This window comes from Dipodomys spectabilis, unplaced genomic scaffold (genome assembly GCF_019054845.1).
Source record: "Dipodomys spectabilis isolate Male_0828 unplaced genomic scaffold, ASM1905484v1 ptg000499l, whole genome shotgun sequence".
In the NCBI taxonomy this organism is placed as follows: Eukaryota; Metazoa; Chordata; class Mammalia; order Rodentia; family Heteromyidae; genus Dipodomys; species Dipodomys spectabilis.
In genome coordinates this window covers 1,362,984-1,651,341 of record NW_024871176.1, presented here as the reverse complement: position 1 = coordinate 1,651,341, position 288,358 = coordinate 1,362,984, and the positions used below count along the sequence as shown (strand labels likewise).

Genomic DNA, 288,358 nt, shown 5'->3' with positions numbered 1-288,358 from the left:
GGTGTGTTGTTTTTAAGAAAACCCACACCCTGGAAGTGGTGCTGTGGCTCATGCGGTAGAGCGCTCGCCTTGAGCTGTAGAGAGCAGGGACAGCGCCCAAGCCCAGAGTTCAAGCCCCACGACCAACAAAAAAAAGAAAGAAAGAAAACCCAAACCCTATTAAGTAAAACTCTCGCAGTGTGTAATCCCCTCTACAGATAAATATGTCTCCCTATGGGTTTCAGCTTGCAAGCCTTGCTCCTTTGACAGTGCCAGCAACCAGTTGGGGAAATCTCTGTCATCCAAAATCAGTCCCTACCGTGGTAGAGCCCAGCAGCTGCTTCACATTGATCCTGAGTGGAAATTTTATTTAAAAAAAAGACAAACATCTGGGGGATTTAACTCAACTCCAGGAAAATCAGTTCCATAAAGGGCACGTGAGATGCTGAAGCCGTCTGCCATGTCCTCCTGCATTTTATGTCTCTGCCACTCTCAATTAGTCCAGAGTGTCACTCTTCACTCTGGGTTTCCTGGCTGGAGTGGTTAACTGAATTTTAATGAGTGGCAACTTTGGGGGCACAAGGTGACACGGAAGCGTAAGGGAGATGCATGCACAGCGTAGACATGAAGATCCGTTCTGAGATGACCGCAGTCTATTTCTTCTGTTTTACAAATGAGGAGATTAAGGCAGTCCAGGCTCACTTACTCAAGAGCCCTCGGCTCTGAGTCCAGTGCTCATTGCAAGATTCCAGGCTCCCAGGTAATGCCACCCACACAGCTTTCAAAGAGAATACTGCTTTGAAGAACCTGGTTCCCAGTGTTGAGAACTCATCCAGCGGCGGGTGAGATGGAAGGAGGCGGCCTTTGCTTGGGTTCCTTCCCCGGGATGGCGAGGGGTGAGGGGTAGGGTGTTTGTCCAGTGGCAAGCTCTTGGCTAGCTGCAAAATCAAGACGAAGGTAGAATCTCGTGCCATGTTGCTAATTTATCTAAGGAGAGAATATGCGAATTCTTGGAACTTCCTTTTCCCTTCTTAACGCTCATTGTGCAAATCATGTTCCTCTTTGGAGCTCTGGATGAAACAAATGCAGACCCCAGTTCCCCCAGCCTGGCACTTTCTGAAGTGTCCTGCCATTTCTGTAGAATGTTGCTGTAAGACTTACGGGAAAAGATCCAAACATGGGAAGTGATCACACCTGACATCTCAGTCTTCCCCCTTCTCTCCTCCTCTTCACTCCCGTCTGACAAATCTCTCCCCTCGTCTATAGGAAACTTCCAGCCACGTTCAAGGCCCTACAAGGTAGACAATCAAAATCTTACTTCTGCTACCTGATCGAGTCAATTCCTCCACCCCATTCAGTGTGTATTAAGACTTGGTGTGGCCTGCAGTACTGCCCAGGAAAGGGGACACAATGAGCTTTGTCTAAAGATGTCACCAGCCTTGGGCCTCCCAAGCACTTTCATTGTTAAGTGTTCTCCAGTGAAACTGTTGCGATTAATTGAGTGTCGTTTATAGCCCAGCCGCTCTGAAACTTGCAAGTTTAAAAAGAACATGACCCTAGAAATCACATTCTGAATTCACACACACACACACACACACACACACACACACACACCTATAACCAGTTTTCTTCAACTTGTTTCTGCTCTCAAATCTGCATTCTCCTCACTGGACTCCCCTCCCCCTCCCTAATCCATCCCAACAATGTCCCCACCACAACTGACCACCCCGCCCCCCACCAGCATGCACACAGGTCTGCTTCCTCTGCCCCCACTCCTAGACATCAGGCCTAGAATGATCTCCACCCTGCATTCTGCAGAGGTCGGGCGTATGCCTCTCTTCACCCTTTTGGCCCAGGCGTCGGCTGGGTGAAGCCGATCGACACCTCGTGGGCTCTAACCCAAGGTGTAGCGAAAGATGTTAGACCCCCGCTATTCTACAGTTAGAAGTGGACTCTGGTGTTTAGCTCAAGAAACAACCAAAGGCTGTTCTGGGCCTCAAGACATCACTGCAGGACATGCCGAGCTCCCAGCCATGACAGTGTGAACAACTCCACGCTGTTCAATAGAAGAGGCCCTGACACATGCCTTCCGGAGAACACGCATCTTTCAATGACCTTGATTTATAACAGAAGGTCACTCACAACCCAGGCTATAGCTCACGATGTTTAGGAGGAATTCTCGTTTTTCTTTCCTTCCTCTGTCCCTCAACCATCTCCCTTCCTCCCTTCCTCCTTTCCTCTCATCTTTCCTTCCTTTTCTTCCTCCCCTAATTATACTCCCCCTCCTTCTTTTTCCTTTTTTCCTTTCTCCCAGCCTCCATCCTTCCTTCCCATCTCCATCCTTCCTTCTTTTCTCTCTCCCTCCCTTCTCCCTTTCTTTCTGCCTTCCTCCATTTTTGCCTGCCTTGCTCCTCCCTTTCTTTCCTTCTTCCAACCTTTCTCCTTCCATTCTAACATCCCCCTTTCCCTTTCCTTCAGACCAAGAAATTCAAAATCCCCATAATGCGCATCACCGCCAGAAAGCCCAGCCGGCGAGCCTCCACCCTCAGCCTGTCTCGGACCAGCGGCGGGTCCTCTCCCCAGAGCAGCATGGTCTCTGTGAACCCTGGTTCTGATGAGCTCCCAAGCGTGGTTACCCCGGCGACTGGCAGCAAAGACGTTGAGGATAACGAATCCTCTTCAACCAAGCCAGATGACGAGTCCCTCCATATCCGTAAGTTCGACCTCAGACCCTCACGCGCTGCACGGTGGCCTTCGAGTCTCCCAGAGTCCCCCGGTCCTGGCCCCAGACACACTTCGCTGAGACACCCACGGTCCCTTTCCTTTGATGTGGCAGAGGCCAGAACTACATTTTATTATGTGCTCTCGGAGGGAACAGCCCATGGTGACAAGTGGTCCTTTCCGAATCCTAAATATGGATTTTTAATTTAATACATCAGTATCTCCTAGGTGTAATTCCAAGTAGTTGAGACTGGGAGGCGGTTAGCTCAGACAAAAGAACAACAACAAAAACAATCAGCTCTGGAGACCATTAGACTGTCTCAGGGTGTGCGCCTGCCATGCTGGCTATCCAGAAGCTGATGAGCACAGGAGGATTGTGTGTCAGAAGCCAGCTCATGCAGAAGAGACCTCAACCACCCGTCATCTCAGCTACGCTCATGGTAGGAAAGGCAACACAGGAGGACCGCAGACCAGAGGCGTACTTGGCAAGGAAGTGAGCCCTAATCAACAATAACTAAATTTCCTCCCGTCCCGTAGGTCGTCTCTTGGTTCTGGCAATTGTCTCCTCACTGGTGGACTCCTCTTCCTGTTTTCTGGGCAACTGGGGCCCTATTCAGAAAAAAAAAAAAAGGTTACCAACGCATTCCCTGTGGTTCCCTGTAGTCAATTTAAAGTTTCAAGTCTTTATTTGAGCTCTTTGACCCACTTGGGATTGGTTTCTGTACAGGGTGAGAGGCCGTGGTGCAGTCTCAGGCTCCCAATGGCTCTGCCAGCACCATCTGTTGAAGAGATTTATGGGTTTTGGGGGGGCCCCTTTGTTGAAAATTTGATGGCCGTAGCTACATTTTAGTCATCAAGGGTTCCAGGATTTTCTCTGCTCTGTTCCACTGGTCTTCATGTTTGTTTTGGGCTCTTCTTGTTACTGCTGCTCTAGAGTATAATGTGAAGTCTGACATTGTGCTACCTCCAGCATTGTTCTTTTTACTCAGGATTGCTTTCTTGGAATCTTTTAGGCCTCCATATGCGTTTTTGGATTATTATTTTTTATTTCTGTAAAGAATGACCTTGGGGCCTGAAGGGCATCCTGTTGGATCTATAGATTGCTTTCGGCACTATGGCCATCTCATGACACTCATCTTGCCAGTCCATGAGCACAGGAGATCTTTCCATCTTCTGGTGTTTTCTTCAACGCGCTTCTCCAAGGTTTTAGAGTTTCCATTAACAGAGGTTCCTCACTTCCTTGGTTAAGTTCACGCCTAGGTGTTTTAGTGTTCTTCAGGTTATTGTGGATGGAATTGCTTTCCTATTCTTTCTCAATTTGTTTGTTGCTAGTATACAGGAATTTTGTTAGAAGACTTTGGGGACAGGACCCCACCACAGGAAGTGATTACGCCTGAAACCTCAGTCTACCTGTTTCTCTCTTCCTCTTCCCTCACCTAAGAAATCTCTCCCCTGATCTGTAGGGAACCTCCAGCCATATTCAGAGCCCTACAAGGTAGCCAGTCAAAAGCTTACTTCTGCTCACACTCAGTGTACTCCTGGGAATCCTTGGTCATGGATTTGGGGGAGGGGATCAGGCCATGAGAGGCCGCAGCCTGCTGTCCCCCATGATCCACCAAGAAGCCATTACACAGCCCTGAAAATGAGAGGCTGGCCAAACGGTGCAGCATTCAGAACAAGACACAGGAATTCCAAATCAATGTGAGGAGGTTTTAGAGAAGCCAAGGAGAGGCTAGGAGATTAATTTACTCTTGTCAGGGCCGTGACACACAGGATGGAGGTTAAGGGTGTGGGTGGGGGCTAAAAGAGAAGGGCTTTCCCTCCGAGGAGTGAATACGGTGGAGATGCGCCTCTCAGCACCTGCTGTGTACCAGTGTGTGCTGGGCCGCAGGTAAACAAGGAAGGCATCTGGGCCTGCAAGGATCCCGCACACCTTTCCTCCTGTGTTGGCATCGTTTCCTGCCCACAGGCACACAGCAAGCAGAAAAGTAAGGCATCCATGGTGCTTCCACTGTGGAGTTTTACACATGCCCTTGCGGGAAGGCCGCCCAGCATGCCAGTCCCGCGGTCCCGGGCTGCGTCCACACGCCCTTGGGCTGGCTTGCTTAGCGGTGGGGTAGCCAGACGCCAAGGCGTCGGTTGCTACTGCATGGCTCCCAAGAGAAGGGAGGAAAGCAGAGCTCTTACATGAATAGACTTCTGAACACACACGCACCCGCGCACACACATGCGTGCGCACACACGACACAGGAGATTCGTAGAGATGTGGCAGTAGGGAACGTGAGGGTGATAAAGCAGAAATAAAGGTTAGACTCAGAAAAAACAGAATGGCGCACAGCGTACCGGGAATGAAGTCGAAAACGGCCGCGTGCTGATGCTTCCTGCAGCCTGCTCCCCCTCCCCCTTCCTCCCCCCCCCCCCCCGCCCTCCACCGCCCCAGGGATGACATCCAAGCGAGGCTAGACATGGGTGATCTTGGAGGCACGGGTTCTAGCTTTTGGGGGTCTTCTAAGCATGACTATTAAGACCTGAGCTGGAGCTCCAGCCTGGCCACAGGCACCTGCCGCAGGGTGGAAGACGCCTGCTCTGGTGTTGGCACCTTCACCAAGGCCTAGACCCAGCGCATCATCTCCCCGGCTCCCCCCTTCCCACAAGTTCTTTGCTTATTCATTTGGCAACTACTGGCTGAGACCCCAAGCGCCCCACACGCTCAACCCCCAGGCTAAGAACTGGGCCCAGCCATGAGCCACCTTGGCTCAAGGTCAAGAGTGACCTCTCGTGTTTCCGTCAGATCTGCAGAAGCTTCTGGAGATGGTTCGAGAAGATGCCAAAAGGTCAATGTTGTTGGAGAACGAAATGCAAAGGACAGCTCCCAGGTGGGTTCTCTTCACCCCTCAGACGGGGGGGTGGAGGCCAGCGCACCTCGACATACTCGGTGCTAAAACTAACCATAGCAGTCGCTGGTGATTGGGGGGGGGTCTTCTCTGTGACAAGCTCGGAGCTATTGACTTTGTTCCTGTGCACAGACCTCTGGGTTTCTAGACCTCTGGGTTTCTAGAGCAACTCTGCAAGGTAGGTGCGATAAACTTTATTTCACAAATAAGAGAACAAAGCTCAGAGAGGCTGAGTGACCTCCCCAAGGCCACACAGGGAGGTAACGGTATCGTCACGACTCAGATCCAGATCTTCCTCATTTCAAGACCCTTGACACTGTGACTTGTGGGAAGTCCTAAGATTTTAAAAAATTCATTCTTTGGGTGAACACGTATGGACATGTTTAGAGCACGTATCGGTTGTCCTTGGGAGAAATGTTAGGGAAAGTAAGCTTGGAAAAAATGAGATTAAAAAAAAAATAGTAAATGCATTAGAGCTGGGTGTGGTGCTACACACCTATAATCCCAGGTACCTCAGAAGGTAATGATAGGAGTATTTTTGTGACTTGAGGCCAGCCTGGGGGGAGGGGGAGCGGGGGATTCAACAAGGCCCTATCTCAACCCTAAGCAAGGCATAGTGGCACAAACACCTGTAATCTAGCTACTCGGAAGGCAGAGGCAGGAGAATCACAGGAGGTGGAGGTAGGAGAATCAAAGTCTGAAGCCAGCCTGAGCAAAAGCATGCAATCATCTGAAAAAGCAACAGAAGAACTGGGAAGCGTGGCTCAAGGAGCAGAGCCCTTACCTCACACACAGGCCCTGAGATGACGCCCCCAGACCCACAAAAAAAATTAAACAAATCGACAGGCGCATTGTCCCGGCGCGGGATGCAAATGGGATCTGCTTCTGCTTTCCTGGTAAGAAAGGCGAGGCTGAGATTCGGATGAGGTGGGAAGACAAGCCAAGTCCAAGGCAGGCCCGGGCTCCCGCAAGGCCAGGAAGGAGTCAACAGGCAGCCACGTGCAGACGTGGCCAGAAAGAGCCGTGAGGGCCAGAAAGTCGTGGCCCCCCTGACTGGCAATGCAGCCAAAGGGGGGCTGCAGAGGGGCACAGGCTGGCCTGGGGAATCTCACCTCGGAGCCTCACACCGCCTGGCTCACACCGCCTGGCTCACACCGCCTGGCTCTTATCCCAAGTGCACGGGCATCCTTTGAAGCATCAAGCCAGCAATGGGGGCATCAGTGCCAGACTCAAAACCGAGGTGCCATCCTCCCAGGAGAAAGCTTAGTGTAGGGAAATGGGGGGCTCCTGTCCCCCGAGTCTCGGGCAGAGCTCAGCCCACAGCTGAATGTGGGTCCCTCTGAGCAAGCAATTATTTCCTGGAAACAAATGAGTCAGTAGAAGTGGTTCATCATCGCCCGCGGCCCACCGGGGTGCGGGCTGTGACTTATGGGTGATGGTTATTACGGTAATTACAGTTCAGCCAGCGCCGGCCATGCATCACGCCCCGCCTCTACCGCAGAATGATGGATTCAGGCCTGTCACCACAGACAGGATGGGAATCAGGGGTGGCTCCTGAGGGCACTCAGAGCCAGTGCTGGCCCAGGAAGCCCCTGATTTGGCAGCGATCGGCTCTGTGAGACCTCTTCTTTTGCAACAGCTCCGAGCGTGAGCACCGGCTTGGGGTCCCAAACCTTGCGCCCTCAGCCATTCTCTAAACCTCCATTCTTGTTTCCTTGTCTATTAAAAAAAAACGATACTGTGTAACATCGCTGCATTGGCTTTGGAGCCAACTGGACTGGGGGCAACTTCCACTCCATCAATCATTGCTGTGTGATGCTGGGTAACTTGCTTTACCTCTCTGAGCCGATCCCCCGCTTTATATAATGAAGTGTGACCCATCGGACATGGTTTTAGTGGAGACTCAGTGATACTCTCCTTGTCAAGCAGGCGTGTTGTGGAAATGGCATGTGGTGAGAGAAGGCGTTCATCCGACGTGGGAGCCTCTGTTTACCCTGGCATGGTTGTTTATGGCACCATGGGGACTTGAGCCTGGCTCTCTGGAGACCCATCTGGTGGCCTCAGCATCATATGTCATGACAAGACAACCGCGATGACAGAGCCAGGGCGACTTCCCTCTCGTTAATGGCTGGGGACGCAGACCCCTCCTGCATCTCTCAAAGGCAGCGGACATCCAGGCCTCCATGGGGCCGCAGGGGTGCAGGGGTGCAGGGGTGCAGGGGCCGCAGGGGCCGCAGGGGTGCAGGGGTGCAGGGGCCGCAGGGCCACAGGGGTGCAGGGGTGCAGGGACCGCAGGGGCCGCAGGGGTGCAGGGGCCGCAGGGGTGCAGGGGTGCAGGGGCCGTAGGGGCCGCAGGGGTGCAGGGACCGCAGGGGTGCAGGGGTGCAGGGGCCGCAGGGCCGCAGGGGTGCAGGGGTGCAGGGACCGCAGGGGCCGCAGGGGTGCAGGGGTGCAGGGGCCGCAGGGGTGCAGGGACCGCAGGGGTGCAGGGGTGCAGGGGTGCAGGGGCCGCAGGGGTGCAGGGGCCGCAGGGGTGCAGGGGCCGCAGGGGTGCAGGGGTGCAGGGGCCGCAGGGGTGCAGGGGTGCAGGGGCCGCAGGGGTGCAGGGACCGCAGGGGTGCAGGGGTGCAGGGGCCACAGGGGTGCAGGGGTGCAGGGGCCGCAGGGGTGCAGGGGTGCAGGGACCACAGGGGTGCAGGGACCGCAGGGGTGCAGGGACTGCAGGGGCCGCAGGGGTGCAGGGGCCGCAGGGGTGCAGGGCCGCAGGGGTGCAGGGGCCGCAGGGGTGCAGGGACCTCAGGGGTGCAGGGGCCGCAGGGGTGCAGGGGCCGCAGGGGTGCAGGGGCCGCAGGGGCCGCAGGGGTGGAGGGGTGCAGGGGCCGCAGGGGTGCAGGGGCCGCAGGGGTGCAGGGGCCGCAGGGGTGCAGGGGTCGCAGGGGTGCAGGGGCCGCAGGGGTGCAGGGGTGCAGGGACTGCAGGGGCCGCAGGGGTGCAGGGGCCGCAGGGGTGCAGGGGCCGCAGGGACCGCAGGGGTGCAGGGGCCGCAGGGGTGCAGGGGCCGCAGGGGTGCAGGGACTGCAGGGCTGCAGGGGCCGCAGGGGTGCAGGGGTGTAGGGACCGCAGGGGTGCAGGGACCGCAGGGGTGTAGGGGTGCAGGGACCACAGGGGTGCAGGGGTGTAGGGACCGCAGGGGTGCAGGGACCACAGGGGTGCAGGGGTGCAGGGGTCGCAGGGGTGCAGGGGTGTAGGGACCGCAGGGGTGCAGGGGTCGCAGGGGTGCAGGGGTGCAGGGGTGTAGGGACCGCAGGGGTGCAGGGACCACAGGGTTGCAGGGGTGCAGGGGCCGCAGGGGTGGAGGGACCGCAGGGGTGCAGGGGTGCAGGGACTGCAGGGCTACAGGGGTGCAGGGGCCGCAGGGGTGCAGGGGTGCAGGGGTGTAGGGACCGCAGGGGTGCAGGGACCGCAGGGGTGCAGGGGTGTAGGGGTGCAGGGACCGCAGGGGTGCAGGGGTGCAGGGGCCGCAGGGGTGCAGGGACCGCAGGGGTGCAGGGGTGTAGGGGTGCAGGGGCCGCAGGGGTGCAGGGGCCGCAGGGGTGCAGGGGTGCAGGGACTGCAAGGCTGCAGGGGCCGCAGGGGTGCAGGGGTGTAGGGACCGCAGGGGTGCAGGGACCACAGGGGTGTAGGGGTGCAGGGACCACAGGGGTGCAGGGGTGCAGGGGTCGCAGGGGTGCAGGGGTGTAGGGACCGCAGGGGTGCAGGGGTCGCAGGGGTCGCAGGGGTGCAGGGGTGTAGGGACCGCAGGGGTGCAGGGACCACAGGGGTGCAGGGGTGCAGGGGCCGCAGGGGTGGAGGGACCGCAGGGGTGCAGGGGTGCAGGGACTGCAGGGCTGCAGGGGTCGCAGGGGTGCAGGGGTGTAGGGACCGCAGGGGTGCAGGGACCGCAGGGGTGCAGGGGTGTAGGGGTGCAGGGACCGCAGGGGTGCAGGGGTGTAGGGGTGCAGGGACCGCAGGGCTGCAGGGGCTGCAGGGCTGCAGGGCCGCAGGGGTGCAGGGACCTCAGGGGTGCAGGGGCTGCAGGGGTGCAGGGCTGCAGGGGCTGCAGGGCTGCAGGGGCTGCAGGGCTGCAGGGGCTGCAGGGGTGCAGGGACCGCAGGGGTGCAGGGGCTGCAGGGGTGCAGGGGTGCAGGTTCACCCTCTGTCCTCGCAGAAGCTGCTCCAGTCCAGGCAGCCCGGAACCCTGGGGGCCGAGAACCTGGGATGCAATCAGCCCCACCAGCCCTGCTCCCCAGGCCGGGCTGGCCCTGACAAAGACGACTTCTACTCAAAACCTTCCACTGGGGTTCCCAAACTGTCCCCAAGGACCCGAGTCTGCTTCTAGTCCTTGTGAAAACTACGGCCATCTGGACCTCTCCCCAGACTGCCCGGCACCATCGCACCATCTCCCAGGGCAGCTCTGTTGGGTTTTGTTTGTTTTCATTTTTTTGTGTGGGTCCTGGCACTTGAACTCAAGGCCCTGATGCTGTCCCTGAGCTTTTTCACTCAAGGCTGGCACTCTACCACTTGCGCCACAGCTCCACTTCTGTTTTTTTGCTGGTTAGTTGGAGATAAGAGTCTCAAGGACTTTCCTATCCCGTCCGGCTTTGAACCACTGTCCTCAAATCTCAGCTCCCTGAATAGCTAGGATTACGGCCACCAGTACCTGGCTGGCTAGCTGTGATTTGGGGGTGTTTTTTGTTTTTAACACGAACTTCGAGGGGATACTGCTTCAGAGAGTGATAGTAGATCTGGTGTGTCTGTGTGTAATATAGGGGTCATGTATTTAATTCTAGGTGTATGCTTGTGTGTGAAATTCTCCATGTGTGTGTGTATTTGGAATTCTGCTGCATGGGTATAATTATGTGCAATCTGAAGGAGTTATGTTTGGCTCTAGAGCTATGCACATGTATGTGTGGTTTTAGGGGCATGTGTATGTCTGATCCCACATGTGTGTGATTCTGGGAACTGTCATGTGTGGTTCTAGGGTGGATGTGGGTACCAGTGTGATTCCAGGGGTGAGGGAGGATTCCAGCTGCATGCATGTGTGTAGCATTCTACCTGGGCATGTGTGGAATTTGGCTGTGTGAGGCATGAAGGTGTGTGTGGGGGGGTGTGGGTGTAAGATTGAGATTCTGGGGGTGCATGTGTGAGGCACAGGCTTGGGGTGCCGCTCTCGGCCCTGCGCACTCAGCACTGCCCGGGTGACAGTGTGGCAGGTGGCTCTGGGAAGTGGAGCCCTTCATCCAGGGCACTGGCTGCCGTGGGAGCATCTTTCCATCCGTGGCCCTGTGAATAAAAGACTCCCCTCGCCCTGCAGCATCCTGTCTGTGCTCAAGCAAACCAAGAGCGATTCCGCCTTGAAGGAGGGACAGACACCGGTCAAGTCAAGGTAGGAAGCCCCAAAGCCTGCGACAGGGTGGCTGGGGAGGCACCGGGCCGTGGGAAGGGGCGGGGGCGGGGGAGAACCCTCTCCTTGTGACCCCTGCAGAAAACAAGCCCCTTCCTTCCTGATCTTCTCTCCAATAAGCGCCCATCACTCCACAGAGCTGAAGTCGTCTGGTGGCCAAAAGGCCAGGGGGAGGGCGAGGCACAGGACCACCCTTCCAGGTGGTTGTTGCTTTTAATAGATTTCATTCTGCATGTCTGCAGTCTCGGCCTGATGCTGTGGACTCATGCAGATGGGCCAGGAAAGCCTGACACTTAAGTGAATCCCCACTCCCGCTCTGCTTGAGGAGGTTGTCTCTCTGTGACAGGAACAGGGCTTGGTTTTAAGGCTTCTGCAGCAAATGCATTTCTGCCTCGTGGATTCACTTCTGGACTGCTTTTGTGCCTTGGGACCTTAAACTGTCCAAGGAAGCCTCTGAATTCCTTTCCAGAGAATGTTCTAAGAGTGAACAATGAATTACAAAGGATTACCAAGATAGCTATAGTAATATAGATGACTATATTACAACCCAATTTGGAACAGAGTAATCTCGGAGCTTCTTTAAGCAATGCATTATATAATAAGACTTAACAGCAGGTCTAATAACTACTGTAATTTTAGATTAGCACTGAGTATAAACGATTCTTCAAAATACCTCCCACAATTACGATATGCACATACCTATGGTTTCCATTTCAGTTATGGGACAGTTAAGATAAAAGATGAAGCTTGTGCCTCCATCTCCATTTGCGGGCCCCTTGAATTCTGCCCGTGTTTAAGAGCTGCTAATTTAATAAAGGTGTCAAGCCTCCCTCAAATAATCCCATCGTTGGCCGTAACATTATGACCGTGGAAATCTTCTGAAGAAAAAGTAGGGAGAGCTGGGAGGACTTTTGGGATGAGGGTTCTAACCAAGACTGAATTACTTAGTATTTAAACAAAGAACTGTCTCAACTCTTTGGTGGGGGGAGGGGGCTATGATGTTCCAGCAAAGGGATAGTGTGTGCAAAGGGCCTGAGACCAGAGGACGCTTAGAGGCACTAACCAGAGAGTGGCTGAACTCAAGGAGGCACAAGGGAAGGAAAGAGGGAGGGGAAAGGGATCGTCTGTAGTTTGTTTGTTTATTAGCAGTTAACAAGACTGCTTCCTTCACCTCCCACTGCCTCGGAGCCACCACCAAAGTGCTCGGAGAGGAGAAATGGAACTACTACAAGCAGAACCTCTGAGCCAACACGGCTCCCCAAAAGATTCTTGTGCAGGCATCAGGGCAGCTGGGTGGTATCCAAAAGCAAGGCCTTCTGGATCTTATTCTAGAGCCCTGAGTCCCATCCAAGCAGGGTGACACCCACCTGTGGCCTACCGGGCATAAGACCTCTAGACCTAGTTCCATGAGTTTCGAGGAGAGGCAGCAAACGCCAGGACCCTTCCTGTGCGGGAGGGCTCCAAGAGGAGACCAGAGCTGCCCGCCGCCTAAAGAAGCCCCAAGGAAAGGGTGAGGCACACATCCGGAGACAGATTGACCTCTGGGACCACACGGCTGAAGTGCTCGAGTCATTTGCCCAAATATTTGGAAGAAACAAGGAGGGGCAGGGAGGAAGAGCAGGTGCTAGGCTGTGGTGTTTAGGACTTGGAGAACTAAAGGAGAATCTGAGAGGGAAAAATGGAGAGATGTAAGGCTGAGGGAGGGCCCTTCATCCTCTTCACCCACCATAAACCCTTCCCAGACCATCACAGGACAGGACTGCTGTGCAAGGGATTGAGTTGGTCCACGGCAGAAAGAGTCAGATGCCATGACAGGCCGAGAAGCTGGAGGGTTGCTCACCGATGGGCTGGGCCTGCTGGGTTGGGCTCTGACTCTAGCTCTGCCCACCTCCAAAGCAGAGCTAGGGTCCCATATAGAACTAACAGGTCAGGAACACCAAACGTACCACAGACAAAACCCAAAGAGGCACCTGGCCCGGTGTTGGGTACAGAGAGGGGAATGGAAAGGGCCAAACCAAAGCCATCCTCCAGATGAAACATGTAGAAAACACGGACTCGTGATGGTGAACAAAGCAGGTCCACCCTGGGCTGTAGAGTCCAGGTCTGCAGGACTCATGGCGACCATTCAAGCGCGTGGGGCCTGAGTGGGTGGGAGGAGGAGAAGGGGAGTGTCTTCCATGCAGAGGGCTCCGCAAGAGCGGCAGGAAGGAAGACAAAACATGTGGGGGCGGGCACTGGGCTGAACGGCCTTCCCTGCTCCAACGCTGGAGGTCAGCAGGCGCGGTGCTGTAGTCGTAGATGACGACAACTGAAAACCATCCCTTGGTGTTGCAGCGAGAGGTCCAGCACCACCAGCATGGACAGCCACTCCCAGATGGTCCAGAAGAAGTGGAAAGGGTAAGCCAGGAGGGCCTCTCCCCGGTGGTACGGAAAGGGCCTCCCCGGAGCCACGGGCAGCACAGAGGGACAGGCCATCGGAGAGGCTGAGCGAGAATGCAGTCGCTGGCAGGATGCCTCTCTGAAGCCAAGTGCGTCCTGGTGAGGCAGCGGCATTCGCCCGGTTCACAGAGAGGCGGAGGCTGGGCCACAGAGGCGTCTTGCCAGCAGCCACATGGTCACAAACTCAGGTGGATGCTGGAGACGAGCGTGAACCCCCAGCCCTGGCTGTCCTGCTGTCCTCCGCCTGGCTGCTGTGCTCCATGAAGAAGGGTCTGGAACCCAGACTGGGGCTGCTGGGAAGACCCATCCTCCCTAGATCCCTGGTGACACTGAGGAAGGCTCCGGGGTGAAGGTGGAGATCCCCGCAGGGCACAGGGAACACCCACGACCCCGCATGGTGACCCCAGCGAGGCCAGAGTGAGCCCCGCAAGGCTAAGGGGCATCCCCTAACCCTCCCACTCCCAAGCTCTTCTCCTCTGTGCTTACAGCCGAACAAACCGGGACTTCATCCAGTCTAAGAGCGGGGTCTGCAGCCTCATGAGGGCCAAGTTTTACAGCGTAGCCCAGGAGGCCAGCTACTGCCTGCAGGACAAGATGGAGATTTTCATGAAGTAAGGGCATACGTGCGTCCAGTTCGCTCACCCTGTGTCTGCCGTGTGGCCACTGGGCTCCAGGCACTGGGATGACAGCAGAGACAGGAAGGACTCCCCCCTTGCCCTCAGGAAGCTGAGCAGCTCCTGGGAAGATATGGGCAGAAAGAGAATACATCTATAGATACAGAAGTACCGCTGATAACCATTCCACACAGGAAGAGAACAGGTGTTTTGTCAGGGAGAGATGGAAGGAGAGAGAGAGGAGGTAGGAACAGGGAGAAGGTGGGGAGGAGATGGAAGGGAAGAGGAGAGATTTAAAAAAAAAAGAGAGAGATGGAGAGGGAGGAAGGGGGAGGAAGGGGTGTGATTCGAGTGGTAGAACATTTGCCTAGCAAGCTCAAGGCCCTGGGTGCAAGCAAACTCCAGTACTGCCAAAAGAAGGAAAAGGAAGCGGAGGGAAAGAGGAAGAAGAGGGAGAGGTAGGGAGGATAAGAGAGAGGGAGGGAGGGAGTGAGGGAGGGAGGGAGGGAGGGGGGGGAGGGAAAATAAAGTCTGGGTGATCCCGGAAGTCCACCTTCAGGAGGTGACTAGGAAGACCCAGAGGGCGAGTGGGAGGAGGGTGGCAGGCAAAGTGCACACAAAGCCCCAAGGCAAGCAGGGCCACGTGGAATTTGAGCAGGAGCGAGCGTGGCAGTGACGGCTCTATTACGCTCAGCTGCAAATGTCAAGAGTTAAACTTAATGCGAAGGTCAACAGAGGCTGCTGGGATCTTTCCTCTTCTCCTCTAGCATCCCAACCACCAGTCCACTGCTGGCTGCAGGGAGCATCTCCCCCACCCCACCCCCCAGGGGTCCTGTGCGCCCTCCTCCTCACAGGATGGCCCTCTTCCTCCAGGAGCCCCGAGTCTAGTGTGGGACAGAGATGGGGAGATGGAGAAACCATATAGGGCGGCAAAAAGAACAGAGGGAAAAACAAAAACAAAACTAGATGCAATCCCTGACCCAGAACAGCCACCGGAACAGTCTTTCTGGGAAAAACATGTTCACTTGAATGAAGACAAGGGCATGCTTCCCAGGGGCTGTATTTGTCAGTGTGTTCCAGAGATCCAAGTACCAGCCACAGAAGACAACACACCATTTACTCCTTACCACAAGCCTGCACTGCCACTAGTAGACCCACTTTATAGATGATAAAAGGGGGCTCATCAGCCCTCTCTTGCCAAAGGTGCCCTCCACAGCAACATAGTAAAGGTAAACTTAAACTCAAAGAGCCATGGTAGAGAATTAAGAGGGAAGAGAGTTCCAAGGGAAGGCAAAGCAAAGTCTCAGAGGCCTGAAAGGGCTCCAGGGAGGGCAGGGAACAGGAGGCAGGGAACTGCCACTAGCCAGGTGCAGCTGGGGCCCAGGCTGCCTACAAGACAATCAGAGAGCCAGCCAGGCAGAGGCCAGATCATAAAAGGCTTTACCTCCTGCGGTGGAGTTTCAACTTTGTCTCAGAGACACAAGCTTGAAGCATAAGAAGATTCCAGGCATGCTGATGAAGCTAGACGATGCAGTAGGGAATGAGCGTTCTGAGCGAGGGACATGTTGCTCACAGAGTAATTTATTAGTAGTAAAAGGAAAGTCACTGAGCTTCATAAACAGGGGTCTGATGTGATTCTATAAAAGCAGGTTCGTTTAAGCAAGGAACTCGTTTCAGGACCTTGGAGAGCACCATCTCACGTTGCGCCAAAAGCCAGGGCATAATTTTAAAAGTAGCTGAGAAGCCAGGCTGTGGCTCACTCCTATAATCCCAGCTACTCAGGAGGCTGAGAACTAAGAATGGTGGTTTGAAGCCAGCCTGGGCAGCAAAGTCCACGAGACTCATACCTCTAATAAAATAAAATAAAATAAACCTACCCTTCCCACCCCACCCCCCAAAAAAGTGCTGAAAGTTCAGCTGTAGCTCAAGTGGTAGAGCATTGGATTGAGCAAAAGAAGCTCAGGGACAGCACCTAGGTCATTAGTTCAAGCCCCAGGATGGTACACACGTGTGTGCGCGTGCACACACACACACACACACACACACACACACACACACAGCTGAGAGCACCAAGAAGGGCCTCAGGGAGTAAAGGTGTTAAGTCTGATCTCAAAGGACAGCCTAGACATTACAGTGGGGGGTGGGGGGGGGAGGGCTGATGCGTCTCCCTCTGTCTCACACCACCTCGCAGGCGCCAGGAAGAGAGGGGTTTCCAGAAGTTCCACTCCTTCCTCCTTGTCTCCAGTTTCCAAAAGGACATGGCAAAGATGAGACACCAGATCTCCATCGTGAAAGGGGACGCAGATGAGATGGCAGACCACTGGTAAGAGCCCCCAAAGCCAGAACCGCCGATGGTCCTGCGGGTGGGCGGGTGTGGCTACAGCCTGGCAATCCATCCCACGAGCCTAGGGATCACGGAGGGGGTGCACTCCTAAGCTCCTGTGGCCACCCGCAGAATGGCTCTCAACAAGCCAGGAGCAGAGCAGAGCCAGCCAGGGACCACAGCGGATGGCTATGAGTCACACAGCCTGCCCCGTTCCCCTTATCCACCTTCTCACTGGCACTTACAGATACGGAGAGCTCAGCCGCCAGCTCCCCAGGGCAGAGGGAGACCTGAAAGGTTCTACAAGGTGATTATTTGGGATTTCCCCCAAATAATTTAATCCCTTAAGGATGCAAAACTAGGCAGGTACATCCTAAGATCATTATGTCCCAGCCTGAAGATGATAATACTTAGCCATTAAAAAAAAAAAAAGCAACATAAGTCTCAGTGTTCTGTTGCCCAGTAGGGTGACTGGCAGGGAACAATGTTGTATTGTCTATTTCAAAATAACTAGGAGAGAAGAAGCATTTTCTCACTGCATAGAAACGGTAAGTGCTTCATGGATATGCTAAGTACCCTGGTTGGGTCGTTATGTGTGGTATATAAGTATTAAAAAGTCACAGTGTACCCCATCCATAGTATATTGGTTAAAAAGTAATATAAAACTTTCCTTTTCTGATTAGAGCTTGTTTCTTCTTGAGCAGACAGAACTCTGATTTTGCCATCTCTAGTCTGCCTTCTTGGATCCCTCTCCTATAAAACTTTTTTTTAAAATACAAATACAGGCTTACACCTGTCATTCTAGCTACTCAGGAGGTTGAGATTGGAGGATGGTGGTTTGAAGCCAGGCTAAGCAGGAAATTCTGGGAGACTTTTATCTCTAATGATGTCCTCCTTCTACTCCTCTTCCTCCTCCTCATCTTCCTCCTTCTCATTCTTTTTCTTTGAGACAAGAGGAAAACACAAAAGAAAACAAAACCACCCAAAAGTAAAACAGAAGTGGAGCTGTGGCTTGAGTAGAGTACTAACCTTGAGTCGAAAAAGCAAAAGGACAGGGCCCAGGCCTTGAATTCAAGTCCCCGGACTGGCACAAAATTTTGTTTTGAAAGCAACATGAACTGAGTGCCATGATATCCTAAGAAAGGTTAGTAAACGTAGCAAGTTGTAGCAAGTTGGATGCGAGCTTGGGCTACATAGCAAGGCCCTGTCTCAAATAAAGAAAAAGAATGAGAAGGAGGAAGATGAGAAGAGGGAGGAGGAGTAGGAGGAGAACGAGCAGGAAGAGGACATAAAAGGAGGAGGAAGCCGAGGAGGAGAAATGGCAAGAATCGCAGTGCAATAAATTACTCATTTTCATCCTCCCCCTAAATCTGGAATGCTCCATATTAACTTCCGGTTCACAAAGAAGGAAACTGAGAGGCAAAGAGATCAATGACATTGCCCAAAGTCACACTGCTAGGAAGTAGCGACCCTGGAAGGGAAATCTGCACTCGTTGCAATACAGCATAGGTGTCGGATCAACCAGTATGTCAAGAGCCCCCTCCCAGCAGGATGACTGAAAGGAGATCTAAGAGAAGATGAAGAAAAACACTCATCAGAATGAGATGGAAAACACACAGGCCACCCCCACGACCGGCATCGCTCTCCTCCTCCTCATGGTCTGGAGGGTGGGTACCTCCCACATCCTGGGGAGACAGCTGATGGAAGATGCCCAGGTCTCTCCTGGTCTAACTCTCAGAAGAGAGGCTTCAGAATCCAATGCCCCCCTTTTTCTTACATTGCTTTTTACATTGTCTGCTTGATACAACAACTACAAAGGCAGCCTTTAGAAGTATATCCTGAATTTCTTTTCTAATGAAACACACTCATGTTCTGGCTTTTGCTACCTAAAAAAAAAAAAAAAAATCAAGATTTGCTTGAGCTGTGAGTTCTTAACAATTTAGGAGGGAGGAAAGTTCCCCAGATAGAGCCTGTTGGAGATCCAATAACTCCCCCATGAGAGACAGAAAGAGAAAGTGAAGGAAGAAAACCCACACAGCTCCGGTTCATCTCCCAGCACCTTCCTAACTGGTCTTCTCCTGGCTTTGAAGGTACTTCGACCTATTGTCCAAACTCCCTGAGGATCTAAAGAGCTTCCGCCCTGCCAAAAAGATCCTGGCAAAACTGCAGAAGTTTGGTGAGAACCTAGACCTAAGGATCCGGCCCCACATCCTCCTGAAGGTGCTGCAGGACCTGAGGGTCTGGGAGCTGTGTTCCCCGGACATCGCTGTGGCTATCGAGGTAACTACCATCCCCTTCCCCCCACAATCTCAGGTGCTCTCATCCAGCCACTTCTTCAACATCCAGGCCAGTGAGCCAGAGACCCACAGACCCCGCACCTTCACGAAGCTCACGTTCTAATAGGAGAGGGATTGTCACATGACTGCCATTGTTCAACTCCAACTGCAAGGAACATGAGACTCTATGCGCGCGGTGCCCCCTAGAAACCCAAGCTTTGGGGGAAAAGTCAATAAATGGATAATCATAGTAAGGAACACTCCAAAGTGTTCTACTGAAAGTGGGGTCTACAGACCATGGAGCTCTTCTGAGTGCTTGTGAGAAATGAGAATCTCAGCCATCACTCCATCAGCCAACTCCGAATCAACATTTTAATGGGATCTCAGAGATTCTGTAGGCAAATGAAGTTAGAAGTGCTCTAGTCTAAGGTGAATTCACAGGAAATCTATAATAGCTAGGGCAACTGGGGAAGGTGACCTTTAAAGGTAGCTGAGACTTGAAGGATGAGAAGTCAGAATGGTGTTGAGAAGAGGAAAGAGCAGGTTGTGAAGATGGGACAGTGTGTGCAAAGACCACAAGGCAGGGGAAGGGTCCAGACTCCACTCCCCATGCCCTGTGAGGCTTCTCCAGGTAAGACTGTAGCAGAATAGGTTAAAACTAACTTGAGGCAACTGTTCACATCCCCTGCCCACCAGTTATGGAGGCTCATGCTAGATAGGGTAAGAGAAAAGTTCCCATGCCATACAGAACATTCCAGAACTTATGAAAACTGTACATGGGGGCCTCTAAAGCAAGAGCATATATGGAACAGTATATTTTGTTGTCTTAAGCTTTCCTAGAAAGTGATCCCGGAGGAAGGAAGGAAGGAAGGAAGGAAGGAAGGAAGGAAGGAAGGTAGGAAGGAAGGAAGGAAGGAAGGAAGGAAGGAAGGAAGGAAGGAAGGAAGGAAGGAAGGGACAAATGACTTTAGATGTTAAAGAAAGAAGTAGAAAAGAGAAGGGAAAAAAAAAAAAAAGCATCTCTCTGGGGTTTCTGCCCCTCCTAAAACTTCCTTAGTTAATAGCAACAAGAAAGGCTTGACATTAGTCTACAGAAGCAGGAAACTGTAGAGGGGCCCTTTTCCCAAAGACAAATGTTCAGTTGGTTGGAGTTATCCCAGGGCTTCAATTATCGGCCACAAGTGGTCTGGGATCTTGAGAGGTGGTTGAGGAGGGAATAGAGTCCAGCTTTCAAGCTAAATTCGGAGACTGACACTGTCTTTAACCCACAGTTTGTGCGAGAACACATCATTCATATGCCCCAAGAAGATTATATCACCTGGCTACAGAGCAGGATCAACATTCCTATCCGGACCCCGAATGCCCTGACCTAGTCTGGGGCCTGGGTCGACTAGATATCCCAGTGGAAGAGGGCAAGCAATCCAACACTTTGTTCTTCAGCTTGACCTGCTACGTTGTTTCTGCCAACTCTCACAGACGCTTGTCCTAATATGCAGTAAGACCATCCAGAGACTGACTGGGAAACATTCCAGAGAGAGCTATTTCCACATGACCCTTCCCTCAACCCATTCCCCAGCTCCAGGATCCTGTTCTGTGTATTGGTCCAGCACAACTCTCCAGAATTCTTCACCTTATTCCTTTTCCAAAACTTCTGAATAAAATTGAGCTGGATGTTCCATGACTATCTGGAAAAGTATTGGAGCAGTAGACATGGGTGTTCAGATGCTAATAATAATAATTATTGTTGTGCCACAAGCTTAGTGTTGGGTCTCCGACATCAGGTTTGTTGCTTAACCATAACTTGGTTAAGAAGGCACAAACAAGGTCACTGCTTCACACCACTGGAGGTAGAGTATATTTCTCAAGATTTCATATAGATTTATATCTACATTACATACAAATATATAATTTATATATTATGTAGTATATATTCATATACATCAATGTAGAAATAGATTATGTGTACAATATGTAACATAATTATAATCTTACATGTACATGTTTATCTTGGTCTCATGCGATCTACCTCATCAGTAAGTCACAAGAATTGTAGGCCTTTTAGTTCTCATATGCTGATGAAATGAGCTACAACAGCTTGGTATGCAGTTATGTCAAGATTTTCAGCGCATTCTTCCGTTGACCTGTCCGTCCATCCGTCCAGTCACCCATGATGGTTGGTCTCACTGTGTAGCCCAGGCTGACCTTGAACTCAGATCTTCCTGCCTCAATCCGACCGTTGGAGCTACAGGCATATACAACAAAACCTAGCCCACTTATCATATATTTAAAATCCTTTCTTCTCCCTTTATGAAATAAGCAAGCAGAGCATTGCCGATTTCTTAGTCACCCTACCAGGCAGTGGCACCTGCGAACTTACTCCTGTCTGTGACTCCATCCCCCTCCCCCTCCCCGACCTCCAGCTAACTCTGACTTCCTGACACCACTCTCGCTCTCCTCCCTGGCTCCCCAGCCCCCATTATTACAACACAAGGAGGTCACTCAAGAGTTAAGGTTTTCTGTCATCACATAGCAAGGCCAAGTCCAGAATGAGGTCTAAATCTGTCAAGGACGGAGAAAATCCTGAAATCCTGAGATTTAACTCCACCCTCCTGCCGGGAGGTTTCTGAGCCTATTTCCCAAAACGATAGCGCTATCTAGTGGTCGCTGTCAGTATTACTCTTCCACCCTACCCTTCAGTAAAATGTAACATTTCCTGCCAAAAAGGAAGGCAGCCTCAGTTAACAAGACCTGTTCCTCTTCAACAAGGAGGCTGTTACTCAAGGAGGCTGTTACTCAAACAGGGGAGAGGGGGAATCTTTTACTACCAGAATATACTGGGGACAGGGTGGAAGCTACCCATCATCTCCCAGCTCTTGGGCTGAAGTAACTACAGAGAGGAACGTTTTTGCTGTGATCAGAATTTCTAACTAAAATACCTACCATGTGCCAGGTCCCCAGAAGTCACTGCTTGCTTCAGGGCTTGAGGAAAGTTTCAGTCTCTTCTGTCACTTGCCTTCAGCCACTACTCCTGTCTCGGATCCTCATCCCAACCCACTATCCATGTTCTGATAAAAATCTCCCCCTGTTGTCCTTTGCCTGTTGGTGGTGGTGCTGTCCAACAGCCACCTCCCTGTGCTGGGAGTACTGATTTTGTTCTCAGAGTAAATCTTGATTGATCAGCATTCACATCGGTAATTGCATTCCCTGGGGCCAGTTGCTTTCTAAATGGCCCACGTGACCCAAGCTTTCCAATGAGATGGAAGCAGGGACTTGTATTTCTTCTTGAAGACAGATGTAGGTTATGCCATCTGCTCTCAAGTGTGGGCATCCCGGTGCCAGTAGGAAGCCAGTGAAGGCTGCAGATGCGGGGGGTGGGAGGGGTGCTTTTTAGACTATGAAATGATGGAGTCGCTCATTGTCCAAAGCAGTTGAGCCTAGATTTTTCTACCACTTGAAGCTGAAAGCACTCAAAGAAGCCCAAAATAATAACTCCCTCACTCTTGTCCCCTAACGAGCGTCTGCTGTTTTAGTAGCCATTTCAATGTTGATTCCTTCATCCAGAAATCTGAGAAAGCCTTTGACTCCTCTAGGCATCATGCCAAAAAGAATCTGGATTTTGTCATATTTAGGGCTCCACAAAAATGCAGCAGTATGTCTTCCAAATGGTAAAACTAACTCTGCCAAAACTCTACCAAAGATGTGAAACTCAGGTCAGCAAGGAGATGGAAATCGGGCCCAAGAGTTAAGCACAGAGATAAAAGGGAGAAACTGACCAATGAAGGAGACTTACAACACCTATGGGTAAAAGGTGTTCAGTGGAACAAGTATGTAAAGGAATAGTCCGTATTGAAGAGACACAAATCCCCAGATACCAGAAGGCTGGTATCTGGTGGATGGAAGGAGGGAAACTCATACGTGTTCACAGGGTTCCAGTCAAGATCCTCTAGCTGAACTTGGTGTTTCATTTTGTTTTGTTTCTGATTACCCGCCATATACCAGGTCATAGGAGCAATGTGAAGGCGGCCCTGTCTTCCAGGAGCCTGGAAGAAGTGAGCATTGGTTAAGAGAGAAGGTTCAGATGGCAAATTGAGAATGTGCAGGTCCTAGCTGTGATTTCTCAGGCTGCACAATCTTAGGGGGCTATCTTTGCTTCTGTATATCTCATCTTCCAAATGAGGACGCCTCTAAAGAACCCATGAGAAGACCTATGTAAAGCATCCAGCTCACAGTTACACTGCAAGACTCATTTGCTACAACCATGGTGGCAGTGACAATAGATAAGAGTGGTACCCATGGGGCACAGGGAATGCCACCCCCCAACACCCCGTGTGGCAGGTCAAGGATGGTTTGTGAGCCAATCTTTAAATATTGCTTGCTGCTTTAACCTTGAGTCTTCGCATCACTGCCTCTGAGAATGTAAGGATCTGATTGTAAATCCCAGGTCATAAGATTATATCCCAGCTGCAAGCAAGGCTGAGAAGGATCTGATCTTTCCAACCCTTACAGGAAGAGTATCAGCCCTGCGCAATGAAAGACTCATAGGAAAGGGATGGGAATTCTAGCCACAGAAACAAAAAGCATCCTCCAGAAAGGATTCCTGGAAGAAAGAATATCTCAGCTGAGTTGAGAGCAATGCACATCGTGTATTTTTCCAGTGAAGAAACAGACCCGGGAGATGGACCACAGCTTTGGAAAGAGAGAATAGGTCTGGGTTAGGAGCTATAGGGTTCAAGAGGAGACTCCCTAGGAAGTCTCTGATGGAGTGTGGGAAGAAGCTGAGAGCTTCTGCCAGAATTGGGCCTAAAAATGCTGGCCACAGAGGAGAAAGTGAACAGTGGCTAGTGGTTCTTCTCCAGATCTGGGAAGAAGTTGAGATCTAGCATATAGAGAGAATACAGTATAATGAGAATGTGATCTTTAACTCCAGTTCCTGGGAGAAGCTCCTAAACCATTGGAGTTTCCAAGTATTAGAAGTATCTTTAGCTGGGCGCCGATGGTGGCTCACCCTTGTAATCCTAACTACTCAGGAGGCTACGAGCTAAGGATTGTAGTTCGAAGCCAGCCCAGGAAGGAAAGTCCATGAGCCTCTTATCTCCAATTAACCACTAGAAAACCGGAAGTGGTGCCGTGGTTCAAGTAGCAGAGTACTAGCCTTGAGCTGAAGAGCTGAGGGACAGTGGCCAGGCCCAGAGTTCAAGCCCCCTGACCAACAACAACAACAAAAACCTACCTTTGTTATGATAGATGGCCTCTAAAACCACCCCAAGTTAATGTTAATGAGGTGGCCCACAGTGGGCTCTAGATAGGTTCTTTGGTTAGGGGATGGTCATGCCAGAAAGATCAGCCACATTATGTTCCTTTGAAGGGTGGGGATCTAGTTCACTCACATGATTCACAATTTATTCAAGCCAGCCTATATAGTGAAACCTTAATTAAAAAAAAAAAATCTCAGTACATTCAAAACATCAAGCGACCTTCTCTGTTGGGTGATCATACATCACCAGATCAGTAACACACCTTCACGACAAAGAAGCTTCCCTCCCTTTCAGACCTCCCACTGTCAAGCTCCTAATGGTCTACATGTGTATTAATAAAATGAACCCTAAGCATCACACTTTACTGAGTTGATGTAAGTTGTTCTAGTGAAGCCTGTGGCCTAAGAAGCGCGTCGGAATCCCCAAATTCTACCCAGTTGGCTGGAAGTGTGGGTCCCCTGGGGAGCTGTGAGCCTATGACTCAAGCCAGGGGCCGTCATTGTTGTGGGTGACCTACGGAGTAGGTAGGGTCACAGCTGCATTGCAGAGAAGGCTGTAATACAGACGGAAGAAAGAATGCACCCACCCAAACCTGTGGCTGAATCTCTGGCAAGCAAAGTCCTGACTGGAAGGCCGAGAGCATGTCCTCTGTGCCCATCTACTTCTTGAGCGATAGCAGCCCTCACCCCTGACTTTTGTTCGTTGTGGATTAGGCAGGGTTCGGATCCTAGTGTCAGGTGTGGCCATATGACAAGACCTGGTCAGTCCAAGCATTGCATTTCCTTGGTCATAACAAATGGTTAAGGAGTGGACACTTACAAGCCCAATCTCTGAACTTCTGTTAGAACTGGAAGACAAAATAAGAATCTCTCTTTCCCTCTCCCTCTCCTTCTTCCTCCCTTTTTCCCTTCCTCCCTTCTTCCCTTCCTCCCTCTCCTTTCCATCTCTCTCTTCTCTCCTCTTTTCTTCTCTTCTCCTCTCTCTCTCTCTCCCCCCCCCCTTCTTAGAAGGGAGCCAAGGACATCTACCAGGACTTTTTCCACCATACCAATACACAGCCAATAAAGAAAAGAAGATAAAGCTAAAAAATGAGAGAGAGAGAGAGAGAGAGAGAGAGAGAGAGAGAGAGAACTTGGTTATATCATTTGACCACCTGGATCTAGCCAGACCTTCAAACTATTCAGTTTAGGAAGCTAACAAATTCTCTTCTCTGCTTAAGCCAGATTCAAATTGATTTCCTTTGCTTACAACCAAAAAAGGTGCCTAATCAATGCGCAGGGGAAATGCACAAGGATCTGCGTACAAGCCCGGGTGAATTGCGGCACACCTGTGAGAAGACCCAGAGGGAGGGCTGGTGAGGCAGTGAGGGAAAGAGCTTATCATCAGGTAAATGCAGGCAAAGCTCAGAGAAAATCCTGAGCTAAACCCACAACATCCATCAGGAGCAAAGGAAGAGATGACGACGACGACGAGGAACACAGATGTTTTATCACTCCGTTTTGCAGCAGGTGTGAAAGTGCCAATTTGGATTTAAAAGAGCATGAAACCAATGCAAGGTGGGGATTGTTAGGTGAGCCAGCCCTCGTGTATCTGCCACTATGAGAGAGGTGCTGGTAAGTGAATTTCCTAGTTCAATGGTCTCCAAAGTGGAGGGAGGTGCCTGAGAGGATCCATTAGGGAGCAGCAGGAAATAGTGGAACTTGTATTTATTGCTATCTTCGTGGAAGTATGTTTTAAGCTTTGCTAGTGGTTCCGAAGTGGAGGGGCTCAGTCTATATTGAGAGCTGCACCACATGTCTGACCATCAGTCAAGCTGGAAACTCAACAGGAGAAGAGGACTCCACACGGCAAAAGGAATAAACAGGAACATTCTCTTCTCATCCTTGGCCTTACTTGAAAAGAAGTAAGACCTCTTACTTGCCCAGTCTGCAATGCCTCTTCTTTAAAAGTCTCCCATCGTACGGATCCCAGAGCCTCAAGTGTGCCTCTCAGGTCTGTGCTGCACTCTGTCTCCTAGCAATGCAGCCAGACTCTGGAGAACGAGAAACATGGCCTTCACTCGACAGCCTCCAACAACCGCTCTTCTTACTGATCTCTTCCTTTGTCTCCCTTGGCTCTCCAGCTTACTTCCCCAACAAAACTGATGTTGCCAAGAGAAACAATATGCCCAATATGTTCAAGAGAAAGCTTGACATTACATAGAATTTTTATATACGCCACTGAAATTGGACAATAAAAGCGTGGGTTTGCTGCTCTTAAAAACAAAACAAAACAGCATTCACAAAAAAAAAAAAAAACCTACTAGGCAAGCTAGTTTTCAGGGCACAAGAAAAGAATGAGGAAAAGGCCTTCCAGGCCTTACGCAGAAATGGGGAATGCAACCAAGTTATAGGCCAGACCAGAATCATGGGAGGGTGGAAAGCTCCCCAGTGAAAGCCAAGCAGATCCTATTTCTCCTCACCCTGGGCTACTTAGACCCCTTGCTGCTGGTGGATGGAGGACGGATTTCACTGTGTCTCCTCGAGCAGGCCTTCCCTCTCATTGCCCACCTTCAACCAAGCTCTTATTCTCACAAAAGTGCTACTATGATACTGGCTTTTAGGCATGTTATGCGGCAAGCCCTTGTTTAATGTAACCCTTGGGGTTATTTTTGTTTGGTTGGTGGGGTAGTTGATTTGGTTGATTTTTTTTTTTTCAGCTCTGGAGTTGGAACCCAGAGCATCTGGCACGCTAAAGCAGGTTCTTCGCCTCAGAGCTCTGTCCCCAGCCACACAACTCCCAGTTTAGTGATCACATTGCCACGGGCTGAGAGTCGCAGGAAGGACAATGGCCAAGCACACTGAAGAGCAAGAAGCAATGCTCTGAAACGCCCTTCGGTTCTGTTCTAGCCACATTCTGCTCATCTCCCCCAGCGGACAGAACGAAGGACAGAGCACGTGGGAATAAAAGGAAGAGACTGTTGACCCCCAACCCACCATTCCTGGACACCGCCGCCCAGTCCTTTCCAGACAGATGGCTTCCCTTGTAAGCAGTGCTGGCTGGGGAGCGAGGAAGCAAACTTACAAAATAATGATATATTCGACGCTCTGCATATAAACTTGTTAGAGGATTCTTTTGGAAGGCAGCCTCGTTGGCAAAGATGTTCACTCATGAACCACCACTTGCATAAAACAGACCCCCCTTTCCTTACCTCTCCTACAGGTTGGTCTTGTGCTGTTGTCTGCAGAGAACTCACTGATGAAGAGGGACCAGACAGGCGGTGGGTCTCATGCTGACAGACTTAAATCCTCTTCCCTGCTGGGGTCCCAGTCTCCTCACCTGTAAATTGAGAGACAGAGACCTAGGTGATGAGGGCTCCAAGCAGACACTTACCAAAGCCAAGTAAGGAATAAATAATGAAGTGGAGTGCAAATGAAATAATGGCATGGATTGACAGAGGCCATAGAGCTTCCATTAGTCAGGAGGAATTAGTTCTGGTCTCTATTGAAAGCAGGGTAGTCATCGTTAGCCATGTTATGTTGTCATAATTCAAAACAACTAGAAGGAGGATGTTCAATGTTCTCGCCACAGAGAAGAGGTAAATGTGTGAGGTGATGGAGATGCTAAGCCTAGTGATTTGACCACTACACAGTATACTATGTACATCGATGCATATATGAATTGAAGCATCACACTGTAATCCATACGTGCATATTTAACTATTAAGTTCAATTAAAAACAAAACTTTAGAAATACACACACATGCACGTGCACACGCGTACATGCTCACACACACACACACACACATTTTTTGGTTCCAGTACTGGAGCTTGAACTCAGAGATGGGCACTGTCTCTGAACATTTGTGCTCAAGGCTAGCGCTCTACCACTTGAGCCACAGATCTACATCTAGCTTTTCTGTGTTTAATTGGAGATACAAGTCTCACTGGCTTTCCTGCCTGGGCTGGCTCTGAACCATATTCCTTAAGATTGCAGCCTCCTGAGCACAAGGATCACAGGTCTGAGCCACCAGTGCCTGGCAACAGTGTATTTTTAAATAGTGACTATTATTCACATTTATCAGGCAGATGCCACCGTAAAAACTTTTTATTCATCATCTTTTTAAATGTCCACTACAATATGAGGAAGGGATCAGTTATCAACACTTCAAGATGAGGAAAACTCAGGCCTGGAGAAGTACTGCAATCGGGTTACAAGTAGCAGAGTCATTTAGACTCATTTAGACTAAAGGAAGTAACGGTGAGTGAGAAGTGGCACCTCTTCATGGTTGTGGTTTTCACTTCCCTGCTAAGTCAGGGTAGTGAGCACCTTTTCACACAAGGCCTATTCAAGCCATGCTACCTTCTTGCTGCACAACCAAATCTCATGAGAAAGCTAAGACGTTTGGGTTGGTGGGGGAGGTAGGCAATAAAGAAGCAATACTTTGGGAGTGACATGACCAGACACATGCAGCCTAGGCTGAAGAGTGTGAGGTGGATCTGGAGAACCAGGTGAGAGCCTATTGCAATGGTCCTAGTAAGGGGTCATGCAAACGTGAGCCCGGAAGGGGGCAGTGACATACATAGTCCAGAGCCTTTCAACACACAGGACGCCATCTCCCTCCAACCACTGCAGGCCCACTTTGCAAGGATGGTGCATCTTATGGAATGACTTGCTCTGCATCCATAAATATAATGGTACAGAAGTATACATATGAAACATAATACTTTCAGTAGAAAATCTGGTTATAGAACAACATACATCATGATCCTTTTTTTTTTTTTTTTTTTTTTTGGTCAGTCATAGGGCTTGAACCCAGTGCCTAGGTGCTGTCCCTGAGCACTGAGCTCTTTTACTCAAGGTTAGTGCTCTACCACTTTGAGCCACAGCTCCACTTCTGGTTTTCTGGTGGTTAATTGGAGATAAAGAGTCTCATGGCCTTTCCTGGCTTTGAACCTCGGTCTTTATATCTCAGCCTCCTGAGTAGCTAGGATTACAGGCATGAGCCACTGTTCTAGTGAAAAGAGGAGGACAGATACACAGAGGGAAAAGGATCTTGAAAAACACATACCTGCAAATGTAAATAATGATCCTCTCTTGCTGAACTAACCTCCCTCAAAGTTACCAACTTCTTCCATTTTCTTCATTACCCTTCTGATTTGAAAACGTCTGATTTATTCTTTCATCTATTCATGAATTGCAGGAAGGAGAGCCTCTCTCTGCCCTTTTCTCCCTTTATTCTCAGGACTTACCACCCAGCCATGGAAGATGCCCTGCCCATGTTCTTTGATGAAATCTCAGTGATAGGGTACAAACAGTCTTTTTGGCTATATTTTTTTAACTGTGCAATATATTTGTGGCTCCTATAATATTAAAATAGCAAATAACAGAGACACAAATAGGTATTATTCTTAATCTCCACCTCCACCAGCATCATGGTTCTTTGGTTGTGACTTTTGCCCCTAGAAGAATCTTGAAGGCCAACAACCGGATACCACTAGTACAATATCAAAGTGCATTTCTCATCCTGTGAGCCCACTTTGCCTGCCTCCAGCTTCCTGGGTTTCTACTTCCTTCAGCCGTGCCCAGTTGGCACAGGGAGGTGTCGGTAATACCATCACACCTCCATAGCCTCAGGATCCCAGAATAACCCGCCCATGGTAGGGCTATGGTTGGAGGCCTTCTCCAAGAAGAGAAGGTCATCCATCAATACCCATACTTGGCTTTATCCTCACTCTTCGTCTCCCTTGTCCCTACTGTAGACTGTGAAGATCATCTTCAAACATCTGAGCTGGCTTACACTGGATATTCCAATGTGGGTGTGGGGGGGGGGGGGGAGGAGGGGAGATGGGAAGGGATGGGAAGGGGAAACAAAGGAGGAGGCAACAATGCTTGATAAGAAATGTACTCATTATCTTGCCTATGTAATTGTAACCCCTCTATACGGTATTTTCACAATAATTATTTTTTAAATGAAGCCAAGTAGCCTACTCAAATCCTTCTGTAGCTTTGGGCTTTAGCACGTGGCTCTAAGATCAACAATTCTAAAGCAGAGAACCCTCAGCTCTGAATCACCCTGAGGCACATATAAAGTACCAACAGGTTCACATGATCTAATGTCCAAGAGTAACAACATATTACATACAGTAAATAAATTCTTCCTATGCTGTGCTATGTAAATATGTATTTAGATACTACATATTTATATGCTATATAAAATTACACAGATTATATTTTCCACATACACATGCACATGTGTGTATGAGAGAAATGTATTCAATCGTGCATGTAGGCTTTTGTGCTGTGAAATTGGACCCTGATGGTTTATGCCACTTTGCAGGCTCAAGTAAGGGACAAACACAGATTGTAAACTGCCAACATGTTTTTCCTCGGATCATGATTGGGTTTGTCACAGGGAGTTCAAGAGAAAGACCTGTGCTTGGGTCTTAGAGGCCATCAAATTAAAAGCGAATAGCAAAGCTATTCTGGAAATTGCTTATGCTTTTTGTCACAAGGGGAAAAAATAGCCAAGAAGAGAGATAAAAACAGGAGTTATTCTCACAACCACAATCACCCTTGGGAACAGAAATGCATCTCCCTAAGGAAGGTTTATGTGTAACGGAGAGGAAAGAATTTTCCTCTCTCTTAAGCAAAGTGGGGGGTCAGAGGCACCCAACCCGACCTGGGGAGAAACAGTCCAAGAAGCCATTGAGGTAGGAAGTGGGCTGATCCCACAACAGTGTAGCTGGCTGCCCATGAGCACAACATACAGCTCTGAAATACATGAAGCCCAGAATTCAGGGTCCAGGGTATTTTTTTTTCTATGATGCATTTTTCCTATGTAGCCTGCCAGTCCTTCAGTGAAAGGACTGGAGCTGGGACAATGAGAGATGCCCAGCTAAGAGCTTAGGAGTGGGAGCCCACAGAAATACCCTCAGAGCAGATGTAGGCGGCATGGAGGCATGCCGCAGGGGGGCCCAGAAATAGCCCAGCACAAGACTACAATTCTACTGGATCAAATTGGCAGCTCCAGCAATGGTAATGCAATCATTCATGGCACATGAGAGCTAGAGGAGAATCTCAGACACCTGGGTTATAAGGAACTCAACAGAACTTTGCTAAGTATGACTCCTGTATCCATCTTGGTGAGCAAGATGGACTTCACAGATCTGGAACTTCACAGACACAACAAATACTGAACAAGGATGTACAGTGGGTTGCAAGAGATGAGACTGTCAAGCAAGAGTGTTGGCGAATGGTTTCCTGTGAAGGGCCAGATAAATGTGTGTTCAAGGTTATAGGTCTCTGTTGGAACTACTTAACACTGCCCTTATACTGCAAAAGCAATCACAGACAACGCATGAGAAAGTAGACACTATGTGTTCCAATAAAGCTTGCTTTATGGGTGCTGACATCTGGATTTATGGAATTTTTGCATGACAAAGAATGTTATTCTATTTGTCCCAACTATTTAAAAATGCAAAAACTATTCTTAGCTCAGAGGCTGTACAAAAACATGTGGCAGGCTAGATATGGGAATGTCATTTAGATAGCTCTGGTTGAAGCTTAAGCCTAATGTGTAAACAACAATAATTAAAAATAACCTATTTTTGAGTACTTGCTGAGTGTCCACTGCTATGCTGTTGCTATAAGAATGATCTACAAAGAACAATTGGGCTTTCTAGTGGATTTTCTTGGGAGGGAAAGAAGGGAGCCATATTGCAGCTAATGTTCCAAGAATTAAATACAAGTGAGGACAAGGTCACCTTGAGAGCACCATCCATCACACCTGTCTCTTTTGAAAGAAAGGGTTGATGTTCAGGTAACCTCACCAGAATTGCCTGGAACCTTGATCCTGGACTTCTAACCTCTAGAAACTTAAGACAATAAATTTCTGTTAAGAGAAAGCAAGAAAGAGAAAGAGGAAAAGCGAGAGAGAGAGAGAGAAAGGAAGTAAGGGAGGAAGGGATGGAGGGAAGAAGTAAGAGAGGAAGGGAAGAAGGAAGGGAGGAAGGAAGGAAGGAAGGAAGGAAGGAAGGAAGGAGGGAGGGAGGGAAAGAGGGAGGAAGAGGAGAGGAAGGAAGATGTCAGAAGAGATCACAGTTCTATCTTGTCACTTGAAGAAAGCAAACGAGTCTTGGAGGGAGCCCTTAAAACATTGTCCTGCCACCTCTCCTGGCCCCTTTACCACCACTTCCCCACTTAGCATCCAATACTGCGTCATCAACTAGCAACAGGGATTGCAGAAAACCAAGTGAGCGTCCCATCCAACATCTGGCTGAGGGACTCGATGTTGAGGGAAGATATAAATTTAACAGCATCTGGGCAGCAAGACAGCCCTGTTTATTGATGCCCTGTTTGTTTACCAGAGTAAGAGCTCTTCGGGGACCTTTGAAGATTTTGGCAAGTCCCAGCCCCAAAGGCTGCTGTGTGCTAAGAAAGGACTCGTGGGGCTCTGGAAATGGCAGCTAAAAGGCTAGCTCCCCAGACTCATGTTACGGGAGCAGCTGGCGATGTTCTTCTTCTAAGGAGGGTACGCAGGGTGAGCTACCATATCTCTCATTGAGAAACACCCTTCTTCTGTGTTACAGTTTGCATCTGGGATGTTTCCCCGTGGTTCGTGTGTGGTTCTCAGTGTGAAAATCCTCCCAAAGGCTTGGACCCCAGTTGATGGCGCTTTAGGAAGAAGAGCCCCCTTGGAGGAATGCCCTTGAAGGGTGCCTGACGGCCCTGCCTCTTCTCCCCCTCTCTTTGCTTCCTATCTGCCCTAGAGTGAGCTACTTTGCACCACCCCAGGCTCCCCGCCTTGATGTTTTGCCTGGCCACAGACCTGGAATCAAAGAAGCCAGGCGATCATGGCCTGAAACCTCTGAACTGTGAGCCGAAACAAAGCTTGCCTCTTTTAAGCTGGTTTTCTTGGGTGTTTAGTCAGGTGATGGAAAGCATTCTAACAGCCCCTGGGAGAAATCAAACCTTCCACCCCAACCTTGTAACTTCTGCTTTTGTAGCAATAGTCACAACTATTACCAAACCTTTGTGTGCATGCTATACCCACAAAGCTCCTCACTCGACAAATGTGTGCTCTGTGTTTCCTAGCACTGTGTTAGGAAACATGATAAAAACGTATTCAACACAGAGAGGTATCATCAATGCTTAGGGATATTGTGAATAAAGAAAATGGAAAATGAGCCGGGCGCTGGTGGCTCACGCCTGTAAACCTAGCTACTCAGGAGGCTGAGATCTGAGGATCGCGGTTCAAAGCCAGCCCGGGCAGGAAAGACCGTGAGACTCCTTTCTCCAATAAACCACCAGAAAACCGGAAGTGGCGCTGTAGCTCAAGTGGTAGAGCGCTCGCCTTGAGCTGAAGAGCTGAGGGACAGCGCCCAGGCCCAGAGTTCAAGCCCCACGGCCGACCAAAAAAAAAAAAAAAAGAAAATGGAAAATGAAGCTGGGCTCATGCCTGTAATCCCAGCTCCTCAGGAGGCTGAGATCTGAGGATCACAGTTCAAAGCCAGCCTGGGCAGGAAAGTCCATGAGATTTATACATCCAATAAAAAAAAACTATCCCCCCCAAACAAAATTTAAAAAATTTAAAAATTAACTGGAAGTGGTGCTGTGGCTCAAAGGGGTAGAGCACTACCCATGAGCAGAAGAGCTCAAGGACAGTGCCCAGGCCTTGAGTTCAAACCTCACAACCAACAACAACAAAAAAAAAAAAAAAAATGAGAAAAAAAAGTTTAAAACTGATTTAAAAAAAAAAAGGATGGGGAACTGTAGGTTAAAAAGAACAAATTCCAACCAGAACAAATTAAAATATTAGTATATGCATCGGAATAAATTATAAATAGCTAAACAAGGATCTTAAAGGTAGCAAAAAAGAAAACAAAAACACATCAGTTATAAGGAAATGTCCAACAGACTGCACACATCTAATAGCAACACTGAAAGCCAGCTGCAAGTAGAATCATATTTATAAAATATGAAGCAAAAATAACGATCACAGGATTGTGTACTCAGAAAAGCCATCTTTCAAGAATATAGGCTACATAAAAATACTCTCCCAAAAGCAAAATATAGCATCATTTATTGCTCCTCTAACTTAACTTCTAAAAGGTGATTTCAAAAAGAAGAAAAATGCACCCATAAACAAAATCTAAAATATGAGAAAAATAGTATCAAAGACATTGTAAACAGGTGAATACCAGCCAATTAAGAAAAACCCCACTAATAATGACATCTATTTAAGGAACAGATAGACTTAAAATATAAAAAAGAAAAAATTGTATCCACTAGCAAGGTAAGAGGACATATCTGGAATCTCAGCACTTGGGAAGCATAGAAAGGAGAATCACAAGTTGAAGGCCAAACTGTGCTACATGACCCTGTGTGAAGGAAAAATTATATTTCCAAGAGAACTATTGCACAACAGAGTGACTGGGTAATAACAGTGTGCAGCAAGGTTACCTTGCTCAAGAACTTAGTATCATCGGGGCTGGGGAGGTGGCTCAGTGGTAGAGCGCTTGCCTTGTATGCGTGAGGCCCTGGGTTCGATTCCCCAGCACCACATAAGCAAAAAGAAAAAAGCCAGAAGAGGCACTGTGGCTCAAGTGGTAGAGCACTAGCCTTGAGCTAAAAAAGAGCTGAGGACAGCGCCCAGGCCCAGAGTTCAGGCCTCACGACCGGACCCCCCCCCCACAAAAAAAAAAAAAAAGAATTTAGTATCATCAAGCAGGGTCAAAAAATAGTAACAAATTCGACAGAAATTTTTAAAACAAAAAATTTAAGTTCGAGGAAGCTCCCAGTCAGTCTGATGTATTGTCCGTTGTGTTTAACTCACGGTGTGATCTGCTGTTTCCCTGCCCTTAATTTTGTGAAAATACGCCTCCTCGAAAGCACAGGCTTCCCAAGTATCAAGGTAAACGAGTGCTTAATTATGTGAGAAAGTGAAAATTTTTAGATTTGTTGAAAAAAATGACATGGCTTTAGCAGAACTTGGGGAATACTGTGGAAAAAACCAATCAAGGACAGTGCCCAGCCCAGCATTCTGCGTGCTTCTGGGCTTTCCTTCGGGTGATATCCTTGGAACCACAAATGGTGCTGCAGGCACCAACAGTCTACTGCACTGTATTCTTGACTACGTATTTTAAAACAAGCTGCACATGATAAATGTATGCATCTTTGTCAATAAAGTTAAATGTGTGTGTGTGTGTGTGTGTGTGCCTGAAAGAAGTGACCAAAGTTAAATCATCCTGAGATACCAGCATTGCTCAGGTAGAAGATAATAGCGAACTTTATAGTTTATTGAGCCAAAGATACAATAGAAAATTTGGAAATCAAAATAACCAAAATAGTTCATAAAAGTTCCAGCTTCGAAAGAGAAAAAATACACAAATAAAAAATAATATGAGAGAGGAGGAGTGTGGGAAACATGAAAGGAAGATCAAGATAGAAATCAGAATTTCAATTATACCAGTAATCGAAACATGGAACTAGATTGGTCTCACTAGTAAAAAGACAGAGGCTGTTTTTAATCAGCCATCAGCAGAGAAGGAGGAAGAAGAAGATGAGGAAGGGGAGAAGAAAGGAAAGAAAGAGAAGAGTAGAGCAGGGAGGAGGGAGAAGAAGGAGAGGAAAGAGAAGAAGGAGGTGGTGGTGTAGGGGGCTAGGACCCCACCTGTAATCCCAGAACTCCAGAAGCTGAGGCCAGCCAGGGATATAGACTGAGTTTGAGGGCAGCCTGTACAATATTGAGATTCTGTTTAAAAAGAAAAAAGGAGAGAGAAAGAGACTGCAAGGAGAAAGGTCTACAAACACAGTAGAAGATCTCAACTCCTATCTCTAAGTAACTTGAATCTTCGAACAACACAATTTAAAAGCTTAATAGATATCCTATAGAGAAGCAGTATCCAACAATTAGATTCTTCTAAACTATGCATGAAATATTTATAAAAAAATGACCACATTCCAGGCAGCAAAGTATATTTCAACAAATTTCAAACAATCAATATCATATAGACTATGATCCCTAATCACAAGGCTATTAAGTCAATAACAAAAAGAAAACAAAAAGGTTGATATTTGAGAACTTGCTCCTATATAATTGATGAGCCAAAGGAAAATCATAATGGAAGTTTCAAAATACTTTTGAATACAATTGAAGAATAATAAAATGCTATGAAATAAAATTTATGTGGTGCAATTAATGAAGTCCTTCAAGCAAATGTATACCATTAAATCCTTATGCTAGTATAAATTATAAAAAAAGAAAAAAACTACTGAAAAGAGTATCTAACTTAAGAAGTTATAAATACATCAAAAGTAAGCTCAGAGAAAGAAGAAAGCAGTAACAAAACATACCTTAGGGGGAAATTAAATTGTAAAACAATTTTTTAAAACCCACATATTGGTTTTTGAGAAAAACTAATAATATATGCAGTTATGTAGTGAGATTAACCTAGTAACAAAAGAAATTAAGACAAATGAAGAACATGTCTAAAAATCTAGACACGAAAGATTTTTTTAAATAATGGGATAACATAAAAAATGTCCAGCAAAGTGGACATTTGAGCTACAGGGAAAACTATGTATTTTACCAATACTGACACAGAAAGAAAGAGAACATTAGTAGGACTAAAACAATTAAAGAAAGTCAGTAATTCAAACTATTTCCTTAAAGGAAAAAACCCAGAAAGAATTATAGACAACTTAGATAAACTTTCAAGAAATAGATTTCAATTTTATACAAACTTTTGTAAAGAATGGATGAAAATGCATACCAAATATTTTTAAAGATAATGTAATCCTGATATCAAAATCAGACAAAAATAACAGCAAATTGAATCTTGTAGTATAATCTTGCAAGTAAACATAGCTACAAAAAAATCCTAAATATTGGAAAGAAAAACTTGCCTATATTTACATGAAATATATATATGTACACACACATACACATTTATATATACACATACCAGCATCATCAAGTTCATTTTATACCAAGAATACAAGATTATTTTAACCTTCAAAAATCTCTTAATATAATTTTCCACATCATCAGATTAAGGAATAAAAATTATATGATCATGTCAATAAATGAAGAAAAATCTAACACTTTTAACCAACTAAGGAACAAAAATTTGGCAAACACCAACAACACAATTCTATGCAAATTGAATATTTAGAATTTATAACATAACATGGAATATTGTATACTTTTTTGTGTGTGTGTTTGTTTTTTTGCCGGTCGGGGGGCCTGAACTCTGGGCCTGGGCGCTGTCCCTCAGCTCTTCAGCTCAAGGCTAGTGCTCTATCACTTGAGTCACAGCGCCCTTCCAGCTTTTTCTGCTTATGTGGTGCTGAGGAATCAAACCCAGGGCCTCATGCATGCAAGGCAAGCACTCTACCACTGAGCCACCTTCCCCGCCCAAGAATATTGTATACTTTTAAAGATTCATAGCCGGGTGCTGGTGGCTCATGCCTGTAATCCTAGCTACTCAGGAGGCTGAGATCTGAGGATCACAGTTCAAAGCCAGCCCCAGCAAGAAAGTCCGTGAGACTCTTATCTCCAATGAACCACCAGAAAACTAGAAGTGGTGCTGTGGCTCAAATGGTAGAGGACTAGCTCAGAGTTCAAGACCTACAACTGACAAAAAAAAAAAAAAAAAAAAAAGCTGGACCTGGTGGCTCATGCCTGTAATCTTAGCAATTCAGGAGGCTGGGATCTCAGGATCACAGTTCAAAGCCAGCCTGGGCAGGAAGCTCCACGAGACTCTTATCTCCAATAAACCACTAGAAAACCGGAAGTGGCACTGTGGCTCAAGCGGTAGAGCACTCGCCTTGAGCTGAAGAGCACAGAGAAAGCACCCAGGCCCAGAGTTCAAGCCTCACAACTGACAAAAAAAAAAAAAAAGATTCATAAACTGAATGTGAACACATATAAGTTAAGAATTTAATAACAAATATATGTATACAATACATGCATGTGTCCCTGACTTTTTTCAATTTTTTCCGTTTATGGTTATGATCGTACTTCAGTATGTCCAGGCTGATCTCAAACTCTCCATTCTACCATCTAAGTAGCTGGGATTAAGGGCATATACCACTATACCTGGCAAGTGTTTCAACTTTACAGTAGGTTTGTTAGAATATTAAATATATATTCAACTTGAAGCATTTTCAACCTATGAGCTTATTAGAACATAACCCCATCATAAGTCAAAAAGCATCTATATAAAGTAAAACTAGAACCACTAAAAAACTACACAGAAAAGATACACTTCATAGAAGTAAATCAAGATAGAATCTTAAAAAGTATCAAGTAACATACTGAAAGGCAATACAAAAAGAGAAATAGAAAACAAACAACAGAACTGTACATATCAGCTCCAGCATAGCAATAATTACCTTAAATCCAAATAAGTTCATTACAAAGCAGAAACTGATACCTTAGCCAACAGGATTCAACCATATACTGCTTACAAGAAACTCTACAAACTTGACTACATAGGTCAATTAATAGTAAAAGGATAAAACACAGATAAATCATGTAAACATTACTTTTTAAGCAGAAAAGACTACATTAATATCAGATCAAAACTTCAGATCAAAGAAAATTACTAGGCATGTTATATAATGATAAAAAGGATTGGTTCAGTAGGTAGACATCAACATTTGTTATGTGTGTTCCAGACAGCAACAGCCTCAGAACACGTCAGCAAGCCTTTAGACCGTGTGAACACTACAGTCAACCAATCGGCTATCACTGACATAAAGAACACTCTACCCAACAACAGTTAAGATATATCTTTTTTATCATTATTATTATTCTAGTGCCCATGGAATGTCTGCTAAGACAGATAGTGTCCTGGTCCATATAACAAACTTCAACATAAATTTCAAAAATTAAAATCACAAACTACATAGGAGGTGGACCTTCGGAGGATCATCCTTTGGGGCCAGCTCTGGAAAATCAGTTAGCTAGTTCTCATGTCAATTACAGGATTATCACCAGTCACATTGCTGTAGGCCTGTGATCACAACTGTATGCGAGACTATAAGTAGGAGGATCATGGTCTGAACCAGCCGAGAGAGAAAAAAAAAGTGAGATCTTACCTGAAAAATAGCTACAGGAAAAAAAAGGACTCTGCACTCACTTCAAATAGTAGACCTACCCAATAAGTTCAAGGTCCCGAGTTCAAACACCAGCACTGCAAAGGAAAAAAACCATAAAATCTCTAAAGAATAAGAAAACTAGGGACACACTGAAAAACTAGTGTTGATGTCCAGATTGAAGGAAACTAAAAAGACTTGTTGATAAAATGCAGTGTGTTTCCAGACAGAACCAGCAAGTGGGACCAATGATGTGTATCAGTACTGGTTTCCTCCCTCCCTCCCTCCCTCTCTCTCTTTCTTTCTTTTTTTTGTCAGTTATGGGGCTTGAATTCAAGGGCCTAGGCACTGTCCTTGAGCTCTTTTTGCTCAAGGCTAACACTCTAACACTCTGAAACACAGCATCACTTCTGGTTTTCTGGTGGTTCATTGGAGATAAAAGTCTCATGCACTTTCCTGCTGGGGTTGACTTCAAACCATGATCCTCAGATCTCAGCCTCCTGAGTAGATAGGATTACAGGCATGAGCACCCAGCTCTTGATTTCCTTTCTGAAAGGGCTAAATTGTGGTATGTGGGAAAGGGTTCTTGTTTAGAGAAAATTTCCACCAGAGAGTTTAGAGATGAGGAAGGAACACGTGTATCTTATGGCCCAGGGGTTTAAAACCACTAACAACAGTGATATTACACACGCACACACACACACACACACACACAGGTGCACTGTGCATGGACAGGAAAAGAGGATTGTGAATCAATGCAGTAAAACCATAGAAATTCAGAACTCCTAAAGGAGATAAGGATGTTGTCTCCACTTGTAACTCGAAATTATTTCAGAGTAAATTATTCAGAAGCCAGAGGAAATGTGCACATATTCCAGCTAGAAAAACCTAGAAGAATCCACACCAGGAGCCCCAACAGACTCTAACAGACACATCACAGAGATTCCATTTGAGGAAAAGACTATCAGGAAGTTACAGAAATCATGAGGATGCTGAACTTCTCCCAGAAGAAATAACTAGATCCACGAATGGAACAGACCCACTTGGGGGTGGACATGGGATGGGTGACATGAATCATGGTGCACAGTTCAATTGGGATTCTACACAGGAGACAGGAAAGGCGTATTTACTCCTCTCTTGCCCTATAAACTAAAAGTCTTGTTTTTACAGGGGGCCGTATGACATACGGATACAAAACTGGGGGACAAAACTTCATCCTCCCACTTACCAAGCTATAGATAGCCCTGTAGCCCTTCAGCCACTGGACAGATGGAGAAACTGAATCTTTGAGAAATTGAAATGGGGTTTCAGAGTAAAAAGCAGCAAATGAGGTCTTTGCAAATGGCTCCAAGACAGGAAACAGCCATCCATAGCAGACATTACAGTGTTTAAACACAAGGAACTTGTCACAAGCTATCAGCAAGTGTCTGTGGCACACCACCAGGGACTGCCATGTGGCAATGGGGACCCCTCGTGGGAGGCTGAAGGTATGCACCAGCAGATGACGGTGAGGGACAGCCAGCTGATGCTGCAAAGTGGCGCCATCTGAACTCAAGAGAAACACCCTTTGATGCACTCCTAGTGCATTAGTCTAGTGTGCGTTAGTCTTATCGGCCTCCCTGCCCTGAAAGTCTGGAGTGAGGTAGGTGTGTGGATGGGCCAGGGCTGCCATGGCAATCCGCCACAGTCTGAGTGATGTAATCAGCAGAAGCTCAATTTCTCCTGGTGCTGGATTGAAGTGGAGACGTCTGAGAGCCAGGTGAGGACAGGATGCGTCTCTCCTGAGGCCTCTCCCTTGTCTGTCTTCTCTGTGTTGTCTTCCCTGCCCACCCCTCTAGCGCGCTCTTCATGCCCTTTTCTTCTAAGGATACCTGTCATCCTGGAGTAAGGTTCATCCCACTGACCTCATCTTAACCTAATTACTTCTTTCAAGTCACATTCAAAGGTGTAGGAGTTAGGATTCCAATCTGTGGATTTTGAGGAGACACAAGTCAGTCCATCACCATAGATTTTTGATGATTCTTTGCTAAATGGATGAGTGAACAGTTGAAGTCTCCTGTTTTGTTTTGTTTTGTTTTGTTGAAGTCTCCATTTTAACCCAACTTTTACAAAAAGAAGGTTTCAACTCAGATGCCTGAGCTGAGGGTATGTGGCGCGTATGAGGTCTGAGATCATCCCCTTCGGCCAATGATCAAAGTGCAGAGTGCAGTCATCTTAGCCAGACAGCGGGGCGTCAAGCTAAGTGCTTATTATTGCTACTGCTCTGGTATCTTCAATTTTCCAGCACTAAACATCGAGGCTAATTCTCCAAGAAGGCTTGGTGCTAGTCAGCCTTCAGTCGCCATGGAAAGAAAAAAAAAATACTTGGGAAAAACAAGTTCTAAGAAGGAAGGATTTCTGTTGGGTCACAGAGGCCGGAGCTCCAGGCCATGGTTTCTTGGCCTATGGTAAGGCAGAGTGTCATGGTGAGAGCATGCAGCAGAGCAAAACTTAGCCAAGAAAGAGAGAAGAAGGTGTATGTTTTTGAAAAATCATACCCCCAGCTGATAGGCCCCACCTCTAGATCACCTTTAACCTATGAACTTGTCAATGGATTGGTCCATTGATGGGGGCAGAGCCCCCATGATCCAATCACCTTTGAATGCAAGCCCCTGGAATGCAGGGCTCCACGTGGCTCTTTGGAGGACATTTTATATCCAAGCCATCGCAGGCTCCTTGAATCCCATTCAGTCATCTTTGAAATAAAATAAATAAATACCTACATATAGTAAGCAAATGAATTCTTTGAAGTAAATCTCCCCAATCGTTCAAGTCCTAAGACTGCTTCTCTGTAGACATGGTAGTTTCTTATATAGGCGTGCACATGTGCGTGCATGTATGTGCGCACGCATGCACACACACACACACATATATATATAATGGCTTTAATATCCATATCTATTTATTCATTCCTTCATTAAATCAATATTTACTGAAGATTTACTACATATCAGGTACTGTTCTAAGACAGTGTCTTAAGATAACGACATTTCTATTTCAATTAAGATTATACACTTATGAGGGAAACATTCTAAAAATGATGATGATGATCATGATGATGATGATCATGATGATGATCATGATCATGATGATGACTGAAAAAAAGGATTTCAAAAAGTGTTTGGTCTGGGAAGGTGGCTCAGTGGTAGAGTGCTTGCCTTGCATGCATGAAGCCCTGGGTTTGATTCCTCAGCACCACATTGTGGCTCAAGTGGTAGAGCACTAGCCTTGAGCTGAAGAGCTGAGGGACAGCGCCCAGGTACAGAATTCAGGCCCCACAACCAGCAAAAAAATATAAATAAATAAATAGTTAAGCTAAATAGAAACTTAGGGGCTACATTAGCTCATACGCCAATGCTAAGAGGCTTTTCTGAGAAGGAGCAACCATGTGACGATCAGATGATGGTATTTCTGATGGAGAAGACAGCGTTTGAAAAGGTCCTGAGGTAGCCAAGTGTCTACAGGAACAGAAAAGATGCAGGCATGGCTCTTAGTACACAAGTTTGGTTAAGTGTCCAGCGCCACGTGACCCATCTCATGGCTCCAGCTGAGTTCTTCTACGTGGGAATTAGAAACAGGACATCTACTCTTATAAACACATTACATCTCCATTACCCTCCCAGGAGTTTAGATTCCAATCACAACCACTCTCAAGCTTCCATCCTCTGGCTTAAAGCATCCTGATGTTTTTAGTTGATTTCTTTCTTCTTCAAAGCCTCTTGATAAACATCATTTTGTCCTTTCTGAGTCCCTGTATGGAGCACCTACCACCATGTACCAGGCACCCTGCTAAGCACTTCACATGCATGTAAAAGACTACTGTGGTTGGAAACTGTCCCTCTTTTACAAGCAAGACACCCAAACTCTTAGAGAATGGATGACTTGTCCAAGGTCACCCAAGCAAAAATACAAGGGAACAGAATTCTGACATCGTTTGTACCCTGACATGTCTTTTTTTTTTTTTATTGTGAAAATACCATACAGAGGGGTTACAATTACATGGGCAAGATAATGAGTACATTTCTTATCAAGCATTGTAGCCTCCTCCTTTGTTTCCCCTTCCCATCCCTTCCCATCCTCCCCCCGCCACCCACCCCAGCCAAAGTTGGAAAGTTCGTTTTTCGACATAACGACTTGTACATCTCATTGGTGCAATGGGTCCCCCTGTGTCCCTATTTAAATGGTTTGTTTTTGCCCTTCCCCTCCACAAATGATACCAACTTCAAATACAGCCCTGTCATTTCTGACTGTGCTCTTATTGGCTCTGTCACTCCTCAAAGGATGTCTATGTTTCTTGGCCTAAACCAGTCCTAGAAATCACGGAGGGTCCCTGGGAGTCTTCGGGCCCCTCTACAGTGTGTTACTATTCTGATAATTTTCTGCTTTCCCCAAACCTGTTTGGCCCAGACCCAGGTAGGTTCCATCTCCGTCTCCACAGAGGGCTTTTAATGAATAGAGATGCCAAGATTTGAATCCAAGGATAAAAATAGATGCAGTGCTGGCCTCTTTTGGAAACTCCCCCAGGTGATTCTGCTGATCGGGCAGGAAGAGCAATGGCTGGTGCAACCCGACCTGCAGAACACACACCGCCTCTCAGGAAGCCGGTCAGACCCCAGGTGTCCATCTCTTCCCATCTTAATCCTAATCGTGACTTCTTTTTTGTTGTTGTTCTTATTGCCTAAACCCTTCTTTTCCCAAACTTGGGCTGCCTGGAGAAACAGAAGTGATCCAAGGCTGTGGGGGTTGGAAGGTCTTATCACTGATAATTCACGGCCTACATGAGATGTAAGGAAAACAAACAGAGCACTTCAGAGTTCAGCTAGCAAAACAGAAAAAAAGCACGTGTCATTCCCCATCGTATCCACTTCCCAGAGGATGAAGGTGAGAGAAAGGAGAGCATGTGAGAGGGAGTGGGGAAAGATGGGGAACGAAGGAGACGGTGAGTGCCTGTGAGCTTGGAAAACCCACTTCTGAGATTACTCAAAAGAGCAATAAAGAGATGCTTCTCCTATTGGGAGAATGTCATATCTTCCTCGGCCAAAGAGATCCATGGAAGTTCATCCTTAATGCAGAAAAATTCCCTAGGAGCCCAGGAAGAGCTTTCTGGCTGGATGGTGATAGAAAGCCCACTCCTTCATGGATAATTGAAGACATTTGGGATGGCATTATAACCCTTCCTGCTCATACACAGACCCTGGCTAATGCTCAGCTCCCTCAGGAAGCTCTCGGTAGCAATTAATAGTGGTGAATTCTGAGTCTGAGCCCATCCTGGCCTCTGTGTAGACGCTGCCACCACACTCTTCAGTCTACAAAGTTTGCTCAAATCGTTCAATACAGAGGTGAGGCTTACTGTCTTTTTTCACAACTGTGATACACAGAGTCTCCAAAACTACGGAGGGGAAGGGTTGTTTGATTAGGCTGTGAGTTTGAGAGCAGTGTTATTTAGTGTCTGGTATAGGCCATCAGCAGCCAAGAACTCTGCTTCAGGCCAGTGACACCCAGCGAGTGTGACCATGCCCCTCTGAAGCCTGGTGATGGGCACAGGTGGAGGTGAAGGTGTGAGTGACAGGGTGAACAGAGATGCCCCAGGTGCTGCTTCACATTCTGCAGAGCACCAGGACAAGCCCCTCAACGGGGAATTCTCCTGCCGAAATCCAAGAGCTCACACTGAGAAGCTCTAATGAAGAGGAAAGCAGATTGGCAATCATGAGGTAGGAGCAAAGAGAGTAAAAACAAAAAAGAAAAGGAAAAGAAATTTTTTTGAGCTGATACATAACAGAGGGAAACAGAAGAAAAGAACAGTGCAGAGGCGGCTCAAGCCTGAATCCTAATTGGAAGGGAGATCGAGAGGATGGTGGGCAGATGACAGTTCAAGGTGGCTAGCCAGGGCAAGAAGTTCTCAAGACCCTCATCTCAACAGAAAAGGTGAGCTAAGTTTCTCAAGGGATGGGACTGGGGTAATACAGTAGACAGCCTCTATAATGTCCCTACATTCAAGCTTCCTCTCCTTTTGTAATACTCTTTCCTTCCACACGAGCTGGACTTAGAGGCCCACTCAGAAGCAACAGCAATGCAGGCCGCATCTGAAAGTAGGTTATAAACCTCTCTCTCAGCAGAGCACAAGTGGTTCACACCTGTAATCCTAGCAACTTAGGAAGCTGAGATCTGAGGATCACAGTTGGAAGCCAGCCCAAGCAGGAAACTCTGTGAAACTCTTATCTCTAATAAACTACTCCAAAAGCCAGAAGTGCCGCTGTGGCTTAAGTGGTAAAATGCTCACCTTGAGCAAAAGCAGCTCAGGGACCAGCAAAAAAATGTCTGTCTCTCCTTCTCCTCCTCCCCTTATTCCTCCCCCTTCCCCTCCTCCTCTTCCTCCTCCTCTTCTTCCTCCTTTTCCTCCTCCTCCCTTCCGTCTCCCCTCCCCCTCTCTCTTTCTCACACTCCTTCCCTCTACCCCTTGACATCACCAAGCAATTTTGCATTTCAAAGCCTGTGTTTGTTCTGTTCCTCCTGCTCAGAGGACTTGATCTTTACCTGCCTCCTCTCAGCTTACTGAGGCCTTCCTGGACCATTCCATCAAGACCCGTCACTAGTACCAGCCACAGAGTGTCAGTCCACCAGTCTTAACAGTACGCCAGGCACTGTTCGGTCTCTGGACACACAACTGGGATCAGATAAAAGGTCTCACCTTGAAAAGAATTCTGAAATGATTTGTTAGTATCTTGTGAAGCTTTAAAAAAAAACTGGGGGGCTCATTTACCACTAAAAGTTCCTTGAGAGCACAAACAAGGAAACAGCTTGTTGTTATGACAGAAATCTGCCCAACACAGCACTCCACTCCCCCAAGCACCACCCCATGATAGAAGAGCTTCCTCGCTAGATCTCCTGCCTCTCACTCCACCAGTGGCATCCAAACACAGTGCCTGGCACATGATAGACAAATACACACTCTTCTTTTCCTTTTTGTAGGTCATGGGGCTTGAACTCAGGGCCTGGGCACTGTCCCTGAGCTTCTTTGTGCTCAAGGCTACTGTTCTATCACTGCCAGCCACAGTGCCACTTCTCATTTTCTGGTGGTTAATTGGAGACAGGTGTCTCACAGACTTTTCTGCCTGGGCTAGCTTTGAACTACAATCCTCAGAACTCAGCCTCCTGAGTAACTAGGATTACAGACGTGAGCCACCAGCACCCAGCCAAATAAATATTTTGGAATGAACAATAAGACTTCGTTAATAGAAGATTATGACATAGTACTGACCTGAGTATACCAGAGATTCTCTCCATACACAGAGACATAACTCTTCTTCGCTTTGCCACACCTAGTGCAGGTTTTGTTTGTTTCATTTCCCTCTCCCAGGTTCCTCCTCCAGACAAAGCCTGTCCATCCCATACCACAGGCTCTCCACCATCCACAGCCATACCACAGTGTCTCTACTGCATGTTACAAATCCCTGGGCCAACTTTCAGCCCTTTAGGCTCTAAGTGGGTTGGCATCCAGATGCTGTGAAAATAATTGTGCTTCGTGAGACCTCCCCCAATCCTCCCAGTGTGGCCAGTGAGAGGAAACCAGCCTTTCCTGTCTCCACTTTGCTGAAGAGAGCCGAGGCATTCTCTCGGGTAGGATAGTAAGAGAAGGAAGGAAGGGAATGGTGCTTGTGCATCTGTTCTTGCTGACAACACAACGGATAACAGATCCTCAGCATCATCCAACAGAAGAAAGACTTCCATTATGGTAAAATCATCGGAGTCAGAGACTCTGGGTAAGAAGGATTTAGTAGAGGGCATCAACTTTAAAAAGAAATCAAGACACAAAATTGTGCGTCCGCTTTTACTGCAAGTGTTTGAAAACTCCCATCTGGGTATGAGGACTTCAGAGAGCATGAGGAATGTCAATGGCTAGTAAATTGGGGGTATGGGGGGAGGGAAGATATGCAATTTCTTTCTGATCAGACTCCATTTAATTCTCTGGCTAGCTAGACAAGCAACTTAGACTTCCTTCAAATCCTAGCATCTCTACTTAGCTATTCACCTTGTACATGTCTCTTTACCCATCGAATCCTAGATTGTTTTCATTTGTTTAAATAAAAAGACCATCAGAGACAGTGCCCAGGGCCTGAGTTCAAGCCTCACAACCAACATTTAAAAGAAAAAGATCAACCATGTCTTAAGTGTCAGGATGGAGATGTACTTAAGGGCTAGAGCCATGGCTCAGTGGGTAGAGTGCTAGCCAATGAGGTACCAAGTTCAAATTTTAAGGCTTGGACAAAAAAAAAAAAGGAAAGAAAGGAAATGCACTTGTAAAAGGATACAAAAATTCATGACAGGTCATGTCACTTCATGACAGAGAGTAGTGGGGAGAGTGAGGAAGGGGAGGAGCCTGCCAATAAAGGAGCCGGGGAGTGCATAAAATTGCAATTCTTGATTTATAGTCTAAAAAGTACAACTCAAGTGTTAATGTCCTGGGTGGTAGAAATAAAGGTGTTAGGGACTCCCTCCCCACTTTTGGTTAAAAAATAAATATGAAACAACAAACACAAGCTTTAAAAAAAAAATAAAAAAGGAAACCTACCTGTAATCCTAGCTACTCAGGATGCTGAGATCTGAGGATTGTGGTTTGAAGCCAGTCTGGGCAGGGAAGTCCATGAGACTCTTATCTCCAATAAATTACTCAAAAACCTGAAGTGGTACTGTGGTTCAAAGTGGTAGAGCGCTATCCTTGAACAAAAGAGCTCAGGGACTGCACCCAGCCCCTGAGTTCAAGCCCCATGACTGAGCAAAACAGAAACAAAAACCATGAGCAGCTACCTGAGGAAAGTTGCTGGAGGAGTTACGGGAGAGGGAGCATGTAGGAAGCAGAGTATGCACAGTGGATTCTGGAGTGCTAGGCCAGTGCTAGACAGATGAGAAATCCCTTACTACTACCACACTGTGTGTACTTAGCACAAGTGATTCATCCTGCACTGAGGAGTTATGACCCCAGACACAGAATACTACAGCATCTGATCTGCAAGAAGAACAACAAAATAAACCCTTCCATTTTTCCAGTTTTTATTAGCATACATTAATTGTGTAGAAGTAATGGGTTTCATGGTGATATTTCCACACATGGTAGGTAGGAAAGTAATGGAAGAAAGAATTGCACTTTAAGCCCGCATTTATTCATGTACCTCTATCTTGAACTGGTTTCACTGGAGTACATGGTTTTCTGTTTCTCCTTTCTATTCCCTTCCCCTTATTTTGCTTTTTCTTTCCTTGCAAGAGGACCAAAGATGTTGGAAACTGGAAAGGTAAATGGTTTTCTAATAATATTAGCCAAAAAGACACTGTTCTCTTGGAGAAAACCCCTGAGACCACAGCAGTTACTTTATAACTACTAAGGGCTGTGGCACTTGAGACTAATGTGAAATTTGGCAGCAAAACCATTCGACCTCTCATACCATTTCCTAAAGATCTGGGCTCTTTCTCTTGGCATCTCATGAATCAGCAGCTTTATATTCATTCCTCTCTCTCTCTCTCTCTCTCTCTCTCTCTCTCTCTCTCTCTCTCTCTCTCTCTCTCTCTCTTTCCCTCCCTCCCTCTCTGGAATCCCAGAATTAAGATCTAAAAGCACAGATTTCCAGCAATTCATTTAGCCCCAGTTAAAAAAAAAATGTAGCCAGGTGCCAATGGCCCATGCCTATAATCCTAGCTACTTAGGATCATGGCACAAAGCTAGCCCAGGCAGGAATGTCCATGAGACTCTTATCTCCAGTTAACCACCAAAAAAGCCAGAAGTGGAGCTGTGGCTCAAGTAGTAGAGCTCTAGCCTTGAGCACAAAAGCAAACACAAAAGCTAAGGGATAGGGGCTGGGAAGGTGGCTCAGTGGTAGAGTGCTTTTTGCATGCATGAGGCCCTGGGTTCGATTCCTCAGCACCACATAAGCAGAAAAACCTGGAAGTGGCACTGTGGTGGCTCAAGTGGTAGAGTGCTAGCCTTGAGCTGAAGAGCTGAGGGACAGCGCCCAGGCTGAGTTCAGGCCCCACGACTGGCAAAAAAAAAAAAAAAAAAACAACTAAGGGACAATACCCTGGCCCTGAGTTCAAGCCCCAGGACCAACACACACAGAAGAAATTTTTAATAACTCCTTTTCAACAACAAAAGAAAAAGAAACACTAAAAGTAATCTATATTCCAATGATCAAGGTGATGTAAAAAATAACCATATTACCAATAGAAATCCATGCAGATTACAAAAACATCAGCAAAGAGTAGAAGAAAAAAGAGGAAACAAAGCTCTAAAATCTCATTTGAATCAAGAAAAACCTACACATGTGAAAAGAGGGCTAGAAGGAAATAGGACCTGTGGCACCATTGGTTGATACTTCTTATTGTTTGTTCTTTTCTTCATTATCCCCACTTGACTGAAATGATAATACAGATAATGAAGATACTATACAACTGTTTGCAAAGATCCAAAGGGCCAGTTGCTACAGTGAGATCCAGAAGGCCATCGTAAGCTTTTCCCTTCTAGACTAACAGAAGTTGCTTCCTCCTCTATATCATTTTAAAGAGGGAAGGGAAGAAGGCATTGCCACTTACTAAGCAATCAGCCAATATGGTTCATCCAAGAGCAATAAACTGGCCTCCAGAGAAAACCAGTGAAGCTCAGGAAATTAAGACCTGGAAATCCCAACTGAGTGCCCTAATGCATCCCTCAAGAGTTAGTGCCATATACATTACACTTTCTGGTGTAGGCACTTTCTTTTCAATTTAATTTTAAATCTTTCAAGTGATTGCAATTTCACTGCTACATTCAGGACCAAGCCAACAAACTATTAATCCACCTTCCCTGAGCAGAAGATGATGGCTCCAGCAAACTTGAAGGGTGGCCATCCAACTTTCCTTCAAGGGCCGGTTGGCTAACCAAGAGTCTTAGACCTAGTTCAAATCCTTGAATCTCTACTTCACAACTCCCCTTACGTATCTGACCTTAGATTTCCTCACTGTAAAAGGGACCTTACCACCTAGCTCATAAAAGCTGTTGTAGGAATTAAATTAGATGATTCATGTAAAGGATGCTTGAGTGCATACACAGTAGATGATCATTTAAAGCCTGATGGTTGAATAATCTACACGGAGGTAACAGCTCCTTCCTTTGTATTTTCCTATATGAACCTAGTGGGTTAGAATGGGCAGTACAGTCTGTGGCTTTAAAAGGCAGAATTCTAGTTGGTACCCAAACCTGGGGCTTAGTTATACCAACTAAACTATCCAGGCTTAGATCATAAATATGGCTCAGGGAATACTCACTGAATTGTTGATAACAGCTAATTGGAACACTGGCCATGAGGATGGAAAATGAAGATGGAATGAGGAGTCACATTTGAGATAGAATCAATAGGATTCGATAATAGTTTCTGAGAGAGGCTGAAAGAGAAGAATCATGCCCCCAGTGCAAGACTGGGTTAGCTAAAGGTACAGCGTATTCATTCAATGAATCATTTATTGAGCACCTTCTAAGGGGCAGGCACTGGACTGTTTGGTGAAACAAACAGGGAAAACTGGGGAAATTCTTTCTAGTGATAGACAACAAATAAACAAAAAAAAAATGCCAGATTGTGACACAGGAAATACATGGGGCAGTGGAGTGAAGAACAAGATTTAGGTGGCCAGGAAAGGCCTCTCTGATGCGGTAATACATGAGGTGAAGGTGAGATGGGGCTAATAGATAGGAGGAAGTATTCTAAGAGGAACGAAGAGACTCGGAGATGGAATGGGGCCTTGACACTTACGTTCAAGAAGAGAGGAAAGGATTGGCAGAAGAGGAGGTTGAAAAAAGTGGGTAGGACCAGTTAGAGGAGGACGAGCAGGTTCTTGGGAAGAAAATCAGCTCACTTTCAATAGGTAGAATTTGAAGCACTCTCCGAACTAAATATCCCAGACTAGATCCTAAGAACTAGAGGCAGTATCATGGCTCCAGAAATTGTCTAGTTGAATAAGAATTGCCAGAGAATGTTCTAGACATACAGATTGCTTAGGCATTAAAAATATATGTTTCTTATATATAACCCTTTACCCTGTTGGTGAGAATATAAATTCTTCTATCCACAATGGAAATCAGTATGAGGGTTCCTCAAAGATTGGGTGGGTAAATGGATGGATGGATGGACAGAGAGATGAGTGGACAGATAGATATCTGGGGTGTCTCCCTGGGAAATTCTAATACAATTAAATCTTTGTCAAGACCAGGAGATAATTTTTCAACACACCCTGATAATTCTTCCTGGTCCATTCGCTTAATAAATGCACTGTACCCATTTAATAAATGAACTGTGCCAGAACCAGGCTAAGTAGTAGCAATAAAGCTCTAAACTGGTTAGGGAGCTTGCAGGAAACCAGTAAGTTTTAGATTGAAATTATGATTCATGCACACAAAAACAAGCTAGAAAAATATAGAACAGAGGCTGGGAAGGTGGCTCAGTGGTAGAGTGCTTGCCTTGCATGCCTGAGGCCCTGGGTTCAATTCCTCAGCACCAATAAGCAGAACGGGCCAAAAGTGATGCTGTGGCTCAAGTGGTAAAGCACTAGCCTTTGAGCTGAAGAGCAGAGGGACAGCGCCCAGTCTCAGAGTTCATGCCCCACGAATGACAAAAAAAAGAAAGAAAGAAAAATATAGAACAATTATAGGACCTATGCTAGATAAGCCTAAAGACCTTTCTTTGAAGAAGTGAACCTGAACGGACAGATGAGGAATACAAAGGAAAAGCCATATGTCAGGCTGGGGGAACAGACAATGGAAAAGCTAAATCTAATCTTTTGCTTTATTCTAACTTGATTAAACCAACTGGAATGGGTAGGCATGCATGATAGGGAATACTGTTTCATCTTTCAGTGTTTACCGAGCAGTCTAAACATCCACAAGCATGACTCACATGTCCCTGCTCTCAAGGAATTTGCAGACAGATGTAGGAGACAGATAATCTAAGGACAGCCCCTGAGTAAATGAAAACCTATCAGAGCATCATTCATGGTCTGAGAAAGCCAAGCAGATAGTTAATACAAATGTGATGATGTGAGCAACTGGGCTTTGTTTTGTTGGTTTGTTTTTATGGTCCTACCATCTCAGTGAAAGTTTTCAGTGAAATATTTTCAACAGTGACTATCCAGTAGACACTGTGCAACTGACCGATACTGGAGAAAATAGCATGCTGTTAACATTCACTGAGCACATAGATTTGACAGGCCTAATGGACAATCCTGCAGAGTTACTCACAATGGCCCAGGGAATAATGGACTATTATTATCCCCCCTTTTCAGAGGAAGAACTCGGGGCCCAGCATGGTGAAGAGGCTATTTTACTGAAGTCATTGGTCTCTGATGTGGTCATTTCCCAGCCTTGAATTCAGAGCCTCGGTTCTGGTCCTTCACCAACGGCTTAGCTACTAATGCAGTTGTTTATCTTGGCGCCCGCCCGTTCCCAACGTGGATGGCTCTGCTTATCCCAGTGATCCCCCCTGCAGTGCGGGTCTCTCTGAGGTCCTGTAAGGTAGAAAAGCTTTGAGAGGAGCAGATTGCTCTTGTTCCCACATTGAGGGGAAGTAGAAGGCTGCAGGGCAAAGCTGCGTGCTGCCTCCCGCGGACCGTGGGAAGAACAGGAAGTCCATGGCTAGCTGGACCGTGGATTCTTTCCCCTTGAATATATTTCAGTTCTGTGGGTTTTTTGTGGGTTCTTGTGACGGAGCTGACCCTCTTCAGCCTGCAGGCTGGCCGCTCTGGCAATGAAAGCGCTTCACTTCCCCGCTCCTGAACCTCTTCCCGCAGGCTGCGCTCTGGGCGGCTGGGCGCCTGTCCCTGTCCCGTAGTCTCTGGCTGGGCCACCCAGACGGCAGTGTCTGCTCTCTCTTTTCTTCCCTTCCTCTGGCTTTCTCTCTCTCTCTCTCCTCCCTTCACTCTCTTCCCTCCCTCCCCCTCCTTCCCAGTGGGGAGGCTCTTGGCTGGGGTCCCTGGGCCTGGCCGGTGCGGGCGGAGGACGCAGGACGGGGTGAGGTCACATCTCCCTTGAGTCCCGAGCGGCTAGCTTTTCAGAGCGTTGTGGCCATGGACCGGCAGCCGGAGGCCGGGAAGGCTCGGACAGCGCGATCGGCTTCCCTCCCCGCCTCCCCGACTGCGCCCATGTCCCAGTACGCCCCCGGCTCGGGTCTCGTCAAGGGGGCTCTGGGCGGCAGCAGTCCCGAGGCCAACACGGAGGATGACAAGACCGAGGAGGACCCGCCCATGCCCAAGAACTACCTGTGGCTCACCATCATCTCGTGCTTTTGCCCCGCGTACCCCATCAACATCGTGGCCCTGGTCTTCTCCATCATGGTAAGTGGGCTGGCGACCCTGGAGCCTGAGCTCCCTTTCCTGGGCCCCGCGCCGCGTCCTGGCTTTCTGCGGCTCTGGGGGCTCTCCCGCTAGCTAGCGGCACCTCCGCGCGCGCGTGCGCTCCTCGCGGGGCTCAGGGCGCTGGCCAAGCCTCCCGGCCGCTAACTTTCCCTTCATTTCAATAATCCGCTACGGTAAACTCAACTTCCAAAGTGCGGCCTTGGGCCTCCCGGTCCCTAGGCGCAGCCCCGCGCTCGCTGCCCCGCTGCTCCGGCGCGCGCGCCCTGGCAGGCAGCGGTGCGCCCCGCTCTCGGAGCGCCGCGCGGGCTCTCCCGGTCCCCCTGGTGCCCCTCGCCGCCGCCGGGCGCTCTGCCCCACTGCCAGGGCATTCTTGGGACGGTCCCCGGGAGACTCCCGGCGCCCCCTCCGGCCGAAACGCCGCACGCTCCCTCCCGGGCGCTTTCCTTTCCTTCCCTCGCCTCCGTGCGGCGTCCGCTTCCCAGCGCACTTGAGGCTGTGTCGCTCCGGCCGCCTCCCCAGGACTTTCTTGGGCTCTCTGGCCTTTTCCTTTCTCCCGGTGGCTACCCCCCACCTTTACCCCCACGCCGTGTACGGCCTGGAAACCCTGTCCTGGCCCGTTCCTAGGCACCCCTTTGCCTCTCTGTCCTGCGCCCAGGCCGTCCAGGGCGCTCTGGTGACTGCGCTAGGGCCTAGGGACTTCCCGGTGCGGGCCTCCGAGCTGCGCGCAGCCCCAGTAGCAAGGAGGTCCTGGCCTTACTGAGTGGAACAGCTGGTCAGGGTGGCTGGTGGGTCGCTGGGGTGAGCTTCAGACCGGCTCTGTCTCCGGACAACCCTGGCAGCTGCGCTACCCCCGCCCCTACCAAGATCTACCTTGCCTGCAGGAAGAAGTCAGAACTTCCCACCAGAGACAGCAGGAAGTCTGCTTGGTGATGGTGGTCAAGGTGGCGGCCACCTAACACGCGCCCAGGAGTAGAACCCAATTTGTCTCCTGGGTACCTATGGAGATTCATTTTTGCACCTGCAAATTGTACACACACACACCCTTCCACCAGCCTGGCTGTGTGAACCAACGTTCAAATGCACAGCAGCTGAAGTTCAGGCTGTGGTGAGCAGGAAATATTTGTAAAGCGCTTAGAACAGAACCCAGCAAGGCATCACCATTATCGCCATCACCACCACCATCATCATCATCATGTCTTCCTACATGAGACCTGATCACTATTCAAAATCAAAGCCCTCTGCAAGCTCTCTCTCCTCCTTCCCTCTTGCTTTTGTTCCCAAACAATTCTCTCCTTGCCACATGCCTCTTTATTTAGTGTGTTCGAGATCTCTGACCCCTGTTAGAATGTAAGCCAAATGAGGACAGGGGATTTGGCGGTTCTGTTTGTGGCTGTTTGTACAGTACCCAGAAGAGAATGTGGCATGTGGTAGGACTTACTAGATACTGTGACATGCATGCATGCAGGAAGGACAGAATGGTGTTAATGGCACTCAGTCATGATTGGCTCCTGTTATTTCCCCTCCTGGGTGCTGGAGTAGTGGAAAGCGGAAGCCACTGAATCAGGTTCCTTAAGACCAACTGGCCAACTTCCTCCCTTCCTTCCTCCCTCAGTATCTGGCCTTGGGTTTTCTGCAGAGGCTAGGAGACATGTGGCAGCCAAGAAGCTCTGGCTGGCACTGGTGCTCACTCTCTGTCCTGGCTCATTCATGAAGCTTTAACCTCCATGTGGTAGGGGCAAGTTGGACATTAATATTGCCACCCCATGCACCCTGGGATGAGGTTGGTACATTTTTCTCATAGAAACCTCTTTTTCTAATTCCCTCATCACCAAGTCTTTGTTCAATAGTTTCACAGAAAGAGACCCAAAACGGAAATAGAAAATTGACTCTGGAAAGTTTCAGGCCCTTTTTTTCCCAGAGCTTTAGTATCTTCATCTGTAAAGTGGAAATGGGAGTATTGTTTTGGTTTGGTTTTGTTGAGATAAGGTCTTACTATGTTACTTTGGCCTTGAACTCACGATGTCACCCAGATTGGCCTCAAATTCACAACCAACTTGCCTTGGCCTCCAGAGTGTGACACAGCACCCAGTTTGTGAACATGGTTTTGCATTAGCAAAACAGTTACAAGATGCAGTACAAGATGCACTGTGCTAGGCAGGTGCAATACCTGTCAGACACAAGGGTAGATTCAGAACTGGAAGACACCATCTGTCATGCATGAAAACAAGCAGAACAGCAGACAGCTGGAAACTACACTCTAAGCTTCACTCTCCTCAGGGAAGCAGTTTGGACCCAGGCTCGACAAGTTTCACAACAAAGATTCCCCAGTGTAAAGGACAAAGAAGAGGGTGTGCAGGGGGAAGGCTGTCTTCTCCATTTTCTGTTGCTAGTAGTCTAATAGCAGAGTCTGAAAACATTAATATTAAAAAGAAGGAGGTCTTATTTGGTCCAAAGTCAAGGGGTCACATCTAGTGATGACCTTGCTGGTGAAGTCCTGATAAAACAAAGCATTACATAGCCAGAAATGGGAAGCATGCCAGAAACCTAGCCACTGCTGGGCATGGTGGCACACACCTGTAATACCAGCACTTGGGAGGCTGAAACAGGAGGATTTTGAGGTTAAGGCTAGCTAGACTATACAATAAGACCCTGGGCAGGCAGGGCATGGTGGGGGAGGAGAGAGAGAGAGAGAGAGTCAAATAAACTAGCTTTATAATAGACCTATCTCAGAATAACTCATCAGTGCATAAATGGACTTATCCATTCATGAGGGCAGAGCACTGATCACCTCTTAAAGACCCTCCCCCAGCCCCAGTCCTACCTCTTAACGTCTCTTAGTGATATTCAACTTCAGTTTGAGTGGGGAGGGTTCACACTGTATTCAAACCAGACCAGCACCTGTCCAATCCCTAGGTATGCTCTTTTGCTAAAGTGTCTGTGATGTTCTGTCTTGGCTAATTTCAAATTTCAGGGCAAGTTCAGGTACAGCAATGATGATGGGGGGGGGGGGGGTCTTGAATGGGGGTAGCACTATTCCCTATGGAAAAGTTTGGAATGTCTGAGGAGCTTCAGTGGTAGCCTCAATGATCTGAGCTAGTCGTGGCATTTGGTCCAAAGAGCCAACATACTAACATCCTGTAGGGCTAAAGATTTCTCCCAATGAAGAACCTGAAAATACCAGTTTAAAAATACTATACGATAATGAAAACTGAGGGAAACATGGATGTGTTGAAAATATGGACAAGGCTGAAAATACTTCCCAGAATGGCAAAAAAAAAAAAAAAAAAAAAGGCAGCAGAAGCCCGAAGCTCCTTCTATAAACTTACAAAGTTGAAATCGATGCCACAGTATAAAACTACTTGGAGAAACACACATGAGAAGGCATTGTTCATGCAGAGGAAATCTGTGTCCTTCCTGATACCTCATGAAGAGCAAGACATCCCAGGCCAATAGTGCAGCGCCCCACAGATAAGTTCCAGCACATCAGTGAGTCCAGAATTCGACCCGTGTTCACCCAGTGGGCTACACATCTCCCAGACTGGGCGATTACTAACCCATATTGCACCTGCAAAGCAGAGCACAGGCTGACTTTCAGAGGTCATCTCATCCTTTAGAAGCCAGCTAATGATCTCCTCCCTAACTGGACAGAGACAGACTTGCTCTCCGGTGAGATTACATAGAATGACCCCAGCCTGCACTGACAGACTGGAGTTGCAATGCTGGAAATGGGATCCATGGAAGGTCAACATGTGCTGAACAGGAAGCTTTTGCCCCAGCTGATTGGCTCCATTTCTCTGGAATTCAGACAGGGGATTGGGGAATTTCTCTCTGGCAGGTGACCAGTTCAAAAGAGTCCTCCAGAGAACTAAAGAAATACACATCCAATTGTCCTACGGCCTTGCCAGCAGTGACAAGCTCCATCCTCATGCACAACGCTTTTCAGCATCCCACATCTGGTACGAAGCAGCAACCAGTGATGATCAAACCTTTGAAAAGTTCTAAACTGAAGTGTAAAAAAAAAAAAAGTTAATTCTAGATATTGAAGAGAGTTTAAGCAGAGATGATGGGCATGTTCAGAGAGACAGGAAACTAGCCATATCCACAAGATGGAACAATCAGAGAGGTAAAACAGAGTTCTCAGGAAATAAAAAAAATACACAATAGATTTATTTTAATAGAGTTTAAGTTTAACTTGAGAGAGCTTCACAAATTCATGCAAAGCTTGAAAATATGGAAACAATCTAAGTATCCATCACTTGGATGATGAATTTCTAAAATTGTGACATATACAGACAATGAAATATTATTCAGCCAATAAAAGGAAAGAAATTCCAACACAAGCTACAAACTGGATGTATCTTAAATACATTATTCATAAGTCAAAGAAGTCAGTCACAAAATAGCAGATATTATATGGTTCCACTTGTATGAGTAGTCCAATTCACAGACAGAATGCAAGACAGTCATCACCAGGGACTGGGGAGTGGAGGCATGGGGGATTGTTTAATGAAGAATTGTTTAATGAGTGAATTTCAATTCTGGATAGCTCTGGAGTGGATGGTGATAATGATCATACAGTAACGTGAATGTACTTAATGCCACTGAATTAAATGCTTAGAAACTGTTTAAATGAGAAGTCTTTACTCCAGTTTTCTGTGTATGAAACAGAAAATATTTCTATCTCTTCTCCCTTTCTCTCTACTCTAACCTATAATACTAAAATCCTTGCTAAAAACATGAAAACAAAAAAACTTGCTTAAGTGATAAATTATATATTACCACAATGAAAAGCAGAGAAAGGAAATGGTCTTCCCAGCAGATATAGTCAAGAAAATAAGTTAAAATTTGAGACTAATCCCCAGAAATGTAACATTTCGGGACAGTTTCAGAAACAAAGGAAAAGAAGAAAAAATGTAGAAATTATCAAATAACTAATACCCAATAAAATGGAAGAAACAAAATGAACACTAAGACATACCATGGAGACTTTCATATATTCAGGGATAAGATTTCTCTTAATCCTATAAACCTCCCAAGAAAAGAAATACACCACATAAAGGTTCAGGATTTCAGAATTCTTACAGTAATGCGGGAAACTGAACAACAGTGGGAAGAAAACCACCTTGGAATCCTAAAGGGACATCATTTCCAACTTTGACCCATCCACATAATCATCAAAGAGACAGCAAAAAACAAAGACATATTTAGACATTCAAGATCTCAAAGAATTGTCTCCCACCTATCATTTCTCAGGCAGTTATAGGAGTGAACCAAGGTAGTGAGCCAAGACAGAGGAAGACATGGGCTCCAGAACATTTATCTGATACAGAAAAGAGGCATAGAGAAACACGCCTCAGAACAAGGCAATCACGCCCACAGACCCATGGAAGATTTGACTGACACTGGGTGGCTGGCCCAAAGACACTGTGTCATACTCCATTCTCTGGGCCAGGGCTGGCCTGGCAAGTCACAGACTGGCTCTGAGCCCCGACCACACCTGCTCTGGAAGATATAGCTTAGGTCACAAAGAAAGTAAATGCCCTCAGGATGCAAGACAAACCAATCTAGGTGTCTTTCCATCAGACCCGCGCTCCATCAGGGACTGCCCTTCCCAACAAAGCCAGATTTCAGGCAGCCCACAGCTAGGTTTAGAGGAGAGACTCTCCCTATCTTTGGTAGTGAGAGCGAAACATGCAAGTAACAGGTCTTGGCCCAGACAGCTGGCTCAGAGCTCCACGCTGCCTAGATAACAAGGGAGTCTAAGTGGCGAAAATTATTTGCCTGGTCTCTCCGCGGAACTTCTCTCAACTGTCCCTGGTTCTGGTAGTAAAAGTATGAATCATAATCCATGTGACTGACTTATTAATTTCTGCGCTTGAAGCGCTAAAGAACATTCAGATGATAAAGGCTTTGAGTGAAGGGTGGCCTCATTTCAAAACTCTCTTCTAAGTACCCAAGATCCAAGGGCTCCCCTTTCCCCCCAACCCCCAGGGAGAACAGGCATTGGGTAACATGGGAGCCACAGAGGGAGTGGTGGGAGTCCTTTCAGTCCTATGCCACTAGAGGAACATCTCACCTCTACTTTGAGATGTTCGTCTAGATGTTTGTATCAAAGAACATAACTGACAATCACATGTGGATTTGCTGATAGAATGCTACAGTGGCTGGATCCATCATAACATACGGTGGGGGGTTTTGAATAAATGAACAAGATTGGCCACTAATGGATGTTTCATGAAGCTGGGTTATAGGAACATGGGAATCCATTATGTTACCCCATCCGTTTACATATTCCTTCAAAGTTTCTATAATGGAAAAGAGGAGGAAAGGAAAAGAGAGGAGAGAGGAGAGGAAAGGGAAAGGAGGAAAGGAGAGGAGAGGAAAGAAATGAACACATAAAGCCTTTCTCCTAAAAGCATCAAATGCTGCTCAGATAAATGACAAAAGGAAAAGAAAAGAAAAAGCAATTACCAAGCTGGGCACTGATGGTTCACACCTGTAATCCTAGCTACTCAGGCTGAGATCTGAGGAGTGTAGTTCAAAGTCAGCCTGGGCAGAAACATCCCTGTGAGATTCTTACCTCCAAATAACTACTCAAAAACCAGAAATGGAACTGTGGCTCAAGATGGATGAGCACTAGTCTTGAGCAAAAAGAGCTTAAGGACAGAACCCAGGCCCTGAGTACAAGCCCCACAAATGACAAAAAAAAAAATGCTTCCAAACTTTATAATCTGCTGAAAATCTTATTCAACATAAGATAAAATAGCAAAATTCAAGAACTTCTCTTTGTGTCCTTTACAGATCTCCTATTCATCAAACTGCAGGAGAGACCTCCTACATTTAACTCCTTTTAATGTGTTTCCTTATTCTGTATATTTCTGTATATTCTGTAGTATGGCTATTAGTACAGTTACTGTTATTATAGCTCATTACATGTGTCGTTAGAACACTTCCACATGGGCACAATTCTTACTTATTCCTCATAAAGTCTTTGTAAGGCACACAAGAAAGCTACTGTCTGTATGTACCCAGGAAAAGATGGAGACTAGGAAAGATGAAAGTAGTGGAGAAACCAAACATGACAGTCCTTCCTCCATGTAGCTTACAGTCTACACTCAGACAGCCTATGACAAACACACAGCTCCGAGGCTCCTCATATGCACACATACACTTAAAGTTTTTTCTTTTAATATATTTGCCCATCTCTGTAGGAGGATCATGTAATGTCCTCAATCAAACCTGGCAGAATTCCTCCAAGCTCTCAGCTTTAATGATAGACAGGCAAAAGGACAGCTCTCATTTGTCCTTGATTATATTTATGGAAAGAAAACAACCAAAATGGAGCACTACAATTCAGGACACTAAAGACATTTACTTGCACACCCATGTTCATTGCTGCACCATAGCCAAGTTATGGAAACTGCCCAGATGCCCTCCAATAGATGAACAGATCAAAAAAATGTGGTACATATACTCAGTGGAATTTTACTCATCCATTAGAAAGAATAATATTATGTCATTTGCATGAAAGGGACAGAGCTAGAGAAAATCAGCTTGAGTGAAGTAAGCCAGGCTCAGAGAGACAATGGTACGTGTTCTCTCTCATATGGGGAAGCTAGTTATCTAAAATACAACTATGCATGATAATATACACAGGGCTCGATGCATTTACAAACAATTGAAAGGAGGGTATACTTAGGAGAGAGTCCAAAGTCAGAACTCCTCTGAACAAAATGAATACTGGGAAGTAGAAATCTGTTTTAGGGGTGTGGAGGGCCACACAGGAATGGAGGAGGAAAGGGTGAACAAATACAGTCATTATATTCAATGTACACTATGTAAAGAAGTGAACTATGTTCACTTGAGAGTAGGGATGGGAGAGGGAAAAATGGGGGAGAATAAAGGAAAGAGTGACATTGCTAAGAAGCACTGTACACATCACCTGAATTATGGAATAGTAACCGCTTTGTACAACTTCATTAATAATAGTAATGATAATAATAATGATGGAAGAATAGTCAAGTGAACCCAAAATAAGAAAACAACCAACAGCAATGGATGAGCACAAATGAGTTAATAGCAATGGAGAGGGAATGCACTCTGCCACCTGGAAGCCGCTGTCCAAATTCCCAGCAGTACCTTTTAGGCACAGAAACGTAGGAACAAGCAGAATCTAAACAAGAAATCTCCAAGTCATCTGAAAGTTTAGGCATTTTGTTGCTAAAAAAAGGAAAAAAAAAAGCACCAAGTGCTGACATACAGCAGCTATTTTGATAGGAGCTTGCTCTCCAGGAGTATAGAATCTAAAACACAACTGAGCTATATAAAGAAATTGCACCTACACAAAAGGACCTCTGACTCTGTTCAGGCACTGATATTGTTCTACAGGCTTGTGAGGAAGGTAGAAGGAGAAAGACAGAGGGAGAGAGACAAATGAGAAGATAGTCAGACAGACAGATAGACAGACAGACAGATGAAAAGAGTAAATCTCACTTCTCTCTGAAGTAAAGGAATAAAGCAAATGAGGACATCTTGGGAATAAAGCAAATGAGGACATCTTGGGAAAGACAGAAGAAATGGAGTAGGTAAAAGGAGACACTCTCTAAAAATTAGGATTTCAGTACTGCAACTCAACAGATCAGAATATTGGCATATTCACAATAGCCAATAGAAGAATTTTAAATGCCAGTGACATATTTAGGACATGTAAGATCAATACAAAGAAGGTTTCGCCAAGAGATTAAAATAGAAAAATATCAGTTCTAAATGGACGGGCATAATATCACAGAATAGATGTTCGCTCCAGCATTAGTTCTGAAGTAATTTCTAAAGCAAAGCGAGTGAACATGACAGCATGGCGCTCAGCACTGAGCAACAGCTTAATTAACATTTGTTGTTGTCGTTAAAAACATGAAAAAAATGGAGACAGCCATAAATATTGATTCCAATTTAGAAGATAGACTAAGTAAACTATAACACATCTGTGTACAACACAGAATGTTATACAACTCTCAGAACCATGCTTTTGGAGGACTTCATGATATCAGGAAATGCTCATTATAAAGGATCAATGGGAAAACAGGACACAAAGCCGAATCATAGACTCTGTGAATTTCCACCTGCTTATCAATCAAAAGTCTCTACATACCTGTATATAGATACTCATTACTTGAATATGCATGGAAGAAGTAATGGCTAGAAATATTCCAAAGGGCCTGTAGACCATGCACAAGTTAGCAAGTAAACAAGATCCTTTTGAGAAAGTGGTAAACAGTGAGAAGAGAATAAGCAGGAGGTATGAGAGGAAAGGACCAGGAGAGATGAGGAATAGAGCAAAAGATATGTGATGTTAGAAAGGGTGGTGGGAGCTGGGCACCTGTGGCTCATGCCTGTAATCCTAGTTACTCAGGAGGCTGAGATCTGAGGATTGCAGTTCAAAGCCATCCCAGGCAGGAAAGTCTGTGAGACTCTTATCTCCAATAAACCACAGGAAACGGGAAGTGGCCTTGTGGCTCAAGTGATGGAATACTTGCCTTGAGCTGAAGAGCTGAGGAACAGCACCCAGGCCCAGAGTTCAAGAAAAAGAAAGAAAGAAAAAGAAAAAAAGAAAGGGTGGTGGGTAAAGGCCAAGGAGGAGAAACCAGTCGTAGGAAGGTCTGGGCAAAGCCAGTAAGTGCAAAGGCCCTGGTGCAGCAAGAAGCTTTCCAGCATGTATGTTATGCCAGGTGATCTGTTTAAAATGAGTCAGGAAGCCCAGGGTAGAGCAAGGCCACACAATCAAGAGCTGGGCCTTCTGTCACTCAGTGAGGTATGTTTACAAGAGGCAGCAGACCTTCCTGCTCTGGTCTCAAACCAACCTGCTCCCACATCTAGTGCCAATTTACAATTTGCTCTTTCTCCCACCCTGGAACAATGTCTTAAGTTAGCTGAATCTTTGCAGAACAGGGATTCTTTTTCGGCCTGGGTCCCAGATTCTCTAGGCATTCATGATCTGCTGGTTTAACCAGGGCTTAATCAACAATCGCCCAGGTCTGGCTAGTTCTTATCTTTCGCTGTAAATTTAGTTCCCTGACAAACGTCCAGCTGAACTTCAAAGGGAAGTGTTTCTCAGGTGCTCTCACAAAGCTTAATCTGCATGGTTGAGTGCTCTTTCCAGCGAATACTGGGGTGACCATCAGGCCTCCCCAGGGGATATCTAACCTCTTGTCACTCAGTCTTGCCAGGCACACCAGTTTCTCTGGGAGCTACTATTTGTCCCCTGGGGCCCTCGAGGAGCAAAAGCTCCATCTTAATGTGTTTTGTTAAAACAAATTATAACAATGTACCGCTCAATGTGGTTTGTTTCTGGAGTTTTGTTTAAAATTATACTCAGAAGGGTGTACAGCCGTCACCACTACTCAATTCTGGTAAATTTGTATCATTCCAAAAAGAGATTTTTACATTGTAAGAGCCAGGTGTGATGACACACACCACTCAGGAAGCAGAGATACAAGTATCAAGGTCCAAGGCTCTCCTGGGGAAAAGCGAGGGACCCCATCTGAAAAGGGTCACAGTTTAAGTGGTAGAGAGCTTGCCTAGCAAGTTTGAAGCCCTAGTTTCAATCCTCAGAACACCAAAGGAGGGGGAGCAAGAAATCTCATGCCTGCCAGCAGTCACTCTGCACCCCTCACCCAACCCTCTCCCCACTAGCAGCCAGTTTGCTCTGTGGTTTTACAGATTTGCCTACTTTGGATATTCCATGTCAATAGAGCCAAACACTACAGAACCTTTCATGTCTCACATGACGCTTCCAAGGATTACCCACGCTTCGCCAGGTATCAGCACTTCCTTCTGTCTCCTCCAGGGATGCACAAACACAAATCAGGGCAAAGAAGTAAAGAGAGTCTGGGAGGAATCTATTCAGCATATAGTGGGTCACAACTTAGGGGTGTGAGAGAGGAAGGAGAAATCAAGAGAGGCTTGAATCCTATCTGAAAAAAAAAAATCATGATAATACCAAAGCGAAAAGGGCTAAGGGCCTGGTTCAAGCAGGTGAATACCTGCCTGGCAAACACAAGACCCTGAGTTCAATCCCCAGCACTGGCAAATAAACCAAAAAGAATGTCTCTCAGAAGCAATGAGGGGTCACTTGAGTGGGGGGGGGGAGGTCCCCTGTCCATCCCCCTACCCAAGTGACCTATAACTCAGTTCCCACAGGGCATTATCAGATATCAAGAATGTTCCAGAAAAGCTACTTCACACTAAGGTGCCATTGCCTGCTCAGCCTTCACTCTGTCATCTGTCCCATGACACAGAAAAAGATGCCTGTTGTCTGTACCAAAGAAGAGAATTTAATGACAGAACTCTTCATTTTTTAAATTGAACTCTTTTGTTTCTTTACACTGGGGAACGTCATTGGGGAACAACTGAGCAAGCAGGGTTTAGAAGACAAGAAGTATATTTAATAGCTATTTTGCTCTGGTCCCCAAAAAACAGCTATGTAGTAAAGTCAAGTAAGCACTAATTTTTCTTGCTGAGTTCACCAGCCGCTGCTCTAACTCATTTAACCCAGAATGACCAGGAGGTAGAAATAAAAACTCACTAGTAACATCTCCCATCAGGAGTATCTGACATCTGGAGGCCCATTTTGTGTGAGAGTGAGTGCAGGAATCTTGCCCAAAGGAATGAATGAACTGTCTGCAGTGACATTTGTTCCAATCCTCAGGGATACATTTCCTGGTTGTTGTTGGGTCTTTTTGGTTTTTTATTTTTGTCAATGGCCAAAATGTTACTGAGTTAGAATCATGCCAGCTATCTAGTGCTGGGCTATCAAATAGTACATGAAACCTAGTTCTGAGGTTCCTTTAGACCCATTCAAGCATTGCTTTTGTAAGGGGCGTTTGCTTATGTTTGTAACACCACAGCAAGTTGCCTTTGAAAGTGGTAACATTTGCTTCTGGCTAAGTCTCAGAGGGACTCAGAGTCTCTCAGAGAAAAAGAGAGTTCGCTGATTGTAACCTGGGGGACAAAGTTGCTGATAGTTCTACAAAGCAGCTATTCCAGGGCCTGCCACAGAATATATACCTGATAAACACTATTCCATTAGTACGATTATTACTGTAATATAGCTCCTGGCTCCTTTCTTTCCAGCCTCATGCCTGTCTGTCTGTCTGTCTGTCTGTCTATCTGCCTCTGCATCCCTACCTCCCTTCTCCCTTTCTCTCTCTCTCTCTCATGTGAGTATACCTGTTATTCCCCCCTCTTCTTTAGCCCTGTTCAGGCCTCGCTCCTTCTGAGGTCTTTCCATTTTCCTTGTCTTAATAATATTCTGAAATCATCTTTTTATGTGCATGTTTACTTCTTTATTTTCAATCTTTAACAAAATTCGAGCTCCATGAGGGCAGAGAGCAGTGTCTGGCACATAGATGGCAGTAAATAATGACTGAGTTAATTTATTATGAACAAGGGAGTAAATGGACGAGTGGATCGATGAATGTATACAAATTAATGAATGGGTGTCTGGATGAATGAAGGTGTGGATGAAAGAACAAGTGAATGAATGAACAAATGCTTGGCCATCTAAGACAGCAGTTCTAAACCCAGCCACTCCTCAAACTCACCTGAGAAACTTGCAAACCAGAACTGGATCCTGCCCACAAAGACCCTGATTAACTTGTTCTGGTATGGGTCTTGGGCATAGGAAGATTTTAAAACCCTACCCCCAAGTGATTCAAAGGCATATCCAGGGTTAGAAGCTCCCAGCTCCCAGTGTACACACTGCAGAGCTCCGGGGAGTCCCCCTCTGCCCCACACTAGCAGCAATCTCTGGTCACACTGCCCCCCCCACCCCCCACCCCCGGCCCCCAGGGTATCATGTGGGAATGTAGCAAGAGCTCTGTGCTAAAGAGCAGAGGCAGAGTACTTTCCACATTTTCCTGGCTCAGGACAGCCGTGTATCTTTGCCATTCGGTGTAACGTGTCACCAGTGGCTATGATCTTGGATCCACCCTCTGGGCTTTCAGATCCAGTTATCAGAACGTACAGGATTACTGTGGTGTCTCTCTCTTTGGGCTGTGGGTTCCAAGAGCTTGCTGGACCCACCAGCAGGAAATGAGCCACAGGACTGTCTCACTGCTTCCTGCTGCAGCCTTCTTGGGGCTCAGGTCAGAAAACTGCAGCTTCACACCTGGCTGCTGAACAACTTTCCTCCTGTGGGTATTGAGTATCGTGTGTCCATCCAGGGAAGGGTGTATAAATAAGCTGAAAGGGATGCAGGGGCCATGGCGTCATGAGATTTCTATAGGAGAGGGCACTGGCCCACTTTCCTGTTGGAATGTGACCTTTACTGGCTGAAGACCTGACGCTCTTAGAGGGTTTGTACTAACAGATCCATGTTGCCAACAGGAGCCCAGGGTTACAGCAAAGGGAAAAGGCATTGCAGGTGAATCCTGGGTACCTCACAACAAATGTGCGATGGGAACTCATTTGCTGTGTATTCTGGTAAAGGTTCATTTCCATCGCAGAGGAAAACAGAAACTGGGAAGAAAGGAAAGGCCCTTCTCTTTAACATCCAACTGGCTGTTGGGTGTCTTGGAATACGAGTGTTTTATGAAGCTATGAGGTCAGAAAGAAACTCCAGGCCAGATCCAAGGGCCACCATTTCAGTTAAAGGACAGTGATGTGGAAGAAGGGTGACTCAGAAGGAACTTTGGAGGAGGGATGTCTTGGTGGTAATGGAGAACATATGAATCCAGTTGTAGTCTATATACATAACCGGGTACTTCTGTGTCTCCATGATGGTCAAGGTTTCTCAGCAAAGACCGTTGACTTAAAAAGAGGAGAGGCTTGTTCCAGCTCGCGCTGGCGGAGGGTTCCAGCCGTGGTGGTCAGGATGTGTGGCGAGGCAGCACCACAGCATGCCATGTGGGAGTGCTGGCACTCCACTTGCAGAAGTGGGGGGCAGGGGCGCGTGAGTAAAAGTGAGGCCAAGAGCAGAGTCCCCTGCGCGGACACACCTCTGGCGGCCTGACTTCCTCACGCTAGGACCCATCTCTGTTTGTTTTAGCAGTACTTGGGTTTGAACTAAAGGCCTTGTGCTAACTAGACAGACAGCTGTCACTTGATCCTGCACGCCCCCCCCCCCCCCAGCCCTTTCCAATTTCACTGTTTTTCAAACAGAGTTCCACTTTCATGCCCAGTGCGGACCACGAACTTCCTGTTTATGTAGCCCATGTGGCTCACACCACAGTGCCCAGCCTTTTATTTTATTGGTCACTAATCTTTGCCTGGACTGGCCTCAAACGTATCCTCCGTGTCTGCCACCCTCTCTGTTGTCCCCATCTTTGTGCCCATTAAGATACCACCTCTCAAAGGCTCCAGCACCATCCAATAATGCCAAGGGATGTGGACCAGGCATTTAAAACATGGGCCTCTGGGGACCATTCCAGATCCACATGATAACAGAGATCAAAATGTTTAGAAAAGGAAAGGAAAGGTTTTACTTGTAAGGTAACTTCAAAGGGGCCAGCTAGCTAAATGAAAAGCACAACGTGAGTATTTAAAGAAAAGAAAATGCAAATTTGCCAGTGTTACCAAGTTTTACATTGGTCTGCTTATGGCTAAGACACAAAGCAGGATCTTTCTCAAGAGTTTACTGCATCCCAAAGGAAGCAGCCTACCATGAAACTTCAGCGTCGCCCAAGCAGGGATGACGCTGCCTTTGTGAAGATTTGTAGGAAGTACATAGGTTTTAATGCATAAGGGATATGGATTAGACAGGCTGACTCCATTATTCTTGATGTATCTCAGGTGCAAATGGTTTCTTTCTCCTAACCACGATGTGTGTGCTCGGTCATTACCGGGGAAGGTGTCTTTGCTTGGGATTCATAGAGGAAAGCGTGGTAGATGCAAATGCACTGAAGTGCTAAAACTGGGTAATAAGATTAAGGAAAGAGCTTTCCTATTTACTCTATATGTCTCTACAGCACTAAAAAAGGCTTTTCATGTTCACAAATTGTATGAGTATTTTTTTAAAAAATAAATAAGATCACAACAACTTTGAATATCTAAAGCCAGCATAATTCTCCCCATGCCAGATGGGATAGCTTACATGCTAAGCCCTTCAGGGGGAAAAATTTAAAAAACAGATTTATACGACATGCATTTTTCTCTAAAACCCATGTCTACCACTTTAGTCTGTCCCATCTGCCAAATTCCCTTGGTGGTGTGACATCCCGATTAGAGAAGAAAAGAAATGGCAGTCAGGGTTGGAGCCTGTAGCTCAATGGTAGAGCACTTGCTGGCAGGCTGGAGGTCCGAGTGCTTGAGAAGAGAAAGGCATTTTCATACCAGGGAATTGTCATGCAAATGTTCTGGACAGTGATGGTGGTGATGGCCACACAATGATAATGTCAATGTTCTTAGTGCCACTGAACTGTACACTCCAAATGGTGAAAGTGATTAGTTTTTATATGTAATCCATCACCACAATAAAACTGCCAACACACACACACACACACACACACACACACACACACACACACAGAAGGTACCTCGTCCATACACCAGCCAAATCAAAATCTCTCCAGGGAGGAGTGGGGGGCAGATATCTCAATGTTTTTAGCTACCCAGATAGTTCTAATGGGTTCCAGGGTTGAGAACTCCAAGATCGGGGCCTCAGAATTCTAGATCTCACCTTGTTATAAGTCTTGAATCTCATCTGTACACAACACCCCTAAAAATCACATCCCCCTGGCTGCTGAGTCTCAAGACTATTGCCGACAAAGGCAGCCCAGCTCCAAGAATTAAGAAAGGGTTCCAGAAGCAGACGGCTCTGGCTTGAAGAAACAGACAGGCTGTTTCTCTGGCTTGAAGTCTATCTTCCTAATAGTCTGGGGACAGTTATTACTGAAATGACATCAGAGTCAAGAACAGAGGCTCCCGATGAAATCCACAATTCTCATCACTAGCGCAGTGTCTCTGCACACTGGGCGGCAGTACAATTTGGGGAGGGGATGCGAGGGGTGTATTACAGAGAGGACTTACTACTATAAGGGAAACTGGCAGCTCCTGGCCTGCCCCTCAGCAGCAGGAATTCTGTGAACACTTGATGCTGCTATACCAGCTTGGAGAGCTACAAGAAGCCCTCAGCAAACCCATGTTTCATAGGGAACCAGACACGGTCATCCACCCATTCAGTCTACACATACCTCCTGAGTTCCTGCAATGTGCCAGACATGACTCAAAGTACCAGCAACAAAGGCAACATGGAAATACTTGACGAGTTTGGCCTGGATGCAGAATCAGGAAGGACACTCTGCTGAGTCGAGTAATAGAGAAGTGTGAGGGGAGAGAGAGGGAGAGCCAGGATGGCTGGAGATGGAGGAGGGAAGAGGAGCTCCGGGGTACCTGCTGTTATTCACCAGCGCCACATGTTGACAACTGAGAAAGCCGTATCTGTGGGCACCAGATGACAGCCTGGGCTTGGGCAAGAGCCAGGCAAGCTGTACACTGTAAACACTGCCCCAACTCCCTTCACTCTGTCACTATAGCATGAAAGTAGCCATAGTCAATAGTAAACTAACCACTGTGGCTATGTTCCAAGGGGACTTTACGAAAGCAGGTAAAGCCAGACACCAGTGGCTCAGACCTGTAATTGTAGCTACTCAGGAGGCTGAGATCTGGGGATCATGGTTTGAAGCCAGCCTGGGCAGGAAAGTAAGTCTGTGAGACTCTTTTATCTCCAGTTAACCATCAAAAACAATGTTGGAAGCGGAGCTATGGCTTAAGTGGTAGAACGCTTGCCTTGAGCACAAAAGCTTAGGGATAGCACCTAGCCCTGAGTTTAAGCCACAGAAATAAAAAGGTAAGGGCTGAACTGGACTCATGGGTTATAGCTGGCAAAGCCTGCACAGCTTGTTCTACAGGAAAAGACAAATCCTTTCATTCTGCAAATGGGTTTTGAGCATCATCTATTGACTGCCCTTCGCAACACAGACAAGCACTACTAAGCACTGTACCCTTCTTAATATGCTATGATAAATGATAAGGTAAAAAGAATCAGGAAATACACAGAAGGCAGGGTCAGCCTAGCACTTAAGGGACAGCCTCTCAGAGGTAAGAATACCCATGGCGCTTACCCAGTATCCTGGCACTGGGGTGAGCAGTTGCCTGAGTCCTCTTGGAGCCATTCTGTCGGGACAGCCAAATTCCTCACCCCTATCCTTATGCATCGTCTGTGGTCACCAGCTCTTTCTTTGTGCCCCCTCCAGTCTCTGAACAGCTACAACGATGGGGATTACGAAGGAGCCAGGCGGCTGGGGCGGAACGCCAAGTGGGTGGCCGTCGCTTCCATCATCATCGGCCTCCTCATCATCACCATCTCCTGCGTAGTGCACTTCACAAGGAAGTAAGTCGCCAACACTAAAACCAAAGGGGCAGCGTGTCTTCCTCACACGGCGGTGGGCCACGTAGGCGGGTGGACATTCTCCCTCCACAGGATCCCAGGCTGGCCAACGCACCACCAAGCCTGCAGCTGTTCTAGGCAGAACAGGGGCGTGGGCTCAACTCGTGAGCGCAAACGTCTTGAGTTGTAACCACTATGATTTTGCCCAGAGTAACCCTCGTTGGCTTTTCTCAGGGCGTTTCTCAGCAAACTACAAATAGAAAGAAAAAAAAAAAAAAAAACAAGTACTATTTGGAGGCTTCACAGTGAGATGCTGGTCCAGAGTTCACCTGACTCTTGGATGTTATCTTAAGTTAAATCAGGTACATGGCAGACAAAGTGTACTTATATCCTAATCCATAAATATATCCCTCTTTCTGATCCAAATTGTGGGGAATCCACTGCACTGATGTTGCTGCCACTTAAGAGGATACTTCTATTAGTAAGTCCCCAATAAATGTCTGTGCCTAGATGTCTGTTTCTAGTGTTCCAATAAAACTTTATTTACAAAAGGGTATCTGTCTGCAGGTGGTAATTTGCCAGCCTCTGATCTAGAATGGGAAGTATCTTCAGGCTAATTCTGGAAAATGGAAGATCAGATAATATCAGATGGGCTGAAGTCTCAAATGTCACTTAAGCATGAAATTAAATGACTAACACTGGTCACATAGTTCCATTTAACTGCCAGAGGGTGGGTAAGACAGGAGAGTAAAGATGGTTAAAGTTGTTCTTTGTCCTACCCTGTATCTGCAGAATGATTTCCCGCGTGACTTTGCATTAAAGTAGCCTAACAGTTCTTAGTCTAAGGACAGAAAAGTCACCACATGCTTTTGGTATCACCATGATCTTTCCTAAAGAGATGGATACTATTGATATTCCTCTCTAGACTTGGGTACATTGCTTCCGACTCTCTAATTAGCTAAGATGAGCTCCATCTGCTAGAATCAATGACACTTTGACAGAGGACAAGGTGACATGATGACAACCCAGCCCCGGAAATGTCAAGCCCACATCCATCTCCATCTTGCTGTGTAAATCAGGCAAGAGAAGAATGCTGAGTAGTTCTTCAGCACAGCATTTCCAATGCCCCTGACCCAAGCAATGTGCTCACCAAACTGAAAGAGAGAATCCCTTTTGGGGCTTGGTTGACCAAAGAGGGTTACCTGGGTGGATGAGAGAAGCAGCAGGCATCCCACATCCTCCCAGATCAGCCAGCCCTGCCTTGGCAACCAAGAGGGCAGCAGATGTCACAGACCAACTTCCTGTTGGACAAGCCACACCCAGGAACAACCAGTAGCAGGTGAATGGAGCAGCTGATGTCCTGACAGGAAATGACCCAAGGGGAAAACCAAGCAGCTGTGTTCACAGAAGGGAGGGAAGGAGGAAGGAGAGTGAAACATCAAAGGATCCCAGGGTTTCTTGCATGGATGATAGTGATATTAGCATCATCAAACTGATTAATATTTGATGATACTGTTCCATGAAGAGGAAGACAGGGGATTGATGTTCAACACACCTGACTTCATCCTTTAAAAGAATTCATGATGTAGGCATGGCTAGTAAGCACAAGGCCCTGAGTTCCAACTCCAGTGTTGCCAGGAAAAAAAATGTGTGTGTGTGTGTGCACATAAGTGTATATAGTTAATGCTAAAGTTTGGTAAGAGGTTGCCTGGGCCAGATACTCCATCTTTTAGGACTTACTCATCTTTAGCCAATTATTTAACCCAAATTTTGGTTTCCTCGGCTGAGAAGTGGAGACTGATTCCATAAAGCCAGTGTAAATACTAAGTGGAGGAGCACATCACACACAGACAGTTTAGTGGCTGTCCCTTTGATACCCCTGAAGATGCATGAACCAAGCCTGTGATCATTCCCATGATCAGTATCACCAGGAGAGGATCCAAGTTCCTCCTCGAAAGATCCCAGCTCACTAAAATCAGAGGTGAGCCCTAGGAATCTGCACTTTTCAGCTTCCACTCTACGGACTCACATCCTGGTGCCAAGCAGAGTCCTCACCGTCCACCCTGCTAAGTTGTCTCCCTCCCAAGTCCCAGGGGAAGAGGATATGGACGCTCGCTGTGAGCACAGTGGTCAGTTTTCATTTACATCAGCAAACAACTCATCCCAGTTTGGTGTGCCCAAGCCAGTGCCAAGGAGGGGAGTAGGGTTACCGCCCAGGAGATGTACCAACCCAAGGCTATGTCCTAACAACCTAGAAGGCAGTGAGAACTTCTGCAGAGGGCCAGGCAAATCTGACTAGGAAGGACAGCAAGCTTGGAGATGGGACAGAAGCCAGGAATGTGAGACTTTTCTGAGTTTCATCCCCAAATGCAGTTTGAAGCAAACTATTGCCATCTAGAAAGGTTGTGAAGCCTGTCATTAAAAAATAAAGGCTGGGAATCACTGAGCCAAAATGTCCAATAGCTTTGGATAGGGTGCTGTGTTGAATCAGGAGTTGTGTTCTGAGCCCAACAGTCTCCGTCTACAGGTGTGGCTCAGGTGGGAAGACAGCCTGTCCAACAAGCACAAGGCAATGAATTCAAATGCCAGTATGAGAGAGAGAGAGAGAGAGAGAGAGAGAGAGAGGGGAGAGAGAGAGAGAGAGAGAGAGAGAGAGAGAGAGAGAAAGAGAGAGAGAATGAGTGAATAAGTGTACAATTTCCAAGTGCATATTTATGGATATTTATCTCTACATTTTTTGGCAATGCTGAGGTTTGAACTCAGAGCCTTGTGCTGGCAAGGCAGGCATTCTACCACTGAACCACACCCCAGCCTATATTTATGGATTTAAATGCAGAAAGAAATGCCTGGAGAATGCATACAAGCTGTGCTAGCCTTATTGCTAAACATTGGGAAAGAAAATGAGATTCAGAAGTGCTCTGGGCATTTTGGTGCATCTGTGCTATTCTGGCTTTCTTATGTGCCACGTGTAGAATAAAAGAGAATGTTTCTCAAAATAAGCCAGGCTTAGACTTAAAAGTGTTCAGGCCTACTAGCCATCCAGCCTTTGAGTCACCTCCAAAATCCAAGAAAAGCCACTGTGGGGCTGGGTTCCCTATCTTTCTCTTTCTCACTCTGTCTGTCTCTGTGCCACACAGCTCCTGAAGAACCAGCAGCCTACTGCAAACACTGGAGGACAGGCTTCATTCACACACACCGCAAAGAAGTTTCTGAGGAACAGATACATTGACTTTAGACTGTGAGATCTTTTCCTCCAGGACTCTCCAGAGGCAGGTCCCTGGCAAATGAGCAGCAGCAGCAACAAAGAGTCCCATCAGCCCTGTCAGCCCAAGTCACTGGACCATCACGATAGAAGAAGGCTCGCTGTCTCCTCCAAGTGAGGTTCTGCATCCATTCCTCTTCTCCAGAGACAAACTCCAGACACCGCATGACTCTTCCCAGGGCTGGAGGTCAGGATCTGGGGAAGCAGGAGGCTTCCCAGGGAAGCAGTGGATGCTGCTGTTTACAATGTCAAGTTCAAACCTCTGCAGCATGGTTAGAGTTGTATAATGCAGTTGAATCATGGATATTTCTTCTATTTTTTTTTTATGTTGCAGGTGCATTTCAATCTTCGGTACCCTCCCCCAACTGCAACTTTCTATCGGCACCCCCAGAATTCACCAAAGACTGGAAGACTTTCTGGGCTTTTGTCTTGATCCTTGTTTTCTTCCATGAGCCTCTTTCTTTTGCTTGCTCTCTACCCAAGCAGAGCGAGGGCACGCTTGGTGGCTGCGCTCATGCACAGATGCCCCGCACACCCTGTCCAGCCCAAACCTGGGAAGAAGCCCGCTGTGTTTATGGAATGCGTTTGCTTTCCTTGTTTTTTTGTTTGATTGTTTTTTTCTAGTCTCAGGCTAGAATTTGACTTTCCAGGATGCCACACAGGAAACATCTCCGCGCCACGCTTCTGTATCAAATGCCAACTTAGGAGAGAGTGTCCTGGTTTCAGGACACGGCGGCTCTGCCATGAGGTCCCAACGCACGGTCCTGCAGGTACAGCATCTGTGGCTCGAGACTTCTGAGCAGTTCCGCAGGCACAATGTGAAGTCATTCTGAGTCACCAAGCACGCTTTCCTTTTTCAATTCTTTTTCCCATTGTGATGACACAAAGGAGAAAGTCTCTGTTCAGAACGTTAGAGCTCTGTTTAGAACCAGTGGGTCCTTCATACCTTTCTGTGGCTCTGCCCACTTTAACAAAGAAAGAACAGCCTGAGTTTGTGGTGGTCCGTGGAGACAGAGTTCAGGGTTGTGTTTTGTTTTCGTGGTGTTATCTTGCTACCTTCGACTGATGGCTTTCCACAAGTAGATGCGCTCCACCATTTCTGTCCAAATGAATTTCCGTATGTAAGTGGAGTTAGAAACAAATACCAAGTTACTAGCATAATAGGTGATATGTATGTACAGATAGGGTGAAGAAGACTTCACCAACTCATGTTAGAAACCCAGTGCTAAGGCATTCTCGTGAATGAGAGAGGTGGCTGCTTATTTTCACTGAACCAGAAGAGGCTGAGTCAAAAACACCTTTTCCAATGCCCTATTCCTTTTTCGTCATTTACTAGCTATGCAAATTGATTGTAGGCAAGTTTTTTTTAGGTTCTTTGTGCCTGTGGAAAATGGAGATAAGAATGCCTGCCTACTTACCTCACACTGTTAGGAAAATTAATTGCCATAATCGATGTGCCCCTGGAGGGAAATTCTAAGTGCTATTCAAACACAATGCATGGTTCTTGGATGACTGTGACTCTCAGGCATTTGTGAAAATACTGGACCTTCACCAAAAACATATTTTAAAAGAAAGTTGATGGACACCAGACTGTACCTGTTATGTCACCCAGACGTCCTTCATGAACCAGACGTCCCAGGAGGACCCTGAGTCAGGAACACGAATGCTCGGCATTCGGGGATGCTGGTGCCATCCCAGTCTGTCAGATCCTGACTTCCACCTCTGCCATCTTCTTGTCTGTCACTATGTATCTGGGTCCCTGGCCTTTTACTCAAACCAAGTGAAAAGTGTTGCTGAGCGGCAGAATAAAAATGGTTTTAAGCAATCCTGTCTATCATGGTGTGTCAATCATCCATCCTTCTAGACACCCCCAGAACTAAATTGTGCTCAACTACCCCAGCCTCCTTCCATAGAGAAGACCACACAGAGGCCAGGCTTGGGGCCAAAGAGCCATCCACACTGCACTTATGAGCTAAAATTCCCTTTTAGGGACACTTAAAATGTTGGTCCCACTCAAGTCAAAATAAAATAAGAAAAATCCTGTCACCGTGTAGGGCCCACACGGCTAGGCAGAGGTTAAGGACCCATGGCTCTGACAGCAACCAAGGGAGCTGGCCCCAGGGCATTCTGAGCCGCTGAGACCACCCCATCTCCATTCCCATTTAGGAAAAGATCGAGTTGGCCCATAGGCCAAGAGACTCTTTCCTTCAGCCAGTAACTGGTTAGAGTCAAATAAGTGGAGATTTTATTGTCCATATAACTGAAAGCTCCAAGATAGCTTCAGGTATGACTGGATCTTGATGCTCAATATTGTAAAGAACTTATCCCTCTCCACTCCTCAGTCCCAACCTACTGGATTTGCTTTAGTTTCGTAGTGGTAAGATGGCTTCTGACAGCTTTGAACTTCTTCCTACCAGCTTAAAAACACCTGGGAAAACAGTCTTCCTTAATAGCTCCAAGGATAGAAGAAGGGGGGCGGGGGGAGTAGAGAGGTTCACTTCCAACTAATGCACAACTGATTGAAGATGGGAACCAGCCCATCAGAACGCCTACTGGCCATTAACTCACAGGTCTGACCAATGACCACTGTACTGGAATAGATGGACGCTGTGGCCAGAGGTGGGTGTGGGCGAGGCCCTGAAGTCAGTATTCAAACACTGGAACTGAGTATGAAATGAACTCTATACAACTATTCTAGATTCAGGGTGAGGGGAGGGTGGTTCCCCAAAGGAAGACCAGAGTGCTTTTTTTACCAGAAAGAAAGACAAATGTTGGGCAGAAAAGAAAAAAAAAATCACTGTCCATGTTAAGCATTCTTCATCTAACTCCACTTGAAGTAATCAAAGAGTTTTCCATTAGCTTCCGGGCCTGGCCACTGTTCATACAGCACCTGCACAACTGCAGACACCAGGCTGGGCTTTGGAAATTACAATGGGATTGAGGGACACCCTCAGGAAGGGTGCTCGCCGTCTAAGGGGAAACAGGTACACATTTAAGAAAGAGCTAGAAGGAAGCCTGAGAGCACCCAGACAGAGGCATGAACCAGAGGCCGCAGCAAATGACTTTGCCAGAGGCTGCGTGTGAGAAAGCAAGCAAATGTCCCTGATCCTGCCGCTCTTTGCCCGGCTCTGGCTGAAGTGACACAGCTCTTGAAGTCGCCGTCTTCACTACAGTTATGGGCAGAAGCAGTTGCGGACATTAAAAAACTCGCTGGCCTCAGCTCCCGGATCAGCAAATTATCTTGGCCTACAGCAGGACAGCTGCATTCAGCAAAATAGCACCATGCATGTATCTTGATACGTGTAACCTTAGACCCAGGCTTCTAAATATAAGAGACAGTTTTGGGCCAATGGTTACAAAAGAAAAAAAGAAAAAGGAAAGAAAATCTCCTAAAATAGTATCCACCTTAATGTAGTTACTATAAATGCTGGGAAAAAAAATACTCATGGAGGTTGAATATTGGTCCATGGACAGTTAATTTATTAAAAAAAAATCCTGAATCCAAGTATTTTTAATTCCAGTTTTGACCAACACAAAATGAGGCATCAGTGCTACACAAACAATACTGTCATTCCTGGGAAAGCTACAGTAGGAAGGAATTCCCTTCCCGAATCGATGGATAGAGGTCAGGATAGAGAAGAGCAAGGCTTTCTAGGGGGCTCTGTTTGGTTGACTCTCTGAGTTTCCTCTGGATCAGCTCTACAGGGGCTGGGCTGCGATGGTCCCCTCTGTAGACTACCCAAGATGATGCTTTCCCAGTGCTCCCACACCCACACCCTGGTTCATGGTGTGTCCCTACCATTTCACTTTTCCCAAGTTGTTTGCACCTGACGCTGCCACCAAGACTGATTCCTCCAGAGTGACATGGAATCCCTCGAATGGGAACTGGCTGTGCACTGGTATGGGTCTGAGTACTGGGAAGAAGTTATAAAAGGTCAAATCCTGCTTACAGAGAAGTAACAAAGAGCCTGCTGACTGGCACAAAAGGGGAGCTAACATGAATCCCCACACTTAGAGAAGGTAGAGAAATATTTCTTGCTCCATTACCAATGTTCATCTAAGCCATTACAGGCGCCTCCTTATAGGCTCCTCCATATGTCAAGATTCTGGTGTGCCCTGTAACAAATATTCCAAAAACGGAGAAATTTACTGTCTTAAATTACCCAATATCTTAATGGTTCTGGAGGTCACAGCCTGAAATGGGTCTGAGTCAAAAATCAAGATGGTGTGGGGAAAGCTGGGAGGCCTAACCCAAGTGGTAGAGTGCCAGCCTACCAAGTTAAAACCCCGGGACTGCCAACAAACAAAACAAAAACAAATTTAAAAGAAAAATAGCATAGGGTTGAGTTCCTTTCTAGGGGCTCTTAAGGAGACTCCCTTTGTTGTATGGGAATTCAGTCACAAGAAACAGAGAAGCCACATTTGAAGAGAAGCCACATTTAGACAGCCTGCAGCTGGAGGTGGAATTGTGTCACAAAGACCCACAGCATCTCAAATACACAAAGCTGAGCCATGACAGTAGTAAAGCAAAGAAAGAGCAGAAAGATAAGACCAACAAACCAGATCAACTCAAATGGGCCGCCATGGTGACCGGAGGAGAGCCGGGAGATAAAGAGACACAAGGCATGGCATACTGGTATCTGAGCTGGTCCAGGCCCAAACAGCATGAGAGTCAGGGGGCAGGGTCACAGGGAACTCCCAAGTTTAAGGCACAGGACTGACAGATCCAGGAACCTAGCATCCCAGTCCCCACCCCTGCCTCTAGGAATTCAGGCATACCTATCACCTGGGGGTGGAGCTTCCCTGCCACTTCCGTGAAGACAAGATGGCACCAGTTAAACCCATTTCCCTATGATCCATCACATGGCCAAGATGGCGACAGTTAGACCAATATCTTGATTTCACCTTTTCTTGCCTTCCCACCTTCGCCATGCCCCTCAGGCTCCCTTCCATCTTCAGGGTCAGCAGTGACCACTCAGCTCTTCCTTACTGCATTTCTCTTTCTGGCTTCTTTCCCCATTGTCCCTATTCAAATGGGCCCTGATTGTCACATTGTGACCACTGGATAATGTGAGATAAACTCCATATGTTAAGGTCAGCTGATTAGCGACAATTCCAAAGGCTCCCTCAATCTTCCCTTGCCATGTGGCCTATTCATAGCTTCCAGAAATGGGTATGAGGACATCCTTGGGAGACCATTATTCTGCCTACCATCCTCTACTTTCACATCCTTGTCCTCACACACACGCATACACAACATACATCCAAGGTGACCTAAACTAAAATCCATCATTCCTTTGTTGAAATTCAACACACCAACTCAACAGAATAAAAACCCACACTTCCACTTTCAGCCTTCATGGCTTCCCCACAAGTCCCCCGTCCCCTGTCCCCCCCCTCCCCCCTTCCCACCCTCCCTCCCCCCCTCCCAGGCCCTCTAGCCACACCCTGGCCTTCTCCCTATGTCTCCAAACAAGTTGAGATGGTTCCTGCCTGCATCTGCTGTGTCCCATCGTCTCCAGACAGATCTTCACAGAGCTGGCTCTTCCTCATGGCCCAGGTCTCCACTGCTCAGGGAGAGGCAGGAAGTGTTTCCTCCGTCTCATCACCTGTAATTTTCTTACTTGTTCAACCATTTATTTATTCTTTGGGTTGTTTTCTTGGTTGCCATCTATGGATTCCCGGAGGATATCAACATGCTGAGCCCTGTTCGTGGCAGATACACGAGAGTGAGAAGTTCTTCCTCTCATCACCTCTTTTCCCAGCTATGATCCATTCCTCAGTCTTAGATTACATGCCTCTTATTGTCTTACATTGGACTATGCACGGGACCACTACAGAATAGTCTGGAAACTTTAGGAGGTAGAAGCTGGCTGGAGGAAGTAGGTCCCTGGGGGCGTGTCCTTGGGGGCGTGTCCTGTCTGGATCCCCTCTGGCTGTCTCTGTTCCTGTCTGCAGTCAGGGGAGCTGCTCTGGCATGCACTCCCACGCCCATGATGTTCTGTCTCACCCCAAGGCCCAGAATCAACTGAACCAGAGACATGGAGGACTGAAACCATGAGCCAAAATAAATAATCCCTCCCCTAAATTGCTTCTCTCCGGTATCTGGCCACAATGATAAAAATCTGACCAATACACTTTTCTCCTTCAGAGAAGCCAACTTCAACAACGTCCGGGTCTCTCTTTTGCATACTCGATTAGCCATGTAATGAAACTTCAGGGTCTTGTCACAGTGGCAGATGCAGTTGATGTAATGGTCACTTCATGTCTATTTCCCCAACATATTCCAAGCCTTCATGAAGGTAGAGTTCATCTTGTTCGCCTCTGCTTCCTGGAGACTCACTCCATATACCCAATACACAGAATAGAAAAGATGAGAGAATGAGTGAATGAACAAAGGTTTAAAAGATTGAGAAATGGAAGAAGACAACGGAATTCAATGAGTTCTCTATCGTCTTGACTTGGTTTTTACAGTGTTATGTGGCATTGCAACTGGATTTTAAATCAAAATGAGGCTAAGCAAGGTATTAGGTGAAAAATCCGTCCAAGGCAGTCTCATATGTGCCTTTTATCACTTATGATAGTCAAGCCCAAGGGAAAGATTAGCATGTGCCTATTATTTCAAGATAGGGACCCAAATGAAGCCAATGAGTTCAGGTGGTGGATCCCCGAGCCTCTCTTTAGTCTAGGATGCCCTCTAGTGGGAACAATAGAGAGATGCACCCTAGAGTGTGGCCTTTCAGGAAGAGCACTGTTTTTTCTTTTTCGTTTTCTTTTTTTGCGTCAATCTTGGGGCTTGAACTTAGGGCCTGGATGCTGTCCCTGAGCTTTTCTGATCAAGGCTGGTGCTCTTCTACTTTGAGCCACAGAGTCACTTCCAGTTTTCTGGTGGTTAGCTGGAGATGAGTGTCTCATTGAGTTTCCTACCTGAGCAAGTTTGCAATGCGATTCTCAGATCGTGAGTAGCTAGGATGACAGGCGTGAGCTACAGGTGCCTGGCAACAGCACTGTCTTTTGTTTTAAATGCCTTGTTTTTGGAATGAGATCTAGAAACAAATTTCTTTTCTCCAATAAAGAAAAGAAGCAAGTCAGGTGCCGGTGGCTCATGCCTGTCATCCTAGCTACTCAGGAGGCTGAGATCTGAGGATTGAAGTTCAAAGTCAGCCCAGGCAGGAAACTTCATGAGACTTATCTCCAATTAACTATCAAAAAACCGATAGTGGCATTGTGGCTCAAGTGGTAGAGCACTTCCTTTGAGCTGAAGAGCTCAGGGACAGCACCCAGGTCCAGAGTTCAAGCCCCACGACCAACAAAAAAAAGAAAGAAAGAAAGAAAGAAGAAAGAAAGAGAGAAAGAAAGAAAGAAAGAAAGAAAGAAAGAAAGAAAGAAAGGAAGGAAGGAAGGAAGGAAGGAAGGAAGGAAGGAAGGAAGGAAGGAAGGAAGGAAGGAAGGAAGGAAGGAAGGAAAAGGAAAAGGAAAAGAAAAAGAAAAGAAAAGAAACAGCTTCTGGAAATGATGGCCAATCCTTAGAAACAGAAATAAAGGAGATGATAGTCAATCTATAATAATGGTTAAGAGTGTAGCCTTAGGAACAAAATGCTCCAAAGGATGGAAGATGTAAGCAAAGATGCTTACATTTTCATATATATATATATATATATTTCCAAAAACTAGGAGAGATCAAGGGGAGAGTGACATTGTCCAAAAAGAAATGTATACAACTTAATAATAACAATAAACAATTTAAAATTTGAAAAGAAAAACAAAGAAAATATACCTCTTCTACCTTCCTCCAGCCAGTTATACAAAGTTCTCAGTGAGTTATCTGGGGAGAATGGAATCTGAGGTATAAGAGGTGGGAAAGAACCTGAAGGCTTTATTCTATATCTTCTATACTGCTTAAAATCTCCACCTTGTTCACTCATCCTTTGAAACACAAGCATATCATTTTCTGAAGACCATGAAAATATTTGCCATTGCTCTTTACCACCACCTAGAGGATACTAGGAACATTGCCTGGTAATCATGCTGATCACAACCCTTCAGCAAATGATCCCACCTTTTATGTTGCTGCTGTTGTGGTTGTTTGTGTTTTGAGACAGGGTCTCACTATGCACCCTAGATTGGCCCAGAATGCAGCACCCTCCTACCTCAACCTCCCCAGGTCTGAGATTACATCAGTGTACGGTTGCACTGATCCCACCTTTCTGATTTAGTATGTTACATCAAGCAATTTATAATCTCCAGCTTTCAGGGCTTTATTCAATTTGGTAACAATAAGAAACAGTTAAGACACTGTAGGAAAGGAAATGTACTCATTACCTGACATATGTAACTGTAATCCTTCTGTACATCACCTTTAAAGTAGTAATGAAATAAATAAAAATAAAAATAAATTTTAAAAAAATTAAACAAGAAACAGAACCTGAATCCACCCTAAGGGACTACTTAGGTAGAGAATGGAGAAGGAAGTAGGGGAAAAAAAGAGATAGAGATTGAATAACTTTGTAATAAATTTCAAGTATGTATGGAAATGGCATAAGCCCAATGAAAGCTATTGATTACTGAGGAGTTGGGGGTGTATAGCAGGAAGAGATTAGGCTAAAAAGGAAGAGGAAAGAGGTTAAATATGGTTGAAATGGATTGTAACTATGAAAATTGAACAACGAAACTTGTTGAAATTGTTCTGGGCAGTGTTTGGGAAGCAAGGAGTGACAGGGAGTTTGAGATTGATTGGAACATGTTATAAAAATGTGGAAAGGTAACAATGAAATCCTCCCCATAGCTAAGGTAATTTTTTTAAATCGACATTTTGATTTCATCTCATTCTAGTCACAGTGACTATCAAAGAAAGCAACAAATGCTGGTGGAAATGCAGGGGGGAAAGGAAGCCTTACATACTGCTAGATTGACTATAAATTAGTCCAGCCACCATGGAAATCAGTATGCAGCTTCCTCAAAAGTCCCAGGATGGAGTGATTGTACACTTACATCTGCAGAGAAGCAAAGAATATGTAAGTCGGATGCTTGGAAGGGTCCTGAACCCTTGTTACATGAAAATAAGGAATGCAGCCAGGCATGGTGGTACACCATTTGTCATCCCAGCAACTTGGGAGGTAGAAACAGGAAGATTGAGGTCCAAGGCAAGCCTGGATAAAGCGAGTGAGACGCTATCTCAAAAGTGAAGTAAGAGCCAGGTACCAAAGCTCACACCTCTAATTCTAGCTGCTTGGGAGGCTGAGATCTGAAGATCACAGTTTGAAGCCAGCCCAGGAAGCCCATGACATTCTTATTTCCAATTAGTTATATGCATGCGCACACACGCGCACACACACACACACACATACACACACACCAGAAATAAAGATGTAGTTCAAGTGGTAGAACACTAGCCTTGACTGAAAAAGTTCAGGGACACGACTGACAAGAAAAGAAAAGAGAAGAAAGGAAAGGAAAAAGCTCAGGGACAGCACCTAGGCCTTGAGTTCAAGCCCCAGATCTGGCACCAATAAATTAATTAACAAACAAATGAATCAATAAATGAGACAAAAAGGCTGAGGGCCGTTTTGTTGTATGTTAGGGTGGTAGAGTTGGGAGGGTGGTAGTATTTGCCTAGCCAAGTATGGGGGTCAATGTTCATTTTAAAACACACACACACACACATACATACACATACACACCACATAAAAAAGAGACCTCAACAGAGACAAGACACTTGCAAATGGAAGTCCGCCATGCCTGTGATTTTTAACCTATGTCCAGTACCTGATAATGATGCTATTTTCTCTGTCCAGAAGGCAAGATGCTCCTATCAGTAGTTACCCAGACCTCATCTTTATCACGCTGATATCTTCCTGAATGTCAGTCATATTGAGGTATAATATACAATTACAGGCCGGGCGCTGGTGGCTCACGCCTGTAATCCTAGCTACTCAGGAGGCTCAGATCTGAGGATCGCGGTTCAAAGCCAGCCCGGGCAGGAGAGACCGTGAGACTCCTATCTCCAATAAACCACCAGAAAACCAGAAGTGGCGCTGTAGCTCAAGTGGTAGAGCGCTTGCCTTGAGCTGAAGAGCTGAGGGACAGCACCCAGGCCCAGAGTTCAAGCCCCACGACTGACAAAAAAAAAAAAAAAAAATATATATATATATATATATATACAATTACAAATCAGATGATCACAAATTCATCTTCTACATTTGATGAGAATCCATATCTGCCCCACATGATGCAATAAAGAGACAAAATATTTTTCAAAACTAAGATGCCTGAGCTCCACAAAGACTAAAATATCTCTCTGAAATTTCAGTGTGATTTTCCAAATCTGATTGTGTATATTATGAATTCTATATGGAAGTCACCTCTGGTTCTTAGGATCCACTGTTTCCACTGGAAAGGAGCCAGGGCCATTGCCAGTCCCTGTGGTACATTTGTGCAAAGTAACATGAGCTGTGTAGACAACACAGTCTGGTGCTCAGGTGAAATCCCAGGACTACCTGCTGTGGCAGGCATCCCTGTGCAGGGCACACCTGTACAGGTCCAGTGAGTGGAAATGATGCAGGACCTCTTGCAGATATTGAAACGGGAGTGAAATACCAGCCTCTGAGGCCCCAGAGGTCATAAAATGTCATCAAGCGAGGGTTTTTGAGTTTTCCGCCCATATAAGGATAAAAGAAGGCTTTATTCTAGTCTAAGGTGGGTCAACATATAATTTTCAAAGCATGTTTAATTTGCCTACACAGGCCAGGGAAACCAACACCAAGAGCTCAAGTGTTAATTCAGTAAACCTCCCTCACCCCTGGGATGGCGGCTTGCACCATTGGGACTTAATGCTCCTGAGCCATTCACTTTGCAGCCATCTAGGAAGCCAGGAAGGGCGGGACCACTGAACACCCACCAGGTGTTAGGGGTTCTTATTGCAGCAAAGCTCCTGACCAATCCTGAGATAACTGGACGATCAGACCATCTGCCTCCGCTTCTGAACCAGCCTATGACCTGGACTGTTTTAATTATGCAGGGCTTCTCTTGCCCTGCCAATCTCAGTAATCCCCCCCAAAGACAGTGTGAGATGCTTGAGAGTGGCCACACTTCTTTTCTAACAAACTTTCCTATCATCTTGATTATATTCATGTCTTGCCTGAATTCTCCTCTTGCCAAATTCAAGGACCTATGGTCAACTTTGCAGTCTTAAACTTCTAGTAACACTATCTCCAGTTTTGTTTGGCATCAAAGAGTCAGGCTTTTATTGTTATTTTATCTGAGTCAGAGCAGAAGTCTTGACATTTTTCTCACACAACAAAGCACCTGCAAAACCCAGATAGCATCCACAGTGTGTGAGTTTTTCCTTGTCTCTCAGTCTTTTGAAGACTTTTTTGTTATCTATTATGAGCAAGTCAGGCTACTATCAAAAAAACAATTCCAAGAATAGATTCTGAGTTGTCCAGAATCTATCATCTGCCTGTTATCCAGTTCGGCAAGGGCATTCAACATGTCTGATTATGTTGAGTAAACTCAGAATGTCAGTCATCAGCTCCAGGAAACCCTTCTTCGCTCTGATCCCGTTTCCTGGCCTGCCTCTAAGTCCCTTCTGGACTCCTGTGTGTACATGTTAGAATTAATGCATTAATTAGATTCTTGGAAAGAATCTCCCATGTGCATATTTCTAGAAGAAATAAAAGAAGCAAAACTACCTATGAAAATAAAGGTTCATTTTTATATGGTGATAGAAAATGCCAGCTTCCCCCCAGGAGAATGTGTTAGTCATCTGTGTTCCGCATTTACTTAGCACTGAGTTACCTGTTACATTGTAGGTATTAGATAAACATCCAGTGAATGATATGCATGATGTGGTCTAGCATATGTAATGTATTTTTGATGCACATATAAGCAAAACTGAACAAAACTATGCTAATGACCAACATGGAGGAAAATTACAATATTTTGGTATCATAAGGTATGTACTTCTTACAGAAGTACTGGCCAAAGTGAAGCAGAATAGATAGATAAGGACTAAATGTATATATGTATACCTGTATGTATGTATATATGTATATGTGTACATATGTGTGTATATATATATGCACTTTGGCACTGGCCAAAATGAAGCAGGACAGATGAGAAAATAAGGAAAAATATATATACATAATATATATATATATTTTTTTTAACAAATATCAACAGCCAGAACCAAAAGTTAACACCAGAAAGCAACTAAAGAGTCTGTCAAGCTTCCCTCCTACTACATCTCCTCTTTTTTGTTTTCTTTTTTTTCCAGTCCTGGGGCTTGAACTCTGGGCCTGGGCACTCTCCATGGGCTCCTTTTGCTCAAGGGTAACACTCTACCATTTGAGCCACATTCCAGCTTTTTCTGTGATTAATTGGAGATAAGAGTCTCAGAGACTTTCCTGCCTGGGCTGGCTTCTAACAATGATCCTCAGATCTCAGCTAGGATTTCAGGTGTGACTCTCAGGTACTCGCCTTATTCTTCCTTCTTGATGTTAAATTACAAGGATTAGCACACCTAAAAGGGACTACCTAAATCTTCCCTCTCCTTGGAAATGGCAAAAGCATGCCAACTTTGGGTAAAAGCGACAAGCATATCTGGAAAAAGAAAACCCTAAAACTCACTTATTGTCCTTGTGCTTTGGTTAGACCCAGACACATCTCCATTTTTTAAAAATTTCATCAATTGCTTGGAGTTTATGAAAAGCAGTCTGTGAATCATTTTTTTTTTTTAGAATAATAAATAGCACTCTTCATAGCTGCCCAGAATCATAGTTTAAGATTTTGGAGTTGCTGTTTTCCCCCAGGTCAGAAAGATCAAAGGCAGTAGTTAACAGCATGGAGAGCAGGAAATATTTCTCTCATTTCCATTTCTCTGTACTTTAACCCTGTTATACTAAAACAAAAATCCTCATTCACCTATTCATCTCGTGTGTGTGTGTGTGTGTGTGTGTGTGTGTGTGTGTATGAGAGAGAGACTGAGATGCTTTTCACGTGGGAATCTCAAGGACCTGTAAGTCTGTATGGAGCTGGGCTGCTATAGGAAGCCCTCATGCACTCCTGGGTGACAAAAAGCAAAGCGCAAACGCTCATACATCTTTGCGTAGAATTGCATGTCCAAAGTGATTCTGACATACCTTGAACTATAACCACCCACATGTGTGCTTGGTGTGCTTTAAAACACACACAAGTTAACTCCCGCGTTTAAAGTAAAATCTCCAGGTTCCTGCAAGTTACCTGAATTCTCCACCAATGCTCAGACTTGGGGATTCCACAGGTCCTGGAGTAGGGTTGCATTTTAAACAATGCATGGCAGGGTGGGGTTTTTCGTGGGTTCTTGTTTTTTAATGTGCTTTTTCCTTTTAATTTTTGTGGTTTACTTTTTGTTTAGGTGGCACTGAGGACTGGAACCCAGGGCCTCACGCGTGCTAGGCAGGCGCTCAACCACCAGGCCGCCTTCCCAGCCCCACGACGGGGTTCCAAGGGGCCGCGCCGTCGACTTGCACCCGGCACTAAGGGGTCTCAGGCTGTACCTTGCACCGTCGGCTGGAGGCCGGTGGGCTGCGCTGACGTCATCACGTCGTCACCGCTCCCGGGTCCAGCGCGGGAAAAGCTGTCAACATGGCCGGCGCGCGCGAGCGCCTCCTGCCGCTCAAGGCGCTCAAGGAACTTGGTCTTGGGCGCGGCCCCTCTTCAACCGACTGCGACGGCGCCAACACCCAGACCAGGCCGGAAGCGGAAGTGACGGAAGTGGGGGGGGGGGTGCCGCGGCTACCCCTCCGCTTCCTCCTCCGCTTCAGCTCCTCTCCCTACTCCTACCCCCCTCCCCGCCCGCCCCGCTCCTCCGCCGGAGTCGCCGGAAGCGGAAGTTACCGAGGGGGTGGGGCGTGTCGGGAAAGTGTCAGGTTACCTTCCCGCTGCTTGAGTCCGAGCCGCGACCGCCTGGAGCAGGTAAAGTCGCCGCCGACAGCGGCCTGCACCGGAGGGGCGTGGTACCCCGGACTTCCTCCACGACCCCCCCTCCAGCCGGTGTCCGTCCCCCCCTGCCCGGTGTCCCCGCCGACAGACCCCCGCCATGGGCAACACGAGCAGCGAGCGCGCGGCGCTGGAGCGCCAGGGCGGGCACAAGGCGCACCGCCGGGACAGCTCGGGGGGCGCCAAGGACGGGGACCGGCCCAAGATCCTGATGGACAGCCCCGAGGACGCCGACCTCTTCCACTCGGAGGAGATCAAGGTGCGAGGGCCGGCGGGGGAGGGGGGACCGGGCTCCCCACGGGGGGAGGGGCGTGCGGGACCCGTGCAGCAGATTCCCGCCACGTCCCCTCCGACGGCCATCCCCATCGCAGCCAGCCCCGCGAGCGACCCCCCCCCCCCCGCTCCCGCCACCGGGGGAACCCGAGTCTGGATTTCCGATGGTGAGCGTGTCACCCAGAGGGAGCTGGAGCGCATCATTAAGGAGAAAGGCAGTTCTGGGACCGAATTCCGAATGCTTAATTAATGATCAAGAGTCGCGCTAGCGGTAATTGAGCACCAGTGCCTTTGCCTTTCTCCTGGGCGTAATTAATTCCACAGCTTGGAGACAGTCTTCCCTCGGCTTGGTGCAGGCTGGCGTGTCTGTCTTTCTTTTTGTTTTTTAAAAAAAAGGACTGCCCGTTCTGGAGTCCAAGTCGCTGTGAATAGTTTGGACAGCACAAGGGATCGGGGGTGCCTCCTTCTGATACTTTGGGTGCCCTTCCCCCCCCCCCTTTTAAAGAGCACATCAGGGAAAAGTTAATGCTACTTGTGAAGGCCTGTTGGTGTCAAGTCTGAAGGAAACAGCAAACAGCCACTCGGCTCCTAACAGGACTTAGCTTCTTCTGTAGACCAAAGCACATTATTTTCTACGAGTGGAGATCGGACTTCCTAATACACTCCGCTTTGTGAAACAGGAAGATGACTCCAGCTTTACCCACATTTACTCACCTTGTTTGTGCATATGTGTGTTTCCAGTTACAGGGCTCCTTATTCCAACAGGTGAAGAACTAAGTCCCTGAACCTCACTCTCTCCCTTAGCTTTCTCACCCCAAACTAGAGCACAACTTGAGCCACTCCTCCACTTCCAGCATTTTGCTGGTTAATTAGAGATGACTTGTTTGCCCAGGCTGGCTTCCAACTCCAATCCTCAGATCTCAGCTAGGCTTCCAGGTCTGAGCCACTGGCACCCAGCAAAGAGCTAAGTCCTTAAAGGAATAAAGGTTTAGGAGGAATGAAAGTATCTTCCCACCCCCCAGTCTGTTACTATTCAATTACATGTTAATCATCATTGTCCAGATGGGCTAATTCCCTCACAACTCATTTCACCTTTACTCATACTTTTTTCCCCTTAGATATTAGACTAGGTGATTATAGGCTCACATTCTCACTTGTGTCTTGGTTCTAAGTCTAGCTTTAAATTAGAGACTGCTTTTTACTTGGCCTTACAGCCAGTGATGTGAATTTGTTTTCTGAGCTCCTTCCATTCCTAGAGTGTGCCATGAACTTTGGAATCAGGCCTCCCCAATGATTTGACAGGCCTTCCCTCCCCTAAGTACTTTTGGCCCCAACACTGTTAAATAAAACACCATAAAAATGGGAATTACTTTCTTCAAGAAGTATACGTTGTTGCTATTACAAAACTCCTACAGGTTTGGGGGTAAAGGGAAGGAAGGAGCGACATTGTTTTCCCCCCCCCCCCAAAAAAAAGAAATATACCTGACTTATGATGGTCACCCCTCTGTACAATATTTTAATAACAACAATGTTATATATATATATATATATTTAAAATTACAAGAAATATTTAACATGCAGAGGATCTGTGGAGATTAAATGTGAGTAACATCCATTCTCAATTCACCCAAAGTTACTGAGATGACATAATGCACACACACACACACACACACACACACACACTGGGTTGAATGCCTAGATAGCAAACACACACACACACACACACACTCTGGGTTGAATGCCTAGATAGCAAACACACACACACACACTCTGGGTTGGATGCCTAGATAGCAAACACACACACACTCTGGGTTGAATGCCTAGATAGCAAACACACACACACACACACTGGGTTGAATGCCTAGATAGCAAACACACACACACACACTCTGAGTTGAATGCCTAGATAACACACACACACACACACACACACACACACACACACACACACACACACACACACACACACACACACACACACACACACACACACACTGGGTTGAATGCCTAGATAGCAAACCACACACACACACTCTCTCTCTCTCTCTCTCCTCTCTCTCTCTCTCTCTCTCTCTCTCTCCCTCTCTCTCTCCCTCTCTCTCTCCCTCTCTCTCTCCCTCTCTCTCTCCCTCTCTCTCTCCCTCTCTCTCTCCCTCTCTCTCTCCCTCTCTCTCTCCCTCTCTCTCTCTCTCTCTCTCTCTGGGTTGAATGCCTAGATAGCAAACCCCTCAGTTCTTTTGACTATCCCACTTCACCACTGTTACCACACCCACCTAAAGCAATTCCAGCTGTTATTCTTTATAATCTGTGGACCTTGTTAGAACTCTAGGAATGCAGGCATCTTTTAGATAAGTTCTGCTCCGTGTTTGAGAGGAAGGTGCCAGAAGCCTGCTGCACCCCTTTAAGGGTTCTCTCAACTTTAGAATTCCGGCTGTTAAAATATTCTACTACTTACTAAGAAAGATATGAGAGATCCACAACCAAATAAATTTCACCTAGACAGGATTAAATGTGATCCTGTGTCATGCTGGAATACACGTTTGGTACAGACAGTCTTGTTTGTCCTCGGTGCCCAGGCAGCACTCAGAATAGTATTCTTCCACACAGTATGGACTTGCCAGTCGTCAAGTTGACAGCTCTGGAATTGTCCCTCATAACTATTAATGTACTCTTGAATTTTTTTTTTTTTTTGGTCCGGTAGTGGGGCCTGAATTCTGGGCCTGGGCGCTGTCCCTCAGCTCTTCAGCTCAAGGCTAGTGCTCTACCACTTGAGCCACAGCGCCACTTCCGGCTTTTTTCTTTTTGCTTATGTGGTGCTGAGGAATCGAGCCCAGGGCCTCAGGCATGCAAGGCAAGCGCTCTACCACTGAGCCACCTTCCCAGCCCTACTCTTTTTTGTGTGTGTTGATAGGACTTAAACTCAGGACCTTATACTCTTACTAGTCTTGGGTTCACTGTAGTCTTCTTCCAAGCAAGTTTTTTTGGTTTCCTTCAGAATTTATGAAGCCCTCTTTTCTTTCTTTCTTTCTTTCTTTCTTTCTTTCTTTCTTTCTTTCTTTCTTTCTTTCTTTCTTTCTTTCCTTGTTTCTGTCTGTCTTTTTATTTTTTTTTTGTCAGTCCTGGGGCTTGAACTTAGGGCCCGGGCACTGTCCTTGAGCTTCTTTTGCTCAAGGCTAGCACTTTACCACTTAAGCCACAGTGCCACTTCCGGCTTTTTCTGTTTATATGGTACTGAGGAATTGAACCCAGGGCTTCAAGCATGCTAGGCAGACACTCTGTCACTAAGCCACATTCCCCATAGCCCTCTTTATCACCACAATAAGAGCTAATAATCATTAAGTACTCACTATGTATCAACAATGCTTCAGATCATTTCACAGAAACGCAGTCCTTGCAGAAACCTTATAAAGTAGTTATTTTTATTACCCCACATTGTGGTTGGGGAAACAAAACCAGCAAGGGCGGGCCGCCTCTTTAGAATGAACTGTCAATATTAGTTTAGTAGTCAGTTGTAGGGTGCTCACTTATGGCTTCCTATTTCTGAGTAAACTGCTCTGTTTCTAGGCTCCAGAGAAGGAGGAGTTCCTGGCCTGGCAGCATGATCTTGAAGTGAATGATAAGGCTCCCACCCAGGCTCGGCCAACTGTATTTCGATGGACGGGTGGTGGAAAGGAAGTTTACTTATCTGGGTCCTTCAATAACTGGAGTAAACTTCCCCTCACAAGAAGGTAATTGCATGGGGAGTGCTCACATATTTATATTTGCCTAAACCCTTATAGAGTTCTTCTTTCTAAAAGATCTCTGTAGGTGAATAGAAACAAAGCATGCTTTTGGACAAGAGATGCTGAAATAATTTTGCTTAATAAGTGAAGAGATTCAAATCTCACACCTGAGAAACTTCTGGGTTTAAAGCACACTTTTTTTTTTTTTTTTTTAAGACAGAAACAACATGTCTCAGTGGAAAGTATTTGTGGGTCATGGATATCTCCCAGTTCAGGTCCTTAGGTAGATGTTTCTCCTGAGAAAGAGAATATTCCCAGGGCACTAGAGAGGGCACTGAGCTAAGAATCTTAAGACTGCCTACACACTCATTTTGCAGCTGAGCCTCAGTTTTCCCATCTGTTAAAAAGAGACTATCGGGGCCTAGCGTGCTTGAAGCCCTGGGTCCGATTCCTCAGTACCACATAAACAGAAAAAGCTGGAAGTGGCACTGTGGCTTAAGTGGTAGAGTGCCAGCCTTGAGCACAGAGAGGCTCAGGGTCAGTGCCCAGGCCCTGAGTCCAAGCTACAGGACTGGCAAAAAAAAAAAAAAAGGCAAGAGAGACTTTTGAGGTTCGTTCTAATTTGTGCATCACTTCTATTCTGGAGATACTTGCTGTGTAGGTATCATTAGCAGGGTTGGAGTAAGACGTTTTATTAAGAATGCTGACAGGAACTCATGTCTCAAATTGTCCAGGAGAAAATGCCTTCACCAGCTAAGTGTCTTGATGAAGCATGTCGGGCTGCCTGCGTCCCCAGCAGTAACACCGGAGAAGGAAGAAGCCAGTTGGCATAGTACTCAAAGTCAGTTCAAGTCAGAAGAACAAAACAACCAGATGAAAGCAGTTCCCGGAATAGTGGCACAAGTTTCTTTAGAGATAGTTTGTGCCTCCTGTTACACAGATCCCTGCCTCCGCCCAAAGTAAACTGACAAAAGGGGAAAACTAGGCAGCTGGTGTTTGTCTTGTATTGTTCTCCTTGGCACCCACGACTGCTAAGTGATATTTTGCATGCAGGCTTGAAAAGCACCGATGCCCGTGTGTTGACCTTTCCATGTGAGGAGTGTCGATTCTTCGTATTTAAATTGAGTTTTCCAGAAAACTCATGCACTTTGGTTTCCTTAGGTAGCTTTTCTGGGTTGAGATCATTCTCCCAGATTGTGTTTTGTTTTTCCCTGACTGGTTAGAGCTGAGCAGACAAGATCACCCAAAAGACATGTTCTCCTTCCTTTCTCCTTGCAGCCACAACAACTTTGTAGCCATCCTGGACCTGCCAGAAGGAGAGCATCAGTACAAGTTCTTCGTGGATGGCCAGTGGACACATGACCCTTCCGAGGTACTCTGCCTCTCGCCCTTAGTCCTCCATGTACCTGCAGAGTTCATGTCAATCATCTGACCTTCCCTTGCGGCTTGTCGCCCTGCTGGTACAAATCCCCATGTGTGGCTGGGTGAGGTAGTGCCAGTTGTCAGATCACTGGCATAACTCCACCAGAACAAAGTAGGGTAGCTACCAAGGCCAGGAGGTGACACGTTCTAGTCAGGAATTCCAAGTCCTCTAAAGAATGCTCTCCCTAGACCTTCCATGTTATGATTTCTGCCTGTCTGTCTTTTCCCAGCCGATAGTAACCAGCCAGCTTGGCACAGTTAACAACATCATTCAAGTGAAGAAAACTGACTTTGAAGTGTTTGATGCTTTAATGGTGGATTCCCAAAAGTGCTCCGATGTGTCTGGTATGAACACAGTTCATTTTATCCCCATGTGTGCCGGCGGGGGCTGCGCAGTCCAGCAGTGCTCTCATTCTCTTGCCTCTCGCTTTTGAGCAAAAGCTGCCCAATAAGGTGGACACTGGTGTCTCCTCGAGGGGCTACAACATTCATTCCTTCCTCTGTCAGGTCCCCTGTGCCATCTTTGTCTTCTTCAGTACTCGGTAGTTCTGCTTGGCCATGGGGATAGAACCAGAACTTGTCAAGCCAGTGTCAGGGCCAAAAAGGGCCCTCGAGGGCTCCGTTGGATTGGTAGTGAACCAGCGTGGGGGAAGCTGCCAGCTTGCTTCCCACTCATGCCTGAAGAACTGGAGGCAGAGAGGGGTAAACAGATACCTCAGTGACCTTGGCCAGCACTCGTGTCCCCTCAGGACCTTGTCACATTCCCTGACAAGGAGAGAAGGCAGCTGGCCATAAGCAGCGGGCTACACAGCACACCCTTCCTTTCTGCTAGCAAACTTGCCCATGAGTCCTTCCTCTTGTCAGGTCTGGTTGTTGATGCCCAGGATTCTTCTGATCACAGAAGCTTCCATTAATTGCCCGTCCCTGCTTCCCCCACCCCCAACCAAAGCCAGCAGGATGAAATGTGTACAATGCAGTGATAGGACATGTAATCTGGAGTGCCAGCTGTCTGTCTGCTCTTGCTGGCCTCAGCAGCGGTTTAAGCAGTTCCTGGCCCCATGGGACGTCCGGCAGTGTAACGACATGGCTTCTGTTGAGTTTCCAGGTTGATGTTTTTCCTTCCTCACCTGGCTGGGCTGGAGGTTCCACCACCAGGGTTCTTTAGCTATTCTGAAATCACAGTGGTGAATTGACAGGCTTTCTGTGACATCAGATCAGGTTGTTCAGTGGGACTTAGAAACCCCTAATAGTTTTCTTCTTCTGGGATGGCTAACTCTCCTTTAGAAATACCCTATTTTCCTTCCTAAGATAGGTAAGGGAACAGGAAAAACTACCCATGTAGCCGCCTCTGGTGGATAAATGTGTTTATTTGTTGAATACCAGAACTTTTAGGCAGGTTTCTGTGGTACAGAGCATCCAGGAGAGAAAGTGAGCCTCTCACCGTTTGCTGATAATCCAACTTCAAGCTCTCCACTTCTCCAGCTTTCTTACAGTATCACCCGTTTACCCTTCATAGCTGTCTTCTGCCTTTAAGGCTTTTCTCAGTCCCCTGCTGCCATGTGGTTGAGTCCTCTGAAGGGAATCTGCCCTTAGAGAATGGCACCAAGGGACTTGCCAGAGCTCGAGCCTATCAGATGCATTGGGGACTAGTGTGGGGACCAGGTGACCGGAGTTTGGATAGTGGCTCAGTACCTTCCGCAGCTCAGACATTGGCTGCTTCTGACATCAAGCACTGTGCTTCCAGACGCTTCCTAATATATCTCTTCAATCAAGGGACTCAAGGAACTGAGGGTGATGGAGTCCAACAAATAGGTTTTTAACTTTTTGAAAAAATAACATTTGATGCCTTGTATAACCTGTTTCACGCTGGCTGGTCATGTTCACAGGACGCTTGTGCTCAGCCACTTAATCCTCACAGGACGGCTTGAGCTCCTGTCTGGTTTTGGCCAGCTCAGCCCGCAGTGAGAAGGAAGCCTTGTTCTGCTGACACGTGAGGTTGGCTGATTGAGATCGGCCTGCTTGTTAGCCTGACCCATATTCCCTGGCTTTGCTGCAACTCCTGTCTTCCACCAGCACATCTGAGTTCAGCACTGATTTTTATCCATGTACCCACGTTCCAAAAGGGCTTTCTCTTTGGAGCCTACATCTTTCTTTTTTTTTTTGGTGACTAGTACTGGGGCCTCACTCTCTCAGCTTTTTCACTCAAGTCTCTGGTGCTCTACCACTTGAGCCACACCTCCACTTTTGGCTTCTTGCTGATTAATTGGAGATACAAACTCTCACAATCTTTTCTGCCAAAGCTGACTTCAAACTATGATCCTCGGATCATAGTTGCTAGGATTATAGGCATGAGTCACAGGCGCCTGGCTCAGTACTCTATACGTCTTTTAAGAGACTGTAAATCTGTATTGATGGAACAAGAGACCAAAAAAAAAAGCTAGAGGAGAGACTACTCCTGAAGCTCATAATTTTCAGAATGTTGTCGCCATCTCCCAACAGAGCTGTCCAGTTCTCCCCCGGGACCCTACCACCAGGAGCCCTATGTCTCCAAACCCGAAGAGCGATTTAAGGCTCCGCCCATCCTCCCTCCACACCTGCTACAGGTCATCCTGAACAAGGACACAGGGATTTCGGTGAGTGCTGGCATCCGTCCAGACCTTCCTCCACAGTCCTGTCCACCTGCCCAGTCGCTAGTGGACAAGTGCAGTGTCCCCCATAGAAATCCTCAGTATGCATGTGCTGTCTCCCCTCCCACAAAGCAGTTCTGAGCTTTCCCTCCCACCCTGCCCCATTCCATCATGATTCATGACCACCCCGTAAACCCCGTAGCCAGCCCCGAATTCCTCAATTCTTCCTCAGGCCCCCACATGTTAGACCCTAGTTTTAATCACTAAGTTGCTTTAGAAACATCAGTCAGTACTTGTCAATCAAGATTTGAAGTATTGCTCACACTCGTCCTCCAGGAAACTGGCTTTGCATCTAAGAAAGGAGTGTAGCCTGGATCCCGGACGTAGCCAGCTGTTCCTTGGGGCTCCTTTTCTGTTCTGTTTACCCTGAATTGTTCCTCCTGCCTGCTTCTAGAATTAAGAGTTGGTCCCAGTCATCACCTAAAAGGCACATGTGTACGAGGAGCTGTCGTAGTCCATTCCTGCCGCTACAGTAGAATGCTAGAGACTGGAGCACTTAGACCAGAATATATTTAGTGTCTGGGTCTGCAGGCGGCACGTCTGAAACCTGTCCCCAGCACGTGGCGGGGGGCCTCCATGCTGAATTATCCCACAGGAGGAGGAGGAAAGGCTAGAGAGCTGAATTCGCTTTAGTAACGATCCACTCTTGAAATGGCTGGTCCTCTCCTGACTGTCCACACTCCATGCTCATGACCTGCTTCCCTCTTACTATCCCCCTCTACCTGTCATCGCTCACAGGGGGAGGGGGGTGGCACCTTTCCAACACATGGACTTGGGAGTACACATTCGAACAATAGCAGGAGCTAACGTAACTGCCACCAAAGAGCCTCCCAGAGCTGGTGGCCCGTGCCAGGATGAGCCACATGTCCATGTGCAGCTGTGCCTACAGCACTCAGCAGAGCCCTCAGGCAGAGGCTGGGCATTTGCTATCCAATCCAGGTTCCCCTCTCTGCCAAGAGTGCCCCGAGCACGTGGGCAGCAGCGGAGTTGGCCATTCTGTGAGCCAAAAAAGAGGGCAGAAGGTAAGGACCAGCATGGCTCAGAACCCCCAGGGCCAGGAGGTTTCCAGGCAGGTGGAGAACTGCAAAGACATTTAACATCTGTCTTAAAAGCACTTGAATGGGGCTGCTTCCCATCCCTCCTCCCTCCCCCGCCCCAGCCAGTCCCGGGCCTTGAACTCTGCCTGGGCTCTATCCCTGAGCTGCTTTTGCACTCTACAACTTGAGCCACAGTTCCACTTGCGGCTTTCTTGCATAGCTTATAGGACATTAGAATCTTTTGGACTTTCCTGCCTAGAGTGGCTTCTCAAACCGCAATCCTTAGATCTTAGCCTCCTGAAAAGCTAGAATTACAGGCATGAGCCACTCATGTGTCTCCCTGTCCTTTTACAAAACATTTTTAAGTTAGAAATTCAAGCCGAGGTAGAGACACACACTGGTCCCAGCCACTTGGGAGGAAAGGTTGGAAGGTCAGAGTTTTGGCTTGCCTGGATAAAAACAACAGAAGATAAGGTCTGCGGGGTAGCTCAAGAGGTCGTCTAGGTGTTTCTCGTGGGTTCTTACTGAAGCCTCACAACTTCCCTGTGACGTAGACACTGTAGTGGCTTATACTTGATGGAAGAGAAGTAGAGCATCATCTTGCTAACACTTAAAACACTAGAGCGTGACGTCAGCATGCTGTACAGCCGCTCCTCCATGCACGCTCCCAGGCCAGCCTGTGGCAACCACATTCTACTTCCTACTGCCACAGCTCAGCGCTTGCAGAGTCTCAATAATAAGATGATGCAGTTTTGTCTTTCTGTGCCTGGCTTACTTACATTAAGTCCTCTGAATTTACCCATGTTGTTACAAATGACAGGACTTCTTAAGGCTAGTAGGCTTTTTGGTTGTTGTTTTGCTGGTACTGAGGTTTGAACTCAGGACCTAGTCCTTTCTCAGCTTGCTTGCTAAATCTGGCACTCTACTACTTGAGCCATGCCCCCAGCTTGGCCTTTTTGCCAGTTAATTTGAGATGGAATCTTAGACTTCTCAGCCTGGGCTGGCTTCAAACTGCAGTCTCTCAAGTAGCTAGAATTATAAGCATGAGCCGCTGGCACCTGGCTCCATTGTGTGTAGATTTGTTTTTAATCCATCCATCAGCAGACTGTCAGGTTGTTTATTCCCTGTCTTTGCTGGTGTGCATAGTGTTGTGGTAAACACAGGAAAGTCAGATGTTCCTTCAGACACACAACTAGCTTACGTTTTGAAGAATTTAATACCATTTTCCATCAGCCATACCAGTCTACACACCAAGCTTGTACACAATGTATGTTAAGTTTTAACCACAAAATGTGATGTGTGTGAAGTGATGCATGTTAATGGCTTGGGGTAGCCATTCCACAGTATCCACATGTCATTTTTTAAAATTAATTCTTTGCAGCCCTTCCAGGCGGAGGCAGGAGTGGGGGAATACGGGGGGTCACACAGTAAGCTCCAGCATTCAGAGGAGCAGGTGGGGCCATCGCTTCACACAGCCTCTGGTCAGACCCACTGAGCCCTGGGAGCCTTTGCCATCCCAAGCCCAGAGTGAGGTCAAGTGTGTGGCCTGAAAACCCTGGCTGATCCTCATCTGGCAGAGCTGAAACCAGGACCTGGCTTTCTCTGTACCCACCTACCTTTCTGAGAGAGCCAGCACACATGGCTTTTGTGGGACTGCAGACTCCTCTGTCCCATACATGCCTGAACTTGAACCCCCTGGCAGGGTTCCCCAGGCTTTGCTGCCTAGGCCAGAGCCTCTCAAGATAACCAGGCCTGTTTATGGTAAACGCACCATCTTCATCCGGGAGGATGTGGTCACACCTCAGCAGGGAACCACACCATCCACTGCGGGGGGGGGGGGGGGGGGGGGGGGGGGGGCCGGCCTAGGATGCCCCAGGCTTGTGAGATCATGAGGCACTTCAGGATTGGGGTATCCCTAGTGTTGAAGGCCCCCCCTTCTCTTAAAGCAGGCACAAAATATACCACCCACTGGTTACCTGGTTTGTTGTTGTTGTTTTAATTTGATTTAGCATTTATAAAAGGGGAGAGTGTCCAGTGAAAAGGAGTCTTAATTTGAGGCTTCTGTTAAAAGACCAGGAGAGTCTAGCAGGTCTAAGTTCCAGTGCTGTGTGAACTCCTGCAGGGTTGCGCCATCTCCCACCCTTAGTCATTTCGCCCTGAGTGCCTGGTGTGAGTCTCAGGGACCTGAGTTTGAAATCCAGCCACTCGTGAGTGCTTTATGTAGATCGGATCTTCTTGGTTTCTCTCCAAGTACTTGCAACCAACGTCGGTCTTCTTCCTGCCCCTTCTATGAGAACACATCCATGGCCCATGCTTGGCAGGCAGGGTAAAAACCTGGCCAGAAACCACACCCAGTGCACCCAGCGGCCTCATCTGTACCCTTGGCCTGACCTTGGAAGGGAGGGTGGCGGGAGAGCCCACCTCCTCGGCATTCATACCTGGGGCTGGAAGCGGGGAGAAGCAGCTTGCTTTCCATGTCCTCCATGCTCACATCTTCATCTCTCCGCAGTGTGACCCGGCGCTGCTCCCGGAGCCCAATCACGTCATGCTGAACCACCTCTACGCGCTGTCCATCAAGGTAACGGCCTCACCGAGCACCCTTAGCGGTGCTCCAGGACCCCCAGCAGTAGTCCTGCCTGGGCCTGCTGGGTTTAGGGGCAGCTTCTAGGGTCTGAGGCCAACTTTGGCTCAGGTTCTTGGGGATTGAGGGGCGGGGGGCAGTGAACAGGAATTGATATCTTTCTTAAGTTCCATGAAGAGTCTCCTGCACTTTGAAGTCTGAGCCCCTAACCTAGCCCTGCTCCCCGTCATTTCTACCCTCTTCCTCAGGACGGAGTGATGGTGCTCAGCGCGACCCACCGGTACAAGAAGAAGTATGTCACCACCCTGCTCTACAAGCCCATATGAGGGCCCGGAGCCGCATGGGCCCGGGACGGCCACCCCCAGCGCCCTGCGTGCATGCTTTCCACTAGAGGAATGGACCGAGTCTCACATTTCACATTTCCTAAGATACTTCACCCCCGCCCTAGTCCTGCTCGAAGGTCTGTCCAGGCCCTGGGGCTCCGGACAGCCTGGTCTGCACCCGTCCAAGAGGCAGAAGGGAAGGCAGAGGTGCTGCAAGCCTGGAGGCTCCCCATCTCCAGGGGTGCACGCTTCCGAGCCCGCATCCTCCCCGGCTGTGGGGGACATTCTTAAACCCCAGCTGAGGGCCAAGCCACCCTGCTAGTAAGGCTCCAGGAAGCGGGGACAGAGGCCACCCCAAGTGTCTCACCATCTGCGCGTCTCTCAGGCCTGTGGCCTGTCCCCGCTGAGGCCTGGCTATGGAGCCTGCCCTTCCAATCAAAGCAATAGATTTCCTCCCCTTCTCTACTTCAGCGAGGGCTAATTTCTATCGAAATTAATAGCTGTCTGATTTCCAGGTGAAGTCTTGCAATAGTTTCCTACACTGTATGCACTCAGTACTTTTCTGACCACAGGTGGCTGGCTCTCCAGCCTTCCAGCAATAAGTCACCACAACTAGAACACTCGCCCTGTGACTGTGCTCAGCAACGCATCTTAGCCTGTTCTTAGATCAGGCTGCAAAACCCACTGCCGATTTCTCCATGGAGCTGGACGATCCTGAGGACTGCCACTGCTAGCTCCTTATTCCAGACTTAATGAAGTGACGCCCGGGCTGCATCACCCACCCTCCTGCAGGGGACCTGTACCCTAGAAATCAAAGAGGACCCCAGCAATGACGGCTGCCTGTTCAGAAGGGAACCTGCAGTCCTGCAGCAGCCTGCCTGATAGCCACTGCACGGATGTCCTGTGCACCAGCGGACGGCTCGCTTTCCAGAGGGCCACTGCACGCGTGTCCACCCACACTGCAGAAGGTGTCAGACCTTTCGTTCTTGCTGGGAGAGGCAGAAACAAGTTCGCTGGTGTCCAGTATTTATTTTGTAAACCTGAGTTCGGGTACTTTTTTTTTTTTTTCCTTTTTTTGTTATACTAGTTTCAAAACACTCAATTGCTGTCACCTTGACATACAGGTTTCAATAAAGCTTTATAAAAATACCTGGACCCGCATCTGAAGGAAGTTCTGATTGTGTTCAGGTATTTGGATAGAACCACTCCTGGCTTAGAGACTAGACTGTTCTCCAGGAGACTAGACACTTGCCAGGCGGTTTGGGGTCGCCTTTGGGCACTTGGAGTGGGCTGGACTCCACAGCTGCCTCAGGGCATTGCCTTCATCAACCTCTCACCACAGTTTGGAATTTAACCGCTCAGCCCAGGATGCAGCTTCCTGACTCAGGCAGGTAGACAGCACCCTCACCAAAGGATTTTCCTCCTACATGAGGCCGATGGAGCAGAGCCTGGGCTCAGTACATGACGCCATTAAATGGACACCGTTATCAGCTAGGCACGGAAAAGTCCCAGTGTTCTAGAGTTTGGGTTTGTCCTCAGCTTTCTGCTAGCAAGAAGTCTCCAGCTTGAGCTGTTCCCTTAGTCCCGGTTGGTTCTTCAGATAGTCTCACTAACTTAGCCCAGGCTGGCCTTAAAACAGCAATCCTATCAAAGCTAACTGAGTAGTTTGGATTACAGGCCTGCACCACAATGCCCAGCCCTGCTAGTGTTCTTTGAGCCTTTTCTTGGACATCATGAAACACTAAAGCATAGGAGAGGGAAGCTCTCCCATGTTCTAGTCTGTGCTTCCTAGGCTGGATAATTAAACCATCTTATCCTGAAAGCCCTCTTGGGACTTCCGGGATTATTAAACAACCTTAGATGTTTGAAAATAGTTTTGAGGGCTGGGAATATAGCTTAGTGGCAGAGTGCTTGCCTAGCATGCATGAAGCCCTGGATTTGATTCCTCAGTACCACATAAACAGAAAAGGCCAGAAGTGGCACAGTGTGGTTCAAGTGGTAGGGTACTAGCCTTGGGGGAAAAAAAAAGTTTTGAAAATGCATAGCTAACCAAGCTCAATAATACCAAAAAATGTTCAGACACGGCACTAGCATTGAATTCCTACTGACGAGCTGAGCCCAGCCCCTCTGCCCCTGGCAGCTGAAGGACAGGGCTCAATGGCTGGGGACCCAGCTTGAGACTCCAGGACACCCAGGACCCAGGACAGGAGCTCCCTACCCGAGTAAGCACAGCACCACCACCCTTTCTGTAACCAACTGGAAAATCTGCCACCCAGAGTCAGCTCAGAGCCATCAGCTCCAAGAAAACATAGCATGCAAATGAGCTCTGCCCACAAAGGGGAGAAACATCCAAGGTGAAAGTGCCAGGTAAACACTCGCTTACAGCTAGTCACCCTAGAAATGTCTGGGCCCTGATACCCTGGGGACTCATGAAGTGGCCACGGAAGTGTGAAATAGCCCTCTGTAGCATTCTCCACATCTACTTATAAAAGATCTCCTGGCCTCTTAAAAAGCACATAAGGAAGCCAGTTGTGGTGGAGAGGAAGGCTGCCCGCAGAACCAAGTGGTGGGCACCTCGATACCCGAGAAGCTGGAAATAACAAGGAGACTTCATGGACATGGAAAGGTACCACAAAGGCCAAGTCACATGTTGAGTTACGTTCTGCAATTCAGCTCTCGTGCCTGCCTCATTAGCCTCGATAGGTGGGGACTGGCTACATGGTCAAAGCTTAACTCATTGATTTTCAGTGAAGACAGATTTCCCCTCTGGAATTCATATATACATTGACTCAGCCAAAAGTAAGACCTGGAAACAAGTAAAATGGAGCCATATTGAAGGGTGAATATAGCCATCCCTCAGTATCCTTGGGGGATGGCTGCCAAGGCTCCCTCAGATACCCAAATCTACCCAAATCTCCCAATGCTTAAGTTCCTTCTATAAGACGGCCTAATATTTGCATTTAAGCTGCATACATGCAATCTACTTGAAATCATCTGCAAGTTACATAATACAATGTAAATCCTATGTAAATAGCTAAACTATGTTTCTTAGGGAATCAAACAGTTCCAGAATTTTTTCTTCCTCTTTTCAGTTTGTGGTTGGTTGAATCTGAGTCTGTGGATGGGGAGGGCTGACCTGTAGAACCATGTCAAAAACATTGAAACCAAAGAATTAAGGACCCAGGCAGGGCTCTTTCCTTCCCTCTGGTTCCACTCATGAGTATGTAAGAGAAGCTGATTGTCTTGAAGATGGAATCACTAGGCTGATGTCCAGTTTGCATCAGCCACCATCTTCTTTCCCAGAGTAGACACTGGAGCTGGGTTGTACTGATTGAGCTGCGTTTGTTCACCAGCTGTGTAACCTTGGGCAAACCACGTGTCCTTCCAGTGATTTCCTGCCCTGGAAAATGAGAGTTTGGACTAGCCCTGGATGATGTGTAGGGCTCCTGCAAAGCTTTTGCAGCATGAATGGGATCTGGCTGCAAACAGAAGACAGTGCCAGCATCTCAGCTGGCTTGGTGAGGACATCTTTAAGACTCTAAAGGCCGGGCTGGGAAGGTGGCTCAGTGGTAGAGCGTTTGCCTTGCATGCTCGAGGCCCTGGGTTCGATTCCTCAGCACCACATAAGCAAAAAGCAAAAAGCCGGAAGTGGCGCTGTGGCTCAAGTGGTAGAGCGCTAGCCTTGAGCTGAAGAGCTGAGGGACAGCGCCCAGGCCCAGAGTTCAGGCCCCACGACCGGACCAAAAAAAAAAAAAAAAAAGACTCTAAAGGCCAAGACTGAAAACTCAGATTCTCAAAGAGACACCATCCACACTGGGAATCAGAGATAGGGCCATCTGAGTTTAAAAACAAATTTAATTTAGTTTAGCTAGGTTTCTTTCTATATGAGCACAATTTCACTTCCAAGTGTTCATCCAATTCTTCTGATCCCCAACTGCTGTGGTATATGTCTCCTCCAAAATTCAGGTGTTTTGTTGTCTATGTGGTACTATCAGGAGATGGGCCTTTAAGAGGTGGTTAGGTCATTAAGGCTCCCCACCCCCCACCCCCGAATGGGATGAAGATCCTTATTAAAAGGATCTTCCAAAAAACAAATAAGACAAAAAAAAAAAAAAAAAAAGGATCTTCCAAGCCAGGCACTGATGCCTCACACCTATAATCCTAGCTACTCAGTAGGCTGAGATCTGATGACAGTTTGAAGCCTACCCCACCCTGGGTAGGAAAGTCAATCAGATTGACCTTAGTCAGATCTCAGCCCCTTGAGTAGCTAGGATTATAGGCTTGAGCCACTGGCACCTAGCCTGCATTGTCCTTCTTATATATAAACTAAAGGAACTTTGTCCTTCCTGTCCTCCCTACCCCTCAACTATATCCACCCCACCCCATCTCTGTGTATGTATGTGTGCGTGCACTGGCACAGAGCCGTAAATTCAGAGCCTTCCACTCCTCCTTACTTTTCCTGTTCAAGTCTAGTACTCTTACTATTTAAGCCACTCCCCCACTTCCTGCTGGTTAACTGGAGAGTCTCACAGACCTTTCTGCCTGTGCTGGCTTTTAACTTCAGAGCTGAGCCTCCTTGAGTAGCTAGGATTACAGGCATGAGCCCTGGAACCTGGCTACCCCATCCCATATTAATAGTGAACCACCAATGAGAAGAGGCGGCTTCAGATGTGCATGTTCCGGGTCATCCTCATTTGCCCTGTTTTGTGGCTCTGAAAGAGCCAGAGTTACATACAGTAGCAAAGTCATTTTCAAAGTCCTTTCCTCTACCTCCAATAACCCGTTCCGGGCAAACAGACTTCCATTAATCATTGACAGGCTCAAGGAAAATGCTACTCGCTGCTGAACAATTTCCACTATTCCACATTCCCCACCTTAAGGAATGTATCAACATCTGATTAAACGAATGATTTTTTTTCTCCTCTAAATACTGTGCCTAGAGCCACAATCCCTATACTCCAGATAGCATCAGGAGTATGAAAACCACCAAGAAAGAAACGTGACTGGGACAAGTGCAATAGCACAAGACTCCTTTCTCAATCTTGGCACTACTGACATTTGGGGCCTGGTCATTCTCTGTGACTGGAGGATGTTTAGCAGCATCCCTAGTTCCCATCCCCTGGGTACCAGTAGCTACCACCACCACCACCACAGTTAGGAGAATCAAGACATCTCCAGGCATCACCAAACAGTTTCTAAGGCAGCATACTCTCCCCTGCTGAGAACCACAGGAACAAAGCACCTTAACTGCTTGGATTGGCAGAAAGATCCCAGGCCTCAGCCCTGGAAGGCCAGCCTTAACCTAAATCCCCAGGAATGGTCTTCTAAAACCAACCATATTTAAAAGGCCTAATCCTGCAGATAGATTAGCTTGTCAGTCTTATTAAGCAAAACATCTCTTTGGGGCCGAATGGTTCAAGTTCCTGGTTATGCAGTTTGCTTTGGACTCCATCTTTAGCTTTGTGAAAATTAAGTTGGAAGCACAAAAATCCGGACACTGGATTTCAGGTTCATTAAGGAACAGGAGTAGCAACAAAGAAGGACGGCCTCTTTCTATGGTGCAATTGGTAATCTGGTGGTCGTTTCTTTGCGGTTGATCCTTAGGATCCAAAGAACCTTTCTTGGCATATTCCTTTTGGAACTAACTCATGTTCACTTAGCTTTTGAAGTCATTCAGGCCATCAAGAATCCTAAGGAATCCAGGTGCTGGTGGCTCACACCTGTGATCCTAGCTACTTAGGAGGCTGAGATCTGAGAATCACAGTTCAAAGCCAGCCACGCAGGTAAGTCTGTGAGACTCATCTCCAACTAACCATCAGAAAATTGGAAGTGGCACTGTGCCTCAAGTAGTAAGTGCTTACCTTGAGCTGAAGAGCTCAGCGACAGAGCCTAGGCCCAGAGTTCAAGCCCCACGACCGACCAAAAAAAAAAAAAAAAGAATCTAAGGACAATGGCCAAAATGACTGGTTGGAATTTTCTAATGTTCTAAGGAAAGAAAGGTTCTGACATTTCACTTCATCCCTGAATTCTTTTCATCCTTGTAATCCTACGTCAGGTTTTTATGGCCAACAGTCAAATACAAAAGAGGACTAGAATTCTCTTTGGCTCCCATCACAAGCATGCCAGATAGAGGACCTTGCAGGCTAAATTTTGGTCACAGTCAGATTACCTTATTGAAAAACTTGAGTGAGGCCCTGGTGGTTGGTACTTGTAATCCTACTCTAGAGGCTGAGAACAGTGGATCATAGTTTGAGGCCAGCCTCAGCATACATACAAGACCCCTTCACAACCAATAGCTAAGCACGTGGTGGGAACTTCTCATCCCAGTTTCCGAGTCTGGGAGGATTGTGGTTCTGGGATAGCCTAGGTAATAAAGTTTATGAGACTCCATCTCAATGGAAAGAAGCAAGGCATGGTGGCACATGCTTTGTCATTCCAGCTAGGACAGGAAGCCCAAAGGGGGGGGAGGGGGAAGCAGACCATGGTTCATGAAGAGGCCTGGGCAAAAAGCAAGACCTTGGGGCTGGGAATGTAGTTTAGTGGTAGAGTGCTTGCCTAGCATGCATGAAACACTGAGTTCAATTCCTCAGTATCACATAAACAGAAAAAACACAAGTGGTGCTATGACTCAAGTGGTAGAGTGTTAGCCTTGAGCAAAAGAAGTCAGGGACAGTGCCCAGGCCCTGAGTTCAAGACTCCAGGACTGGCCAAAAAAAGGAAAAAACAAAACAAAACCTTTCCTAAAAGGGTAAGTTCAAAAGAAAGAGCTGGAGGCAGCCAGGCACTGTTTGGCTCACACCTGTGATCCTAGCTACTCAGGAAGCTGAGATCTGAGAATTGCATTTCAAATCCAGACCAAGCAGGTAGGTCCACGAAATTCTTATCTCCAATTAACCCCAGAAAATCAGAAGAGCTGTGGCTTAAAGAGGTACAGCACTAGCCTTGAGCAAAAGAGCACAGGGACAGCACCCAGACCCTGACTTCAAGCTCCATGGCCAACAAAAACAAAAAACAAAAAACTGGAGGTATGGCTCAGCACTAAAGTGCCTACTAACAATCACAAGGTCAAAGACCCAAGTATAGCTATAAATAAATAAACAATCCCACCATTTGCCAAAACTAATGTTTTATCTTGACCAAGCTAGTTAATATAACAAAATGGTAGTGAAAATTTAACTTGCAGGCTATAAAAATCCATCCACTTAAAAACAGAAGTGCTCACGTTTTTGGTTACCTTGAGCAGAGTGCTCTCTCTGAAGGAATGCATATTATTAAATTTTCAATGACCCCATCCTAAGGGATGGGAGAAATCTTCCCACAACCTGCTTTCCTGGGTAACTGCAGCGTAGGTAATCTATTCTTGAGTAATCCTTTCTAAATGGCCTACTTGACTACTTAAGCAGCTTTCCTGGTTCCAGACCTCTAAAATGGCCTTAATAACCCATTCATAGTTCCCTGGGAATATTTACCAGCCAAACCAATGATGTCACACTTGCGGAAGTGAATGTCACCAAGCTCTTGATTTCAGGATAGTAGCATCATTGCATGCTGTAACCATGCCTCCCACAGAGTAAAGGTCTCGCCAGATTGTATGACCCCAGACCGACGCTCACGGCATGTTCTTCATGGTCTCTGCCAAGCAAAGAGATTACTGCACCAAAGCAAATGTTTTTAGATCATTGCTTTATTTCACTATTCTGCAACAACCAAGTGCATTCCTCTCAAGGTGGATCTTCAATTATTCCTTATGTCCTCTTTCTCACTCTGAATAAAAAAGGTAATGAAGAAAAAGCCTGTACTTTTGGAGACCTAGAATCTGATTTATGCTAATAAGCTTTTGACTGCAATTTTGTGTTTTCGGTATTTCCTGCTGGCATCTTGGTGGTCACACGGAGTTCGCCACCCTCCAGTGAAGATGGCTGTCCACCACTACCACCATTGAAACCAAAAGTAAGTGTTGAAAAATGCACCTTGTACAATAAAAAAGTAGAAACCAATTCAATTTCCTTTTTTTTTTACGAATATAAAGTTTCTTGTAAATATGTACAGTCTTTTGAGCTAGTTCTATATAGCAGGAAGCATTTCACAAATGAGACACACGATATACATTTTCAGGGCTCAAGACGCCCGTTTCTCATGGAGATCCTAAATGAAATGCCAAGACTGAAAGACCAATTATCAATGACCTTTCCAAATACTTATGGACCAAGAGACAAAAACTTCAGCAAACATTCAGTCAGATCTGCCCTGGGGGATGGGGGGAAGAGCATAATGACCCCCCCAAAAATCCAAGCAACACATAAAACACAACAGCAGGACACGTTGCCAAAGGGGCTAAGACATGGAGGTGCATGGGCGTTTCAAACAAGAAAGCACTTAGGTTAAAGAGACGAGCAGGAAGGAGCCGGTATTTGGGCCAGGTTGCAATCTGGAAAGTGACCTGAACTGTGGACACATGGGTTTGAACACACAGTCACGGTCACCTGCTCCCAGGGGAACACGTCTATCTACCTTTCAGCCTACCTAGGATGTGCCTCAGTGGTCAGGAGGTGCCTAAGAGTGGTGACGAATTCACAGCAGGAGAGGCCTCGAGGGAGATTGAAGGCAGAAATAAGGCCGCTAGTTAGCTTGCCAACTGCAAAGCCTCCAGGAACTCTACACTCGAGAGAGGGTAGAGAGAACGAGGGTGAGCCGCACCGCACCGGAGGGGGGACCTGCCAACCCCACAGAGTTGAGCTGGAAGAGCTGAGATGCGGCTTTCTCTCTCCAACATCCGGGTCTTAGGTCTAGCCCTAGGGAAAGGCTCTTTTGGGAAAAGTCACAGTTTCGTGGGATAGAACCGTGCTGGGTTTTGTGTGAACAGAGTCATCTCGAGGAAGTCGGCAGGGAAGCGTGAAGGTCAAGGGAAAACAGAGAGAGAGAGAGAGAGAGAGAGAGGGAAGGGTGTGGTTTGCTGAAATCCTTCTCTGGTCGTAAGGCTTGAGCGTTTTGTGGTTGGTTGGTTTGTTTAGTGCTACAGGCTGTAGCTTGATGTTGCCATTAGTTGGCAAGTGGTCAGAGGGTCTCGATTCGGCGGGAGCTATGGGATGGCATCAATACATTGGCAGAGCAACCCAAGGGGTGGGGTGGGGGGGGTGAGGCAGCCCGGTCAGGGGGCAGCACATGCAGTGAACCGCCATGCAGAGCTCCCGGACAGGTCTCTTCCCCATCCCAGAGTGGGGAGCAACACACCATGGGGGGACAGGAGGTGGGTGACCCCAGGCCCCTGCTCAACCCCAAGACCCATGAATGCTGGGCTCCGAGCAAGTCTATTGCATGCTTTCCTGGCCAAAGCTACAGGGAGAGCAGGGACAGCAGGCTGTGGGGGGGGGGGGGGGGGGGGGATGAGACGCTGAGGGGCAGAGAGGGAAAGCTCAGTGAGGTCCCTTGGCCCCAGGTTACTGCCTCCAAGGAGGCCTGATGACCTCCGTACATTCTCAGCTGGTGGGAGGGGAAATCGTCAAGGCCATAAAAGGCAATGAGAACAGTAAACATTTGGCTACGATGTCACCCTGGATAAAACAGGGCCATCTATGAGAATGAATTGGGACAAAGAATGAAGCTACATGAAGGCGGGAGTTAGCCAACTGGCAGACGGACTTTTCTATACTATATTTCAGGGGCAAAGACCTGATGATGTGGTCTAGCTAAAAATGACTACAACAGGAAATACATTGCTATTCAAATCTATTAAGAATTCCGTTCTCTTTTAAAAAAAAGAAGAGGAGGTGGAGAAGGAAGAGGAAGAAGAAGAGGAGGAAGAAGAGGAGGAAGAAGAGGAGGAGGAGAACACAAAAGAAACAAAGGAAGAAAAAAACCAAAACCAAAAACAAAAGAAAACCAACCAACCCTAAGATCTTCAATAGCTAAGTAGGATTCTAAGCACAGTTAGGGTCTGGGTTGGTTTCCGGTGATGAACTGGTACAGGCCACAGCTACGTACCAAAGTCTGTGAATGCTGAGGGAGTAACAAAGTGCAAAGAGAAAGACTGCAGGAAGGTGCCTGGAGGAGGCGCCCAAGGGCCTCAGCCACCCTCACCCCCTGGAGACAGGGGTGTCTATGCGGGGATGGGGCTGGGCCCAGCTGGGCCAGGGGCTGGCCAGGCAGGCAGGCGCTAGGGTCCCCCACAGTGGGCATCCATAGTGTGTTTGGTGTTTTCCTGCAGACTGAGATGAGTAGTTGTTGGTTTTCTGGCTGGGATTTATACTGAAGACTGGTCCCAGACCTAGGAAGCAAAGTAGAAATAAGGAAGAAGTCAGATGAAGCTGGAAGCTGCTGGTCTATAGCACAGAATCTGTCCTTTAGTGGTTGACAGGGATGCTGTGCAGGGCAGGGGCAAATCACAGTGCCAACCCTCAAAGCCTGGGGCAGTCTGAGAACTAAAGTCGCTGAAAATGCTCCAACCTGAATTCCTCCTTTGTATGTGCTCATGTATGCACACAAGCATGCATGTGCACGTAAGAGTTTTATGGGGAAAAAACCCACAACAATCTATGTTGATCCCTTTCTTTGCAACAAAAGGGCTGACAGTAGGTAATTTTAGAAGGAAAATACCATCCAGAAAATCAGCTTCTGGAGGCTTAACAGAGGCCCATCAAAGATCAAGAAGCACCGGAACCTAGCTGTCTCACTGAGCCAGCTGCCTCATTCCAGGCCAACACCCCTGTCCTCGATCTCAAACCTCTAATCTCTAAGAAATCTAACCTCTCTAATCTCTAAGGAATCACCCAGGTGAATATATGCACATGGTTAAAAACTTTCAAAAAGCTCTTCAAGTTCTTGCTGGGCACTAGTGGCTTATACCTGCAATCCTAGCTACTCAAGAGACTGAGAACTAAGGATTGCAATTTTGAAGACAGCCATGCAAGACAAATCCAAGAAATCCTTATCTCCAATTAACCACCACCCCCCCACCCCAAAAAAAAGAAAGAAAGAAAGAAAAAAGAATAGCCACCAACTGTAAGTATGGCTCATTTAGTATGGAGTAACCAGCTTTGAGCAAAAAAGCTAAGCATGAGCTGGCTTTTCACAGACATAGACATTAAAAAAGAAAAAAGTTCTTCTGAAAGGTGATGTCTTTCACAAGTTTTTGTAGCCTTTGGGGAGGGGGGGGGGAAGGAATCCAACATGTACATGTGTATCTGTGGGAAAGCATGATGCTCACGGGACTGCATGGAAGAATTGGTGGTGTGTTTAAACTAGGGGATCACACATACTGTGATAACTGAGACAACCCAGACGCTGCTAACAGCGGCCTCTAGGCAGAGAACAACATTCCCCGTAGCTCTTCCGCAGTGTGTCCACGTCATCACAAATACCTGCTCTCGTTTGTTCAGGAAGCCTTTCAGAAATAAAGGAAGCCTTTTCTTCCTAAGCTCACATGTATTCCCCCTCAATCCCAGCTAGGCCTTGAATTTCAGTGACAGTGTCCCATTTCTTTTGTCGGTCGTGGGGCCTGAACTCTGGGCTTGGGTGCTGTCCTTCAGCTGTTCAGCTCAAGGCTAGTGCCCTACCACTTGAGACACAGTACCACTTCTGGCTTTTTCTGCTTAGGGGGTGCTGAGGAATCGAACCCAGGGCCTCATGCATGCAAGGCAAGCACTCTAGCATTGAACCACCTTCCCAACCCTTATTTATTACACAACAGTGACCCCGAGGCCTCCTCCCGCCTCCACGAGGGTTGTGCACAGGCCTTACCTTGTTCACCTGGGACAGGGGGGTCCGCACGGCCCCCGCCGGCAGCCGGCCTCTGCTGCTGTCATCAAACAGCCTGCCCGGGGAGCGCTCCCGGCGCGTGCTGAGCATGCGGCCAGGGGACTTTTCCCGCTCCAGGGGCCGGCCAGGAGACTTGTCCCTGCGTAGCTCGGCCCGGCCCTCTCGGTCACGGTAGCGGTGGGGTGTGCTTGGCTCACGGGGGTGGCTGGGGCCTTCAGGGGGTGCCGGGCTGGAGGCCACACGCTTGGTGATGTGCTCGTTGTACGTGGGCGGGCCTCGCTTGTTGGGGCTACTGGCAAGGAGAGAGGGGCAGGCTGAGGAGGGTGGGTCCTTCTCATCCAAGGAAATGAGCAACACAATGAAGACTTAAGTGTATTTTACTCTGGGCGTGAGTCGCAAAGAGGGCAAGATGCTTGGCTTCCTTTTCCTGTTCTTAGTACCGGCTTTTAATCTATTGCAAGCTCACTGTACAAGAGGCCTCGTAGGTGGGGTGGGGTGGTATCTCTAGGCATCATCACCAGTCAGCACAGACAAGAACACAGGGATGGAGGGGTAGGGGCAAGCTGGGATTCCCATACAGTATCCTTCCGCCATTTTCCAGAAGGAGCAGAAGGATGCCTTGCATTCGGCAGTTAAGTCTGCTACCCACCCAGGAGACAGGGGGCTCACCATGAGCCTGATGGGGAGTGTTTCTGAGAAAGCCTGTATTCATCACAGGTGACACAGATGCCACATCCGTCACCTCTCCCGCTAGGTGACTTCCTCAGTCTTTGTGGCATTTGTGCATGGTCAGAAAGTTAACAGTCCTCAGCCATGGCTGAGATGATGAAAGCTACAGCTAGGAAACTGAGCAGGGCAACACAACAGTCCAGCTGGCTAAAAAGAAGAAGGAAAAAAAGGTCCTGGTCCCAGAAGATGATGGGAAATAATGAATTGGGTGAAAATACTTGGGGCTCCTTTGCTCCCCACAACAGAGCTTCATGCATGTGAGGCAGGAACTCTACCACTGAGCTACCTGCCAGCTCCACTGGGGACTTTTTGTTGGTCTGAAACACCTGCCACCCAGTCCTGGTGAAGACTGATCCAGACCTATGGCTCTAATCACCTCTCTGAAGAAGCTAGATCTAGAACACAGAGAGGACAGTGCCTGGAGACCATTCCGTGAGTGGTCAGTTCACTGAGGAGCTAAAGGCCCTTTCTACCCCCTCACCACATAGGCGAACTGTGGAGATTCAGGTTCCAGCTTGGAAGACAAAACAAATCCAACTAAAACAGCATTAAGCCTCTTTGTAATAGAAGAGAAATGACAGCATGTGACCACAGGGACAGATGTAAGGCAGACAGGGGAGGGGAGAAGGGGTTCCCTGCCTGGGAAGCAGACTGGCTCAGGGAAGTCCATTCAGGATGTGAGTCCAGATGAACCAAAGGAAAGAGAACCACTCCTCCTTCAAGGCCTTTCAAGGCCATGTGGCCAGCCTTCATCTCCATATCCCTTCACAACCAGCGATCTATCACCTCCATTTTATGGTTCTTGCAGAGAGATGAATTTGCTTCTCTGCTAAACTGCAGGAAAAGGAGGCCTGCGGTGAACCACACCCCAGGTGTCTCCACTCTGCCAAAAATCATCCCCCAAGCCAAGCGAAAATGGAGGGTGAACTGCTGATGTCAGACCCACCCAGCAGCGGCAGGAAAGCAAACCCATCGTCTCTGCCTCTGTTCACTGAGACTGGAACCATGTTCCACCACAGGCAGTAAAAGCAGCTCCTCACAGTGAAGCCCTCCTTATCAGCCATCCCAGCCTTATGGTCCTCTCTGGCCACCCCATTCAGGCTGTGGGCCTCTGCTCCCCGCACACTCCCTTCAGCAGCTCTGGCAGGTCTGTGACCCCTAATCACTCCTGTGTCTCTCACCTGGGGCTTCGAGCATCATTAGCATGTGGGACTGCACTAGCATATCGTCTCCTCCCAGAAGCACACGCAACCCCTGCTCTGTTCCTATCAGAGCCACTGAAAATTCCTGAAAAGGGAGAGTGCCTTCCACTTTTCCAAGTCTCCTCCCGTTCCCTCCCACAGGCACATACCACTCCGCGGCCAAAGATCTCAAAATCCTAGTGGTTTGTACGTGATTATAAAGGAAAGAGAAACATCCTGCCTGTTTAGCCAGGTTTCCTTATGCTCCTCAGCCCAGCCCTTGCCCCCGGGAAAGAGGGAGGGATAGGGGGGGTCCCATACCTGCGGGAGGTGGAGGGCACCCGGTGGTGGTCAGTGCCAGACTCCTTCACAAGGTTTCCTTTGCAGCAAATGACCCTTAGTTTATCCTGGTATGAGGAAGCCAGGTAAATGGCTCCCGAGGAAATCGCAGGGCCCAGGTAGCGTGGGTTTGGGATTTCCAAATAGGCTCGGGCAGGGGTCCTGCGGAGGGACAGACAAGAGTTATGCTCCCTGAAGGTCACTTCCATTGCTGGGCAGGCCCCAACACCTTGTTCTGTAGCCGCCCACCGAGGCAGGGAAGGGCAGCGCTTACCCCAGGGAGGAGCGCGCCTGGATCTCAATGACTTCAAGTGAGTTGAAGTGGGTCACAAACAAGTAGGGTTCTCGGTAGGCTGCGTGGTCACCATGGAGGAAGAGTGTGAGGCAAAGAAGGGTTGAGAGAGAGGAAATCAAAACCTGGCGGCATCACATTCTGTGACCCAGCACTCCCAGGTAGGTGGATTTATCCCACAAATATTTCCACACGCCAGGATAACCGCGCATGCCCGTGCTGAGGCATTGCTGGTTACAGCAGAAGATGAGAAATCAATTCAGTTGTACATTATAGAGGGTCACCTATGGAGTTCTGCACAGCTGAAGAGATGGATATGTGTAGGACCTCAAAGCAATGTGTAAAGTGCACGACTTTATTGGTAATAAAAACTTTTTTTTTTTTTTTTGACAGTCATGGGGCTTGAACTCTGGGCCTGGGCGCTGTCCCTGCGCTCTTCAGCTCAAGGCAAGTGCTCTACTACTTGAGCCACAGTACCACTTCCTGGTAATAAAAATTTTTTATTTATTTATTTAATTTTTTGTCGGTCATGGGGCCTGAACTCTGGGCCTGAGCACTGTCCCTCAGCTCTTCAGCTCAAGGCTAGCACCCTACCACTTGAGCCAAAGCGCCACTTCCAGCTTTTTCTGCTTATGTGGTGCTGAGGAATCGAACCCAGGGCCTCATGAATGCAAGGCAAGCACTCTACCACTGAGCCACCTTCCCAGCCCCCTAATAAAAACTTTTTAAAAGATGGTGATAAGAATCTAAATTTTTGTCGGGTGTAGGGGTGCAGCTTTGGAATCCCAGTACTCAGGAGGCTGAGGCAGGAAGGATCAGAAGTTCAAAGTCAGTCTGAGCTACACAGTGAGACTCCCATTTCAATAAAAACAAAACCAGCAGGGTGCCGGTGGCTCATGCTTATAATCCTAGCTACTCAGGAAGCTGAGATCTGAGGATAGCAGTTCCAAGCTAGCCTGAGCAGGAAACCCCATGAGACTCTAATCTCTAGTAATACTCAAAAAAGCCAGAAATAGCACTGTGGCTCAAGTGGTAGGGGGCTAGCCTTGAGCAAAGGAAGCTCAGGGAGAGCATACAGGCCCAGAGTTCAAGCCCCAAGACCGGCAACAAACAAACAAACAAACAACAACAACAAATAATAGAACTAGCAAATAATATACTGTTTTATATCCCTGTATTTGCATAAAGTGCTAGAAGGATGAGGAGACAAGAGGATGTCACCTATTTACATCAGATGTATCCAGTGTAACTTCAAAACTGTCAATTAAAAACAGAGACTGGCAGCCAGGTGCCAGTGGCTCACGCCTATAATCCTAGCTACTCAGGAGACTGAGATCTGAGAATCACGGTTCAAAGCCAGCCTGGGCTAGAAAAGTCCGTGAGACTCTTATCTCCAACTAAACACCAGAAAACCAGAAGTGGCGCTGTGGTTCAAGTTTCAGAGCGCTCGCCTTGGGCTGAAGAGCTCTGGGACAGTGCCCAGACCCAGAGTTCAAGCTCTATGATGGGAGAAAGAGAGAGAGAGAGAAAGAGAGAGAGAGAAGAGAGAGAGAAAATAGCACTGAAAATAACGGATTTTTTTAAAAAAATAAATGTCAATTTTAACCAAAAAAGAAAGACTGATGGGCTGGGATGTAGCTCAGTGGCAAAGCACTTGCCTAGCAAGTACAACATCCTAGGTTCGATCCCCAAGACAAGGGGAAGATGATGGGCCAACTGGGGCCCCTAGAGGGAAAAGGCCATTGTCACTACATTCCTGGTGGCAAGTTATTACTTTGCTCCTCCACTGTCACTCCTGGCTCCAGTGCTTGAGCCTCGGATAGGCTCCCTGCTTTGCATGTGGCCTGAGGGAGCCAACTGGACATGTGGAGGCGAGGACTCCTCCAGGAGAAATCGTGGCCTCCTGCCACCAGCCCCTACTGAGCTCCCAAGGGTTGCCTGCCTTGTGTTGAAGCTGTGTTGGCTTCTTCACTGTCCCGGTGCCCCTACTCTCACCACACGGAGCAGGGCTGTCCAATCAAAACACAGGATCCTCAGCTGCAGTAAGTTGTACCAGTAGATAAATACATGAAATAGTCTTGAAGGGTATTTTGGCCATAGTAGTATTTAAGAATTTCCACACAGGTACAAGTTTACGTATTTGTGTATACATGCATATACATGTGCATTTGCATGTGTATGTGCGTGCATACATGCGTGCACGTGTGTGTGTGTGTGTGTGTGTGTGTATGTGTGTGTGTCTCTCTCTCTCCCTGCATGTCTGTCTGTCTGTCCTTGGAACCAGAAGCTCTATATTTTGGGGATTTGTGATCACAGGATACTACTTGACAAGTGTACAAAGATCAAGACAGAGGTGTTCACTGCAGTGTAGTTTATAGTTACATAAAGAACCAGCATGGCCAGCCAGATGAAATAGGTGAAACAGGCCTATGATCTTAGTTATTTGGAGCTGGAGATTGGGAGGATTGTGGTTCAATACAGCCCATGGAAAAAAATTAGTGAGACCTCCATCTCAATAAATAAGCACACACTCATGGGCCCAGCTGAGGGAGGCATAGCTAGGAAGATCACAATTAGAAGCCAGCCCCATATAAAAAATGGGAAATCCTACCTGAAAAATAACTAAAGGCTAAAAGAGTTTGGGTGGCTCAACTGATAGCACACCTGCCTAGCAAACACAAGGCACAAAAGGCATGGCCTAACTGTCCTGCTTAATTAGAGTGAACTGGGTAAATTAACTCATGTTTAGTTATACAGATGGGTACTATGGGGCCTCTGAAAGTGACTTAAACCCACAGGGAACATTTCCCCTTCTCCCGCTTTGATCACGAAAATTTAACAGTCTTCGCAGTTGGCCTGGGGACTGGTAGCTGATCGACTTTTCAGCGAGCCTCAGAATCCTCTCGCAAATGTCTTTGGGGAACTATTACGCACGGCCTTTGGTCTCAGGGATTCCATGAGCACTGTGCTTAGGCCAACAAGAATTCCCAGGTCACCAGTGCTAGTGAAAGGAGCCCCCACCCATGACTCACGTACCAAAGGCCAAAGGTAAGCGACTCCACTTGAGATCATCTGTGCGGCTACGCCTTCCATAAGAATCCACGAACACCCCAAATTCTGCAAGGTGTAAAGAACACAGGGGTGTCAGCAGAGATGGCAGATGTGTATGTGTGTGCATGCGTGCATGTACACATGCGTGAGAGAGAGAGAGAGAGAGAGAGAGAGAGAGAGAGAGAGAGAGAGAGATACACACTGTGACAACAGAACAAGGAAGAGCCTGGGGGACAACCTGCCAGATTGAACTGGATTGTGACAGCCCGAGGATCTCTGCAGAGCCATCTCCCAGTTTTATTAAGTGAGGATTTTAAAATTAATTTTTAAATGTATTAAAGAAAGATGCTTCGTGTGAAAAGGAGGGGAGCAGGAAAAGGAGGGGGAGGGGGAAGAAAGAAGAGACAAAACAGACAGGGAGGAAATAAGGCGACAAGGAAGAAAGGGGAAAGAGAGCCAGAGAGCCAGAGACAGGGAAGGAGAGACTAAAAACTAAAAAATAAAAGAGGAAAGTATTAAGAAAAAAACCTAAAGAGAAGGAGGGAGAGAGGGAGAGGGAGGGGGGAGGGAGAGGGAGAGGGAGAGGGAGAGGGAGAGGGAGAGGGAGAGGGAGAGGGAGAAGGAGGAAGGAAGGAGGAGGAAGTCCATAATCCCAGCACTTGGTTGGGTTGAGGCAGGAAGATCATGAATTCAAGATCAGGAGGAGCTACATAGTAAGATGCAGGAGGGATGGGGGAAATGGAGGGCTGAGCATCTGTCCTTTGGAGAGCATGTTAGCTGGGATAGGGTAGGGCTCTGGTTGGGGAGAGGACACCTACAGAGGGCCCTGGAGGTGGACTGATTGTCTCCATACCCCTGTGAAACCCACCCTGCCCCAGAGCCACGATGACCTGGCCAGGCCCCACCCCCAGCCCCCACAGGACCCCGGCAGGGCTTCCTCACCGTGGAAGCACAGCAGGTACTCCTCTCGCTGTCCCGCGCCATTCACCTGCACGATGGACACAGGGAAGCTGTTGGACGACGAGGCAAACACAGCCGGAGCCAAGGAGTGGTCATTCTTGTCCAGGAACTCTGCGAAGACAGGCAAGAAGCAGCTTTAGAAATGCCTTCCAAGCGGCCCCAAGCCTGACAGGGGGTGGGAGGAGGACCCCTGCCCTACCCTCGAGTGTGTACTGCTTCATGTCGATTTCGTAGAACTTGTTGGTTCCAATGAGGATACTGTAATTGGTGAAGTGGATACAGCTGCAGGGCTCAGAGGTCTCTATCTCCTGAGGACGAAGAAGAGGAGAGGACATGAGAGGTGACATGGATGCACCATTCCCACTGCTGTCCCAGTCCTGCCCCAAGCATCTCAACGAGCCTGGCAGATAGCCACCACCAGACCCGCTCCTGCCTCTCATGATGACCTCCCAGGCCAGGCGCTGGTGGCTCACGCCTGTAATCCTAGATACTCAGAGCTGAGATCTGAGGATCATGGTTCAAAGCCAGCCTGGGCAGGAAAATCTGTGAGATTCTGATCTCCAATTAACCACCAGAAAGCCAGAAGTGGTGCTGTATCAAGTGGTAAAGCCTTAAGGTGAAGAGCTCAGGGACAGTGCCCAAGCCCAGATATCAAGCCCCACGACCAACACACAAACAAAAAAAGATGACCTCCCAGGATGACCTCCCAGGTGACCTCTCAGGTGACCTGTCTGCTACCCTATTATGTTGTTTCACACAACCCCAGACTTCTTAGGAAACAAGGCAAAACTATATCCAAAAAGGGGTCAGAAACACCAATTCAGCCAAAAGGCAGAACTTAATGCATTTTTATCAGGGAGGGAGACACCATGAAAAAATATACCAAGTTATTGGTGCTTGGAATGCATGGCTTTAGTATATTTCCTGATAGCGTCTAAGTTTCTAATTTGAACTCTATTACACAATTATCGGCATCATCATTATTGCATTCCTGTCTTAATTACTTCCTAATTATTTGTACCCGCTTGTGGGCCAATCCTAATGCCATCAAACAAAACACAACAACCCCACAGGCAGGCTTATTCCAAGCTACTGCTTGGGCATCATAAAGATACAATGGTTTCTGGACTTTTCCAGAAGCAAACAGTTCAAACTTTAATCAGCAGCAGCAGCAGCATTGAATATGTATCGGTCACTTGCCAGGAGGGGGAAATGCTGAGGTTGCATGAAGTGAAAAGATCAGGAAAATCAAACTAAGGCCTCAATTTTGTCATTCCTAAGGATTGGGGAAGAATTATGAAGAGCGGGCAGGTCAGCTACTGCTTCCCCACTGGGTATTCAATAACACCCAAACTAGGCTAACAACTTCCTTCCCAGAACCAGACTTTTTCTGTACTTAACCACTATACATCATTCATTTCCTCCTTTCACTTTTGGGACAAACCATAAAAACCTCTGAAATAAACCAGGCTAATGATGGCTGATATCTGGGGACAGTAGACACCTTCTCTGAAAGCAAGAAAAATTCCAAGGACTGAGCATACCTCGTCTGCCTTGCAGACAACCCTCACCCAACACTCTGCTCCTGGGAGACCCAGCCTCCTAATCACAAGTCAAACAGAGGCAGCACTGGCTTGTCCCTTCACAGAAATCCTCTAGGTGCTGAGAAGATACTAGCTCATGATCCCTATAAGGACCACAAAAGGCTGAATTCCTTGGCTGGATGGAGAGGCCATTCCCAAACAGAAGTGAACCAAGAGCAGCTGCTAGGATCTCTAACAGCTCTGGGCTCTGTAGAGCTAGGGAGGTCACCCCAGGTTGAAGGACGGCAGAGGGGAGGGGGTCCCGGAGATGCTTCACACACTGGCTCCCCTTCCTGGGAGAGCAGGATGGCCCAGACCACGACACACCTTCCGAATGCAGTACTTGCTGAGGTTTTCGTTGTAGCGGAGGATGACGACTTTGCTGGGCATGGCTGCACAGATGCAGAGCCCATTCTCAATCTGAAAGGCATGAGGGAAAAAAAAGATAAGAGAGGGCTGGGAAGGTGGCTCAGTGGTAAAGTGTTTGCTTTTCATGCGTGAGGCCCTGGGTTTGATTCCTCAGCACCACATAAGCAAAAAAAGCCGGAAGTGGCATTGTGGCTCAAGTGGTAGAGCGCTTGCCTTGAGCTGAAAAGCTGAGGGACAGTGCCCAGGCCCAGAGTTCAGGCCCCATAACTGACCAAAAAGAAAAAAGAAAAAAAAAAGGAAAGACAAAAGAGGGTCACCAGGGTAATCCTTAGTGACTCAGAGCGGAGTCTCTCAACCTTGGCACTCCTGATATCTGACAGACTACATGGTTCTTTGTGCTGAGGGACAAAGAGCATTCTGTGCACTACAGGGAGATAGGCAGCATTGTGGCCATGGCTCACTAGAGGCCAGCAACACCTCCAGTTGGATAATCTGAATGTCTCTAGACATTACCAAATGTCCCCAGAAAGGCAGAATCACCTGTGTGTGGCTCATGCCTGTAGTCCAGGCTACCCAGGAGACTGAGACTTGGAGTATGACAATGTGAAGCCAGCCCAGGCAAAAATGTGTGAGAGACTCCATCTCCAAAATAATGAGCAAAAAGCGGAACTGGAGGCATGACTCAAGAGGGCCAGTTCAGTAAATGAAAGGCCCTGAGTTCAAGACCCAAGTGCCAGCAAAAGAAAAAGAAAAAGGAGGAGGAGGAGAAGAAAGGAGGAGAAAGAAAAAGAAGAAGGAAGGAAGGAAGGAAGGAAGGAAGGAAGGAAGGAAGGAAGGAAGGAAGGAAGGAAGGAAAGAAGGAAAGGAAGGAAGGAAGGAAGGAAAGGAAGGAAGGAAGGAAAGAGAAGAAATTTTTTTTTGTTGGTTGTGAGGCTTGAACTCAAGGTCTGAGTGCTGTGCGCCTCTTCCTGCTCAAAGCTAGAGCTCTTCCAATTGATCCACAGCACCACTTCCAGTTCTTGAATGGTTAATTGGAGATAAGGGTCTCATAGGGACTTTCTGCTGGGGCTGGCTTTGAACTGTGATCCTCAGATCTCAGCCTCCTAAGTAGCTAGGATTTCAGGCGTGAGCCACTGGCACCCAGAAGAAGAAATTTAAGCTAGTCTCATAACACCCAGTTTTCAAGGTTAAATCAGTAAGTTCGACAAGGGAGGAGGGGCTGTGCAACTTTCAAGAACATTCCACCAGCAGAGGCCAGAGGAGAACTTACCTTGCCTGCACCAAACAAGTGGCAGCCCTTGACAGCTTCGAACACATTGGGCGAGATGTCGGGCTGGGCGGGAAGGTGCGACTGCGCTAGGGACTGCTTTACCTTCTTCACATCCACCAGACACAGGGCTCGCTCTTCACCTGGGGGCCACGCAGGGTCACAGAGAGCCATGGAGCCATGGCACAGACAGAATCCCCCACTATCCTCCTACAGCACGCTGAGTGTCCCCCATCCCCAGTGTGTGGGACTACGAGGGCTTTACTTTCAGGTTTTGGAATTTTTGTGTCTACATAAATGAGGTAGCGTGGGGATGAAATCCAAGTCTAGGCACCAAAACGCACTTGTGCAGCGTAGATACTTCCTAGTGTTAGTCACCTAGCCCAAAGGTAATTTTATACAGTGTGTTTAGCACACCTGTGGTTTGAACTGTGCTCCAGCACATGAGGGCAGGTGTGGAAAGGTCCACCTGTGGCTTCACGTGGGCATTCAAAAAGGTTTAAGTTTTGGATCATTCTGTGTTTTCTAATTAGGGATGTTCAATCTGTGAGCATATTTTAGGCCTGTGCTTTAGATCTAAGATTTAAAATTTTTTTTTGACCTTTTTAACTCATCTGTGGATGCTTGATTTAAAGGATATGCATATTCATGGGCAAAGGAAGTATACACACACATGCATGATGCACATGCATACATACATACATACGTACATACATACATACATAAAATGTGATTCTAGCTATGCGTCTGTTGAGGGGAATGAGAGCAAGGGTAGAGGAAAAAAGAAAGATGGAGAATAATTGCCTCCTGTCTATAATCCTAGCTACTCAAGAGGCTGAGATCTAAAGATCACAATTCAAAGCCAGCACAGACAGGAAAGTCCAAGATACTATAGCTCCAATTCACTAGCAAAATGCCAGACTGGAGGTGTGGCTCAAGTGGTAGAGTGCCAGCCCTGAAGGAAAAAGCTGAGCACAAGTCCCTGAGTTCAAGTCCAGGAACCAGCACCCCCAATAAAACAATCAATTAAAACACACACATGAAGAAGGAAAAAGGAAAAGAAGGAGAAGGAAGAAGAAGAGGAGGAAGAGGAAGAGGAGGAAAAGAAAAAGGAGAAGGAGAGTTGGACTTTTAGTCAAGATTCTCGGAGAAAGAACCTGCAGCCATAAAATTGGAGAATGTGAGCTGAATTTTCAAATATGCTCCTAGGCGCAGGAACAATGAGGATACATGCTATAAAGCAACAGGCCTGAACTATGCAAATATGTGATGTAAAGGAAGAAAAGGATGGAACCATTCCATATGGAAGAATGCTTGCAATATATGTTTAAATGCAATTACTCTTAGGCCTAGATCATGAACTGGGGGGAGGGGCACTATAACAAAGCATTATTGGAGTCACAGGTAAAATCTGACAAGAGATAAAATAGCAGATAATTACATCAGAAACCAGGGTTAAAGATCCTGAATGCAAACACTGTACCATATGAAACTATTTTCTATGTTACACTATGACACACATCACCATACATTGGTCAGAACCCATACAATTTACGAGAGTAGACGTAGCGTAAGCTATGGGCTTGGTGAGATAATGATGTGTCAGTGAAGTCCACAGATAGTAACAAATGCTCCGCTGGATGGGGATGCTGACAGTGCAAAGGCCATGTGCAATGTGGAGGGCGGGGTGGAGGGGAAATCTCCAGACCTTCCTCTTGGTTTGCTGTGTATGTAAAACTGCCCTATAATTTGAGGGGATGAGTAAGGTTGGTAGAGATGGAGAGAACGATGGAAGGTGATATTGATCAAGACGCACCAGTGTTGATCAAAACACATCGCATTTGTAAACTGCCTTGTTACATGGCAATTCCTTTGTCCAAGTACTTTAAAATAATTTTAAAAATAAAAGCTCTTAAAGATAAAAATTTTAACACTTCTCTTAAACACAATCAGGGGAGGAGGGAAAGAGGGAGAAGTGGGAGAGAAGAGGAAGCAAAGAGCTGAGTGATCGAGAAAAGATACCTCCTGATCCTATTATTTCAGTCACTGAATCCAGCCATGCCTAAAACATAGCCTAACTAACAGATGTCTTAAATACTGAGGTGACAAATTATTGGTTGCTCTTAAAAGGAAAAAAAAAAAAAAGTACTGCCAAAGAAGAGAAAAGCAGATTGTGTCATATTCATGTAAAAGAATGCCCTTACTCTTGGGTTGAAATGCTGAAGAACATTCCTAAAATTAACTCAAATAAGTCATGGGGGGGCGGGGGGAAAGGAAGAGAGAGAAAAAAAAACCCGTAAGGTATTAGTGAGTGGTGAATCTGGACAAAAGGTCTAAGAGAAGACCTAGACTAAGAGAGATCACATAGCCCTCTCGTAGGGATCACATGTCATGGGGAAGCACTCGTGGGACATGATGTATCGTGGTACAGATGAAATCAGAACAAAGGGCTGGACTTCAATGAGTCTTTGAGGCCTGTCCCTTCCTGTGATTAGACATGGTTGGGAAATCCCTCAAGTGTCCGTGTGATTGGTCCCTAGGGCGGTCCTTTTGGAAGACCCTGTGGAGTCTTTGAGAGGCAGGGCCAAGTACAGAGTTCATAGATCAAAGGGTGGTGCATTCTCAGAAGATGGTTGCCCAGAGTTAAAGGGAGAAATCCCCAGTCCCACCTGGCCATCCACCTAGCCATCCTGAATGGAGATGTGATCTGCTTGCTCCAGCCCACATTCCTGGACGTTCTATTCACATGGCCAACGCTGTGCCCTCTGCACTTTGAACCTCCAGAACTGTGAGCCAAATACACCTTCTTTGTCATTAGTAACTTGCCTCTGGTATTTCATTCTAGAGAGGAAAGTGGACTAATACAGCTTCCTCCACTTGGGAAAATGATGAGTTACTCCTTGGGGCTGTAAGCCTAGGCTAGATTGGATGCTACAAGGAAAGCAAACATAGCGAGAGGCTTGGAATCAACAGACACACAGAGGAAAGAACCACACTGAGCCAATGGCTGCCAGGAGGGCCAGCCTTCGACTATCACCAGCACGAAATACAGCCCTCAAACTGTTTCCTTCCAGACTAAACAAAAAGACCAAAGGCGTCCTGGCCTCAGACCTGCTATCATGAGTAGCTTCTCCAGGTCCTTGATGATGTAAATTTGGAAGACGGCTCCAATTCCTGGGACGTGGGTTAAGGAGTTTTTCAAGACATTCAGTGCATAGAGCCCTTCCTCGGTGCCCACAAGCACCACCTGTGAAGGTAGAAGAATTCCAGAGACAGAACATAAGCACAGGAAGGTCTTCAGGACCATCCCAGAGCAGAAGCAACAAAGCTTTCTCGACCCTTTCTTTCTTAATACGGGAGGCTCGAACCCATTGCCAGCTGACAGAGCATGGGACACATTACCTGGTCACTGAAGGGCAGGGTGCAGTTCATGTCTAGGCGGTCATCCCCTTCCAGTTTCAGCAGGGAGTTTCCAAGCAATTTCTTTCCATATGCAAAAGAAAAAGAAAACAATGACGACATAGATTCATCTGTTCATCATCAACCCATCCAGAAAAACAATAAGAAATTTAAAGTGAAGGTCAGAAACACACATCTGCTCTTAGATTGCACTGCTCTGCACACCACCACCACCCCAACCCATTTTGTTTTTTTGGCAGTGCTGGGGACTGAACCCAGAGCCTCACATATGCTAGGCAAGCACTCTACCACTGAGCCATATCCCAAATCTCTGGCTCCAAGAGGCTGCAAAGTAAGACATGGTATTAACTGGTGTCTCTGGGACAGGTTCTAATGAGACAAGTTACAACTTGGAGGCAGAAGGCACTGAATGTCCCGGGCACAGGAAGTTCTTCTATGATAGGAAATAAGCTGAAACTACAGAGATGTCACCTGCAATAGATTAATAAGCCACATGGAAGGTTCTTCCCCACTAAGCTGCAGCAAAGGTGCAAAGCACAGCATCAGCAGCAAACAAGCCCTGGGCTCTCTTTACCTGAACCCATGCAGGCAGAAGCTTGTAGGAAGTACAGCCACGGGCCTATTGTGCACACATTAACGTGGATTTCAGTCAAAGGCTCACACAGGTAACTATGAAACAGTTCATCCAAACAAACCAGCAAAAGCTCTTTTCTGGATGCCCACGGTGAAGAATTCCCCCATTGCTAAGATTTGAAGCATTTATTAAAAGCTAAGTATCTGGTCTTTGGTGGGGCAAACACCAATGAGAGAGAAGTGATGTTTGCATCTTAGAATGTTTTAGGGGGAGTGATGTCAATCAAGGCACCTACACTTCTCACATCTTATGGAAAAGGAGGATTCCAAACCTGCCTACAGAAGGGTGAATAAGTGTACTGCAAAAGCAGCCAGGAAGGTTTTGAAAACCCTCCTGAAGTGGATGTGGCTGTTGGGGAACTATTGTGCAGCCCTGTGGCTCACAATGCAAGCCTTCCAATCAAACGAATGAACCAGAGTAAACAGGAGGCAGGACCATAAGCACACTGGCATGGCTCCACCGTGCCGCTCCTGAGCTGACTGCTGCCGCCCCACCGTGGCCTTGGAGCCTGTGCCTTCAACTCCACCACAAACTGACCAGGCCAGTCTGCAGCCATTGCCCCTCCGAGAGAGGGAAACTGAGCCAGCTAATGGCATCGCCAGTGTTGGGATCGGTTACCCAAGGTCAACCCACTCAACAAAGCAAGCTCCAGGGCTCCAGGTTTATACTCACAGCATCAGCTTCTGCTTTTTCTCTTGAAACTCGCCCACCTGCGACCACTGATTCTAAGGCGGCAACCCAGCGCTGCTTGTCAGGAAAGCTGGGAGCCAGCAGGTAGAGGGTTCTCCCTGGCCAGCAGGTGGTATGTGGGTGAGACTCCATCTTCAGTATGTATGGGACATCTAGGAGATTTCAGAAAGTATGGGATTGGGGGTGTGCATTGCCTCCAATCTACTGGCACGGATGGCCCTGAGATAGGAGAGACCCTGCTAGAGTCTTCATATCCCAGGGACAGCTAAGCCGCAGAGCAGAGGAAGGTGGGCCTCCTCCACAAAGCCAACCCTCCGTGTCCCCTTCCTGATCTGCCACACCCAGCCCACCTCCACAATGGGGATCCCCCGGGGCTCTACCTCACCTGCTTTGGCTGTGTTTGCGAGTTCAGAAGCACCAACGGCACCATGAATAGATACGTCCCCGTCGGGAAGGCACAGCTCAAATTCTTCCACCGGCCTCTGTCCAGCTTGGTACAAAGAGGAAAGGCAGAAAGAAAAACAAAAGAACAGGAACAAGAAGAACGAGGGGAGAGAGAAGAGAAGAGAAGAGAAGAGAAGGAGGGAGAGAGACAGGGTACGCGTGTAGGAAGGTGCACGAGGACAAGGGTGGGGGAAAGGTGTGCAGAGGAGGCAGAGAGGGAAGATAAAAAAAAATAAAGTGTGTCAGATGAGAGGCACCGTCAAATTTCTGATGACGATGCGGATTTATGGGTTAGTTGGCTGAGGCGGAAGTTCTCTGAAGGTGTATTAGCAGGTGGAATCTTCGGGACGGCACCCTGCGGGTCCTTCGGGGGGAAGACCTATAGATGTGAGTATCGCACCAATAACCTTTAGAGAAGTCATCTGGCTTTTTAACTTGCAAAATGGGAAAGCGCAGAAGGCTCGCGAGGCAGTCCAAAACAAAAAAAAATCAATAAATAACCAAAAACAAAACAGAAAACGAAGCCTTCCAAAGGCCAACACTGGGAGTCTCGGGTGAAGCCGCACGTGCAATGAAATTCCCCCCCTGAATTATTAATTTACCTTCTCGGGCTTCATTGTCATAAATGAGAACTTTGGATCCTTCCAGGACAATGTACTTCCTGTCCCAGCCTTGCTGTCCTCGTTTGTTATTCCTGGAAAAAGAAAGAAGGACCAGGGAAATGCCTGGACTCAGAAACTGAGTCAGGCTGCAGTTGGGGGTAAGAGGGTTAGTGAACCTCAAAAAGTTCTTTCTTCAGCCAGGCACTGGTGGCTCAGGCTTGTGATCCTAGCTATTAACAAGGCCTGGATCTGAGGATCATGGTTTAAAACCAGCCTGGACAGGAAAGTTTGTGAGACTCTAATCTCCAATCAGCCACTAGAAAACCAGAAGTGGTGCTATGGCTCAAAGCGGTAGATCAGTATCCTTGAGCTCAGGGACAGAGTCTAGGCCCTGAGTCCAAGCCCCATTATCAACACTCAAACAAGCACGCACGCGCGCGCACACACACACACACACACACACACACACACACACACACACACACACACACACATTTTTCTAGAAACCATCAAGGAATGGACAGGGTCTAAGGCAGCACTTGCCCAAGCACACACCACCCTGTAATAGTACCTGGGCACTTTCATCCACCCCTCCAGGTGCAGGCTGCCACTGGGCTCCTTGCTCTGGAGGCCTGGGGAGTTCATTTTGTCCCGGCAGAAGGCCTCAGTGAAGTGCGTGGCGTACTCAGCAGGCAGGCCGCAGGTGGCTGGCAAGCAGGTGGAGCACTTGGGATGACACATCACCTGACATTCTAGGGGAATGAAAACAAGCCCAACTGAGCTTGGATAGCTCCCTTCCTCTGCCTGCCAAACCCAGGTCTCCTCTATCCCCAGCCAGGCTCCTGTCAGTGAGGCTGGGCCTCCAGGCAACCCCTCTGCTGTCCTGAGTACCAGGCTCCAGGGAAAAGAGGACTCGAGAGAGCCACACACTAGACTCAGTTTTCCTGGCTTCAATCCTGTCTGTTCAAGCCCCAAGACTAGGGAAAAAAAAAAAATAGTTGGGTACTGGTGGCTTATGCCTGTAAATACTAGCTACTCAGGTGGCTGACATCTGAGGATCACAGCTCAAAGCTAGCCCAAGAAAGGAAGTCCACGAGACTCTTATTTCTAGAAAACCAGAAGTAGTGCTGTAGCTCAAAGTGGTAGAGCACTAGCCTTGAGCAAAAGAAGCTCAGGGACAGCATCCAGGCCCTGAATTCAAGCCCCACAACCAACCAAAAAGCAAACAAACAAATGTACACTTCCCTGATGGATTTTTTCAGACGGAGGTATGCAGGTGCCCACCACAGATGTGTGACCACAACTCTTACCAAGACATTTGGATGCCTGGCGTCCAAAATGCACAGTGTCCAGACACACAGCACACTTGGTGGCTCGCATGTTCAATCCCACATTAAATCGGTGAGGAATGTTGTGGTGCATGCGCTCCTTAAGACGCCGGCTGAATTCTGGAGGGGAAAAAAATTAAGTGAAGACAACTCAGAGAATGGGAACATAAGCATTTGCAAATCACATCTCTGATTAGGGATTCACATCCTGAATGAATTAAAAACCCCCACAACTGGAGACAGGTGGCTCACACTTGTAATCCTAGCTACTCAGGAGGCTGAGATCTGAGGATCGTGGGTCAAAGCCAGCCTGGGCAGAAAAGTCCCCATGAGGCTCTTATTTCCAATTAACTTCTCAAAAACTAGAAGTGGCACTGTGGCCCAAGTGGTAGAACACTAGCTTTGAGTACAAAGAGGCTCAGGGACAGTGCCCAGGCCTTGAGTTCAAGCCCCACAACTGAAAAAATAAAATAAAACAAAAGCTTCCATCCCTGGCTATTAGGAATGAGCTTTTAATTAAGAACACATTCCCAGGGGAAGACTATCATGATGGCATGGATGTGTGTGAAGGCAAATACATAAGGTGTTAAATATTTTAGTCACAAGTCTTTGCTTTCCAGATGAAATAGGATATCTAAGAGCTTGGCAGAACCCAATTTAAATTTATATTATTAAGGAATTTCTCATTATTACATGTAAAAACTGGAGAATTCTTTAAAGGCTTTTTTTTTTTTTTCATGATTAGCCTTTTGTCCAAAACTTAACTTTTTTAGTCTCAAAGTACTGATCTTGCTTTTAGATTCAAGTCTGTTAAAAGGGCTGATCCCTTTGTTCCCACCATGGAGCAGGCTCGGCTTCCTGGGTGACCTAGCTAATTAGAGGCAACTTCGAAAAGAGGAAAGCTCAGGATGCAAACCTCTGAATCCCATTCTGGTAAGTTCTCCAACAGACACAATAAAATGCCATCAAGATTCACAACTGAAGTAGGGCAGGATAAAGACACCGTGATGCTCAAGCATAGTTCCGCTCTTATTTTCCAGCCATTTTCCATGGCCTTTATAAAGTGCACTTCATGTCTAGGTGACAGAGTACTTTTGAGACGACAAAGAAAACTCCTTAACCTGGTGGAAGTCATCTATACAGTGGCACATACTACCAAAACTTGACATGCACAGAACCTTTAACCCAATGGTCCATTTCCCCCAAGGATTTATGGCACAGCCATGAAACCCACAGTGGTATAGGATGTTATTTATGTGCAATAAGAGACTGTAACCACATACAACCACAGCACCCACCGACAAAGGCCTGTTTCAGTATGCGAAGATAGGACCATACCACGAATTCCAAACATGAATAGGAAATGTTCTAAGGTAACATTGAAAGGTTTTTGCAGTATATAGCATAGTATGCTATGATATTTAAACAGGGCTAAGAAAAATATTCTCATAGTCTTAGATTCATGTAACACTCATGAGTTAATACAGATGTGGTTGCATGCATGAACCATCGCTGGAAGATTGAAATGGCTGACCTCTGAGTAAGGAATGCAGAAGGAAGGCTTACTGTACTTCTTACTCTCTTATTTCTTTAGAATTACCTGTTATGTTTTTGGTTTTTTTAACCAAAAGCTTGCATTTGTTAGAAAGTTGAAAACAAAATCTGGATGACTCCAACCCTTAAGCACAGATCTGGTTTGAGTGAGTCCCGCAAAAGTTCTTTCTTTTCAGTCGGTCATGGGGCTTGAACTCATCCCTCAGCTTTTCACTCAAGGCTAATGTTCTACCACTTTGAGCCACAGTAACGCTTCTGTTTTTTTTTTTTTATTTTTTGTTGTTGTTGTTGTTTTGTAACTTATTGGAGATAAGCGCCTCATGGACTTTGCTGTCCAGGCTGACTTCAAACTATGATCCTAAGATTTCAGCTTCCTGAGTAGCTCTGATTAGAGCCACCAGCACCCAGCTTCTGCAAATTCCTGTGTTGAAAATATAACCTCCACATTGGCACGTTGAAAGTTTAAGGTAAGTTTAAGGTAAGGCCCTGGGAACTAATTAGAGCTAAATGCAGTCATCACCCCCACAGGGGGATGGTATGTTTTCATACGAAGAAGGGACAGCTGAGCTGGACAATTCTGTTCCTCATGCTTGCCATGCTGAAATGCAGTACCAGACCCCATCTGATACTGGTGTACACACTTCCCAGTCTCTGGAACCAGGAGCCAAATAAACTTATTAGCCACCCAGTCTCAGAGAGTTTTGTCATAGCCACAGGAAACAGAGTTAAGACAAATACATACCCTCTGGAGTTGAAGACTCCTTCCTACGGCTGGAGGGCGGGGCAAGCAGACTCATGGCACTGGGCTGATGCTCGGGTGACCGCACAATGGCAGACATGGCAATCTGCTGCCTTGCAGTGGCTGGCGTAGACGGGTGTGGGTGGTCCGTGGCTTTGCGGTGGGCAGCTGCGGAGACACCAGTACAACGCCTGTCGGTTAACTGAACTGCCAAAAGGGCCCAAACCAAGCAGACTGCCCCCAGGTTGCCTTTCGAGTTACCCCAAGACCAAAAGGCCATGCACCACGCCACCATGGCCATCCCAAGGAGACTAGAAATCATGTCAGATCTGGACTGTAAGCGCATGAACCGTAACCAAGTTGCAGAACTAGTCTTGACCAATCTCACTGAAAACAAACTATCTGATCTTGCCCATCATAGGTTTAGAACATTTGACAGAAACAGAGCCCCTACCTTCTTCCCGGGCGGACCGGAGCTCAATGCGGGTCTTCTGAAGAGCTTCCTCTAGCTCTGCACAGCGAGCTTTCTCCTTCTCCAGGGCCAGCTTCAGCTCATTGTACTGAAGAGGAACCTGTGTGGGCAAAGCAGGGTCCTCTTTCCGTCGACTAAATAAACCCTAGCAATGGAAACAGAGATATCTCCTAACTCCTTGAAACTGGCACTGTGCGCTAGCTAGAGGAAAGCTGACTCGGGAGGAACAACCCACCAAGGCCAGGCGCATACTCACTGTAAGTGTGTTTAGTAAAAATGGCATGTGAAGGGGGGAAGGGGGAGGCTGAGCCTCAGCCCGTTCCTGACAGCTGAAAAAAAATGTAAGTGTGGGAGGGGGAGAGGGAGGGGAGGGTGGAAGTTTTCGCCAAGAGGTTTAAAGATGCTTGAACGGCCTCCACCTCTTCCTTTAGCATTCCCAGGACAGGAGAGTCATTTCCCGAGAGTCTTTCCCCCTCAAAAAAATGGAACCAGGAGAGATGGAGTATGGAGCCAGGAGGGCTGGTTCAGAGGTTACTCTTGCCTTTGAACTTGTCTCATGGTGCTTCGTTACAAGACACAGAGAAAGATGTTTTGGGGAGGGGGAAAAAAAATACAACACAAAAAATTTAAAATGATATCAAAATAAGGGGGCTTACTAAAATAGACGAAATGAAAACATTGAATGGACATGGAAAGGAAAAAATGCACGACAATAAAAATGGAAAGAAAAAGAAATGGACACCCCAACAACATTGAGTGACATGACCAGACAACAGTCCGCTGCTAAAATAAAGAAGATTAAATTATCGTGAGTATAAGATACGGCCACTCAAAACGCAAGAAAATCCTTCCGTGAGGTCCACACTCAGCAGGAAGCAACCCGTGAAATGCTGTGCTCACCCCTTACAGGACAGAGAGCACCAGAATCACTGGAACCAACCAGGGACACCCCCTCTCCCCAACCCCCAGCCTCCACACCTTTCTCCTAAGGATTCCGGGTTATCAAACCCTTTCCCATAGAAACAGTGGCAGCAGAATGGTACAACATCAGAGAGGAGGGATCAGCTCTTAGGCAGGTCATTTCAACTTCTTGGGTCTTTGTTAGCCAATTAAAGGCATTAGACTAGCTAAGGTATGAGGTATACACCTGTGATCCCAAACCTCAGGAGGCTGAGGATGAAAGGTAGTGAGTTCGAGGGAAACCAAGGCTACATAGTAAGTTACAAGCCAGCCTGGGCTTACACAACAAGACTGCCTTGAAATTAAACTAAATAACTAAATGAGACTAGATCATTCTAAGCCCATCCTCAAGTCCCACACAGATGACCTAAGAACTACACACAAGAGTCTCTGGCCTATGCCCTACTTGTCTCTCGGAAGCCCTATACACACGACCTGCCAATCCCGTCAGAGTCCAGTACATAGGACCTTCAAACCTGTTTGGAGTCGAGCATCTATCACCTGTGTATTAACCTCTCTCTGTGCACACCACTCCCACCATGCCCTAACCACTTCATGGGAGGAAAAAACAAAAATCACTCCCTTAGAGAAAGGCAGGATGATTCTGATGGCATGAACCATTTGTTGGATGTGATCAGTGACACCCACTGATAAAGACTATTCTAATTACATCTATACCTATTTTCCCACCCACCCCCCAAAAAAAAAGATGCAAATTTTTCTTCTATATACCTTTGATTAATATGTCTGCTGACTCATAATGGATGGAATTGAACTAACAATTGCCCTATGTCAAACACGTTGACCCACCTTTTTCTTTTTAGCAGGTTGGTCCATTTTGGCTTGGAGAAAATCAATGAGTTTGGTTTGTTGAGAAATAGTGCCTTCCATTTTCACCTTTTCGTGAGAATAGAGGACCTAAAATTCATGGGGGGAGGAAAAACACCTCAGAGTCTAGACAGAAGAAGGTTTTTAAATTTGGTACGTTTAAGAAAAAAAACTGGGGTGGTAGCTCAGTGGTAGAGTGCTTGCTTAGCATACACAAGGCTCTGAGTTCAATCCCCAGTAACACACAAATAAAGATAGATACACACACACACACACACAGAGATGGGGATGGGAACAATGATTCATGAGGGATCATGATTTGAGGCCAGCTATGGAAAAAAGTCAGTGAAACCCTATCTCAGCCAAATACTGGACATATTGGTTGATGGCAAGTGCCTGTCATCCCATGTATACAAGAAATATAAAAAGGCAAATGGCAGCCCAGGCCAGACTGGGGAAAAAAAATATAAGACCCTGTTCAAAAAATAACAAGCAAAAAATGCTAGAGGTGTAGCTCAGTGGTAGAGCATCTGATTAGAAAGAACAAGGTTCCGAGTTCAACCCTCAGTACTGCTAAAACAAAGTAGGTTTCAAGCTACTAGGCAGAGGAAATTCAACACCAACAGCACTGGGCTAATACATATTTTGTCCTGATTTCATTACAAGGTTTTAAAAAAAAAAGGATAAATGAAAAGCTAGATGAAAAAGAAAAAAAAAAAAGTCAATGACTAATTTTAGGATCCAATGCTGGGGTAACGAAATGTGTCATACAACATTATACAACATGAAGATACTTACCATCATGTCTTGCCTCTGAACACAATTGTTTTGGAGGCAGAGGGTGCAAGGTGAGCACGTTGCTCTTGCTAAGCATGCGCTCTATCACTGAGCTACTTCCCCAGCCCTTCATTCAGGTTTTTAAATATATATACTTGTTATTATCATTAAATGGTTGTCCAAAAGAACTGCCATTCAACACAGCAGTTTATGAACACAGTCCATTCTCCTCCCTCCCTCCCAACCCCCCACTTTCCTTACTTTTCTTAATTTTGTAGGATATGTATTGAATTATTTTGCAATTTAACAAACGCGTTTGTGCATACAATGCATCTTGATCTGTATCACCCCCTACAACATTTTCACACCCATGATACACTCCTCCTCTTATTTCTCTTAATTTTGTGGCATATACAATGCATTTTTCATTACATCCTCCCTTTCTCCCTTCATTCATCTACTCTCCTCTCACCCTCCTCCCTTTCCCACCTCCTTGCAAGTACCCATTTCCCAGTGCTTATTTTGTTGAGCTTTAACTTTGTCCTTCTAAAGAATTATACTATTTGAACTCTCCATAGACTCTTTTATACTTCAGTTAATTCATCTGAAATCACTTGCATATCATCCAGTGTGTTTACTTATAGCATTGCATTTTTTTTAAACAGATTTCCCCTGCCACTCCTCACCTGAATATTTTCCAGCTGGTATTCCAGATCACTTCTTTCTGTCTTCAGCAGGTCAGCCCGATCAAGGGCTTCTTGTAGGCCTTGAGTCAGACGGAAAATGTGGTTCTTCTGCAGGTCCATCTGCTGCTGTAACTTGGCTTGCTAAGTGGGGAGAAGAGCCAGAGAAAGGTTCAATACCTCACAGAACACACATGGCTCCCTACTTGTCCTCTTCCCAGCTCATGTCCAGCATGATACCAGTTGCGCTTTTGAAAGCATCTCCTTCCAGAATTACCATTTGTCTGCTAAGATGATATGGACCACAGCTAAAAAAGAATTTGAGAGCCAGGCATTATAAGTGGCTCACATCTATAATCCTAGCTACTCAAGAGGCTGAGATCTTGAGCTGGGTGCTGGTGGCTCATGCCTGTAATCCTAGCTACTCAGGAGGCTGAGATCTGAGGATCATGGTTCAAAGCCAGCCCAGGCAGGGAAAAGTCCGTGAGACTCTTATCTCCAATAAACCACTCAGAAAACTGGAAGTGGCACTGTGGCTCAAATGGTAGAGCACTAACCTTGAGCTGAAGAGCTGAGGGACAGCGCCCAAGCACAGAGTTCAAGCCCCACGACCGACCAAAAAAAAAAAAAAGAGGCTGAGATCTGAAGACTGAGGTTCTGTTCAAAGTCAGCAAGGACAGGCAGATTGGAAAATTCTCATCTCCAATTCACCAGCAAAAAAGAAAAGAAAAATCCAGAAGTGTAGCCAGGTTGGTGGCTCATGTCTGTAATTCAAGCTACTCAGGAGGCTGAGATTTGAGGTTAACAGTTTGAAATCAGCATGGGCAGAAAAGTCTGTGAGGCTCTTATCTCCAAATAACTACCAAAAACTATGGCTCAAATGGTAGAGTGCCAGCCTTAGGCAAACAAACTCTCTCAACTATGGCTCAAATGGTAGAGTGCCAGCCTTAGGCAAACAATCTCTCTCTCTCTCTCTCTCTCTCTCTCTCTCTCTCTCGTGCGTGCGCCTCCCCCCTCCCTTCTCAGAATTTGCAAAGAAAACTTGGATGGCCACAGCCACAGGATCTACAAGTCTGACTTCCCAATGGCTATGACCACTCAGTTCCATTTGTTCCTTTTTTTCCCCCCTCCTAGGATCTCAATGTCGTCTGGAAAAATCACTGTACAGGCAGTGTGTGTTGCACAGAAAGGATCACACCACCCCAAACCTCACGACTGCCCACAGGAACAGAAAGCCACAATTCTAGGGCATATACCTGCAATGTGAGGATAAAGGAAGAGCAAGATCCAGATTCAGCACAGGAATTGGCAATAATGGGCGGGGGGGGGGGGGGGCACGGAATCAGTTACTTGTACTGGAAGTAGTTTTGTGCTGAAAATCTCTTGCAGTTTTTACAATGGAAGTCAACCAGAAAATAGGGCAGACTATAGAGATACTGGTTTTATGGCTCACTTTCCTAAAATGTGTGTATCTTTTCCTAAATGTGTTCCATCTCAACGGGATACTGCTTGATTTCATCCAAAAACTGGGTTATCATCTAACCATCCTGGCTGGGACCCAAACAATCTCTTTCCTACTGCCTCAGACTCCCTGGAGATTTAGAGAAAGAGAGCCAGGAAAGAACGATTTACATCCTTAAGGGAATTTTCAAATGACCAGAATTTGCTGGTAGTCTTCCTCTTAATTCACTTCTGTCTGTCTGTGTTTTGCTTCCTATTTCTTCTTCTTTCTCTTAAGAGGTAACTGGTTCCCTGGGACATTGTGTTGGAAGAAGAAGAACCTGGACTCTGGAATCTTCCAGGCCCTAGTTTAAATCCTGGCAGAAATATGATCTTGGGCAGGCATCTCAGATTGCCTCTTAGAGCTTCATTCTCTTTATCTGAGGGTTGGGTATACCCTGCCTTTCTGGAAGATAGACTGAACACAGTGCATAGCAGACAGTAGGTGCTTAATGAATGTTGGTATGCTCCATTACCTATATCCCTCTTTTTTCCTTCCACCCAATTCAATGTTCCCCTTATGTTCCCCACTGCCTCTTCCCAACAACTCATCTATAACAAGAGATACTAAAGATCACTGGGCCCGGGTGCATAAATTGGAACTTAATCAATCCCTTAAGAAAAAAATAATTAAAAAAAACCCAGCTAAGATGCCCTCTGAAAAGGAGGTATCGCTCTCCCCCCCCCCCCCACAAACGCATACACAAGTACAAGATGGTTTCTTCCTTCCATAAATTATCCTCTTTAGTTTCTTCCCACTATTTTAAGATAACATTAATTAGTAGTCAGGAACCAGACAAACAAGTGATAGGAACAAGGATCTATTTGGTTGGCAGCTGGGCTCCAAACATCTTTCTGGAATAAACACATCAACTGTCCATTGGCTTTCCAAGAAATAGGCTGGTTATTTACTATAATAAAAAGAAAGAGTGACATTTACATCTATGAAATAACCTTACTGCCTGCCTTCCTCTCTCTCCCTTCTCGCCTCTCTCTAAGAAGAGCTGAGCAGGGTATGGAGGTGATCTTCAGGACAATGAGCCCTTCATGGAGAATCAGACCATGATGAAATGCTTTTCAAAGCCATTTAAGCTACTGTTCTGGGAGACAAATAAAGGCGTGTTCATAGTCATTGTTAGACTGAGAGGTGGGTCCTACTGATGTGTTTAAACTTGTCCAACACTCTGTGTGTGTGTGTGTGTGTGTGTGTGTGTGTGTGCAACAAGAAACTAAGCAGGTGCGTGTGTGTGCGCGCACGCTTGCAACAAGAAACTAAGCAGGTGCACCAAGTTGCTGGGCGCTGCCTGGTACATGAAACTACTCCAGTGAGCAGGATGGATGAAGCAAAGTCAACAAGAAGTTTAATAGATTTTTTTTTTAAAAAAGCAACAGAGTAAATGTAGATCATATTTTTTTTTAATTTTGTGAAATAGATCAGATATAATAGGTCAATAGCTGTCAATGGTATAATTCAACTACCTAACAGAGCCCAGGTAAAGCCAGGCACCAGTGGCTCATGCTTGTAAGCCTAGCTACTCAGGAGACTGAGATCTGAGGATCATGGTTTGAAGACAGACCAGGCAGGAAAGTCTGTGACACTCTAATCTCCAATTAACCACAAAAAAAAAAAAAAAAAAAAAAAAAAAAAAAGCTGGAAATGGCACTGTGGCAGAGTGCTAGCTTTGGCTGGGGGGGAGGGGAGGAGAAGAGACAGGGGAAGCTCAGGGACAGCAACTTGGTCCTAAGTTCAAGCCCTAGGACCCGCATTTAAAAAACAAAATTCAGGTAATTGGCAGATGTATTTAGAGTCCAGTCAAGACATGGAAATATCCCACTTGGACCACATACAGACTACACGGACTTTGAAAGATTCTCTTTGGAATGATTGATTTGCCAGACAAGTTTGGGGGAGTAGGAAGGGATTCCATTTAGAAAAAAAAAAAAAGTCATTTGAACTAGGAGAGATATTTGGTTGTCTGACTGAAAGAGATAAGAAAAATAAGTTATCTCACAGGATTGTTGGAAGGACAAGTACACGGGTATCTTGCATATAGTAAGAGCTAATTAGGCATTATTTGGGATTTTTGTTTGTTGTGTTTTATTTTTGCGGTGCTGGGATTAGATCTTTATGTATGCTAGGGAAATACTCTACCACTGAGCTACCTCCCTGTCCCTTATTTATTCTGATCATTAAACAAGGCACTTTTGGTTGTTTATTAATCAATATAAATCTCTGGTTTGGGTTAACTCTACCCATACTATTCTCCAATTTCATGAGTTTCAATATAATAGAAACAATGGGTAGAGGCTGTAGATTCTAGCTCAAAATTAGAAAGAACTTCCTAAGAATTAGAATTGCTAAAAAAAATGGGTTGTGATGTCCATATTCACTGTAAATATTTGGTGGCTCAACAAGGCCTCTTGGGAGAAATATTGGGGAAGGGATTTTCTACCTTGACTGGCGGCATTTGACACAAATTAGTAATGGATACTTTTTTCCTCTGGTGTTACTTCCAGTGGACCAGTAGTGATTCTAAAGTATGGTGTCAAAAGAGTTGCAAAGGCCATTTCAGGTCTCAGAGCAATGAGTTAGGAGAATGGCCCATTAGTAAAGTTTATCAGAGGCAGGTCTAAAGAGAAGAATGGTTGGAATTTGGACTAGATAACATAGCAGTTTCTTCTACTCTGAGAAGTGTAGGCCCAAAGGGTAAAGCACTTGCCTAGCAAGCACAGGCCCTGTGTTTACACGCCAGTTCTGCCAAAATAAAAGTCTCTGCACCTATGTTGAGGACATTTAAATTGAGCTCTGGGTTGGTGTTTATCAAGTGTACACTATAACCAAAGGATCTCAAACACCACATACTTTCAACGGTCTGCAAATTCTGTCAACCAGATGTCTGTGCTCAAATATCTATCTGTGAGGTACAAACTGGGAAGCTGGAAATGTTCCTATGTAGGTTAGAAGTGAGAACAAGGGGACTGAGTCAGGCTCCTAGTGTTCTATTCCTGGCATGGACACTGACTCACCATTTAACCTTGGACCAAATTAGTGAACTATCAGGGCCAGCTGCACCCTCTGGGTGGGGGAGAGAGACCAGGACAAGCAGGAACATGGATTATTTCTGTTCTGTTGCTAGAATAATGGGCAACAGCACTGATTATTTCTGTTCTGTTGCTAGCATGTGCCCAAAGTGGGAACACTGCTTATTCATTCCAGATAGAAGGCTGTCATTCTCCATTTGACCACATGGTACTTCGGAAAGTTCAATTACTGGTTGAGAATCTGTAATCCAAAACTCCCAAATCTGAAATGCTTCAAAACTTTCGGAGTGTCTCATGAGTACGAAATTCTATGCCCAAGTGGGTGCCGGTGGCTCATACCTGCAATCCAAGCTACTAAGGATGCTAAGACCTGAAGATTGTGGTTTGATGCCAGCTTAGGCAAAGAAGTCTTATCTCCAATTAACCACCAGAAATCTGGAAGCAGAGGTGTAGTTCAAGTGGTAGGACACCAGCCTTGAGTGAAAAAGGTTAAAGAACAGTTCCCAGGTCTTGGATTCAAGTACTGGAGCCAAAAGAAAAAGAAAAATTCCATATCCGATCTCACAGCCAAAATGAAGATGCACTGAAAAGGTATAAAATTATTTTCAGTTTGCACGTGTTTTTAGTCTAAGCTGTATACTGGAGTATAAATGAACTTTGTGTTGTGGGTTCTGTCCCTGAGATGGCTCATTGTACACATGCAGATCTCTCAACTAAATAAAAACCTGAAATCCAAAATACTTCTGACTCAACTATGTTGGATAAAGGACTCAATCTGAATATTGTTCTTGGGGCAATTTGGTGGATTTCATTCATATGTGCTTGTGTGCACAAAACTTTCATTCATTTTTTTTTACCATGGCAAATAACATATAACATAAAATCAATCATTTTTACAATTTTTTTCTCTCGTGTGTGTGTGTGTGTGTGTGTGTGTGTGTGTGTGTGTGTGTGTGTGTGTGTGGTTCTAAGAATCAAGTCCAAGGCCTCCTGCATGCTAGGCCATCTTAACCATTTGTAAGTGTACAATTCAGTGATATTAAAAAATGTTGATTTTATTGTACCACCACCTCCAGAACTTTCTCAGACTCCCACCTAAGCTTCATGTTGTAAAGTATTTTATAAGACACTTTTACAATCACCTGCAATATGTTCACTACTCTGCCATCTTAACAGCATGGCAGTTACTTTAGGATCTATGAGTGGGATAAATATAACAGGGAGTTCTGGGTAACTGAACTGCCAGGCTCACTATATAGTTCAAACGGAACCCTCTTTGGAGTTCAACTTTTCATTAAATAGCTTCATGAAGTGCATTTGTAATTCAATGTATGGGTTTTAGGTTGGGGATGGGATCAATTTAATTAGCAATTTCCAGAGTTGTGGGAAAAGACACATGAAATAACATGGGGGGGGGGGTAATTCAGAGATCACTTTTTATATGTCAAACGCAGAGCATAATTTTTTTAATTGAATTGAGCACACGTTCAAAAGCCCTCATGAAATGGAGTGTTCAGCAAATCTGATCAAATCTCAGACCAATGTAGGAAGCTAATTGGCATAAATGTTCTAGCAGCATGAAAACTTAATATACTTTGAATATTAATTTCAAACAACAATTAAACTCAATATCTATTCAGCCATGTGCTTGACAAGCCTCTTTTCAACACAGCCTTACTGCCGGCTTAACACTTTGTTCAACACCACGGAGGATACAAATGACAGAGAGACCCGTTGCCTTTCAAGGCATATTATTTTCATGGGTTAAATATCTTCCAGAAAGCCGGGTGCTGGTGGCTCACGCCTGTAATCCTAGCTACTCAGGAGGCTGAGATCTGAGGGTCAAGGTTTAAAGCCAGTCTGGGCAGGAAAGTTCCTGAGACTCTTATCTCCAATAAACCACTGGAAAACCGGAAGTGGCGCTGTGGCTCAAGCAGTAGAGCGCTCTCCTTGAACTGAAGAGCGCAAGGACAGAGCCCAAGCCCAGAGTTCAAGCCTCATGAAGAACCAAAACAACAACAACAACAACAACAAAATATCTTCCAGAAAGTATTCTATGATCATCTGATTTTGCTTTTCAATTTCAAAATCTGACCACCTAAACAGACCAAATTTTCATGTTCAAGCTCTACCTGGCTCTAATTCCCACGTGGGTTTCACTCACCTCTTCCAGAAGCCTTTGCTTGAGCTCTCGTTCAGTCTCGAGCTTCTGCTGTAAGCTTCGTGCGTTCATTTCTAGCATGGCATGCTTCTTCTCCAGGTCATTGAGCTGAGCATTCGAAAAAATTGGCCATGATGCCACAAGTGCATATGTGAGATTGGGGGGGAGGGAAGGGGGCGGTGTTAGTTTGGATTTTTTTTCTCAACATCCATAAACCTTCACATAGGAATGATAACCAAGTTCAAAAGGTCAGAACATAAGCATCACATTTGGAAAAAATGCAAGTCCACATGGCAAGTTAAACCTCCCTCAGGAGAAGAGGAATGTCTCTATGGGACTGGCGAAATGTGTGCCTGTCACAAGGCTGAATGCTCAACAATCTGTTTCTCCGACATGTTTTAACTGAATTTAATTAAATAACCATTTGCTGGGTGCTTACCACATGTATGGCATTATGGTGAGTAGAAAAAAAGGCTGGCCAAGGATTTTCAAGGATCTTTCTATCAGGTCAAGAGGGCAGGGGGATGCCTATAACTACACAGGTACACTTATCACAACTGCTTGTCAGATGACCACTTGATAAGTGATGTATGAAAAAGAGAAATTTATCCCAAGTCCGATCAAACAAGTATGGTATCAAAATGTCTGGAACCACATAGGGCTTTGCTACTGAATACTTCAAGGATAGTCAACTAACAGGTAATGGTGGCTGACACCTGTAACTCTAGCTACTTAGGAGGCTGAGATCTGGTAAGACATACTTACTTCCAACTAACCAGCAAAAAGCAGCAAATGTGGCTCAAGTGGTAGAGCCAAAAAGCTAAGTAAGTGCACCAGGTTCTGAGTTTAAGCTCTAGTACCAGCCTCCCAACTCGCCCCGCCCCTCTCTGCATAAGAAGGAACCAACAAGAAAAAAATTTTCCCCGTTAAACATATAAGAGTTTACTTATCTCCAAATAACAAATGTTCTCTCCTCATGGTTAAAAAAAAAAAACCAAAGCAAAACAAAAAAACATGAGGCCAATCTCAAAACTGGAAGTGTTTCTAAAAGATGAGCTGTAGCCTTGAATCCTATAATTCTGTCTCTATGAATTTCCAGTAAGAAATAATCACAGATGTTTGAAAAGATTTATGTTCATCACAGTATTATTTATATGGCAAAAAAAAAATTGGAAGAAACCCAAATTTCCACTATAAGGCAAATGCTTAAATTAGGTACTTACATACAATTTTATTTTCTCAGAATAACATGTTCAAAAAATATTTAATAACTCAGGGAAAGCCTCCAGTTATATTATGTTTTAAAAAAATAGAGAGCTATAGATATAGTAAGTACCTAGGTTTATAAATATGTTACGCATATGCACACAACTACAAATAAATTCACCACATAAGAAGGGAATGGGTTTTTAGTCAACTTTTTTCTTCTACTCTTCTGTGATTTCTCTATTTCCCACAATGATACTAAACAATTCCTCTTATAAACACACAATAACAAAATTACATGACATATTAAAATTCAAACTGCTACTTTATATGTGTATAACATTTCTCAGATCTTCACTTATGTCACCTATAACATGGAAGTTACCTGTTCTACATCTCTTTCGAGACTATTAGATAATATCTCCAAAACACTAGTACATCACTTTGTAAACTATAACATGGGATGGTTCATGGACAGGACACATGTATTTCTGGTGTGAAATTAAATTCCTTAAATTCACATGTTAATAGTATATGGAGGTGAAGTCTTCCGGATTAGGTTTAGATGAGGTCAGAAGAATGGGGGTCCCCACGATGGCATTCGGAGCTTCATAAGAAGAGACATTTGAGCAAACACACTTACTCTGTCTCACCATGTTATGACACAGCATCAAGGTACTCCTCAGGTGCCTGCCCTGTGTTCCTGGACTGCCCAACTTCCAGATAAACTCCCAGTTCTGCAGAAATCACCTTGTCCAAGTGTTTTGTTATAGTGACAGAACATGAACTAATACAGAATTATATCCCTAGTCTGTAACAGGTGGAAGCTGAGATGCCAACAACTGCCTCAGTAGAATTAGCGTTAGTCACAACTGCCATGTGCTTTCCCATGATGCTCAGCACCAGATCCATAAAGACTTGTAGAAATAAGATGCCAGAAGACAACCGAGATATTCATCCAGATAAAAATGTAGACTTTTGGGGCCCAGACAGATAGAACTGAAAACATTACTGACCAGCCATGATAATGCTCACCCACTATACCTATCTATGCTATGAGCTACCCAAAGCTGGTCCCTGTGAATCATTACTGATGTTCTGAGAGTGAATGAATGGATGATTATGAAATACATTTGCCACAGATTGCATGTGAGTTTCTGCATACCTTTAAAAGATGGAAACATGTATTTTTAAAAGGCAGAAGGCATGGGTGCTGACCTTATCAGAGAGGCTCTCCGCTTTCAGCTTCTGTTCTTTGAGCGCCTGCTGCAGAGCAAGAATCTCAGCCTTGTGCTCCTTCACTGCCAACTCCACCACCTGGCGAGACTCAGTGATGCGCTGATCGGCTCTTGCTCTGCCAGGAGAACACAAGGCCTGCTTTCAGAAGCCCCACTACCACATGCCTGAAGGCCGGAGGCTCATCCATGTCTATGCCTGATGAGCAATTAAACAGGCTGGACGTCAGACAGATGCCCAACCCGAGTCCTACCTTCAAATTACATCTTCCTTTCTGACAGCTTACAGAGCAAAAATGTGACCCACTTCAGACTCTGAGTAAAATTGCCTTTAAGCAGTAAAGTTGGATGAGTACTTCAGTCTGAAATCATTTCCAAATGCAACCAGGCTGAATAAAAGTATGTGGAGGGTGTCACACATTCCCATGGATGCAGAATGAGGTGCTCTCTCTCTCTCTCTCTCTCACTCTCCATTCAGGCGAATATTCACTGTCTTTAAGTCATCTGAAAGGGCTCTGGTTGCTCATGGGAAAACAAACTGAAATGTGAATCTGGTGAATGTATATATGAATAACACCAATTAATACAAAAATCAGCAGGCACCGGTAGCTGACACCTATTATCCTAGCTACTTAGGAAGTGGAGATCTGAGGATTTGAAGCCAGCTCAGGTTCCCAATTAACTAGCAAAAATCTAGAACCAGAGACATGGCTTGAGTGGTAGAGTACCGGTAGTGAGGTGGTCACGAGCTGGAGGCCCTCAATTCAAGCTCTAGCACTGGCAAACAAAAGAAAGTATAGCAAAATCAAAGCAAACAGGAAAAGCCACTTCCCTTCCCCAGTTAAGTATTATTTTTCCCTCTTCTACATGTTGACCTGTGTGCCTCCTCCAACTCTACTTTTCCTACTCTATAAACTTAAATCCCACAAGCCTTCAAGAATAAATTCAAACATAACCTCCACAAATGTGTCCCCAGTTCTCCACTCAAAAGCAATGTCTCCTCATCCTGTCACATGAGCACTGATGTGTTTTGCTTCCAGCATGTATCACAACCTACTTTAAGGGATAAGTAGTTAACTGCATGGTTTATCTTCTCCACTAGACTCTTAGTCTCATAAGAACAAAAATTAAGAATTTTATATTTTATTCATCTCCGTATTCCACACAATACTAAAAAAGAAAAAAGTGTATGTGTGTAGTGGGGAGCCAAGGTCTTTCACAATGACTCTAAAAGCAGGCATGAAATGGAAGTAGGCTAATGCTAGTCTTTCTAAGTGCGGTCCATAATTATACTTTCCATGTGTGGCTGGTTATTCCTTGATGTGGAAGTCAGATCCGACCCACAAAATTTTCTCTAAGGGACCTAAGAAATAATTCAGAGATGGTTCGATTGTGGGTAAGAAGGAAAGAACATGGCTACAGCTTGCAATGAGCTGGGAAGAACTCAAGGGTATGGAGAAAAAGCAGAGCCAGCATCTTAAATCAACAGCCCCTCATACCAGCAAACTCGCTGATAAAATCCAGAAAAGCATTATTTCTACCAGCTCCTCTTACAACTCTAAAGGTTCTTACCCTATACCTCCAATCTTTTTTCTCTTCCTCTTTTTCTTTTCTTTTTTTTTTTTTTAAATGCCATTACTGGGGCTTGAACTTAGGGCCTTATGTTCTCGCTTGGTTTTTTCAACTCAACGCTGACACTTACGACTTGAGTTACACCTCCACTTCCAGCTTTTTGGTTGTTAACTGGAGATAAGAGTCTCTTGGACTTTGCTGCTGGGGCTGGCTTTGAACTTTTGATCTTCAGATCTCAGCCTCCTGAGTAGCTAGGACTACAAGCAACTTTGCCCTACCTCAGATGACATCAGACAATGTCTAGGGTCACTCTGGACTGTCACCATTGGGGAAGGGGATTGCTACTGGCACCTAATGAGTAGAGATTAAGGGTGATGCTCAAAATCCTACAATGCAGAACACAGCCCCCCACAACAAAGAATTATCCAGTCCAAAATGTCACAGAGCTTCTTCAGATGGGGAGGCTTGGAGTAGTAGGAAGAACATGGCAAGTCCAGGACAATAGGACTAAAAGGGCAATGGTCCTGTGACATGGCCACGTGGTCATGATGATAAACTTGATGCACATGTTTCTATAAAGAAAGCACTGTAGCACTGGAGGCATGACTCAAGTAGTAGAATGCCTGCCTACCAATCATCAGGCCCCAAAGTTCAAATCCCCAGCACTGCCTTATAAACAGATAAATAAAATACAAAGGAAGCACTGAGATATTTACCTTGACTACCAGGTGAATGGAAATCAGCCCCTGCACAGAATTCAAGTGATATATCACCAGGACAACCCACATACCATAGTCCATCTGAATCTCCTGGTCTTAACCCTGAAAGATTGGCATCCTGGGAAACTTTTTACTCCAGGGCAACTGGAAGCACTGGTCAACCTGCTCAACATTCTGACGGAACTCCAGTGGCAGTCACCTGCCCCCCTGGCCTTCTGCAAACAGGAAATCCCACCTGCTCTGCTTCTCAGTGTCCAGCATCCTCTGTAACTCTCGAACCCGGCACTCAAACTGGGACTTCTCGTCACCAAGGACACTCCTCCAGGCCTCCCACTGGCGCTCTTTCTCCAACAGCTCATCGTTGAGGGCCTCCAGATCCATGACCTGTTCTTCCAGCATTGTACACGTGGTCTTCAGAGCCTCCATCGTCTGCAAATCAGTACCACTCAGTTGTGCCTTGTATCAAACGAGGATTTCCTGGAGGTTACTTTTTGGGGATCATTTTCAGAAAAGCACAAGTTCCTAACTACACAGTCTAAAATACAGCCTGTTTTTCATCTTACCGCTCAAGGGGGAAGGACAATGTAATGAATGGACGAAAGGCCATTTGTGCTGCCATCTTAAGAGGCAAACCCAAAGCCAAGAGGGAGGGAAGATGGGAGGGAGGAAAAGTGACCAAGTTTTAAAATCAAGTGGTTCACACTAGACTCCCAAAGCATTCAATATTATGCTTAATTATTTAAAAACAAATGAAGAAGAACACTGTATACTTTTCAAAATATAGTTTTCAAAACCCCAAAGTCTTGGCAACAAGAGATGATTGAAAAGGAGCCCATTTACCAGTGAGGGTTAAAGTCTCTGCAGAAGGCACATAAGCTTTCCTCTCCAACCCTGTGTGCCCTCCTTACTTGTTTCTGGCTGGTGAGCTGCATTTCCCTCTCCGTGATCTCCCGGCGCAGGTGATCCACTTCACTTCGCAGCTGTACAATCTCATCATTGGCCCCGGAGGCCTCATCGAGTTGTTTGGACAAGTAGAAGTTTTGGTTGTTGAGTTCGGCATTATCTTCGGTCAACTGGTTTAGCTGCTCTTCCAGGTCTGTGATTACCTAGAAGGAGAAGAGAGTCCAGCCACACATCAGACAAGTTCATTGTGAGCAAGGGGCAGTTTCTAGTGTCAAGCTACGTGACAATGAGCAGCTGTCTAACATAGGAGCCAGATCTAAACCCTGACTTCAATTCAGTTCTAATATGCATGCCTTAGGAGGGGAGAGAGAGAGAGAGAGAGAGAGAGAGAGAGAGAGAGAGAGAGAGAGAGAGAAGCCCTAGAGCCAGGCACTGGCTATTGAGGAAGCTGAGTGAGATGTGGAGGTACCCAGTTCAAAGCTAGCCCTCAAGATTCCATCCGCAATTAACCAGCAAAAAGCTGGCCTGGAGGCATGGTTCAAGTGGTAGAATGCCAGTCATGAGTTTTAAAACAGCATAGAGTGTGAGACTGTGAATTTAAGCCCTAGTCTGGCATTGACACAAAAAAAGGAGGGAGGGGGTAGAGAAAATTTTGATTGTATACAAAGGACAAGTTCAAATGAGGTCAAGTTAATATTGAAGACAGTATCGCAAGCTTAGGAGAGAGGAAAGTCTGGCTCCATAATTGCCTAATTAAATAAAAATGACCTTGACACCACCTGTAGGACACTGTCATTGAAAATGGTTACACTCTTAGAAAATGAAGCTTTTATCAAGAAAAACTGACACTGAAGGACACCAAGAGTTAGTTGAATAAAATCACAAGCAATGAATTTAATTTCATGTAACAAAGAGGAAAAACAAATCTTAAGGGACAATAGGAATGATTCTGAAACTACAAAACTGCATTATAGCACCACCATAATGGATTTCACTATACAGTTGGCTCTCAGCATACATGAAATTGCCATTTTACTGAAAGATCTAATCTGCTTGTACTAAATTATTTCCCTGCTCAATGGCAGAATGACTTCCGTTTCAGTGCATTTAAGCTTTTCTATTCTCTTCGCCAAGGTTTAGTATCGGAGCTTGCAGAGAGCTTTTATATAAAAATACTTTAGAAGTTTAAGGGCAATTTTCTAATAATAGTCAGAATGAGGTGCACAGGTCATAAATTAAATTTTATGCAACAAAAAGAAGTAAATTAAAAGGAATATGCCTTTAAGCCTATGGTTATTAATTGCTTCCTATTTCCAAGCCTTGAACAGACTTAACTTGTGAGATCTTACCATTGTTTCCATGACAAATTCCTTATTGTAACTCCCTCTGATTATCAATTTAAAATAAAAATCTTCCCAGACACAAGGAAACAGAGAACATCAATTAAGCTCATTTGTTCATTGTGGCTCAGAAAATGCAGCTTTTCATTTTGTTAACTGAACTGATAACCTTTTAACATAGTAAGTGGTCCAGTAATTTGCTTTTTCAAGTCAAATCTACAGTCATTCCTAATGTACTGCTTTGAGATATGCTGTGACCTACAAGAGGGGAATAAAAAAGTTATCTGGTCAGGTTTTCAGGTGAAGCACTAAGGTCTTGTGTCACGTGTGTGTGTGTGTGTGTGTGTGTGTGTGTGTGTGTGTGTGTGTACGTGTGTGTGTGTGTGTGTGTACATACTAGCGCTTGAACTCAGTTTCTCTCACTTTTGCTTAGCTTTCTCGGTCAAGGCTCGTGTTCTACCACTTGAGCAACAGCTCCACTTTGAGTCTCATGGACTTTCCTGCTTAGCTTGCTTCAACCCTGATCCTCAGATTTCCATCTCTTTAATAGCTAGGATTACAGAAATGAGTCACTAGCACCCAGTTGTGTCACCCTTTCTGTGACATGGTTATATCTCCTAAAATCCCAGACAATAAACAAACAGTGCCCATTGGTTTAACAGGTCTTCCAGCTGGAACAGAGTGAAGCCATTCCTTCAGATACTCTTCCTACTAAATTGAATGAATGTCCCCATTCACTTCTGTGCTTCCTTCTGTTTCCCACCAAAAAACACCAGTAAGAATGAGGCAAGACAGCTACCTATACAATGGATTCTGGAACCCCCAAAAAGCCACCTTGAAGTTGGCTGTGTTCATTTCTCCATGTATGACAGGGAAGTGAATAGCATGTCTACTCTTCTGTTTGTACTTTTGAATTTTCTTATATACCATTTGGTCCCATTCTACATGAAATATCAAGAAAAAAATTGTAGCCAGGTGCTAGTGGTTCATGCCTATAATCCTAGTTACTAGGAGGCTGAGAACTGAGGATTAGGGTTCAAAGCCAGCCCTCACAGGAAAGTGCGTGAGACTCTTAGCTCCAATTAAACACCAAAAAATGCCAGAACTAGAGCTATGGCTCAAGTAGTAGAGTGCTGGACTTGAGCACAAAAGCTCAGGGACAGAGCCCAGACTCTGAGTTTAAGCCCCTGGTCTAGCACAAAAAGAAAAAAACAAAGAACAAAAAAAAAAAAAAAAAAAAAAAGAATAAAAACGGATACTGATCGAGGTGGTGCCTCCATTTTTAAAACTTCTTGGAAACAGACAAGACTACGGCAAACCTAGTCATCTAAGAATATGCAATTTACCTGCCATTCAAAATTATATTTAAGCCTTTAGGTACCTACTTCTTTTCATTAATTCAGTTAAAAAATTATGATGAGGCCACTTGTGCTATCTCTTCTCTTTCTTGGAAAATTAGATTGTTAAAGAGTAAACAGGAAACATTTCAAAGCCAGAGAGGGCTGCACTGCATGAGAAGAACCCTTCTGTTCCCTGTTGTCAATTTTTCAAGGGTCTCGGATCTCTGACTTTATTCCTGGTATGTGGTGGTTCTCCATTTATTTGGTCACTGCCTCTAGTTTGCTTATTTGTCCACTTGAGACCTGTGTGTCTTTGAGAAGCGTGTGCAGGGATTGGAGACAATTCAACTCACTATTCCTAAATCACAAAGTATCACCTTGTGACCCTACTTCAAATGGCTGTGGAGTTGTGGTTACATGTTAGACATGTCTACACACACATATATTGAGTTGGCAAATACTAAACTGACTTTAAACCCAGTAAGGAGTAAGTTAATGGTCTCCATGGTTACAATGAAAGGCAGAAGCAATCTCTAAAACGGCTCATTAAAGTAGGCATTAGTCATGCTTGTTGTTTTATAGGTGGGGAAATTGGGGTAGCCTGGGCTAAGTAATTCCCCAAGAGCATGAGCTACTTGATGACAAAGCTAGAATTTGAACCCGGCACTGAAATCCAACCATCTGTGCTCATGGTCCCACCCCGTGTACCCTCTAACACAGGGAGGTGTTTAACTCAATATTTTGTTTGATTTGTCTTCTGGGTCTTTGTAACAGAGAAGCTTTCTTAGGTCTACATGGTGGCCATGAGTATATTCCCTCCACAAGAAGAACAAATGGTCAGTTTATTAACAGATTCTTTTATGAGTCAGTTAACCTTTAAGACCCAAAGACAGAGGGTATTAAAAAAAATCTGAAGGATGATTCCATCTTTACCAAAAAAAAAAAAAATTATATATATATATATATATATATATATATATCAAAAGTCATAAGGGCAGTAGCTTCAGGGGTGAGCACAGCTTTTCTTACAGGCTGTGTTTGCAGATAAAAGATTTTAGTGTCAGCCATTCTAAAAGAGAGGAAGGAGGGCATACACACACACACACACAAATACACACACACACACACACACACACACACACATATACACACATATACACACACACACATATATATTATCTACTCTCAGTGTCAAAAAAAGAAGAAGAAGGAAGTACCCAAGATCTCTGTTTGAGCTTTATCTTTTCCTTCTCAAGGCTAAGGCATAAACCTCACAGGGCTGGAAGGTAAATGTTGACCCCTTTCATCGAATGATGGGTTAAAGAGAGGGAGGGGCCACGAAAGGTGTCCAGCAGCACATCAGGGGTGAAGAAAACAAACAACAAGCACCAGGCTAACAAGACTTAGGAATGAAATCCTATTTTTCATGCCTAGTTCTTTCCTGAAGGCAATGATTTGCATATTATTTATTTTTAATCTTATAGCTGACAGATTGATTCATAATTAAAGCTGTGTCATATGCTTGCCCACCAACTCCCTCTAAAACAGACTTAGGTAGGGTTTTAGGTGCCAGATTGAATCAAATCCTTTTATAAATCCCTTCGAAATATAGAAATGGTGGGGAAAAAAATTCTTATTGCTCTCTGGCTTTGTGGAAACTGCCAACTGGGTACTCCTATCAATTGAGTGATTACAGACAGTTCTTGCCAATGACCAAGAGAAATGTCATTGGACCATGCCAGAAAAGAATGAAACATCTTCATGTAACTGTAACCCCTCTGTACAGTATTTTTACAATAAAAAATGTAAAAAAAAAAAAAAAAAAAGAAACATCTATCACCCTCCCCTAAAGTATTTTAAAGCAGCCTTGAACTTGCAAAAGTTATCACTGTACTTGTACTATGGTGGCCAAAAGTCCCAGAGCAGTGGATTCTAGGCTTTTTAAAAGTCACAGAGGCATTTTTCCAGATAAAAGATTATGCTATAAAGCCCAGTATGATAAAGAAAAATAATAAGAATAACCAAAATTACTTAGTCCTTTCTATAAGCCAAATCCTGTGTGAGCCCTCTGAATGCATCACATAATTTAATTATTGCAAGAAATCTACCACAGAGGTACCAATTTCTATGGCTCTGATTCATAAGTCTTGCTGTTTCTGGCACTCGAATGTACATGGGAACTACAGAAGCTACCTCTCTTTCCTCACCCAGCATCCAAACAGCAGTTATTAAAATGACTATATATCAAATAGCCAATGTGGGGGATGGGGAGGGTATAGTGGACACGAGTGACTCACACCGGTCATCCTAACTACTCAGGAAGCTGAGATCTGAGGATCACAGTTCAAAGCCAAATCAGGCAAAAAGTCCCTGAGATTTGATCTCCACTTAACCAGCATAAGTGCTGAACTGGAGGTATGGCTCAAGTGGTAAAGTGGCAGCCATGAGAGACAAAGCTAAATGAGCACGTGAGACCCTGAGTTTAAGCTCTGGTACCAGTAAAAATAAAAGGGGCAGGAATAAAATTACAAAAGAGCAATGGGACTTTTAAGGGTCATGGATATGTTCTTTCCTTTTTTCCTATTGTTTTGGTTTCTTAGGTGCATATATATGTCATAGCTCATCAGTTTATGACACACCAAATATATGCCAATAAAACTATAAGAATTTCTTAATTTTCATATGTCAAAAACTTTAAAAAGTAGAAAAGATAAATTCAGATAAATGGAACAAGATTACAGGTGAACACATTGTTTAAAAAATACAAGTTTAAAGAAACGTTAGTACAAGGAAAAGAATCACAGGCTAGGTGTGGTGCTACGTACCTATAATCCCAGTACATGAAGACTTGAAGCAGGAAGATCTCAAGTTAGAGGCCAACCTGTGCTACACACTAACTATCACAAAAATAAAAGAGCAGGAGGGAAGAATCACAGCGATAAAATTATCTGTATTTTACACTGTGATCGCTATTAAACATGTATGTATTTGATAGCAAATAAATCTGATATAAAAATAAGAAACCAAAGAAAGGAACTTAAAAAAAAAAAAACTAGGCAGAAGAGTACGGGAACAGAATTTTCCCCAGCAGCTCTTGAAGGGAGAAGAGATGGGAGCAATCTATCTGAGGACATACTAAGGCAGACCTGTTCAGATCCAATATCAGATCTGGAAACACAGACCAAAAGCCTGTCTGCCAAAAAGTGGCATATCTCCTGACCTAGCAATTCCACTCTTGGGTATCTGTTCACCAGAATGAAGTGTTTGCAGCCACCAGAGGACTTGCACCAAATGCTTCCTGGCGGCTTTATTCATCCCAGAAACAATCCAAATGCCTATCAACAAGAGAATGGATTACAATATGTTTTGATTCACTACACAGTAATGAAAAAGAACAAATGGTTGACAAATACAACCACAAGGAAGAACTTCACAACTTAAAAAACAAAAAGGAAAAAAATGAAAAAAGAAACGCTTAGCCCCAAAGTGTATATACTCTTTGAATTCCATTTATATGAAGTAAAAAATTAGACAAAATTAACGTATCACAGGTCAGAATAACAGAAACTGGCTCCAAAGAAGGAGTTGTGTAAGAACCTTCTAGGAACTGGAACCTTCTAGGATCTGTATTTTGTTGCACCACTGTCTATATATGCAAAAGTTTTCCTGCATGCACTAAGATCAGTGCATTTATGTGCTTTATTAAGTGCATTCTGTACCTAAATTAAGAGAGAATGTCCCAGTTATAGTAGCTAAACAGCTGTGTGTGCGCATGCATATGTGCGTGAAATTCTAAAAATTCACAGATGCAAATAGCACAAAGACACCATCACATAGGACTAATCAGATAATAAGTTGATGAAAAGATTGAAAAAAAGAGAGAGCTGGAAGCATGAATTGGGACACCATCCCCCTCTTCTGGCAGGGACCTATTTCAGTCCCTCCTTTGTTTTTCCATGGACTTTATTATATAACCTCTGAATGATGCTTATCTGCTAATAGAATTCGCATCTCTCAATAAATGGAACATAGCCCAAAGGGTCTGAGATTTTGAAATTGCAGAGTAGGAAAGCAAATTCCATCTGTGAGGGAGTTAACATTTCCATTTCCTCTGAGTAGTAGTCACAGACCAGAGAAGCCTTGAAAACCTACCTGTCTATCACATTTGGAGTCTTTGGCCAAGGCTTTGGGGAATGGTTTTGATTTTCTAAGTGATTTTGATTTTCAAATGGTTTTGACCCAAAATTTACAAATAAGTTTGGCCCTAATATCTGCATCAAGCTACAGTTCATATCAAAACTCAGCCACTAGGTGTGGGAGCTGATGTTTGACTTCCTAGTTACTCAGGAGATCGAGGCTAGGAAGACTGGAATTCAAGGCCCATCCAGGTAAAAAGTTCACAAGACCCCATTTCAGCTAGTTATAAACTGCTGCATGCCTGTTATCCCAGCTTTGCAGGCATTGTAAATAGGAGGATGGTGGTTCAGGTCAGCCCAGACATTAACTGTAAGGCTCTATTTGAAAAATATCTAAAGCAAAAAGGGCTGGGGCCATGGCTCAAGTAGTAGAGTGCCTGCCTAGAAAAATGAGGTCCTGATTTCAAACCCCAGTACCACCAAAACAAGACAAAATGAAAGCAACAACAATGACAAAGCCCACCAGCCACTCATGCTATAAAGAAAATAGCCCCTTTTCTTTTGCTGTTTTAGTTTCCTGGTATCTTAGTTGACTTTGACTATTTGATACTCACAGTGCAGCTGTTACGAAGGGCATCAAATTTGCGCTGGATTTCATCTCTATGTGCCTAGAAGGTAAGAAGCGAACTATAAATTTTTCACAGGGGAGAATACCATTCTACATTCGAAGAATCAAACACACAGAACAAGGTGTGGTTCAGTGTTGAGGCACTGGGCTCAAAACCCACTACTGCCTAAATAAACAAACCAATATCCTCCAAATACAGAGAACGGGCCAGGAAAACTACTATAGCAGCCCCAGCATTTCTTAAAAGTAAAAAAGAAAGAATTAATCAAGTCATCAGCCACATCAAAGTAAGTTAAAGAAGCATATGGATACCGTGTTAATAATAGTATTTAGGCCATATATCCATACCTTGAACAAATATTTTTTATTTATAACATAATACTTTGGCACTACTGATAGACAAAGGAAAAGCAATTAACGATATGGTTCTATTCTCCTACATTTGTCCTAATCCCTCATTCTGAAAAGATTCCAGAAAGATTAGTAACTTAGTGATGCGCCGTCTTCTCTCCAACTGACCCCTGCCTGACTTATAAGACACACATAGGACTCATTTATGGTATATATGTGCATGTACACACACACACACACACACACACACACACACACACACACACACACACACACACACACACACACACACACACACACACACACACACACACTCCCCAAGAAAAAGTAGTGGCCTTCTAAGAGTCCAGCTAAGTGATTCACCCCTATAATCCCAGCACTCAGGAGGCAGAAGGATCAATTCAAGGACAGTCTGAATGACATACACAGTACAACTCTGTCTCAAAGAAGAAAAAAAAAAAAGAGAGAGGGAGAGAAAAACCAACAATAGAAACTGCTGAAGTTCACAAAACCACACATTGACCTGGAAGTAAACAAATGGGTTTTCTCTGAGGCAAAGCTGCCCTAAAACCATAGTGCTCCTGCTATGGTAGATCCTAAGTGTCCACCAGAGGTTCTCACATAGAGGCTTGGTGGCAGCCTGTGGCACTACTGGAAAGGAGTAGACTCTTTAAGATGAGGATGTTGCCTAGACAGAGGATGCTTGATCACAGGGGCATGCCCTTGATGAAGATATTAGGTACCCTGGCCCCTTCCTGTCCCTCTTTCTGCTTCCCAGCTTGTAAGAGGTGAACACGTTTCCTCTGCCTGCTGTGCACCCTCACCAGGAAACCAGAGGCTCTAAGCCAAGTGTCCACGGACAAGAACCTCAGAAACTATGAGCCCCAAGTAAACCTTTAATGTCTGTCTGTCTTTATTTACTTATTTATTTTTGCCAGTCCTGGAGCCTGAACACAGGGCCTGGTCACTGTCCTTGAGCTTCTTTTGCTCAAGACTAGCACTCTACCGCTTGAGCCATAGTGCCACTTCTGGCTTTTTCTGTGTATGTGGTGCTGAGGAATCAAACCCAGGGCTTCATGCATGCAAGACAAGCACTCTACCACTGAGCCACATTCCCAGCCCACCTTTCCTCTATTTTTTTTTTTTTTTAGGTTGGTCATAGGGCTTAAACTCTGAGCATGGGGACTTGTACTCTGGGCCTGGGCACTGTCCCTGAGTTCTTCAGCTCAAGGCAAGTGCTCTACCAGTTGGGCCACAGGGCCACTTCCAGTTTTCTGGTGGACTGGAGATAAGAGTCTCATGGACTTTCCTGCCAGGACTGGCTTTGAACCGTGATCCTCAGATCTCAGTCTCCCGAGTCGCTAGGATTACAGGCGTGAGCCACTGGCACCTGGCCCTTTCCTTCTTTTAAGTTGATTTGTCTCAGGGCCTCTGTCACAGTGACAGAAAGCTATCTAACACAAGTGCCATCAGCTGCTAAAAATCTTGAGTGCACACTACACGTGACACCGTATGTAGTCAGATACAGTACATGCAGCTGATGCTGGCATTCTTGGTGGAGACAGAAACTAACTGCATGAGGGAAGACTATAACAAATGCCAGGAAGAGACAATGAGGGGACTGGAAGACAGGGGGAAAGGAGAACAGACAGGGACTAAGACGAGGAGGTCCACTGCAGCTTGGCTGCAGCAATGACATTTAAACTGAAGCCCACAGGATAGGGAAGAGCCAGCCATGCAAAGCACAGGAAAGGGCAGAAGAGTCCTCAAGACTGCAGCTAAAACGTGAGACTGGAGACACAGCTCAGTGATCAAGAAAGCTGAGTGAAAGAGCCCGTCCCCAGCATCGGCACACAGAAACTGTCGTTTGTCCTTATTCCCTAAGCAAAAGAACAGAACAGGGATCTGCCCACTGTTTACACTGTGTCGGGTACCATCTTGTCTTCTGGAGGTGCCTGGGAGTACAGAAGTCAAGGTGTTAATGTGACACCATTTTATACACTGGGTTTTGGTATCCTGGAAACAATTCCCTGGAGACACCAAGGGATGACTGTAGATTGCACTGGATTGCAAGTAAGTGTATTCTTTTCTGAGTTACAGTCCGTTTTTGTGGTTGTTGTTTTTGCCAGTACTAGGGTTTGAACTCAGGGCCTTGCACCTGCTCAGCCTATTTACCTAGCTGGCACTCTACCATTTGAGCCACACCTCTAGTCCTGCTTTTTACTAGTTAACTAGATACGGGAGGTTCATGGGCTTTTCTTTCTAGGTTGGCTTGGATCCTACAGATCTCTCAGCCTGTTGAGTAGCTAGGATTTCAGGCATGTGGCCCTAGTGTCCGGCTGCTGCTGCACTTTCTTATTCTGCTCTATTTTCTCATTAATAGCAAAGTTTTCAAGTAACATATACCATGAAAAACTCACTGAACTGTTGCACTGGAGTCTGAAATTTTCAATCACTATGTTGATTACAATTAGCCATTATGGAGCCTTTGGATAATTTGAACACATGAAATGGCAATCCTCTCTGAAGATGCAAATCATGACCTGCAGCCTTTAGGGCCATTAATTTTATTAATGATTTGGAAGCATACATATAAAATGTGAAAGTGACTCTGCTATGAATGCTATGACATTCATAACATTCAATAACATTTAACTATTCAGCGATCTAAGAAAATGGTAAGAAGTATGTTATTATGTTTCTTAGAGAGAGAGAAAAGGAAGGAAGGAAAGAAGGAAGGAAGGAAGGAAGGAAGGAAGGAAGGAAGGAAGGAAGGAAGGAAGGAAGGAAGGAAGGAAGGAAGGAAGGAAGGAAGGAAGGAGAAGGAAAGAACAGAAGGAAAGAGGGAGGAAGAGAGGGAGGGAGGGTAGGAGGGAGGAAAAAAGGAGGGAATGAGGGAAGGAAGGAAGGATAAAACACAAGGTCATGGAATATACAAGGATATAGTATACCCAGTATACCCAGGCATCAGTGGCTAGCTACTGGCAGAAAAATCTAGAAGATTCCTATCTCCAAGTAACCAGCAAAAAAAGCTAGACTGTAGAGATTGGAGATGTGGCTCAAGTAGTAGAGCACTAGCCATAGAAGGAAAAGGCTGAGTGAGCATATGAAGCCTTGAGTTCAAGCCCTAGTACCAGTAAAAAATAAATAAAGAGCAGGGAGGGGGAAGAGAGTATATACAATGATAGTAAAATAGATAAGACAAGCTTTGGGTTCTCTCAATGAAATATTATAGGGCTCCTTACATATTAAGTACTATGGGGAATTGATAGTTATACTCTTTTAATTTATGAAGGACCCCAGAAAGTACAAGTGTTAACCTAGTATAAATTTAAGCAAACATTAACAGAGTGAATAACATCAAATGACAACTTTGAGACTGTTATAAAAATAGTATGCCTGGGAGCAACTGGGGTCCACGGACCCACTTGGGAACAGTGACCTGGAAGCTGGGTGGCACTGAGACAGATTGAGGACCAAGGATGCTCTTCGTGGGGTGTCTCTACATTTGCACTAATATGAAGGGAAGTTAAGAGGAAAAAAGGGGGGTGAATTACAAATACAGCCCTGATTCAAAGCCCAGGCCTGCAGAACTGAAAGGAAGCTAGTTCTGACTTGTGACCGCTTTCTGCGATTCATGGTCATGTTCTAGAACTCTTGGGCTTCCGGTGCAGCCCACCCACCCCTCCCTTGTGAAAGCAACACCAAACAAGACTCACTTTACATGCCCCAATTTCACAGCTTGATTATCACGCCGAGAGCTTAAGTAACTAGATATGAGGCTTGGTGTAAAGGAATGAGTGCGTGCATCGATTCATAATTCTCACAGATCAGAGGATGGATGAGTTTGGAAGGCCATAGCTACACTTTGCAGGAGGAAGGATCTCCTCATGAGGATCCCTAGCTTCCCCTCACCGTTTGACCAGTTAAACAACATGGGAACAGAAACCCAGAGCGTGTTTGCAAGGCCCTGTTGATGCCCACAAAGCAAACACTGTGTGCCTACAAGGCTGTTCAGAGTCATACTTGGTCACATGACACAACTGACTGCTGCTATCAAGTATGCAGACTCCAGTCTTACATAATATCATGTCAAGGCCCCCCAAAAAACATTTTTCTTCTCTTCCAGTGACAAATGAAGTATCTTCCCATCACCTCCCCTGCCCACCCCCAAGTCCTGGGACTTGAACTCAGGGCCTGTGCACTGTCCCTGAGCTCCTTTTGCTCTACTAGAGCCACAGTGCCACTTCCTGTTTATGTGGTACTGAGCAATCAAACCAGGTCTTCATGAATGCTAGGCAAGCACTCTACCACTAAGCCACCACATTCCCAGCCCCTAAATGAAGTATCTTAAAAGCAGTTTTCTGTTCCAAGTTGACTTTGCTGCTGTCAATCTTAGCTTTCCAGTGGATTTCAATGCAAATGCAGTTAACAGGGCTGATACAGTGTGTGGGAAGGAAGGAAGCAGTTAAGAAGGCCAACAATGGCCTGCCAGTTGCCCCTGCAGGTTCCTTTAATGGAAAGCCCTAATTTAACTGTGCTCCATCTAATGTGTCCAGAAGCGGGGGCCAAATCAGGTAACTGCTCCCTTCCTAGGCTGAGATGGACGTCTGTTAGAATTAAGCAATAACAGTCCATTTGTCTGTTCCTATTTATTGATAAAACACTATGCTGTGAAGCTCACAGGAGATCATTTTAGATCTAGCTCACTTAATTTGATTGATGTTTGTGTTGGGTCTGGACGTGGGCCTCAGAGAGAGAGAGAGAGAAAGAGAGAGAGGAGAAGGAAAGAAAGGAAAGGAAAGGAAAGGAAAGGAAAGGAAAGAAAAGAAAAGAAAGGAAAGGGGAAAGCAAAAGCAAAGTAAGCAAGCAGGAAAAATTTTTCTCAGAAAGTATATTCTTCAAAATAAAGTCAAGCAAGCCATTCAGGAAAAGAGGAAGGAAAAAAGCTCACAGTCTCAAAACTGAACCAAAGCATACTATCTTTACTGACTTGCTTAAAAGAGTTGCATATGATAGGCTTACAAACAGCTATTTGCAAGAAAGCATTTCTTGTTTTTTTTTCCTTGAGATAGGCTACATAGAGCCTAAGCTGGCTTCAATTTGCAATCGTCCTACCTCGGCCTCCTGAGGGCTGGAATTATAGGCATGCAACACAATGCCCAGCTTTCTTGCCATCAGTTTGAACAAGCCCTATTTCCCATGACACCTTCATGTATACAAGTGACAGAGCCCTAGTTTCTAGACCTAGGAAGCTTTCTTGTTTTGTTTTGTATTTTTTAAGATGCTCTAAGGCAGTGATCTCATCCAGCTAAATTAAGTCGTGACTTGCTGCTGTGCTAGGCTTCTAGCAGCCGCTAGTCAGAGCACATTCCAACCCGCAGTCAGGCAGGATTTAAAGGACTAATTTCCCCACAGATAAGAAGCAGTGATACACATTCTATTCTATTTTATATTTTTCCCCTTCCAAATGGGTGGGGGAAAGGACAAAACATACAGCTACCACCTGCCTTTTCAATTCCAACTGAGGAGCAAAATAAACTGTCATTCTTGGTTGCTTCAAAGGAAAATGATTGGAGGAATTACAGGCCAATGCCTGGGAGCAGAGAGGGGGGACGACTCAAGACACAGCATTAGGCACAAGCAAGTGCTCATTAAATTTAGATTAAATCACTATTGTCTCATTTTCATTCGGGAGAGGGGCACAGGATACTCATATGCAATACACTAAATAGCAGTGGTTCCAATTTAGGTGTCTTCCTAGAGCAGCTAGGAAATGTGTATCAGCTAAGCACATAAGCTCAAGCCTGTAATCCTAGAGACTTGGGGAGGCAGAGACTGGGAGATCACTATTTGAGGCCAGCTCAGGCAAAGAAATAAATATGAGAGACTCCATATCAATGATGGAGGTGGTGCACACCTGCTACCCCAGCTCTGAGGGAAAGCACATTGGCAGGTACAGGGGCATGGACCTGTCATCCCCAGAGATCTGGTGGAAGTACAAATAGGAGGACTGTGACCCAGGCCAGCTGGGGCATAAAGGGAGATCCTACCTTGAAATAACCAAGGTAAAAGGGGCTGGAGCCCTGAATTCAATCCTCAGTTCTTTCCTTACCAAACTCCGCCCTCCCCCCAATAAAAAAAAGAAGAAAATAAAAGGGAAAAAAAAGAAATTCTACCTATCTCTCCCTACCCACTTACCTCTAGCAAGTGTATAATAAGCCGTCTTGGCAGATCAATTTACTGCCTCACTCCATTTTTTTTCTCCTCTGCACATATTTTCTCTTTGCCTTTTCATTCTTTGTGTCCTGCTCTTTGTTTTGTTTTTTATATAATCTTTCCAAACTGCTTTCAATCCATTTAAAAGCAAAGCAGCATATAAACAAAAACGTGTCATGACAATTTTTCTCCCAAACAAAATATTGGAGCACATGGCATTGTTGAATGAGTGTTCTCATGGAGATGATGAGACTTAAAAGTCTCGATCAATATCCACACTTGGCGTAAGTCCCAGAAAAAAAAAAATCTAAGCTGCATAAGCATCTTCCTTATAGGAGTTATTCTGTACCATTAGGGCCATTATGATCCTAATCAGTCCCAAAGGAAGCTGGCATCAAAGATCACATCCTCAACTTGGTACAGATCATAGGAGGTAACTTCTAAAGAATAAAACTAGTTCAAAGAGATAGATACACACACACACACACACACACACACACACACACACACACACACACACACACCCCACACTTTTAAACAACTTGAATCATAAACCAATAAATGGATATGGCCACTCCTAGTGCTATCAGCTGATGGAGATAGGGCCAGAATCCAAGTTGAATGGGAATGAATAGGGTACCCATTTAAAACATGATGAATCCAATCAGCCACACTGTGTCCAGACCCACAGGACAGGGCATCCTGACCAGCAGGCATGAGTGTGCCCATCCACCTGGCAGTTATAGTATGTCACAATGAGAAACCATGCTTAGTTATGTTTAGTTGATATTAGTCATTCAAACCCATGCAGCTTTCTAGACTCAGAGTCCAGGCCCACCAAATAGTCTTAGAGGAATGACAGAGTTTGCTGGGAGCTAGTGGCTCACACTAGAATCCTAGCTACTCTGGAGGGCTGAGATCTGAGGATTACAGTTCAAAGCCAGCCCAGGCAAGACAGTCCATGAGACTTTTATCTCCAATTAACCATCAGATAACCAGAAGTGGAGCTGTGGTTCAAGGTGGTAGAGTGCTAACCTTGAGTGAAAGAGCTTAGGGACAGCACCCAGGCCAAAAGTTTAAGCCCCACAACTGACAAAACAAACGAACAAAATGTGTGATTTCCAAGGAGGCACCCCTGAAAGGTAAGGAAAGTATGAAGTCTGGCACCCAAAGTGCCCTAGTCTACTTGGCAGTCACATCTCCTTCTTGGACTTCCAGAAAAAAAACTAAGAACTCTCTCTAGCTGAGCAGCCCAGTCTCTCAAAAAGAGCAGGGAAGCCAGATCTCCTTCAGAAAAAAAAAAATCAAAACTCTCAATTATTCTCATTCAGATCATAAAAGATGCGTAGAAAATACATAAAACATGTAGGGTGTGGTGGTGCACACTTGTAATCCCAGCCCTTGTGAGATGGAGAAAGATTCTGAGTTTAAAGTGAATGTGGACTACATAGAGAGACCCCACCACAAAAATTAAAAACGTGTACCAGATACACATGTGAACTTGTCACAGTGACAGTCCATTGGTACAAATAATGCCCATTACTAAAAACTAAAAGTAAAAGCCAGGTGCCAGTGGCTCACAATTGTAATCCTAGATACTCAGGAGGCTGAGATTTGAGGCTCACAGTTCACAGCCAGCCCAGGCAGAAAAATCCCCATGCCTCAGTTGCACCATGACCAACAAAAAATAAAATAAAAATGGGCTGGGAAGGTGGCTTAGTGGTAGAGCGCTTGCCTTGCATGCCTGAGGCCCTGGGTTCGATTCCTCAGCACCACATAAGCAAAAAGAAAAAAGCCGGAAGTGGCGCTGTAGCTCAAGTGGTAGAGTGCTAGCCTTGAGCTGAAGAGCTGAGGGACAGTGCCCAAGCCCAGAGTTCAGGCCCCACGACCGGACCCTAAATAAATAAATAAAAATAAAAATGAAGACATAAAGCAGAATCCACAGCTTTAAAAATAACACAAACAAAACAAAATAAAAACAGAAATATGGTAGCAAGAATATTGCAAGATGGCTCAAGCCTGTAATCCTAACTACTTGGAGGTGGAGATGAAGGAGGATAGCAGTTCAAAGCAAGCCTGGGCAAAAAAAAATGGATGCCAGTCCAATTCAACCAATGGTTGGGTGCAGTAGCTTATTCCCGCTCTCTCCAACAAGGAAGCCTAAGGAGGAGGATCATAGTTCAGGCTGGCCCAGACAAAATGAGACCCTACTTCAAAAATAACTGGTGCAAAAATGGGCTACAGGCTTGACCCAAGAAGTAGAGTCCTGCCACCAGTACAAGGCCTTGAATTAAATCCCCAGTACTAGGGGTGGAGAGGAACCCTACTGTAAAATATAAGATTATTGTTATTTTTACGACTATTAAAAACTAAAGTTTTCAATTAAAAATTTAATTTTTTTAAAAATTGAAAATATAAACTAAAAGACCAGGTAAACAAAATTTGAAACATAATTGTTTATAAAGAAGGAGGATACATAAAGGAAGAATTTTGAGCTCACATACTAACTCCAATGAAGGAGAAGTCTATAAAGCCCACTTTCTGCCAATTAACTCTCTCTGTGGATCTCTTTTTCCCTACTAGGATCTGCAAGGGTAAAGAAAGATCCTCGTACCATGCTCCTTCTAGCTGAGACCTTAGCCTGATGGTGCTACTCCCAGACAGACCTACCGTGAGAGCCTGGATCTCCTCTTCTGCTTCGGCTGTCGTCTCCTCCAGCTCTGTCTTTGCCTGGTGAAGCTGGCTCTCCAAGGCAGCCCGGGCGGCCTGCAGGGCCGTCAGCTGTGACTCGCGCTCCTGCAGGGACAGCTGCAGCTCTGTGAGCTGGCGCTTCAGCTCCAGCTTCTGTTCCTCATGCTCCAGGCTGACCTGAGAGAGACAGAGAGAAACAGACAAAGAGAGAGAGACAGAGATAGACACAGAGATAGATACAGAGAGAGAGAGAGAGAGAGAGAGAAAGGGAAAGAGAGAGAAAGAGAGAGAGAGATGCTTGGTGAACCTCAAAGGAAGAGAAAATGCAGACAGGACCTGAAAATCAACCTGCAGCTTAAACCTGGTCTAAGACTCAACTTCTCAGTACTCATCAGTTTCTAAGATCAATATGAAAGGACCCACAGGAAGACATCAGCCTTGGTTCTATAATCCTGGATTCAACCAACCATGGCTTGAAACTATCCAGAGAAAATAAGAAAACTACATCTGGATTGAACATGCCTGAAGATGTACAGACTTGGCATTGTTCCCTAAGCAATACAGTGTAACTATTTGCCTATGTTTACATTGTAACATATATCTGAGTAATCTAGAGATATAAAGTATACATGAGGATGTGTGTAGGTTACATGCAAATGCTTCTCCATTTTACATAATAGAGCTGAGCATCCAGATTTTGGTATCACAGGAGAGACCAGGAACCCATTCCCAATGGACTATAAGACTGTATAATCTAACCATCTCTTGCTTACAAATATCCAAATGCCTGGGCAAGCTTTAAAAGAAAAGTTACACAGCAAGAATCATGAAAGAAAATTATGACAGTTATCCTTATTAGAAAGGTATTTAAAGGTAAGTGGATATAAATAACATCATATTAGTTAGAGACACCTTTATAATTAGAACGCAAAATGGAACAACAGGCTGAATTCTATTTCTTCCAAACAGTCTCGCTCTGCTCTGACTGATTCTCATGAGATATCATGCATTAATATCATAGTTTGAGGTAATCTCTCCCTCCATCTGCCCATCCATCCAACTCAATGTTTCATGCACTCAAGCAAAATTTACTTAGCCATTCTCTGTGCAAATAGGAAAATAGAAATGAAAGACAGTCTCTGCCTTCAAGTTGGGGGAAAAGGAAAGTTAAAACCAAGCATCCCCATACACTGAGGTCAAGTGCAATGGTCAGGACAAGTAAGGATGTTATAGGAAATGACTCTGATCTGTTCAGTTCTGTTGAAGAATCCATAAGGACATGCAAAGGTAAGGTGGTAATGGAGACTGAGGCATGTCTACTAACCTAACTGGGGCTGACAAGGTTGCTCCATGGACCAATGCCAAGTGTAAAAGATGCTGCCCATGGGGAGCTCATTCACTAGCTAAGGGGACTGCCAGTAGGGATGTGGGGTAGGAACTTGGCTCACTAGGCTAGGGGATACAGAGGAGATATCAAATGGTCCTCAGGGTGAAGAGAAGGAGGAACTGCCAAAGGCCCAAACCAATAAGACTTGGTGGTTAATTTTGGATGGGACAGGAAACAAAGGGCAGAGGGGAAGAGTCAAAGGTTGTCTCCTGTGTTTCTAAACAGGTGTTAAAAACCACTGGCCACCAGGGGGAAGAAAAGAGGAAAAGCCAGTGTCATAAGTAAAATAAAAGGTGCTAGGTGCTAGTGACTCAATCCTAGCTACTCAGGAGGCTGAGATCTGAGGATAGCAGTTCAAAGCCAGCCAGGACAGAAAAGTCCATGAGACTCTTATCTCCCAATGAACCACCAGAAAACTGGAAGTGGAGCTGTGGTTCAAGTGGTAGAACACTAGTCTTGAGTGAAAAAATTCAGGGACAGAGCCCATGCTCTGAGTTCAAGCCCCACAACTGAAAAAAAAAAAGTAAAATAAAGTGTCAATTAAATGTTGAACTTGAACTTGATGAGAATAATGCAGTAACTAATGTCTGCTCCATTAGTCTGCAGTAGTAATGTCGATGTTGCCATGTAATTACTATGTAATGTAGACATTACTGTAACAGCAATGTCTACTACCACAAAAACCGGTAGGTTTTCGTTAGATCCAGAAGTCCTTAACAAATCCAACTCTAAAGTCACAGCTCTAAGGTCTGGATGATGATGACCACAGGGATGGCACCAGAATATCCCAAAGCCCTTAGAACACACTAGGCCTTGTATTCATCTTCATAACAACCACAGTGTATGTATGTGGGGGGGGGCGGGGGGAGACTACCATCATCTCCACTTTACAGACAAGCAAACTGTGCCATTGAGAAAGTAAGCAAGTGAGCAAACATCACATAGCTAAATAAGCATAAATTTTTTTTAATCCCAACAACTATGGCAGGGCTTGCATTCAAACCCAGGAGTCTGGCTCCAGTCCTTGCTTGCCAATACTTATAATATCAGCCATCAGAGCAGGCTGGGACTTTACCAGTAAGCCTGCACAATCCTGATTATCCCTTTACAAAACCCTGAGAGACAGGTGACGGGGTGAAGGATAGATCAGGAGCAGGACACTGGGCAGTGGAAGGCGAACCCAGAAGCCTTTCACCTTGAAGACTCCACATGCTTTGCTAGAGAAAAGCTACAGCTGTACCCACAGGAGAAGGGGAAAGAATCGGGCCCTTTCATGTGGATCAGATCTGAGGCCGAAGCCTCTGCTCTTAATCTCAATAGCAGCATGTTGCCAGAGAGAAGATGGACAGGCCTTGTTATATTTAGAGCTAAACTGTAAAACTCCCAGGGAGAATATAGAGCCCTGAGCCTCTTATGAAACATTTTAAGTTTCTCCTACCATCCTGGGGGATAGAGGGGAAGAGTTGCTAGACTGATTCAAGAAAGAAAAAAAAAAAGCAACAAGCTTCCTTGGGGACACTGTAATTGCCCAGATGAGCTACTGCTGCAGGGCAGGCTCGGGAAGACAGACATATTTGGAAAGGGAAGGCAAAATACAGCCAGCTGATGCTCCCAAGCTAAAGAAATCTGTCTGGATTATTTACACTCACTTCCTTAAGGCTGACTCTACCAGCAAGAATAAAAATATAGCCTGAACTGTAGTGGTGAGGGCGCCATCGAGGGCTTTTAGACAACTAGGTTGACAATTCTCAAACTCCAGGGGAGAGACAAATTGCCAGGGGATCTTGTTGAAAATAAAAATTTCTTTCCCCATTTCCGGTGATTTTTTTCTAAACCTCAAAATGCTGTGCAAAGGAGTTACAACTGAACATCCACTTTCGGGTCCACTGCTTCGTGATCATCCCTTCTATCATTCTCCCCCTTCCTGTCTGCTCTTGACTCATTTCACATTTCCTACTTCCTTTATCACTTATATAATCAAAACAACAAATCAAAACAACACTGCCATTCCACTCAAGTCCATTAAGGATTAGCCACCATCAAGAATACAAACAAGTGTTGGTGAGGAGGCCAGGAAGAAGGGACCCTAACACACAACTGTTGGTAAGAATGTAAATTAGTGCAACCATTATGGAAATCAGTATGGAGATTCTTTTTTTTTTTTGGGGGGGGGGGTGGTCCGGTCGTGGGGCCTGAACTCTGGGCCTGGGCGCTGTCCCTCAGCTCTTCAGCTCAAGGCTAGCGCTCTACCACTTGAGCCACAGCGCCACTTCCGGCTTTTTTCTTTTTGCTTATGTGGTGCTAAGGAATCAAACCCAGGGCCTCATGCATGCGAGGCAAGCGCTCTACTATTGAGCCACCTTCCCAGCCCTGATTCTTAAAAAACTAAAACATCAAGCTATCCCATGATTTCCAAGACAAAACTTCCAGGGCATTAGCCAAAATTTTATATGACAGGACATCACAAAGGCATCTGTACCTTAGCTAAGTTATGCAAACAGTCCCAATGCCCTACAAGAGATGAATGGATAAAAAAAGAATGTGGAAGACTGGGATTGTGGCTTAGTAGCAGAGTGCTTGCCTAGCATGCATGAGGCTCTGGGTTCAATTCCTCAGTACCACATTAAAAATATATATATATAGAATGTGGTATATAAAACAATTTTATTTTTTAAAAGCTGAAGGCCTCTATATACATCTATATCTATGAAATCAACATAATGAAACCCTCTTAATACTATTAATGTAGGCTAATTTAAAACTAAAAGAATTTTTTTAAAAAGAGGTGATACCAAGGAGTGTACATTGTAAGACACTCCAGGTGATCCTAATGGAAGGGACTCATACCTTGGAAACTCCAGGAAACATGAGATCGCAGTTTTTCTGTCTTTTTGGGGACATGCCTTTATTGTAAATATTCCAATACAAATAAAGACATGACCAAACATGAGTGTTCCCCAAGGGTAGGTAACTCTCAGACCCATCTATTGAAGTCTTTTCCTTAGAAAGATCATCTGGCTGGACACCAGTAGTTCACATGTGTAATCCCAGCTACTCAGGAGACTTAGATCTGCGAATCATGGTTTGAAGCCAGCCTGGATAGCAAAGTTCGTACTCTTATCTCTAATTAACCACCAGAAAGCCAGAAGTGGTGCTGTGGCTCAAGTGGTAGAGCACTTGCCTTGAGCTGAAGAGCTCATGGACAGCTCCAAGGCCCAGAGTTCAAGTTCTACAACCAACCAAAAAAAAAAAAGAATGCTAATCGAGAACCATGTGGCCCAACTACACTCTTAGTCACCATGCTCAAGGCCACTGCCTGAACAAGGCTTCCTGGGTACATGTTTCTTTATGCTTGAAACCTGGCTGGTTGAGGGCCTAAATTCCCCCAATGAAAGCTCTCAGGAGATCACCCAGCATCTCACCTCCCTGAGCCTTGTCTCCAGCTCCAGCAACCGATTCTTGTCACTGTGATCTTGGTGGCTGATTTTCTCCAGCTGCTCTTCCAGCTTTCGGTTCTGGGCCTCCAATTTCCCAGCCTGTGTCTCCAAATAAAATTTCTGTTGCCTGAGTTCTGAAATCATCTCTTCCTGGGCCTTCCTAGTGGGGGTGGTGGAAAGATCCAAATAAAATTAAAAGTCAGATCAGAGGTGAACAGGTCTCCACAGGACAACAGACAGAACTGAGCCAAGGTATGAGTCCTCATCAAGGGCACTATGGATATTCCTGATGTGACCTCATAGGCAGGACCACAGCCTGGGAACCTGGGAACCAATCAGTCATCACTGCTCAGCGTCCCTCACTATGGGGTTGAGTATGGTCAATGAGGGCATAGAGATGCTCACATTTCACTCCTTTGGTCGACTTTTATTTCTTATCGTCTTTGAGAGTCTATACAGGAGAGCAGGAAAGGGCCTCCTTTGAGTACAGGAATGGTCCCGACAGCTCACCAGTACAGACTCTGGGAAAAAGTTGCAATAAAGGAGAGATGATGTTATTCCTTCTAGTTCTCTGCAGGACTTCCTCACCACTCCACCCAACTGTTTACAAGTATCAAAACCTAGGATAACTCCAAGTCCTCCAAGTCTGAAAAGTAATCAATCGAACTAGTTTAGATTAAGGGGAAGATGTTTTTCTCTGAAGGGAAAAATCGGGGGAAAAGGGGGTGGAGGCGGTAAAATTCTTGGACAGTATAATTCTTCAGGCAAAAAAAAACCAAAAAAAGTTATAATCAGAGTGCTCCTGGATACAGACAAGTCCTTGCTGAACTACAGGCGTCCTCCCCCCAGGGGGTAGCTAGCTAACTACAGCAGAATGGATGGCCCAATTGGGTGCACACAAGATCACCTCTTACTGATTACAGAAGGCACATCTGGGGAACAGGGGCAGCAGCTTTTTGAAAGCACACTATAAATAGTCTCATTAGACAGACCAAAGCACTCTGTAATCTGATGGTAATTTGAAGTACTTAAGAAAACCTGATTCAAAACAGAGGCCACAGTAGTAAGAGCATTTAAGAGAGGGCAAAATTATACAAGTATACAAGGACGGGGCCAAGGTACAGAAGTAATTAAATTTGCTGAAGCTCCACCAGAGAGAGGGAGAAAAGAGTCTGGATATCAAGAGGAAAAGACCAATGTATAGTTGTATACATAGTTCAACTCTAAACACTTACATGTTCCTTTGGGTAAAGAGACTGCTATTTGCCGCAAGTTTATTAGCTTCTGACAGTTCTACAATCCTCTGTTCCAGAGATCTGATCTTGGAATCCATCGCATTGATCATCTGAAACATAGGGGATGCTTTGAAACCTCACCTGCTAGACCACACTAGGATGAATGTGGGCAACGTAAGCCAGGGTACACACTTCCTCTGAAATGCCAGCAGGCTGGCCAGAGACAACAAGGGACTCCATTACTCTCTACCCCAAAGCTCAAGGGTGCCATTACTCTCTACCCCAAAGCTCACGGGTGCCATTACTCAAATGGATGGCACTCAGTTGTTTTCTAACTGAAATTAAGTGTCTCCACACTGCCTAAATGGCTTGGCTTGCTCTATAAACACACAAAAGTGTCCATATGAGAACATGACATAGCCGGGCGCTGGTGGCTCATGCCTGTAATCCTAGCTACTCAGGAGGCTGAGATCTGAGGATCAAGGTTCAAAGCCAGCCCAGGCAGGAGAGACCATGAGACTCTTATCTCCAATAAACCACCAGAAAACCGGAAGTGCTGCTGTAGCTCAAGTGGTAGAGCGCTTGCCTTGAGCTGAAGAGCTGAGGGACAGGGCCCAGGCCCAGAGTTCAAGCCCCACGGCCGACCAAAAAAAAAAGAGAACCTGACATGCCAGGTATAAGCAGGTTTTCTTACATTCCCCATGTCTCATGCATGTGACCTGGACATGCAAGTTCAGAATGATCACATGTTTTTCTACACCACCATTTCACCCCCAACTTACTGAATAATAAGAACCAGGGATGGGGGAGGTTGGCTGCTAGTTAACATTGAAAGAAAAAAAATTCCCACAACCCTCCCTTAGAGATTCTGATATGCAAAGTCTTGAAGGGAGTCTGAGATAGTAAGAATATTGTATTCACAATGATCCTGAGTGAATTCTGAGAATAGTGGGTTTCTGAGATAGCTCCCATGGGTTAGAAAGAACAGAAACTAGCAAACAAAAAGTAGAAAAATGCACGCCAGGGCCACTGTTTTTTTTGTTTGTTTTGAGGAGGCATTTTGGAGGATCATGTCCTAGTAGGTGGCAAATCCACATGACTTATTAAAGAAAAGCATAAGGCTGACCCCATCACCACTGGCTATTCCTTTTTTTTTTTTTTTTTGTACAGGAAGCAGTTTCAGAGAAAGCTTCCTGTTACGTATAAACTCCCCAAGATCACACAGAAAAAAGCCACCAAATGAGATGGATTTTCTCAAGTGAGTGATTCATGGCATATTTTCAGAACCCCTCCTTTGGAAAACGAGGCTCTTGTACTTACCGCCTTCTGCTCGCTGAGAATCTTGCCCTTCTCATGGGCCTCCTCTTCGTGTCTCTGCATCAGGTTCTCCAGGCTCTCTTTGTCAGCCAGGTCTTTCTTTATCTGACTGTCCAATACCTAGGAAAACAAAAGAAATCAATGTCCTGTGTAGCCAAGACTGGGGGTTGGGGTCTAAACGGAGCAACATGAGAAAAGAGGGAAAGAAGGAGAAAGCAGTAGAAAGGTTAAGGCCTCCAAAGCCAAGAGTAAAGAGAATGGAAAAATCAGGAATCTGTTTCTCAACTAAGATGGAGATGAAGAATTCATCAAAGTATCAGATGGACTTGAACTAGTTAACTAACTTTAAAATCAGCAGCCACAAAGACCAGAAAAGATAGTCAAGATGAAGTAGATTCCAGAATGAGAAGGGAGAAAAAGATCTCTCTAACTGATCTAGAACCAGGAGATAAAGTTCTTGTAACTTACAAGTATTAGTTGGGGATAACTTTTTCTTAGACAAGGCACCAGTAGTTTTCAGGACACTCCTTGCTCCTGATTTGTACAAAACCTGTGCTGGATGCTCCTACACGGCATGTGTGAAGGGAGAGACGCTGAAGCCAGAAGAAGTCTGTGCAAAGGAGGCTGATGTTCAGAAACAGCCAGGGACGAGAGGATGCTGCCTACCAGTAATGTAGATGGCACGGTCAATAGGTGGAAAAGAAAAGGAGGAGAAAAAAAAAGTCTTTCCCCTCTACTCTTTAATCTACCTAGAGGGGGAAAAAAAAGTCCCTGGAAAGAAAAAAAAAAAGCCTTTCCCAGGGGAAAAGAAATCCTATGGTCTAAGAGCTGAGAATGGCCTTGTAAGCACCTACTGTTCCCAAGAGGGGAAAAAAATAAAACAGTAATGGTGTCACCAACCACCAGGCTGATCTAATGTTCTAAGGTACACACAGACCTAACCACTTGCCAAAACACCAATTGAGACAGAAAAGAAGAAAGAAGACATGATAAACTCACCCAAGCCTTTGACCAAGACCCTATGCCTCTCCATCACAAAGAATCCCTCTGCCTTTGCCAATGACACCAACTACATCAAGCAGGACAAGAGGATGTTGGGGATGAAGTTGCAAGAACTGGGGTCACAGATGGCACTGAAATCTGCCTATTGTGGAGAGGTTGGCATAGCTCCCTGGGGACATCATCTCTAAAAGGAACTGGTCAGCAGGGAAAGGGTCCACATGATAAAGGAAAGAACAAACTTCAAAGAGGGCTTTCAACTAGAACTGACTGATGAAAAAAAAATAAAATGGGAGTCGGTGGAGAAGAGCAGAAGGTGGAGAGCAGGGTCATAAGAGGATGGGAGCCGCTCAACGGGGAAAGTGGCCCCCTCTCCTAGATGTCTGAGAGTGATGCTAAAATTATAAGCAAGAACAGGGTGGAATCTGGGGTATGAGCCTAATTATTACTCAAATGGCCTTAGAAAAGAGGGAACAGGCAACACAAAGCAGACAAGGTTAAAAAGAAGTGGTTTAATACAGATTTCCAGCAGGGAAGATAGAAGCAAAAAAAGACCTTTCCCTAACATTCCCTGAGATCTATAAAAACAAAGTTCTTTCCGTCTAAAAGGCAGCAGAGACTACAGAATAGTGAGAGCGGATGTGCTCCTTTTTCGTGGGGCGCTAACGTCCTGAAAGACATTTTCAGGACACCATTGTTCAAAATAAGACCTTGGCTTTGGCAGTGATGGATACAAATAAGAGGTAACTGGACCAGAAGAAGCATCGCTCAGCTTTTGACAGGTGGCAGAAGGATGAACAAGAATATGTTTGGGTGGGGGAGGGGAAGAAAAGAGAAGAAGTATTTAGAAATTAAGGATCCCATTGAAGACACCTAAATTGACTTAAGACAGAATATGGCTCTGTGTGTGTGTGTGTGTGTGTGTGCGCGCACACACGCACACACGCACACACACACACACACACACACACACACACACACACACACACACACGCCAATCCTGGGGCTTCGTTTTAGGACCTCCATTCAGCTTTTTAGCTCTGAAGCTGAACTGTAAGGAAAGAGACGCCAGGCACTGAAGACTCACACCTGTAATCCTAGCTACTCAGGAGGCTGAGATCTGAGGATTAAGGTACAAAGCCAGCCTGGGCAGGAAAGTGCATGAGCCTCTTATCTCCACTAAACCAATAGAAAACTGGAAGTGGAGCTGTGGCTCAAGCAGTAGAGTACTAGCCATGAGCTGAAGAGCTGAGGGACAGCGCCTAGGTCCAGAGTTCAAGCCCCACGACAGACAAAAAAAAAAAAAGACTAGGCAAGGGTTAAGAGGTTGGAAGGCAACCTCATCAGTACTCAGAAAGCTGAGAACGGAACCCTAGAAAGGTCAAAACAGATAAAGTAGGATAGATGTCTAAGTTGTGTCTAAGTTGCAGTCTTCACCCCCAACACAATAAGGGAGCCGGTTATTCAATATTTACACAAACTCTGTTTCTTGTCAATGATTGTAATGACAGAATAAACTGATATCTTGTTTTCTGCATATACTTATGGTAACCTTCCCTGTACTAAACTAAGTAAACAGGCTTGCTTATAGGAAGTATTCAAGAGTCGGTAAGCTTTGACCCTCTGGATCCTGCTTTTTTACTCTCTTCTCTGTTCTAATTTCTTCAGTTCCAGGCTACAGGTAGCAACACACAGCTGGTCCTCTACCACTTAAACCATGCTTCCAGTTCTGGCTCTTTACAGTTAATTGGCAAGAATAGTCTCTTGGATCTCTTGGAGCTGTTTGCCCAGCCTGGATATGGACCCTGATCCTCAGATCTCAGACACCTAAGTAGTTAGGATTGTAGACATGAGCCACCAGCACCAAGTGGAACATGGTTTTTGATGGGAACGTGGGTATAATCACTCAAATCACACAGTGGATTTTTCAAAAGATTACTGTCATCATGCAAAGGTGCTAGTGGACTACTGTATACAGTCTCATCGTTTTCTGAAAATCAGTTTGTTCTAAAGAGTCAGGAAACCAATAAGAATTCTTTGAAACTAAAAATTGGTATACAAAGTTGAAAAGCCATTAAGGCTGGAAGGGGGAGGGGTTGTCCTATAATAAGAACATTCTGAGATCACTTCTGAGTTATTCTCCTATATTCATCTTAATGAAAATTAACTGAAAACTCACACCAAGGGTCAAAGAAAACAGGAGGGAAGATTGGGGGGGAGGAAAGGGGGGACAGGGTGAGCATGGCCAAGGTATCAACCAAAACTATGACAAGATTACCCAAAAAACCTGACAATATCTGGTGTGAAAGGGGAGGAGATCGTATTTTAGATGTAATGGCCATGCCTGCTTCTCAAGAACGTAGGAACGAGCTGAAAGCTTGGAGAGAGTCATTATGAAAACGTGATGTGATTTTCTTAAAAGGAAAGTGATCAGCAGACATCCATTTCAGAGAAAACAGTGGGCTAGATGAGTCAGGCCAGCCCTCCTACTGAAAACAATTTAAAATATTCTTGAGAAAATACAGAAACATTTCTTCACAAGCACTTAAAAGTGAGCAAGAGAGTTAAGAAGCAGGAAAAGATAAGAAAGAATAATACAAAGCCAGTTTTCTGTTTGGGTTTTTTGTTTGTTTGTTTTGTATTTGTTTACTCTTTTTCTAGTACCAGGGTTTCAACTTTGGGCTTCACATTTGTCCAGATGGCACTCTACCACTTGAGCCACATCTCCAGCCTTGCTTTTTTTTTAAGTTTTAGTAAACAGAGTTACAAGTAAGGAAAAATGGCCAGATGCCAGTAGGTATTGCTACTAACTACTTAGAAAACTGAGATCTGAGGATCGTTGTTCAAAGCCAGCCTGGGCAGAAAAGTCTATAAGACTCTTATCTCCAGTAAACTACCAAAGAAAGCCAGAAGTGGACCTGTGGTTCAAGTGATAGAGTACCAGCCTTAAGCAAAAGAAAGTCAGGGATGGTACTCAGGCCCTGAGTTCAATGCTCAGGACAGGAAAAAAAAAAGTAGGGAGAAATGAAAAAAGGACAAAAAACATTTTTTTCCTGATCCCCTATGCAAAAAATAAAGTAGTTAAAGATTCAAAACCAGCCCAGCTTTTTAGTAGTTATTTTGGAAATATCTTGGAGTCAAGCTGACTTTAATGTCTGGGCTGGCTCTAAACTGAGATCCTCTGGATCTCAGCTTCCTGGATAACGAGGATTAAAGGTGTAAACCACTGACACCTGGCCAAAGCTGTTTTTAACAAGAGGCATTTGCTAAATCAAGATAGAAAAAGAAACTCAGGATTACACCCACACACACACACCAAGACAGGTACACATTTTCATCCAATGTCCCAAAAAACTTCCCATTATCATTTTCCAAAGAAGGCCTGGGACATGGCTCAACTATAGAGCACCTGCCTGCCTAGTAAGTGTAAGGCACTAAATTCAAACCCAAGCACATTACAAAACAAAGTTTTCAAGCCAGGCGTGGTGGCTCATGCCTGTAATCCTAGCCACGCAGGAGGCTGAGATCTGAGGATAGTGGTTCAAAGCCAGCCTGGGCAGGGAAGGCTATGAGATTCTTATCTCCAATAAACCACTCAGAAAACAGTAAGTGGCACCATGGCTCCAGTGGTAGAGCACTCACCTTGAGCTGAAGAGCTGAGGAACAGCTCCCAGGCCCAGAGTTTAAGCCCCACCAAAAAAAAAATTCTCCCCGCCATCCATCTCTCTCTCTCTCTCTCTCTCTCTATATATATATATATATATTATATATATAAAAACATATGGTTTCCCAGTTTAGCCGAAAATATACAGGCACACAAACATACACACACACACACACACACACACACACACACACACATCCAGGCACACAAAAGGAAACAAGCCCTGCGGAAAAAAGAAAACCAAGAAAAATAACAAAATACTCATCAAAAATACCAATAATCAAACAACTGTGCTTAGCACTGCTTTTTAGGAAATGAAAGACTGACCTGAAAATAAATGCACAAAATTTAAAAATTGAGTTAATTAAGCAAATGTATTTGTGAATGAACCAAACAGCATGCCTGCCATTAATATACATATATATGTATATATATAATTACTGAAATTAAAAACTCAGTAGGCAAGTAAAACAGCAGATTAGACAGAGCTAGGAGAGTTAGCAAACAGGAAAACAAGGCAGCAGAAATTACTCAGAATGGAGCACAAAGAAACAGAAAAATGGGAAATATAAAAAAGAACAAGTAAATTAGAGGTCATCTCACAGATGTTTAATCGAGTTCTCAAATGGAAAGACAAAAAAGGAGGAGACCACTTGAGACAGAATGACCATTAATTTCCTACAGTAAAAAAAAAAAAAAAAATGATGCCAACCTCTTTGAAATCTCTATATGGCTCCAAGAATATAAAATAAAATATAGATACCTCAGCAAAACTTCAAAAGAATTAAAGTCAAAGTAAAACTTTAAAGAAAAAGATTAGTTTCAAAGCAAGCTGGTAAGACTACTACTAACAGTTGACTTCACAACCTCAATCAGGGAGGGATGTAGGAAGATAACAGCCAACGGAGATGCTATTCCCTGTCAAACGCTTCAAGAATGGGAGTGCAAGAGCCGCATTTTCAGAATAACAGCAAGAAAGCTTGCTACCAGATCTTCAGTGAAAAAAAGTTTTCAGGGATAGTCTTGGGATTTTTTTATTTCGTTTTTTTAAAATAACCTCTCCCTATGTCACCCAGCTTGGTCTAAAACCTGCTACATAGCCAAAGCTGGGCCTTGAACTCAAGATTCTCCTATCTTAGCCTCTCAAGTACTGGGATTACAAGCACAACCATCACACTCAACTCTAATGATGTATTTTAAAACAAATGAAAAGATCCTGAGGTCTGAGACACAGGAAGAAAAAGAAAGTAAAGCATGTGTAAAAACATAGCTACATCTAAATTTTCATGACTGACAGTGAAATACTAAAAAGGAAAAAAAGATATAATTGAAATACTTAATAACATTTTTTTTTAACTTTAAACTTCAAAGCCTCTTGTCAGGAAATAAAGACAGCATTTATACCAAACAGCCCTTTGGTATGGCAAGAAGCAGCCAGACATGCCTGGGAAGAGAAGAACCCCACACACATACTACAGGAGGTATGCCAGGGAAGATCAGAAGTGCCATTACCTTGATTTTCTCCTCGTAGTGCTGTTCTTTTTGTTTCAGGTGTACTTCTAGGTGCTGGGCGGAGACTTGAGCCTCTCGATGTTTCTCCTCCAGTTCCTGGACACAAAAGAATAGACAGTCAAGCGTGCCAAGAGAAGAGCCCCAGAATGTTTGTTAGCTACTCAAAGGAAACAGGCACCACAGGTAACAAACAGCTGCTCCTCCGTTACTAGCTAAGACTGATGGGAAGGAAACCCCCACCAAGCTTGGCCCTGAGGTTTCTCTCTCTCACATACCATACACATACACATACACACACACACACACACACACATACACACACACAGTGGAAGGCTGTGAGGCTAGGATCAGAAGTATATCAGAGGTCAGACAGAAGGTAGCTGCTCAACTTGGCACAGAGAAACAAAGGAAAGAAGGTAACACTTCAGAGTTTAGTACAAGCACAAAGCCCCTGACCACTGTCTTGAGTCTCAGGCCTGTTTTACTGTTATGACAGCCTTAAATGAGAAAAGTAATTATGATAATAAACAGTATCTTGCATTTTCCTCATTCACAAAACTGTTGCTCAAGAACCCTATCTAAAAGGAAATACTAACATTAAGATTCAAGCACTTTGAGGTTCAAAATTTTCACTGATTGCTATGTGTGGAATGTGAATGTTGCAAAAGACATGTGTGATACAACATTTGTATGAACTAATGCTAATGCAAGCCAACAGGAACACAAAATCATCGTCATAAGAATGGGAAATCCATGCATACATATTAGAGATGGAAAGAGAATCTGGAGCAATATTAGTAGCTCAAATTTAAGGTTCTCTTTAGTTCTTCCATTGTTAAGTTTTCTGCTTTTTCAACAAAATTGGAATTCATTTGGAAATTATACCAATTCATTTGTCAGCATATTATACACTGAACTTTTAAAAGACGCATTCCATTCACCAGAGCATGCTCTGAACACACAGATCGCTGCGTCTAAATTAATTCTTATGAATCTGGACCCATTAGTTAATTACTGATATCAAAAGTCATTACTCCAAGTTTTCATCTCTTTGCACTATTATGAAATTTTTCTTTGAAGTGGAAGCAATTATGGGAATTCTGAAGAATGGGGAAATTATACAGGATATGTCCATGGAATGGAGGCAAAAAAAAATACTTTAAAAAAAGGACGTTAAGAATCACGTGTACGTGAAATGTTAGTGATTAAGCTTTTGAAATTCTAGTCTGTAGACACAGGCTTTACTTGGGGTGGGGAGAGGGCGGAAACGGGACGAGACGGGACTAAAATGTTCAGCGTTAAGACCAGGTGCACAAAATCTACTGCAATCTATGTTTGGTCTTAAAACCAGAAGCACAAATCAACATCAATCAAACAGATGTGATATGGGAAAGTTGAATGTAAACAGGATTCTAATTAATAAAAACACTTTTTCAGAGCTTTATGTATGCTCACTAAAGGACTGCCTGCTTTGATTAACGCCAAAGACTTGGGTATAATAAGAACCTCCAATTATCTGTTTGGAAAGTTCTTAGGAGAATAGCAAATATTTTCAGGGAAGTATCATTTGGGGGATCTGTTCCCCCAGAATCATCATTATATAACAGTACTAAGGACCACTCTGCATCCTAAGCAAAGGGTTCTTGAGCAAAAGGCACCTTCAGTTAGACAAAGTCACAACCACAAAGGCACTTGGGCAGTTGGCAAGATACATTCAGGCAAAGAAAGCACTTAATTTTCTTTTGGATTAAAAAAGAATCACTTGATATCATCTTTCCTTAGTTTCAGTCTTCATAAGATGGCACCAAAATGGAAATCAGAATCTAAAAATAGGTCCAAATAGCTGAGAAGCCTGAGATGGACAATTTCTGAAACCAAAATTTCTGGTCTATCTATGAATGGGAGTTTTAGAACACAGAAAAATCCAAGAATGTGGAAGTCTGGATTCCCACATTTTAATTACAAACAAACATTTGGAAAAGCAGATAGTCTAAAGTCTGACTGCTTGGTGGTTTGGCATTTTTTGTTGTTGTTGTCATTTTTTAAAAACATCTCTTTTTCTATATTGTGTTGGATCAACCCTGCAGTTGTGTTATGCAAATACCGCTGTTTGCTGCTACACTCCCAGCTCCTGGAACAGTGCCTGGCACATAGTAGAAGCTCATTAAATATTTGTTGAATGAATGAATGAACACATCACCGTTAAAACAGAGGAATACTTTGCAACCACAAGAGAGTTAACCACTTCGTTTGTATCAAGCAAGGGATAGACAGCAGTAGTGGGACCTAATTTTACTCATGATAAAAACTCCCATCCTTGACAACAGCCAAGAGAAACTTTGATGATAGAACAAGAGAACGGAGAGGGTAGACTAACAGTCATGCACTTGGCTTTGTGTGCAGACACATATACATATATAAAGACCAGGTACCAACGTACAACATAACCAATTCCTCTTTTACCCATTTGTTCGAGACAATCCATATTCTTACTAGTCTACACAGAGAAATGCATCAAGGGTTGAACAATTCAGGTGGAGATGGGCTGGTTTAAACTGAGTAAGCGTAAGTTGGCCATTCTTGAGTCATTCTTGAGGTTCTTGCTGGAACCCTGCTACTAAGAAGTGCCGTGGAGAAAGAGATGGAGCAGCCTGTTCATTTCCTTACCTTCTTATATAATGGGGAGGAACAACTCAAAACTCTCCCAGGGATGGGACAAAAAGGAGGTCATGCATGGACTTCAATCATCACTGAGTTTCTCAACCATGACAACAAAATTCTGACTTTGGGGCAGAGATCCAAGGAGACCCTTTCAAAGTTAACACCTTCCTTCCTAGTAGGCACAAAACTTGCAAGCAGTGTTTCCTTGATTACTTTGGTCATCAGAGCCTAAGAAGGTCTAGATGACTACAAACCTTAAAAAAAAAAAAAAATACCCGCCACATCTAAGAAAAACTTTTCTGTTTTAATTATAACAATAAAACCAACTGTAGCAGAGAGTGAGTGGGTGAACACAGATCTATGACAAATACTATTCTGAGAAAAACAATTCTGTCTGACTAATTCCTTTCTTCTCTAAAAGCAGGAATCTGGGGTTTGGGTCTAAAAATTCTAAACCTTTATGGGGTTGTAAATTGGTGACATGAAGTTACTCAGCCGTACAGAGCTCTGCTGAGAGAAAAATGTATATGCTCCTAAAAAATGTATAGAAAATGAAAAGATGCATGTTCTACTCAAAAAGAAAAAAGAAAGAAATGCCAGGCAGTAAGCAAAGAGAGCAAAAAAAAATTATATATATCTATATGATCAGATCTGTTACCAGTGCTGAAACAGCCAGTATTTGGTCATTCATACTATTCTACAACATGGCGCTCAACTGAAACCAGCTCTCTTAAACTCACCAACTCTGCAATAACTCCACCAGGAGTGTTTACTTCTATCTCACCCCATTCCCTTGGCAATCTCTAACCTGTTTATCTTTGGACTTTGCAACTTCTGTTCCTGCTCACCAGAATTTTATCAGCCATCTGCTGGATCTGTTGGGATTTTGTCTGGATGTCATCCTTCAGTCTGTTTTCTCTACGCTCCATGGTCTCTAGTCTCTTTACCTTGTTCTCCAGAGAATGGCGGCGTTCCTGTAGGTCGTGAATCAATCAGAGAGTTTTAATGGCGCAATACCACCTGCTTGGGAGGGAAAGAGCCCTCCAGAGGCATATGCTCAAATCGGGAAGAAAAGTTCTCGGCCACCTGAAGCAACAGTGAAGAAAAGAAGACTCTATAATTCAAGGGCTCAGCTGCGTCGATTCCGAGAGTGCATTCATTCATTCAAATATTTACCAAGCACCTACTATCTGCAAAGTACCATACTAGGCATCATGGGAAATAGAGAGGAAGATGACGTCATTCCCCAACCCTTGCAAAAGATAAGACAAATACAAAGAAAGACAACATACGTTAAAGGGCTGTAGGGGTGTGGACACGAAGAAAACAGGTGTGGGATGCTCTGGGAGGCAGAAAGGAGGACTTTCAACCAATAGCAGAGTGACACTGAAGTGGGAGCATTGAAGAGGAAGGGTTTGGGAGAGTTTGAAGTGGGGAGGGTTGGAAAGGAAGGAGAAGAATGGTGTCCCACACAAAACAAAGCCCATTTGCAGAAACAGGGGTGTGATCAAGAGCCAGCACAAGCCCCAGGTAAAGCCTAGATTTGCCACTGGATGGGTTAGGGAGGAACAGGTAAAAGGCAGCAATGACAGAACTTATGGGTGAGACGGTTAGAGTTTCATGTGCCAGGCTCAAAGGTGCCCTTAAGATATACAGAACCGCCTGAAGGCTTTGGGAAGGGGCAGGGATGCCTGGAGGGATCCAGGAGTCTCACACTGTGAGAGTTAGCTGAGAGGAAGCAAAGACCAAGAAACTGCTACATTTGCTGGACTGAAAAGGGCCTGCATTCTGAAGAAGGCTACAGAAGCAGTAAGGAGGGCGGGGGTAAGGGAATGAGGGGGAGAAACAGCATGTATTTATAGGACTGAGTGACTCACTGAGTGGCAGGGCCCAAGATCAAGGGGACGGCGCCAAGGTCTCAAGCCCAGGGTGAGCAGAAGAAAGCTGGTGGCCCTGACCAATGTGAGGCACCAGAAGAGGGAGAAGACACCAAGGTCACCTGAAATCTGAAGCACCCAGGATTGTAGAGGAGCAGGGGAAACAGGGCCAGGAGTAGGGGGTAAGGACCGCTTTAAAGAGCCATGTGTGGGTAGAGTCACACCCAGACTTGTTGGAAAAAAATGAAAGACTCAGCACTAGAATGGTGGAAACGATGATGTCACATCTGCTCTATAGAACAAACATCCCAGGCCAGGGATTGGCAGAAACCCCTAAAGAAGTGTCACTTTTTTTTTTTTTTTACTCTATATTCATCTACTCAGCTTAAGTTGTACAATAAAAAAGCACTCGTGCTATGTTCAGTGTAACTGTATAAAAGGTTTCAACAACAACAACAACAAAGAATCTGAGGGAGAGAAGAGGCCCCAAAATATGGATCTGAGAGTCACTGTCACGTGGGTAAAAGGTACTGCCTTGAAAAATTAAACATTATTCACATGGTAGGAGGGACGGCAAGGCAAAACAGAGAGGAGGAGAAGAAGAGAGACTCGGAGATGCAGTTATAGTGAGCCTAAAAATATAAATTCTCCCAGATTAGTGAGGAGGCCAGAGGGAAACAGACAGCAAAGCTTCTGCTGAGACGTCAGTGGGCTTGGAGCGGCTGAGACAGATCTTTCTTCCCTCTGGGGGTGGGTGGAAAAGTTTCCAAGCCTGTCAAGTTTCAAAGGGATCTTCAGAAGGGAAGAAGTTTGGTCAAACTTCTTTAAGTGATGGTTTTCCGTTCCTTTCCCTTGGCACAACCAAGGTCAATCACAAGGTCACTTGGGGTGAGTCCATGGCAGGCTGGAGGCCCCGTGCTCACCTCCGCTTCTACAAGCTTCTTTTTTATGCCTTCTGAAGAATCTTCTCGGTTCTGCAGCTTCTCCAGCTCCCTCTCAGCCCGTTCCTTGGCCTGGCGGATATTCTGCAGCAGCTCAGTGGCCTCGGTGCTAGCTTTTACAGCCTTACGGGGGGACAAGAAGGACAAGATGGTAACAACAGTGTGGATGGACAAAGTAGGTCACCCTTGGTGTAGACTGCATCCATTTTTCAAAATACATAGCAGGAAAAAAAACCCACACATAAGCCTTCTTTTTTGTGGTGAATTTCACCTATACGAAGGGGCACTTTTTTAACACCACTGAATCTGGCATGCATCCTGTCATTGTTTAATGTATTTCTCTTTGTTGGACTACAAAAAAAAAAATCAGTGGCATCTCCACCACCATACAATATAGAATATAGTTAATCAGACCAAAAAATTGTAGATGGATTGGTCCAATGACAAATTAACGTTGTTACCTCTGACCACTTACTTTGTTATTTGAATGATCTCATTTGCTAAGTTTCCTATGGAGAATATTCACAACTTTTACCAGAATAAAAAACAAAACAAGAAACCTACAGTTATAATTATTTTTAAGTAAAAACTTCGCATGGGAGCGTTATAGTCATAGTTTGTGATCATTCACAAATCCATCATTACAGAAAAAAACAACCCAGCTAACCTGCTGGACTTCAGAGTTACTCATTTTTATTTGGGTCTTAAGTACACTACCAGCTAATAGCACTGAAAGATCAGACTATATGAGGCCACCAGCCTCACATGTATTTGCTTTCATTAAAATCTTAAAAAGGGGGCTGGGAAGGTGGCTCAGTGGTAGAGCGCTTGCCTTGCATGCCTGAGGCCCTGGGTTCAATTCCTCAGCACCACATAAGCAAAAAGAAAAAACCCGGAAGTGGCGCTGTGACTCAAGTGGTAGAGCGCTAGCCTTGAGCTGAAGAGCTGAGGGACAGTGCCCAAGCCCAGAGTTCAGGCCCCACGATCGGACCCAAAAAAAAAAAAAAAAAATCTTAAAAAGGGTCTGAGAAGGTGACTTAGTGGTAGAATGCTTGCCTAGCATGAATGCATGAAGCCCTGGGTTCGGTTCCTTAGTACCACATACACAGAAAAAGCCGGAAGTGGCGCTGTGGCTCAAATGATAGAGTGCTAGCCTTGCGCAAAAGAAGGTCAAGCGACAGTGTCCAGGCCCTGAGTTCAAGCCCCAGGACTGGCAAAAAAAAAAAAAAAAGAATAAAATCTTAAAAAGGAGAAACTGTAAAAAAAAACAAAAACAAAAACTTTCAGTTCTTGTTATTTGCCAACTGTATCTTAATAAGGCTGGGGAAGAAAAGTCAGGAAACAGTATTAAAAATAAAAATAGATGGGGCTGGGAAGTTGGCTCAGTGGTAAAGCGCTTGCCTTGCATGCCTGAGGCCCTGGGTTCGATTCTCAGCACCACATAAGCAAAAAGCCGGAAGTGGCGCTGTGGCTCAAGTGGTAGAGCGCTAGCCTTGAGCTGAAGAGCTGAGGGACAGTGCCTAAGCCCAGAGTTCAGGCCCCACAACGGGACCCAAAAAAATAAATAAATAAATAAATAAATAAAAATAAAAATAGAAGCAGGGCCATTAGTAAAACATTTGCAAGAAATTGGATATCAAACCCAGCCCGTCTTCTGCCACATTGTGACTCTGAGGGTCTCCCAACTATTCTCCAGGACTCCATGCGGGGACACCAGGTCCCCTGAAATACAAGGAACCACCTCTTGGGCTCTCTCATAGCATATTAGAAATTTTTACGTGGGAGTCTCACATAGCTTGGGTTTTAAAAAGGAAATACTGTGGACATGTCTCAAAAAAAAATACACACACACACACACACACACACACACACACACACACATTCAGAACCCTGATATTTTCAGGTAATCACTCCCTCCCCCCCTCCATTTTCCTCAGCACCGAGGTGACTAATTCTGTTTCTCTCATCTTCGATGTTCCAGGAAAGAAGCAAAGAAAGGGATGTGGAAATAGGTGTGGGGGGGGGGGGGGTAGGTCCCCCCAAAATCACCTCAGGCTTACCTTCTCCAGCTTCTCCTGGAGCTCCTGGATTTTGAGCTGCTGCTCAGCATTCACCTATCATTGACACACCAGGAAATAAGGCAAAAGGCCAATCAGCATCACACCTCACATCTCGCTGCATTTACTGCAGTCCTATTTCTTTCAAGTTCCCATGGGGGTCCTTGGGGTTTGTTTTCTAAACAACTAATGGCAAGGAAGAACCCAACTGGCCTGCCAGAAGCTCTGACATCTCAGGGCAAAGCTCCATGTCAGTCTATTTTTTTTTTTCTCCTAGAACCAGCAACACAGAAATGTCAAGTGCCCTGATAACACAGTCAAAAATTTCAGGGAGAAGCAAAGTGAACACGGTCAAAACAGTTTACGGGCACGTGTGAAAAATGGAATAAGGGAATTTGATGAGACAGGTTTGGGATGGGAGAGGGGGAAGAAGGAAATGAGAAAGAGAAGGGAAGAAGCAGAAGGATGGAGACACTGCTTAGGAAGCACTGTATACAGAAATGGACATGTTCAAATGAAACTTTCTTGTACCCAGCAAACTGATTTTAGAATTTCCATGTTTTAATTCGGAGCTACATACTACAACGGGGAGATATAACCACTGGATATACATGCTCTGAGGGGATGCAACCGAGAAAGAAGTATCTTAGCTCTCTTTTAGAACTATCACATGGGAAGGTGGACGATCACAGTAAAACTAAAAGTCAGGTGTCTCTGGCTCATGCCTGTAAGCCTAGCTTCACAGAAGGCTGAGACCTGAAGGATCAAGATTTGAGGCCATTTGGGGCAGAAAAGTTCACTAGATTCCATCTCACAAAATAATTAGCAAAAAAGCATGGCTAGAGGTGTGGTTCAGTGGTAGAGTGCCAGCCCAAGACCCTAAGTTCAAACCTCAGTTCTGCAAAAAGAAAAAAAAAAATTAAGGAAAAAATAAACCTGGAAAGGCGCTGGTGTTTGAGCTGGATTCAGTCCACAGCAGCAAATAATAATAATAATAATATTAATAAATAATATAATAAACCTAAAAGAGTTCTCAAGCCATTGTGAAAGACCTCTTAGACTCCCACTGATAGTAATACTTTAATATGCAGATGGGTGCAGTAGCTCAAGCCTATAATCCTAGCTACTTGGGAGACAGAGATCAGCAGATCACAGCTGAAGGCCAACCAGGGCTTAAAAGGTTCATGAGACTCCATCTCAACCAATAGCTCCGGGTAGTGGTGCTTGCCTGCCATTCCGTATACAGCAGAAGCACAATGGCGTGGCACAGTGGTGCACGCCTGTCATCCCAGCTATGAGAAATAGGAGATATAGGACAGAAAATAGGAAATTTTATGCTCAAGCCAGCGTGGGCACAGAGTGAGACTTTATCTCAAATATTAACCAAGAAGAGGTAGAACACATGCCTCCCAAGAGTGAGGTCCTGAGTTCAAATCACAGTATTACCCAAAAAAAGCTTATACTAGGATCAGATGCAGTAGCTCATTCATATAATCTCAGCTACTTGGGAGAAGAAATAAAGAGGATTATGGTTGAAGCCCAGCTAGAGCTGAGAAAAAAAAATGACATCAAGAACCTATTTCTTAACAAGCTAGTGAAATAGTCAAGGGAGGCAGAGGTAGGATGACTGATCTGCCACTAACCTTGAGCAAAAGTAAGAACTTACCAGAAAAAAAATAACTAGAACAAAAGGCCGGGGGTGTAGCTCAAATGGGAGAATGCCTGCCTACAAGTGCAAAGCCCTGAGTTCAAACCCCAGAACCACACCTCCCCCTTCTATCTCAAAAACCAAAAACAATCAATGGGAAACATACCTTCTCCAGTTTGGAATATTCTCCTACTTCAGGCTTCCCTTGATCCTTTGCCTGTAAATGACAAAAGATATAATATTTAGAAAATGTCAACACCCCAGAAGTCTTACAGATATTTGTACTTTCTCTGTGTGACTGAAACAGTAACAATAGCAGTGAATGTTATCTTCTTGCCGGACACAAAGACCAGGAGCTTCCTATGACATCCCTAAAACCTACATTTATTTGTTAAGCTAGTGGGGCCCTGGCATCTTGGGAAGATGATCCGTACTTGTGCTCTACCTTTAACAGTTTATGCTGACATTCTGTTGCCTTCCGCTTGAATTCTTCAGCAGCGAGCCGAGATTCTCTGAGCTCAGATTCATAGAGATCACTCCGTCTTCTGGCGGAGACCAGGTCCTCTTCCAACTGGTTCATCATCAGCCTCATCTCTTCCACCTGAGCCTGGTACTCCTACAGGGCAGGCAAAGGAAGCAGATGAGCTCTGCAACTCAGGGCAGACAGGTGAGGATGCATGGATAAGCAACCAACCACAGGAAAAGAGGCACGCGGGGAGATGATGGGTCAAGAGATCCGGAAAAAGACACCATGGTGGCAAAGGGGAAGGGGTGTCAGGGGACAAGAAGAAAGAATATTACATCTTTAAGTTGTTTCAATATAGAAGCTGGTTCTTAAGTCCACCTGGAGTGCACGTGCAGAGAGGAAGATCCTCTGAGCAAACGCCAACACACACTATGCCTAAAGTCACAACACAGGAGCAGCCTGAGAGCTGCACTTTAAACACAGATAAACTGCTTACGTGTGCTCCTCCTCCTCCAAGGGTAATCATTTCTACAGATTTGTCCTTCGCAAGTCATGAGCTCCTAATACAATTAGATATGGTGCGAGTTTTGAAATTAACCTTTCAGACAGCGCTAGAGGGTAATTGGAAATCTCAGTGGAATGCATCCAGAGACAGTGGAACTCATCATTGTCAGTTTCTCACCATTAATTTTTCCGGGCCCCAAACTGAAGGATGAACTCCACATTGCTTCTGTAATTCAAGTCACCCTCAGATTTGGAAGAGCTACAGAACACTGGCTCAGGGCAACATAACTTGCAAGAAAAATTCCCAGAGAAGAATCTTGGCTCCTGGCAACAAACCCCTTAAATGTGAGACAAACCTCTTTTTTTTTTTAAATTCTTTTGCCCAAAATGAATGTCTAAAATCCAAACAGAACTCTGAATCAAGATTTTTTTTTTTCCTCCTGAAGCAATTTACCAGAAGAAATGGGCAATGGCTTTGGAAATGTTTGGACCAAAGGACAAATACATTCATCAATAGTAAAATCAAGGCCAAGTATGAGGAAGAATAAACAAATATTTATGTATTCAAGGTGACTAAATTGGAAGGGATGAAAAAAATCCAGTCAAGATTGCTTTGGGCATTCATAATACTCGATAACATCTCTAAAATCCATTCCCCAAGGGATAACTAATAAGATATCAATTCAGCATTTTTATTATTTTTTGTTAGACAAGGTCTAAAGCCGAGGCTGGCCTTACACTCACAATTCTCCTGCCTCTGCCTCGCCAAGTACTGGTATTATATGTATGAGCCACCACACTCAGAAAAGTAAGGATTTTTGTTTTGTTTTGTTTTTTAGGCAGTAAGTTAAAGTTTAAGCTTTTTTAAAATAACAGGGTATCGGTAAAACATTCATCTCCTTGTAGCAGGTGCTATTCCAGCATGCACTAGTGGGGAGCTAGTCTTCTGACACAATGGTTTTCATGTAACCATGGACTCCCTGGATCATTGGTAGCTGGGAAAAGAAAAAAGAATGACCCTGAGATGGAGCTTACAACTTCTCATTTAACACCTCCTGCCCAACCGCACACTGCCAACCTGAGGAAAATGGGCACAAAGGGTTCCCTGAGTGGTATACCCTTAAGCAGGTGATGTTAGATGAGAGACAAAGACCAAACATCTCCATAACTGCTCACGATCATCTGGACCTCTAGAGACTGAAAATATATCCCTCACTTGGGCTTACTCGATACCCTCCTCGGCCAGGTCACAGTAAGACTTGGATAGATCATGGCACTGGGCCTTCCATACATACATACATGCATGCATGCATGCAAAATTTTTGTTTTGTGGTTAGATTCATATAAATTAGCTATAAAAGCAATCTTTGACTGAAAAGCTCAATTTTATATACTGGATATAAGAAAAACTTAAGCTGCATGTTTAATGGTGGTGCACACCTGCACTACCAGAAGAGGGACAGAAGAGGCTGAGGCACAAGAATTACAAGTTTGAATCCAATCTAGACCTAGTGAAACCTTGTTTCAAAAAAAAAAAAAAAAAGTTAAGCATTGGAGGTTTATGTATATAATCCTAGCTATTCATCAAGCTGAGATCCAAGGGATCATGGTTCAATATCAGCCAGGACAGAAAAGCCCACAAGACTCCATCTCCAAAATAACCAGCAAAAATTAGAGTTGGAAGCATGTCTCAAGTGGTACAGCACCAGCCACGCAAGCAAGGGCAAGGCCTTGAGTCCAAACCCTGGTACAAGAGATGGAATGGGTGGGTGGGTTAAGAGACAGAAAAATTTTTTTTTCAACTTTATATCACCATAAAAGTACACTGGTCCATTATCTCCACTACTGCTATGCCTAATAGAACAGCTAGCCACGCCCACTAGCATGATCCCCAAACTTGGGAAGGCAGCAAAGGGCCAAAAGAAGGTCTTGGGCATCTTTTATTCTCAAGTTCCTTTTTGTTCTTGAACTTACAAGAAGGAGGCTATGTAATTTTTGTGCTCTGTCAAGAGCAAGCATGGGGCATCTATCCCTTGCATCCTACCCTACCATCTCCCTATCGTGAACCATCACCATCCAAGCAGAAGAAGGTGAGCTCACTTAACATTCCTGTCAGTTCTCGGAGCTCCTGGGCACCCGGCCTGCTGTAGGCAGCAGAAAGAATTCTAACTCGTTTGCTGATCTGTTTGATGGAGACTTCAAGGAAATCCTTACAAAAAAAAACTCAAAGCAAAGCAAATCCCTGCTTCAGAAGAAAGGTAAGTGAAGACGATCAGGTCTGTGTCCACACATAAGCTGAGAGAGAGCTGGTCTGTGTCAGCAGGGAATGACCTGTGGGCAGATGCTGAGAGGCAAGAAGGAGAAATCAGGGAACACTTTCCCAGACATCGAAAGCAAGGCCGAATGCAGCTTCAGAAATGGGGGGAGGAAGAAGCAGGCAGAATCCTATTAACCCAGGAAACCCTAACACAGACATGACTTCTGAGTTACCTACAATCTGTTTCCTTTCCTGAGAAGAATCAACGAGGAAGTGGTGCTGTGGCTCAAGTGGTAGACAGCGTGCCTTGAGCTGAAGAGCTCAGGACAGTGTCCAGGCCCAGAGTTCAAGCCCCACAACCAACAAAAAAGGAAGGAGGAGGAGGACGAGGAAGAGGAGGACGAGGAGGAGGAGGAGGAGGAGGAGGAGGAGGAGGAGGAGGAGGAGGAGGAAGAGGAGGAGGAGGAGGAGGAGGACGGGGAGGGGGAGGAGGAGGAGGAGGACGAGGATGAGGATGAGGACGGGGAGGAGGAGGAGGAGGAGGAGGAGGAGGAGGAGGAGGAGGAGGACGAGGACGGGGGGGGGAGGAGGAGGAGGAGGACGGGGGGGGGGGAGGAGCAGGAGGAGGACGAGGACGAGGAGGAAGAAGAAGCAGAAGAAGCATCAATGATTCTTCCGAACGATGGATGAAGTTCACTATCCCAGAAGACCTAAAAAACTATTTTTCATTTTAAATCAAATCCAAACACTTGATGAGGAGTAGCTAGGTAAAAACAAAATATTAAAAAATGAAAACAGTTGTACAAAAAAGTAGCTTTGGAAAGGGAAGAAGAGAAATGAATCCTAAATCTGGGACAGATCAACATGCTGAAAACCAAAGACTACAAATTTGCTGTGAGCATTAAAAGCTTTCTTCTGATCCACACACCTTCTGCTCCCACAAAATATGCCACAGGTAATTTACATAGAGAGGTATATTAACATATACCTCTCTATATAAATATATCCTCCTTCCAAAGAAAAATAAGATCCCAAACCAAAAATTACACCCTCGCCTACCCCCCCACCAAAAGTGGAACTTTGGTCAGTCATTAAATCTAAAAGTCCACATGCCTGCCAACTATGATATGAATCATAAAACACATCACTTTTGAATTTGACCATCGGCATCTATCTTTTTCAAAATGTCCTGTTAATTCTATTTTCCCGGAACTTCGTGGACACCAGCTGCTCCCTCTGGTGGCTGAACCAAGCTTTCTTTCATTTCCCTGAGCATCCCCCCAGGATGTCCCCAAAAAAGTAAATCTCCAAACACATTGAAGTCAAGAGAGAAGGCGGCTCCCGCCTCCTGAAACTTTTAGGATGAAGAACTGTTGGTAAAAAGGCACATGAGTCACCTGTCAAAGCAGATTGCTCAAAGCCTGCGCGTGCCCTTCGAAATCTCTCAATACTGTTCAGAGACCTGAGGATTTGTTTGCAAAGTTTCCTAGGCACATTTATTTATAATGCTCTTATCAAAGAGAAAGCTTGAAGGATATTAACCCCTCAAGGATATTAACTTATCAAGCAGAAGGATATTAAACCCATTATTTTAAAATGATATGGTGATTCATTCAGTATACCAACAAGCCCTCCTTCTCTGTGAGAAAAATCACTCTTCTTTCTCTCTTTGAAAGAGTAACTAATGGAGTGCTATGTGCAGGAGTTCCTTGCTTTCAGGCCACCCAGATGGCTACGTTGGTGCTATCCAGAGAGAAACATGCTCATTTCCATCAACGTACCCATTAGATTTTCTGGAGTGAATGAGAGTTGCCTGGCAGCTGATAAATTCTGCTCTCCAATTACTCACTGCCATCTCTTCATTAAAGTTTCTATTTACAGTCTCTTCAAAAGACAGAAAAAAAAAAAGCCATACTAAAAAGGAAACAATGAGGCAATATACAAATGAGCCATCTAAAAAGAAAGCCGAGAGAGAGAGAGAGAGAGAGAGAGAGAGAGAGAGAGAGAAAGAGTGGGACTTTGAAAGGTCTCAATTCTTTTTTCTGAATGCACAGGAGAAAAGCTTTCTGTACTCATATATGCTGTGTTAATTCTGACTTGGCCTGAAAGACTCAAACTTTTCTCCTAGGGTATTTTCTTTTTGTGCAGGTCCTAGGTCTTGAACTCAGGGTCAAAGCACTGTCTCTGAGCTTTTGTGCTTGAGACCAGTGCTCTAAACACTTTGAGCCACAGTGACACTTCCAGCTTTTTGGTAGTTAATTGGAGATGAGTCTCATGGACTTTCCTGCATGGGCTGGCTTTGAACAATGATCCTCACTCAGTCTCACCTCCCTGAGTAGCTAGGATTACAGGCGTGAGCCACTGTTGCCCAGCTCTGGGGTATTTCTTCATAGACATAATGTTACGAATGAGCCTGGACTCTCTCAACACTTTTTTTTTCAGTTGGTCATGGGACCTGAACTTTGGGCCTGGGCACTGTCCCTCAGCTCTTCAGGTCATGGCTAATGCTCTACCATTTGAGCTACAGCACCACTTCCAGCTTTTTCTGCTTATGTGGTACTGAGGAATCGAACCCAGGGCCCCATGCATGCAAGGCAAGCACTCTACCACTGAGCCACCTTCCCAGCCCCTCTCTCAACATTTTAAAACTGCATCTGAAGAATCAGAATACTTAATTTTTGTGTGCCAATCTAAAGCAGGGCTTGACAACCTTTTTCTGTAAAAAACCAGAAAGTAAGCAGTCTCAGCTCTGCAGGCCATACCTGCTCAGTGACAAGCGTCCCCTTGTGCTTCCATAATGAGAAAGGGGCCATGACCAATACAGTAATAAATAAACATGGCTGCACTCCGAGAGACCATTACCTATGCAAACTAAAATTGGAATTTTATACAATTTTCGCATCACAAAATATCATTTTCCTCTTGATTTTCTGCAGCCATTAAAAAGATTTTTTTGAGGCATTCTTACAAGCCACAGAAAACAGCTAGTAAGCCAGATTTGTCCCACAGGCTGAAGTCTTCCCGCCCTTGCTCTCTAAATTGACTTTGTTGTTGCTCTGGGGTTTGAACTCATGGCTTGATGCTTGCTAGACAGGCTCTCTACTACTTAAGCCACACCTCCAACCCTTTTGTGTTCTAATAGTTTTAAGAGAGGTTCCAATCTTCTGCCTGAGTCAGGCTGGACAGCAATCCTCCTGTTTATGCTTCCTGCCACAGGTGTGATGACAGGTGTGTACCAGCATGCCTAGCTTTTCTGTTGGAATGGTCTTGTGAACTTTCATTTCCTAGGTTGGTCTAAAAAATCACAATCTTGTCAAGCTCTGACATGTAGCTGAGATGACAAGTAAGCACCACCATGTTTAGCTATTGGTTGAGATTGGGGGGTAGCGGGGGGCGGGGGGTGGGGAGAGACAGGGAGTGTCTCATGAGCTTTCATCCCTAGGCTGACCTTGAACTACATCCCAATCTCTACCTCCCATAAAGCTGGGATTATAGGAAGGAGCCGCCTGTCCTCAGTCTCAATCAATGCCATCGCTAACAAACAGAAGATATTACAGGGATGTGGATTTCAAAAGGAGCCGAGACAGACAATCTCTGTATGATGAAGATAAATGATGGAAATCTAAAGTTGCCAAACGACCAACATAGCCTTTTTGCTTCCCCTCCTCAGTCCCTGTCTTCCCTACCCTTACCCTTCTCTCTCCCAACCAGGCCTGAAATGAGAGGTCTGAGCTGGCTGCCTGGCTGCTCTGATCGGGGCATGCCGTCATACCTGCTCTTTGATCTCCTGGAGCTTCCGGCTCTGCTCTCTGATGTCATGGAGGAGCTGCAGGGCTTTGTCATCCTCCTGGGACACCTCCATCCGTGCTTGCTCCAAACTTCGCTTTAAGCTCTGTAGAAAGCAAACGCATTTAATAGGGATGCTCCGTGAATCCTGCTCTGGTTGAAAAGATTCATTAAGAGAGCTGCACGCTTCTTCGCAGACACCAGGATGGTTTCAGGTGACAGACCGAAGTTGACAACTTCCAGCTGGTTGCCGATTTCCAATTTTCATCCTGTAAAACCCCTTTGGTGCAAGCAAACGTCATCACAAGCTTTTTGTGACCTTACGGAGCCGGCCTGACGAGTCATCCATCCACCATCTCCCTGTCCTCCATGATACTTACTTGTATGGTTAGGACAAAAAAAGTCATTAAGATCCATTAGCCATTTAGAATCTCCATCAGGATCACTATCTGGCCTTCCCTGGAAGATCAATAACTTAAGGACTCTCAAAGATATGTCCCCCTTTCAAAGTAGCAATAACTTCATCTTCTAGATAGGTGCTACATAAAAGAGCCGAGTGGGCTATCTCTTATCTCCTGCCTCGTGTTTCCTGGACACCTATTCTCCATAAGCTTCCCTCAAGTGCTTCAATGGCACTGAAATATGTATCTGAAAAACACAGCTGAATAACTTCACCCACCACTGAAAGGCAGCCAAGTCTGGAATGGAAACATAGCAGTTATTCTTAATCAGCCCGGTTCTATAGATTTCTCTCTCCCTTGAGGAGAGAAAAGGAAAAAAGAAAAAAAAAAAAAAAAACCTTCATAAATGTGTGATTCAACTTCTTAAGACGGTTTAATTGGGCACATTAAAAAAAAAACACCTGAATGAAAAATCTCACGAGACAATGGAGAAGACAGTCTACTCTTGTGAAGGAAAGAAAAAAAAAAATAAATGAAAGTCACATGGTAAATAATGACAAGAGGGCCTTGGGTTTCAAGCCTGAGTTCTTCTTGTCACTACACTGGTTGTAGGGAATGAAAAAAATTGATTTCAGACAAATTTACATTATGTGTTCTTATACTGGGTTGGGAGTTTTGTTGCTAAGGCTCAATTGTCTTGGTGGACATGGTGCTTAAGTCTAGAGAGATTGAGGACGGGAGATGTCAGGACCTTTTGCAACCTGGAGCCATGATGGCTTACTCCCATCTCCAGTGCTCCATGAGCAGTCTGGTAGTACTCTGGGCTGAGTCTAGCCTCATTCTTCAGGGTTCTCATAGAAATCACAGATCTTGCTATTGTGATTCTCCTCTCTCTTTCTTTCTCTGTCTCTGTCTGCCTCTTTGTCTCTTTCTGCCTCTCTCTCTGTCTTTCTGTCTCTTTCGGTCTTTCTGTCTCTGTGTCTCTATCTCTGTCTCTGTATCTCTCTCTCTCTCTGCATTGGCTGTGATGTGCCTCATGAAGGCTTCATTCATGAAACAGGATGAGACACACACAACAGGAAGTGCCACCTCCAAGGGAAGGGGGCTTTGGGGGAGGCTCACACTGCATTCTGTGATGTAGGTAGCAAGGTCCTGCTCCAGGAGGGATCTCTGAGTCTCAGAGGCCTTCAGCTCCACCTCCTTCTGACTAAGCACAGCCTCCACCTCTGATACTCTCCGATGTAACCGGGTCATTTCCTGCTCCATCTGAAATAGACACATGGACAGGTTAAAAAGGGTTCCCAGAGGTTAGTTAGGAGTAATTAAAATCTCAAGCAGCCCCTGAGACCATGTGGTGGTCTGGGCTACTGCAAATTCGCCAGGAGTTGGGATGGAAATACCATTGTTTCTTCGCCCAGGAGCACACAGTTCTTCGTAGGGACAGCCACCAAAGGCTAGGTCACTCCTCTCATCCAAGTCCCGCTTCACACTTGGTCACTTCTCTAACCCAGTTAGCAAGGAAGCCACCATCATCATTTTTCACCTGTTTTGCCTTTTTTTTTTTTTAATTTGGTTTGTTTTTGCTTTTGTTTTTTTTTGTAGATGTCACTTTAATTTTTATCCCAAATCCATCTTGATCCCCCCCATCTCTCCTTGCAAAGATCTAGAGGACAAATCCAGGACAGGGCAAGGAGACAATTATTCGTCTGTATGCTTAGTAGTCCCGGACAAGCAGTGACTTTTAATAAAGTTTTCCAGGGAGTTGCCTCTGGGCAGGAACAGTGAGCGTTAAGAGACGTTGAGCATAATCAAACACAGTGGCCGCAGTGATACAAGCAGGAGTTTTAAAAGACTAGGAAGAGAGACTTCTCATCACTCAAAGCAGATGGGCTGCAACTCAGCCACAGGTGAGGACCCGCGCCACCTGCCGGAAGAAGCAGACATGGGGCTGGGTCATGCTGAGAAGCAGGGGGGCCGTTTTAAATCCAGGGCCTCCTCTGGTTAAGACTTAAAAGGATTTATGGCAACGTCAAGGCCCCGAATTCATCTCCCTCTGAGTTGCTGGAGGAGCGACTTCGGCGAGAGAGAGAGAGAGAGAGAGAGCGAGTGAGCGCCACCTGGATCAGGAGGCTCAGCGCCAGCAGCAGCCCCGGGCAGATCCCTTGGCATGTATTGATGGGAAGATCCTGGACCGAGGAGGAGGGAGGCCGACTGCAGAGATAAATACCTTGTGACACTTGTCCTGAGAGTCTTGAAGCTCTTTGCTTTTGATGAGGAGTTTCTTTTCCATGGAGCTAGTCTTGGCAGGGGAGTCCAGACCCGACACAACAGACCTGAGGAGTGGGGGGGAGAGCGGAACTAATGTCAAGTGGCAGTCTAGGCGAGGCCCAGGAGCTGCGGTCAGAAAACTGCAGCAGAATGGTGAGCCTGCCAGCACACTGCAGCCACTGGCACCATGGATCCCAAGCAGCTTCAGAGGACTCAGGGAGCCGGTGGGCACAATGCAAATTCAGTCATCATTGTCCTGGGACAAGGACTCAGCCTTGGTTTCCACATCTGCAAGGTGGGACGACAAGAACAGAACCTTCCACCAGGCAAGGTTGAGCATTAACCCAACAGGACCATGCCTGGCAGGGTTCCACTCACTGACCCACTCAACCGCTACCTACTGTGCACCCACTCAGTTCCAGAAACCATTCGATGCACTTCCACCCACCACTGAACAAGACACACAGGGTCCCCACCCTCCTGGTGCTGACGTTCTACAGAAGGCACACAGACTACACCAGGCAGATTCATAAACAAAAAAAGTTACAGATGAGAAGGACTTCAGTGAAAGAAGAAGCAGGATAATGGAAGGGGAGGCTATGGAGGAATAAATGGGGTTGGGAGAGTCCCATGTTTAAGCAAAGGTGATCAGGGAGAGCTTCTCAGAGGAGGTGACATTTGACCTGAGACATGAAGGCTGAGAAGGTGTTGGCCATACAATGTTCCCGAAGAAGGGCCAGGAAGAGGAGAATAAGAGAGCTAACAGATACTTTTAAAAGGCCCAAGTCAGGACAGGGCTAACACGATGATCAGGGCTAACACAGATCAAAATATCATTTATTCCTTCCCCAAGCTAGTGAGTTGGAATCTGTTTCATTTTATTCAAAAATAAATACAATAAAATATCCCAGGGTTGGGAAGGTGGCTCAGTGGTAGAGTGCTGACCTCACAAGCATGAGGCCCTGGGTTCAATTCCCCAGCACCACATAAACAGAAAAAGCCAGAAGTGGTACTGTGGCTCAAGTGGTAGAGTGCTGCCTTGAATTCAAGCCCCACAATGGAAAATAATAATAAATAAATAAAACAAATGGCTAATGCTTACAATGACTAGCCAAACTCATTCCCAAAGATGTCTAAGTTCTCCTCTCTACCACAATGAATAAGTCACCACACTTGGAAAGCGGACCACAGAGTTGAGGATCTTACTGAAGCGATCATCCTGGGTCATCTGAATGGGTCCAATGTAATCACCGAGATTCTTAAAAGACAGAAGGTAAGGCAGGAAGGAGAGATGACCTGGGGTCAGTGCTGGCTTAGAAGATGGAAGAAGATTTCAAGAGCCAACCGATGCAGACAGACACTGGAAGCTGGGAAAGACAAGAAGATTGGTTCTCCCCTGGAGCCTCTGGTAAGAGGGCAGCCTCAGCTATATGAATCTCAGCCCAGCAAAACCCACCTCAGACTCCTGACGCCCAGAACTGCAAGACCATACTCTGGGGTGTTCTCTGACGCTGATTTGTTACAGCATCAACAGGGAACTCATATGGTGACTGAGTTCTGACCACGCAGCTGATTCTGTTGGAATGCTGGACAAGTCTTAACTCTTCTTTCCCTACAACAAGTCTCTGAGGCAGACACAAGTTACAAGCTGTGGAAACAGGCCCAGTGAGGTGATAAACAGTTTTGGTTGTTCTCAATAGGAGCTGAGAGAATGAGACTGAATGAATGTAACTCCAAGGAAATATCACAAAAATTTAATAGGCTGTCCGGGGAGTGAACAAGAAGGGTAGGATCCCACAGAAAGGACATCCTTACCCACACATCCCTGAGTGACTGACATACATACCTCATCCCTAGAAGTAGTGAACTATGGGTAGAGGAGAAAGCTCCCACTCAAGGCCATGTCCCTCAGTGGCTGGTTTCCTAGGTATAAACACTGGGACAGATAAAGGGCAGACACGGCCAGACAAACAACTGGCCAAGGTTCTTACTCATAGAAAGACATGGCAGAGCCCAAGACTGCCCCATGATTCGGTATGTGTTGCCTTGGTTACAGGACTGTGGAGCTGGTTATCAATAAGCAAGCAGTGTGGGACTTACCAGCAGGTGGAAGTTCTGCTTTCTGTTGCCCTAAATGACTTCCTGCCTGAAAGAGGTCAATTCCCTACAGCCATGCAAAACACCTCTCTGCCCACCACTCCCAGCTCCAATGGCAAGGGTTGGGGTGGTAGTGTGGGCTTGCTGTAGCCCAGTGACAGCTCTCTGTGCTCACATCGTAGGGCAGCCAAGCGACCGTACACAGACTTGTGCTACTCTGTTCAAAGTCGAAGCCCACTCCTCCAAGAGCTGTGTGAACCTTTCTGAGCCTCAGTCTCCTCGGCTGTAAAATGGAGATCAGTCTAACCTGCCTCAGAATCCTTCTGACCATTAGATTAGATGGGCCATGTACAGCCCCTCAGCATAGTGTGTGACATGATATGGAGATCAGATGAATGTTAATCATGATTGGTATCATTGGCATCTCTATTATTGCTACTCCTGCAATTACATAAATAGCATCTGATTCCTAGGCCTATAACAATCACTTGAAATGGTAACTCAGCTGGGGGGGAGGGGGGGGGGGCGGCACCTAAATGTGATCTGTGCTATTATTCACATTAAGACAAATGGTGGTTATTCACAGAAATGGGCAACAGGGAAGGCAATCCAGAAACAAATCTTTTCTAAAAATCTCACATTGGGCTAGAGATTTGAATACCCCTCACAAGCCTATTATCTAGCCCAAACCCATGCATACAACACAACACTTTCTTTTCATTTGAGATGAAATGGATGACATGGTAAGGGCCTTGAGTCTCCTTCAGTATTTCCTGACTGTATTTTGGTAGGTGGCCTAGAGAGCAAGACCCAACACACCCAAATGGGGAAGAAAGGATTCCTGGTTTCTTAGTTACCAAGGGTCATCCACATGTCGCGAAGCCACATGTGACAGAAGACCATACGGGCCGTGACTCCTTGTGCATTAGCACAGAACTGGTCCTTTTAGAGGAGGTTATGATGGTGAGATGGGGTGTGGTTTGTAAAACTTAATGACATGTGGAGCACCAGCTCCCTTGTGCTTCATGTTGAACAGTGCATTGCTTTTTGTAGCAAGCAGATAGCTTATTCACACACACACACACACACACACACACACACACACACACACACACACACACACACACACACACACACACACACACGCTTCTAGGTCACTCATTAATGGGACCCAGAATCCAGGAGATGCCCAGCCAGCACTCAAAGACAGTGCAACAATCCTTCTCATCAACTCCCCCCTCATTCTGTGATTTTGATGCTCGACAAAGGTCCACTGCTTAGTAGTTCTAAGTACAGCAATTAAGAGCTCTTCAGAATAAATATGCTAAAGAAAACATCTTTTACCAATAACTTCTTTAAAATCACATTAAAAAAAAAAAGCTTCAGTAAGGATGATGAGACTAAACGAAGAGCAGAGTAACAACCACAAAAACATTAATGGGATTGGAGGACCAGGCTGGGGGATGGAGGGGAAAGGTCACCACAGCTCCCTGTCCTCAGCCTAGTGGCTGCATCACAGTATCATCCCAAGCTGGTGGAGGTTTAACAAACACTACATGCAGGGTCCACTCAGACCAATTAAGTCTGAGACAGACAGAATGGCCTAGACTTCACTGTGCTTATTAAGCAACCAGTGATTCTAACCAGTGCTACTTAGAGACACTGCAATCAGACACCAGTGGCTCTCACTTATCATCCTAGCTACTCAGGAGGCTGAGATCTGAGGATCAAGGTACGAAGCCAACCCAAGCAGGACTTACCTCCAATGAACCAGCAAAAAAAACTGGAAGTGGAGCTATGGCTCATATGATAGACCACCAGTCTTGAGGGGGAAGGAAAAAAAAAAAAAAGCTAATGGTCAGCTACTAGGTCCTGAATTCAAGCACTTAAAAAAAATTTAAAAAGAGAGTGTTCATGTTCAGGATTCAAAAAAACTGACTGTCTCTAAAAGTTGATTCTATGTGGAATTCTGGCCAGACTATTTGGTATAGGTGCTTTGTGGGGGCCCCATTTTAATGCAAATCCTTACGGGTTATAAATTTCAAGACAAGGTACAAGTAAATGTCTGGTCCTCAACTAAGGGCAATTTTGCGCATGTGCATGTGCCCACAAGCATCCTAGCCATTTGGCAATGTCTACAGTGTTGGGGTTTTTTTTGTCTGTTTTAATTTCAACAGCTTATGGTTAGAATGTTATTACCATCCAGGGGGGTAGAAGCCAGAAATGCTGGTCTGTAAGAACCAGTCCCATAAGGAGAACCAGCCAGCCCAAAATGTCAATAGTGTCCAGCCAAGAAGCCCTGCTGGAAAGGCTGCAAAGTAAAGGAAGCCATGAAACCCTAGGCCCCAGAAAGGAATAATCCAGGAGAGAAAATGAATGTCACTACCCGCATAATCAATAGTGGCCATCTATCAAGTGGCTCCTGGCTGTGACTACACTTTACACATGACCTCACTGGATCTCCTGCCATCTGATGAGCAGAGGATTACTGTCCCTCCTGGAACTAGGGCTAAGGAAGAGCTAACCCCCTCTACAGCTCAAGATGATTTGCCTGCACGTGCAGGCCAGTAGAGCTGGAGGTTCAAAGTATGGACAGCTCAGGTCTCAACTCTGCTACTTCTTGGCTGAGCAGACCTGGACAAACCCATGAGAAATACTGCAGATGGCTGCTAGGTAGAGAGGGAGAAGTCATGGAGGAAATGGAGACTGGGTCATGTGAGGTGACTGGCTGCACTGGATGCTAAACCTGAATCTTGGGACAACCTGGGGAACCAAGAACAGCCACAAGCCAGATCAGCCCACCACCACCCCCAGAAAAGAATTCAACCCACATATAGAAGCAACTCTCCCTCCTTCTAAGGGTGGCTCAGAGGGGGACAATTAAATAGGAAACAGGATAGATTGCTGGAAGCCCCTGACGATGAAGGCTCCCAGCTAGATGAGACGCAGTACAATGGGGATGCTAATAAAAGAACATGCAGCCTGCCCACACATTGCTTGCCTACTCCTCCTGGCCACATCTCGGATGCACAGCCAGCTATCCCCATGGAGAGGAGCGACACTTCTGAGCAGCGGGTGCATGCAGCCACCCGCCCACACACAGCAGTGCTGTCTCTCCCAGCGCCAAAGCCAAGTTTGGGTTTTCCCTCTTTCTTTCCAGCTTCTATTTTCTAGAAGAAAAGAAAAAAAAAATTACTCTGAAATCAACATCTCTTCCTGATAAACACATCTGCCTTGGGAACAGAGAAGTCCTGAGGAGTGCTAAGAGAGGTGATGGTCAGGACACAGAGGACAAGGGAAGGCAGTATCAGGGCAACAGAAAGAATACGTTTGCTTCCAGTGTATTAGACAGGACTTAAAAATTGCTTTACATGAAACCTCCACATTTAGAAGCATTAAAAAAAAAGATAAAATGCAGTTTTATAAATATAAAATAGGCCTATAAATAATCTGTATAACTCAAGAAAAACCCTGGATAAAAGCTATTACCAGAATACTTCCTATCAAAAGAGAATATAGTGTGGACTCCCATCCTATGAGCAGGAACACAGGCTAAGATCTAATGTACACCATAATGATTAGGATCATATGTCCATTCCCCTACGAAGAGAGCCCTATGCCTGTTTAATATGCCACCGAATCACAGATCGCAAGCCACAGACATTTTTGAGATAGCCAAGAGAGGATGCTAAGATGCTAATGTGAGAAAAACCAAAATCAGCTCAGCTGAAGGTCTCACCTCAATTGTGGCCAATGGCACTAAAAATACAGACAGCCACAAAAATGCAATGTGGTGGATGGGTTGGAGAGGGTACCATCAGCATTCTGCTTCTAAAAATACACTCACTGGCTTTTAAGATTGTGCATTCTGAAATTTGTGAACTCACTTTATAAATCCATTATAAAATACTCTGCATTGTGAACACTTGGAAATATGTATCAAAAGTGCTGATCTCCTACCGAGTTTCACTCTATCTAGTTGTGGGGCCACACCCATAACACACACACACACACACACACACATACACACACACACACACACACACACTGCTATATATACACAAACTGCATACTCATACACTGACACACACGACCAGCAGTAGCATGTCTCCAGACAAATTTGAGCATTTGCTTTAGAATGATTAATATGTCCCTCAAAGATCATTTATCAAAAATCACACTATTAATAAAAGTATATCCATTTGTGTGAGTTCTTTAATACAACTCCCAGATTTTAAGCCATTGCTAATTTCATGGACAAATTTCCACCTCTTGCTTAGATGCCTGCAAACAAACTCATTTAGCTCCTTAGATCCAACTCCTGTCCTGTCTATCTATAAACCCACCTTCCAGCAATGGTCAGAGGGACCCTCTTTAAAAGGGTAACATAATCATCTATGTACTCCCTCAAAATCCTCCCATGGGGTCTTGCTCGGTGTAATGCAAGCCAAGACCAGCTCTGCTGACCTCACCATGGATTCTAAAAGCTGCAGCTGCTCAAATGGGCTTCTGTTGACTGGGCACAACAGATCAGTCCTGGCATCCAGGCCTTTGCCCTTTCCCTCTTCCTGGACTACCCTTTCCAGTTGTCTTTGAGAACAGCTCCATATTGTCATCTTGGGAGAACACACTCTAGGCAGGCAGAGATTTTTTTTTGCCTCAGTGTTCATGTATGTTCTCAGTTGCCTAGAAAGTTCTAGGCACCCAGCAGGCTATCAGACTGAACAAATGAATGAAGGTACAGCTGCTCCATCGGGATGGAAGCTCCACAGAGGCAGGGATTTTTGTCTGTCATGACTTCTACAATGGCACTTAGCCCCTTTTAGGTGCTGGGGGTGGACTTACATGCCACTATTAGGCACTCAGCTATGTCACCTTAGAAAGTAACCCTACCCTCCTAAACAAATACCCAGGGCTCTGTTCAGGAAGGTCCTCCCTGGGCACCTAAGTGGTCACCAGACACAGGGTCCAGGGCAGTTCTGATTTCTTTAGTCTGGTCACCATCTGAATCCATATCAGGTATAGTGTGTTTTGGCCCTTCACCCTCCCCCCCACTCCAAGACACTGACCTTCTTGAGGTCAAGGACCTCATTTCCTGTTCAGAGACAGGCCCTAGAACAATGGCTATGTTGAATGAGTGACCAAGTGAAGTGAGTGAATAAGTAATGTGCCAGCCTGCGATGGTCCGAGTAGCTGGAGGTTAAAGGTCACAGAAGAGAGGAATCCCAATTGAGTCATGTTGCAATGCTGGCACCCCTTCAACTGCAGAAGACATACATAGTTCTGGGAAGCAACGTCACAATGACATGCATACTCTCTCACGGGGGGAAGGGAGAGAGGGAGAGCCGGGCTTTCAATCACCCAGAGGAGGCTGGAAGCGTGTAGCATCTATGCTGGGCACCGCAACAGTTGCCACCAGACCTGGATCCTGCCAGAAGCCTCCAGAGTGTTTTCTGGAAAAGGCAGATCTAACCAATGCGCTGCAGACTCCATTCACAGTAAAACACTGGATGAAGATATTAGGACATCTGTCAGGCACCCTGTGTGGAGCCAGATTCTCTCAATGGGCAGAAAGCAGCAAGATGTCTTTACCAAGTAGAAAAAGAGGAAGAAAGGAAATCTGAAAGCACCCCCAGCCCCATCCTCACACCTGAATAACAATAAGCGACATGAACACCTGCTCTGCTACAAGAGCTAAGCTAAGTGCTCCACATGTCTCCGTGGGAAACCGATCAGGTAGGCACTATTCCATTCCCCCATAACAGATGAGGGACTTGAAGCTTAAAGTGAAATACCTCATCCATACAACTGGCAAGATGACACCCAGATGGGAACCCAGGCCTATGTGATCCCAACACCTGAACTTTGCCGTCAGAGGGCTGCATCTTGTCTCCCCCACCCCTTCCCCACCCTTACCAACACCTCCCCCCAGCAAAAAAAGTACAGGACACTTTTATTAGCCCTAAATCTAGACGTTAAAAATGTAGGCCATCCTTTGGCATATGCAAGCTGTGTGAACTTCAGAGGTAACCAAGCTTCGTGATCATAAAATGATGAGTGTTGCTGGATGAAAAGAGAATGCTTGCTAAACACTTGGGATAAATAGGGACTGACTTCTCTGGAGAAGTGGCCTCTTTCACTTTCCTTAGTAAACAAGGGTATTGATTCTGCACAACCCAGCAAAATCATGACAATTTAGAGGAAAGGTAAGAGGTACAGAGTTCTCTAGGCAATGAGATTATCGGCCCAAGTCCTCGAGTCTCAGTGTTCTCATCTGCAAAATGAGGACACTACTAACCACCTCAGAGGACTACATTGAGACAGTAAGGACTTGACTGGGCAATGCGTGTGAAGGCCTGAACAACCAGATCTACACACACACCAGAAGTTCTCAGCAGATGATGGTCCCATTCATTATTAACTGTATATAAGTTGTGCAGAGGGGATTGCCATAATCCCTAGCCACTGTAGTCTAATTCAATTTGACAGATGTTAGACCTGCCAGGGCAAAGCCCTATTGGCAGCAAAAGATGAAAGACATGGTCTTGTCCTCAATGAACCTTGGGCAATTTGGCCAGACACAAGGGACAAGAAGTTGAGTACAAGTGAAAAGGCTGGAGAGGGGTCTGGCGTATCGGGCTTGAATGTCAAGTTCGAAAGAGGTCATTAATTCTGTGCACACTAGGACGCTGCTGAAGGCCTCAGCAGGCCGATTACATCATCCAACCCTTGCTTTGGAAGACGTCCACCCTCTGTGGAGAATGGATTACAGCCAGGAAAACCAGAGGCAGAGGACTTAGGAGGCGACTGCAACAATCCAAGCCAAAGTCCATTATGGGTGACAGTGAGGACAAAACAGTGGGCATGAACGCAAGTGCCATCAGAGATACAACCAGGAGGTCTTGCCTAATGATGGGATGCAGGGGAGCAGGGGGAGGTGAGGATGACCCTGTTTCCTTGACTAGAAGGGTCAGCAAAAGGGGTAATTCCTTAAACATGATTAGGAAGAAAGCTAGAAGAGGGTAAAGTCGAGAGTCAATGAGAGTACATACATTTAAAGAGAAGGCAACCTCAAAAGGGTGGCAGTCAGAGAGGTGGGCATAAAACCAAGTACCCATAATCTCGACAGGAACAGAGAGACAGAGACAGAGAGAGACAGAAATAGAGAGCGAGCTGTCCATCCAGAAGAACAGCAGGAAATAATAGCACGTGGCTAGGTGGAGATCACTAGCCTGGTTGAGTGCAATGGAACGTCTTCTCACAGTCATTTCTGAAACATCACAGGCATGAAAAAAGAGGCCATGATGGACATTATTCCTTTGGGAAGTTTGTCCCAGAGGGGCTAGGAGATGAAAAAAGCAAGTAATGCCGACAGAATGCAGAGGAATTTACTTAGGCGAAGGAGGAGTTGCCAGCCCTGCGCTGCACTTGGGACCACGTAGCACTGTTGAGTCCATGATTGTCTTCTTAAGGGATCCAAGGCAACCATGCAAATGAGCGTGTGTAGGCCAACAAAACACAGGCTTGATGAATCCTCTGGAGCCTAATCTTTGAAGAACTGAGATAGGATGGTTTGCATTCCATTTCCTAAAGGTATCTTTAAAGGCAAGTGAGAAGGCGGTAGAATGGTCCTGCCAGGGCTGCCAGGCAGGCACGCACATTCTAAATAGAGAACAGATAAGACAAGGAGAACAAGATGTGCTTGACTGGGAGAAAGAAGAAATTGAACGAACCAGAAGAGAAGAGAACCCAAACCGACACCCCAGAGACAAGTCACTAAACATGATCCAAATAACAGTGGAGGAGAAACACCACCAGACACTCGAGGGCAGTCGCCATGGGCAGAAGCTAGTTATGATTTGTTAACTTATTGGGGAGTTACAGTAGATGTATGCCTTTGAGAAGCAGAGAAGATGCTGTCATTGTTGCTGATTATTTTTTAAAAAATCAAATCACAGATGGGATTGTTTGCAGTAGGGATCTGGGTAGAAAGAACAATGTCAAAGAGCCTTTGGCGAAATGTGGAAGGAAAGCAATTAGTAAGGGAAAATGCCCCAAGTACTAACTATTTCAATAAAAAGGAAGTAGGACTGAAGGGAGAATTGAGGCCATCATCCACAAGAATAAACCATAGAAGGCAACTGGAAGTGCAAAATGAGGATTTGAGGAGATGAGGATTACAGTCATCATCAAGAAAGCCATAAAAAGTGTTTTGGCACTAGGCATCGGTGGCTCACTCCTGTAATCCTAGCTACACAGGAGGCTGAGATCTGAGAATCATGGTTCAAAGCCAGCCCAGGCAAGCAAGCCTATGAGACTCTTATCTCCAATAAACCACCAGAAAACCAGAAGTGGCACTGTGCCTCAAGTGGTAGAGTGCTAGCCTTGAGCTGAAGAGCTGAGGGACGGTGCTCAAGCCCAGAGTTCAAGCCCGACTACCGACAATAAAAAAATTGTTTTGGCAAGGCATGGTGGTATATGCCTGTAATCCCAGCACTTGGGAGGCTGAGGCAGGAGGATCAGAGGTTTGAGAACATATCCTCAACAACAAAAAAAAATTAAAAAACAAAAAGAAATTTTTATCAGTTCACCAAGTGTTTACGACAATTAGCCTAACAAAATGGTGGAGAATATGGTCAGTGTAGTTTCCTGGCCTGACTGAGCTTCTACTCTAGCAAATAAGAACTCTCAAGGAGGGCTAGGAATGTGGCTTAGTGGTAGAGTGCTTGCCTAACATGTGTAAAGCCCTGGGTTCAATTCCTCAGTACCATATAAACAGAAGAAGGTGGAAGTGGTGCTGTGGCTCAAATGGTTGAGTACGAGCCTTGAGCAGAAGAAGCTCAGGAACAGTGCCCAGGCCCTGAGTTAAAGCCCTGAGACTGGCCAAAAAAAAAAAGGCTCTCAAGGAAAGAAGACATAGGCATGCATGCATGCATACCGCACACATACGTGTGCGTGCGCACATCCCGGGTAAGAGTCTCTAAATGAGAAGAAAAGACATCAGAGAACTCCAAGAACTGTTCAGTCTAGCTACTCAATAAACCCACAGAGATAAAAACAAAGCTCAGCATTTAGACCCGCCTGGCCCGCTCATCCCACCTGCATCCACCTTCACTCCCCACAGTGACCTCCATTTCTGACAAGATGGGAACACTGTCTGGGCTCAAGACCTGGCTGAACCACTCAAAACTGCATCATTTGGGACTAGCTGCTACAAACAAACAAATAATATAAATAAATAATATAAATAAATAAAATCACTCCAGGTCTCAGTTTCCCTCACATGTAAAGTGAGACCAATGGTATCTTCCTTTGGGACAGTTCTGTAGTTAGTGAGTTAATCTGTGTAAAGTGTTTGGAATAAAGCCTGGTAGAGAACTGGTAACTGGTAACCTGTTAAGAAGGAGTAAGTTGTTAAGACTCTGTCCATGTGAAATGATCTCCATCTTTCTGTCTACTGACCCAAATCCATTTGTTTTACAAAGAGCTAAGCCAACTAGGTCCAGCCCTGGCCTTGGGATCCCAATCTCCATGAGGGAATAGATGGACATTCCAGGAAAAATCACCACTGCCCTTCAGCATGAAGGGAACTCATGTGGACTGGCGGAATTCATGAAGTGCCTTTGGTTGACTCGAATGCCCAATGCCTGCCATGCTGGTTCTACAGCAGAGGCATCTGCTCTGTGTTCTCTGAATGTTTCCACAAATCTGTCTAGATACAGCCTACAAGAGAGGGAGGTGCCCATGCTAGGAGAGAACCTCATTATTCTGTCTCTCCATCTACTCCTCCTTGATGACCACCTTCTAGCCACTGGTATCTGGTTCGTCTGGGACATTTAAGCACTTTTAGAAGAAAATCCCCAAGACCGTGGAAGCTGGGTTTTGGGGGCTAGCATGACTCTGAACTACTTGATTACTGGTAGATCCTTTTCATGCCCTCTTGGAAGCACAGTGTATCAGTGAGGTCAGTGAACACTGAGTCAGGCTTTCCCACATGATTTCAGTACACTGCATCTTCATAAAAAGACATCGATGTTCCCGCATTCTGTAAATGAGGAAAACAACGCACCAACGACTAGCCATCGAAAAATTTAGGCAAGCCATGGTAGCAGCCATACTTCATTCCTCCACCAGGTCTAATTGGCTGGTTCCATCACTACACATCCAAAAGGGAAGGAAAACACCCAGAGTCAAAAGGAAGACAGGGTCCCCTTCTTAAAATAAGCTTCTTGAGACCCTCCCCTGAGCCCACAGATCCAGGTTCATCAAAATCACATTGTTCCTCCAACATTTCCAACTTCTCCAAAAGCAGAGACCTAGCCAATGCAGAAGTAGCACAAAGCACGCATCCAGCTGGTTTTTACTTTGTAGGGATGATCCAGGAGGCTTTGTAGAAAAGCACTGTTTCAGCGAAAGCTTAAATGAGGCAGTGTCTCAAAATAAGAGGAAGGACCCAAAGACATGTACCCCATGCTGACAGGGGAGGGAAGAGGGCTGGGATCCAGTTTATTTTTAAACCTCATACACAGATATCTGTTACTACCCTACTATTGTAAGTTCCCATGAACAGAGGCTCAGAGGAACACCCTGGCAGTCAAAGCTTGGGGATATGGTTTTGGGTCACTACTGGTTAAAAAGGAAAAGAGACCCCAGACCATCCAAAACTAAATGTACCCTAGTCCTGTCCAATGACCCCAAACTTGGTTCTTGACATTCTCTCTGGTACTCCCCAACTCGAGTAGCAAGGAACAGCCCTCTACATGTAAGCCACTATAGTGCTGAGATCAAGATTCTTGCTAAAACTAAAATAATGATGCATGCAGTGCTGGGCTTTAAAATAGTTTAGGGTCCCCCACAAGATAGATGGATGGATGGAAAGGAGGGAGGGAAGGAGGAAGGGAATCCTGAGAAGCAAGATGCAACCACAGTCAGTTTCACAGCCAAGAGTCTCCATGAAAATCCCTGGCTCATTCAGCTCCAAGGCCACGTGTTTTATTCAATTCACTGGGAACAATCCGGGGTCAATTTCCTCAGCACAACAGAGCAGAATTTGCAGTTTCCTCAATGGTGGGAAGAGTGAGTAACAGCTTAGGTAAACCAACATGTGTAAATAAAAACCTGTGATGCTGAAACCAGGGAGGGTGGGGGAACTTAAGCAGGAGGTAGCTGGAGGGCAAAGGCGGCACTAAGAGCAGAAGCCTCCTCCTGCAGATTAATTCTCTAACTATATATCCATAAAATTGCAGGAGCTGCTAAGTGATTTCATCACTGCATCTATATTACTGGCTTCCCAATTAGTCATAATCTAATATGCCCAGGGTCACCTATATCCAACAGGTGGGGTGAATTTCTAAAATGATGCAGTAGGTTTCGTCTACATATCTGTCCTGGCCAGAATAGCCAAGTCCCATGACAATGTCACATAAGAAAATAGAAGAAGCTAGGGGGGGGGGGGGGGGGGGGGAATCTTCCTGATTCCAAGCCACGGAAAAGACATTACCACATTCCCAAAGATAGGAATACTCTAATGCCATTTCCAAATAACAAATACGCGGTTTTGTTTCATACGGATGGATTTTTTTTTTTAATGAGACTCTTATTAAACATTTTGTTGAGGAAAGCACAGAAGCTTGTTTGATGCTCTAGAGATATTTTGAACCACCGTAGGTGAAATTGCAAAACCTTCAGATACAGTACGCAATATAAACACATTCTGGAGGAGGAAAAGGAATGGTGAGGAAATTAAATCAACCAATATTTATCCAGGGCCTGGGCCTTCATCTAAAGATGCCCCTGTCAGAGAGTGTCCCTTAACTCAGCTTTCTGTGAGAAGCAGAAAGATGCAATTAGAGTCTTCCTGAAAAAAAAAAAAATAAGCAATTAATCACACATTGCTCCAGATTAATTGCATAGCCTCTGATGCTCAACATCATTCTTCCTTTGCCCCTGCAATCTGACTCCCCCGTGTCCTCCTTGGGTTTTCAGATCACTGATTAACACCCTACATTCTGACCCAGCCAGCCCACCACTAACCAGAACTACGACTCCTCCGTAACACACACACATACACACACACACACATCCTCCAATCCTATTTGTGACCTTCAGTGTCCTATGCATGCCAAGGTTACACTGCCCACTAACCTCACATCCTTCACCTCCAGGCCTCCACTCCTGCCCTGCTCCTTGATGCCTATGTAAAACCTCCCAGCCCTGCTGGGCCAACACAAATCCATCTGACGGCACATTCAACAGCTAGTTAGATCGCTGCTTCTCCTACCATCACCCAGGCTGCTTTGGGTGATGGAGCAAATCAACCAGAAAGGCACATCTAAACACCACCAAAATCCATCTGAATTTTAAACCCAGACCTTGAGCAAGGGGAAGAAAGACCACCTCAGCATCTTTCAATACAAAAAACCTCGCTTGAATTCAATCACAGCCCACAACCTTATCTCATAGCCATTTCCTGATTCCTCATTAATGATCTTGAGATCTTTTCAGGAACCTACTGTTAAAAATTGCACCCCATGGGGAGACAGACAATCATCCAGGAACCAGGATGACATCCCTCCAAATCGATCATCTAAGCTAACATACACAACAAATAGGTGATGTATGCTGCCAAGGAGAAAACCAAATTCTGCTCTTCTCCTCATTAATTAATTACCCAACCTTGCCCCCGAGAGCATTGGAGGGAAGGAGCCAGGGTATCTGGGGAACAGCAGAGCTGGTGCAAAACCCTCCTGGGAAAACTTGCTCTCCAAAAACAGAATGTCACCAAGCTCCTCCATCCAGAGGCTACTGCGTTTCACAGAAATTCTAGGAAGGCTGCAAGCCAAGACCCTCTAACTCAAGCACTGTGTTAATGCATGTTTCAATAGCTTTAAGAAGAATGCAGGGAAGACCTTCTAGGTCAAGAGGCTTGCAGTGATAAGTTCCATGTCCATTTTCTAGTTTCCTGGTAGGGGGTGGGTTAGGCCCCCTCTGTGAAGCTGGGGGTCTGTGAATCAGTGACACAACGACATCACACTCCTAGCTCACAGGAACAGGGCTTTCTCTGGCTGCCCGAGCTCTCCTCCCAGCTCCCAGCTCTCTGATCTCACAGCATACTTGGAGAAGAGCCGAGCATCGTTTCTCTGTTAGAGCTCGGCTTCAGCCACTTGCAGCTCAGTTAAACCCCTCAGGAAACCCTTTAGCTTATGAGATGGGAGGGGGGTTAGAAGGCTTCCAACAGAGTCAAGATAGCAACCATCCACCCACTTGAGATAGACAGATGCACGGATGGACACAGAGATGGGCAATTCTGTTTAACTCCTGCACTGTTCCTCTTTGACCGAGGATTTGTACTGCTAGGAATCTCCCAGTCTCTCCTTTCCTCTGAAGAACACTAAAGACGGAAAAACTAACCCAAAGTGCCCAATTGGCAATGAGGATGGGGCATGAAGAGGCACAGGTTACCTTACATGCTGCAAGATGAGAAGATTAACCACCTAGCATCCCTCCCTCAATCCCAAACAGGTAGATAGACTGCTTTCCAAATCCAGATCAGCACTTCCCTCCCTGGCACTCCCCCAACCCTCCCCCCCCCCACCACCTTTGGCACTGTATGGCAATGCATCAATGCAGGTTCCTCCGAGAAAGTCAAATTTTCACTTACTCAGATCTACCAAGAATCCCCAGTGCCTTGCTGTACGAAAACCCCACAAACGGCAGTTCTTCACCAGAGAAACCCGGGGGGCTCAACTGGCACGGAGTGGACGAAACCCACGAATTCTTCTCTGGTTCATCAAAATTGGAGGTGTCATCATCAGACTTGAGGGTGGGAACGAAGGGGGGAGGAGCTGGTTAAAGAGAAAAAAAAAAAAAAAAACAAGAAGGGGGAGAGAGGAGAATTCAGATGGATTCCACACTGTTGCGGGAGAGAAGAAAAAAGCGTCTTACTCCTCGGGCGCCAGCGACAGCACTGCAGCGCCTGCTTTCAATCTAGCTCCTCACAGAGGCAGACCCAGCCTCAGCTCCTACAGCAACAAGAGATTAACCCCTTCCCTGCCAACATGGCCACCAACCCGCAGACAGCCTGAGCTGCCCCCCCCCAGGATGGGGTGGGGGGGGAGAGGGGGGGAAAGCAAAGGATAAACTCAGACAGGTCACTTGGTCCGAAGAAAGCACTTGGGCAAGTCTGTGACTTCTTCTGCTTTTCTTCCTGATTATTTCCAGAGCATCAGCAGGTCAGTACCAGCATGCCAGATGAACCTAAACCTATTTAGTCCCTCTCTTCCAGACAGATCTAAATTATTAATAGTTAGTGCTCAGCGCTGAACTGAGGTGGAATGGCTACAGTGTTGGTGGACTAACGGGAATGGAAGGATCTGGGAGGTTCTGGAACTCATGCTAGGGTACCACTGCAGTCTGGTTCATTCATTTCTAGATAAGCCTACTCAGATCTTATTAACCACTTTTTGTTTGTTTGTTTGTTTTTAATTCATTCTCCCTCCTCCCTAACACATTCATGCCATCAAACCCACTGCAGTTTCATCAGCATAATGAAGTGCCAGCCAAATAAAGTTCCTCCCTTTGATCTCCAGCACCCCGTGTGCAGACAGTGGGTCGCACGCACAGACATCTGCAGCGGGGTTCCTACCTCCTTATGGCATCACATCCTCTCCGTTTTCTGCCGACCTACTAAGCTTTCTTGGTCTAGGAGGCGGACACTGATCCATCCGTCACCAGAATGCTGCCCATCGCCAGGGGCTCCCAGGAGTGTCTCTGGCCACAAGCGTTGCCATGGCTGCAAGCTGGGGCGTCCGTGGTGGGCTGAGCCAGGGGAAGTTGGCCAGCGGGCATCACATTCCCCGCAGTGCAGGCTGCATGCTCCCCACTTGAGGGGGGTGCTGCTGCTGCTGCTGCTGCTGCTGCTGCTGCTGCGTGCTCTGGCTGTAAACCCACCTGGCCGCTGCGTGGCAGGGACCAATGCCGATCTGAGTGGCAGAGCAGCATGAGTCACTGTCCGCCAGGGCTCGCTAGAGCTCCCCCTAAGGACAGTTGTCACAGCCCTTCATGGCCCAGACTTTTTTTCTTCTTCTTCTTCTTTTTTAACTCTTCGTTTTCTGGACAAAGCTTGTGTGCTAGATATGAGCTGTGCTCTGCTTACACGCTAAAGAAACTGGCTGTTTCCAAAGCTTTCCTCATGACAACCACCCTCAGAGGGCAGCGCTGAGAAATAAGGAGCCATGGAGGGATGCAGAGGAAAGAGGAAGCCAGAAGTCGGCCTGCCTCTGGGAAGTACAGAGAATATTCTCAGAGCTCCAGGTACACTGAGCTAAGGTGGGAAATGCAGGAAGAGCAACGATGTACAGTGTGCACTCCCAGAAAATTATTTAACACCCCCAAGCTCTCTCAAGGGAATGTAAATCTTCTCTGTGAGTGTCAGAATCTACCTGTTAATATTTGAAATTAGCTGATGGAGAGAAAATTTAGCTCACATCCCATGTCTACCTACAATGCAGGCTCAAATCCAATATAATTGCAATTACTCAATTCCTTCTTTAAAAAAAAGTAAATGCAAATTAAAATTTATAAGAATCAAAAAGAAGCCAGTGCCAGTGGCTCGCACCCATAATCCTAGCTACTCAGGAGGCTGAGATCTGAGAACTGTGGTTCAAAGCCAGCCCAGGCAGGAAAGCCCAAGAGATTCTTATCTCCACCAGAAAACTGGAAGTGGACTATGGTTCAGTGGTAGAGTGCTAACATTGAGCCGAAAAGCTCAGGAACAGCTCCCAGGCCTGGAGTTCAAGCCTCACAACAAAACAAAACAGAACAAAAATACAAGCCGGGCACCAGTAGCTCACGTCTGTAATCCTAGCTACTCGGGTGGCTGAGATCTGAGGATCGTGGTTCAAAGCCAGTCCAGGCAGGAAAAGTCTGTGAGACTCTTATCTCTAATAAACCACCAGAAAACCAGAAGTGGTGCTGTGGCTCAAGTGGTAGAGCACTAGCCTTGAGCTGAAGAGCTGAAGGATAACACCCAGGCCCAGAGTTCAAGCCCCACGACCGGAAAAAAAAAAAAAAAATACAAAAGAGAATTTTTCCTAACCCCAAATAAAGAAACTCAGAAAAAGACATAAAATGTTGGAGAGAGATTTTCAGACTATGCTAAGATGGAAACACATGGGCTGGATCTCAGTTCCAATCTAACCTCTGACACTTGTCAGCTGTGTAACCCTGGGAAAGACACTTAACCTCTCTAAGCCTTGGGTACTATGTGAAAATAACTACCTCAGGAGGCTGTTGGAGCCAGGTGCTGGTAGCTCATGCTTATAATCCTAGTTACTATGAGGCTGAAATTTGCGGATACAGGTTCAAAACCAGTCCAGGCAGACAAATCCAAGAGGTTCTTATATCCAATTAACTAACATAAAGCCAGAACTAGAGACATGGCTCAAGTAGTAGAGCACTAGGCTTGAGCAAAAAAACAAAAAACAATAACAACAACAACAAAAGAACAAGCAGGTGGAAGATCTTGAGTTCAAGCCCCAGTACAGGCGTGCAAACATACACACATAAACAGGCTGTTGGAAGGAAATAATCTATATCAACATAGTTCTTAGCATGAGTAAACACCTCATAAAAATTACCTCTATTGTCATTATTATTATCATTACAATTATTGCTCACATAAGGTACATAATTATGGCAGATCTTGTAGTAATCAGAACCTATTGAGATACAGCAGAATCTATAGTGAATGTTCTTTCTTTGAGAAGCACAGACCCATCAAGGTGAATGTTTATGTTAATCCTATCGTATCATTTAATTCCAAGCAGAAGTTTAATTCCCTTTCCACTATATACTAATTTATCTTTTAGCGACTAAAATAGAATTTCATTTCTAAGTGAGGAATATGATTAATAGAGGGGTAGGAGCCACGTTCACTGAAATAATTATGATTTGAATTTCTGTAACTATAAAATGAGATTCATCTATAAAACTCCATCACGCTCAAGATCACTTTCGAGTTAAGAGGGAGGAGAAGTCAATGTGAAATACACCAGCTGGCTGACTCACATCTGTAATCCTGGCTGCTTGGGAGACTGAGAATGGGAGGACTGAGGTTCAAGGCCAGCCTGGGCAACAAAGTTCACAAGACCCCCTTTCTCATTCCTCAGCTGGGAGCAGTGGCAAGTATCTGTCATCCCAAGCTACCTGAGAAGCAGTGGAGGACTCAGGTCCCAAGCTAGCCCAGGGAGGTTAAGTCTGTGAGATTTCCACAGAAAGGAGGCTGAGGCTGGGAAGGTGGCTCAGTGGTAGAGTGCTTGCCTAGCATGCATGAAGCCCTGGGTTCAATTCCTCAGTACCACATAAACAATAATAATAATAATACTTTAATTAAAGAAAAAGAAAGGAAGCTGAACAGGTGGTCCTCATCTGTGATCCTAGTCACAGCAAGGACAGAGAGTCTAAAAGTAGGTGAATGAAGGCTCAGGTGCCTGCCTGGGCAGGAATCAAGATCCTCCTAAAAATAACCAGTGAAAAACAGAGCTAGGAGGTGTGGCTCACCAAGATCCTTCCAACCTAGCAAACCCAAGGCTCTAAGTTCAAAAACCCTAGCACTGCCAAAAGTAAAATATATTAAAAAAAAAATATATATATATATATATCTAAACAGGAGAGGGAGGGGGAGGGCAGAGCAAGGGGTAACAAGTCAGGTAACAAGGAGCAGATGTAAAGCTAAACAAGTTAAGTGAAGTACAACAGGAAACTCTGAAAAGGAAGGCCTCTGAGGGCCACATGTATGCAAGGGGAAAAAATACATCTTAAAGAGAAGTGAAGGAACTAGAAAACTTCTACTCTCTACAAAGTGAGGAGATGCTCACTCTTGTCCATGGCCCTTTAGTGGGAAAGCGATACAGCAGCCAGTAAAAAGCTGCAACCTTGGGTAGGTGCAGACATTTACCGTAGAAGCACAATTGGGAAATTAACAAGGATCCTGGCTTAGGAACACTGAGCCCTTAGTACATCTGCAGCCATGAGTGGAGGATAACCACAAATAACTTCACAACCTAGGACACATAAAGTCCCTCTCCCTTCTTTCCCCTCTCTCTCTTCTCTCTTATCTCTCCCCTTTCTCCTCCTCTCCCTCTTCTCTCCCCACCCTCATACAAATACACATATAAATTCCTACCAGAAATTATTTCACAATATAAAAATAAAAACTACACTGATCACGGAAAAATAAAATACCCAAGGTTAGAACCATGAAGGAGTACAGTATAAGAAATGGGAAATCAGGTGCAGGTGGCTCACACTTGTAATCCTAGCCACTCAGGAGACTGAGATCTGAGGATTGAAGTTCAAAGCCAGCCTGGGCAGAAAACTCCCCATGAGATTCTTAGCACCAATAAACTACTCAAAATAAAAAACCAGAAGTGCGACGTGGCTCAATGGTTGAGTACAAAGAGGATGAGGGACAGTACCCAGGCCTTGAGTTCAAGCCCCAGGACCAGCCAAAAAAGTGTGTGTGTGTGTGTGTGTGTGTGTGTGTGTGTGTGTGTGTGTGTGTGTGTGTGTGTACATACATACAAAATCTAAGTAAGGAGCATGGATATATTCCTGTAGTCCCAGTGTGTGTGTGTGTGTGTGTGTGTGTGTGTGTGTGTGTGTGTGTGTGTGTGTGTGTGTGTGTGTGTGTGTGTGTGCGTGTGTGTGTGTGTGTGTGTGTGTGTGTGTGTGTGTGTGTGTACATACATACAAAATCTAAGTAAGGAGCATGGATATATTCCTGTAGTCCCAGCAGGAAGATCACTGGAGCCCAAGAGATCAACCTGGGTAACAAAGCAAGATCCTATCTCAATAAATTAATTAATTAATTAAAACAAAAAAAAAAACAGCAACCTAAAATACACCATAATACAAACTTAATTTTAGCCTATTAGCAGAAATTCTAATCCAATAATAAGACACTCTGAAAAAGAACTAAACACATTTGAAAAAAAATGAAAAAAAACTTTCAGAGATAAAAAATATTGTGACTTAAACCTCAGCAAATGGCTGGGTGCCAGTGGCTCAGGCCTGTAATCCTAGCTACTCAAGGGGTGGATGGGGGTTAGGGGCTGGGAGGGGGTCTCAGCAAAGATATTAAATAGCAGATTAGGCATAGCTGAAGAGAAACTCAGTGAAACAGCAGTGAGATCCAAAGAAATCACACAGAACTTCAGTGCACCAAGCATGTTCTATAGACTACCAGTTGTCAACACTGCCTGTGAGCTGGCTTTTGTTGTTGTTGTTGTTGTTGTTTGTTTTGGCAGTGGTGGGACTTGAACTCTGGGCCTGGGTGTTATCCTTCAGCTCTTCAGCTCAAGGCTAGCGCTCTACCACTTGAGCCACAGCACCACTTCTGATTTTCTGGTAGTTTATGAGAGATAAGAGTCTCACAGACTTTTCCTGCCCGGGCTGGCTTTGAACCACGATCCTCAGATCTCAGCCTCCTGAGTAGCTAGGGTGACAGGCGTGAGCCCCCAGCTCCGGCTCTCTCCTTTTTTTTTTTTTTTTTTTTTTGAGACAGTCTCATGATGTAGCCCAGGTTGGCCTCAAACTCTTGATTCCCCAACCTCAGCCTCCTAAAGGCTAGGATTTACAGGCATGTGGGACCATGCCCAGCTCAGTACACTTCTAAGTAAAAACATGAGAATAGGAAAATAGAAAACTACTTAAAATCTGTATGCCACATTTTAATTGCTTAAAAACTTGGTCATGTCTAAAACCTACTAGGCTGAAGACCACATCTATCTTAGGGGCTAATTCTTCTGTTCCTTTGTCTTACAGATGTTTCTTTTTTGATCTTCATAAAATGTGTATGGTGTATGTGTGTGTGCACACACTGTCATACAAAAGGTATTGGGGCTGGGTCTGTAGCTCAGTGATAGAGTACAATCCCTAAAACAAAAAGGAGGGAGGGAGGGAGAGAGGGAGGGAGGGAGGAAGAAGGGAAGAAAGATGAAGGAAGGAAGGGAGGAGGGAGGAAGAGAAAGAGAGAGGGAAAAGGAAGAGAAGGAAAAAGGGGAAAAGAGGAATAGGTCACTGAAATTCAAATCATATTGAAAAGGCTTGAATCTACACTGATGTAGGTACACGTGGTACTCCACCATATAATACAGTGCCAGGTACATAATAGGTATACTATACATATGTATTTGGGAGGGCAGGGGGCTGTCCTGGGGCTTGAACTCTAGGCCTGAGCACTCTACCATTTGAGCCACAGCACCACTTGTAGCTTTTTCTATAATTAACTGGAGATAAGAATCCCACAGACTTTCCTGCCCAGGCTGGCTTTGAACTGCGATCCTCAGATCTCAGCCTCCCAGGTAGCTAGGATTACAGGCGTGAGTCACTTGTGCCAGGCTGGTATACAAAACTTAATGAGAAAATATATAATGAAATGGACTGAACACAAGTCTTGTAAAGAGAATGCCTAACATAATACAAGCCATAAAGAAAGCTCTTGGTGATTGAGTTAAATGGAGAGTCTTTAAAAGTCAAGATTATTCTGTCTGAAAATTATGTTAATGAGTACCTATATTTATATTTTTGATATAATATTATGAAATCAGCTTCCCTCATTACCACATACCCACCACATTCACTAATAACAATGAGAAGCCATATATTAAGCTCTTTTGCTCATTGGTAAACGTCACTAAGAAAAATAGAAAAAAAAATCCCTGTATATATTTTTTTAAAGAAATCAACCTATTTTGGGTGGCATCGGGGAATATTCTCTTTCGTGGCACAGGCGGCACAAGTCACTTTTTGGCTTTCTTTTGTCGTTTTTCTAAAGGTAGACAGCAGAACAAGGCTTTCAGCAACAAAGAGCTATTTTAAGAACTGTAGTTAATTTCTCTTCTATAAATTCTCTCTCGTTTTTTAAAAAATCCTGACATTCATTAAAAAGCATTGAGGGGAAAATTTATCGTCTTCAAAAATATTTTTTCCAAAAAAAAAAAAAACGCAAACCAAACTAAATGGATTTGTCCTCTTGGCCCTGCTTCTAATTAATATGTGTCCCATTGAGTGCCAGTTACTCTGTTCAGGCAAATGTTAAGATTAAAACCATAAAAGATTTTCTGATTTGGGTCTAGTGTTTATTGCCTTTCTGCACTGAAGCACAAAGCCCATAATGAGAAGGACATTGCTGAGTTCTCTACGGTAGACCTAAAACAGAGAACAATGCCTGGCTGTCCTTATTCGATGTTTAATGTCTATTTCATCAACCAAATGAGTGAATAACAAGAACCTTCCATGTGAGATCATTTCTTAGCCCTGATGCACAACTCCATGCAATACGCCACTGTGAGGAAACCTAAGGATTGATGTACCTCAGAGCATCCAATGAGTCATGAAGAAATGACATTATTTATAAAGAAAAAAAAAAAAAAAGCCCTGGCATGGTGATAGATGCTTGTAATCATGGCTCTCGGGAAGCTGAGGCAGCCTGGGCTACAAAAGCAAGACATTATCTCAAAAACAAGAAGGAAAGAAGGAAGCAAGGAAAAGAGCAAAAAAGGAAGGGAAGGAGAGAGGGTGGGAGGGAAGAGAAAAAGGAGAGGGAGAGCAAGCCAAGCCTAATAAAATTCCTATATGTTGAACCATCAATGTAGGATACAGACAAAATAGGTAACAGAGCTGAATATGACGGTAGACATGACTTAACAACCAAGCACAGTGTCATAAGCACAAGGCACGTCGATACACACTGTATAGTGATGCAGTGAATCAGGACTGTGCCTTGAACCTGGCGGACAGTCAATACTATGAAACCAGAGACATTTTCGACTTCATTCCAGCTCCCAGCTCTCTTAACTGACAAATGCAATGCCATGAAAATGACGTAGGATGGAGAGAGCCAGGAAATAAGTGAAGAAGCTACAGATGTCATTAGAGGTGAGCATGTGGGCGTGAAAAGCGAAGCACACAGAAAATGAACAGTGGCAAGTGGCCAATGGGCAGGCGGGCAGTGAGTTTTCTGTACGTTCCTGCAGGACAGTCATGGAAGGTGATTGAATCTCAAGAGTTGATTAAAAAGAATCTTTGAGAAACTGAAGTGGAGAAGAGAGCTACTTTAGAAAAGCCACAGTAGCCAGCCAAGAGAGCTGTGGGTAACCAGGCTGGGGAGAAGCCAAATCTTTGGGGATGATGGACATATTTGTTACTTTGCGTCTGATGATGACTTCACAGTTTATACACGTGTCACTGCATTTAAACCATAACTTAAGGTATCTGTAGCTCATCTGTGTCTATTATTCTTCAATAAAGCTGTTTCCAATTGTTGGGAGGGACCTTTTTTTATCCTTGCTCCTTTCTTGGTCAAGAGCTACTATTCAGTCCCCTTTATCTCATAAGCAATGACATATCTTATCTTCCTTTTAGTCACTTCCCCCACATGGAAGAGGAACACAGAGTTTTTGTTGTTGTTTGTTTGTTTGCTTGGTCAGTCCTGGGGCTTGAACTCTGGGCTTTGGCACTGTCCCTGTGCTCTTCAGCTCAAGGCTAGTGCTATACCAATTGAGCCATGGCACCACTTCCGGTTTTCTGGTGATTAATTGGAAATAAGAGTCTTAAGGACTTCCCTGCCCGGGCTGGCTTTGAACTGTGATCCTCAGATCTCAGCCTCCTGAGTAGCTAGGATTACAGGTGTGAGCCACCGGCACCCAGCTTTGGAGTTGTTTTTACTAGAAGGTCAGGCTTCTACTATCCCTCAAATGTAAGACCCAAGCTCTACCTGCCCTCTCTTACTACCGACATCCAGAGTTGGCAGGCATTTGGCCAATTGATCACTCCTGCCCTCCTTTCTCCCAGCAGCCTCTGACAGGGCTAGAGAAAGGACAAATTTGCCTCCACTGAAAGTTGTGTCACCCCTTGCTAAGTGCAACATGGTGCTATCCATTCTTTGCATATATCCTTTATAAGGGAGAATTTTCAAGGACAGGAAAGGTCAACTTAAATCCCAAACTGCCAGTACCAGAACTGAATGTTCCTCCACCAGATATGAGCAGACCAGGCCAAGTTTATTTCCTGTGAAGTGAGACACAGCAGAGAATTGTTTCCAAACTCTCTGTCATGAACCACCTGGTCCCCCTACTCTGTCCCCAGGCTTTCGTCTCCGTGACTCCCGCCAGCCATTCCCCTTCAGTTCTACCCCACCTCCACCCTCAGAAAATGAGCGCAAATGTAATCAGCACACTTCATAGAATTGATTAGAAAGTTGGCTGCTGAACAGAGGCCCAGATGTTTAATATAATTTTGAACCATTGGCCAAATCATTTCCGCATTTGCTTATTTGTGAAGTGAGAATTTAAGGGTAGAGGACTCCAATTTATGGACTCTCTAACAAACCTATTCCCCATTTTCCTACCTTCTGCTGGGAAGATTACCTTGTTTAGAACTGATTTACCAGCTGGAATGTAGGTCAGTGGTAAAGTGCCTGGCAAGCAAGCATGAAGACTTGAGTTCAAACTCCCCAATACAGATTTATCCTCCAGTGGCTTATGCCTTCAGTCCTACCTATTCAGGAAGCTGAAATCTGAGGATTAAACCTGGAAGCCCCCCTAAGACACAAGACATAAGAGTTTCTTATCTCCAATTAACCAGCAAAAAGCTAGAAGTAGAGCTGTGGCTCAAGTGGTAGAGTGCCAGCTGGGAGCAAAACTGCCAACCAAGAATATGAGGTGCTGAGTTCAAGCCTCAGTTGTGGTAGACACATACAGAATTGATCTACCAAAACTGTAATCTGACGCTGCACCACTGGCTTCTGCTGGGAGGCATGGAAATTCGGGGCCTATCACATCAGGGCAGCTCACAGATGAGAATCCCAATGGTGAAATTCCCTGAACCTCACTATTCAGAAAATGGAGTCTTTCCTGAACAAACCATTCTTGACTTTTTCTTCAAGGGATAACCCCAAATCATTCTACCTCTAGCAACATGATAAGAACTCCATTGATTTCACTTTTTTTTGGGGGGAGGGAGGGAGCTGTTACTGGGTTTTAAACTCAGCATCTTGCACTTTTAGGTTGTTTTTTCTGCTCAAGACTGGTGCCCTACCACTTAAGTCACACTACTACTTCCAGATTTTTGCTAGTTAATTGGAGGTAAAAGTCTCTGTTTTATCTGCCCTGGCTGGTTTTGAACCTTGATCCTCAGATTCCCGAGTAGCCAGGCTTACAGGCCTGAGCCACCAGTGCCTAACTTCATTACTTTTTTTTTTTTTGGTGCCAATGCTGGGGTTTGACCTCAGGGCCTATACTCTGTCTCTGAGCATTTTTACTCAAGACTAACGCTCTACCACTTGAGCTGCAGCTCTACCTCAGGCTGTTTCAGTGTCTAAATGGAATCAACAGACTTTCCTGCCCAGGCCAGCTTCCAACTGAGATCCTCAGATCTCAACCTCCAGAGCAGCTAAGATTACAGGTGTGAGCCACTGGTACTTGGTTTTTAACTCAGACTTTATTTCCCTACTTTTGCTCGGAATAAAGGAGAATATATATTTTAAACATCTCTGAACGTAGTGTTTAAATTTAGACGACAGGGGGAAAATCCTATAATCCTAATTCATAAGAATTTAGCTCTTTTGAGCATATCTTCTCCTCTTAAATAACTTACCTCCTAAAACCAGAATGGTCCCCAAGAGACACATAAATATTCCCTGCATATTCCATTAAGTCCATAAGAGGTACTGGCTCTATCTCCTTGTTAGTCCTTTTCATATTCCAGCAGGTGGTACCCACAGGTTCTGGGTCCTGCAAGTTGAATTTCTCCCATCACTACTTTAATATCCTCCCAGCGATTCCTGATTCCCCTCCTCCATCCTGGTACCCCCAGTGGATTTAGCTTCTCACTTCTTCCTGACCCTGAACTGAGTGTCCTGTCTGACAGGGTGATGCATTTCAAGGTCAAACCAAGCCTAGCAGGGAAGTCCATCTTCATCCTTCTCTAAATAGTAAACACAAGATGGTCAAACACTTGCTCAAATGATGAGACCTCCAAGATAAGCAAACCTTTAACAACAACAACAACAACAAAAAGCTCAAAATAAAGGAGGAAACACACAAGGTACATCAGTCATTGAGGTGATGCTATTCTATAGGCAGAATTCTAAAATGCATACATGGAATACTCATGTTAAAAACCAGAAAAGGGCTCATTTGGAAGGAAGAGAATATTGCTCATCAGAAATCAATGGCAGAAGAGTGAAGCCAAAGGCTACCTGTGTTAGGTAGTTTTGCGAAGATGAGCCCTTCCTTCGGGTGAACAATGCAGGGAAATAACCCTCCTGAATTCTTGGCCTTGAGAGGAATACAAAGGATATTGGTGTTTATACTAGCACAGAGTCATCTGGAGAGTCATATGTCATGGAAAGTAGGGATTTGCTTTTAAAGATGGACTGGGAATGGGGTGGGAAACATTTTTCACTGTATAATCTTCTAGATCACTGAGTTTTTTTGCTTTGTTTTTTGGGGGGGGGGGGGGGGGTCTTGTCATGGGACCTGAACTCTGGGCTGGGCGCTGTCCCTCAGCTCTTCAGCTCAAGGCTAGCACTCTACCACTTGAGCCACAGTGCCACTTCCGGCTTTTTTATTCATTCTGCTTATGTGGTGTTGAAGAATCAAATCCAGGGTCTCATGCATGCAAGGCAAGCACTCTACCACTGAGTCACCTTCCCAGCCCTCACTGAGTTGTTGTTGTTGTTGTTTTTTTTACCATGGATTGCATCACCTTTTCAAAAAAATAAAAGCAAATGATAATAACATTTGATAAAGAATGACTTTCTGGAAGAAAAAAAAAAAAAGAATGACTTTCTGATCTAGGCCTGATGACACGGGCTTAAAAATCCCAGCACTCAGAAGGAAGAGGCAGAAGGAGCTCAAGTTTGAGGCCATCCTGGACTACATAGTAAAGCCTTATCTCAAGAAGAAAAAAATCCTCCCCCCTCACACACACACACACACACACACACACAAAATAAATACATACATACATACATACATACAAAGAAATTTGGAATCACGAAGCCCTGAGTTCAGCTCCTACAATACCAACTATTGGCTCCATTACCTTTGCTGTGACACTATAATACTATCAATGAACAACAATCCGGCCTTAATTAAAAGTGACTATGAGACAATAGTGAAGTGGGTGTTAAGAAAAGGTGGAAAATGTCATTTTGCTATCAGACAGTACAGAAGAGGTTAAATCATCATCCTGAAGGATAGGAAGGATATAATGTCTATCTAAGAGAAAAGCTTTAAATTCCTCAAAAGCAGAGCATAAAACCCAACAATTTTAAGCAGTCCCATCTACCCATGGGAGTCCTTGGCCCAAAAGCAGACTCCTCTCACCCAGAGCCTACAAAACAAAACGAGGAAGGCCCACAAAGATGAGTAAGAAACTCTAAGCCTGACAGATCCAATTTCTTCCTTCATCTTTGCGTCCTAAATTGTAATGTGCCTGGGCATCACCTGGGGATCTCATTAAGATGCAACTTCTGACTTAGCAGGACCGAATCTCTGCATCTCTAACAAGCTCCCAGGCGATGCTGATGCTGTTGGTCCATGGACCACAGCCTGAGCAGCAAAGTCTCACTCATCCCAGATAATAGTGCCACTGTCTGATAGCACAGCCATCTTGAAAAATTCAGAGAGGACTGAAAATTAATAGGACTGGGAGTATGTGGCTCAAGTGGTAGAACACCTGCTTAGTAAGTATGAGGCCCCAAAGTCACACACACACACACACACACACACACACAAAGACAAAAAAACAGATGACTAGAACATTCTCTTTTCCTGGTAACTACAACCCAGACAGTTCAAAATAAATGGTTCCTAGCTAGGGACAATAATTATGCCCTCTTCCAAGGGACACGGGGCAATGTCTACAGACATCTCCGGTTGTCACAACCACAGCCCACAGGTGGGGGATGCTGACAGCTGTGGGTATAAGCCAGGGACACTGCTAAGCTTCCTGCCATTCACTCAATAACCCCAGAACAGAGAATCACCCGGCCCCAAATGTTAAACAGTGCTGAAGTTGACAGCCCCTGTTCAAAATAACAGACAATAGGGCACATTCTAGGTTCTTTCAATTCATTCTGAGACTATAAATCCTCTGATTCTAGGCCATCCATCCAACAATGTCTTTCCCAGGATACATCTGAGAGATAGAGAGGATAACGAGGAAGCAGGATGCTGTATGTGGAGAAGGGATGACAGGGTCACAGTCTACCGTTTGCTTTGTTTAACATCAAGCATCAGCAGTAAGCCTACAAAGCATGTAATTTCCCTCCACTCTGAAGGATAGCAACTGGACAGAACCATACAGCTCTTTTAAGCACAGGACCAGTTAGTACCTACTGTAAGCTCCATCCAAAAGCTAGTGTAAGCCAGGAACCGGTATCTCACACCCGTAAAAATCCTAGCTACTCGGTAGACTGAGATCTGAAAATCAAGGTGCAAAGCCAGCCCAGGAAGCAAAGTCCATAAGATTCTTCTCTCCAGTTAACCACCAAAAAGCCCAGAAGTGGAGTTGTGGCTTAGTGGTAGAGCAACAGCCTTGATCAAAAGAAATAAGGACAAGGCTGGGAATGTGGCTTAGTGGTAGAGTGCCTAGCATGCATGAAGCTCTGGGTTCAATTCCTCAGTACCACATAAACAGAAAAGCTGGAAGTGGCATTGTGATCCAAGTGGTAGAGTGCTAGCCTTGAGCAAAAGAAGCTCCAGGACAGTGCCCAGGCCTTGAGTTCAAGCCTCAAGACTGGAAAAAATAAAATTTTTTTTAAAATTTAAAAAACATTAAAGAGATAAGGACAGGGCCAGACCCTAAGTTCAAGGCCCAGTAACAAAAAAAAAAGTAGTTACCAACTCCAAATCCATAAATTAACCTACTCTCTAACATGATATGATTTATACTTTACCATCATCACAAACTTTATCACTACTGACAAGTGCTTAAGCTAAAAAATATATACTTCAGGATAAGCACAGGTTTGAATCCAGACTCCTGTCATTCACTTGCCTTATAACCACAGACAAGTTACCACAGTATCCACATTTGTGACAGACAGACAGACAGAGATATAAAATATATATAATTACAATACATCATATTATGATATAAAACATATTACGTTATATTTATACATATACTATATATAATCTTTGTACTGCCAAGTAAATTGACTCATACCTATAATCCTAGATTCTTGAAGCAGAGATGTGGAGGACTGCAGTTCAAGACTGGCTTAGCCCAAAAGGTACTAAGATTCCATTTCAACATGACAAGTTTGAGTGTGGTGGTATATGCCTACAACCCCAGCTATACAGAGGCAGAGTTAGAAAGATCAAAGTATGAAGCCATCCCTAACAAAAAGTAGAACCCTATCTGAAAAAAATAACTAAGGCAAAAAAGGGCTGAAGGCAAGACTAAGTGATGGAGTGACTGCTTATCAAGGGCAAAGCCCTGAGTTCAAACCCCAGTTCCAAGTACACACACACACACACACACACACACACACACACACATCCTTACATTCAATTTTTCTGAAATGATACTGTGCAATATTCTTGAATACCTAGTGATAGGCACAGAATAAGTGTTCCATAAGCAATATCACATATCCTGCGAAGTTACTCCGAGCTTGGTAAAACACAGAATCCTTCCTCCTTTAAGCCAAACCCTGTGATCCCTCGGGCTTATCAGACAACCACAAGACTTCAGGCCTGATCATTGCCCCTAGGGCAAATAATAAAATCAAGCCCTGTTTAGACATGGAACATCTCCAGTGTCACAGGCATGGGGTCCTCACTGACTCACAAAGACACCAAAATGAAGTGTACTCTCCACCAGCAAACGCGAAGGACAGAAGAACAGCATCATTTGTCAAGAACTGTATCTTTCAGAAAATAATGCAAGAAGGATGACTCTTTTGAGTCATCCCCCCTGCCTGATATCCCAAGTAACAGACAATTCAAGTCCTCCAGGATTTCTATAAATGTCCAAGAAAACAGCCCGCACTCAACCCTGACATTCTGCCCTCCTCACTATGGAGACAAGGCGGGCCTGGATGAGAGCTACAGGTACCCAGATTCTATGGACCTCACTCTACCTCTGGAGAAAGATGTTGAGAAAAAAAAAAAAAGGGATGGAAGAGAGCATCAAACAATAAAATGGTCACACAGACAGAAGCAGGTAGGATGTACCACGTAAGAAATGTATAGCCTCAAATGATGAGCTTTTTCCAGACACTCAGAAAAATTGAGTTGGCTAGAAGAGGAATCCTGCTCAGTCTCTGAAACATCATTGAACTGCATGACAGCCCCCAGGGCAGCTGCTTAAGAAATCCCCCCACAGAAACATGGATGACAGCCTTGAAATGATGATGGTGGTGATGATGATAATCAACTGAACACATGAGTTTGCATGAGAGTGAGAATAATAGATCAGAGTAAAGGGCACTTGGTTGATCCATGAATGTGGGGCAAAGTCATCAGAGTTTGAGACTTGCTGGGAGAGTAAAGTTTCCCCAAACTGGGTCAAATCCCACAGTTCATGGGGTATTTTCCAGAGCAGCCCCCACAAAACCGGGACCCAAAACCAGGACCTCAGGGTCAAAGCCTTCCACTTAGTTCCTCTTAGTACTGCCATTCATAAATTTGCTCAGCCCCTTCTTACATTGTATTCCTCCACCCTACCAGGCCCACCTCTTGAGATAATAAGTTTGAGAAGATTATTATCTGCTGTGTTAAGCAATACTTCCTTTCATTGGTTACAACCACAAAAAGAAGAATTCCAGGTGAAACAGCTGAGCGGCTAATATGTTGCTTTCATCAAGAGACAATCTTGGATGGGGGAAAGCAGAAATATTCAACAGCCGAGAACCACAAGGCACTGAAGCAGCAACCATGAACTTGGTGATTTCGAGTGCTTTGGCTGATGAGAGTCATTCCACATGTGTTCACAGAAAATAGGACTGGACAAAGACATCATTTATGTCGGAGTCACGTAGTTAGAAAACAGCTCAAATAGCAGCAGAGTTCAGCAATGTTCTCAATCCCAAAGCCCTGAGCTGATTGCAAATGTGCAAAGGGATACAGAAAACTCCTGACATTAACACCATACCTCTGATTGGTCAGGAAAGCCTCAGTACCACCGAAAAAGGTATTGCCAAATCCTGAGAGGGCACGAACCTGCCAGCCCCTGGCTGAGTTACACTGAAGTAGGATTTGCCCCATCAATATAAACATCTTAATTGCAGTATTGTACTCTGGATTGATTTCTAGAGCAAAATGGATACGTGAATAAGAAAACTGATGAGTTCTGAATAAAAAAAAAAAAGGCTGGAGTTTTGTTAAGAGTATCATAAAAATACCAATCTTAGTTTTGACAAATGAGACGCTGTTTTGTAAGAGGTTAGCATTGACCAGGTGAAGGGTATGTGAGGACTTTTTTTTTTGTCCGTTCTGGGGCTTGAACTCTGGGCTTGGGTATTGTCCCTGAACTCTTCAGCTCAAGGCGAGTACTCTGCCGCTTAAGCCACAGCGCCACTTCCAGTTTTCTAGTGGTTTATTGGAGATAAGAGTCTCACGGACTTTCCTGCCTAGGCTGGCTTTGAACCATGATCCTCAGCTCTCAGCTTCCTAAGTAGCTACAATTACAGGTGTGAGCCACCAGCACCAGCTATGTAGGAACTTTTGTACTATCTTTACAACTTTTTATGGACCTAACAGTCCATAATAAAATCTTTGTTAAAAGGAAGAGAACTAAAAAATAAAAAAAAGAAGCCAGGTGCCAGTGGCTCACGCCTATAATCCTAGCTACTCAGAAGTCTGAGATCTGAGGATGGCAGTTCAAAGCCATCCCAGGCAGGAAACTCCCTGAGACTTGTTATCTCCAATTAAGTGCCAGAAAAGCCAAAAGTGGAGCTGTGGTTCCAGTGGTAGAGTGCTAGCCTCCCATAAAAAGCTCAAGGACAGGGCTGGGAAGGTAGCTCAGTGGTAGAGTGCTTGCCTTGCATGCATGAGGCCCTGGGTTCGATTCCTCAGCACCACATAAGCAAAAAGAAAAAAGCCGGAAGTGGCGCTGTGGCTCAAGTGATAGAGCGCTAGCCTTGAGCTGGAGAGCTGAGGGACAGCGCCCAGGCCCAGAGTTCAGGCCCCACGACTGGACCAAAAAAAAAAAAAAAACAGCTCAAGGACAACACCCAAGTTCAAGCCACAGGACCAGACAAAATAATAATATGTGAGTGAGTGAGTGAGTGAGTGAGTGAGTGAGTGAGTGAGTGAGTGAGTGCGTGCGTGCGTGCGTGCGTGCGTGCGTGCGTATGAATCTTTAGAACCATTTCCCCAAAAGTGGCAGTCAATGAAAATCATGAAGGTTTCCAACAGAATTCAATTGGGCATAAAGGATAAGGAAAAACTAAGAGGATAGTTTATAAAGATAAAATTCAGCCAGCACTGGTGGCTCACGCCTGGGGAAGGGGAAGGAGAAGGAATTTAGTTGGTATTCACAGAGGAATGGCATGTCAAATTCAAAAACAATGAATATGAATAAATCTGTAGTGACTCATCACAAAGTTATCATATTCCAAAGTTGACCATGGTCTTCCAAAGATGGCCCTTGGGGATGTAGCTCAGTAGTAGAGCATGATCTCAGCAGTACTAAGGACTAGGGCTTACCTAGTTCCCAGGTTCCATTCCCACCACCCCAAAAAAACATGGATAGCATAAGCCACATTCAACACTGATTTATCTCTCCTTTAGACACCATTTCCTTTCTATAAAAATAAACATGCTTCTGAATCCAACAAGCTTTAAAATCTACAAACAGCCTGAAAGGAAAAGACTAGAACAAAACCTGGTCATTCTAATATACACTCAGACCTCCAGATCCTCAGTTCCATGTCTTTAGATTCAACCAACTGGGATCATGGAGAATTTAAAAAAAAAAAAACAACCACAACTTACATCTGTGCTGAACCCATAGACTTCTTTGTCACTATTTACTAGACAATATAGAATAATAATTTGCATAGCAATTATATCATATCAGATATTACAAGTAATCTGGGAATAAAGTATACTGAAGGTGTGAGTAGTTATAGGCAAATATTACACTACTTTTTTTTTTTTTCAACTAAGAACCTGAGCATGCTCAGATTTTGGTATGCATGGTAGGTTCTGGAACCAGTCCCTCTCAGATACCACCAGAGAAAACTCCAATACTAAACATAACATCAAGGTTTACCAAAACACAAAGTTATTCACTGACTGGCTTACTTGGAGATGTGTCCTTAGGCACAATCAGCACATTCGTGCATAAGCAATTAATTGCTCATTCAAGAGGATAAGCGATAAAAAGGTAAAATAGGAGATTAAGTACTTGAATAGTATCTAAAGGAAATTCTATCAAATCTTGTAAAAAGCATTAAGAGGAATGCACTGAAAATATATTACCAGTTAAGAAGACTCAACCTTAAGAGATTTGGAGCTATTGTCTAAAGATTAGAAAAAGCTAATTAATGAAAACTTTGTATCTACCAGTCATGTTGTGGCCAAAAAAACATGTGGTTCAAACTGGTTGCCACCCTGTGAGGCTACTGGAAGGCCTCACTGAAGGAAGTGCATTCACTGGGGTTTGACTTTGAAGATGACATTGGGACGTGGGCCATTTCTGGTCTCTCTTTGACTTGCCAGCTGCCATGGCCACAATAAGGTGAATAGTTCTCCTCAGCTGTATTCCCAACATCGTGTACTATGCCACCACAGGCCCCAAGTAACCATGGACTAAAACCATAAGCCCAAATAAACCCTTCCTCCTTTTAAGTATATTTTCCCAGGAATTTTATCACAGCACCATGAAGCTCATTATACAGAAGCAAAAAGTTGACCTAGCAAGATTTATGGAAATACAGCCTACTAAAGAACTTCATGTAGGAGGTCAGGAAAAGAAAAAAAAAAAAGCACATCAAAATGGCCTTCACCTGGGCAGTAGTCGATCCTAACCATGTCCCAGCCGAAAGTACAGGCTGAGGGTCCCTCGTCCAAAGTATTTTAGGTTTTAGATTTTTTTTTTTCCTGCATCTTAGATAATGAGTTATGCTTGGGAATGGACTCAGGTCTAAACATAAAACTCATTTGCATCTCCTGTACACATATGTTAATGGCGGTTATATATCATGTTTTTAATGAAACCCCTTCACAAGTTCACGTGTGGAATTTTCCACTTGTGGCATTAGGTTGGCACTTCAGAAGGTTCACATTTGGAAACATTTTGGATTGTTTGATTAGGGATGCTCAACCTGTAATTACAACATGGCTCCAATTAGAAGTCTGGTTTCCACACCTAAAAACAGGTTCCACTTTCCCACCTCCCCTCAACACCAAAAATAAATGCACTCAAGCTAGCCAACTGCATTCCTGCTGGCTCTCCTCTGGTCAGGTCTCATCTGATGACATGCAATCAACAAAACACTTAAAAATAAACAAGGTCTTTAAAAAAAATCACTACTTTGTGAGAAAAACAAAAAACAAGGCTTTTGGTTTTGTTGATAATCAGTCAGGTCTTTGTTTCAGAGAATTAATTCCATTTGCCTTAGCTGATTATAAAGCAATGTGTGAATGAATACACCGTACATATGCATTATAGATTTTACATGCTTGTGAGCAAAGACAAATATTACAGAGAAAACAAATGAACGCAGCGAGGTGTTTATGGTTTCATTGCAGGCTCCAACCATTAGCAGGGCAGCCGGGCAGGTTGCCTAATCTCAGAGTCTTTTTCCTCATCTATGAATGAAATAATTAGGTTCCTTTCTTCTTCTGGGAAGAACTGTCAAGCCAAGGGACAACCTTCAAACTCTACCAAATCTGTGCCTCGAGCTTCCTCCAAGGAATGCTAAAGACTACAAAAATCAGAATTTTGATAAATGACCCAGTATGCAAATAATTTTAAAGCAGAGCTATTACTCAAAACCAGCTTATAGTGCTTGCTTTTTCTACTTCCGTAAATAATTAAAATCCTTATGTAATTTACAGCAGCTTTTAGGCCACACAGTCATCTCAGATCACTTTTAAAGGTTTTCTCAGTCCCAAGAACCAAATTCAAGGAACACCACTCTACTTACAGTTGCGAATGTTATTCCAGTCTATTTTGGAGAAAAAGGGATGGCAGCAAAGGCCCTCAAACTTCAGTCTCTCTTTCTGCCCACACAACAGGCTCTGAATCAGATCAAGGAATTCACTGCTAACTTTGGGGTCATCAGGAAACTTCAAAAACCGCTGTTCCCAAAAAAGAAATAATAATAATAATAATAATCCAATAGTTATTTCCTTAGCAGTGGTTCAATATCACGTGTCCCAAAGTTAAGAATGCATTCTCATATATGCAAGTTTCTTTTCTATTAACAAAAAAAGTTTCATGGCCTCTTCACTTTGGACCAAAGGCATGTTCCCAAAATAAGCAGCCTGTTCACATCAATAGACCTGCTTTTCCTTGACGGGGTTGAATACCTCTCATGGCCTGACCTCTGCTCCCCACTCCTCTCTCATCTCACACGCTCCTCATTTGTCCCTTTGCTGCCCAACAATGATGGGTTATTTAAAGCTGCCTGGACACATCATGCTGTTCCCATAGCCTAGAACTCCCTTCCCCACCTACCAAGCCCTCTTGGCTCCCTTTCCGGCCCCCTTGCTGTCTCTCTCCACCCCCGCATGTTCTTTCTGAATGCAGTCCACTTCTGCACTGACACTGTGGTTCTGAGCGATGACAGGCCGAGGCAGAGAAGGCCTCCTTCTTGCCCACCACTTTTTCTAATCTGGTACCCAACAGTACCAGGGGCAATTCATGATCGAATGATAAAATGAGTGAACTGAAAGGAAAGGATAAATCAGCTCCAAGAGTCATCTAAGGGGAAATTTCAACTCTAGAACAACAATGTAAAAAAATATATATATATAAGTCAGGGATGGTGGCACAAACCTGTAATCCTACATATTTAGAAGAGATCAGAGGACCATAGTTTGAGGCCAGCCTGAGTAAAAAAAAAAAAAAAGAAGAGAAGTTCGAGGAACTGCCATCTTAATATCTGGGTGTGGTGGTGTGCATCTTTCATCCTAGCTATGAGGGAAGCACATGGCTAGGCGGAGTGATGCCATCCTTCCAGGCACATGGAGAACAGTAGGAGGATCAAAGCCAAAGCTGGCCTGGGCATAAAACAAGACCCTACCTCAAAAATAACCAATGCAAAAAAGGGTTGGAAGTGTGGCTCAACCTAGCCAGTGGGAGGCCCCAAGTTCAATCTCCAGTATGGCCACAAAAACAAAACAAAGAAAATGTACATACATAAGAAAGACATATTCATCTGCGTGCAGGAGCGTGTACCTGTCATCCCAGCTACAGTGGGAAGCCTAAAATAGGATGATCAAGGTCTGAGCCTGGGCCAAAAGCAAAATACTATCTCAAAATGAGAGCAAAGAAAGACTGAGGGCAAGGCTCAGCAGTGAAGCGAATACCTGTCTAGCAAGCGTAAGACCTTAGTTCAAATCCCAAAACCACCACCAAATGAAAAAAAAAATGGAAATTAGACGAAATACTCAAAGGAATGAATTCTCTTTTTCCCTGTAGTTGATTCTAAAAAGAAATTTTATTATCATATCCTTAGGGAATGGGTTTAAGTGCGATGGAAAATGTAGTTATTAGAAAAAAAAGTTTTCTACTGGGAGTTGGAGTATAGTTCAGTGATAGAATACATGCCTAGCATGTTCAAGGTCCTGGGTTCAATCCTCAGAATGACAACCTTGAAAATGAAATAGGTTGTCTTTTTCAGAAATAGTTTTAATTTTTTTAGTTTTATACGTATATAGTAAAATGTATATAGAGTAAAATTATAGTATATTAAAAGGTGTGTACTATATAAAAATGGATTATATATTACTATAATTCTAATTCATTTTCTCACTCATATTTGATAGAACTAAGAAGTATAACCTGAAATTAAGAACTTAGACTTTAGTGTCAGACAGGTAAGTTTTGGGCAAATACTTACCATTACTTTGGTTTCCTCATCTGAAAATAACAACAACAGTAGTAGTAATAATAATACCTATATCTCAGGGTTGGTTTGAAGATGAACTGAGCTAACACACTATTTCATCAGCTCTAAGAGACTCACATTTATGAACATTTAACAACAGTAAGATTGAGATGCATTATACTTCCAATAAAAATACCACAGATTAATTAGCAGCAGATTTTCTATTTTAGTGGTACACGACATAATGACACCGTTTTACAATTACTGGCAGCTGCAGTTCAATGGGACTACAATTAATAAAATGTTTAGGACAGCTTTTGGCACAAAGTGAATGCTATGCTCATTTATACATAAACACCATTCACACAGTTTTTAAATGCATGTCTCAATAGTACTTCCCCTATCTGACTTCCCTTTACCTGGAAATTCATGATGTTATTGAAGGTCCTGGCGGAGGTCCCCTCTGTGAATGGGGTTCTCCCATAAATCATCTCATAAGCGATCACTCCCACAGACCACCAGTCACAGTCCAAGCTATAGGTGCCTCTGCCATCCCCATTCAGCACGGTCAACACTTCAGGGGCCATGTAATCTGGGGTCCCGATCGGGAGTTTAGCATTCACCTAGAAACACATAAATAAAAAGGCATACAGCAACCCTTCAATTATCTTCAAGTACACAGCCAACAGCCACATCATCCACAAGCTGACTTGCTCTGATTACAATTCTCCCAGGCACTTCAACCCTCGTCAAGTGGCAACGCTATCAGGAAATACAAGCGCTTTACTAATTAAAAGAAAAGTGCACACCACAACCCAAAGGCAAAGGGAGAAGATTTGTGGATGACATTCACCCTTTGGTTATAGAAATGAGAGCTGGGGAGACATCGCTGGTATGGAAGCTGCTTCCTGATGCAAGTTGCTTATCTTTCTTTTTCTTTAGAACACAGCAAAATGATGGGCTAAGATGTGGCTCCAGTATCTGCCTAACATGCACAAGGCCCTAAGTTCAAACCCCAGCACCACAGAATTTTAAATAATAATACAGCAAAATAGCGAATCCTAAAGTTGAATCTGTGAGATTAGCCTAAGCATAACCAGAAAACTGGCAGCTAGCTGGCAAGACAATTCACAAATTGTTACTAAAAGTCTTAGCATATTATATTTCAAGGATATAAAAACTGGAAAATTGTTTTTTTTTTTTTGTTTTGAGACAGGATCTTACTATGCAGCCCAGACCGGCCTGAACTAATGATCTTACAGGCATATACCAATGTGCCTGATCTTTAAACACTGTTTTGTAATCCACCTTCCTACTTCATACCACCTCAGGGTACAATGATAAATAACTTCCACCAGGACCAGATGTTAGTTTATATTCCACACTCTTGACTCCTCCTGTTCCAGCAATCTCTCACCGCTGTTCAGAAACCCAGGGCCTCCAATCCAATAGTGCCCAAGTACTAACCTTGGTAAAAAGACAGTAGGACAGTGTACCAGGTTTCTTAAACAAGCTAAATATATCCCATTGAAAGGGCTGACCTCCCCTCCACCCCAGAAAATGTGTCCCTCTAATTGCCTCTGCTCTAGTGTTCAAATGTCCTTTGCTTCCTAAAATGATTCTGATGGAAGAACTAACTAGGCTTTCTGCTTCTTGCTAGTCTACCCATCACTCGGGAACCCAGTAAGCAGACAATCCCTTTGGTTTGGAGCCATGAAGCAGGTCATCCAAGGATTACCCATCTAACTTTCCTCACCATCAAAACAGAGGCCCTGCTAGGCACCAGTAGCTCACACCTGTAATCCTAGCTACTCAGGAAGCTGAGATCTAAGGATTATAGTTTAAAGCCAACCTGGGCAGTAAAGTCCATGAGACTCTCATCTCCAATAAAATTAAAAAGCAGAGGCCCTGCCTTGAGTCATGTATTGTTGCTGATCTGCTAGCCTACAACCTAACACAGTAAATGGGCTTCTCTCAGGTTAACAGTTAAAAGATGCATAAGAACGTTCTCCTCATGAAAGGAAGATTAAGACTCCCCTGAGTAAACCAGAAGACCTAGGGCACAGGGCCACAGAACTTGAAGACTAGACTTTAAATCAAGAAAGCCAGTTTTCTTTGCTTTGTTCTAAAGGGCTAATGAGAGAAAACAGGAAGGTTAGAGAGTGTACTATAAGGTCAGTTTTCCCTAGTGATGAAGTAGGGTGACACTGTGCCAGCCTAGAACTTTAAACTTGTCCATTCCTCTGCCCAAGACCTTCTCATTACAGAAAATAAGATTTTCTATTTCTCTCCCAACCCCCTCTCTTAGAGTGAGTGTGCATGTGTGCATTTGTGTGTGTTTGTGTGTATGTAGTGTGCATGTATGCATTTGTGTGTGTTTGTGTATATGTGTGTATGTACACGCCCACAGCAGTGTGATGCTGTTAGGACACAGATCATGCATTGCTTTGGGAAAGAGCCTTTCCACAGAATCCATTGAAGAAAGCTGGATGATTGCTTCACCCAAGAAACCAATAGGGGGCTGGGAAGGTGGCTCAGTGGTAGAGCACTTGCCTTGCATGCATGAGGCCCTAGGTTCGATTCCCCAGCACCACATAAGCAAAAAGAAAAAAAGCCGAAGTGGCGCTATAGCTCAAGTGGTAGAGCGCTAGCCTTGAGCTGAAGAGCTACGGGACAGCGCCCAGGCCCAGAGTTCAGGCCCCACAACTGGACACAAAAAAAAAAAGAAAAGAGAAGAAAAGAAACCAATAGGCAGTCAGTGCTGAAGGAAGTCAAAGCAAAGAGGGAAATATTTGGTCTAGACAGAACCACAACATGACTTAAGCTGGAGAAACTCAAAGCAGTTTAAGTTCAGAGGCAGGCTTGATGTCTGAAGGCAGGGCCAAGACTTCAGTCTTTTAATGAGTACGCAAGTGTTAGTGAGCTCAAGACAGGATTAAGATTGTGCTACAGGGCCTTGACAATGAGTAACAGATATTCTTTAAATACCAAAACCACAGAAGAAAAACTCTTAACATCTTGGTTTGGCTAAATGAGGATAATGTGTCTGTGTTGTTCATTAAATGAGTCCTCTTGTTGACTCGATTTCTCATTACCTTGCAGAACGAGAACTACACAGTTGTCATGCACGCATCATTGGCAGTGGTTGGATTTTATTTTACTGCCACATAGCCTGTTTTCAAATATTCAGTTCTCCTTGTTTGAAGCATACTGGGCATTCAAAGTGCACTGGGATTTAAAGAGTTGATTCTAATTGGGTCAAGTGTGTCAAAGACTATATGTTGTCAATGTATTGTTTCTCAGCTAATGATTTGGCTTTTTTTGTGTATGTGCAGGTACTGGGGCTTGAACTCAGAACCTTAACTCTCTCTCTCTCTCTCTCTCTCTACTACCACTCTACTACTTGGATCATACAAGTTCAGCTTTTTGCTGGCTATTTGGAGATGAGATCTCAGGGACTTTTTTGCCCAGGCTGGCTTTGAATCATCATCCTTAGATCTCAGCCTCCCAAGTAGCCAAAATTACAAGCATAAACCTCTGGTACTGAGATATTGTTAAGACTTATTAAAGTGAACCAGATAACTCCCCAACTAACTCTTATCCTTTAATAGATATATGTGATTACATATATTTATATCTAATAATTTCCTAACTTTCTAAAGCTCATTATTAATTTGCACATGAAAGTTATGAGAGAAAAAATTACCCACGGCTTACTCTCTGTACAACTCCTTATTATTGCTTATTAGCAATTAGCAAAGGTTTTTAATGACTACCTATTTTCCATCCATCACTGACCTCTAAGCACATTAAATGTAGCTTTCAACATATAATCTCTCATGTCCTGATAAGCATTTTACAACATGTTTATTGTCCTCCAGTGGCTACTGAGCCAGCTAATCTTGGAGAGATATTAAAAGTAAGCCTGAAGTAGGAGCCCCACCTGCCCGCTGCATGCTACCTGAAAGGAGCCCGGAAATAACGAAATGGTAATTACTTTTCACTGCATTGATAGGAAAAATAAACCAGCTCAGTAAGGAGACAATAAAGGAATGACTAGGAGACAGAACAATCTGCAATATTTAGGGAAATGGAAAATGGAAGGGAGTAGAAAAAAAATGAACAGAATTAATTTAGTCAATCATTTCACCAAAAAAAAGCAAATGAGGAAGTAAGTAAGAATCTTCTTTGCCCACCTCTTTTGTATAAAATGCTTAAACATAAAATCATTAAAACCTAGTTTTTCCCATCTAGCTGCCCAAGGCATAAACATACACCTGCAGAAGTAAGAGAAACAATTCTCACAATGTTTTTCCTCTTGGGGAAAAGAAATCTTTTCACTCCTACATAAATCAAAAAAGGTTGTCACCTTTGAGTTTCCAATTGCTAAGCAGAGCTGATTAACACTTACAAATAACATTTTTGTTTTTGTTTTACTACTGGCTTCAAGAGAGACAAATGGACCTGGCTGGAAATATCAGATGTTTGCCACACTTTCAGATAAAAATAGCAAATCACTTAATAAGGCAAAGTGGCTGATCTAAGTCACACACCACAGGTCATAAGGTCACTATACCTCAGTTCCTATTGAATAAAGATTCTTATTTACCAAAGCCACACTCTTCAGGAAGAAGCTGGAAGTAAAGGTGATGGACAGTAGAAAAAATCAATACATCTAAGCTTCACAAATACAGAGGAAAGGTGGGAGAAATGATGAGCTGATTCTTGGGTAACACATAATAATGTCAATAATGTGGGTTCTATTTTTCATTTACATTTGAATACAGAAAACACATAGAACCTACATACGGCATTTCAAAGGAAATATTTAATCCTTCACCAGTGATCCAAAATGTAAAGCAAAATATTTCTAATCCTCACCCTACACCTACATATGATCCAGTCTGCAAATTATTATATCTCTATAACCAGATGTTTCTTTAAAAAAAAAATTCCTTCTTATCTGATGGACACATTCTAGCCCTTAAAGCACAGGGAGAAAAGAGGAACAATATTCTCAAGTATATGCACTGAATGCTCTATCTCCAAGATAAAATCAGAGGCTGAGCCTGGACCTGCCCAAATCCTGAGTGGCCCCAGGAGATTCCCCCTGGAATGAAGGCTACCACAATTAGAACTGAAAGTTAAAGAAAAATCTCTTTGAGAGGTGGTTGGAAGCACTGAAAAATAGCTACTTAAATGAATGGCAGCCCTGCCTTGCGACCAAGAGCTGGAAAGTGAGCCGACTCCAGATACAGAGACAAGGCCTTTTATATTCCTAACTCTCACTTATTTACCAAGCAGTGACTGTGGCTCTTAATCTAGTTTCCTGAGTAGATTTTCTTATTGCAAGCACATACTGCTGGCTCTAATTAATTAGCGTTCTGATGCTTCTCAACCTACTGCAGGCATTCTCAATGGAGGTGATTTATGTTCTATTCTCCCCCCCCCACCACCACCACCACCACTCCACTTCCCCAGGGGATAGTCTGGAGACACTACAGGAAGAGACCAGGGATGAGGCTCAACATCCTGTAACACACAGCATACCTCCCCACAACATGGAATTACCCAGACCAAAATGGCCCTGTTGCAGCCCACGTACCTGTGCTGCCGTTTATTTCTAAACACACGAATTTCATCACCTATGCCATATATACATTCTTAAATCTTGAGCAGTAAAATTTCTGTATTACTTTTTGTCCTGTGCCTTCCTATAATAAATTTAGCACCTATGCTTTTACATCTGTTTCAAAATTATACATTAATTTGGGGTGGGAGGTGAGAGTACTAGGGATTAAACTCAGGATTTCATTCATGCTCTACCACTGAGCTACACCCCCCAGCACATATGTTTAAAACATGAAATGCTTTGGTTCTATAACTCTCTCTTTCTCTTCTGTGCCAGTACTGGGGCTTGAACTCAAGACCTTCAGGTCTCACCTGACTTAGCGCTCTACCACTTGAGCCACAGCGCCACTTCCGGCTTTTTTCTTTTTTGCTTATGTGGTGCTGAGGAATCGAACCCAGAGCCTCATGCATGCAAGGCAAGCGCTCTACCACTGAGCCACCTTTCCAGACCTCACCTGCCTTTTTCACTCAAGGGTGGCACTCTACCAATTGAGCCACACCTCGACTTCCAGCTTTTTTTGCTGGTTAACTGGAGATAAGAGTTTCTGGATTTAGCTGCCTGGGCTGGCTTTGTCTCTATCCTCAGATCTCAGCCCCCTGAGTAACTAAGATTACATAGGCCTGAGCTACCTGCACTCAGCCCTATCATCTACTAAGTAAGTAGACTGTTAGAATGTAATCTGAGGTTCAAAAGTGCTGAATTTGGGTCACACAGGGAGCCTGTTTTTCAAGGGCCTGAAGAGAGTAAATGATCTCAAGTAGGGCTCAAGCCTGTAGAATGCTTATTGAAGAGGCTGAGGTGCAAAGACTTAAATAACTCTAAGCTTTCTCCTAATATCCCCTAACAATATCCACCTCTCCTCAAAAGAATCTGACCTGGGGTGGAATGGGGAGGGAGGGGAGCCTTACATATTCTACTTTATGTAAAGGACTTAACTCTCAGACCTGAGAGGCATTTTGAAAAGCTGCTTCTCTCACTTCTTTAAACTGTGCATTTTAACTAGAATTCGTTTTTTTTCCAGAAAGAAAAAAAGCCAACTTCTTCAGGATTTGTCTAAGTCACCAAGTGGCTCAGTTATGAAATTCATCTTAAAACATAGGTCAATCTCTCTTGACCTAATCTCTTTTTTTTTCTGCATAGCTGACCTCAAAATTCACATTTCAATGTGAACCAATTTTATTAGAGGATATTTTAACTAATTTTTTTTTTTACTTTTTCATCTTTTTCTTAAAAGTATTCTTGCTCTTGATCTCAATAGCTCATCTCCTGTCTTTCTAATTAGTATGGAGAAGACAGTTTAATTTTTGCCAAAAGTCCAAGACATTAAAATGACATTCTGAGCACTGGTCCTTGACACTTAAGAATATTTAATTCAAAAATTAATAGAACTATTATATAACAACTCTAACAGCTGCCTATGACATTTGTTTCCTTTTATAAATAACGTACATGTTTTCTCTAATAAGCATTTATGTTTGAGTATGACAGAAATTAAACCTTAGAGGAGTGAGACAAGTCATTGATATCTACCAAAAAAAAAAGAATAATTAGTTCAAATGCACTAGGGATTCATTTCCTCTTTCTAACAAAGGAAATGGAGGATTTGAAAAAAACTGGTTATATTTCATCAACTAAATATATTTCCAAGTAAATCAAGATAATGTAACCAGATAATTTGTAGGACACAAGACAAACAAAAGGGAAACAAACATCTTTAACTCAGGGACCAGGCGCTGTCCCTGAGTTTTTTGTTCCAACACTGGCACTCTACTACTGAGCCACAGCACCACTTCCAACTTTCTACTGGTTTGAGTTAAGAGTTCTCATGAATTTTTCTGCCCTGGATGACTTCAAATCATAACTCTCAGACCTCAGACTCCTGACTAGTTAGTATGACAGGTGTGAACAAGCCATCAGCACACAGCTTACAGCTGTTTTAGAAAGAAGTCAGTTTGTGATCTGTGGGTGAGCTACCACTGCATTCCCACGGGATCCTCAAAGTCACATAAAACATCACATTTTATGGGTTTTAGCTGTGCAGAACCACCAACTGAGGATTTCTTTTTTCTTTTTTGTTCTTTCTTCTTCTTCTTTTTTTTTTTTTGTCATGAGGGTTGAACTCAGAGCCTGAGAGCTTTCTCTGGGCTCCTCTGCTCAAGGCTAGCTACCACTTTGAGCCACAGTGACACTTCTGGTTTTCTGGTGGTTAACTGGAGATACAAGTCTGACCAACTTTCCTGCCTGAGCTGGCTTTGAACAAGCTGGCTTGAACCATGATCCTCAAATCTCAGCTTCCTGTGCAGACAGGATTACAAGCTTGAGCCACCAGCACCCTGCACCAGTTGAGGATTTCATGGAACTCCTTTGTAAATGACTCACAGGTGCAATTAGAAATGTGCTCTGATTTGGAACTTGAATGTTCCTGGAAGGCCCGTGTGTGAGAAGCCTGGCTCCCAGCAGTACTCTGTGTCCCCATCCACACCCCACAACCCTCAAGGACTCATACACGGCAGATCACAGTTCTAAAATGTGGTTCCCCACTGTATTCCAATACTTCCCAAACTTATGAGGGCCACAGAATGCTTTTCAAATATAACTCTTGCTAAGCAGTCTTACTCTATGTTATTATCACCTTATTTAAATTCATTCTGGCAGCCGATCCAAAATCCACCAGTTTGATATGTCCAGTTCGGTCAATGAGAACGTTCTCAGGCTTGATGTCTCTGGAAGAAAATCAGGACCCTGAATCAGTGTTATCTTGTCCATGGCATTCAGCAAGCAAGTGGTAACTTAGCATCTAATTTCAGCCAAGAACCATAATGTATTCTGCTAAAGAACCATAATTGGGGGGATGGGGGAGTATAGTTGTGTTAAGTGGGAGGGAAAGGATGGTAAGGGAAATACAAAGGAGGAGGCAACAATGCTTGGCAAGAAATGTACTCATGGGGCTGGGAAGGTCAATGGTAGAGTGCTTGCCTCCCATGCATGAGGCCCTGGGTCCGATTCCTCCTTAGTACCACATAAGCAGAAAAAAGCCGGAAGTGGGCACTGTGGCTCAAATGATAGTGCACTAGCCTTTAGCTGAAGAGCTAAGGGACAGCACCTAGGCCGTGAGTTCAAGCCCCATGACTGACCAAAAGAAATGGACTCATTACCTTGCTCATGTAACTGTAACCACTCTGTACAGTATTTTCACAATAAAAAAAAACTTATTAAAAAAAAAGAACCATAATGTGTTCTGCTACACAGGCCTTCCCTATTAATGGATATGAATGATTGACACACAGGTCAGAAAACATTTTTTTTTATTTTTTAAAGGAAGGGAGGGGAGAGGAAGGAGTAAATACACATATCCAATGGTCTATTTCTGTTAGAGATAGCCATTTACATTATAAGAACCAAGTTTGTGTGGTTAATCAACAAGATGACTGAGTTTTTACTCCAGATCTTGTATTCCTGCACTAGTGATCCTTGAATTTCCACAATGTTCCCAGACATACAAAAAACACCACAATAATGAGGATGTACAGAGATGCACTTAACCTCTGAGGAGTTTGTGGAACATTTTTGTTCATTAATAACAGGTGCTATTCAAAGTATGCTATGCTTTGCATCTCCAGTGCCTCCCAAGGGCTCACATGTTAAAAGCTTAGTCCTGGCATGGCACTCCTTGGAAGTGATGGAACCTTTGCTGTGCGGGGTGGTGGGGGGAGGGAGGGGGGAGAGTGCCTCCTCTGCTTTGGGCACATGAGTTAAGGCAAAATGAGGACCAGAGCATGGTAAAGGGATTTGCTCCATGTCTGCCACTTCTTCCGACCACTCATCTCCCAATAATGCATCTATTAATGGATTAAGCCACTGACTATGTCAGAGCCTTCATGATCCAACCACTTCCCAAAAGCCTCATCAGATGGCAGCCAAGTCTTCAACTCAAGAGCTTGTGGGGGCCATTGCAGATTCAAACCACAGCTACCATCCAGAGAGGACTGCGGAACCCCGGCTCTTCTTATCTTTTCACTTCCCAACCATGAAATAAGGGGTTTTGCTTACCATGAAGTGCTGCCTTGCCACAGGCCCAAAGAAACAGGGCCAATCATAATCATGAACTAAAACCTGCACAACTATAGGCCAAAACAAACTTCTTCTCTTGTATCCTGGTGAGCTCATGTATTTGATAGAGTAATGGAAAGCTAACATAGAATCCAGCTCTATGATCTTCTGCTCTTATACAGTACACCAGCTCCTCTTGCAAATCAAAGCCTGTTTTTCTACCATGGAACTCAAAGAGCTCATTCATGGCCTCCCAATCCTATGAACTTACATTTGTTAACTAGCAAATGGAAGGACATTAGTATATTTGATAGCTACTTAGGGGTTAAATGGGCATGCTGAAACAGTTGATGTATTGGAAAGTTTACACTGAGTGAATTAGAAGTAACACTGGATAATGCATTTATCTTGATCCTGGAGTCATTCATCACATTTCCATGCAGGAACTCTTACATGATTCAGGCAAATTCTCAGAATGAGACTCAAGAGTCTCACTTACCGATGTACATATCCCATCTGATGAATGCTGTGAACCGCCAAAATCAGTTCAGCTAAGTAAAACTGAATCATATTTTCATCTAATTGGTCCTCATATCTATTCAAAAGTGACAGCAAGTCCCCTCCAGGCTGATATTCCATGACCTGCATATAATGCCAAAGTGATTAATTTTTCACACACTCAAAAAATAAAAGCGGGGGAGGGGTAGGAGAATGTTTTAATTAGATCCTCAAATACCACCTGACATGTTATAATTACAATGTCTCCAACAAGCAAGGAAGACGCATGAGACGTATTGTAAGACATAGGATGAGGTCCCTGCCCCACAAAAATTACATCTGTTACCCCAGGGAATCAATATAATGAAAGACAAAGCCCAGACACCATGCATGATATTTCCAAGGCAAGTTTGAAAAGGTAAATTAAATCCACCACTTCCTCCACCCACCCAAGGTGACACCCCAGACATTCCCCAGGTTTACATAGACAGCACAGATGTATGTTCCTTGGGAGGAAGGGGTGTGCAGGGAAGTGGGGGAACAAAACTCTCTTACATCCCTTTTGTATTCTCCCCAGCACCCAGCAGAAACTGGGAGATGTGTAATAAGTATGATACAATCTTTTCCTTTCAGTCAGGGCTGAAGGCAACAACAATCTCTATGAAAAATTTAACTATGAATATATATCCTTTGACCTAGTAATTCCACTCTAGTGATTTATGTCACAGGTGTTCACAATAGCTTGCAGATAAATAAGCTAACAGATTCATCACAGCTTGGTTTATAACAGGGAAAAATTAAATCTTGGTAATCCTCCAAATATCCTTCCTAAGAGACCAACTAAACTATGACAATGATGAAGTATGAGATGGATGTTAAAAAACAAATGGCAATAGATAAGGATCCAGTTGCAGTTTTCCGCATGTGGATATCCAATTTTCTTGTGACCATTTGTCTTTCTTCCAGCTTATGGTTTTGGTTCCCTCATTGAATTTTGGATGGCTATAGGTTTGTGCATTGATTTCTAGGTCTTCTGCTGCACTGGTCCTCAGGCCTGTTTTTGTGCCAGTACCAAGCTGTAATAGAGTTTGAAGTTTGATATTGTTATACTTCCAGCACTACTTTTTCTGGTCAAGGTTGCTTTCTCCATTTGGGGCCTTCTGTGGTTTCCTAAGTATTTTTGATTGTTTTCTCTACCTCAGTGAAGAATGATGTCAGGATTTTGATGAGTATTGCATCGAAATTGTAGATTGCTTTGGGCAGTATTGCCATTTTCACAATAATAATTAGACTAATCCAGGAGCATGGAAGGTCTTTCCACTTCTTTGTGTCTTCTTCTATTTCCTTCTTTAAATTTTTGTTGTTTTCACTGTAGAAGAATTTCACTTCCTTGGCGGTTTGAAACTATTGCAAATGGAGTGGCTTTCCTTATTTCCGTCTCAATCTTCTCATTGTTGGCAAACAGAAAAAGCCACCTATTTTTGTGCATTGATCTTATACCTTATTACTTTACCAAAGTTATGGGGGGGTTTTGTTCCAGTCCTGGGGTTTGAACTCAAGGCCTGTGGCACTGTCCCTGAGCTTTTGGGCTCCAGGCTAGTGCTCTACTACTTGAGTCACAGCTCCACTAATGGCATTTTTGGGGTAGTTTATTAGAGATAAGAGTCTCATGGGGGGCTGGGAAGGTGGCTCAGTGGTAATGCATGAGGCCCTGGGTTCGATTCCTCAGCACCACATAAGCAAAAAGAAAAAAAAAGCCGAAAGTGGCACTGTGGCTCAAGTGGTAGAGTGCTAGCCTTGAGCTGAAGAGCTGAGGGACAGCACCCAGGCCCCACGACAGGACCCAAAAAAAAGAGTCTCATGGACTTTCCTGCCCCAGCTGATTTCAAACATCAATCCTGAGAGCTTGGCCTTCTGAGGAGCTAGGATACAGGTGTGAGCCACCAGTGCCCTGCTTTTTATCTAAGTTTTTAATCAGCTCTAGTAGCTTGAGAAAGGGGTCTATAGGATTCTTTAAATATAGGATAATATCATCTGCTAAAAGGGATAGTTTTACGTCTTCCTTCCCTATTTGGATCCCCTTTACGACTTTCTCTTGCTTTATTATTCTTGCTAGGAAACAATTCCACTCCTGGGCATTCATCCAAAAGATGACAATCCAAGAAAGCTACCAGCACAACTATGTTCATTGAGGCACTATTCACCATAATCAAGGTATGGAAACCAGCCCAGAAGCCCCTCAATGAACAAATGGATCAAGAAAATGTAATACATACACACAATGGAATTTTACTCATCCATTAGAAAGAACAATATTGCATCATTTGCAAAGAAATGGTAAGAACTGAAAAAAATGTAAAGTGACATTAAGTTAGGCCCAGAGAAACAAAGGTTGCATTTTTAACCCTCATTGGGAAGGAGGCCAGAATTACTTTATAAACACATAAGTAAATATATTAGGGGGTAGGTAAGTAGACACAAATGGATTAACCGAAATATGGTAGATTCAAAAGAAAACTCAAATACTGCAATTCCTTAGAAAGGCAAAGAAAGAATTTAACAAAATAAACACCAGGAAACTCGTACTTGAAAGGGTGGAATGGGGTCAAGGGGAGAGAGCTAGATGAATGAAGAGGAGAAGGGGAGAAAAAGCAGTCAAGAATTCAACGTATATTGAATTGACACTGATCAAGATGCACTGTATACATAAACTGCTTTAATGCAAAAATAATTCAATACAAAATTAAGAAAAGGGAAGGAATAGGTAGGTAGGAAGAGACAGCTGAGAATGGTAAAAGGAATGACAACACTGTATTCATAAACCACTGTGTTAAGTGGCAACTTCTTCGTCCAACTTTTTAAAGATAATTAAAAATAAAAATACAAACAAATGGATTCCACCTGTTCAAACTACCATGGAAAGCTCTCCATAATATAAAGTGGTGTCCTGTAAAATATAACCTCCCTTTTGTGAGAAAAAATAATTTTTATTTATGAGTATATGTAGGGGGGAAAAATAGAAGAAGTATATGAAGTCTCAGGTAAAATGATTAACTTGGTCAAAAAAAAAGATACCAGTGGCTCACATCTGTAATCATAGCTACTGGGAAGGCTGAGAGTGGGAGGATTCCCACTCAAGGCCAGCCCAGGCAGAAAAGTTACAATTTCTCATCAGAGAGCCAGACACAGTGGTGCACACCTGTTACCCTATATACAAAAGAACACCTAAAATAGATGGAACTTGGCCTAGGCTCATACCTGAGCAAGAAGTAAGACCCTAGTTTAAAAATAACCAGCACAAAAAAAGATGGAGGCAAGGCTCAGCAGTAGAGTGCCACCCTAACAACTGTGAGGCCCTGAGTTCAAAAAAAAAAAAAAAAAAAAAATACCACCTCTACCCCAAAGAGCTGAAACCCTTCTTCCTGAGTCAACACCCTACCTAGAGAGAGGCCAGTTAGCCTGAGTGGCTTCAGTTTCTCTCTGGTGACTTCACCACTCTTGCTTTAGGTTTCACCCTCTGCAAAATCAGGATTGGATTAATCCCCTTTAGCACTGCATGAGGATACGGCCAGACAAGGATCTCAGAGGCCCCAACGCAATGCCTGGTATCCACAGGAGAGCCTCAGCTATCATTCCATCCCCATCTCCTCCTGAAGCGAGTGGTCTCCCTGTGCCTAGAGAAACGCTGGGACCCCTCTGACCATTGCTACAACCGTTAACCTTTAAGGCATTCTCTGTCCTTAGCTCTGATTTCCCATTTTATTGCTCATGCTACAAATGTCTTTTAAGCTGTCTCCAGTCTTTCTAGAAAAAAAGGTAAGACTCAAATATACTTCTTAAAAAAAAAAATAAAACTACCACATATTATATTCAAGCAGTCAATGCTGTGATGTGAAGTCTTAATATTATCTCAACTCCTGTTTGCCTTTAGAAAAGAATTAGAAGAAAAAACCAGGCACTGAGCATCTGCCCCAGGCTGGCCTAGTAGACACAGCAGGAAGTTTGGCTAGCACCAAATCAATCCTGAACCAAATTTCCCATCCTTCCCATGGACTACTTATAACCATGGAATCCACTCCATTCCCATGACTTCTTACATTCTGAAGCCACTGGAAAAATTGCATTTGAAGAGTCATATCCATTTGCACTGCAAATTGCTAAAAACAAATTTCAGAACTAAGAAGAGCAACACTCAGATGGTGCAGCACCTAAGAGGCATACTTTACTTCCCCCAAATTCCTGGCAGATGTACGCCACACACACCCCTTCTCTCAAAGAGAGCTTATGGAAGCCACCTGGCTGCCTATAGCTCACCCACTTCCCAACCTGGTTCTCCGCAGGCCCTGAGTATGTGGGTGAATGCTAATTTGTACGTCTGCTTTAAATATATTGCCATTAAAAAGGGCTTTAAACATCAAAAGAAATTCACCGATAATAACAGGCATATTCATACTTTTAGAACTCAAATGTCTCAAAGTAAGGACAATGCATATTTATGACGACACAAGGCAGTTATAAATTTCCTACAGCTCTATTAAAGATGTGAAAAAGCAAATCAGCTTGTCAGTCTGAGGCTCAAAAACCAAAAATACAGCATTCACTGGCAACTCTTAAGACCACTACTTGGTACCTCGTGTCTACCTAGCCCTTATGCTCCAAACATGAAAAGCATCTCTTACAGAAGCATCTCTTACAAAAGATATGTATTCTTCACTCCTACTCAGAAGAGACCCACCCAAACTACATTAGTCTTTTCTATCTGGGTCAAACATCTTCCCACATCATCTCAAACCAAGACAAAATGATAAGAGCTGCTAGCCAAAAGTAGACAAAGCTAAATGACAAATGCCTAAACCAACTGCATTCTTACCAGAACATCCAGTTAAACATAATTCCATACAAGAAGTCCAACTGTGCACCCTAGGCGCACCGATTCTGGACACTATGGCTATCCCTGGATGGTATCCACATTCCAAAACTATACTACAACGGGGAGGTGGGGAAGGGAAGGGGTAGTAGGAGAGAAACAAAGGAGGGGATAACAATGCTCCACAAGAAATGTACGCATTACCTTACTCATGTAACTGTAACACCTCTATACAGCATCCTTACAATAAAATAAAATTAAAAATAAAAACTCTATTATCATGTATATTGCTCATTGTGGTATACACAAAGCCCAGAGGGAAGGCAGCCATAGGAAGTCAATCCAGGCTATGGAGCTACAAAGTAGAAGCCAGACACCAGTGGCTCACACTTGTAATCCTTGCTACTCAGGAAACTGAGAGCAGGAGGATTGCAGTTCAAGATCAAGCCAGGAAAGAAAAAAAAAATTCACAAGACCCAGGCTTGGTGCAGTGACAGCAAGTTACTTGGAAAATATAAACAGGAGAATCACACTGTAGGTCAAAAACAAAAACAAAAATGAAAGCAAAAAGGGTTGGAGGTGTGGCTCAAGTGGCACATGACATGCTTAGCAAGCATCAGGCCCTGAATTCTAATCCCCAGAATCCACCCATCCCCCAAAAAATGACAAACTAAGATTCTTTAAGTCTTGCTACCAGATGACTCACTATGACAAAAGTCATCAGGACTTGACCTAATGAAAGACAAAGTTACCACTCAGGTATGCCAGTCAGTCCACACACAGATCTGGTTTTGTCTAAAACTGGTTTTGTCTAAAAAAATTCTGTCTCAGACCTTTATTACTCAAGATAAAGATACCCAGTGAGACACTGATCCCTTCTCCTCACCCCCCCACAAAAAAATGTGGCTTCAAATGCAAGAGGAGAGTTAGGTCCTCTAAGCAGGGTTTCCCAGGCCTGCCTACCCACCAGGACCTCCAGAAGTGCTTTTAAAAAATCAGGCGCACTTGGCCAGGCATGGTGGTACAAGCACACAATCCCAGCTACTCGGGAGGCAGAGGCAGGAGGACAATGGGTTGAGGCCATTCTTGGCAAAGTTAGCCATGAGATCCTTTCCCAAAAATAAAATAGAAACCAATCGGACTCAGGATGTAGCTCAGTGGTAAAGTGTTTGCCTAGCATGTGCAAGAACCTGGGCTCAGTCTCTAGCACTACAGGGAGGGGCAGGAAGAAAAAGACACCCAAATAAACAGCAGAGTGTCCACTAAATACCAGAAAATAGCAATGAATATATAAGACAAAATACCTTGACCTCATCAAGCTGGCATTCTAGAAAAGGAAAATAATAAAAATATAATATTAATAAGAAGAATAAGGGTTAAAAAGACTATAGTATATCTCCTTCCCATTCCAACTCCTTAGTGAGCTTATCAAAAATATATATTCAGGAAACTAAGTGACTCCCCAGACTTTGTGGCAAGGATCCATGGATAAAATCCAGAAATGTTTTTTTTGTTGTTGTTGTTTTTTGAGAGTCTCCCTCCTGAACCCAAAATGTCCTCAATCTCCTAATCCTCCTGCTCTTTCCAAGGGCTAAGATTACAGGCCAGCATTACCATGCCCAGCTTTGGAATCTGCATTTTTTTTTTTTTAAAGGAGTCGCTGGGGCAGTTCTGATGTGGTTAGCCCAGTCTTGCACTGAAACCCACTGCTGGGGGGAGAGGGGGAGGTGCCTCCAATCCCATCATCTCAGCAGAGCCCTTGAATGGAATGTAACCATTACTTCTGCTTTTTTTTTTTTTTTTTTTTTGACAATAACTACCTGGAGCCTTTCTGAATCTGGAGACAAGATCACTGACAACAAAGAACTACAAGACAACAGGTCCAAGAGCACTGAAGCTGTGATCTTCCACCCTTGTAAGGACTGCAGGAATCTGCTACACGCAGTGAACAGCTGTGGGTCACATAAATGGGGATCACCAAGGCACAATAATCAAAAGCAGGGGAGATGGAATCAGGGAGGGAAGAGCCCGTCAGTGAAACACTCCTAAACTAGATAGCCACCCTGCCGACCACTGAGAAAGCGCATCAGCTGACAGGCAAGCCTGGCTTGGAGCTATAATGGACTTGCTCTTTTAATGTAGACTTTGGGACCAACAGAGACAGACCCTTCTGAGGGCAGCAGCTGCAGATGCTAATTAAAGGGCGAATCTTACATGTGTTCAGTTTGGAAAGAGAGGACGTTTCTCTGTTGGGGTTTGCAGCTGTCCTCTAGGTACTGTAATGGCAATTTCCATTCATTGTGCTGAATTTAAAATGAAGGGCAAATGTGCACATGGCAATGAGCATATGGGAATGCAAGTATTTAATGGTTCTTCAGAATTTCTGTGCTCTGAATGTGTCATGTGTTGTCCAACACATGTAGAATTACGGTATTTGCAAGTGGGGCCTGTGGGAGGTTATTAGGGTCAGATGAGGTCATGAGGGTGGGGATCCAGAATGGTATTAGTGGCTTTACAGGAAAGGAACCAGAACCCAGGCTCATATGCTTGCTCTGTCTCGCCACCACATGACATTCCTCTGCCATGTCCCGTTGTGGCACAAGGCCCTCACCAGATGCTGAGCAGGTCCTGGTGCCACTTTCATGGACCTCCCAGCATGGCAAGGCTAAGCTACTTCTATTCTTTGTAAGTTCTCCTGTCTTAGGGTATGTTTGTTATAGCACCAGAAGCTGACTATTTCCAACTTCCCCAGGGAATTGTTATTGGCATTCTGTGCTAGTCCCCCCTTAGAAGTGTCACCTTGAAAATGCTGGCCCTTTCAGCATGACTGAAAGCACCATGAGAGCATCGGTATCTGCCCAGTGCTCCTGTCCTTTGGTATAGAGGAAGAAGAAGGGATCCTCTGAGCAGAGTGGCTCCTGATAGAGACCCTATATTATTCTTCATGAAGGGCAAGGTGACCTTGAGAGACACAGAAGGCCCTTTATCTCTGAAAATAGGAATTCCAGCTTGATTCATCTATCTATTCAAAAAATTGTGAATGAATACTGAATCTCACAGGATCTTGGCAAGAAACAGACAGCACATTCAAACTAGGTAGCTGAGGGCATTAGTTTAATGAAGAGACTATTTACAAAGGTGAGGGCTAGTTTAAAGGAAAGAAACAGGGGGTCTGGGCCTCAAAACAAGGAATGGGATTTCAGACATACACATACACGATTATTGATGGGACAAAAGGAGGAAGCATTAGCCAGAAACTAGAATTGCAGCTATAAAGCAACTTGTGTCAAAGTGAGGTCCCCGCCCCCCCCCAACACACACACTCACACACACACATATCAGCAGCATCACCAGGAACTTGGAAATGCAAACTAGGAGGCACCACCCCCAGACCTGCTGGGTCAGAAAGACTGAGGGTAGGGTCAGACAACCTGAGACAATGTGATTGAATTGTGGCTCCTAAAATGGCAAAACTATAAATGCAGTCACTTGAAATAACACAAAATAACTACTTCCAAGGCACAGAAAACGCAAAGAACCCCCCAAGGCAAAAACAAACTCAGCAACTGAATTGGGGTCAAGAAGAGGGATTAATATCTCATTCACCAATGAGAAAATTGAAACTGAAAAGGCCAATGACTCTGGAGAGAGAGAGACCAAACAAGAAACAGCAATCAAACAAGAATGATATTCTAAATAACAGTTCCTTTCTGATGGGCAGCTGGCTTCTAAAACCCTGGCTTCTGAAGCAACAACACGTGAACGCACGCCTGGTGCATTTTCAGACATGCCTCAAAATTCAGATAATCTCAGCCAAGAGATCAAAACAGCACATGTCTCGTTGTCAAAACGATCATAAGCTGCTACACTTCACTAGTGTAAATAATGAGTTACATTCACTAACTCTTAGCTCATAATGATAACACAGGCTGGTATTCACAGAGGCCCTGGGGTCGGTGTCTAGCCACAGCCTGTGTCCAGCCTGTTTCTATATGGGAAGAAAACTGCATACAACTATATAGGTATAGGTTGAAAGAAAGAGAAAAAAAAAATTTTAATGAAATCTAAACCAGGCACTGGTAGCTTACACCTGTAATCCTAGCTACACAGGAGGCTGAGATCTGAGGATTGTGGTTCAAAGCCAGCTCTGGCAGGAAAGTCCATGAGACTCTTATCTCCAATTAACCACCAGAAAACTGGAAGTGGCACTGTGACTCAAAGTGAAAGATAGAAAGAAGAAAGCTAATTTAAACAGCATATCAAAATAGAGCATACCTCTGTGTGTATCCATGAAGGGTTTTCAGAGACAACTGAATAAGGGGAAGACCGGCATGGAACATGTGCAGCATCCTTATCATCTAGGCTCTCAGATGAAATCAGAGGGGAAAAGGGAACCAGGAGCTGGTATGCCTATAATCTTAGCTATTCAGGATACTGAGCTATGAGGATCTTGGTTTGGAGCCAGCCCAGACAGAAAAATTCCCAAGACTCTTATCTCCAATTAACCAGCCAAAAGCTGGAAGTGCCATAAGCTGGAAGTAGATAGAGGCCATGTCTCAAGAAGTAGTGCATCATGAGTAGAAAAACCACCACGAAAAAAAAAACAAGAGTATGACAGCTTCTCAGCTCAAGTCCCAGTAACAGCAAAAAATTAAACAAGGGCAAGGGGGATGGAAGGGAAAAGAATGCCTGCAAACACATGCTTGCTTGCTTTCTGCTTCCTGGTCATCACCATTATGTGAGCTGCCCTGCTCTGCTATACCCTCCCTACCATGATGGTCTGAAACTGGCACAAGAGAAATCCTTCCTCCTTTAAAATGTTCCTCTCTCAGGGCTGGGAAGGTGGCTCAGTGGTAGAGTGCTTGCCTTGCATGCATGAGGCCCTGGGTTCGATTCCTCAGCACTACATAAGCAGAAAAAGCCAGAAGTGGTGCTGTGGCTCAAGTGATAGAGCGCTAGCCTTGAGCTGAAGAGCTGAGGGGCAGTGCCCAGGCCCAGAGTTCAAGCCCCACAACCGAACAAAAAAAACAAAAAACAAAAAAAACAAATGTTCCTCTCTCTTTGTGGGGGAGAACAATGGAAGGAAGGGGCGATCAAGATTTGCTAGATGTACTATATTCAAACCAATATGTTGAGAAGAAACTGCTTAGTACAATTACTAGAAGAAAATTTTAAATTTTGAATAAATAGTTCCTCTCCGGTATTTGTCACAGCAATGAAAAAACTAACATACAAATAAGAGGAAATTCAGCCAAGCATAGGCTACACAGCTAGAGAATGTATGCCCAAGTCTCCCAAACAGACAGATACAGTCATGGGACTAAGTCCTAGCCAACGCAACACAGGAGGAAACGATGGGTCCAGCTTGCAGGTCATTCTGTGTAGGAAGGACTTTGCTTGCTCTGAATTTTTGCTTTTTTTTTTTCCTCTTACCTACCAGTTGGAACAAAGACCCAAAATGGTCCTGTAACAACCACATGAAAGAGGACAACATCCTAGCTGGAAGAGCCACCAGACAGAAAGAACCTGAGCTCCTGAATTATCACATATAACTGAGCTGCTCTACCAACTTTAAGCATCTAAGCCTACAGCACAACTAATACCACTCTATCTGTGATTGTAGGGGGAGGATGAACAGAGAAAAGACAACGCAAGGAAGAAAGAATGGATAGACAGATAAACACATACATACATAGAAATAGAGAAGTAGGTAGATACATATGTTCATACATTCGTACACACACAGAAATAGATACATAGGTAGAGAGAGAGAGACAGAGAGACAGACAGGGAGGAAGTTCTTGGGTCAATGACAAGCTGAGGGCTAGGATGGTCTGAAGCCCCTCAGCATGAAAACTACCCATACAAAGTATTTCCCAGAGAATTCAAATACAATACTGCTACAAGTGGTGAATTGTAGAGCATTTTCTTTGTGAAGATCAGCTCCTTCACGGAAGGACACCGATGCAGGCATCTGTTCTATAGAAAGGAACAGATTTCTTCATGAACCAGAACAATAAAGTGCTGTTTTCGTGGGCCACCTGCCAGAATTAAGGACTAGCCTCGTTATATAGAACCAGATGTCACAATGGAATTTGCTACCATTTTCTGGTACATAGAAAATGACCGGCCACATTCTTTGCTACCTCTTAGTGCAAATGGGAACTTTCTAGCCACCAAAATTCAAAAGGACCCAAGTATACTTTCCTCAACACTACACTCCCATTTTTGTTTTTTTGAAATTCTTACTGGGTCTATCTTGAATTACATACTTTAGAGAGCAAAACTCCCCTGCTGCTAACATAATGTGATTTCTGCAACACAATAAGTGAATTTGTATGTAAATCAGATTTCTATGAAGTTAATCATGCATTCCATCCAATAAATAGTTCTTAGGGGTTTACTTGGTAACGCTCCACCTGAAGCAAGGGAAACATAATTGCTCTCCTCAGGAAGGAAGAGATGGACACCCACTCATGTGAGGAGGAGTGCAGGTAGCTGTGAGCATTCAGCAGAAGGGCGTCCATCCCAGCCATCCCAGAGGTACAGGGCCAAGGAGGTTTCCAGAAGTGACATCTAACCCAACCCCAGAAAGAGAAGCAGTAGTGAGTCAAGTAGACAGAGACGGAATAGACAAGACAAAGGACAAGAAGCAAAGAAAACCCAGGATGGGCACAGAAAGAAAGAAATGGAAGCTGACAAGAGTCCTTGGAGACACAGGTGAGAAAGGCTTGTCAACCACATGACAAGGTTTGGACTTTATCCAGAGAACATCAGAGAATCTTGAAAGGTTTTGACAGTGGGTTTTGACTCAGCTGCAGTATGTAACATACCTTCAAGGTGCAGGGAAAGATGGACAGCAGGGAGAACATTCCAGAGGCCATATAGAAAAGCAGGCAAAAGGAAACTGAGGCCAGGATTCACACAACAGAGAAAGGAATGGATGTAAGAAATAGCCAGGAAAGATGTATAGGAGGCAGATGCTATTTTGGTGTTCATTCATTTAAAATGTTTATTCTAGATCTGGTGCTCAAGATGCTAATGGCTCACACCTGTAATTCTAGTTACTCAGGAGGCCAAAATCTGGGGATCTTAGTTCAATCCAGGCAGGAAAGTCTGTGAGACCTGTACCTCCAATTAACCAGCAAAAAGCCAGAAGTAGAGCTGTGGCTCAAGTGGTAGAGTAGTAACTTTGAGCAAAGCCATGGGACAGCATCCTGTCTGAGTTCAAGCTCCATGAATGGCACACATAAAAAAAAAAGAAAGAAAAGAAAGAAAAAAGGTATAGGATGTTCCCTTGTACTTCATACCTGTCTGCAGTGCAGGCATCTTTGAACTGACACATGGCAAGTGCAGATGTCCATGAGGTACAGTGATATTTAAACACACGTAGGCAGCATGCAATGATTACATTAGGGTAACTAGTATATGTTATCATCTGTGTGTCAGGAACATTCAAAATCCTTCTAGCTACTTTAAAATATGCAATAAGTTATGATTAGCTCAGGTTGCCCTCTTGTGCTAGAGGATACCAAAGACAATCCTACTATCTAACTGGACTTTTAGAACGAATAACTAGCCTTTCTCTCTTCCCCTCAACTCTCAACCCTTCCCAGCCTCTGGTAACCATGACTCTTATTTCTAGGAGATAAACTCTTTTTAGTTTTTACATGGTGAGAATAGGCTGCATCTTCTTATAACAACTACGGATTATTTGAACTTTGAAACAAGTAAAGCAAGATTCCATTAAAGGTAGAGACCATTCCTTTTTATTGCCCTGTAAACCACGGATCCAGAGCCCAACTGGTCAGCAAGCCTTTGCTAAATGGCTGACTCCTAATCTTTAGAAGGAAAGGGACAAGGGAGACCCGGAAGTCACAGGAGGGACGGACTGAATGAGTCAGTCAGACATGGGTCGTGTTGGCAAGAACCATCATCCCATTCTGTAATGGTGGTATCTGTGATCAGAGTATGCGGCTTGCTCCACAGAGAGGGATAGGAAGACTCACCAGGTAGAGGTGATTTCTGTCCTGAAAGGCACAGTGTAATTGGGGAATCCAAGGGCTTGTGCTTTGAGATAATATATTCCGTTCTTCCTCAAAAAATGAGACCTATAGGGAAAAAGAAACTCTTTAGACAAATTTTAATAGAAAGAAAGAAATATAAAAGAAAAACTCCCTTTATCTGCCTTTAAGCCAAAACAGATGATTCTGGGGTTTAAGTCATCACTTAGCTTAGCATTACACAACTTGGCTCAGTTATGCACTTATTTTGTTCAGTTTGTGCCAGATCCATATATTACCCACCCAATTATTTACTTAACATCTCTCTTTAACTTTAGCTCACTTCCTTGCTACCCAAGTGTCTTTCTTTTCCTGTTTACCTGTGCTCTCTGAACAGTTCATGCTCGAAGACTTTAGGTGGAACAAAACAAGATGAGAGCACAGGCCAGGTGGGAAAGACAGCACCATGGTACCTAGAACAGGGTGCATGGTACAAGTAGAGTAGAGTGGCTATCAGATATGGGGGCACGAAGGCATCACACAGAGAGGAGATTTTAGAGCAGGTTATTTGGGCCCACCAACAGGACAGAGAATAACTACAAAGATAGTCAACTACCAAGATAGTCAACAGAATGCATAAAGATACAGAAAACAAGCACTGCTGGACGTGGTGGCACACACCTGTAATCCCAACTCCCTGGGAGATGGAGATTACAGACCAAGGATAGCCCTGGACAAAAATGCAAGTCTCTAACTGAAAAACTAAAGCAAAAAAGGCCGGGAGCATAGTTCAAATGGTACAGCATCTGTCTAGGAAGAATGAGGCCAAGCCTAAACCTGAGTACTTAAAAAAAAAAAGTGAAAATAGTATGGGCATAATGTTACAGCTGAGAATTACCACTATAGTTTGATAAGTGTTGCCCTAATGGTCCATGGATTAAAGTCTTGGTCCTAAACCCCCTCTACTATGCTCTACTTTTTTTTTTTTTTGGTCGGTCATGGGGCTTGAACTCTGAGCTTGGGCGCTGTCCCTGCGCTCTTCAGCTCAAGGCAAGTGCTCTACCGCTTGAGCCACAGTGCCACTTCTAGTTTTCAAGTGGTTTATTGGAGATCAGAGTCTCACAGACTTTCCTGCCCGGGCTGGCTTTGAATCATGATCCTCAGATCTAAGCCTTCTGAGTAGCTAGGATTACAGGCGTGAGCCACCAGCACCCAGAGGCTCTACTTCTTAATAAGAGAAACATTAAGAAGTAGAGACTGAGCCCAGCACTGGTGGCTCATGCCTGTCATCTTACCTACTCAGGAGGCTAAGATCTGAGAATCAGAGCTCAAAGCCAGCCCAGGCAAGAATGTCCATGAGACTCTTACCTCCAATGAACTACCTGAAAATCCAAAGTAGAGCTGTAGCTCAAAGTAATAGAGCTCTAACCTTGAGTGGAAAAAGCTCAGGAACAGCCTCAGACGCCGAGTTCAAGCCCAACAACCAACCAAAAAAAATAAATAAATAAAAGGAAGTGGAGCCTAGTAGGAGGTCTTTGGGCCATGCCTTTAAAAAGGATACTGCAACTCCATGTTATCTTTCTCTCTTTTACATGCCGGCCATGAGACAAACAGTTTTGTCATGAACTACTTCATCCAAAAGCAATGGAGCCCACCAACCCTGAACTGAAATCTCTGAACTGTAAATCAAAACAAACCTCAAGTATTTGTTACAGTAACAGAAAGCTGACTAACACATAGAGAAACACAGAAAAGGCAAAGACTAAAATGATCCTTGTGAATTGGAGGAATTGGCATAAACTTAGAATTTTATTTTTTGCTTCTTTTTTTGGCTGTTTTTATTATTATTTGTTGTTGTTTGTTGCTTGGTTTAGAGGGTTTTTTTGCAGGGGGGGGGGGAGTTGGCAGTACTTGGGTTTAAACTCAGGACCTTGACCTTGCCAAGCAAGTGCTCTACTGCTTGAGACATGACCCCACTCTTGTCGCCTTGGTAATTTTTTGAGGGTTGGCCTGAATTGCAATCCTATTTATCGCTCCCCTGTAGCTGGAATGAAAGGTGTGCGCCACCTTCATACTGCCACCACGGCCAGCTTTCTATTAAGTGAGGTGGGATCTTGTGAACTTTTAGCCAGGGCTGGCTTTGTATCACAACCTTCCCCATCTTGACCTCCTAAGTAGCTAGTATTACAGAGTGAGCCAAAGTCACCAGCTTGGCCTTCTGTTTTTTGTTGTTGTTGTTTTGGGGGATTTTTGGCGTTTGTTTTTTTGTCAGTCATGGGACTTGAACTCTGGGTCTGGGCACTGTCCCTGCACTCTTCAGCTCATGGCGAGCGCTCTACCACTTGAGCTACAGAGTCATTTCCAGTTTTCTAGTGGTTTATTGGAGATAAGAGTCTCACAGACTTTCTTGCCCGGGCTGGCTTTGAACCATGATCCTCAGATCTCAGCCTCCTGAGTAGCTAGGATTACAAGCGTGAGCCACCGGCGCCCGGCGGCCTTTTGTTTTTTTAAGACAGGGTCTTGCTATGTAGACTAGTCTGGCCTCAAACTTGTGATTCTCCTGCCTCAACAGTAGATACCACTGTGCCCAGCTGCAGACTTGGAGTTTTCAAGATACAGATATATACTGAATTATATAGACATATATAAAAATAGGGAGGTAATATGTACATGTACATGTGCGCCAGTATGTGTGGATTTGTATACATATGGGGGAGTATATAAGTAGGTATATGGCACATGTTTTTCTGATACTTGTCTTATGATAGTGTTGTGAAGTCCTTGTGATAGCCACTACACAGTGAAGTATTTTCAAGTGGTTCCAGAGGGCGGGAAAGTTGTACTGTCTGATAGGTAATTCTATGTGTCAACCTTGCCAGGCCATAACACCCAGTTATTCAGACATTAAGAATTGCTGTAAAGGTATTGTGGAGATGTTTTTGTCTACAATCAGTTGACTTTAAGTGACAGCTTTTCTTCAGTTATCTGTGTGGGCCTCTTCCAATCAGTTCAAAGACCTGAAGAGAAAGCCAGTGCTTTCTCTAAAGATCAAGAAATTGTGCTTTAAGAGTGCATCATCCTTTCCTCTCCCTCAAATTTCCAAAATTTCCAGCCTGTTGTCCTGCCTACAGCCTTCAGACTTTCCAGTTTGCACCACCACTGAAACCACCTGCCTGGCGTAAGTCAATTCTGCACATATGTGTATATGGGTATAGATGTGTGTGTACCTATAAACATGCATTTGCATTCTATGTGGATATCTTATATGTAGATATAATCTATGATCCGTGTATATACAACAATGGCATATGTATATTCTGTGTGCGTGTATGTCTGTTTGTCTATGGTAGATTGGTTCAAGAACACCTATGAGTAGCAAATCACACAGAACCTCAAGTCACTTATATAAAATAGCACAGTATTTGCACAGAACCTATATAGATCTTCTGTATGGTTCTAATCACCTCCTGTAATACTTAATACTACACAAATAGCAATACTGAATTCGTTAGAAATTAGTGACAAGAAAAATGTCTACCATTTGGTGCACACACACACCATCTTTCCTTTCTTCCTATTTTTAGTTTGTAGTTGGGTAAATCCATAGAGGCAGAGGCTACGAGAATGCTTCAGGAAAACTGTGTGTGAGGGTTAGCTTTATATGTTAACTTACTGCTTCATTTCCCCTAAGAACCCTGACTGATCATGGAACTCTTCTATAAATCTGTGATTGTTTCAGTCAGTTTAACTTGAAGTATACCTTGTTCCATATCAGTTCCTACAACAGCATCTGTGGAAGCTGCAGGTTTTGATATGCTAGTGAGTACAAAACTATTAAGTGGGGCTGGGATGTAGCTCAGTGGCAAAGCGCTTGCCTAGCAAGTACAACATCCTGGGTTCGATCCCCAGTACCAAAAAAGAAAAGACAAAAAAAAAAAAAAAAGATACAGTTTAAAAAAAAAACTATTAAGTGTTTTTAAATAGTTTGTCCTCACACTGCCTAAAAATCACCTAGCACACCTCTAGTGCTAAATGCCAGCCTTTTGGAAAATAGCAACCCAACTCCAGTCATTTACTGCCCCAAGGGGCTGGTTCTTCTTCATGATGGCATATAAAAGCTGTTCAGAGGAGGTCGCTGAACTGAACAGCCTCCACCTTCACTTGCTCACCCCTAACTGACCCCTGAAGTGTCCATTAAAGTAAGTGGTCTCTGGGGACCTCTTCCAGTTGTCACAGTATTTCAGGCAAGTGTGCTGGCCTCCCCTGGGTGACAGGCTTTGCCTGCAGGATACCACCTCTCCAACGCTTCCTTTCTTCAGCTTCTTCCTTGGTGGCTTTTCTCTTCTCAGGTCCTTAAGTTCCAACTCCTGACAGAGATTCCATTAAGATACCTATTTTTCTGTTATATGCACTCTCTTGAGGAATGGACACACACTTAAGGAAGAGTCCACACTTCTTACATGCTCCTTTCAAACCATTCATACAGGCAAACCTGTATGAACACCTCTATGGTCTGCCTGCAGTGTGGCGCGCTGGATTCCTTTTTTTTTTTTACTTACATGTGCTATTTCCCATCTACAATGTTTGCATCGCAAGGTCAGACTACATCAAATGCCTCTCCTCAAGGACCTAGAAACACAAATGCTCAGGAAGTATGTGATGATGATAGATTAGTTCTGACTCAAATGTAGGAGACCTAGTAAGTACCTTAGCCTCTGGTCTTCCAAGTTATTTGCAACATCGTGTCATTTTTCCTGTCTGTGAAGTTGCTCACATTTTCTTCCCCAAACAAATATTCAATGTGCAGAGACAGTCTATTGGACCTGGTATACATCTGTCATTCTTGGGATCTGACAAGCAGCTTCCTGCCCTCTGCTGCTTCTCTGCCTGGAAGCCACAAAATGTCACTGAAGTCCTCAGGGACCCAAGCAATCACAACCTCCGCATTCTAAAAGCCTAAATGATCTCCAACTGTTTCACAAAGTAGAAATGCCATTCCAAAAATGGTCTAGGGCAACAGGAACAAATGATGTAAATCTGGAAACTACTGGAAAGGTATAGAATTTTGCCATTGTACCTGTTGCCATAGAAATACAGGACGGTTTTGCTTTGTTTAAAATCTTGGGAGGGTGGGATGGGTACAGAGACTCTGTTTGGGATGATGACTAAGCTCTAGATACAGATGATGGTTACAGTTGTACTTGATGGTTCTGCATTAATACCACTATAGATGGTTGTACATTAATACTACTAAGTTACACACTAAAAGTAGTTGAAATGGTAAAGTTTTTGATTAAGTACGGCTTATGACATTTCCCTCCAATTCCCCAACCCACTCAAATGTCCTCAAGTTTGCCCTAGTTCACAATGTGTTTATACTGAACCACTAAACAGGCACACAGACACACACACACAGACACACACACAGCACCATAGTTCTCATCCATGGCTACCTCCTATCACTTCTGTGCCCAGGCTCCATTCCCTCTCATCAGAGAGGACAAATTGTCTCTGGCTCACTCATGACATCTCCCATCACCGCTAATGAGTTTAATTGTTCTCTCCCCTCTGTGATGCTTTCTCTGGTAAGCACCTGTTTTATAGATCTGCATTTTTCCTCCTCTTCCCAAGGCTGTGGTTAAACCCTGAAAGTAACAGCTATGGAACTTCAATCCCTTCCGCCAGCTCCCCACAGAGCTAGGTACATTATTAGAACCATGATGTGCACTACGATGTCTGTAACTAATAAATTACTCTCTGAACTCCAAGGCTGGCAGCTCTCACTCTCTTTAAAACACAACAAATGAATCAATATGTCTAGAGATACACCAGCCCTACTTAAAGAAAGAAGAATATCACAATGGAAAAGCAACTCCCCAGCTACGCAACACGATTCTATTTAACTTCTACAAAGGCTCATGATAAAATCAAATACATATGCCTGCCATAGAAGTTATCTACAGCCTGTACTAAAGCAAATGCTACCTAATTCTCCAATTGTATGCATGTTCCCAAATATCCAGCTAATGGTCAGGAAAGAACATATATATGCATGTATGTTGCACATATATGTATATGTGCAACATACATAAATGCCTTAATTAGGAGGTCAACTTGGTTCTGAAATAAAATTATAGAATCAGGATAAAGAAATCGATGGAAGTTTGTGAGCCTTCTAAATTAACCCACAGCAGCTCGACAAAAGCTAAGCAACACCACAGGTTTATTTTTTGGTTTTTTGGGTTTTTTTTTTTCTTTTTGATCTTCCAGGAATAATTAGCGACCAAGTCAGAGAACTTGCTGAATTCTAGATGCCAAACCAGCAGGTGATTGTCTCTGCAATGAACATTCCAGTCCAGAAAGAGAAAGACCTGATGTGAAAATGCTCCTACCTGCTCCTGAGCCAACAAGGCCTTCTTCTTCATGATTTTCATGGCATAGATGTCCCCGGTTGCTTTCTCTCTGACCACCTGTACTTCCGCAAAGTGACCACAACCTACAAGACTTCGAACTTCAAAGTCCTTTGCCGAAGGCTGAAGCTCCTGTAGTTCGGCTACAATGTCAGAATCTGCAAAGAGATGGAAGTGTAATACCCAGGTAAATAAAGCACTCCAAATATATGCATCTTTATGAAAGGAAAGAAGAAAAATGTGCTTATGACTTCCTTCACTGTCAAAAGACATTTAGTCATTTTCTCATCCATCACGAATAATTATAAAATCAGCACAAAAGTGTTTTTATATGTTAAGTTAAAATTAAGGGCTTCAGAAATTCCAAAGTACAGTTTCCATGGTAGCTATAATTTGAATCCTGTAGACTAAGAAAATAGGGAGGGAGGATACAACCCAGGCTTTTTCTCCTTCCTCTGAAGGCTGCAGGACAGTGTTAGGTCAAATAAGCTTTTCAGCATGTACACAACTGCTTCATAATGTGAAAAAGCAACATGGTTCCCATTTTCCAAATCTATCCATTAGACCTACACATGCTTTCCTCAGTTTTATCCTGTTAGGCCAGGTTTTATCTCCCTTACGTTGTGTCAAAGTCTTCCTTACCTTACCATGTGACAATCTTTCAAAGAAGATAAAGAAGCTAGTAACCTGAAGGATCGCTACAGGGTTCACATGCTGCCCATTTTCATGGACTTTTCCATAACATAGTTTTATTCCTTTTCCAAGTCCAATGTCTCAATGTACACAGTGTAGGCTAAACACATGACTCTAGCATGCACTTATTAATACTGGAATGGACTAAGCAGAGACATTGCTAAAAGGACATGCTGGCTTCTAAGAATGGAGGAAAGCAATCATGACTGGCCTAAAAGCTGGATCCTGTGAATAACAGAAAAACCCTATCACACACATGGAAAGAGAATAAAAGATCCCTGAAGTTACAATTATCTTGGGTTTAGTATGTAGCTCCATAGTAGAGCATGTGTTTAATATTCATGAAGCCCTGGGTTCGATCTTCAGCACACATACAATATATTTAAAGATACAGATGTAGGGCTGGGAAGGTGGCTCAGTGGTAGAGCACTTGCCTTGCATGCATGAGGCCCTGGGTTCGATTCCTCAGCACCACATAAGCAAAAAGAAAAAAGCCGGAAGTGGCGCTGTGGCTCAAGTGGTAGAGTGCTAGCCTTGAGCTGAAGAGCTGAGGGACAGTGCCCAGGCCCAGAGTTCAGGCCCCATGACTGGACCCAAAAAAAAAAAAAGATACAGATGTAAATAATATACACACCTACATACATATCCACATATACATATGTGCCACATACATGTATACATACATAAACACTCATATTTACATATACATTATCCCAGAGAATCCTATCTTCCCTCTTTTTTTTTCTTACAAGGGTGGAGCTGCAAAGGGTGGGGTCAAAGGCATTATGGGATGAGCCCCACAGACACACTCTCACTTCAGAAAGACATCCCATGATCCTTTCGGGAATCAGGCCAGGGATGGGTAGATCCATAGGAGTTCACTATGACCACTATGAAATAGAAATCCAGAGCTCCCACCATGGAGAACAAAATGTGGAAGAAACCTGAAAGCGGCATAGTATTTTCTTTTTCCCTGACAATGCAGTGCTGGGCCCTGTTCTCCCTTCCCCATCCCTGTCCAAGTATCTCTCGTATCAAGTATTTGAGTGCTGAACTATCATTCATCAATGCACTGGCTTGCAACTTTTTAGGTTAAATCTTGTTTCATGATCACTAGTACACAGAGCCAATCTCTCTTAACCTTCTATGGGGCCTTGGGCTCCAATGTTGCTGATGGTGTTGTCCAACTTTAATAACTCTGGGTCTGTTATGGGAGTCAACCAGGCATCTCAATCACAAGTAGAAAAACTGCTTTGTAGGCAAAAATACCACACTACTCACAGACTTTTAAGAAACCATTCCAAATCATCTTTTTACCCAAAAGGCTTCTGGATTATTATTAAGGTAAATAGAGGAGAAACCCTTAATGTCTTCTCTCCATATCAGCTGCTTCTATGACCCCTCAAACATCCGGCATGCATCAATCCTTTATCCCTGTGCTGTAGTATTAACAGGTCCAGTGAGTACAAAATATTGAGGTCAAGACAAAGACCCAAAACACTGTAATGGAAACACAGTGGAGGCATGGCATTGTCACCCAAGGAGCAATGCCAACACAGCTGAGTCTATTGCTTCCTTTCTTGAAACTCAGGAAACCAACATTTCAACTTCTAGGAATCCAATCCTTCATCAGAAGCCCCAGCACATATGCTCCGAAAATCTACATATGAAGATGCTCATGAGGAAAAGAACAAAAATAATCCGAAACAACCCAAGGGCCCTTCAGCAGAAGTGGGAACTTTCTAAATGTGCGCCACATTCAGGACCATGAGGCACATGTTGAAAAGTATGAGGAAATCCAGCCTACATCAGAACACAGTAGTCTTCCCACAGGCAGAAAGTTATTTGCTTTTAATTATGCTCAGCATTTTACATTAAGTTCTTCCTGGAAAAAGTGCATGTGCACATGCGCACACACACAAGCACGCACTTTTGCATGAAATGACTGAGTCTTGCAGGACCCTTGAAGTATTCGGAAACTTGCAAAAAGTTCCCAGATCCCACATTTGGAATTGTGTTGAGCATCTGAGTGTGGCTGGGAAAGATCTGGGAGAATGATGGAACGGGGTGACATTGCAATGTGCTCATAATCAGAGTTGGTGGAATTGGAACCCCTTTAACCAACTACTTAAACACAATATAAATACTAATCTAAAAAAAAAAGAATTGCTTTGGATAATCCTATTGTAACATGTAGCAAAGGTAGTAACACCATTTTAGAGTCCTACTTACAAAAAAAAAAAAAGCCGGGAATATGGCTTAGTGGTAGTGCTTGCCTAGCATGCATGAAGCCCTGTTCGATTCCTTAGTACCACATAAACAGAAAAAGCCAGAAGTGGCACTGTAACTCAAGTGGTAGAGTGTTAGTTAGCCTTGAGCAAAAGAAGCTCAGGGACAGTGCCCAGGCCTTGAGTTCAAGCCCTAGGACTGAAAAAAAAAAAAGTATGGTAAGTTACACCAGTACCATCTTCATAAAGCGCCTAATGAATTGAGAGATTTGAACATTCCCAAAACAAGGAAATGATACATGTTCAAAGTGATGCACGTACCAATGACCCTGACCTGATCACTACATATTAAAAATAAGCATGCGTATGGAATTGTAACCTCTTTGTTTTACTAATTAATTTTTAAAATAAGCATGTATTGAGACAACCACACTGCACCCCAAATACGTACAATTATTATGCATCGGTTAATTTTTTAAAGATATATTAAAAACTGAACTTTTTTTTTTAGGGAAAAAAAATGCAACAGCCAGGCACCAGTGGCTCCCACCTGTAATCCTAGCTACTCAGGAGGCAGAGATCTGAGGATCGCAGTTCAAAGCCAGCCTGGCAGAAAAGTCCATGAGACCTTATTTCCAATAAATTACACAGAAAAAGCCAGAAATGACACTGTGGCTTTAGTGGTAGAGTGTTAGCCTTGAACAAAAGAAGCTCAGGGACAAAGCCCATGCCTAGAGTTCAAGCAAGGCCCAGGACGGGCAAAAAAAAAAAAAAAGATTCCATATTGAATGACAGACCTACCCCATGTAGATCTGTCTAAATATTCTCTATGATGTCTTCACAATGACACATTTCACTTAATGACACATTTCTCAGACCATATACCCTGATCAAGTGATGCATGACTATAGTCAGTGAAGAAAATCCCTTCTTTGGTTTCCAGATGCCCATTTGCTGCCGTCCTTTGGCCCAAAGTCAGGGGCATCTCTATTAGAGGCACTACTTCAGAGTTACCCTCGCTGTCCCAAAGGAAATTTCCATTTCTGCGGGGTGCTGGTGGCTCACAATGTAATCCTAGCTACTACTCAGGAGGCTAACATCTGAGGCCAGCCCTGGTAGATAAATCTGAGACTCTTATCTCCAATTAACCAACAAAGAGTCCTAAGGAGAGATATGGCTCATATGGTAGCGCACCATCCTTGAGCAAAAAGCTGAGAGAGCAAGAGTCCCCAGGTTCAAGCCCCAGTACTGGCAGAGACAGAAAAAGAAAGATGGTCAGAGAGAGAGAGAGAGAGAGAGAGAGAGAGACTCTATTCCTACGGAAGACCCAAGAAACTTGACAGTAGCAGCTGATAGCCCCTTCTCCACATAGAAAAGCAAAGCTTACATTCCGTAACAGAAGGCTTAAAAGGGAGTGTGTGGGGGGGGGGGGTGAATCATACAACTGTAATCACTAGATTTCAATCATGGCCTCTTCACAGTTCTCCCCAGGAAGCCTCTTCAAAAATGTGAAGCAATTCCCCGGAAGAGAGTTCTACTTGAAAAAGTCTACCTTCCACTAAAGCAAGCCCCCTGACTGCTGAATGGTTCTTGATGATAGGATGCTTTTAACGTAACCAGGGGGGAGGCTTAAGACTAAGGAAGGGGCCTGAAGATGGTAAGTAAGCTCATCTTGTCATGCCATTTCCTTCCCCTCCCACTCCCTAATTAAGAATTTAAAGAAAGTGGAATCATAATCAAATAAATACAGAATGACGAACAAATACCTCAAGTACATTGTAAAGATACACAATGTCTTAAACATCATCGAGGTTTATGGTTATCACTGCTGGTCAACATGTATTGTCTATGATATGCCAGGAACATAAAGCTAGTCTGTATTAACTCATTCATGATCTAATTTTACATACATTCCCCCAATTTCTGCACATGAAGAAACTGTAAAATATTGAAGGTCACAATAGTCAACCTATGTCAATTTTGCTTAATCAGTACCCTCCAACTCTTTAGGGTAATTAATTATACATTCCCATTCCACAAAGCCCTCATAATAATCAGTGTCCTGACCCCTCTCAATTCTATGAGTAAAGAAATTCACTCTGTGAGTTAAGCTCCTATCCCTTGTGACTAAGGAGCTCGCTTATCTAGTTTCCCAGCTAAAAAAGAACGTGACCCCTAAAAAAGAACGTGAACCTTGAGTCAGCCTTGTTTAGACCAGAGTTTTCACCTACTAGCGTCAACCATTACTACCTAACTCCACCTCCAGCGGCCTCTGGTATCCCTATCAGAATGGTGTTCAAGAAACATTTCCCATGGGCTGGGAAGGTAGCTCAGTGGTAGAGTGCTTGCCTTGCATGCATGAGGCCCTGGGTTCGATTCCTCAGCACCACATAAGCAGAAAGCAGAAAAAGCCAGAAGTGGCATTGTGGCTCAAGTGGTAGAGCACTAGCTTTGAGCTGAAGAGCTGAGGGACAGTGCCCAGGACCAGAGTTCAGGCCCCACAACTGGCCAAAAAAAAAAAAAAAAAGAAACATTTCCCCAAAGGGCTGAGAGTATAACTCAAGTAACAGAGAGTCTGCCTCAAAGGGTGAGGTCCAACCCCAGTACCACTATCATCATCATCATCAAAAAAAAAGAAAGAAATTCTCCAGACTTACACTTCCGAACAAAGTTGCTCACATGCTTAATCTTCATCAGAGCAGGCTGACTGCATTCTTCAAAGAGAACAAAGAGGGCATCTAATATCCCTTCTCGGGAAAGAGCAGACATCTGCTGTTGAGTCATAAAGGGTGCTTTCCCCTGAAAACAGCAAACAGCAGATGGAGAAACTGTCAATAATGAAAAGCTTTAATCGATAATATCCATACCAAGTATACAGCAAACCACCAACTCAACTAACTGCCCACAGTGTGACTTGATTCCTTAAAGCCATGGTCAACTGGTAGTCATAAAGTGATGGCTCTTCTGATCCCATCACTGTATGTGTCTTTGCCCAGTGCCTTGGAAATAAGCATGTCGTTCCTAAGAAAAGGTCCCATGCAGATCTGAGGCTGGTGGGAAGACTTACTCTGAGCCCTGTTATTTCTGACACATTCCCATGTCTTTCAAATAGGAAGTGATGATTGGCACCTCTTTCATGGGTGCCCAGGAGTTTGTGACTGTAATGTCAATGTCCTTAAATCATTTGGAGTAGCATGATTGGAGTTAACTATCAAAGTTGAATTTATTCATGGTCTGGAGGAACAGTTAAAAAACTGACAGAATGTGTCTAGAACACAGACATGTTTTGTTTGGCCCATAGTGTGCAAAATAATTGAAATATCTGCCAATACTTAAAATTACCAAGAGATTTCATATATACAAGAGAGACAGAGAAAGAAACAAAAAAGGAAATATTTGGTCAGGTGCCAGTGGCGGCTCATGCCTATAAACCTAGCTACTCAGGAGGCTGAGATCTGAAGACTGTGGTTCAAAGCCAACCTGGGCAAGAAAGCCTATGAGATTCTTATCTCTAACTAACCAGCAAAGAGCTGGAAGTAGAGCTGTGGCTCAAGTGGTAGAGCACGAGACTTGAGCAAAAAAAGCTAAGGGACAGTGCCCAGGCAATGAGTTCAAGTCCCAGTAGTGACAGAAAAGGAGTGGAAGGAGGTGAGGGAAGGAGAGGAGGGGAAAGAAGAGGAGGGGAGAGGAAGAGGACTGTCTCGCTTTTCTTGAAACACTGGCAGACCCAGCAATGTTACCCCCACATTCCTGGTGACATTGAGCTGGGGCTAAGAGGTGCTACCCTTCTTGGCAGTCTATATGTTCTGGAATTCCTGCAAATTGATTCACACATACCCACTGCCTGTCTCTCTCAAGACACAAGTCTGTAACCTCCAGTCTAGAGCAATGATTTCTATATGCCTGGTCTTAGGTTATGCAGTGGTCCTCCCCACAAAATGACAAGAATTCCTGCAACTCTCTCAGCACATGCCGAGCCTCTTTTTCAAGACTTGGGGTCTTGTCTGAAACTCACTTCAAACAAAAATAGTGACTCAAGTGACACAGAGCCAGTCAGCATCAATGGAACTCTTAAGAAACCTGGTAATTTCTGCTTTGCTGTTTTGGGAAGCCAAGTTCAGAAACTTAGGCTAGCTCAGTAATCACCAAACTTACAGCCTATGGGCCAAATATGGTCTACTGCTTGTCTGAAGGAATAACGTTTTATTCGAACACAGACATGCCCACTCATTTACATGTTGTCTGAGGCTATTTTGTGCTACAATGACAATGTTTAGCAACTGCAACAGAGATTCTTTTTTTTTTTTTTTTTGGGGGGGGGGGGTTCAGTCATGGGGCTTGAACTCTGGGCCTGGGCGCTGTCCCACAGCTCTTCAGCTCAAGGCTAGCGCTCTATCACTTGAGCCACAGCGCCACTTCCGGCTTTTTTCTTTTTGCTTATGTAGTGCTGAGGAATCGAACCCAGGGCCTCGAGCATGCAAGGCAAGCGCTCTACCACTGAGCCACCTTCCCAGCCCCTGCAACAGAGATTCTATGACTCTAAAAATGTAAAATGTTTATTATTTAGTGGAAAATAATTAGCCAGGTGCTGGTGGCTCATGTCTGTAATACTAGCTACTCAAGAGGCTGAGATCTGAGATCACAGTTTAAAGCCAGCCCAGGCAAGAAAGTCCGTAAGACTTTTTTCTTTTTTTTTTTGCCAGTCCTGGGGCTTGAACTCAGGGCCTAGGCACTGTCCCTGAGCTGTTTTTACTCAAAGCTAGCACTCTACCACTTGAGCCACAGCGCCATTTCCAGTTTTTTATGTGGTAATAAAGAATCGAACACAGGGCGTCATGCCTGCAAGACAAATACTCTACCACTTAAGCAACCTTCTCAGCCCTCTAAGACTCTTATCTCTAATAAACTCCACAGAAAAAGCCAGAAGTAGTGCTGTAGCTCAAGTGGTAGAATGCTGGCCTTGAGCACAAAGAGGTTCAGGGACAGGGCTCAAGCCCTGAGTTCAAGCCCCAGGACCAGCAAAAAAAAGTAAAGAGCCCTGGACTAGACCACTGACTGATGAAAAATATGGAGCAATGAGGTCCCTTAGAGGAACAGAGGGGTGCTAGCCAGCAGTCAGTACCCAGATGCTCCAATCCCAGAGGCAACAGATGATGTCATAGGGTAAAGCAAAGAGTTACCTAGTTGACTATAGTCAACCTGAAAAATCCTAAGGAGGAAGAAAAAAAAAAAATCAGTCTTTTAACTTTGGGAATCAATCTTTTAACTTGTGACACAGTAGCTTGAATAACCTAAAGGCTGATTACATGTGAACTGGGGTTGGTAGGGGGAGGGGAGGAACCTAACTAAAAATCAAACAGATTCTGTCCCTATCCCTAACCTCCTAAATTAAAATCTTCTACATTATAGCTTAAAATTTGTTTTGTGAGCAATTTATTTTTTCCCAGGAGTTGCAGAGTTCAATCAGGGATTGGCTAGCCCTGGGTCACAAGGCCGCCTGAGCTGTCACTGCAGCTGCAGTTGCCCCCTAATTCATAAAAATGAGATTCTTTGTTTGTTCTGCTCGTTGGTGAGTTTAGACCAACTAGGGGCTCTCCGATTCTTACTAAGTTTTCAACAGCCCACAGGGAACTGAAAAAGAAACAAACGCTCCATGATGCCTCTTTTCATAAAGCTGAGTATATTCAGATTGAAAATCAGGCCTGTATTCTGAGATGCTATTCTTCCTCTCTTGGTGTTTTCTTAAAATGCCCTTTCTTTAGGAAAGAAAAAAAAAAAAAAAAAAAGGCCAGGAGGTAATAGGTTTTTCTTTGTATTTGTTTTCTACCTCCTTACTTGGCAAAATAAAAAGCTCACAGAGTGATGGCCTCCTAGTGACTTGTGATATTTCTCTGGCTCTGGAAGTCTGCCAACCATTGACCTAGAACACTGCTGCCAAGGGCTGCTGGGTGGGAAGGAGGAAGACAGACTGGAATCAGTCTCAAATATTTACCTGAATGGGAAACAAATTCGATAATGTATCCAAACCTCCCTGGAACAGCTTAGATGGAAACAGCTTTGCCAGTCACAGGAGATCAACAGAAGGTGTATGTTACCCTTGCATTAACAGCGGCTGGTTTGTCCTTAGGTTCACTTTCTGGAGGTTTCATCCCCAGAGCAACAATGTGAAGTTGGTAGAGTTGATACAGTGGGAGGGTTTTTTTTTTTTTCCTTTCGGGATGGGTGAGTGGTGATGGGACTTGAACTCAGGACCTGACACTTGCCAGGCAGATACTTTAAATGTTAATATTTCTTTTTGTTGGTGGTGGTGGTGGTCATGGGCTTGAACTCTGGGTCTGGATGCTGTCCCTGAGCTCTTTAGCTCAAGTCTAGAGCTCTACCACTTGAGCCACAGTGCCATTTCCAGTTTTCTGAGTGGTTTATTGGAGATAAGAGTCTCACAGTTTCTTGCCCAGGATGGCTTTGAACCACCATCCTCAGAGCTCAGCCTCCTGAGTAACTAGGATTACAGGCGTGAGCCACAGGCACCTGGCTTTAAATGTTAATATTTCTAAGATGAAGGAAATGTTATTTATTGTGAGAGGGTTCTGAGTGGCACAGGTGCTATCAAAATTATTGTCTTTAATCTAAAAAAGTAAATATCCCTTGAATGAACAAGTAAACTAAAATTATGTTTACAGAAGTTTTAGGTGGTTTCTTTTTTTAAGTGTCTCTGTTCATTTGTTTTGCTTTCTCCAAAAAAGGAAAATGTTTAGAATAAAAGTATAAGGAATAAGAAAGTGTTAAGATCCAAACTTTACAACTTTGGTGTGGGGGGGCGAGGGGAAGATGGGAAGGGTTGGGAAGGGGAAACAAAGGAGGAGGCTACAATGCTTGATAAGAAATGTACTCATGGGGGCTGGGAAGGTGGCTCAGTGGTAGAGCGCTTGCCTTGCATTCCTGAGGCTCTGGGTTCGATTCCTCAACACCACATAAGCAAAAAGAAAAAAGCCAGAAGTGGCGCTGTGGCTCAAGTAGTAGAGTGCTAGCCTTGAGCTGAAGAGCTGAGGGACAGTGCCCAGGCCCAGAGTTCAGGCCCCACGACCAGACCCAAAAAAAAAAAAAAAAAGAAATGTACTCATGATCTTGCCCATGTAATTGTAACCCCTCTGTACAGTATTTTCACAATAAAAAAAAGAAAGAAAGAAAGCGTTAAGATCTCCCAGGACAAGTTCAGGTGCCTTCATAGTGGCTCCCTTTCCAAATATATTCAGTACCGGGGCTGGGAAGATGGCTCAGTGGTAGAGCGCTTGCCTTGCATGCCTGAGGCCCTCGGTTCGATTCCTCAGTACCACATAAGCAAAAAAAAAAGAAAAAAGCCGGAAGTGGCGCTGTGGCTCAAGTGGTAGAGCGCTAGCCTTGAGCTGAAGAGCTGAGGGACAGCGCCAGGCCCAGAGTTCAGGCCCCACGACCAGACCAAAAAAAAAAAAAGAAAAACCCAAATATATTCAGTACCTATAAAACATCAAATACAGCCAGGTGGCAGAGTGCTGGTGTCTCACGCCTGTAATCCTAGCTATTCAGGAAGCTGAGATCTGAGGATCGCAGTTCAAAGCCAGCCCAGGCAGGAAAAGTCAGTGAAACTCTTATCTCCAATAAACCACCAGAAAACTGGAAATGGCATTGTGGCTCAAGTGGTAGAATGCTCGCCTTGAGCTGAAGAGCTGAGGGACAGTGCCCGGGCCCAGAGTTCAAGGCCCATGAGAAACCAAAAAAAAAAAAAAACAAAAACAGTGGTGGTAAACATCTGTAATCTTACTACTCAGGAAGCTGAGATCCAGAGGATCATGGTTCAAAGCCATCTTGGGCTGGCTTTGAACCAGCTCCAATTAACCAGCAAAAAGCTGACCTGGAAGTGTAGCTCAAGTGGTAGAGCACCAGCTGTGAGCAAGAAAGCCAACCAAGCAAGAGCTCAAGGCCCTAAGTTCAAGCCCAGGTACTGGGGGGAAGGAGGAGAAGGGGGGAAGATTAAGATTTCACCTAGAGTATTAGCCTTGGTCCTAGAATACAAAGAAGAGTAAATGACAAGAAATTAAACACAGGTGATGATCACAGGCAGGAAACTTATTACCTGGAAGAAGAGATTCAGCCTGGAGGCCCGGCTGGCAATGGGCTCAGCAGTACCAGCATCCTGCGGGTTCCTGGCTCCATACTTGAACTTCAGCATCTCCCTACTGGAGCTGAAGGATATGGAAGAAAGGTCAAGTGAGTGGTATTGATGTTTTGAGCAGGAAGGGTTTGACAGATCTGATCTCCCATGAGCTTCAAGGATAGGGAGGTGAAAACAGCCACCCTCACACCAGTTTTAGGAAGCTCTCAGTCTGGCCACGGAGATGAAAACCTAGAAATTTTACTCCCTGAAGCCAGGAAGTAAACCCATTTGGCAAACTTGCTTACTATCTACCACCACCACCACCACCACCACCAAAAATAAAATTCAGAATGTAAAGCCAAGTATCAATGGCTCACACCTGTAATCCTAGCTACTCAGGATGCTGAGATGTGAGGATCAGGGTTCCAAACCAGCCTAGCCAGGAAAAGCCCATGAGATTCTTGTATCCAATGAACCAGCAAAAAGCCAGAAGTGGAGCTGTGGCTGAAATAGAACACCAGCAACTACTAAGGCCCTGAGTTCAAGCCCCAGGACCAACATCAAAATTAATTCTTTGTTAATAAGAATGTAAGCTCCAGAAAGCTGAGGATTTCCGCCTCCACATAGCCCCCTGCACATGGTAACTGTAACTAGTTACTGAGTTGGATGACTGAACTAAGCCAACCATATAAAGTATGTTGCAAGGGGATACTGTGGAATTTTCAAAAGAAATAAAGCCAGGTCAGTGCAAAGAAGGGCTGGGCAGCCTGGGAGACGCAATTTCTCAGTGTGATCAGAGTAAACTTCCCGGAGAACAAACCTCGTTAATATGGGGGGAAGGAGGGGGATGGAGAAAGGGGAAGGAATAATATCCCTGCCAGCAAAAACAGCCAGGGCAAGGGCAGAGGTCCAGAGGCAGGGCAGGCCTCTCTAACAGCAGCCAGATCACAGGGGCTGGAGCAGCTTGGGGGGGGGGGGGGGGGGGAGGCGGTGCGGTGAAAGGGGGGAATGGAAGGGGTCTGAGGTGTCTGAGGACACCAGAACAGAGGGGTTGAGTTGATGGCTAAGGTCACACGGGTAGTGAGGAACTAGCAGCCAGGCTCCAACTGAAAACACAAAGGTCAAGCTGATAGGAGACAGCGGAGCCTCCGCCCGTGGAAGGGGAAGCCCAGGTGTCGCCCGGCCTCCGGCACCGCCCCGCAGACCTCCAGCTCCCCGGCAGGGCGGGGACGCGGGAAGATTTTCCCCACCAACGCCCCCGCCCCCCGACACACACACCGCGGCCCGGGGACGGAATTGGTGGAGGACGAAGGCCGCCCTTTCCCCCCAGGCCTGGCAGGGAATTGAAGGTGTGGAGGGAGCCGAACTCACAGTCTACAGACAGGCCTAGCTTGCGCCTCGCGTTCCCCGGGCCTCCCGCCGCGGCGTTTGAACCCGGGAACGGGAGTGGGCGGGTCTTAACTGTATCTACGCCAATCATCGTTCCGGAAATCTATGATGGACCGCTTACGTCGCAAACCAGGCCGTACCCAAGTCCTTAAAGGGACTAGGGGAAGTGGAGGGGAAAGCCAATCAAATTGTTTCTTCCTTAGGTGGGTGACCAATAGGAGGAAGGGAGAGGCAGGCCCGGCCTGGCTGGTCTTGTGAGTTTGAAATTGGCGGTTGTGGGGAGTGGCGTGTTTAGGGACGCGTCTGTTAGAGCGGATCCCTCGGGAGGGTCCCCCGGCGCCGCCGTCCTTTGCTGACAGCGGGCGCCTGCGGAGGAGCAAAGCCTCTCTGCCTGCAAAATATCTTGACCCTCCTACGTGGCGAAGTGCTCGTTACTATGGTGACCATTCGCCCCCCCCCCCCCCCCCGCCCCGGTCCCTCGGAGGCAGCAAAGGTTTTGCATTTAACCTTCAGGCGATCTCGGTGACAGCATCTCCGATTGTCAAGCCACAGGTTGGTGAAGGGCTCCTGAGGCCGCCTGCAAGGACACTGAAAGACCAACCAAAGCCCGGCGCCAGGGTCTCCTACCTGTAGTCCTGTCGACCCAGGAGGCTGGGGTCAGAGGATCCCACAGTTCAAAGCCAGCCCCCGACAAGAAAGTGAGTGAGACTCTTATCTCCAATTAACCACCAAAAAGCCGGAAGTGGCGCTGTGGCTCAAGTGGTAGGGCACTAGCCTTGAGCTGAAGAGCTGAGGGACAGTGCCCAGGCCCAGAGTTCAAGCCCCACGACCGACAAAAAATAATAACAACAATAATAGTAAGTACTGTTTATGAAGCCCTCTCCCCTTTTTATCATATATCTTGGCTCCTTTAATCCTTACCATAGCCCTGGGAGGAAGGAAAACATTCCACATTATATGGGTAGGAGTCTGATATTTAGAGAAACGGAGTGACTACTAAAAGATCTTGCCATTATAGGGGGGGTCAGGATAGGTCTGAAACTCCTGGACTGATTCCCAGATTCTTTCTGCTACATAAAATGCGTGTCAGAAGGCGTTAGAGCATCTCTTAGCCTCTGCTTTTGTTGTAAAGGCTGTTCTAGTCCAGGGGAAAAAAAATGCATAAAAATGAGACATGCTTCTAAACATTTAGGAGGTTAAACCAGGGCTTGAGATTGGCAAGGTGAGAGGAAAGTCTCATCCATAGAGACAAGCTCCAAAGAAAGCACTATGGTCCTCCCCCTTATATGACCTTCAGAGAACTTTAACCTTCAAGAAGTTCAAGTCACACACCTTCACATACCCTGGGGACCAGAATTTTAGCTCCAAGACCATTTTCTTTTTATCACTTAATTATGGCTTCTCTCTAATTTGAAATGCTGAGCAGAAGGAAGAAAACAGAAACCTTTCCCATACATGTAGATGAGGAAAAAAAATGTTGCTTTTAAAGATGAACTGAATGGTGGTAATATTAGGTAGCACATTATAGTTGTTATCTTCTGCTATTAGTTTGGGGCCTTAAGCTTGCTAGGTGAATGCTATATCACTGAGCTACTGCCCCAGACTTGATTAGGGGACTTTTGCATGGTGTGTCTCCTGCTGTCCCTTTCATACCTAAAATAGTGCAGCAAATAGCAGGCACTCAATAAATGATAGTTGAGTGGGTGAGTGAATGAATGAAAGACATTTGATGAGGTCTTCTAAGTTTAATCAAGTTATTTTAATCCCCATATTTTTGTTCTCTCTGTCTGTCTCTGTCTGTCTATATCTCTGCCTCTGTCTATCTCTCTCTCTCCATCTCTTCAGGCCAGCCTCAAACTCTTTGTGTGGGTGTGTGTGTTTGTGTGTGTGTGCACGCGCGTGCACACACGTATTCTTGTGTCAATACTGAGGCTTGAATTTAGGCCCTTCTTGCTCTCTTTTGGCTTTCCTGCTCAGGGTGGCACGCTACCACTTCAGCCACACCTGGTGGCTAATTGGAGGTAAGAATGTCTTGGATCTGTCTACCCCAGCTGGCTTAGAACCTCAGATTCAGACTCCTGAGTTGGGAGGATTATAGGCATGAGACACCCATGCCTGATTTAACCTCAAACTCTTGATCCTCCTGCTCTCTGCTCCTGAATGCTGAGGGCACAGCCACTCCTCTGTGGCTTATATCAGTCATCCATGGTTCAGAGAATACATGTATTGGGGGTTCATCAAAGCCAGGCACTGTGAACAATCTGGAGGGTTGTTGCTTGGAGTAAGATGTATGTAACTCCCAGTTCAAGAAATGAGAGGGTGGGTGGGGATAGGTGAGGGATTTTTTTTTTAAATAAATGTTAGTTTGACAAGAAGGGTAGAATCAATTCGATTTAAAATGTATTATTACCTGCGGACCTAAGATAAACCCAAGTGAAAGACAGCGAGCACACATCTAATCCTATTCCCAGGACAAAACCTTTGTCTTCTTGGAGTTCAGCCAAGGTGCAAGACAAGTCTATAACAAGGATATGCTTTTCATCAATTTTGAGAGACTGCCATTCATCTAATCTCTCTAAAGCAGGGTTTTCTAACTCAGCATCAGGAATTATTATGTTGAATATCCAGAGAAAGGAGAATTGGACTGCTGTAGTTTTTTTTATGATATATTTTTCTTACTTTTGTTTTTATTAGTTTCTTACTCTGATAGAACAGTTGATGTAAATCAGGTGCCCGAGTTTCTTGTATTAAAAATGCACTGAGGATTATCAAACTCTCCTAAAGTTGTTGGGCTGACAGGCAATATATTTTATAGCTCATAGCTCTGTGTGTGTGTGCGCGTACACGTGCGTGCACACAAGCTTTCGTACTAGATCTTGAGCTCAGGGCCTACCTTGGTGCAAGCCTTTTGGTTGTTTATTGGAGATAAGAGTCTGCCCAGGGGGCTGGGAAGGTGGCTCAGTTGTAGAGTGCTTGCCTTGCATGCCTGGGGCTCTGGGTTCGATTCCTCTGCACCATATAAGCAGAAAAGGCCAGAAGTAGTGCTGTGGCTCAAGTTGTAGAATACTAGCCTTGAGCTGAAGGGCTGAGGGACAGTGTCCAGGCTCAGAGTTCAGGCCTCACTATCGACAAAAAAAAAAAAAGTCTGCCCAGGCTGGTCTTCAATCATGATCCTCAGCTCTCAGGCTCCTGAGTAACTAGGATTATAGGCATGAGACATGACACTGGCACCAAGTGAGACATTTACTGTTTGTTGTTAAATTGTAAATATTCTTTTTTTTTGTCAGTCATGGGGCTTGAACTCTGGGCCTGGGTGCTGTTCCTCAGCTCTTCAGCTCATAGCAAGCACTCTACCACTTGGCCACAGCGCCACTTCCAGTTTTTCTGGTGGTTAATTGGAGAGAAGAGTATCACGGACTTTCCTGCCTGGGATGGCTTTGAACTGTGATCCTCAGATCTCAGCCTCCTGAGTAGCTAGGATTACAGGCGTGAGCCACTGACACCCAACTCCTGTTAGTATTCTTTATACATTCTGCATATCAGTTCTTACTGCATGCATTATTTTGGAATATTTTCTCCTAGTCTTGGTGTTGCTGCCTTTAGATTTTACAAAGCACCTTCACACCTCTTGATTCTTAAATCTCAAATAACTAGGCATACGTTTAGACTCAAAAGAGGTTAAATGATGTGTGTAGAATCAGAAGTTAGCCCACAGATGAATTCAATAAACAAAGCCTACAAAGTCAATTTTTTGGAAGGCTAAAGAGAAGTAGAACCGTGTCTAGAATTTAATTTCTGTTTGGGTTTAAAACCTGTTCTTTACCTTTAGAAATAAAAGAGGAGAGAGAGAAAAGGAGGGAAAAAAGCCTTTTGTGTATATCATGTATATTGCCTGGGAATCTTTTCCTTTTGAGAACTTATCTTCATGTGACACTCCCGTATAAGAATATGACATACGTATGTTCAAGTCCAATCCTTAATCCTACCAGTTTCCCACCATCTCCACCAACACTTATTAATTTCCATATTTCTAAATATGTAATAGCCAGTGGTTACCAAATGATATGCCATTGTTGCTGATTTTGTTGCAGCTTATTTTTGTTGTTTCTTTTTTTTCCCTCCCTCTCTTGTCTATTTTAATTTTCTTGTTTAGTAGTAAAAACATATGAAAACAGGCTGTTTCTCCAGACTCCATTCATCCCAATACTGCCTAGTGAGCACCTATACTTCTCTTCCAATAACCATTAAGCTCAAGCCTTCAGAATTTCTTCCACCTGCTGCTTGGTCTGCATTTGCCTCCCCAAAGCTGAAGCGCTATCTAGTGGCAGAATCCAGTAACTGCAGGGGCAGCTCCATTTTTCTCTCCTTTAGGTCCTGACAGTGTTGAGTATATTTTATTTACCTAACAATACATGCTGTTGACAGAAAGGCAAGGTTCAGGTCTAGTTCCTAAAAAGGGCTATTTCTACAAATATCATATAGATGAGCTTTCACCCCAAAAGGCAATGACCCCTTTATTGTGCCCCTCCTAAAAGAGAAAGCTTAGAAAAGAATCTGATCTTTCCAATGCAACTGGTTTGTTAAGCACTCTGTCCAAGAAATTGTTTTCCTTTCTTTCAATCTCTTCCTTCAATCACTATGTATTAGATTTCTCTTTTCTGGCCTTAAAAAATACCCCAGAGTGGAGTGCTGGTGGCTCATGCCTGTAATCCTAGCTACTTAGGAGGCTAAGATAAGAAGATGGTGGTTCAAAGCCAGCCTGAGAAGCAAAGTCCATGAGACTCTAATCTCCAATTAAACCTGAAATGGCTAGAGAGCTAGCAAAAGAATTCAGGGACAGTGCCTAGGATCTGAGTTCAAGCCCCACAAACTACAACAAAAAATGAAATACAAAAGAGGAACAAATATCACTCCTCAGAAAAAAGAGATTAAATGTTGTCATTGTTTATAAAGAATGGGTCTATAAACCTAAAATCTCCAAGAGACTGAACTAAAAGTACATTAAAATGAACCAGAGTCCCAAGAGATAGCGCAGTATGATGAACATATAGAAAAGTCAATAGCTTTCCATTGCACAAGCACTATCCATTGAGCTCAGATTAAGGAGAAATGATTCTGTTCAACCCTCTAGCTCCTATAAATAAATGGAACAAGGTGCCTGGTGCCAGTGGCTCACAGCTGTAATCCTAGCTACTCTGGTGGCTGAAATCTGAGGATCAAGGTTCAAAACTACTGTGGGCAATAAGGTTTGTGAGACTCTCGTCTCTCCAATTAACCACCAAATAAAAAGTGGAGGTGTGGTTCAAGTGATAGATGCCAGCCTTGAGCAACAAAGCTAAAGGAGAGTGCCCAGGATCTGAGGTCAAGCTCCAGTACCAGCCAAAAAGGGGGAAAAAGAACCTATAAAATTTAACTACAGTCATGAAAAAAGAACCAAAAATAAAAATGAAATGAGCCAGGCACCAGTGGCTTAGGCCTATAGTCCTAGCTACTCAGGAGGCTGAGATCTGAGGATTGTGGTTTAAAGCCAGCTCTGGCAGGAAAGTCCATGAGACCCTTCTCTCCAATTAACCACCAGAAAACTGGAAGTGGCACTGTGACTCAAAAGAGAAAGAAAGAGAGAGAGAGAGAGAGAGAGAGAGACAAAGAAAGAAAGAAACAAAGAAACAAACAAAGAAACAGAAAGAAAGAAAGGGAAAGAAGGAGAGAAAGAAGGAAAGATGGAATGACTTGGCTTGTTCCTAAATAAGAAGTATCTGCATTGCAATAGCAATTTTTTTTGGTCAATTGTGGGGCTTGAACTGTGGGCCTGGGTGCAGTCCTTCAGCTCTTCAGCTGAAGGCTAGCGCTCTACCACTTGAGCCACAGCACCACTTCTGGTTTTCTGAGTGGTTTATTGGAGATAAGAGTCTCACAGACTTTCCTGCCTAGGCTGGCTTCAAATCACAATTCTCACATCTCAGCCTCCTGAGTAGCTGGGATTACAGGAGTGAATCCCCAACACCCAGACCTCCTAAGTACTTTTTTTTTTTTTTTTGGCATATAAAGGCAGGCAACCTACAAACTCAAATAAATGTTAGAGATTTAAGAGGGGGAAATGTACAAGCATCAAATGGGGACTGTAGGCAGGAAATAGGAGACCAGCTATGTATTTGTGAACTCCCACAGTTTGTTGTTACTTAAGAAGACACTCGAAAACTGAGAACAAATGGATGTGATAGATCAACACACATTGTGCTCACTAAGATAAAAGCAAGACAGCAACCTGAATGTGATCAATTTCTCAGGGCATAAAGATTTTCCCATCATCATTAAAGCATTGCTCTTTCAATGGGTATGCTTGGTGGATTATTTTTAGCATTTGAAATTTCTCATTAAGGGATGGTGTGATTTGAGGTTGTTCTTCCAAAACATTTTTCTCCTCTTCACCCATCAGCAAGGTCCAAAAAGTTGCCTTTGGAAATCTACAAGAGCACAATTCCCAGCTCAGTTGCTTTTGCCAAAAAAAGAAAAAGGAAGAGGAAAAGAAAAAAAAAAACATTTTTCTGCACCAAGAGAAAGGTAATAGAGCTGAGAATCTCCACTGGTTTCCTCAATCTGTAACGAAAGCACTTCAAGGAATGAGTGATCAGGAGTTCCCATCTCTCTCTTTCCATGGTATTTTAATGGAGGTCATCTTCTCTTCTGAGCTATTCCAATGTTTATTTAGTCGATGATAATAGTAGTCCATAAAATGACAACAACCTGGATGACAACAACATAACAACAATACTGGATACCTGCCTTAAGCAGAGCCTGTCACTAAGGTTCATGTGTGTTGGTTATTTTTGCCTAACAATATCACCAAGGGTTTAGTAACATAAAACTGTCCGCATGTCCAGTGCAGACACAGCTTAGCTGGGGTGCTCCGTAAGTCTGCACAGTGTTGGCTAGGCCCCAGGGTTCCATATTAAGATCTGACTGGAGGAGGATCTGCTATGAAGCCCATGTGGCTGCTGGCAGCATCCTCTTCCTTGAAAGCTTACAGCTACTGCCTGTTTATGGCTGTCAGAAGAGGCTACCTTCATTTCCTTACCCCGTGGCCTTATCTGTGGAGTGGCATCTGTAAGCCAGGCAGGCATGCTGACCGCACATGATAAAATCACAGAAGTGGCAACTTTTGCTGAATGTCCTTGTTAGAAGGGAGTCCCAGATTTCATCCATGCTCGAAGAAAGGGATCACACAAGGACAGAAACAACCTGGAGATCAAGCTCATGAGAGTTGCCCTAGATTCTGTCCTCCATGTTGTCTACCCTGGTTGTCAAGGTGACCTTTGCTGTCTCTCCTCCTGACTGATAGATGTAGCATCTTGTGGCAGGAATCCTTTCATACAAGAAAGGCTTCTACCATGCAACTGAGGATGCTATTGAGTGATTTTCCTACCTGTTCTTTCCTTCCGCTTGCCTTCTCTGTCTCTCTCTCACTCTGTCTCTGTCTCTCTGTCTCTCTGTCTCTCTGTCTCTCTGTCTCTCTCTCTCTCTCTCTCTTTCTGCCTTCCCCTGAGAAACAGTCATGTGTCACACTGTGAATGTTTCAATCATCCATGGACTTGGTAGCTGACAAATGGAACTGAGGTTTTCCCATCCCTGAGTGATGCTGTAGCATGCTGTTATTCACAGGTTTGTGGTGACGTTGGTATGAACAACCATCGCACAGCCAGGTGTATGAAAATAGATCACATGCAACTATGTGTGGTGCAGAATACTTGATAATGAAAATTCACTAGGGTGTACTTTCATTGTTATTCAAGACTCTATTCCTTCCACTTGTTAAAAAAAAAAATAAAAGTTGCCAGGGACTGATGGCTCACACCTGTAATCCTAGCTACTCAGGAAGCTGAGATCTGAGGATTGTGGTTCAAAGCCAGCCCGGGCAGAATAGTCTGTGAGACTCTTATCTCCAATTGACCACCTAAAAATCAAAAATGGGGATGTGGTTCAAAGTAGTAGAGTGCTAGCCATGAGCAAAATAGCTCAGGGACAGCTCCCAGGTCCTGAGTTCAAGCCCCACAACTGACTAATAAAACAAATTGCTGAGTGAGATGGCGCATGCCTGTAGCCCCAACTATTCAGAAGGCAGTGGTAGGAGAATCACATTCTGAGTGGGCCCTAAGCAAAAGGGCAACACCAGATCCGAAAAACAAACTAAAGCAAAAAGGACTGAATGTGGGGCTATGCTAAAAGTCCAAGATGCATCTCGCTGAGCATGTTGCTAGGATACACCCAGTGGGAGGCACCAGAAACAGAGGTCCTTGCTATCACCATCATCACCGCCACAATGGCCCAGGGGTTCCACTGGACAAAGCTTAGATATGAATGGAGACACACAAATAGGGAGGTGTAGGGCTAAAGATGAGTCCAGTCAAACACTGTTCTCCAGTAGTGCCCAAGAGAGGGACAGGGCTATCCGCTTACACAGCATAGTGGACCTGAATTCTTAAATATGATGGGCATATGTCTGGCATTGGTGAATCAATTTATCCATACCTTTCCCTGCTGGTTGTATCTACCCTTAAGCAAATTGTTTGGGGCTAGGGATTCAAACTCCAGGGCCTTCTACATGCTAGATAGCATTTCTACCACAGAGCTATGGTACTGGCCCTGAGCTTTATTGCTCAAGGATAGTATTCTACCACTTGTGCCACAGAACCACTTCTGGCTTTTTCTGAATAGTTTATTGGACATAAGAGTCTCACAGACTTTCCTGCCCAGGCTGGCTTTGAATCCCATTCCTCAGATCTCAGCCTCCTGATTAGCTAGGATTATAGGTGTGAGCCACCAGCAGCCAACTCTAGATAATGCCTTTTTACTTTCACTCTTTTTCACCTCTTCTCTCTCTCCCCTTCCACCCATTCTTCTCCCCCCTTCTTTTCTTCCTTCCTCCTGCTTTTCTTTTCTTTTCTTTTTTTTTTTTCTGGTCCTGTGGCTTGAACTCAGGGCCTGGGTGCTATCCTTGAGCATGTTTGTTCACAAGGCTAGTGCTCTACCACTTGAGCCATAGAGCCACTTCCAGATTTTTCTGAGTAGTTTATTGCAGGTAAAAGCCTCATGAACTTTCCAGTCCAGGCTGGCTTTGAACCGTGATTCTCAGATCTCAGCCTCCTAAGTAGCTAGGATTACACGTGTGAGCCACCAGTGTCAGGCTTCTCTCTCCCTCCTTTCTTTGTAGGATAAGGAATCAAACCCAAGGCCTTGCATAATCAAAGCATGTGCTCTACCACTGAACTACACATCCATCTACAAAGCCAGATAATTCTTTATCATAAGAGGATGCCCTGGGTCTTGGATATTATGGGATGTTGAAGAGAATCCTTGGCCTCAACCAAGTGCCTATCAGAAGCGTCTCCAGGGAATAAAATGGTCCAGGCAGGCAAATCACTGAGTCAGTGTTTCCTCAATCATTGGAAATTGAGCCAGCCTTGCCTGCCACCTAGGAGAGCATAGTGCAGCTCATCCTGTCTTCCTTACACACAGGCATGCACTCGGAGGAGGTATGCCAGTCCTGTCTTGGAATGCTCAGCCGTGACATCCTACATGTTGCTTTATTTAATGTGTTCTAAATCAGTAGTTCTCTTTGTGGTTTGGTGTGTATGTGTTTGTTCTCAAACTGGGCCAAGAGAAGACATGGAGGCCCACAGATGGTGTGGGCTGCCATCTCTGTCTATTTCATTTGGAGCAGCCCATCTGATGATATTTTTATTTATTTCAAACGTAGGAGTTTAAAACAACATGTGATAGGTACTTGGGTGAGGGAGGGGTGTTTATCCAGCATTTCTTTATAGACACAACGCAAAAATATGGAGTAGATACTTGTTGTTTTTGAAACGCCAGGTATATATTTATGCATTCCATAGCACCTATTTACATTTTGAAGACCTATTTCTTCGCCTGGCCTCTGAATTCCACTTACATAATGAGAACTTTATAAGGCCACAGGATCTGAAGGCAACAATCTAGCCAGACACTGGTGGTTCATGCCTGTAATCCTAGCTACTGAGAAGTTGAGATCTGAGGATTACAATTCAAAGCCAGCCTAGACAGAAAAATCTGTGAGACTCTTTTCTCCAATTGACCAGCAAAAAAAAAGAAACAAAAACTAGGAGATGTGGCCCCAATGATAAAGCACCAACCTTGGTGAAAAAGCTAAGGGACAGGGGCTGGGAAGGTGGCTCAATGGTAGAGCGCTTGCCTTGCATGCATGAGGCCGAGGCCCTGGGTTTGATTCCTCAGTACCACATAAGCAGAAAAAGCCGGAAGTGGCATTGTGATTCAAGTGGTGGAGCACTTACCTTGAGCTGAAGAGCTGAGGGACAGCACCCAGGCCCAGAGTTCAGGCTCACGACTGACAAAAAAAAAGAAAAGAAAAGAAAAAGCTAAGGGACAGTGCCCAGGCCCTGAGTTCAAGCCCCAGGACCAATTGAAGGGGGGAAAGGGGAAAGAAAAATCCTATACTTATCCTAAATGCCCATTCCCATGACCATTATCAGCTCTCCACGCAGTGTACACTGACTTCCTTGCCTGAGATAATCACAAAATAGCCTTGAGACACTCCCTTGAATTTTGCTGCCTTGTTTTCCTCTCATGACCTGAACAGGATGAGGCTGTTTAACAAGTTAAAGAATGTCCTTGCCAGGCACGGGTGTCTCATGCCTGTCATCCTAGCTACTCAGGAAGCTGAGGTCTGAGGATCATGGTACAGCCTGAGGGGAAGGAAAGTTTATATTATTCTTATCTCCAATAAACTACTGAAAAAAGCCAGAAGTGGAGCTGTGGCTCAAATGTAGAATGCTAGCCTTGAACAAAAAATGATCAGGGACAGCACTCAGGCTCTGAGTTCAAGCCCCGAGACACGCACGTGCGTGCACACACACACACACAAGTGCTTTAAATCAATAGCTCTCAATCCTGACTATGAAACAGAATCACCTAGGGAGATGTTTTAAAATATAGCATGCTTGGGGGTTGGAGGCCTGGGAATGGGGTTCAGAGGTAGAGCTCATGCCTAGCATTTGCCAAGCCCACAGTTTGCTCCTTAGCAATGCACACACACACACACACACACACACCTGGTTTAAGGTCCTTTTTATAAAAAAAAAGAAATCAGCCTGATCATATTTTGTAACAGAGCTACAAAAGAAAAAGAATTGACATTGAAACCTCCTGGTTTTGTAGATAGTCCAAAGCCTATTCAAGAAACTAGATGAAAGTATTGATTAAAAAGTGAGGTGGGGTGTGCACAACAGCTTAAGCCTGTAATCCTAGTTACTTGGGAGGTGGAGATCAAGGGTCTGAGGCTTGGAGCCAGCCTGAGAATAAAAGTTTAAAAGATTTTATGGCAACCTATGGCTGGGCATGGTGGTGCACACCTATCATTCCAAGTTACTCAGGAAACATGATAGCTGGGCACAGTGGCACTCGAGATGGGCCAGACATGGTGGCACATACCTATAATCCCAGAAATTGGGAGTCAGAGAAAAGAGAATTATGAATTCTACATTCATTTGGGCTACCTAGCGAGTTGAAGGCCATTCTGGGCTTCATAGTGAGACCTATCTCAAAAACAAAACAAAACAAAGGCTGGACCAGGAGTAATAGTGCACACGTAATTCCAACATTCAGAAGTCTCAGTCTGAGCTACATAGTGAGTCCTGCGGGGAGTGCGGGGGGCGCAGACATCAGAAACAAACATAAAATAAACTCCGAAGGCTAGGGATGTGGCTCAGTGGTTAAACACTAGAATAATTAATAATATTAATAATAATATACAAGCAATATGCCAGACAAAGGCCTAACATCTACTATATACAGGGAACTCAAGAAACCAATCCCTAATGGGCAAGGGTGCTAAAAAGAGACTTCTCAGAAAAAGAGATAAAAATGGCAAAGAAACACATGAGGAAATGTTCATCATCCCTGGCTGTAAAGGAAATGCAAATAAAAACAACCCTGAGATACCACCTTATCCCAGTCAGAATGGCCCACATCCTAAATTCAGTCAATGATAAATGCTGGCAGGGATGTGGAA

The 288,358-nt window shown here is 44.9% G+C and overlaps 4 protein-coding genes across 14 annotated transcripts in view; 3 read left to right on the top strand and 1 right to left on the bottom strand.

Annotated features, from left to right (window-relative positions):
- The window catches only part of Ccdc60 (coiled-coil domain containing 60), a 38,821-nt gene extending 18,759 nt beyond the window's left edge, over window positions 1–20,062 (top strand). Inside the window, exons 6-13 of the mRNA XM_042669591.1 lie at window positions 2,458–2,692; window positions 5,492–5,576; window positions 10,948–11,019; window positions 13,372–13,434; window positions 13,965–14,087; window positions 16,282–16,413; window positions 18,504–18,693; window positions 19,961–20,062. Of these exons, the coding sequence (XP_042525525.1) occupies window positions 2,458–2,692; window positions 5,492–5,576; window positions 10,948–11,019; window positions 13,372–13,434; window positions 13,965–14,087; window positions 16,282–16,413; window positions 18,504–18,693; window positions 19,961–20,062 (1,002 nt within the window). The remainder of the gene's footprint in view (window positions 1–2,457; window positions 2,693–5,491; window positions 5,577–10,947; window positions 11,020–13,371; window positions 13,435–13,964; window positions 14,088–16,281; window positions 16,414–18,503; window positions 18,694–19,960) is intronic.
- A 33,136-nt stretch (window positions 20,063–53,198) lies between these two features.
- On the top strand, window positions 53,199–70,868 carry Tmem233 (transmembrane protein 233). The gene is made up of 2 exons (XM_042669634.1): window positions 53,199–53,410; window positions 70,681–70,868. The coding sequence occupies exons 1-2, from the start codon at window positions 53,219–53,221 to the stop codon at window positions 70,819–70,821; spliced, it is 333 nt and encodes a 110-aa protein (XP_042525568.1). The 5' UTR covers window positions 53,199–53,218; the 3' UTR covers window positions 70,822–70,868.
- Window positions 70,869–87,958: 17,090 nt separating this feature from the next.
- Window positions 87,959–101,253, top strand: Prkab1 (protein kinase AMP-activated non-catalytic subunit beta 1). Of its 2 annotated transcripts, none has more exons than XM_042669631.1 (7): window positions 87,959–88,312; window positions 91,891–92,054; window positions 93,327–93,420; window positions 93,701–93,815; window positions 95,970–96,103; window positions 99,704–99,772; window positions 100,024–101,253. In XM_042669631.1, exons 1-7 carry the CDS (start codon window positions 88,154–88,156, stop codon window positions 100,099–100,101), a joined length of 813 nt encoding a protein of 270 aa, XP_042525565.1. In that variant the 5' UTR covers window positions 87,959–88,153; the 3' UTR covers window positions 100,102–101,253. The 2 variants fall into 2 exon arrangements, with proteins under 2 accessions (XP_042525565.1, XP_042525564.1); XM_042669630.1 differs by having other exon boundaries at window positions 95,967–96,103.
- Window positions 101,254–110,319: 9,066 nt separating this feature from the next.
- Cit (citron rho-interacting serine/threonine kinase) lies at window positions 110,320–276,323 on the bottom strand. Of its 10 annotated transcripts, none has more exons than XM_042669642.1 (49): window positions 276,277–276,323; window positions 274,885–274,993; window positions 269,432–269,573; window positions 263,836–264,011; window positions 257,450–257,551; window positions 244,575–244,717; window positions 242,658–242,748; window positions 234,813–235,016; window positions 232,486–232,639; window positions 211,972–212,155; window positions 196,174–196,279; window positions 195,069–195,212; window positions 193,532–193,651; window positions 186,978–187,148; window positions 186,699–186,749; window positions 184,888–184,941; window positions 182,810–182,950; window positions 180,858–180,983; window positions 177,349–177,444; window positions 171,177–171,293; window positions 169,857–169,966; window positions 168,607–168,781; window positions 163,777–163,974; window positions 154,523–154,576; window positions 147,098–147,295; window positions 146,425–146,645; window positions 143,882–144,017; window positions 141,461–141,565; window positions 134,758–134,898; window positions 133,277–133,384; window positions 131,489–131,651; window positions 131,038–131,202; window positions 128,724–128,861; window positions 127,985–128,165; window positions 127,414–127,505; window positions 126,753–126,857; window positions 126,350–126,519; window positions 125,618–125,662; window positions 125,026–125,106; window positions 124,735–124,870; window positions 121,627–121,766; window positions 120,315–120,407; window positions 118,604–118,712; window positions 118,387–118,515; window positions 117,430–117,510; window positions 114,376–114,454; window positions 114,084–114,263; window positions 111,835–112,144; window positions 110,320–110,362 (listed from the first exon to the last, which is right to left on the bottom strand). In XM_042669642.1, the coding sequence occupies exons 2-49, from the start codon at window positions 274,978–274,980 to the stop codon at window positions 110,339–110,341; spliced, it is 6,285 nt and encodes a 2,094-aa protein (XP_042525576.1). In that variant the 5' UTR covers window positions 274,981–274,993; window positions 276,277–276,323; the 3' UTR covers window positions 110,320–110,338. The 10 variants fall into 10 exon arrangements, with proteins under 10 accessions (XP_042525576.1, XP_042525577.1, XP_042525582.1 ...); XM_042669643.1 differs by having other exon boundaries at window positions 111,835–112,141; XM_042669648.1 differs by having other exon boundaries at window positions 131,489–131,606.
- Between the last annotated feature and the right edge of the window lie 12,035 nt (window positions 276,324–288,358).

Bases quoted from the DNA above. Each gene is read 5' to 3' on its own strand.
- Cit (XM_042669642.1), bottom strand. From the start codon at position 274,980: ATGCTGAAGTTCAAGTATGGAGCCAGGAACCCGCAGGATGCTGGTACT. The intron at 117,511-118,386 runs GTGAGGAAGCCC...TACACCTTGCAG, and splicing joins GTACCTGCTGTGCTTCCACG to AATTTGGGGTGTTCGTGGAT. The intron at 112,145-114,083 runs GTATGGGACCCC...TCTCCTTGCCAG, and splicing joins GTGCCCTCCACCTCCCGCAG to TAGCCCCAACAAGCGAGGCC.
- Tmem233 (XM_042669634.1), top strand. From the start codon at position 53,219: ATGTCCCAGTACGCCCCCGGCTCGGGTCTCGTCAAGGGGGCTCTGGGC. The intron at 53,411-70,680 runs GTAAGTGGGCTG...TGCCCCCTCCAG, and splicing joins CCCTGGTCTTCTCCATCATG to TCTCTGAACAGCTACAACGA.
- Prkab1 (XM_042669630.1), top strand. From the start codon at position 88,154: ATGGGCAACACGAGCAGCGAGCGCGCGGCGCTGGAGCGCCAGGGCGGG. The intron at 92,055-93,326 runs GTAATTGCATGG...TTCTCCTTGCAG, and splicing joins AAACTTCCCCTCACAAGAAG to CCACAACAACTTTGTAGCCA. The intron at 93,816-95,966 runs GTATGAACACAG...GCCATCTCCCAA, and splicing joins AAAGTGCTCCGATGTGTCTG to CAGAGCTGTCCAGTTCTCCC.